Raw genomic sequence first — 288,358 nt, forward strand, 5'->3', positions numbered from 1 at the left:
GCTTTTTGCTATGCTACTATGGATAGATAAATAAAGTGTGCTGTGTGTTGAACACAAACTTTGTATTGTTTTTCATGATGACAAATTGATTTGAATATCTTTGCAGCTAACCAAAGCACCATATCCAAAACCTTATATTAAATGTGGATTTTCAGTTTTGCATTTGCTAGAACAAATAGACCACGTCTTATGTTAGAGATGAGTTTGGATGATAAAATATGGAATGAGGTGCAGTACCTGAAAATCCTCCTCAAGTTTGGACCAAGAATACCCCAGCCACAGAGTGATAAGTTGGCTCCAGAACCCACACAGCAAGGATAATCACCTTAGTAGCTGAGGAAAAAGTACCTGGGCTCTCGGGGAATCTTCAGAGCTGGGGATGGGAATCAGCCTCTCCCAAAAATCTAGTTTAGCAGACTTTTGTCCTGTTTTTTATGTAATCAATTGCTTCCTGTTTTTTATACAATCAGTTGCTTCTTGTGTTGCTAGTCCCATCAACAGTCTTTTGAAAAGTTAACCCAAAACATTTCCCTAAGTTGAACTGAGACAATTTTTTCAGCTGTGAGACAGACCTTTCTTGTTCAAGACTTCATTCAGGCCAGTAATGGAAATGCAGAATCTCAGAAAGGGTTCCAGGCCAAGACCAGGCTGCCAGTGAGGGTCTTTGGTTTACTGCAGCTTACATGGAAAGGACAGATCCCATGCCCATTTTATTACCTTTCCTCTCCTTTTCAGATTACTTTCATGTCATGTGTTTCTTCATGTCACCTGATTTACTAGATCTTGTTATTCTACCTGGAAAAATAATTTTCTGTATGAAAACTATTTTCCTCTTGGTAAATTTTTATGTTTATATACAAATAACGCATGGTGTACTGCATTCTAGCTGCACGGTACATCTGCCTGTGTAGAATCAAACCCAGCACATGCAAGTGCTGACAACCTCCTCTAAGTGAAATCCCCCAGAGGTACCAGCTTTATATACAGTATACTGTGTACAGTAGAAATTTGGAAATTAAAACACAATGAGACCATCCATGGCTTCCTTTATATATGGGGGTGAATACACTCATCACTCTTAAAGTTTAACCTTTGTAGAAGTCTTGATAATGCAACTGAGCTTTTTGCTCCCATTCATCTTGTGGAAATTAACACCAACTGTGAATGCCCTTTTGCATGGAAGCCATTTCCCCTGATAAGTTTTCTTAAATCTCTTTGATATTCTCTTGATTTCACAGTGAGTCTTCTCCTTCTTGTATTCTGAAATAATAAATAAAATTCATAAGTTTCTTCTTTATGTTTTCTGAACCGTACACAAATTTATATAATCTCTCAGGTCTGTCCCCCTCCAAATGTGTTTTTTTGTTTGTTTGTTTGCTTTGTTTGTTTTTTTGGGGGGTTATTTGTTTGGTGTTGTTTGATTGTTTATTTCTGGGGTTTTTTGTTTGGTTTTTTTGGGTTTTTTTTGGTAGCTATTGGGTTTTAATTTCTTTTTATTTCTTAATCTTAAATGCGGGCATTCCTTGACAGAAAAAAAGTATGAAATCCCTCCACATAATATCTGATCAGTATGTACTGGTAGCCCATCTAGATGGCTTTTTTCTAAATATCCATCTGACTTCAAGCTGACAGAATTAAATGCTACAAAAGTCAGTCTGAATTGACCTGTATTCCTTTTTAAATACAATTTTGAAGTAGTTTTAGTCTTCCTTGCTAACATTTAAAAATACGTTTACATGCATGTGGATCAGTATAACTGATTTTGAAATAATAATACATTTTGAAAAAGTAGCAGTATTTCATTTGAATTTAAATGTCTTGTTTCAAATAAGCAGTTATGATATGGAGCCAAATCAGTTGGCTTAACTACAAAGGGCAGTATGCTGATGAATTATGTATGTTATCTTCGTTTTCTGCCTGCTGATAATTGACAGGTATCATGGCACCTTCTACATACTTCCTGTAATTATATGCCACATATCAAACACTTTCTTGTGTGTAATGGTCCTCCCCACACACACATACACACAAAATGGTTTTATGTTTTATTTAAAGCTTACAGCATTTTAAAACTTTCTGTTCCACTCACTCTGTTTTGCAAGCTGCTTTGTCACTCAGCCCATGTCAACAATGTTAAATTAATAAGATTTCTTCAGTGTTAGTTTGGCAGTCACTCACTCAAGTGATGGCTCCATCCTTTTGTTTGTTTTGTTTTTTATATAAATTGGTTAGGCTAAGCAAATAGTGAAGAAAATTTACATGCTGTTTGGACATGTGTAGTAAAATCGGTTTCTCAGTCTTTCACATAAAGTTTGTGTCTTTACTAACAGATATATTTTCATCCTTATGTAGCAACTTCATGTAGTTTTAGTTTAAAAATCTAGTGTATTAACAGATCTGATTAAATGGCTAGTGCCTTTTTGGTAGTCTGCATTTATTTCAGATTAACTTCACCATAACAAGGGTACATTAATTGAGTAGCTCTACAACTAGGCTTATTGGATGCAATGCTTATTGATTAAATTTAGCCACTACTGGGTATCTGAGCACATGATTCAGAATTGCTTTTCCTTTCATTCAGTGTTTTGTTTCTTAGAAGGAAATTAATTTTGGTGAGAATTATTTTAATAAACCTGTGATAACAAAGTAAATCTTCAATTGAAATGAAGTCTTAGTTACCTTGAAGGGCTTTTTACTTATATGGTCCAAGTTAATATTTTAATCTAAAAACCTACATGCAGTAAATTGTATGGCTGGTATATGTGGAAAAGCACCACTAGTATATATTGTGAGAGAGTTCCTTGAGAGCTGTCATCCCATTGCATCCTTGACAGCATTCACTACAGGAGAAAGTAGGCCTGAAACAAAGACCCAGGAATTACAGAAATTAATTTTGGAGAAAGAAAATTAGATTATGTCACTTTTGTTCCTATTAATTTCTACTTGATTTGTCAGCTTCTTTGAAAACCTTAGTTTATATTTTTTTCTTGTATCAATGATTAAATTGGTTCAAGGCTCCTATCTTAGTGAAAGAATTGATATGATAAACTGTTTCTTGCTGAAACAAAATAAACTATTAAATATCTTTATAAAGTCTCTTTCATCAAAAAACACTTCAACTCTCAACAGGGGCAGAAGGTGGTAGCCTGTGAGCAGCCAGGGATGGCAAAAGAATGAAATGTACTAACACCAGCAAGTAATATCCCTGGTTTTTACTGAACTGAAAGAGAAAATTTCATAAAGGAAAAAAATCCTCAACCAAATGTTTTCTCTAGGGCATGTTTTTGGCAGAAGAATCTGGACGAAGCACCTCTCCAGCTTGAGCATGCTCAAGCCTGACTGCAGATAAACACCTGTCTGCAGATAAACAAGGTACAAAGCAGAACTGCAAGGCTTCTAGCAGTCTTTGTCAAATGCTTATATGAGCAATTGTTACTGAATATACATAAATCCAGTTTTCAAAGACTGAGCATTCAACTGAAGTAACTACAAAATCCATGGGACATGAAGAAGGTGCTCTGCAATTGGGCTGAGGGCTAACTTCTCTATTTCTCTTTATCTTTGTGTTGAGGACCTATAGCTTATTGTATAGTAAAAATTTGCTTGAACTTTATTTTAACATCGCTGTAGGCAGAAAGATATTCCGTTGAAACCCTGATTTAAATGAAAATCAGCATGCTCCCTCTCTTACTTTTATTTTGCATTTCCACCACTGCACCTAACCTTCTGAAGAAGGTTTTGTTTTCCAGCTTCTGCTTATCCAGTTTAGGCTGAAGGAGCACAGATGTCTCTAAAAGGCTGTCAGATTCAGTCAGAAGCTTTCCAGATGATCTCAGATGAATCTGCACCACATGAGTGTCTCAGGAAAGCAGGCAGACTGCAGGGTTGTGCTCCAGAGGCAGTGTTCCAGGGATGTACAGTAATCACTCTGCAGAAGGGAAATGGCTAATCAATGACATTTTCATAAATTGTCTTTTTCTGCCTGGTAAAACAAAAGTTAGGAAAGGGTTGGATTATTTTCAACAAAAATAAAATGTTAATATCTTCCATTCTGTACCCTAGTAAAGAATAATCAAACAAACTTTCAAAACAAAACAAACTCTGTGATCCCTTCTCTTTTTTATATGGTCTCCTTACCTACCAATCTCTTTAACATATTCTGATTTGTTTAGGACTAAATAACATACAACTTTCTTCACAAGAGGGGTATGTATTTAGCAAGTAAACTTGTGAAATTAACAGGATTACTCCTTCAGTTAAGGCTGGGACCTTGGCAAAGACCTTTTCTAATCTGCGAACATTCCCACTGTAAGTGCTTACATAAGGTCTTATTATGGTAGAGCAGCAGTTATTATGTTCTCTAATCTTTCGTTGTCATGGGCAGCATTAAGTCCTGTTGGGACACTCACAGATTCTTGTGCCACAGTTTTCATAGATACATTAATGTTGGATAATACTTCCAAGATCGGAACACCACAAGTTACTTTCAAGTAAACCATAGAACTAAGTGTCATGTTGAGTCATTTCTTAAATGCTGCTGGGTGTGGCAACCGCCTCTTTCCTTGGCAACTCATGCCAGAGCTTGACAACCCCTTCCACGAAGAAATTTTTCCTGATGTCCAACCCAAATGTCCTCTGATGTAGCTTGAGACTCTGTGCCCTTGTCTTGTTGCTGGTTGCCTGGGAGAAGAGACAAACTCCCACCTGCCCACAGCCTCCTTTTCAGGCAGGGGTAGGAAGTCATAAGCCCCCCCCTCCCCCCCCCCCCGATCCTCCTTTTCTCCAGGACAAACACCCCCAGCTCCCTCAGCTGCTCCTCACAGCACTGGTGCTCCAGAGCCTGCCCCAGCTCCATTGCCCTTCTCTGGACTCACTCCAGCCCCTCAGTGTCTTTCTTGCACTGAGGGCCCAGAACTGGACACAGCACTCGAGCTGTGGCCTCAGCAGTGCCCAGCACAGAGGGACAATCCCTGCCCTGCTCCTGCTGCCCACACTATTGCTGATCCAGCCCAGGATGCCATTGGCCTTCTTGGCCACCTGGGCACAGCCTGGCTCCTCTTCAGCTGCTGTCACCAGCACCCCCAGGTCATTTTCCACTGGGCAGCTTTCCTGCCACTCTGCCCCGGCATCATAATGTGTTGAGAAATTAGAGCATTACACACCCTCTTCCCACAGGTCATCGTGGGTATGGACAGGTGAATTCCTGAACACCTAGTGGAGGAAGATGCTGTGCCTAAACTAAGCTTTCCTACACAGATGAGCTGCAGCTGAAGAGAACAACTGCCTGCTCCACAGACTCACGCATGGAAAGTTCCCATGCTGACCTCTCAGCTGCAAGGAGCTTCTGACTAAACTTACACCTATATGATTTTGTGAGTAATCCTTCAAAGGGTGAATTGAAAACACACTGCTCTGTACTTTCCCCTACAGAATAAGCACATAATTTCTGCTTATTTTGGCACTTAAGTCTACCAACAAAAAGTCCTACTGTGGCAAAATAGGCTGTCATTCTCAGAGCACGCTCACTTGATTAATATAGTTGCAAATCTTGTTTTGCAATTCAAACCTTGTCAAACCAAATCCAGAATTATTTTCCTGGATAAATCCAATTAAAATATAAGTACTGAATCAGAATGCATTTTCTGTAATTACCAAGCAATTCTGTGAAAAGACTATTAAAGGCTAAATTGTCTCTCTTACCCTGCCAGCCCTTCCTGCCCCACTCCAGGGGCACCTTTCTGAAGCAGTGCTGTGCTTGGCAGGGAGGCAGGGGATCAGTCTGTATCTGCAGAGCTCCCCATTTTGGGCTGGTTTGCAGACAGCTGTGTACCACTCAGCCCTAGTACTGCTCCAAAGGGAGAAAGGATTCCTGACAAGACAGTGTCTAATGGAAATGGACACCTCTCCTATCCCTTTTTTTTTCATTGGAAGTCCTCTCCTAGCTGAATATGCTTCTGTCACATGAGTGAAGGCATCAGCAAGCTATGCTCTGTATTTGCACAAAGACAGCAATATTTTAAATTGTGATACTCATTTGTCATATGCTTCTATTTAAAAAAAGATATATAAAAATTTCCATGGGCAAGTGTTAGAAATTTCCTGTTTCTGTAAAGCTGGCAGACATGTCATCAGCACTACTAATTCTGAGAAATCTAAAGAAAAAAAAGCCAATTTTTTTTCTTTAAACGGCTTTTCTTCATTAGCTGGCAACCTTGATGTTTGTCGTAGCTTTGTGTTTTCAGATTCTGATTTCTGAGTAGCAGGTCAAATGTCTCAAAGAATTCATAACATTCCCCCTCTGTTTTATGGTACTATTTTCCCCAATTAAAATCATGGGGCATCAGGTCAGGATGAGGGTTTCACAAAATCCAAGTAAAATGCTATGTAAAATCCTTCTAAAGCAACAAAGTTGTGTACAGGAGTGAGTACGTGTTCTGTACAGCAGGTAGAAGCATTTTTGAATAAAGGGTTTTTTTCCAACTAAAAATGACAGTCAGTTAGACTGAATACTTTCCATAAAAGGCATAGTTTTGACAACAGCAACAGGAACACAGACAGGCAGAACCTGGATGAGAGCAATTCTGTGGGATGAGAAGAAAGGATCACCAGTCACACTAGTCAGATTCTTTGGGAACAAAAGAGTTTTCCCTCTATCTTGGACAGTGTCTGACTGTGGAGCCATTGTCTGTCCCTGCTTTTCTGCTGTAGACACTCCACTGTAGAGAAATAATTACAAATTTTCTGGGCTGGGCTGCAGGAGAGAGGCTGTGTTGGGCTGGGCTTGCAGGCAGGTGCCAGGGCTGAATCCCCGTAGGGCAACCCATCCAGCTTTGACCCCATGCTTGGAAACACCAGTGCTTCTGCAGACCTGGTTCAGGCAGGATCATCTGGCTGCTCTTTCCTGCTTTTGTTGGAAAGTGCAATTTTACGCTTAAATGTGAAATAAACTATCCGGTGAATATAGAAATAAAAGACATCGTGAATGTTTTCATAGACAAAATTCTTGTTTTCTAGCCAAACTCCGAAGAGACAAAAAATTGACAGGCTATTGCCATGACTGAAGGCCTTCTGGAATTCTCAAACTTGAGATTGGATCCTCACAGCATTTTTAGTGCTGTATCTCACTTTAGCCCAACAAAGAGGAAAACTAAGAAGTTCCCTATCTCTGAAAGGTTTCTACCCATGCCAATAAGCATCTTTTTAGTGATAATGCTTAGACTAGGAATTTATGTACCATTATATTTCAAAAATGCACTTGAAGGATTTCCACGTTACAGCTTCCAGAATAATACAGACTGTACTTGTCCAGAGCTGTTTATACAGTACATTTTCTCAACACATGATTGCTCCATACTTGCCTCAAGATAATTTGTGGAAAATTTTATAAGAACTGCATTTTTAAAAGGTGTCATTAGAATCAAAACAAAAAATTCATTATATAGATATACACTATCTCTATGCCAGTTTTTCATCCTATTGCTTCTATACCATGGACAAGTTTCACATTTCTGCTTCCTCAGTTGTGTCCCTTACTAATAAAACAATAATCTTCAGACCCAGGAAATGAATAAAAGTGTGAAAATTGATGCTAAAAACATGTGATTTTCACATGAAAAAAAACCAGGAAAATAAATTTTTAAAACTACCAGGAGGAGATCATTAAAAACATCAAATCAATTACTGTATTTCCTTACTTTTGGACTATACAGTATCCCAGTTCTCTGTTCATACAATGGAGGAACCTACTATTCTTGATGGACACGTTTCAGGTTTATTGTTACTTTAATGGTAGAAAGGGTGAAATGATGGTGAGGTGAATCTAACAGTTATAATGATGAAAAAATTACTGCTGTTCTGGCAGGAACACAGCAAGTTCAACATTTTAGCATTGCTTTTAGAACATGGAAAACCCAAAGCACAGTGTTAGTATTTAGAGTCTGTTCAGGTTTAGCTGGAGGAAAGCCCAGCACTAGTGAAGGACCCACGTATAAATAGGTTAAACATAGTTTAGAGGGGAAAGTGTCAACCACAATATAACCTGTCCCTGTTCCTGCAGTAGGGTGGGCACTGAGGAGAAACAAGCATGCAGAGAGAAAAAAAGCAGGAACAGGAATGTCCGGAGCAGTCCAGTGAATGTAAAGACAGTCTGGATCCAACAGCCTAATTTCCCGAGATGGAAACATGTTAGATCATATCATAAATGTAGAACATCTACAGGATAGGATAGGACCTGGCATTTTACTTTTTATTTTGTTGTTGGGGGTTGGTTCTTTCCCTTTTCCCTCTGTGGAATTTTCCCCATTGTCATGCTAAGATACCTGTTGACTGGGTCCTGGTGACAAGGGGGAGGGGAGAGAGGAGGGAAACCCCTCGATATCCAAACATCCAGAAGAGCAGACAGAAGGCTCTGGCTCAGCCCATTTCCCCGCGGAGTTCAGACAAGAAGGACGATCGCCACCTCAGTCCCATCCCTGCCATCCCAGTGCCGGGAGCCATCCTCACTGCTGTCAGACCCTGCCCTGTTGCCTTCTCGCTGTAACCTGCCACCATCCAGCACTCTGCTGAGCATCGGGACCCACACCGTGAGCGGAGAGCTCTCTCTCCATCTCTCTCTCCCCCTGGGACAGCTCTGCCATCACCCCCAGCCCTCCTGCAGCTCTGCGGGACCTGCCCGCCCCCAGCACCAGGAACTGCAGCTCAGGGAAAAGGTGCCTGCAGCCAAAAAACACTGGGACTGAGTTACTGTTCTGTTTGTGGGTAATTTCATAGCTGTTGTTGTTCTTGTTTGTCTTGTTAGATGTACTAGTATAGAACTGTTATTCCTATCCCCATATCTTTGCCTGAGAGCTCCCTTAATTTCAAAATCATAATAATCTGTAATAAGGAAGGATCACATTTTTCAGTTCAAAGGGAGGCTTCTGCTTTCCTTAGCAAACACCTGTCTTTCAAACTAAGACATTTGTGCAGTCAGTGATATTCAATTCTGATTTTGACCCACAAGTTCTGTTATAGTACAAAACACCATAGCGACATGATAGATAGGAGTTTGGCTTGTCTGGGGGCTGCAGGATGTAGCTGGTGTTCAAGCCTGGCCTTCTTACCTTTGCTATGGTCCCTAGGTATGAAAATATCTGCAAACTGGTTCAAGGTAATCATCCTTATGAAATACGAGTATGTTTCTTCTCCTTTTGGTTAGAGGTTTTTAGAACAATGCTTCTCACAGAAAAAGATGGAATTATATGTACTGTAAAACTAGTGCTGTAAATGAGAAAAGTGGGGGGTTTTTAGTAGCTAAAAATAACAACAGCAGCAACAACAATCCCAGAATTTAAATTCTTCCCAATTTCAGTACTCCTTACTTTTACTAAGCAGGAACATTTATTTAGGATGAAGTATGCTTGGTCATAAGGACCATCTTCTAACAATACTACAAATTAATTAGAAAAGCTAATATAGTGTGTTTCAAGTGGAAAAATTTGTTTGCTTATATCTGCATCACTGCCATGTGAGACACAGTCTAAATACTTTTTAAATAATTGTTTAAATATAAGTGTTCTGGTCTGATAACTTTCGTGTACAGAGATTCAGTTTTAGTGCATCATCTTACCAACATTTCAGCAAGTTTTGGCCTAAATCACCTAATAATTTCCATTTGTGAAATATCAACCAGTTTTGTGATACTTAATGTATGGAAAATCTTATTAATGATAGATAGATAGATAGATAGATAGATAGATAGATAGATAGATAGATAGATACACATAGGTATATAGATATATAGATTTATATTTATTTTTTTTTAAGAGAGAGAATTCTTGATTTGGGATGGCATATGGTAAGTCCTGAGAAAAGATCCAATGGACAATAGACAGAATTATTCTACCAAGTTTTGGTTTTTGTCTCCTCCTTTTTGTCCTGGTAGGAACAAAGAAGAGGAATCAGAATAATTCCCCTTTTCTTCCTTGCTCAAGTCCAGATTTATTGGAAAGGAAACTGGAATTGTATGAATAAAATAAAGTGAAGTCAATAAAGAAGACCAATGAGATGATTGTGCATAAAAACCTAGCTGAACTGATGCATAAGCTGTTAGTGTTGGAAAAACTTTTAGCATCCTTGCTAGCACCCATGGTCATTAAAAATGTTTCCCATTTAATAGATAGATGGTGGATAGTTTGCATTAGAATCCAAGCCCACTTCAGCTTTGGAATATTGAAACAATGTGGAAATCAAGCCATGTAGATTGCTCAACGCCTTACAGTGTTAGAATGTCTCAGTGTCTTTTGTCTTTCTCGCCTAGATAAATGCATTTTAAAAGTAGTTAATTGTTCCTTATTTCAAATTTGAAGATCACTAGCATTCACCAACCTATGCACTCACTAAATTAACAAGTGAGGATGACCTGTTTGGTGCAGATGAGAAACAAGTGCATATGCTGTTGCTCCAAATGGAAGCATTTTAATACTACATCCCTCACTGCACCACTTGGTGTTGCCCTTCCATAATCCTGCTTTGCCAAAACCTTGGTAGGGATTCCACAGACCATTCACTGCTTTCTCCTAAGGACCAAAAAGGCAAGCAGTTCATTGTGGGGAAACAGAAAACACCTCTCTGCAATGGCAAACCTGACTGAGTTCACCATCTCGGCTGGTCAGCCAGGGTATGAAGGGTGTCAGGCTACATCCCAGCAGACACTGTAATCAGTCACAATAAGATAGGGCATCCTTCTGTATTTCGCAGGGAATTAATTAATTAATGCAATCTGCATAATACGCAATTAGATTAAGCAGTTTTGGTTTTTTTCTTAGTCACATGTTTATTTTCATGAATAAATATCAGGTGCCATACACGTTGCATCACTGATTTATATTTGTACAGTAATTGCCTAAGCTGATTACAGTGCCTGAATAAGCAGAAAGGAAATGGAAGGAGGATTCCTCACCAGGATTGAGGAGCTACAGTTTTCATCTTGAGGATTAAAGTTTTTTATTACCTGCATAACACATTTTTATCCCTGTGTTTGCCTGAGAATGGATCTTGCTGACCAAAGAGCATAATGCTATATTATTCGGTGCAATCATTTTCCTGAGGTACCCACATCACTGGCTACATGGAAGCCACATCACTGGCGATGTGGAAGCCAAGAAGTAGCTGACTACCTTCATGACTGACTGGAAACACCAGCTCCTTCTTTCACCCTCTGCATTCATGTTAATCTGCACAGGGTGCATTCACAGCTTTCACCTCCCAGCAATTCATAAATGGGGAGCACAGAGGAAAAGAAACCACTGTGATTGCAAATTTTCAAGCAGATGGTCTTCAGATCACCAGATCACCTCTGGGTGATAGGGCAAAGAATGGAAGAGCTGGGAAGAGAGATTAGAGCCAGGCAGAATGCTTCAATTATTTCACATCCACTTGGTCATTGCTGAGTTTTGTAGTGCTAACAACAGATTACAATTACAGGTGGATGTGTCTAACAATCCCAAAGGAAAATTACAGTGTGACATCTCTAAAAAGAATTCCCACTAATTTTAGCCCCAAAATTCATGCCACTCTTAAGTCATCTTGTCCAATCCAAACTTAATGCCGCCAATAATGGCAGCAGTGTTCATATCACATAAAAGAGGCCTTAAATGAAGATTTAATATTTCCTCTTACCATGTTATCAAAATTGTTCAGTAATATTTTACTTCTTTGAGTGCACTGTTTTACATCTCTGAAAGCTGTATCAATGAAGATATAAAGTTCTAAGTCTCCAAATGCCTCTCAGATATTAAAAAAAAAAATCATGAACAGTGAACTTCTTATGTTCCGTTGTCACTACTTCAGTCTCATTCCAGCCATCATTAATCTCTGTTACTCTTGACATAGTTCTGTTAGGAGGCTTAAAGTGTGCCTGCTACTACATTGTGCAAGGATAGATGAAAAGGAGACTAAGGGAAGGAAAAATAGCTCTGTAAAGAAAATAAACCCAGCCTTTGATGCAGGAAGAGTTAGGATAAGCAGATTCACACACTCACAATCACACTGTAGAAGGCAGCTTATACATCTAGGCTCACACTGAGACTTCTTGCACAAGCATCATCAAATCATTCACAACGCTGCCTGAAGTTTTTCTCAGTTCTCATTTTTTTTGTTGTGTTCAGCAATGAAACTTAAAGGTGGAAATGAGTGACCCGCAGGACCTATGAGGCTGTCACAGGAACTGGGAAGTGACTAGAGTAGGTAGGCAGGTGAGGGAGGCTGGAGAGCTGTGGAAGGCAGTGGATCATCTCCAGAAGGAACAATGAGAAAAACTCCAGCAGAGAAACCATGGTGAGGGAGATGAAGGAAAGTAACAACATAGAGGTGGAGGCATAACGTCAGGAGGGCAGATCTAGAAACCGTTTGGTCTCAAATGTGCTCTGACACCCTTGCTAAGATAAACAGAATGTTCAGGTGGCTGACAATGACAGGAACACCCAAGGTTTTCTCACCATACGGTACATATAGTTCTAATAAAAGCCTAGGGCTGTCTGTTATTAGCTTGCCTGCACAAAACACACAAGATGCACACCAATAAATTAATACTGAACTCTGAATTTGTAGAATTTTTTTACTTTTCATATTGTCTCTTAATCCCAGTATTACTTTTAATTCATGTATCGTATGTTCAAACAGAAGTAAGAAAAGTTTAAAAAGTTAAGCAAAATCACTAAAACTTATTGAAAAGTCATATTCTCAAGTTGTCATCAGAATGCCATGCTGAATTTTTGACTAGCTCAGAAAACTAGAAGTGAGTTAAAAATTCATTCAAAGTTGATTAGATATGATATTTCTTCTAAAGAACAAAACCCAGATTGATGTACTCACATGAAAATACAAAATGTTTTTAACTTCTTTAGTCATATCGTCTCAATTTTTTTTCAGTTGGCATAGTTAGCAGTCATTTATAGGCAGTGTGCTCTGTGGTAGCTTATTTTCCTTAAGCAAAACCAGAACCATCAGGGCCACCTATATCTAGAAGGGTTTTCTACAAAAGCCATTTTGGGGAACAAGGCAGTTCTTTCATTCCATTTGCAGGTCTCCTGCACTCCTCCCGGCTTTTCATGCTGTGAATATTTTTCCAGATAGTCAGTCTCTCTCTACTCAGTGTGTCATTTGTTATTCCACCTTTATCCATGAATAATGGGCAACAGAGTGTAAAGTTCATATAGGGCAAAGTGACTTCTCTTCCTTTATTAGTTGCAGATGCAAGCAGGGAAACAGAGTCTTCCATATCAAACCCTATACTTTCAGCCGAGCCATTCCCACAGAACCTCCTCCTGGTCTCAGGCAAGGAGGTCAGCTGTGAACCAGAAAACATCAAAACAAATTCTCCACATGAGAGAAATTCAGTTTCCCAACCCAGCCAGCTCAGCACAACTGTGTATAGGAGGTATATCCACCAGCTCTGACCACCCTCCTTAACAAGTCTGAACAGATCTCATACTTGGAAGCCACTTTCTGCATATCTCCCCAGATAAGAAGGTAAATATACTCTGCTTTTCATTATTTTAGTGGGAAGGCTCTCTGATTAGCTACTAAAACAAGACCAAGTAGCTAGGAACAGTCTGTTTTCTTCTGTATACTGGCTAGTTACAGATAGAGCTCTGTGCAGAGTGAATACCCCATGCATGGTGATAAAACTTCTTCCCAGCTACCATCCTGATGGATCCCTCCAGTTCCTGCACCATGCAACTCAAAGCTATAGTTACCACCAACAACCAAAGAGGGGAAAACCAGTATCTGACAGCTCATTAAATTATGTGGTGAAAAAACAATATTTTATAGGCAAAAAAACTTTGAATGTATAATTGCCTCTGATACCTAAACTACACCTCAAAAAATAATTAAATATATTAAGGTGAATGAAACAAGAAAGAAAAACCACTGAGATTGTACTACCTTACCTTTGGGAACCTCTGACACCTTCAGCCATAGTCTCTTACCTACAGGAAGGCTTGTCACAGTCCCAGCTGAGCTCCTCTCTGTGAGTAGTCACAGGACTGATGTAATGGATCTGCCTTTTGGATTGTATTTGCTTTCAAGCCAGTTCAGTTGGAATTGCACCAACAGAGTGTCTAAGCCTTCATTGTCTTCATGGACCTCACTAAGGAGCAGGTACACTCTCTGGGAATTCAGTTCCCAGTTAAATTGTCTGGGAAGTACATGATGGGTAGAGCATTTACAGCCCTCTCAAACAAACGTTATATCAAACAAAACAACAGTAAACCTGAAAGAGAGCTCAGATCTGAACAAAAACTGGGGCCATTTTGTGATCCTCAGTACTTCTGGGTAGTACTACTTCCTCTGTATCTGTGCTCACTCTTCCAGGATGTGGTGGACAACATCTCCCACTTTACTGGATGTTGCCTTCCTCTTTTAAATTTGCTCACATATTAGTTTACCTATTAGTTAGTGACTTTTCAGCTGTCATTACCCAGGAAAGACAGCTTCACTGGATATCACTCTCATGGGAATATCTCCTTTTCTTGGTCTTGCTTTGCTGACATTAAGTGGACAATACAGATTGCACTGAAAATGATGGAGAGTTTGTAGAGTGGAATGAATGCACACTGCAGGGTTCCCTGGCTTCCCACAGCCCTGGCTCTCTTTGCAGTCTGGTCTACAGCCCTGTGTGTTGCCTCACCCAATATGCAGCAAAGAAAAACTGCTTGGAGAACAATCATCGGGCAACCAGCATGTATCCTTTGCATCAACCACCTTTGAGAAACAAGAAGCTATGTCTACATAATTAGGGAAACATGCACATTCAGTCTTATTCTGGTCCTACATCTCATGTTTGCCTATTTTATCTCTTAAATGCAATTACGAGTACACTGGCATATTTGTTTTGTTTTCTCAAACCTGTTTTTCTTGTTATAATATCACGTGATATATCAACTATTCATTGCAATTAAGAACAAAAAAAAAAGTAACATTGAAAGTAAGTAAGACTGTGCACACATTCCAAGGCTGTGATAACATCACAAGTCATGAGAGCTTTGCTTTTTGAGAGCATCATCTTGCCAGAATGACTGGGTGTGGATGTCTTTGGGTTAACAATTAGTTTTGTAGGGTTTTTTTGGCACAACTTTTGATTCCCTTGACTGTGTTTTTAAGATTGGAAGGATGCTTCCTAGTACTAAATGCTGCATCTGAATGTGACTAATTACACCAGAGACAACCAGTGCTAGTGTTGGTAGGAAGAACAGTTACGAGAATGATCATTTCCAGGATCACACCAGCATGTGCATTTTGGTGGTCTGATGGTGTTTAAAACTATAAAACTACTTATTTTAGAAACTTTCTTTCCAAGGTTCCTCATTAGGTGACTTCAAGTGATTGTGCTTCCTTTGATTAAAGATCTACTGTTTGCTTGTCCAGAGCAATTCAGAGCAAGGAAATTTGACCCACTCATGTTGACCTCCAAGCTGCAACTCATGACTTGTGGTACTGATGGATCTCCTAAATAATTGTATGTTCCTATCTCATTCTAAAATCTCTTGAATATCTGATGGATCATGAGATGTAGTTCAGTGGTTTTATTTCTGCTGAATGCATTCAGGATCGTATACCTCCCTAATAATTTCAAGGTCTAGCACTTTTTTGTTTAAACTGATGAAACCTCATCTCAAGCAGTACTTCAGTGTTCTTATCTCCCTTCTTTCTTGGCTTTCCCATGCCAGGTATTTTTGTCTTCTTTTCCTCCTGGCTATTGCATGCCAACTAACTTATTGCTATGGCACAGAATATGCCCCATGTGTCAGAAGCATTTTTTTAACAGGGTCTAAGCTGAATGTTGAATAAAGCCATATTTCTGTAGAGGAGTTTTAATTATTCTTCGGTCTGTGGAAGTGGGAAGGAAGGCCAGGTTGAGGAGGACTGGGTTGTCAGGAAGATAGCTGCAGGGAATCAGAATATATCATTACCTAAGGGAGTGGTATCCTCAGTCTTCATCTACTTTAATTCTCTCACCAGACACATCAAATGACAATGCTGTAGGGCTTAAAAAAATTGGGGCGAAGCTGGGGCAGTGGATGGCTTATAATGACAGCCTGTCTAAATGTCTGAGTGGCAGACAAGTGGAGAGAAAGAAGTTTGCAGTACAGGCTAGCTAAGGTGGAGTGATAATATGTTTGGATTTAATCTGCTTTCTTTCTCCCTCTAGGTTTGACAACTGGCTAAACTAGCTAGCTCTATATGAGCTTTACAGTGCTGTCTATTAAATTATTTGCTAAGAAAATTGAAATTTCACAACTGTCACAGTTGTCTAGAACTAATTGTTACTTCATTGGACACAAGAACTAAGGACTTGAATGACTCTTGCTTTATTGACAGAAGTGAGAGGCAGTCACAGCCTGATTTCTTTCAACACCTTCTAAAAGGGACCCATATTAGAAGTCCAGTGCAGGTGGAATTAGTGCAAAGAAGGAGCTCTCCAGGAGGGAATGTAGCTGCAGTTCTGCCAGTCTCTCTTTCCCATGAAAAAAACATGCTTTTCCATTTCTGTTCGCTACTCACATACAAAAATTTATTTACTACTCTCTAGGCAAACCTGCCTTGCATTTCTCTAGCTCATTTAGCTCTTGTGATACATGTATGTATGTATCACATGTATCATATATGCACAACAGCATCTGGTAACCTGGGAAACTCCTGCTGGTCCTACCATGAGCTGGCTTGTGAGGCTGGCAGATGCTGGGTTCATCCAGCACAGCTAGGAGCCCTGCACATCCCATGAATTCTCATGGTAGATGAGGTGTCTCAGAAGCCCAGGACTTCTCCCTGCCCAGACTTGATGATTACAATAAGCTGACAAGTGAGGGACAATACAATGCTACCTCACCACTTCAGCACAGGAGACCTAACAAGCTTCTCCATTTCCTATGAAAGAGAAAAGATGGAAAAATTAGGTCTGCCCATACAGAAGGGTGGGGTTGCTCTTCCTCAGCTGTGTGCATTTAAAAGTTGAGGTTTTAGCTAGGGTAGTTACAAGCATCCACTAATAGACACAGCAGAGAAATTGGCACTTCTGAGACACATTCACACTGTCTGAGATAAGAGGCCAGCCCTGGCAGGTGATTCATCCCATCTAGCACTTTCTCCACATACTAGAGAGGGAGACTAAACCTTCAGGTTGCAAAAATTAAGTCTGATGAGTTCAATATAGATAAAAATTTACATGGTAATATCATCCTTCAAGTGTTCTGGTGATGTTGATTTTTTTTTCTTTTTTAATGTTTACTGTTATCTGGAGCCAAACATTCATTTAGCAGTGAAATGGGTCAAACCAACTATTGTAGATCCCTCTCTTGATTAGCAGCAGTTTTTATTACCATATGGGAGAGCTAATGCACCATTTCCATCCTACACCATGATAGCCTTTTAATCAAAGTCTATGCCAGATATCATAGCTTATGACATCCCAGGGAAAGACACAAAGATTTTTTTTTCTTCCACTCCATGCTGTTTAAGCAGACAACAAAGAATTGCTCGGACATTAAGTTGGGTACCCACATATAGATAATGTAGTATTATAAATACACATTATGTAGTATACAGACTCTTTGAACTTGCATGCCGTTCCAGATTTCCAAACTGCTTACCTGTGATGGTAGTCAGCAAGTGTTGCCTTGCCAAGAAACTGTTTGTAAAAAGCTCACTACCAACAGTCCTAATTTCTGCTCTCCTGGTTACAGATCAGCTGACCCTGCATCTATTTCCTGAACAAATGCAAGAACACATACAGAGCAAGATCTGCATTGCTTTCCTGGTCTGTGACCACAGCGAAATAATGTCATTTGAAACAAAAAAGAAAAACCAAGACCAAAATGGCATATCCTCCCCTAAACAACCTAGAGTCAGAATATTTAAAAAACAAACAAACAAAAAAACTCACAACAAAAACTCAATAAGCAAGCACAGAGGAATATGGAAATAATGCCAGAAATGGACAAGTTATCAGTCAGTACACGTTGGACTTCAGCAGCCTCTGAATACAGGCCTCTGCAAACATCATGGAAGAAGGGAGATTGATGAAGACAAGCTGTCATTCTACAGAGATTTGTAGTGGACTCCAGAGAACCAAGGCAACATGGCATTTCTCAAACCCAAGCTGGAGGTTCTCTACTCCTTCACAGAAAAGATAATGCTTAGTAGAATTATTAGGAAATGGCATCTATTGCCCAAAGTAAACGTGTCAATTCTCAGCAAAGAATGCAATTAAAAACATATCCCCTTGGCAGCACTATTGCTCAGCCTTGGCAGCTCCTCACTCTGCTGCCTTCCACAAATCCCACTCCAAGATGCCAAGTTTCCTGCATACCCATGGATCAGATTTGGATGTTGGAAATATCACTGGGTGTCTACAACTCAGAAACTATGACCTTCAGCAGTATAGTGTCCAAGTGTCTCTGGCTATAGACCAAAGATGCTGAAAGGCCTTATAGAAAGAGAAACAGAGAAGCTGTTCACATGTGTTTTAGCTAACAATAGCATATCTCTTTCTAAGTTTTTGGTTTCCAATCTGCAGTGTGCTTGTTGTTGAGTCCAGCTCTTTCTAAAGAAATAAAAACTACTCCATCTTTAGAGCAATATCCATAGGACATATGCTACATTAAGATTAAGGGCCAAAGGCATAAAGAATTCAAGTAAGCCAAACTGCTGGATGCTATGGACCCTGGAGGGCTCTCTTGATCAGGAAATCATTGCCAAAGAGGAAGGCTTAGCTTTGTGGAAAAAAGGCACATGAACTATCCTGGCTGTTTTTCATTGTCCCGAAGTTGCATGTTGAGAAAGAACTTTATCTCATTACCCCTTTTCATTAGCCCTACCTGTTCACTTCCTGTGCTTCATGGACTCCTCCATGGTGGATCGGATTGGAAGAGTGGGAGAAAGATGCTAGTGGCTCATGAAGGGCTGGTTTGCTTTTTTAAAAGACTCAGTGCAAGGGATTATTTGCTTAATACCTTGCTTAGTATTAAATCTTTGCAGTAAACAAAGAGCATGGGAATATTTGTTAGAAGCAAACAAAAAGGCCATAAACACCTCTTCCATATTTAAACAAATATTTACACATCTACTCATTCCCTTTGCTCTGTCTTCAGGTGCATATTTCTTAGCAGTAAAATTTATCTGTGCTGGATTGATTTATTTATTGACATGCTTAGATTTACATCCCACAGGGATCTATGTTGCTCAGGTCAAGGCAAAAGGCAGGAAAATACGAAGTTGTACTGAAAATACAACTGCTAAGTCATCCAAATAGTTTAGTATAGACTTTGATGACCTGTGAGTGGCTGCTGGCACTGACTGCCTGATTGGATTTCCATCCTTCTGTCTCTGCCTACCACCCCATAAAGGTGGTGCTTGATCTGCCACAGCCTCCACAGCAGCGTGACCCAGGGCCACCATTCAAGGGCAGAATATGAGACTTCTTAACTTCAGCCTCTGAGGGAACTCTGCATTGCTAATCCTTTCTGCCTTTTGTCTTTGCAGTGAAATGAAACACAATCTAATAATTTAAAAAATATGTTCTTAGAACATTCATGTTTTTCATTCCAAATTACAGTGCCAAAATGTTCATAACCAGCCCAGCTGTTAAAAAAAAATCACGTTAAAGACTTAGAAAAACATAATTATCTGAATCCACTGGCCAAAGAGCTGGTAGACCAAAGTCTGCAAGATGAAATCATCATCAGGGCACTTACACTAACTTATTAAGGAATCAGCAAACTCTGCTCTATTCGGTAGTTCTTTGGTTTGCACAGAATAAACCTTCCAGACTGTCACATATCATTCACAAAGGCCCACTTCTGGCTTAAGGATCTAGGGACTGAATTGCCTTTTGTTTGGTCCTAGACCTGAAAACAAAATATTACTCATTTTCTGAGTAGTCGTAAAGCTGATCTGCACTCTAAATATGACATTCAGCTGTGTTCCACTTCTTCTGAAGTGTAGCTACTCAGTCTTGTGCTGTCATGTGCTCCTTCCTCATTTGTTCTGCTCATTTCTGGGCTGCACTGTCAGCCAGGACAGAGGACTGGCATAGCTGAAATACCTCTTGCTCCCATTTCTCTCAGAGCACACAGATTTAGGGACGAGCCTCTTCAGTTTCTAGAGGGTTTCAATGAAAGGACAATTCATTCACTAGAAACACTCTGCAGGTTCTGCAGTACTTTCAACTCCTTGTTGCTCACTCCTTGAGGCCCTAACTGCGGCTGATTCCACACAGGAAGACACACTGTGGGCCAGGACAGCTAAGTACCAGGAGCAGAGAGAGAGGAGTCATAAAAGAAAGAAAGGAAGGCAAATGGACATTCTTACAGCAACTGCTGTTGGCTTTTATATCCATGAGCAGCAATGGAAAAAATCAGTCATTGAATATATGCCTGAAATTGATAGGGAGTGCCACAAAACTCTTTTTCATTTATAATTGTATGTCTCAGGTTTTGAAGAAGTAGAGATTTTATATTCCACTAAATCTTTTCTGCATATGAAGTAATTCTGTGGAAAACAGATAATCAGTTCTTGAATTTCAAAAAGGTTCTGGCACTTTTAAAATGCTTTTCTTCAGCTGCAAGCCAGGTTTCTTGTCCACCTTAATTGAAGGGAGCAGAACTGCTAAGTGCATCTTGGGGTCTTGCTGAAGATGAGTAGAATGTGTTGTACAATGGGGATTATGGGATTCCTTTGCCTTAGTAGTCAACCATTTGCCCTCTCTTGAAGGTGTGCTTTTCATTTAAAGATATTTCAATGAAAAGAAAGATACTGACTTTATTTTTGATGCTCAGGATGACTATGGGGAGCTTTTTTTCTGTCCTGGAACTAGATTAAGCTTGTTGTACATAAGTAGAGAACATGACTGTCTTAGGTTGCAATGCTAAATGTGACCAGAACTATATATTCTACTTCCATCTGTTGAAACCAGGTGGGGCAGTGTTCTTCATCTCTTCCGTGACCCATCCCTCATCACTCCAGGGGGAATATCTTCTGTTAATGGACCAGGTGTTAAAAACAGGTGGGGTAGTGTTCTTTATCCTTTCCACAACCCATCCTTTGTCCAGGAAGATATCTTCTGTTAATGGGCGATTGAGTCCCACTGCATGACTGATAAAATGACATCATCCCACTGGGAGATGGTCCACCCAGGGGGAGGAGCCAAGCATTTCCTACCCAGATAAAATCTGATATTTAGAACATCAGCGCAGCCCTTACTCAGTGGATACCCAGAAGACTGAGCCCATCTTCATCACCACTGGATGTTCATCGGAAAACTGCATCCTTCTACAGGACCACTGCTCCAACAGAACTACATCTGTCACTCCAGGAGGACTGCAGCCACTATTTAATTGGACTGCTACCAACACCCTGACTGATGGGGTGTCAGGTTGTATTCTGACTCTTTCAGTAATTTTTTTTGTATTGCTGCATTTTTATTTTCATTTTCCTAGTAAAGAACTGCTATTCCTATCCCATATCTTTCCCTGAGAGGCCTTAATTTCAAAATTATAATAATTTAGATGGAGGGGGTTTACATTTTCCTTTTCAGAAAAAGCTCCTGTCTTCCTCAGCAGACATCTGTCTTTTCAAATCAAGACACTGACGAATTTCACTACAAAATGACAGAAAAAAACAAAAGACTTTTGCAAAAGTACTTCATAGACATCATAGAAAAACAAAGCTGTAATTGTCACAGGGAATGGAAAAACAGGGATCAAATACCTTGACATTTAAAAAAAAGCACTTTATGCACACTTTTTGCTTTCTAGATTTTAAATCTTCCCTGCCTCCTCTTTTTCTGCCACCTGGACTGCAACCAATTCAAGACAAGAAAAACATGACTCAGGATGAACTCCATTCCTACAAATCAACAATTAGCCAGAAAGGTACCAGTGAAGGAAGAAAGTTCCATAGCAAGATTTGTCTCTAGTAAGAACAGAACATTTATTTTCAGGAGAACCTTTGTACAAAGAAAGATAAGCCTTGAGAGCAAGGTTGGTATCTGGCACTAAATCTTCAGTGCAGAAGACATGAAAATCTGCTGCATAGAGCTCCATGGTGTGCAGCCTGACAGCAGTACTTGCTATGCAGATCAGGAAGGGATGGCAACAGCAGAAGCTATATACTAATAACCCAAGTTTCAGCTGAGACTCTGCTATAATACAGGCAGAAATCCTTTTGTGTCCCCTGGCTCTGTAAAAACTAGGCATCCCATCCAAACTAGTCATCTTGATTCTTTCCCTCTTGTGAATAGTGAGAAGCAGACACTGAAAAATAATATATCATTCCTCTTATAGGTACATACCTTAGGATAACATCACTCATTCTGAAAGAAATCTTGAATTGAGACAGGTTACAGTCTTAACAGTTTGCCTCTTTCAGAGATTTTAGCAGCTCCCAATTAAAAATGGCAGCACTGTCACAATGGTGAAAGCATTGTGAAAATGGTGAAATTGCTGAAGGAAAACAACTTTTTTGGCTGCTGAACCTACTTTAGTGAACCTACTGCAGGATGCTGCAGGTCATGGAATATAATAGACTCACAGATAATGTAACAATAATAGAATCATAGACTCACAGAACAAGGTAAGTTGGAAGGGATGCATAAGGATCTGGCCCTGCACAGAACTAACCCAAAATTTATATTATGTGCCTGAGAGTATTATCCAAATACTTCTTGAATTCTGGTCAGCTTGATACTGGGACCGTTTCCAACCTGTGGGGTTAAATCTCTGATGCTCTAGGCGCCATTTGTTGGGTTGTCTTCTTTAATGAGCCAAGCAGCTAATAGTTGCTATAAAGTTGTTTATTGCATAAGCACATCAGTCTCAAAAGGCAAAAAGTCACAGGCGCAAAAGTCCATGCTAAGTTTTGGTATAAAGTCCCAAATAGAAGCAGAAGCTGCTCCCAGAGGTCCTCACAGTGCCGATGTTGCTATGCAGCTCCTGTCTTCTTCTTGGGTGTTGATGACAGCGTCGAGAGAGCAAGAGAAAAAGCAAAAAGCAAAGCAAAGCAAATGGCAAAAAGCACCAGCTGTACCTAATGCATGTTCTTATATAAAAACTTCCCAACAAGCTAAGACACAAACTTGAACTACTACTTCTTAACCTATTAGAATTCTAGTTTCTTAGCATGCCAGGTTACGTATAAACTACGCATATGGTCTATCTTGTTCTGTCTGAAAAATGTAAGCAATATTCTTACTATACTTTTTTATGTCTAAAACTACATTCCTGGAGCCTCCATGGAAGCACTAGTATCTAGGACTATGTTTTTCAACCTTCAGTAGAACTTGCACTTCTACTCTGGCATCTGAGACCTTTTATTCACTAAAACTACTTAAAACTTATACTTAATTGCTTACCTGATTGCTTACTTGTTCTAAAACTTAAATTTACACCTCTAGTTTATGTGTGAATGGCTTACATACTTCAATCCATCCAAAGGTTTTAGTTCAATCCCTACATCTCTATTTCTCTCTGACGAATTCAGAGAGACTCTTGACTTACAGACTCCAACACCAACCTAAGATTTCCTTGGCACATCTTCAGGCCATTTCCTTGGGCCCTGTCATTGGTCACAAGAGTGAAGACATCAGTGTCTGTCCCTGTGCTTTACCTCACAAGGAAGGAGTAACTGCCATGAGGTAGTTACCTGGCCTCAGTCTCCTTTTCTACAGGCTGAACAAACTGAGTGATCTCAGCTATCCCACCAGATCTTTTGCCATCTCCATGGCCCTCCTTTGGATGCTCTGGAATAACTTCTTATCCTTATGATACTGCATTACCCAGAACTGCCCCCAGCACTGGAGGTGAGGCTGCCCCAGAGCAGAGCACAGCAGGACAATCCCCTCCCTTGCCTGGCTGGTGATGCTGTCCCTGATGGCCCCAGGACACGCTTGGCCCTCCTGGCTGCCAGGGCACTGCTGGCTCATGACAGTGCAAATGCCAGAATTTTTCAGAGCCTGATCTATACCCACATTCCCTCTGTGGCTAGCCTAAAGGAAGCAGTGCTGGCAAGTAGGAACAGGAAGGCATTTTTGCTATGCAGCATGAAAGGGTGGGATGACACTCCTTCAGCTAGTTCCAGAAATTAACATTGCCCATCAATAGAGTGGATGGCAATACAACAGACACAGCAGTTCTGCCAAAGAATTCATTAGAGTGGATTAGTGTGGTGTGGATTGCCACATAGATCCCTTTGTTAGGTTTAAGCTGCACACCCCTACATAAGAGGTATGATCAAATGTTAAATTGTTTTAAGTTTTCATCTAAGAATGAAATTACACACAGATGTGAATATTCCCTCCTGTTTCCAAAAAAGTAATCTAACTCTTATCAGAAGGGGTATATTGCCTCCTCTGATCTCAGTATGTAGATGTTGCATTGTAAAGGAATTTCCAGGGAGGTCCTTGCTGCATACACCAGCCATATTTTCTTCTTAGATGTGTCTATTAACCTAGATTTGCTCCACTAAAGTCAGTGAAATAATTCCAGCTTTTTACTGATGCAGAGGAGTCCAGGGTGTGCTGGCTGCAACATTAGCCTTCAGATTGCCTGTTCAAGCAAGTCCCACACCATTAAGCAGGTTTTTCTGTACAGAACAATCTGCACTGCAGAGAGGGTGGAGGTGGCTATGCAGTTAAAGCTCCAGTACTGGTCTAAGGCCTCTTTGTACTATGCTTAGGAGATTTAAGGGATAAACCGCTATACTCAGCCTGTGGCTCTGGATGACTTGGACTGGGAGACTCAGGAGCCCAAGGGTTGGCTTTATTGTCCCTTTTCTGATGAAGTGTGTAGGCAAGGAAGGAGTAATTCCATGTGAGAACAGAGATCCCTCCGCAGTGTAGCTGTTCACAAAACTCAGAGTCACCCTGAATGAGGAGCATAGTTAGTGTCTGGACTACAAAATCCTCTCCAGAGATTGGAATTCTGTTCTGCTGTGTAACCTAAACCTGCAATATAAATGCAAAGCAAGCAGTTGAGTGCAATTGTGTCTTTACATAAGTATATATCTGGGTATAGCAGAGTTTTGACTTACCATTGCTATAATCACAAATAAAAAGAAAAAAATGGCATCTGGTGAACCCATAATTTCAGATATGCTATTATCAGAACAAGAGAGGTTATTTGTGTAATATTCATATATTATTCAAAGAATCTTTCCATTCCAGAATCAGACCTCTTGCTGATATCTTAATTCCTCACCCAAATAATAATGCTGAAGCTTTATTAGTTAATCAATAAGACATGATACAGGATATGGTTATCATAAGATAATCATACCCTGGAGCATTTTGAGGCAAGAGCCTTATGCCTCTAATCAGATTGGGTGAGATTATCTTTTGATAACCACACCCTTGGGGAATGGCTCATTTCTATTATGAGAAAATTTTATGGTTGGGGAAAAAGTGCTTTCCTGATGTAGAAAAGCAAAAATAATACCTTAGAATTATCTTAGAATTATTGCTGTCATGCTGAAGAAAAATCAGATTTACTATTGGAATACATCAGAGGAATTCGTCACTGTCCATGCTATTTCAAGACAAAAATAACTTCCAGACAGGTGATGTATTTGGGACTTACCTAGCCTACCATATCTGTCTATCTATCTATCTATCTATCTATCTATCTATACACACGCACATACACTTCAAAGAAGCACACGGGGAAAAAATAGTCAATGACAGGTTTTCTGTAGCGCTGCAAAACAAAGAAGGGCGTTGCCTTGTTTTCTTAAATGACAATACCAAAAACAAACCAACCAATAATAAAAAAAACAAACAAAAGATAACAATAAACCACCTAGATGACTAAGTGTTGTTTGTGATGTCATATATGCTACACATCCAATTGCTGTTTGTATACATTAGAATCCTATCTACAATCATTTTTTGTCTACTGTTTACTAATATGAAATTGTAATGTTGGTAAAAGTTTCATTTAAGTTAAAGAGCACATTGCATTAAAAAAGAAAATAACCTTTCTCAAATACATTGGTTAGACCTAGTATTTCCACTTGGGTATGTACATAGAAAATGTACTCATATACTCTGTCTTTATAAACAAACTCAGTGTAGACACTGGCATATTTTGGAATTGTTTTCTGTGAGTGTTCATAAGAAACATTAATTAAAAAGGTCTAAAATTTGCTTTTAAATGTGATTGCAGAATTCACTTTTTAGGTATTTATGAAGATATAGCTGTATGAAATGTCTGTGCACTCAGTCAATTCACAGTCATTATTCATGGTCAGTATTCATGACTGAATTCAATTATTTTGCTGAGTAATGGTAAAAATTAATAATAAAATCTTAAATTATAGTAATTTCAGGACTTCAGACTTGAGCTAGTTTTTTTATCACTGGAGGTAACGTCTGTGATCCATTCCACCCCACTTCAAGAGTGGGAAAGCAGAGTGGGAAAGGAAGCTACAAAGACATAAGAAGTTTAGCCCCAGCTTGTCCAAGATGTGCATGACAGAGTCAAAAGCAGAATTATTGCCTAAATTCTGAGCAAATCTCTACCCCACAACTTGATATGGGCCTGAGGGGGCTCAATGACTAACCTGAGCTCATGTGAGGGGTCAGCTCAGGTGAAAGAGTTCCATTGGAGTGAATACATACATGGCCTTTCTGGTGAACCTCTGAATATGAGCTTACCGCAGAAGGCAGATCATATAGGGGGTGGGCTGTGACCTTTCAAAAAGAGCCAGCTGACAAGCTTTCAAGGCAAAGCAACAGCTGCTTTCACAGCCTGTGCTCCTGCTGCAACCACATTCTTCTGTGCTCACACTCATCCTCTCTCCTTGTTATGATTCTTCTAATCTTCGTCTGTATTCTGTAGGTGTGTGTGACATTCTTCCATAAAACACAGGTACATGTTTTTAGATCAGGATGTTTGTTGCCCTTTCCTTCATCACATACACCTTTTCCATTTTTTTGCTACAATTATTCTTGGTTAAACTGTCTGTACAGCTTAATAGCATGAGATTTTGTGATCACTTTGAAAAGAGAACCAAGTATTAAAACAATTGCAACTAACTCAGGACATTTTGTTAATCTACCAGGGCTGCACTTTGTTCCTACATATTTTAACAGGCACCTATTTCAATTATTCTGGTATTTCGGTATTAGTGAACAGAGAGATACTCATGGGAAATGTGATGGTAGCAGGCTCTTTGGCCATAGTGAGCATGAAATGGGTGAGTTTAAAATTTTCAGAGTAATGAGAAAAAAGGACAATGTAGTTGCTACCCTGGAACTTAGGAGAGCAAATTTCAAGCTATTCGGGGAGCTATTTAGCAGAGTACCCTGGGAACCTGCTCTTGAGGGCTAAGGAACTCATGAATGCTGCTCAGTCTTCAGAAACTACTTTTTCCACACATAAACAGGAAATTCCCTGTGTGATAACTCAAGCAAGTGTAGCAGAAGACCAGCTTGGTTAAACAGGGAAGTTCTCCTGAAGCTCAAGAGGGAAAGGAAACTGTATGATCTCTACATGCAAGGTCAGACCTCACAGGGAGGTTACAGGTCTGTGCTTTGTATACACAGACAGAAGGCACAAAAGCTCAGAGTTGAAATTTGCCTTATTATGTCAGGCAACATAAAGGGTGTTTTTATGTATTTTAACAGCAAAAGGAAACAGAAAATGTTGGACTGGTACTTGTTGAAGGTGGTCATCTGACTAAGAGGATTTAAAAAACAGCAGAGATATTAGACACATTTTTTGGCTGAGTCCTCAAAAATACTGATAGGACTTCATGGTGCCCTGAGGCAGAGGATCACAAGTGTGGGGACAGTGATTTTCTGTTTCTGGAGACAGATACTGTAAATGATCAGCTGGATCAGCTGCATGTTCACAGTCCATGGCACCTGAGGGCATTGGTCCCACAGTAACTGATGGAGATACCGCATGTTATGTCAGAACTCCTCTTGATCATCTGCCAAAGACCTTGGGAACCTTTGGAGGTCCCAGTTGACCTGGGACCATTCCATTTCATAAGAAGGGTGTGAGGGAAGATCCAGGAAACTACAACTACTACTGTCTAAGGTCAGTATCTGGAAAAATTATGGAGAAGTTCACACTGGCTTCAGTTGACAGATTAAAGACACTTAAAGAATATTGCAATCATCAGGAAGAGCCAATACAGTTTCACAAAAGGAAAGTCCTGTTTAACTGGTTTGATATCCTTCTATAACAAGGTCACCTGTCTAGTGGGTGAAGGGAAGGATGTGAATGTAATTTTCATGGATTTAGGAAGGATTAAGGATTCTCAACGGATTAAGTTTGGATTAACTCTTCTGATACTGTCCCTCACAACATCTTTTTGGACATCTGTGCAGTTGTGGGATGTGCAGGTTCACAGTGTGCTGGGTGTAGACCTGGCTGAAGGGCAGAGCTCACGGGGTGCTGTGGCTGGGGTTGCATCTGGCTGGTGAACAGTCACCAGCAGTGTTCCTGTGGGTGCAGCTCTGGGGCCAGTTCTGTTCCATGTGATTATCAGTGCTCTGGATGAGGGATTGGAATGCACCATAAGCAAGCTGGCTGATGACTCCAGACTGGACAGGGCTGGTGACATTCTGGAGGGACCAGAAGTCTTGCAGAGGGATCTGGCTGGCTTAGAACACGGAGCAATCCTGAATGGCATTACATTTAATAACACCAAAAGAAGCAGGGGAGGAGTGGCTGCTGGGCAGCCCTGCAGAAAGGGATCTGAGGGTGCTGGTTGACAGCAGCTCAGGGTGAGCCAGCAGTGTGCCCTGGCAGCCTGGAGGCCAAAGGGCATCCCGGGAGCCTTGAGCATGGCACTGCCTGCCACAAGAGAGGGGATTATCCCCTGTATTCAGTGATGTGCAGCCTCACCTGCAGTGCTCAGTGCAATTCTGCACCCCACAATTTGAGAAGGTTGTGAAGGTCCTTGAGTGCAACCAGAGGAGGGCAACAAAGCTGGTGGGAGGGTGCACTGGTTTGAAAAACAAAACCAGTGAGACTTCAAGTCAGTAATACAATTTTTAATAGGGAAGAGAAAAAGGGAAAACAAAATACATGCAATAATAATAATAAAAAAATAATAAAACCGCTGACAGAGTCAGAATACAACCTGATACCCTGTCAGTCAGGGTGCTGGTGCAGTTTTCCTCCAAAGGGTCCAGCGATGATGTGGATAAAAGCCTGGTTCTTCCTCTGGAATCCAGTGGAAAAAGGCTGCCTTTGGTGTTCTAAACCTCAGTTTTTATCTAGGTAGGAAAGGCTTGGCTCGTCCTCCTGGCTGGAGCATCTCCCAATGGGATGATGTAATCTTATCAGTTATACAGTAGGACTCAATGGCCCATTAACAGAAGATACTTCAAACAGAGATAAGGATGATCACCCTTCTCAGATGGTAATAGAATATGTATCTTTGTTGAGGGTTAGTTCTCTCCCTTTTTTCCCTCTGTGGAATTTTCCCCATTGTCATGCTAAGATATCTGTTGACTGGGGCCTGGTGACAAGGGGGGGGGGGAGGGGGAGGGGACGGGAGGGAAGAGGTAAGCCCTGCGAGATTCAAACAGCCAGAAGAGGAAGTGGAAGGCTGGGCCTCGGCCCATTTCCCCCGCGGAGTTCGGACGAGAAGGACGATCGCCGCCTCTCCTCCATCTCCGCCATCCCAGCATCGGGAAACCACCATCGGACCCTGCCCTGCTGTCTTCTCGCTGTGAACTACCACCATCCAGCATTCTGCTGAGCACCAGGACCCACACCGTGAGCGGAGGGCTCTCTCTCCATCTCTCTCTCCCCCTGGGACAGCGCTGCCATCACCCCCAGCCCTCCTGCAGCTCTGCGGGACCCACCCGCCCCCAGCACCGGGAACTGCAGCTCAGGGAAAAGGTGCCTGCAGCCAGAAAGGGACTGGGACTGAGTTACTGTTCTGTTTGTGGGTAATTTCACAGCTGTTGCTGTTCTTGTTTGTCTTGTTAGATATACTAGTAAAGAACTGTTATTCCTACCCCCATATCTTTGCCTGAGAGCTCTCTTAATTCCAAAATTATAATAATCGGAAGAATCACAATTTTTTTTTTCAGTCCAAGGGGAAGCTTCTGCTTTCCTTAGCAAACACCTGTCTTTCAAACCAAGACAGATTTTGGCGCCCAACGTGAGGCCCGAGGGCATTGAGAGAAAAGGGTGAAAAAGGAATAACAGCTCTTGAGTTACCTCAGTTTTGTGTTAGGCGGCATCATGTTGTCCAGCTTACCGTGGTTTGGGCTCCATGTGGCCACAGCTTTATCTCTCCCATTTGCAATCCCTTACTTGAACATGGGTCCTCTAACTCAGGCTGCTGTAACTATTATCCAGTTCCTTTTGTGGGCTGATAACGTGAGAAATTAATGGATTTTTAACTTCCTCTGGAAGGTGGGCACATGGATTCGGAGCTATCACACTCTAACTGTATGTTTTTGGGGTTACTTTAATAACGGTACATACTGTGAGGATATGACACCAGGGAAAATTTTGTCCCAACCCCTTACACAGTTTTTTGGGTCTGCTCCACCAGCTTTTGAGGGGTTCAAATCTCTTCTAAGCAGTAATGATATCATACAGTGGCTGACCTTGCTAATAGGCCTTGTAAACCTGTTCTATTTAACATTCCGAGATGAGGGGAGATTGACTTGGATGACAACCCTGATACGTCCCCCAAGGAATAGGGATCCTGCCCCAGAGCCTGGCCCTGCCCCAGAGCCTGGCTCTGCTCCAGAGACTAAGGATTCTGCCCCAGAGCCTGACCCTGCCCCTGCCCCAGAGACTAAGGTTTCTGCCCTAGAGACTAGGGATTCTGCCCCAGAGACTAAGGATTCTGCCCCAGAGGTTAAGGATGTTGCCCCTGAGCCTGATTCTGCCCCAGAGCTCACCTCAGAAAGGAACCATCCAGAGTGGGTGGGGTTTCTAGTGAAGGAGATGGCCCAGATGCTGAAGGAGTACCTTTCCCCAGCTCTTGAGAAACTCTCCCTCTGCCTTAAAGAGGGAGAACCTGATGGTGCAGCAGTGGAAGCCACAAGTGTTACATCTCTCCAGGCTCCAGCTGAACTGCAAGGGCACTCACAGCCAGCAGCAGTTGCCCCTGTGGAAACTAGAAAGTCTAAGGTGAAAACAAAGCACCTGGATAATAAGGATCAGAAAGCAGAGCCCTCACAACCAGCAGGGGAGCCAGAGGTTCAGATCGTCACAAAGTCCCTGTCATACGAGAGTCTCCGTAATCTGCATAAAGATGTTGTACGAAGGGGCCGTGAGGCTTTTACAACGTGGTTACTGCGGGTCTGGGACCTTATGGGTACAGGTGTGCAGCTGGATGGTACGGAGGCAAGGAATTTGGGACCCCTGACCCAGGACTCAGGTGTGGACCACATATTCGTAAGGGAACCAGGCCCCCTTTCCCTCTGGGAGCGGCTTTTAATGAGTGTAAGAGAGAGGTTTGTCCATAGAGAGAGAATGCAAGACCACCACCATAAAATGCACTGGAAGACCGCTGAGGAGGGGATCCAACAGCTGAGAGAAGTGGCAGTACTGGAGATACTCTTTGGGAGGGGTGGACAACATGACAATGACCCCGACAAGGTCAGGTGCACAGAGCAGATGTTGTGGAATCTGGCACACCTGGGGCCATCTCAATACACCACATTCATTGCAGCCATTAATGCTGACACCAACCACGAGACAGTGGGTTCTGTTGCCAATAAGCTCAGAAATTTTGAGAGTATAATGAACGGCCCAATGCAGGCTCAGGTCTCTGCTGTGATTAGGGAACTCAAAGAGGAGTTGAGAGAGATGAGGGAGGAGATGAAGAAGGTCAGTACAGCACCAGTGCGAGTCACAGATGCCAGAGTTAGAGCCCAACGTCCCCCAGCTAGGGAGAGAGGATACACCCCACGAGCTGACCTGTGGTTCTTTCTGCGTGACCATGGGGAAGATATGAGGAGGTGGGGTGGGAAACCCACTTCTGCCCTGGCAGCACGGGTGCGTCAACTCAGGGAGGGAAACACTAACCAAAGGAGCTCCACTAAAGTGAAGGTAGCCTCAACTTCCCATAACCAAGATGCAGGGTATTACAAAAGGGAGGATGATTTGTCAGATCCCCTTGAGGGAACCTCCAACATGTATGCCCAGGAAGGAAATAATAACCAGTGCTAGAGGGGCCCTGCCTCTAGCCAGGGAGAGGCACGGGAAAACCGGGTCTTTTGGACGGTGTGGATCCGATGGCCTGGCACATCAGAGCCACAAAAACAAAGGGCATTAGTTGACACTGGTTCACAGGTCACCCTAATACCATCAGAACATGTGGGGGAAGAGCCTGTTTCTATTGCTGGGGTGACAGGGGGATCACAGGAATTGACTTTGCTGGAGGCTGAGGTGAGCCTGACTGGGAAGGAGTGGCAGAAGCATCCAATTGTGACTGGCCCAGAGGCACCGTGTATTCTAGGCATAGACTTCCTCAGGAATGGCTATTCCAAAGACCCAAAGGGACTCAGGTGGGCTTTTGGAATAGCTGCTGTAGAGGCAGAAAACATTAAGCAATTGAACACCTTGCTTGGACTGTCAGAGAACCCATCTGCAGTGGGACTCCTGAAGGTGAAGGAGCAGCAAGTGCCAATTGCCACCTCGACAGTGCACCACAGGCAGTACAGGACAAATCGAGATGCTGTGATCCCCATCCACAAGATGATCCGTGAGCTGGAGGGCCAAGGGGTGGTCAGCAAAACCCACTCACCTTTCAACAGCCCCATCTGGCCTGTGCGTAAGTCTGACGGAGAATGGAGATTGACTGTGGACTATCGTGCATTGAATGAAGTGACTCCACCGCTGAGCGCTGCCGTGCCGGACATGCTGGAACTCCAGTACGAGCTGGAGTCCAAGGCAGCAAAGTGGTACGCCACCATTGACATTGCCAATGCATTTTTCTCCATTCCTCTGGCAGCAGAGTGCAGGCCTCAGTTTGCTTTCACCTGGAGGGGCGTGCAGTACACCTGGAACCAACTGCTCCAGGGGTGGAAACACAGCCCCACCATCTGCCATGGACTGATCCAGGCTGCACTGGAAAAGGGTGAAGCTCCAGAACATCTGCAATACATTGATGACATCATTGTGTGGGGGAACACGGCAATGGAAGTATTTGAGAAAGGAGAGAAGATCATCCAGATTCTGCTGGGAGCCGGTTTTGCCATCAAGAGGAGCAAAGTCAAAGGTCCTGCCCGAGAGATCCAGTTCCTGGGAGTAAAGTGGCAAGACGGGCGGCGCCAAATCCCCACTGAGGCCATCAATAAGATCACCGCAATGTCTCCACCAACCAACAAGAAGGAAACACAAGCTTTCCTAGGTGCCATAGGCTTTTGGAGAATGCACATTCCTGAGTACAGCCAGATCATGAGCCCTCTCTACCTGGTCACCCGGAAGAAGAATGAATTCCACTGGGGCCCTGACAGCAGCAAGCCTTTGCCCAGATCAAGCAGGAGATCACTCATGCTGTAGCCCTCGGCCCAGTCAGGACGGGACCAGAGGTGAAGAATGTGCTCTACTCTGCAGCCGGGAACAAGGGCTTGTCCTGGAGCCTTTGGCAGAAGGTACCTGGTGAGACCCGAGGCCGACCTCTGGGATTCTGGAGCCGAAGTTACAGAGGGTCCGAAGCCAACTACACCCCAACAGAGAAGGAGATCTTGGCTGCTTATGAAGGAGTTCAAGCTGCCTCAGAGGTGATTGGCACAGAAGCACAGCTCCTCCTGTCACCCCGACTACCAGTGCTGGGGTGGATGTTTAAAGGGAAGGTCCCTTCTACCCACCACGCCACTGATGCCACATGGAGCAAGTGGATTGCCCTCATCACACAGCGTACCCGTATCGGAAACCCAAATCGCCCTGGGATTTTGGAAATAATTACAAACTGGCCAGAAGGTGAAAATTTTGGTCTTGCCGATGAAGAGGAGCAAGAACAAGTGACCCGGGCTGATGAAGCCCCGCCATACAACCAACTGCCAGCAGATGAAACTCGCTCCGCTCTTTTCACTGACGGTTCCTGTCGCATCGTGGGGATGAACCGGAAGTGGAAAGCAGCCGTATGGAGCCCCACACGACAGGTTGCACAAGCTACTGAAGGAGAAGGTGGATCAAGTCACCTTGCTGAACTCAAAGCCGTTCAGCTGGCCCTGGACATTGCTGAAAGAGAGAAGTGGCCAAAGCTTTACCTTTACACTGATTCATGGATGGTAGCCAATGCTCTGTGGGGCTGGCTGGAAAGATGGAAAAAAGCTAACTGGCAACGTAGGGGAAAACCAATCTGGGCTGCTGATGAGTGGAAAGACATTGCCAGTCGGGTAGAGAAGCTACCCGTAAAGGTCCGTCATGTAGATGCCCATGTCCCCAAGAGTCGGGCTAATGAGGAGCACCGACACAATGAGCAAGTAGATCAGGCTGCAAGGATAGAGGTGTCACAGATAGACTTAGACTGGCAACACAAGGGAGAGTTGTTCCTGGCTCGATGGGCCCACGATGCCTCAGGTCACCAAGGCAGAGATGCTACCTATAAGTGGGCACGAGACCGAGGGGTGGATCTCACCAGGGACAGTATTTCCCAGGTTATCCATGACTGTGAGACGTGTGCTGCCATCAAGCAAGCCAAGCGAGTGAAGCCCCTCTGGTATGGGGGGCGGTGGTCCAAATAGAAGTATGGGGAGGCCTGGCAGATTGACTACATCACACTGCCTCAGACACGCCAAGGCAAGCGCTACGTGCTGACCATGGTGGAAGCCACGACTGGATGGTTGGAGACCTACCCTGTGCCTCATGCCACTGCCCGCAACACCATCCTGGGCCTGGAAAAACAAGTCCTTTGGAGACATGGTACCCCTGAGAGAATTGAGTCAGACAATGGGACTCATTTCAAGAACAGCCTCATAAGCACCTGGGCCAGAGAACACGGCATCGAGTGGGTGTACCACATTCCTTATCACGCACCAGCGGCTGGGAAAGTGGAACGGTGCAATGGGCTGCTTAAAACCACCTTGAAGGCACTGGGTGGGGGGACTTTCAAAAACTGGGAGATTAATCTACCAAAGGCCACATGGTTAGTGAACACCCGAGGTTCCACTAATCGAGCAGGCCCTGCCCATTCTGAGCCCTTGAGAACACCAGATGGGGACAAGGTTCCAGTGGTGCATATGAGAGGTATGCTAGGAAAAACTGTTTGGGTGAACCCTGCCTCCAGCAAAGACAATCCAATACGGGGGGTGGTTTTTGCTCAAGGGCCAGGGTGTACCTGGTGGATCATGCAAAGAGATGGAAAGACCCGATGCATACCCCAAGGAGACCTTGTTTTAGGGTGAACTACCTACAATACTGTGCCTGTATCTGTAAGTGTATGGATGTCTATAATTTGAAGATTTTAATTTGATTTGGCATGATGGTAGGGGAAAATTCGGGGTGGATAATGTTGAGGGTTAGTTCTCTCCCTTTTTCCCTCTGTGGAATTTTCCCCATTGTCATGCTAAGATACCTGTTGACTGGGCCCTGGTGACAAGGGGGAGGGGACGGGAGGGAAGAAGCAAGCCCCGCGAGATTCAAACAGCCAGAAGAGGAAGCGGAAGGCTGGGCCTCGGCCCATTTCCCCCGCGGAGTTTGGATGAGAAGGACGATCGCCGCCTCTCCTCCATCTCCGCCATCCCAGCATCGGGAAACCACTATCAGACCCTGTCTGGCTGTCTTCTCGCTGTGAACTACCACCATCCAGCATTCTGCTGAGCACCAGGACCCACACCGTGAGCGGAGAGCTCTCTCTCCATCTCTCTCTCTCCCCCTGGGACAGCTCTGCCATCACCCCCAGCCCTCCTGCGGCTCTGCGGGACCTGCCCGCCCCCAGCACCGGGAACTGCAGCTCAGGGAAAAGGTGCCTGCAGCCAAAAAACACTGGGACTGAGTTACTGTTCTGTTTGTGGGTAATTTCACAGCTGTTGCTGTTCTTGTTTGTCTTGTTAGATATACTAGTAAAGAACTGTTATTCCTACCCCCATATCTTTGCCTGAGAGCTCTCTTAATTCCAAAATTATAATAATCGGAAGAATCACAATTTTTTTTTCAGTCCAAGGGGAAGCTTCTGCTTTCCTTGGCAAACACCTGTCTTTCAAACCAAAATACATGCAATAATAATAAAAAAAAAATAATAAAACCACTGACAGAGTCAGAATACAGCCTGATACCCTGTCAGTCAGGGTGCTGGTGCAGTTTTCCTCCAAAGGGTCCAGCGATGATGTGGATAAAAGCCTGGTTCTTCCTCTGGAATCCAGTGGAAAAAGGCTGCCTTTGGTGTTCTAAACCTCAGTTTTTATCTAGGTAGGAAAGGCTTGGCTTGTCCTCCTGGCTGGAGCATCTCCCAATGGGATGATGTAATCTTATCAGTTATACAGTAGGACTCAATGGCCCATTAACAGAAGATACTTCAAACAGAGATAAGGATGATCACCCTTCTCAGATGGTAATAGAATATGTATCTTGTATTGTAAACCAGGACAGAGGGCTGGAAGGCATGTCCTGTGAGGAACTGCTGAGGACTTTGGGGTTCTCTACTTAGGAGAGAAGGAACTGAGGGATGCCCTCATTCTTCTCTGCAGTTTCCTGAGGAATGGAATTGAAGAGGCAAATCTGACTCTCCTTGTGATCCACTGAGAGGACACATGGGTTAGGTCCCATGGAGACACCTTCCATTGCATCCAAGAACTGTAATGTCAGACAAATTATGTATTACACTACCAATTAATAATGAAGTGTCCATTGCATGTGAGGAGAGAGCTGCAATGCCTGATAAGTTAGTTACAACACAGAGGAGGTACAAAAGGAGTTCATCTCATCCTGAAGAAAGGCCAATATGCACATTGTTACACCATGTGAGTTGAGACAGGTATATGGGCGACCCTGCTAAGATTCTTCCCACAGCTTTATAACTTATACAAGGGATCATCAAGGGATCACCTTGCACAGCTGCCCACAGACTGTTTGCTCATGGCTCAGTCTCCTGAGGCTGCTTTGACTTCTCCACTTCAACATCCACTGCTTCCTGAAGCAGAAAATATTTTAGACTTGGCCAACAGTCACTCTGTCCTAGCAATATTCCAGAATTGCTGTTACACTGGCTTCTGGTATTGTAAAGGGACAAGGCTGTAATCTAGCAAGAATCTGAACCATGTATTGTCCAGCTAGCTAAATAAATTTGAATTTTATGAAGCGAACGTGGCAAGAGGATCTTTGACAAGAATGCTAAAGTTGCACTTGGCATTTGTTAGTCCTAGGTTTATTATTCTTTTTGTTATTCTTACAAAGTGAATCTTACTAACAGAGTATTTATTTTTAATACCTTGTGGACAATAATACCAGAAATATTGACATTAACTTGCATTTGTTTGTCACATTGACTATTCAGACATGGCACTTTTCACTGAAATAATTGAATTCCCCTTAAAATAATTTTTATCTATTAGATATATGATGCATGTAGTAAATGTCAACATGAGTGTTAAAGACTAACATTTCTATCTAGACTCCACAAATACCTCAACCCACTAGGGATATGGGAAGAATTAGGAAAAAGTATAATCATCATTTTGTCCTTAAGTCTCTCTCTAATTACATGGTGTCAGTTTGTATGGGATGTTTCATACTTCTTACATGAAAATGTCAGTAATATGTACCGTTCCTCTTATGTATAATTTTTTTTTCACTAACAACCATTTGCAAAGTGAAAGCAGATCCATGTCCCGTGCTCGATCAGGGTCAGCTGCAGCAGCTTGCCCAGCACCCTGTCCAGCTGGGTTTTGATTATCTCCACAGATGGAAAATTCACAACATTTCTAGGAAACCTGTTTCAGTGTTTGACAGTAAAAAACATTTTCTTGCGTTCAGATAGACTTTCATGTGTTTCAGTTTGTGCCCACTGCCTCTTGTGCTCTCATTGAGCACCCAGGAATAATCTCCTTCTTCATTCCCTCCCATCAGGTATTTAGGCACATTGATCAGTCACACCCTGTTCACAGGGATATACTGAGTTATGAAGAACATTCAGGAATCCAGGATCAACTCCCATAGAAAAGTACTGCAGGAACTGTAACTGCTGTCTTCAAAATCATTTGATTAGAAAAGTGAATTTCTCCCTAGCAATTCCCTAAAATTAAAGTAATCCATCTTTCCTTAGGGCTGCCCTCTTCTATCAGCATTATCCTAGATTTTTTGAGTTAAAGGGGAAAGACTAGACAATTTCACTTTTAGTATGTAGTTTTCAGAATGTGTTTTTCAATTTTCAAAGCACTTTTGAAGCACAGGTGTCTTCCATAAGCTGTATGTGAAATAAGAAGATTGGCTTGTCTAAAGTCCAGTCATTCTCAGCAGCCATTCTGTAGAGCTGGTCAAGAGGGGGCATTGGCTTCTGACACAGAAATACAAGTGTGTTAGGAACTGGAGCAGACAAGCACTCTTTCATTTCATGAGCAAAGGCTGGGTAGTGAAGACAATTTGTCAGCTTGCTTTCTATTGATAGAGAATACTGGTATTAAAGAGAAGGCTCTGATCCAAATGGATTTAAATGCCCAAAGGGACATTTTTTAAATGTTAAAAAATATAAAATCACTAGGACTGAAATAACAATAAATTTTGATAGCTAAAAACTAAGGAAGTCAAAGCAAAATAATCAGTTCTGCTGTTTGACATCTGTATCCCACACACTCCATAGAACACTGTTTGAACATATCTGGTTGGCTACTGAAAACATGAAGTATCTTAGAAATTTTCTGTTGAAGAGGGGTTCTTTTGTGGCCTTTTTGGTTGGTTTGTTTGTGTGTGTGATTGTTTCATTTTGTTTTGGATTTTTTTTGTTAAGTACTTTCCATGCAGGAAGGAAAATTCAAAAGAGTTAGATTCTCTAAAATAAGTAACTGGATGGGAATTCAGAGTGGTGGACAGTCTTGTCCCACAGAGAGGAGGTCATGAACAATAATATTTTCTTACCTTCCTACATTTTTAATGAAGATTTTTTATTAAATTTAAATACCTCCCTTTTTCAATGTTCACAGCATTTGTAAACACTTATCAAAAAGCCACTGCCAAGTCTTTAAGGTTAAGATCTTGAATGAGAGAAAACCAGGCTGAAAATTTTGCTTTCTTTCCAGCAGCCCTCCCCAGCACATGAAAACACAACGTGCTGCAGTAAGTGGAAAAGCTACACTAACTTGAATTGCCAGGATTTTGCTCAGTCACTCTTAAACACTTCATGGCAGACATCCAATATCTCACTCTATAAACTCTACAAGCACACTCTTTACAACTTGTTAACGACTTAACATTTTTGTTCTCAGAGGATCATATCATTAATCATTGCCCCAAGACCAGTAAAATCCCATGTTATAATAATTCATTTTAAACCTGTAAGATACAGAATGCCTTTGTCCTGGTGAAATGGATGCACAGCTAGTAACCCAAGAAGTGCAAAGCAAAGAATGTTGTGGTTCTCCTCCCTCAGCCCTCCTTGGTCATTAATGTGTTTGCCATTACCAGAACTGGTGTAATTATTTAGGAATCCAAAACAGCACTTGTTATGCTCTTGTTATTCTTCGCTCTTCACTACAGTGTGGTGAGTATTTTCCCAAAAATTAAAAATAAAACACAAAAAGTAAAAAATTAGGAAATAACTATAATGCAGAATAAAGATGCACTTCCAGTCCAGCTGTGATCAGCAAAGATTCCATCTGCATTTCCAGCCAAATTTGCAGAGTTCAGGTCAGTCATTTTCACAGAAAGGAACTATTTCTTTGGTGGTAGGATTCAAGGCCCCAGAGAGCTGTGAATATACTAACTGTGGCCCAAAAAACTGAACAGAAAGAAACCCCTCATTACTTATGGTTGACAAGAAGGATCTAAATTCACTGGTTGCAGATTTGATTGCAAATTTGATTGCAAATTTGATTTCACTTTAAAAAATGTTGTCCTACAAAGTATAATTTAGTCAACTATGTGCATACTTTGAAGCCTCATTTAAAACCCAGTCCTTTCCCTCAGTGCTGTTTTTAGATCACTAAACAAAGACCTCTTAGTATATTAGTAAAAGTATGCCACTCTAGTATGTGAAATATCACTCCAAAAACTGTCCACCTGAGGCTGGTTATTCATGTATTCCACTTGACAATGAATTTATTATTTTTAATGAAAGCATATGTCATACTTTGCAACTGAAAATTTGAAGGAAAGGCAAATACTTCCTTCTAAAAAAATATTTCCTTTCCACTTTAAATTGTGAAAAGTTGAAATGCTAGGGATAAATTGTTTTTCTGTTTGGCCAATACCCAGTTATCCCTCATTTGACCAGCTCAGTGGACAGCCTGGACCTACTGATGTTTGTATTCTTCTGTAATGTTCTTGGGAACCAAAAGCAGAAACAGTAAATGTCTGGAACTAAATAAATAATTTGAGATGGATATAATGCATTAAATCCCTAACAGGCTGTTGAAGTGACTGTGAAAATTTAAGCACTGAGACCTACATACGCAAGATTTGATGAAGTAGAATTTCGAGCAGAAGAGTTTGATCCAGAAAAATGCTGGATTCTGCTCTCATCTTTTCTGCCTGTTATCTCTTGCAGCCCTAGTTAGATGAATTTGAGCAATCAGAATGAGATATAGGCATGACTGAGGTGTCTTAAGTCTCCTTCTGTGATGCCACCCTTCATCCACACAGTGTTAATTTTATAAGTTAGTCTCACAGCCTCTGGGTTCTAGAATCCAATCAGCCCTACATAAATCCCATCAGATCAGCCTACAGAGTCAACATGAGACCTAGAAACTCATGGAGTGACATGTAAGCCCTGCTCAGTAAATCTTCTCCAAGCACACCTAACTGAAGATGACAGAATGAGATCCTTCACTGAATGCAATTGCATTTGTTATCCTTTTCAGACTGCTCTGTTAGTATTTTTCAGAAGCTGCTCCTATTGGTACAGGCAACTCATGTATCCAGTCTCGGGCCTATAGCACTTGTCTGGAACAAAAAACCAAGTTCAGATACTTCTTTAGCCACAGCGAGTCCACAAACATTCCTTCACAGAGGGTAGTATAAATAGGACACAGGTTATGAAGCAGAAAGGCAAGCTTTACTGGACAGCAGAGTAGCAGGTATAGGGCATGATTCTACAGTGGCTCACGGGTCTTCTCCTGGGAAAAAGGTCAGAACTGACCTTTGCTTCAGCTCCAACTACAAGCTCCATACACATTTGGAGAGGAAGGAGTGGAACAAGGATACACATTGTGTTAATTGAAGGCCTACAATATACTCACAATATATACTCACTATGCTTCTTCATAAATATTATGCCTTTATCACTGAATCAACCTAAATGCCTTCTGTACCAGAAAATTTCTAGCTAGCTGGCTAGCTTACTTCTCCTTTCAGTTTCTGGGATATGTTTATCACATTCATAAACACAGGTCTGCCTAATTTCATGCCAGAAGACATACAAAACCCATACATAGGGAATCTATTTTGTTGTAAAAGGGGGTAAGAGTTAAAGGAGAGACATGACAGCGTAAAAATGAGGGTTGCAGATGCCTTTGTTACTCTAGGAAAGCATACAGACACTGTGCCAACTCTAAGAGTATTTGCTCTGATTTAGCAACACAGAGATTAAAAAAACAGAGCATCTTTGGTGAGGAGTACAAGATAAGAGCTTCATGGAAGGATGAAATTTTAGAGATGGATTTAATTGAAATAAAGAATACACTGACATACCAAGTAGGAAACAGAGGTAAGAAAGATGAAAGTTACATTTCCACTCCCCCAATATGTGCTCATCTGAGCATAGCTGCTGCTAACCAGATTCAAGGGCAAACTATCCTGAAAGACTGCAGGTACTAGGGAATATACAAAGGATACAAGCTTGGAGACTTACAATAAGAAAATTACTGTGGTTTAATTAAATTCTTCTGAAGGTCATATTTTTAACCATTACACTGTTAATAGAACAACAGATGAAAATAGTTTTAGGGACAGAATGAGTCACAAAGTATGTGGGAGGTGGCAGGGTCTGGCATGAGCATTACTGCACAGGGATCGTGGCTGAGAGGCAGGAGACAGCAGATTATTTTAGACTGTGCCACTGGGTTGTTTCTGAGTGAATCACAAAGATTCAAATACTCAAGAATAGCTTCTAATTCCTGATGCTTTGCTGTAGACACTGAGTTTCTTTCTAAAAGCTCTGGACACCTGCAGCTCTGCCTATAATCAGATGGGATATTCTCTCGATGAAGTAATAAATATCACAAGCCAAGTTCTGAACAGCTAGGAATGAGATTTCATGTTATGGCAAAAATGATTGGCCAGCAAACTTCTGGTATAAGAGCTGCTCTGCTTCCACCTGATTCTCCCATGAGCTGCTTTTGCTTTTCTTGGAGTAGGTCTGACCTCAGAGAGCCCAGGGCTAAATTGGCATAAATACTTGTGGGGGTTTACATATCTTCTGGATTATCTCCTTGAGTCATCCTCCTTTGTGGCCTCACAAGCATTAAAGGAGTGCTGGGAAGCACAGAAGCAGTAAGGAGAAGTTAGGAATCCCTCTGAGGAAGTCATATTTCATGACTAATTTGAACATATATGTCTTATCCTTACCATTCATTTGTTTCAATTTTATCATGGCTCAGCAAAATTGAGATGAATACAGGTTATTGTAAGACCACATTAATGGGAGTAAGAATGAGGAAGTATAAACACTAAGATGAATGAATACAAATCTTAAGTACAATGCTCTTATTCTCATGTTTCTTCCCAACTGTATCTGCTGTATTGCTTTCATACAATCACTTAAGTTGGAAAAGATCTCTGAGATCCATCACCAAGTCATTCTCCCCTCTCTCCTTATTAATGCTCTTAAAACATGTATTTGTTTAGAGTCACACCTAATTGAAATATGCTGGCTGTGTAGTAGTATCAATCAGCCTATATGTTGAAACTCATCCTACCACTTTTAGTTTCATTTCATCTGTGCTGCTAACTTAGAGTTACCCAGAAACTCTTCAATCAGTGCCTGTTATCAGAGCCTGTCAGGAGGTGCTGCTCCCAACTCATCAGCTGGGAGGACAGGGCTTGCAGTGGGATCACCACTGGTCTGCCAGTGCCTCTCCAAAAGTCAGCTTTTGAGAGGCATTACTACTACAAATATTCAATTAGTGAAATCTTGGCTCTGCTGAAGAAGGCATTGGGATCTTTGCCACTTGAATGTAGTGAAGCCAAGATTTCTTCCACTCTATATGCAGCTGCAGTGCACTGAGGCTCAGGACTTTCAGGCTCACCCATAAAAGGTTATTCCCTGCTTCTAAGTTAACTCAGGAGTTTTTGCAGTTATGTACCACCCATTATTTCATTATGACAGCCCCCACAGAGACAGATATGTCAGCATGGCTATGAGGAAAGGAGGGTAGATGTTGAACATGGAATCACACTTTGAGTTTGACTGGGGGGTTTTCCCACAGATTTCAGATGAAAGAGTATCTGAAGAAGAGCACAGGAAGCACCAAGCCACATTTGTCAGCAACTAATCATAAAAAAAATCCACGTGAACTCAGCTTTTACTTTCCTCAAGAGCAGGTAGTCTCATTATGCAGTAAGTGATATGTGATTATACTCCCATAACATCCCTATAACCTGTTAATATGGAAAAAATGGTGCCTACTCCAAAACATATAACATTAAAGATATAACATAGCCACAAAATTTTGTTTTATTTATAACTGATGATAAATAGCTATTAATAAAGATTAATATCTAAATACAACCTCTTTAGGGCTGCCTTAGGACCATCTAGCTAAAATCAAATTTGTGTACTGAGTACAGTACATTCAGTAAGAATTATCTTCATCATCTGCAAGTGGCCTGCATCAGTATCACACACCTAGAAATAATCCTCATAAAAGAAAAATTAAATTGATTAAGTACTAGGACTGTGGGAACAGAATGGGAACAGAAGAACTTTCCTATAGGAACAGAAACAGGGCAGCTTGAGCTGTGAAACATTATCCTACAAATAAAAGGGCAGTATTCTATAAAATAAACATGGGAGGGGGAAAGAAAAAAACTGACATGCTGTTTTGTTCTGTGCTTACTGTTGAATTCACAATTATATCTTTGTGCATGGAAAATACTGTATAAAAAGTATAAACAAGCTCAGTGAAATTTTTCTTATACTTCTTGTTCAGTATGACATAAAAATAAAAGCCATAGAAAAAGGGTATAATATAGTATTTCTCTTAAAACCAGGGGAACAAAATCCTGCAACACTTCTGTTTGCAGCTGGTTTGTTATACTTCAGCAATGAAACAAAAACTACTTACTACGTGAAAGACACAGTCTGTAGAAATTGGCATCATCCCTTTGGCTAAATTTCAAACAACTAATTTTATAATTCCTTAGGCATTTGCTCAACACTTGGAGATGTCATTCTGTGGATAAAGTAGACTATGCTCCATGTCAGCTGTGCTAAGCAGATGGCCATTCAAAGCAAATATTGACAGAACCTCACTTAATGCAGGAGAGAATGTCCATCTCCATTGCTTTATTTTCTTTAAAATTATTATAATATTGTAATATTATAAAATATTACACTTGTGAACACAGGAAGACAACTATATCCATTAATATACCCAAGCTTAAACCAGATTAGGTCCCAAAAAGGAGGTCCATAGTGCCAGTTCCTCCAGGCAGAAATTAATAAAGTCTATCCTGACTTCTAAGTGCACTGAATCATGCAGTTAACTCACCATTGCATGAGTTTAAATCTACCTATAGATGTGTAGTTTCTTCTTATAAATATATATGCTCATCTTTTGGTCACTGTTGATCACTATTGTTGAGTCCTTTTACAAATTTTTCCTTATGTTCGCCCCAAATAGGGATTAATCCTTTTAAAGGAAACATTTTGCATGTCTAAAAGTAGCTAAATTAAAATAGTTTCTGTATGCATAAAGGAAGAGGTTACTGTTAAGGGGTTATCATATACTTATTTCCTAGCTTTCTACTTCCATGCCAGGAAAGAAGACTGCAATCAAGTTTAAAACCAGCAATACTGGTTTTATTCTGGTGTAGAAGAATAGAAAGTAAGCAAATTTCTTTTTTATTTTCTTATGAATAGTAAAGTATGTCAAACAACAAAACAATAATTGATTATGATTTACTAACAAAGGTGAGAGCTGTCCATGAAATCCAAGGGTATCCCTCCCAGGGCAACATCCACTGCATTTTAAGTATTTATTCATGCAAATACCAAATAAAGTGAAAAATAAAATTATCCTTTCTAAAGCCAAAAGAAAATATGTGCTTTTGCTGTGCAAGCATTCTATACCCTAGGAACAAGAATTACTTACAGCAACAACTCCCTGGGCTACCTCAAGGATATTCTGAGGCAAGCTGCTGACTTCCAATGAGAAGAGGACTTAGGCACCTACAAAGAATACTTTAAAAGTATAACATTATTTAAAGAAATACTTTCTTCATGAGTGGCATAGCAGCTTGCATGGGCAGGTTCTGGACCTAAGTGTTTCCATAGTATCAGACAAGAGGCTGAGTGAGAAGGTACAGGGTGCAAGATTCCAGACAGATTCTCAAAAACTTTGCCAGTTTACCCACAAAGGTACTTTTGGATGGTATGCTAGCATAAAGTTTCAGATAAACCACACATACTGTCTGTGAAATAAGCATGGGAAAAGTGAGAGCACACCTAAGCAAGATGACCTTGTATATTCCATTTTGCAGCACAGGGACAGGCAGTGCTTTTGAACTCTTCTGTATCACCCATACCCTGCCCTGAGGATATGGGTAACTGATATGGGACTTCTGTGTCTTTATAAGTATCATACTGATAATACAATAAGACAAGCAACTGAACAGGTACCCTGATGTTCTTTTAGCTGGTGGAGTTCCTTCTATGTGCTTTGCTTTGTGGGTATGCATGAGAGCACAAAATCCCACCTCCACATCATACAACTCCAGGGAGATTCTGTTGCCAGGGTGCTGCAGGTTTTTTTTCCCTACTTTTATTGTTATTCGGGATGGCACTCACTTCAGAGACCAGACTACTCTCCTTTATATGATGTGCAATAACTCATATTTATATAGAGACTTATACTCACAATGTTGGCATTAACTAGTTATATTATAAATAAGATTTTTTTTATATATATAGGATATATTTTCATTCCTTATTGGTGTTTTTTCCCTATAGACAAACAGGTAAACCAATTATGCATGTTAAAAATTGGTTCCCTAACTTCTGCTGTATGATTTCAATACAAGCACTTTCAATTTCTAAATGCATTGAAAAGAGCCTCATGTGTATTCACAAAAGCTCTTCTGCATATTTCTTTCTGGTTTACAAATTTCTTCCAAAGCAGTGTAGTCAATACCAAATTTATGACAAAATAAACAGAGATAAGCAGAGTAACACTCTATAAAGAGGCAGTCGAAGAAAATATAAAAATCTATACTGTAACACAAAACATAGAAACATAAAGTTGTGTTTATTTCCAGAGACAAGGAGTCTTTTTTCCTAAATGTTTATGCCGTGTGAGAAGCAGCCTGCTGTAGTAATGAAAATTATATAGAGCAAATTCATTTTATATTGGAGGAAAAGCATCTACTGAATGCCATTCTCTTGGTTGTGAGGACTGCTATGCTAGATTTTTAGGATTTTTAAGGTGTCCAATTTGAGGAGTATAAAGCACCCACCTGAGTTTCTGGAGTAATGAAGGGGAGTCATATCATTTTGTGTGGGAAGACTGCTATGTTATACCATGAGAAGAAGGAGGAGAGGCATAGTACATATATTTGGGATTATATGACTTGTAAATTCATGGTAAATTGTTTATGGATAATCTACTCATATGATATTCCTTTAGCACCACACAAACAAGAAGGTATTTCCAGACTTAAAGTTAATTCTTTCCTAAGATGAACATCTAAGTTTAGTCAAATAAATTTCACCCTTAAACTATCATTTCTTTCTAGCAGCTGTAATGAGGAATTAGGGCTCAATTGTGGCAGGTAGATGAGCTCCTACACCAATACTTGTTAGACACACAGCTGAGTTAGAAGCACAGAAGAAAAATCCAGTGCATGAAGTAGAGGAAAAATTATCTATGTGAATGGGATGTGACTCAGGATGGGGTTGGGATGGAACAGCATTAGGGACAGAATCTGTCTGTCTCTGGAAGGCCCATCCTTAACTAAGGGACACAGAGCAAGCACCTTGAGAGAGGAATCCATACAGACAAAAGTGATCTCTCCAAGCACAGCTGTTTTCTGGCATAGCACCAAAATTCAAGTGACTCTTCTTCAGCCTGCAATGCTGTACAGTAGAATGTGTTGTGAACTTCCACTTCAGCAGCCTTCTCTTGCCTCTTCAGTATCATTGGCAGCAGAAGAGATGAAAATGCAGTGGGAGATATCATGATGCCTAGCAAAGCCACTTCAAATGGGAGAATCTAGAAGCTTTTTGGGCTGGGTTACACAAAATGTTTACTGGGTGACATTACAACCTAGATCTGTCCTAAGGGTTGGATAGTATTGGAGTCAGATTTTGCTGATGTGCCCTAAAGTCTAGAGATATCCCATGGGTCACCACCTGAAAGTCTTGGTTTACAGTACAATTGTTCCTTACTATTCTTGTTATTTAAGAGACTTATATCCTATCTTATTCCCTAAAGGATCTGGATACAGAAGACCTGATGTGTTTCTGTCGTACAACAGATTAATTTTTTGGCTAGGTTACTGATAATGCAGTTTGACATTACTGCCAAACAAATTTGCCTGCCAGCTACTACTAACACTGGCAATTCTTCCCCCCCTCCACTTGTTCATCATGCCCTGGCATGTGGAAGGAAAAGGTGCGTTAGGAAAACCTCTCTGACTCAAGTCTGACTCAAGGAGAAGCAGTGGTGTGTGCATGGGGAAATGCTAAAACATGGGTCTTGCCCTGCACCTGGGGCAGCATTTGTCATCATAGCAGCAAAATTAGTTACAAAGGTAGCTTGTCATAAAAAATAAGTTTATTTGCACATTTATCAGAGGACTGAAAAGCCATGGCAGTTTCAAATTTCTTAGCATCCAACAGGAAACTGAGCTTTGCTGTCTTCAATTCACTTTGGAAGCAAAAAATATGAGTGCCTGCAAACAGACTAATCCTATAACACTTATCCCGCTTTACTTTATACTAACAATCACAAATAGATGACTTCCAAGTATCCACCTATTTTGTTGGTAAAAATCTGGCAGCAATCTAACCTAGGAAAGGAGATATTCTAGTTTGCACCAAGGATTTTACAATAAAAATACTTTGACTCTCTGTTAGTAGTTATACAGGGTCTTTCATATGGAAGCTAATAAAAACATAAAAAATAAAATTCTATATGCTTCCTTAAAATTAATATAAATAAAAGCTGTCCCAAAAGACACCAGTCTCAATTCCTGCTTTAGGCAAAATGTAACTGCCCTAAACTAATGTAATTGTTTCAGAAAAAAGTTTCTGGAAAAAATGGAAATTCCAGGTTCTGATTATAACTCCTAGGAAAGGCTGCAAGTTGTAAGAAATGAGATAGTTGAATCAAGGCCACAAAGAAGACTGTGTCTTCCACAGTCCCTGCACACATCTTCAGTATTAGACCAAAGTGCAGGGCAAACATTTGGACCTTATCACTAGGAAGAATAAACCTCAGTCAAATCATATGAAAAGTCATGGTCTCTCTCAGATGGACACTTCATATTCTTACTCCTATTTAATTTAGGATTCTCCTCTTTTGACATCTAAACAATGAGAGCTGTATTTAATATGCAGAAAACATTTTATTATATATAGATTCTCCGTGAAGATGTAGTTCTGCTTGAAAAGCCTTCAAAATTAGGAGTGCTAAGTGGTACTGAGAAAATATCTATTATTTCCTTCTTTATATTCTTGTATGTTATCACTAGATATGTGTAAGACAAATGTGGCCCAAAAGCAGAGCCCCAAATCTGACACTTCCCAAACTCCTTGGGAGTTCAGGATTAAGAGAGTACTCCTCAAGTGAGGCCGTAAACTCTGGGATCTGATTCCCTCTTTGGTCTGGATTTAGAAACATTCCAAGCATGCTACGTAGTTCCTCTTGTCCTGATGTTCAAAGAGGATGAGGCCTGAGAGATGGGAGGGCTGGAAACAATAAAGAACAACACAGGTGGGTTTTGATAACTCTGGTCCCTAGAGTGCCTTTGTTTTTTATGCGGGAGAATATGCAAATAGTAGCATCAAGAAGAGGAAATTCTGATGAAGTATGGACTGAAACCTCGTTTTAAACCTGGTGATAGTTTTCTCCAGGCTAGATGCTGACAGGTGTTTAGAGCTGTGGGTCACTGTACATCTTTGACTTGTTCCACAATGAAGATAGTATGGAGAAACCACACAGTATAATTGAACCAAATAAATCAAATAAACACACTCGTTAAATAATCCACAAACCTGCAAGATATGGCTAGAGACATGCTGCTGCTCTGGCTGGTTTCTGGCAGCTTCTCTAAACTATTAGCACTATAAGCACTAAACTCCAAAACTGAAAGGTGCACAAGTGATTTTCAGAGACACTGATACATCCTTATACACTACAAAATCAAATTGGTGCTGCAGAAATCAAATCAATAAATAAAAATAGATGTGCAGTGTAAAAAGAAAGTAGTCCACTATGTTTCTGGGGGGCTTTTTTAGTTTTTTTGTTTTTCTTTTCTTTTCTTTTCTTTTCTTTTCTTTTCTTTTCTTTTCTTTTCTTTTCTTTTCTTTTCTTTTCTTTTCTTTTCTTTTCTTTTCTTTTCTTTTCTTTTCTTTTCTTTTCTTTTCTTTTCTTTTCTTTTCTTTTCTTTTCTTTGTTTTTTTTGTTTGTTTTTTTTTTAAATGAGAAAAATTACATGCAATGTTTGAGGGAATTGTGGTCAATTAGAATAACATTCTCAAATATCACAAATCATAACTGGGGAAGATTCAGATAATAATGCTAAAGTAATACTGAAGTAGTCTGCAAGCTGAAGTGGTCTGAGCTGTATCGAATTTCAGCAGCCTGTGAGGCAAAGTAGTGCATTGTATTTATATTCTAAACGTTAACCAAACAACTAACAAACAATTATATACGGTTTCCCCCTCCAAACCAAAATCAAAACAATAAAAACCTTTTACATGAGTGCAGCAGTACTCACTACAAAGACAGATGTATGCACATTTTGGCCCCTTTACTTAATGTAAACAAAATACCAGGGCAATAAAGAAGATATAAATATAGGTAGGACTAGGTCCCACTTATATAAACTTTGGTCTAACTGAGAATTGTGCCTATAGAATTAAATTTCCTTTTATTTTACCACTTTCTTCAAAGGCATTAAATGAATACCCTCTGGTGTTCATGTAGGATAATTCCAAGTGCCTGTAAAATAGCAGTGGGAGACATTGCTATTGACTGTTCTTTTATATTGCATGATCATAAAATACACATCCCCAGACACAGTATGATAGAACACTATTCTGTTTATACATGTTTAGATATATATGTATGTGTATGTTATATATGAACATAAATGCATATAGTTATGTATTTGCATGGCTCATTACAGATGACTGTGCAGTTAGTTTTGACTGTGGTGTGCTACATCTTGGTATCTGAAGTTTTGGGATTATGCAATTCAATACCCTATTAGGGTGTAAAAGTGAAAAATGACAGAAGTGACATCTCTGAAAAGGTTTGACATTTCCCTTACTAAAGTTAGAGGTTTAATAACACACCAGTACATGCAATTTTATAGCATTCTCACTATAGACTTCCCCTGCTAGAAAAGTGTGGGCCATGGGAGAGCTCCTGACTAAGATGTAGTCAAAGAAATTTCTGTATTGAACACCAATTACAATGATTGTAACCTGCCTACAAGAAGACATCTCAAAGATGGTGAATGAAGTGATGCACTCTGATGCAGAAGGTAAATGTCAAAAACTCATGTGCTTTTTCATCCTTACTGATCACAGTGCTGAACTGGTCAACTTTTCAAAAAACACAAGGAGAAATAATAAAAAATTTGTTTGAAGTGAACACAAAACTTACACCATTTCATGAAATCACTAACTTGTTACATTTGCATTTACTATGTTGAATTCAATATATTTTTTGCTTTCGATATTTTTTTCAATAGACTTTTGCACAGCCTATAGTTGATTGAAAGTATTTTAAAAGTTGTTTCCAGTGAACATACTAGAATCAGGACTGAAAACTCTGAAAAAAAATCAGAATTGCTTGTGTGTGTCTTATCAGCACCTCTTAGGAAGGATTGCTGATTTCTCTCCAAAGGACCAATATCAGTTAAGGCCCCAAATTCTGCCACATAGCAGCAAAGTGGTGATATTTAACTGACACAATTTTTTCTCCCTGTGATTTATGGGACTATTAATATAGGCATTTCCTATGAAGGAATCAACAAACCCACCATTGTAGCATTCCAATCCTCAATTCCAAGCTGCTTTATACTTCTCTGGCACCACCAGAATGTTAAAGAAAGAAAATATTACCTGATAATATCTCCTTACTGGTCAGCCACTGCCAGCATTAAGGGATCTTATCTGAATCCCTGATACTGGGGGCTGGGACACAGCTATTCTGCCCCTTTTGACAAAAGTAAAGTGCAAGGAAGAAGTCCTCCTACATGTTTTACCTGACCTGATTATCCACATGTTTTAATTTATTGTCTCCCTGAGGCACAGGCATTTTGTAAAGCACTTGTCCAAGCACATGAAATTTCATGAAAGCACATGAAATTCAGCAATCATCTCTAAGCAATTCACACAGCCCTCTCCTCTGCCTTCAACTTCTTTTTTCTGCAGGCTCTCCAGTGGTGTAAAATGAAGATGAAGCTTCCAAAAAAGCCCAACAACTCAATACCTGCCTCTCCCAGAGTGATAGAAACAATGATTTTTAAGTACATATTTTGCATCATGCTTCTCAATGTCATTTTTTGCCAGTTTGACTCTCGTTCCAGTCAAGTCAATAGGAAATTCAATACCAAAGACGTGGGCAAGGCAGAATTGAACTAGGAGTTATGAATATCCTTCATCTGACCAAGGAGTCTGAGGGCTGATCTTCCCACTGCTTGGAGCAGTTTGTGGAAACCACCAGAATTCACATATCTTTCTGTTCCCTGTTCCAAAACAGAGAGAGCAAAATGTCCTATGGAAATGTTTGAACAATTAAATAAACACAACAAGCACGGAGAAGTTAAAATCCAGGACTGAATATAAATATACTTGATTGGTTCAAAATGTTTTAAGAATGAAAGCTAGGGACCATGCCTCTCCCTGCCTTGAAAAGGACTGTGATTAATGTAAAAAAGCTTTTAAACCAGAGTAGGAAAATTGTGTCTTCTGGTTTTTGGAATATTTCCTTGGTATTTTTGATGAAGTAGAAGCTCTCCTTGGAGAAAACACATTACCTCCTATAGTGCATGCCTGATGGCAGCAGGGAAGAAAAGCTTCCATTTCAGAAGCAAATTGGAGGAAAAAGCATAAAATTTAAGGACAGAAATGAAGCAAAACTTTGAATGCAACAATAGTCCTAGTCATGAAGGTGTTGCTTTGTTAGTCACAGTTTACTGGCAAGTCTCAGAATCAAGGACATTGTGTCATAGGTTGAGGGAGTCTTGAAATGTGAGCACAGGTAATTCAGTACCCACATAACATAAAAGGATGGGCTGAATCATAGTCTTCAAACACATTTTGAAACACTTCCATACAAAAAAGATGTCATAGCCCTCGGCTTTCTCCAGCAAACATTATATCATGTGTACAAGAGCAAAACAAACAGCTTGGAGAGGTGTGACACAGAGCATGAACACCTACCTCAGCATCCAAGCTAGATGAAAGATACCATTGTTGGGAAATAAAATGAAACAGACTCACCAAAAAGTCTTGTCTCTTAATCTGGAGATCATTACACCATGTAGCATACTATTGAATAAGACTTTTTGAGAAACAATAGTGATAAAATTGTGTTTTTTAATTGGAAATCAAAACTATAGGAGACACAAATTTTCTTTAGGTACCAACATCAACAGGCATTGCTGCCACTAGGAGCACTGGTTTCAGTCTAACAGAATATTCACTAAATATGTAATAGATGAAGTCTCCTGTGGCCACCTACTCTGCATGCTATTTGATTCCAGCTATGAGGTTTCTTTGAACCAGCTTTTTGTAGAATCATTCTTTCCCCATAAAAGGGTCCTTTTGAGATATGTAAATCTGCTCTAACCTTTAATAAATAAGCGTTCACATATATTAGGCCATAATTCTGCTATAGAATAAGAATTAATGCTTAGTTTTCCCGTCCTTGATATATATTATTTCTGAAACAATGTCTTTAGTTTTTTCTCTACATGGGTTTTTTTATTAGATTGCATCACCTAATTTTTGATTTTGGGTCATCTAGTAAAACTTCTTTAAAAATTTCTAAAATAATTCATTTTTATAAGTTCCTTTTAATAAGTTATTTATCTTTTTATTAGTTACAACATTTTTTAATGAGAGAAGAAAATATTAAACACAATTTAGGAAAGATACATATTACCCAACACATTTTTTTAAACAAGAGAAGTTCTGTAAGCAAAAGAAATTGCTTAAAAATAGGGCTCATTGCAGTTAAAGAAACGCTACGTGGCAACATTTAGTAATGAAAAATAAAGGTAAAATTTTCCTAGTTGAATGGATTAACCTTCATAATCTGGGCTTCTTAATTATGCTTATTAATAATCTGGCATAAAAAGTAGAGTGTTGATGAAAAAATTGGGTCTCTGTAGTGTTGTGTTCAATTCTATATTGCCATGTTCATGTGAGACAAGGAGATCAAAGGAAGCCCAGTGAAAGTATGTAAAGATCATTAAGGGCTTGGAGTATTTACCATGTGAAGCAAGGATGCACAAGGCAGCATGGATCAGCCTGGAGAGGAGAATGCTCAGAGGGATCTTACCAGCCTGTACAGATACCTGATTAGGGAGGAATAGAAGGGGTGCAGAGGAGATGTAGCCAGACTTTTCCCAGTGGTGCCCAAAGGAAGGACCAGCAGCAACAAACATGAGTCAGGAAATTGTATTCCAGTGTAAGAGAACACTTTCTTACTGTGAGGACAGCCAAACAGTGGAACAGATTACCCAGGGAGGTTGTGAAGTCTCCACCCTTGGGGATGCTCAAAACCTGGCTGGATATAGTCTTGAGCATCTTGCTTTAGTGACCCTTGCTCTGTTTGGTCTAGATCACCTTGAGGCCCCTTGCAACCTCAACCGTTCTGTGATTTTGTGAACCTAGAGGATGATGCTGGCATAAACACCAACCAAACGACCAACCAACCCACCCTCATAAACTAGTCATAAACACATTAGATCAGAAATTTAAATGTTAAAACCCTTCAAAATAAAGAAATTCTGCAGAAACAGAATTTTCTTCCTGGTTTAGAGGTTGAATTTGATGAGTTATCAGAAGTATTAGACACAATCGCTTGTAGTAAGACTAATCCACTCAGAGGATAATTTCGAATCTTAATTTTCAAAACTAGGATTTTTAGAGCATGAAGAATGCACAGGTATTTCATACATCCTGATCTAGCCACAGTCAGCTTGAGTTGTTTGCCTCCCCTAAAGGACTACCAGCATTAGTGTATATGTAATTGTTCCCTCTCCCAGTTCTGTTAAATTATAGAGCTAATCTTAAAAAGACCCTAAACAGGCTAGCTCAAGCAAGTTTCTAAACCAGGTAATATCAACAGAACTGTCAGAGAGCAATTACAATCATAAATCCAGATGGGTGGTGATCCCTCTCATAAAGTCTTTGGCAAGTAACACTGGGGACCAGCTTATTAAATTGTATCAGCTACAGGCAGAACAATTCACCTTATCATGGACAAAACTACAGGTGTGGATCTTAATTTCTTTGTCCAGACATCAAAGGAAGACTATTGAATAGATATGGAATAGGGATGCAGTTGGAATACTAAGATTTATTAGGGCCCCAAGTGCATCTCCTCTCCAGGAAGCATGGTCTCACCTCAAGTACCGTTCAGTTTTGTACACCTCAATATATGAAGAACATCAAACCATTACAGTATGTCCAGAGGAGAGTGGCTATGATGGTGAAAGATCCTGAGGATAAAACTTAGGAGCAGCAGCTAAGTTCACTTGGCTTCTTTGGCTTGGAGAAGACAAAGGTGAGGAGTCCTGGCAGACTACAACTTCCTCCAGGAGTGCAATGGAGGAGGTAGCCCTGATCTCCTCTCTCTGATCACAGTGACAGGACAGAAGGAATTGGAACCAAGCTGCATTAAGGAAAATTCAGATTGGACATTAGGAAAGGGTGGCCAGTCATTCGGACAGACTCCCCAAGGAAATGATCACGACAAAAAGCCTACCAGAGTTCAAGGAGCACATGGATGATGCTTTTAGTCATCGTTAGGTTTAGGTTTAAGCAATCCTATCAGGAGCAGAGTTAGGCTTGATGATCCTGCAAGCTTCCTTCCAACTGGAGATACTCTGTGTTTCTCTGATTCTATGATTTAGATGCCTAAGGCTCAAGCTCACTACTGGCTTCATGCAGCTCTGTGACCTGGTGTCAGAGGCATGCCTAGAAGGAATGGTGTGAGAAGAAGCTGTAGGTCGTGGGGTTTTGTCCACTTTTGCTGTAGAGCTGCTTCTAAGCTCATGCTCTTGCTCTCAGTCTCTGCTTGTGCTTAGTCTTCCACCTTCCAGTCTCTTGGCTCTGATCCTGACCTGATCACTTGATATTCTGTCTTGATCTTGGACTGTCTCATCCCTGCAGGCTTGCCTGGTTGTTTAGTCTGTGAGCTGAGCCTTGATGCCATCACTAGACCTGCTCTGCTCTTCGTGCTCAGGTACTGTGGGACTGCACTCTTGCCAGTATCCTGCCTGCCTTCACCCCTGGCTCACCTGCTCTCAAAGTGGCAGCGGATCTCAGAGATCTCCTGCCCTTGCTGCTTCCTGATGACTATGGCATGGATCTTTTGGAGGGTACAGAATAAATCCCCATGCTGGTCTTGCAGGTAGAGCTCTTAAAAAGCATGAGCACAGCAAGGAATACCTCTACATTTAAATGTATATCCAACCTCTTAGAATTTCTGTTACCAAGAGAGTCAGATGAGAATTTGAATATACTGCTCCTGTATGAATTAGAATAGAGAAACAATTGAGGGGAAAGCACCTGATTTTGTTGCAGCATGAAACGTCCTGACAGCAGCTTTCTGCTGTCTGATCTTTGTAAGCTACACTGTTGAGCTGGTTCTAAACAAATCAGATGTATGCTACTGTACTTGGGGACAATAAAAGTTATACAGGTTTAGTTGCTTTTTTCTTAGTGATGCTGTTCTAAAAGTATATTCCATATGTTTGAAACTTAGGAGTGGGCCTGACATTGGCAAGGACAGACAAGCTGACACCTACCTACCCAAAGTGATGTGTGTCATGAGCAATTCAATTTCTAGAACATAGACTTTCACATTTACATACAAAACTGATCCCACAGTTATGATGAAGGTAAATTTATGTCTGTGAGATTTCTCAGCTGTGAAGACTCTTGTAAAAACATTATTTCCTATAATCTGATGAAGAAATAAATAAGTACAAATTCCATAGTAGTGGAATTACTTTTCTGATTATCTTTTGAGCATGCAATACAATTTAAGCATGTGATTCTGAGGCTGAGGTACTTGAGATGACAAAATCAGCATCAAGACTGGCTGATATTTAGATATTCTAAATGTAGTGATGTTCCTTTATGTTTAATTATTCATCTTTGCTAAGAATGAGCTGAAAAGCTTTTAGTTTTAGGTGTTTTAATTCTAGCATGAAAACTAAGTAAGGCAACATATTAGAATTTTCTTTTTGTTTTGCTAAAGTCTCCTTTGCTAACAAGAAGAAGGCAAGAGGGATGTACATATAGTGCTACAGATTGCTAAAGCATTCCATTTCATAGAGCTAAGAATTCATATAAGATACAGACTCACACTCCACTGAAACAGTTTCTTGCCATATAAGACACAGCAGGAAGCAGCCAACAATGCTGGCTGTCTTTCAGATCTCAGTGCCTCATGCATATACTACTTTTCTAAATTAATTCTGAAATGGGCCCTCATTATCAATACTGAAGAATTATACAGTGTCTTTCAGCAGCAGAGAGATCACAATACTTTATGAAAAGTGTAAACTTCATAAAACTTTATAAACACATGAACAAAAAAAAAAAGATTCTGCCATGTTCAGATGGAAAATTATATAAAACTATAAAACACACAAGAAAAATGTACCATAAAGTCTAGTTGCCCAAAAAGGAACAAGGAATTAGAATTAGAGTGCATTGCTACTACAGCAGTCCTGACTTATTAAAGTATATCCTATTTTGAGTCTTCAACTTCACTTTTACCCTGGATTACCTGGTGCTCTGAAAAAGGGAAATCAAAATCACTGGAGGTGTGAAAAGGAATTTTGCAGAGGGAAATGTCTTATTTGAATTTAGCAAAGACATTTAAAGAAAAAAATACAGAATATAAAGAGAGAAATGAAGACATTTAGAAGAGCTGTGAGATGTACTCTGACTATGTAATGAACACTTGGGAGTACTGAAACCATAAACAGTACAATTACTGTTATTTCTGAAGTATCAGGAAGTCATTATTATGAAATATGCAGATCATGATGATTCAAGAAAAGAGGTTTTTGCAGACCTCTGCAGACCTCTTTTACTCAGGGACATTTTTTCAACTCCAGTTAGGGACAGTGTGACCTGCAGAAAGCAGTTGTAACACTCTATGAAACAATATTGTTACTTCTTGCTGCTCTTGGAAAGAAACTATGAAAACAAAAACTGCACTCGGTTCTCCCATAATGAAATGTGGTGGTTAAACAGAAGCGTGGCTCCTTATACTCTAGTTCTCAGAATCTCATTCTCTAATTCTCAGGACATACAAAGGATTTATGTACACTCTAGATGTCTTACCTTGGAGTGTACATCAATCAAGTTAAAAGAAGGATGTCATTTAAGAGTTAAATGTCAATTACTTTTCTCAGTTTTGTCTTGTCTGCTGAAGAAGACACAAAAATTAATTCAATTGTATACACAGTTTGAGATTTCTAGCTGCACACTGGAAATACCAACATCTATAAACAGGAATAGGGTAAGAACATAAATAGAAGAAGTTTTAGAAATAAAACCCTACTCCCTGAAATTGAAAAAGATGTCTTTAAAACCCTTACCTTACTTGCACATAGCTTCATAGCAGACATAAATTACTTGTTAAACTCAAGCATCTACAAAGGAAAACCCGAATCCTAGAAGTTCAAATAATAGTCATGCTGATACTGCTTCTTTTATACAAGAACCTCAAAATATTTTAAGAAGGCAAATAAATGTTAGCACCTACTATATATGGAGTTGATTCACTGGAAGTTATGCAGTTTGGTTTTTGTTCCTTGCACTTAAATATGGCATTTCACTGAGCTGTTTAATCTGCAGTCCTTAGGGCCCTCCATGATCTGTGAGCATAAGCAGGCAGCTTCAGGGAATTACTTGCATTGTGGAGGGCCTGAATTACTGTCCAGAGGCACCAATCTTTCTTCAGTGCTTTTCAACTTTGTTGAAATGGAGATGAGACTTTTGTGGAAATGGCTAAAATTTTCCAAATCAGCCCAGGCCTAATGTCACAGCTGGTATATTATCCTGTGATTCCTGTTTCTTACCTGACCTGCTACACCAAATTACCCCTGGGAAAAGGTCCGAGGATTTATAAAGCTGTATTGGTAATGACTTTTTTTTCTCCTTCCCGTTAATATACTCCATAATTCTAGAAGTCAATTAAATTAATGCCTGCATCAGTCATGACCATAACAGAATGCACTAAAGATCCAGGAGATGAAAAGATTCCTACCATTTGAATAACTTATTTTTCTATCTTGGGTAATTATTTTTCCTTTTTGAACTGCAGCAAGACCTACAATAGGAACACATGAAAGCTAGAGTAAAGCCTGATATACTTAAGTTCTTCAGTTGCATTATTCATTACAACAGTAGTAAAAACAATGCTATTACATAAATGAGTCCACCTAGAGCACAGAAGTATTTGGCCATTCTTTAATGAAATATTAGTCCAAAGTACTTCTATGTTCTGTTACCTTCATAATATACAAAAGCATGCTGCATGTTAACCTTTGTGTCATGCACTGTCCCAGCATGTCCTGTCCTTGAATATATATAGGAGTAGAACAATTTATAAGGGTGGTTTGAAGTGAATTTAGTACAGCAGCAGTATTAATCACGATTTTCACCACTTTTGTCTTGGATACTCAGATGTAACTCTTTGGAATGATAGCCAAACTACAAATATTTTGGGATGATCATGCAATTTACAGAATAAAGATAGACTGTAAATCCACTTCAGCATGAAACACCAAGGTGTTTAAAGATCTTTAGCAGAAAAAGAATCCTTAATCCCCAGTGCTGCAAAGGAGTTTTGTTGGCTTAAGTACAATTGTAAAAAACCAGAATGTTTATTGGCTGGCACATACTGTGAATGTATCATACATGGTCAAAAAACTGCCAATAAAACTTTCACAGCTTAGCTATTCAACAGGCTGGAGGGAAAAAAAAAAAGTCTTTTTACTTTGCAAAACTCCTAAAAATCCCCGCCATTGTGCAATGGCACAAGAATTCCACCTAGCTCTTCTAGAAACAAGACATATTTAGCATAAATAACATATACATCCACTTTAGATAAGTGAACTATGCCATGCCCAGGACATTAATAAAAATACATAAGGATTGCTGGAGAATTCATGCTGTCTATAGAAATAAACTAGCTTCAAGGAATTATCCTCAGACTGTACAAATGAGAGAAAGGTAGCTAGAGATTACACTGAGGGAAATATTTAGCAGCTTCCTTATACAGAAAGGTTCTTGACTACTGATACATGTCAACACATCTGAGTGAAACAAATACATTTACTCAAGCTTGTCTTCACCACACACAGCCAAACACTTCAGAGTTGGTGTGAGAAAGACTTTGCTGTCATGCAAGTGACTCCCATTTTCCACACCTGTATAGCATTCTCATAATTCTATCTTATTTTATTATTTCTGGATCCTTGGAGTACTGTTTCTCTTTCCCTGCCCACTCCCTCATTGTGATCTTCAATTGGTGGATCCTTCCTGGACAGATACAAAATTAATGACTGTCTTAAAATACACACAGGCACATACATCACTATAAATAATCAAACAGGGTCATTTAAGGGAATTCTAGTAGATGTAAAAGAAAATGTAGATTTGCAAAGTAGCAATTCAGTGACAAAACTATGGTTAACATAAACACATGCTTAATGTGGTCTTCTAAAGTACTCTGATGGTGTACTAAGGGTTATGATATTTTGTGCAAGTTGTAGTTAATTCTGAAATTCCTGTCCTCTCTTTTGACTACCTGAAGTCCAACAGCTGACTAATTCAGAAAACCATAATAAGTATCCTGATTTACCACAGCCTCAAGCCTCATGGTAGAATAATTCTGAATTTGGTAAAGTGCAAGCCGCAAATGAAGCCTCCCCATCCGGTAGTAATCCATAACCCCTCTTTATACTCCTATTAAAGATGCACTGCAGCTTTCAGTCAAGATGGTAGTCTGGGCCTGTCTTCTCTAACTAGCCATGTGTTTTCATAGATCTTAAAAGGAGCAAAATTATTATGTACAATACTTCTGCTACTTTGACAATATAACGTGAATAACTTCACAAGCCATTAGGGGGAGGACAACAGAAAAAGTAATCACATAAGATCTGTTTTCTAGGGAAAGTGAATTAAAAATACCAGCTTTTTTTTTTTTTTTAATTCCCTGCCACAATGAATCAGGGACTTTTCCTCTTTAAAATAATAGGACAGAGAAAACATTGAAAGACAGACAGATGAGACACTTTGTATTATGTGAAAGACTGTAACTAGAAATTAATTTTGCAGTGGTTATATTAAAAACCTTGTATATAGCTGCTGACTAAGTCAGTGCTTATTTTGGAAGCTGTATCTGAATTTTACTTTCAAGCATCAGAAATGTAATTTTGACCCCTCTAGCCTAACACGCAATTTTACCAGAAATAAGATGTACTTATGCAATAGCCTACTTTTAGCTTAGCTACACAGCACATAAAAACTTCTTATTGTGATACCATTAGATATGACATCTCAGAAACAGTATCTAAGATCCAATAAATTGATATTGTTATATTTCTCCAAGATTTACAAACTGCAGTCCAAACGGGGACCCATAACTTCTCTAAGAGTTTTTATGCTCACATAAATGGCTGAGTGACACAGGTCCAGAGATACATGAACAGATAGCTCCCAAAGATTTTGGAGTTTTTGGGGGTCCTGGACTGGAAATTACCCAACATTATTCCAATTTATAAAAAGGGCATAAAAGGCTATTAGTACAATCTCAGTACCTGGAAAAAAATATGGAGCAGATCACACTGGCTGCGATTGAAAGGCACTTAAAGAATAATGCAATCATCAGGCATAGTCAACAAAGTTTCACAAAAGGAAAGTCCTGTTTGATTGATTTGATATCCTTCTATGACCGGGTCACCTATCTAGTGGGTGAAGGGAAGGATGTGGATGTAGTTTTCCTAGATTTAGGAATGATTAAGGATTCTTAATGGAACAAGTGTGGATTAACCCTTCTGATACTTTCCCTCACAGCATCCTTCTGGGCATGTTGTCCAACACACAGGTGAAGATCTGGCTGAAGGGCAGAGCTCAGCACGGTGCAGTGACTAGAGCTGCATCTGGCTGGTGACCAGCCACCAGCAGTGTTCCTGAGAGTGCAATTCTTAACAGCTGTAGCTTTTGGTCAGCCCTGAAGCAGCCAGGCAGTTGTATTACATAATAGTTGTAGGTGCCTTCAAAAAGAACTATCATCCTATCCTCTATCCTCTATCCTCTATCCTATATCCTATATCCTATATCCTATATCCTATATCCTATATCCTGTATCCTATCCTGTCCTATCCCATCCCGTCCTGTCCTGTCCCGTCCCAAGATATTACAAGAGGCTGAACACAACAGATAGGTTTTTTAATAAAAACACACAAATAATGCAGTTTTCCACATAGCAAAAAATTGCATTCGACATACTGAAACAAAAGCAATCTAGATTATTAGTCAGGTGTCCTGACAATAATTCTTCAGCGAAATATATTTTTATTTGCCTGTTTTCTTCCCATGAAATAATATATTCACTTAAAATATATATATATGAAAACAGATTGTCATGGTGGCATTTGCTGATGTAGTACAGAGAACTGATCCTGAACTGTTCAATACAATTTGAATGATTGCAAGAGCCTCTCATGAATTAATCTAATTTACACTTTTCCTTGTACTAGAAACATAACGAACTTGTTATTCATATCTGCGTCTCTGTGCAAAGGGAGAAGGCTTGGGACAACATACAAAAGCAAAACACGGATTTTTTTTAAAATTTATTTTTCAGTATGAGCATATTAAAGGCTCAGAATAAACGTAGATCAGATAAGTATTTTTGCTGAGGTCGGTTCAGAGGGGAGCAGTGCAATAGCCAGCGGGTCGGAGAAGAGCCACGGTGCGCCCACCCGAGCGGATGAGCAGTCCCAGAAGGATCGGGACATGCGGTGGTATCTTGCCGAGGTGCTGGCAAGGCGCCCGCGGTCTGCTCCTGATCGTTCCTCGGACCCAGCGGCGCCAGAACGGGCGAGCGCACGGAGCCGCCGCGGCAAGGAGCATCCCAGCTCTGGTGCGAGCGGCATTTCAGGTCCCAGAGGCTACCGTGAACTACCCATCCGGGTACTTCAGGATCTCCTTCTTCCCGGCTTACAGCTTTTTCTTAATGGAGTGACGAACCCTCCCATTTCCCGCCGCGTGTTTCCCTGCAAGCAGCAGCGCCCGTCCCGCAGGGGCTTCGGGCAGGAGCAGGGGCAGAGGAAGGGGCAGAGGAAGGGGAAGAGCAAGAGGCAGGGCCAGGAGCAGAGGTAGGGGCAGGGGGAAAGGCAGGGACAGGGGCAAGGGCAGGGGAAGAGGCAGAGGGAGGGACAGGGGCAGAGGCAGGGGAAGAGGCAGGGGCAGGGGCAGGGGCGGGGGAAGGGGCAGAAGCAGAGGCAGAGGCAGAGGCAGGGGCAGGGGCAGAGGCAGAAGCAGAGGCAGAGGCAGGGGCAGGGGCAGGTCCAGGTCCATTGCGGACGGGGCGCGGCGGGGCCGCTCCAGCCCCGCGGCGGGCGGGCTCTGCTCCCCGCTGCCGCCCGGCCGGTCTGGGCGGGGCACGATCCTCCTTCCTGTTTCCGCTCGGAATCCCGGAGCCCTCCAGGGCCGCGGTACCGCGGGGCGGCGGAGGGTGGGGGGCGGCCCCGGCGGCGCGGCTGGGGCGGGGGGCGCCGGCGGCGGGGGGGGACATCGCCGTCCCCTCACGGCCCGTGTGTTCTCTCCGCAGGGAGCTCGGCTCGCCCTTCCGCCGCTCGGGAGGCCCGGAGGGTGCCCGGGGCCGCAGGTGAGGCGGTGCCGGCCGCGGCGGGGCGGGAGGCTCGGAGCCGGCGGTCGAGCCGTTCGCCGGGGAGCGCGGCCGGGCCGCCCGACCGCCGCCTCTTGGCACCCAAAGCACTGCCGGGGCTCCCTGGAGAAACCTCGAGAGAGATAAACCGACCAGGCTGGCTTTCCTTCACTTCCAGGGAACCACAATCCGCACTCTTTTTCCTTCTAGTAATATGTCCTTGGTAGCATTTGCAGCTCTGCTGGACTAAATGCCAAATTATTCTGTAAGCACTGAACTTCAATGTAGGGTCAATGCTTTGTGTTATGCTTTCACGTACTATGCACTGCTTTTAACTTCTGGCAAAAACGGTCTTGACCTTTGACGGTGAACAATGACAGCTTATATTAAAATAGTACTTTGTATGAGAGAATCGTTAGGGCTGGAAGGGACCTCTGGGGATCATCTAGTCCGGCCCCACTGCCAAGGCAGGGTCACCTAGAGCAGGTGACATAGGAACCTGCCAAAGTGAGCTTTGTGTATCTCCAGAGGGAAACTCCACGACCTCCCAGGGCAGCCTGTTCCAGTGCTCAAGCACCCTCACTGTAAAGTTCTTTCCCACGTGAAGGTGGAACTTCCTGTGTTTTGTTTTTGTGGATGTGTGCTTTGATTTTGCTGAGTACTCAGAATTTATTTTTTTTTTAAATACTCCACAGGGATTTCCCAATAAGAAAGCAGAAAAGATGTTGGATATTAAGGCTTGGGCTGAGTACATCGTGGAGTGGGCTGCCAAGGACCCCTATGGCTTTCTCACAACCGTGATCTTGGCTCTCACGCCGCTGTTTGTAATTAGTGCGGCGCTGTCATGGAAGCTTGCAAAAATGATTGAGGCCCGGGAACGAGAGCAAAAGAAGAAACAGAAACGCCAGGAGAACATTGCAAAAGCCAAACGAACAAAGAAGGATTAAATGGGCAAAAATGGCCTTTCTTGTGCAAAGAATCCACTTTTAAAATGAAATACTTGTACATTTTGTGTTGTAACTGTCCTTTGATACTTGATCCTGTTATTTCTTGAAGTATGAAATTTAACACTTCCAGTGTATTTTTTTCCTGCTGATTTGTGTTAAAATTTGCCCAAGTGACACTTGTTAATTAAATTTACTACTTGTATTCTAGTGCAGGTTGCTTTTCTAACTTTGCATGTTAAATTAAAAAATTAAGCTCTTGGGTGGCTCTGGAGGTAGAATATTTTTTTCTCTTAGCTGATCTATGACTTAACAAGTGTCTTAAAATTGTCAAGTTTAGGGGAAAATGTGAATAATAAACTGGATTACAGAAATGCAAGTTTTGGCATACCTTGAGCAGGGCTATAGAGACAAGCTAGCTGTAGCATTAGATAGCAGACATGACTGATTTCCTTTAAGGTCACTGCATGTGACTGCTGCAGTGTCTTTGATAGTGGTGCTTGTCTGCAGAAATAACCTACCTTATTCCTGTTTCCTGAACTAGAGGCCATCAACACAGCCTTTCACTTCAGCCCAAGTTCTAGGAAACTGATTGTGTATTCTTATTAGCTTCATTTCTCTTAAGGCACTCATGTTCTATAAAATACAGTACTGTTGTTTAGTCTTCCTTAACAATCACCTGAATGCTCCACCTGTAACTAATTTGTTTTTGCCTTCATAAACTCTTTATGCCTGAAAGAATAGCCATACATGGAGTAAGCCCAAAGACCTGGGTGGCCTAGTGTTCTGAGTCCCAGAGACCTGTAGCAGATGGCTGTGCAAGGATGATGCTGGTGACAGTAGTTCTGCTTGCTAACCTTCTGGCCACCTTTGATCTGAGATTTGAGTTTAGGTAGGACTTTTGTTCTCATGGCCCTTGAAACTTGGCTGCCTTACAGGTTGCAAGATTATGACATAGTCAAAAAATTCAGGTGTGTGTTGTAAATACATCAAAATTATTTAACCTTATTTCCTATTAATCTCTTCTTAACAGAACTGATTAATTTTTCAAAGCCTAATTTTTTAATAATAGTCTGTGGTGGCCTCTATGTAGTCTAGTTTAAAGAGCCTGTAGCAGTCATTAGGATTTTACATTTTGCATATTTCTAAACAGCAGCACAGAGCTGTGCATTCTAGCAGCTACTCTTTCATCAGGTTTAAAAATAAAACCTTAAAATAATACCATTGTTCAAATGAGGAGACCTATAGAGCTGGCTGACACCAAGGGGGATCAGAAGTGGGGAGTCCAACTGAAATTACTTTAAGTAAATGTGAAGTTGATCCCCTTTCAATTTTGTTGGTGAAAGCAAGCATTATTAAAATATTACATTTGGGCATTTTATAAATATGTGATATTAAGTCTCCATGTTTTGTATGAAGTGTTGTCAAATATGTATGTGTTAGATCTTTGATACCTACATAGCTTGAAACAGAGGGAGGAGAACTGATGAGGGATACAGTCCATAAATAAATTTGATACTTTTTGAAAAAAAAAGTGTGGTCTTTATTTTTATTTAAGTTCTCAGTCATCATGTCTGAGCAAATAATCTGCACATTTCATGTATCTAAACTATGGCCAAAATGATCTAATCATCTAGGGAAGTCCACAGATATACCAGGAATAAAAACTAATTTGTTTTTTTAAATATTCAGGATGGTCCCTTGTCTCAGACCTAGTGTTATTTTCCAGCAGCTTTATCAAGCACTTCTAGCTTCTATTATGGCAGTTATATGTACTTTAACTGATTTTACCCTGTGAAAATTGCTGTCTGCAAATCAAACATTCAAATATGTTGACTGTTTTAAGTTACAAGAACATCTCTATGATGAGTATAGTGCATAATCAGTGTAGTGGCATAGTGATTCCCGTTAATGAAATCAACTTTTCCATCTGCTTGCCAGTGGAAAGCACACTGGAACTGCCAAGGGATTTATTTTGAAGAGACATCTTGGCCCAGCTTTGGGAAAACGTAAGTGTACTGATTACAATTCTTGCATCAAGAAGAGTTTTAAAACTAAATTAGTCTTCAAGGAAAAAACAATTTAAACTTAAAGAAAACTCAGGTAGTCTTTTAACTATGAATTCAAGAGTAACTGATGAACAGCAACTGTCAAAACCAAACTTGGTAACACACTCTTGTTTTTCACTAAACCTGAACAACTTAACAATACTTAGTCATGATTAAGCCCATTTGAATAGTTCTGCAAAAGTAACTGAAACTGCTTTAACACTACTTTATTGCACTCTTGTATATAACAGCTGTTTATGTTGTCTGTTAAAATATTTTTCCATTAACAGTATCTTGTCCATTAAATTGCTTATTTATTTTGACTACTATCACTGCCTGGTGGCATCCAGGCACCTGGCTGGAAGGTATTTGCAGTGCTTGTGGGGTCCTGTGAGGGCTCCTTCTTTCCATAGTAAGGGGCAGATGCGTGGCCTTTAACCTGAGTATGACTTGGTTCAGCAATAAGTCCTTGCTCATACTCCTTGGCCTGAAGCAGCTTATCCTTTTCAGATACATCCTTGACTTTCTGTTTCATTTCTTCTCTATAATTTTCATTCCTAAGAATCTCCTAAGAACACAGTAGAAAGACAATTACATTAGCAGAAGCAAATGCAATACACAGTGTTACAATTAAACATTTAAAACAGTAATTTATTTTCTTAATTTTCTTAATTATTTTCTTAATTAATTAATATTTTACTAGAGTAAAATAAAATGCAGCAAAATTGTTTGGCTTCCTACAACTGCAAATTCAACCCTATTTTAGAAGATTCTTAATGTCTGGATGATCTTGTTGAAGAAAAACTGCATTGTGGTGTCCACTATTCTACAGGAGCAAAAAGAAGAAATTAAGAAATTAGGTACAGTCATCAACGAATGTGAAAGTACATTAAAAATAAGGCTATTTTTTGCACTATTTTCTATGCAGGAGTTGATATTTACAGCTATTTATCATTCGCATCTCTTCCTGTAATTCACTATACCTGTGGTGTTAGGTGCACAGGGCACAGTTTTGGGACAAACACAGGTGCAACCTTTGGGGTCTTGCTAGTGTAAGATTACAAAATATGTAACTGAAGTCACAAAATCACAGATTGGTCAAGTTGGAAAATAGTGCAGTGGGTCATTTGGTCCAGCTTCATTCAACCTCCATGCTCCAACAGGGTCATCCCAGAGCACATGGCACAGGCTTGTATCAAGATGGTGCTTGATTATTTCCTGTGGGGGAGATTTCACAACCTCTCCAGGAAATCTGTTCCACTGCTCGGTCAACCCCACAGTAAAGTTCTTCCTCACATTCAGGCAGAACTTCCTGGGCATCAGTTTCTGCCCATTGCCTCTTGTCCTATTGCTTCACACCACCAAGCAGAGCCTGGCTCCATCCTCTTGACACCCTCCCATCATACACTGATAGACATTGATCAAGTCCCCTCTCAGTCATCTCTCTTCAGGTTTTCCTTGTAGGAGGGATGCTCCAGTCCCCTAATCAACTTCATTGCCTTCTGCTAGATCTGCTCCAGGAGCTCCATGTCTCTTTTGTCCTGAGGAGCCCAGAACTGGACACAGCACTCCAGGTGAGGCCTCACCAGAGCTGAATAGAGGGTCAGGATCACCTTCCTCCACCTTCTGGCAATGCTTCTCCTAATGTCCCCCTGGATCCCATTGTCCTTCTTGGCCACCAGGACACGCTGCTGGCTCATGGACAGCTTGTTGTGCACCAGGACCCCCAAGTCCTTCTCTGCAGAGCTGCTCCCCAGCAGTCAGCCCCAGGCTGTGCTGGTGCCTGGGATTGGTCCTCCCCAGGTGCAGGACCCTGCCCTTGCCTTTGCTGAATTTCAGAAGGTTCCTCTCTGTCCATCTCCCCAACCTGCTGCGGTCCTTCTGAAGGGATGCACAGCACTCTGGGGTATCAGCCATTGCTCCAGCTCTGTGTCCTCAGCAAACCTGCTGTCCCTTCACCCAAGTCACTGGTGAGTAAGTGAAACAATCCTGGGCACAGTAATGAACCTTGGGGAACACTGCCAGTGACACACCTCCAACCTGACCCTGTGCCAGTGATTACAGCCCTCTGGGTTCTGCCATTCAGCCAGTTCTCAATCCACCTCACTGTCCACTCATCCAGTCCAAACCTCTTGAGTTTTCCTACAGGGATGTTGTGATAGACAGTGTCAAAAGCCTTGCTGAATTCGAGGTTCCACTGGTCTCCCCTCCCTCATCCTGGTAGCTGTGTCATCATAAAAGTCAATAAGGTTGGTCAAACATGACTTATCTGCAGCAAATCCGTGCTGACTGTTCCTGATCATCTTCCAATCATCTATATGGACAGAGATGGTCTCCAGAATTAAGAAAAAGGCTGAATTCTTTTTTTCCAGATTACAAGAATATGGAAGAGTTAAACTATACCAGTACATTCCTCTGAGACGAAGAGACCATGATACTATGCTAGGAATTCAGGTGTTAAAATATATGCGATACTGACAAGAGTTGAAATAGCAGCTATGAACACCTAAGAAAGCTTGAAAGACAGTAATTAAAGAAAACCTCACATAGGGGATTGACCATGGCTGGATGCCAGATGCCCACCAGAGCTTGTTACTCCCCTCCACAGCTGGACAGAGGAGAGAAAATATAATGAAGAGTTCACAAGTTAAGGACTATGAGACATCACACACCAAATACAAGCAAAACAGACTCAATCCTCAATCCTATCTCAGGATGATGAGAAGTAAAGTAAGATCTTAAGATGACCTTTCCCTTACCACTCCTTCCTTTCCAGCTCTGTCTCCTCTCCCTAGCAATTGCAGGGAGACAGGGAATGGGAGTTATGGTCAGTTCATCATACATTCCTGCTGTTGCTCAGGGAGAGGAGTCCTTTCCCTACGGCATCATCAGATCCCGCCCATGGGAGACAGTTCTTCATTAACTTCTCCAAATGAGTGCATCTCATGAACAACAGTTGTCCCCAAACTGCTGCAATGTAGGCCTCTTCCATGGTGTGCAGTACTTCAGGCACAGCCTACTCTAGTGTAGATCTACAGGTTCACAAGTCCATCCAGGAAGCCTGCTCCAGCATGGGCTCCTCTCTCTATGGTGGGCAGGTCCCTGCCAGCACCTGCTCCAGCATAAGCCTCCTACATGGTCACAGCTCACTCTCAGGCATCCACCTGCTCTGACCTGGGTCTCCTCCAGGGGCTGCAGGTGGATCTCTGCATCCCCAGGGACCTCCATGGGCTGCAGGGGCACAGCTGCCTCACCATGGGCTGCACTGTGGGCTGCAGGGGAACCTCAGCTCTGGTGCCTGGAGCACCTCCTATGCTTCTTTCTGCAGTGACCTGGGTGTCTGCAGAGCTGCTCCTCTCACATATTGTCACCCTGCTCTTCTCTGAGCACAGGACTTTCTGCAGAACTTTTTTAGGTCTCCTTTAAATATGTCATCAGAGAGGCATGACCACCATTTCTGATAGGCCCAGTCTTGACCAGAGGCACATCCATGCTGGAACTGGCTGGGACTGTCTCTGCCAGACATGGAGGAAACTTCTGGCAGCTTCTCACAGAATTGACTCCTGTAGCTGCACTGCTACCAAAATCTGACTACACAAACCCAATACACTTTATCTTAGAGGTACCATGGAAAGTAACCCCTTTTCTTAATTCTTAGTTGTCTCTGTATTTAAATTCACAGATACACAGAGGGAGAACCCTTTGCATACAAATGGAAATTGAATGGAGATACACAATACACAAATGACTTTGCAAACTGAAAAGGGGTGAAAATTCTCACATGCTCAAATAGAAATATTGCCAAGCATTACAAGATCAAATTTCCAACAGTATAGCAAAACCTCTTTGTGGCATCTCTCAGTTCTATCCTTGTTTACCACATGCCTATGTAAATCCACCACAATCTTAGTGATTTCAAGGGGTTACTCCTGTGGTGCTTGTATTAAACCTCTAGTAAGAAACAACTAAAGCAAACACCTTTGTGATAACTGAAGACCACATCATTGTCTCTGCTAAAACAATGGGAAGTGATTTATTAAAATACAAACATAACCTACTTACTGTGAACAGCTATTACTAATTTAAAATCTCTTCAAGTGATTACTTCAACAAAGTTATCTTAGTCAGGTAAGAGCAGCTGTAACTAAACACCAAATGCTCCAAGTCAATTTAGAATGTTGATATATAATTGTTCTCTGGTTTTCAGAGTCAAATAAGGCTCTTACAATCAGCTTCCTGTGGACAAAGTACAATTGTGATATAGTAAAATGAAAAAGTGGATCTTAAGAAAAACCAAAACAACATGAGAAATTATTCTTTTTAGCAATTGCAGAAAAACCACTCCAAACTAGAGTGACTTATTTACAATTCTCTAAACAATCTACCTGGACAAAGTTTCTCAACTACAAAATTCACACATTCATTCTTGGCATTAAACTCATGCCACTAACATGAACACTGAAATCACTGGATTCCCAAGTTCAAATTAAACTAAATATGAATTGGAAATATTGGGTCAATTGGCATGTTAGAAAAACTGGATCAAATACATTCTCAGTTTGAGACTCCATTGCTAACCAATCTTTTACCATCGGATTTGTTATAAAAAGTAACTGATGTTAGTTTGTTTAAAAGTTAGTTTGTGGGATTTTTTTCTTTGTTTGTTTAAGCTACATTGTCAGGTTCAGAACGCTTACATTTTCTTCTGCTCCAAGGTGAATCACAGTATTTAATAAGATGGCTATCTTTACTGTAAACTGCCCCCCAGTAAGTTTTCTGCTAAAATGTAAGTACATGAACATGTAACGTGCTCTAACCATTAAGGGAAGTACAAAATCTTTCTATCCAATCCAGAGATCATATAGCTGTAGTTTTTTAAGGATTAGCTTGTTCTTCCAACACTCTCTTTTTGTACAAATAAATTATATAAGCTCTTTGAACCAGCAGTTCTCAGGAAGTACATGGCATCTCAAGAGTATCAGAAATGTCCTTCAACATTTTTATTAAAAGAAAACTCTAAGAACAGGGGCTATGCTGCAAAACTAAAAATCAAAAAATGCCTTAAGATATCCAGCTACTTTTTAAAGCAGTTGAAATCCCTGTATGCAGATGTTCACTTTGAAATGTATCAGTTCCCAGCATACAGAATAGGATACACATAATATGCCAAGAGCTAGGTCCAACTACATGTCCTGCAGTTTATTTTTAGGTGGAAAGTAAAAGAAGACATTTTATCACTGCAGGTTGTCCAGCTTTGGTGATTATTTTAAGTTTTATGAGGTTTTTAATACTTCTAATGTTTGGAGCTGCATGCCTTCCCTCGTTAGGAAGACAGAGTTTAAGAAATACACGTCAAAGGTTTTTCTTGAAGAACATTATTATTAAGGAAATACCAACGTAGCCCTTTGTGGAGTTTGAGGCAGCTGTTTTACATCCACAAAACTGCTTACTTCTGCATAGTCTCACATCTTAATATTGGTAGCAGCTGCATGATCAAAGAACGAAAGATGGCCTGCTCCTAAGGAGCAGCACAGCTCAAGACATGTTGTCTTCCAAGGGTGTTTCAGCAAAAGGCTGTATTTCCTGCCACCAGCATGAAATTTTCACTGTTGTTGCAAACAATGTACCTTTCAAAGCTCTCACGTAACTCCAGCAGCTGAGTTGTGTCATAAAGTATTCTCGGTGGCTTGGAAACTGTATTCATCTCCACTCCATACAAAGAGAAAAATCTAGACCAAGGATTTTAGATGCCTACCTGATTGTACTTGAACACCTGCTTTGTAGGCTGATGTTTGGAATGCACTGTTCTTTTGCTCTTAAAGACCCCCATATTGTCACTTCTTTGACCTCCCTGAGTAAACTAGTAGCCTTACAGAATGAATAAAATTAGTTCCTCTTGGAAGGAAGACGTCATGAATACCAAAGAGAGTTCTATAGATCTCTAGACACACTCATTTCTTCAAGTGGAGTCTGGCTCAGTAGTGACCAATTTTGGCTGAGTACTTCTTGCTATTCTTCTGCACAGGCAAGAAGCAGTACAGAACCCTTCCTACCCAGCAGCACCTGCTGAACCTCACACCCTGAGGAACCAGTCCTCCCCTCACTGTATCCCACTCAGCCATCAAGCCAGCCATAACCACACCAGCACCTGCCTCCCACAAAATGGTTTCAAACTCCTGAGCACAAAATTGTGGATGGAGCTCTAGGGATGTAGGTACATGCAGATCTGCAGTACCAATCTGAAGAGTCTAAGGAGCAGGGTTTAAAGGTTATTTCAAGATTGGCACTTCCCAGAATATTTTGTAAAGACCTGGACCTAACCCTTTAATTACAAGGGTTTTATTTATTATTATCTTTGAGAAAAATGTCACAGATGAGTTTGTATTTTGATTAAATTAGAAATAAATAGCTTCTTTATGTTGTCTTAGAAATTATTTCAACTTCTCAAGTTACCATAAGTTGAAATATTCATGATTTCTCTTCATTTGAATAATGTTTGATGCCAGAATTGAGAAACAGCTGGACAAATTAATGATTTTTGAACTGTAGACAGTACAATTCATAGAATACTTACATTTTGTGTCTAGTTTGAATATTTTATATTTAATCATGAATGAACTTGAACTTAGAATTCTGACTGTTAAAAATTCATACCTGCAGGTTGACAAAAATTTAAAAATAACAAATGGAACGAAAAAATTGTTTGGGCAGAGTATTAAAAATACTGATGCAAGTCAATTTAACATGTCAAAATTTTTCTTCATTATCAAATTAACTGAAACTCAGGCAAAATGCTAGAAGCTGAATCACTATTTTTTAGAATATTGCCAAGCAATTAAACTAAACTCCATTTTCCAGTTTGACAAGTTAAATAGGCGAGATGAAATAATTGGCTATTATATCATATTTCAAGAGTAGGAGACAGAAAGAAGACCTCATCTTTGGGAAGCGCTGAATGTTCTTATCCAGGGCAGGTCTTGATAAGTCAGCAACTGAACACAAGGCCAGCAGCACCAGCTTGGGAATGAGAAATAATGTGGTAAATGAAAAGCTGTCACTGCATGGCAAAAGCAGAGGAGCAGTTTGAAATAGAAAGGCTTATCTGGATTAGCCAAAATAGTTATTTACATCAAACACTGACTCAACTGACTGCTAATTTAATAAAGAACATACACTAAATATCTTTGGTCCATCAACAAACAACATTAATCAAATCTTTGTAAGATTTGCTTTACACAGCTTCCGTTTCTGAGCAAATTTCTGATCAGTTACAATATTTAGTTTTACATGCAGTAATACCACATTTACTACCAATCTAATTAATCATAACTCACAGTAATTTTTATTTAAATTAAATCTTCAGACAAGCAGTGCTTATTACTACTGAAGTACTATAGTGCTAGATATGGACTGCAGAACCCCTGGCATGAGCTGACAGTTTCTAGGGCACCACAGTGTAACACACACACGTTTGGCAAGATCACGTTGCAAGAGGCAAAAGGAAGAGACACTGGACTTTAAAGCATATCACTAACATGTGGACACAGTAGGGGTTTGTGTTATTTTGTGTTTTTTTAGAATTCTGCAAAGACATTTGTCCAGAACTGCACATATATTCAACATTACTGTAGATGAAACTGTAGAAGCAGCAAAAACACAAACTAGTCTGGCACCACTGCACTCTGCTCTGAATAAAGGGCAACGCATAGCCCTGATCCCCACAGAGCAAACAAGGAACTGTAGCTGTGACTCAGTCACAGTTTGGTCCTTGCTTCCCCTAGTCTACATATGACATAATCTGTACCAGCCCTTTTCCTGGTACGCTTCAGTTTGCCCTCCACCCCCGCTCAGCTGTGCTGCCAGAGTCAGGACACAGAGCCAGTGCTCCATGCACTCCTTTCCATGGGGATAGGAGCAGAAGAGCACCAGCAGCTCTTTCCTCTGCAGCCTTGGAATCTGCAGCATGGGCAATCTGGAAGCAATGGACTAATTGGTGCCTCAATATTCCTCTGTGGAAGTTGACAAGCAGTTATATTTCAGAAAGTTAAAATGAACAAGGGAAAAAAAAAATCTAAAATATGATGGCTCCTGCAAATGCTCAATTTCTTCTTTTTTTTTTTTTTGTATTGACTTCTATGACTGCTGCCTTCTATTTAAGGTCTTTGTAGCTCAGTTTATTACATTGTCAAATTTTACTGCCCTTTTGCACTGAATAATAATCCTCTCTGGAATCATGCATAATTTACTATGCAAAATGCTATTTAGTGCAACCTAAATTATCAAATATGGCCCAAATTCTGGTTGTGATTCTGGACAATACTAGCAGGAAATATTTTGCTCAGAGACGTGTTTATGCCTGCACTTCGCAAATATTTTTTCCCTTGAACTGTTAATCATACTGTGCAGCTTTTGGTGGCTTCAGGAGTAAATTACTCATGTGCTAAGTCCTAGTCTTTATATAAGAATGTACAATCTCCATGCTAGTACTCTCATTCTACAACTTCTCAACTGAAGCATCTGAAAGCAGACAGTGGCAAAACTATAACATGCAATTCCAACAGTGTCAAACAAAGCATTTTTCTAAACTGCATTCCATTCTCCTTAAAGGAATGCAAATTCTGTGTAAACTAATCTACATGAATGAACCTACTTTTGATCATACCAGCTCACATACCATAAGCATTACAGTAAGTAATACTTATGATCAAGCAAATGGGAAGAGTGGATATACATCGTGGGAACTAAATAGAATTTAATTTCACCATAATTATTCTGGGGTTGAAAGGAAGAAACCTTATGCTTATTACAGTTCACTGAAGTATGTTTTTCCTCACTTGACAAGGAGTTTGCCATAACAGATAATTATGGATACCCTAGAAATAGTTTGAAAGAATAAAGGTGTCATCACTGAAGTTTTTTTTAGCATTTCACCCTCTATCCAACTGTGCAATTCAGAACTCACTGAATTTTATTACTGTGTAACAAGTACACACTGCATGAGAAAAACAGTAATTTACTCTGGTTTTCAATTTCAAACTATTTTCAGGATCTTGATGCTAATTAAAGGAACATGCAATTCTTCTTTACTTCCCATGAAATACTAATATAACACACACATGCATACAGAGTAACAGAGAAGTTTCAGCTCAAACTGAAATTTGTGGCTGTGCAGCCCTGTGTGTGCTACAGAGGAAGCAGCATCTATATCAACAAGGAAGTGCTATCTAGTACAAAGATCTGTGTTCACAGAGATGTGTTACTATGTTCACATCTACCACTTTCAGGATACCACCTTGGTGGGTTCAGAGATAAACTACATTTCTCTCCATACCAGTTTTTCCCTGCATTGTCATAATTGCAAGTGTCCCCAGCAGTTTTCTGACACCCCATGAAAGTCTGTTACTTTATTTCTGTCTCCTTTCTACAGACATGGCTTAAGCAATGCCAAGTTTCGCAGATACCCTTGAACCTCAGGACACTGTCAGAAGTGTGTAGCTGTAAGATCTGTTATGGGAGAAAATAAGGGTTAGATTTTTAAATACATTTGGGTAGCTTGTGTGATAGATGGCAGAAGTCTTTAAAAGCCTCTACAAATCTGATGCCCTCTGAAATAAGAAAAAAAAACAAATAGAAGTTAGGTACAGAAGGGCCTGAAGAAAGAAGGTTTCTTCCCCGTGTTCACAATCATATTTTTTTTCCTTTCCAAACAAGATGTGAAAAATCCAAAATATAAAGATGAAATGTTTAAAGTCAGTAGAGAAATGTGTAGCCAGAGAAAAACTGGGAGGTAGGAGCATATGTAAGACAGCAAATTTACATTTACCTTAGAAATTTTTGGATGGTGGACTAGGGCTCAAAGAATGGAAAGTAACAGCCTCTTAAAAAATAATTTGCATAGATGGAACATCCTTTCTATAAAACAACTGCTGTATCTCAAGACAACTTTTCTTAATAAATTCTGACAACATTAAAGCTTAGCAGGTGAACTAATATTCTTGTAAGGTGGTAAATTATTAAATCTGCTTCCACAAAATAGCATTTGCTTAAAATTATTTTAATATTAGCAGCCTTTAAAACATTTTCATTAACTTAAAACAGCAAGATTCCCTAGACAATGACGTATTTCCTATCTGCCAAAACACTCGCTACACACATTTACTTTCCTATATACATAATAAAGAATTGCATTAGTCAACTTAGTTACAAATCCCTAATTAAACTGGTTAAAATACAGAGTTGCAGAGGAATAAAGGTAATAGTTTTCCTCAGCCAACCATGTATGATCATAGTCAATATACATATAAAGGATGCTACAGTACTGTAAAAAATATGCATATTCAAGCTCAGATTGTCACTCTCATTAAGGAGAATATGTACTGTGAACATAATGTACACATGCTCAGACAGGGCAAAGGCATGATCCAAAATTCTATATCAAGACAGATTCCCTGACTAGTATAGGAACAGAGTATGTTTAAGCAGAACATAAGAAACAATGTGATCTGCATAATTTATCAAGTTATCATCCTTATAATTTAGTCGAGACTTGGCTTATTTCAAGTTGTAGAAAAATCAAAAGGCAACCAACTGTTAACCAGTACCCCAGCAAACTACTTTAATGCCTAAGGCTTCCAACATTAACATTCCTTATGTAACTGGCCAGGTTAGAAATAACGGAGGTGATGAACAGCATTCATGAGTTATGTCTAGCCAGACACAGAAGGCCGAGTGATTTCCTTCAAAAATGGGGGAAAAGGGATGGACACACAAGGAAGAAACAAGCCATTAGGGATGTGGTACATTCAACACTGCACAAGCTCACTTGGAGTATTCTTCCTTTAACAATAAAAAAAAGAGAGAAACTAAAGAGAGAGATAAAGCAACTTCTTCTGAGCAAAAGTGAAATTTTGTAATGGAAAGAGCAAACAAACAACAAAAAAAAAAAGTTAAGTGTTTGTGGAAGAAGGAATGGCCTGAATACAAAACATGATCAAGTCTCAAGAAAATCATCAACAGACTTAGCTTGATGTCATGACGAACTACTTTGACCACTGTCAGGGGAGGAACAATTCACACTTGTTCTCATTTAAACAACTGACATGTCCTGATGATTATGAATGACATTTTATTAGCCTACAGTATTTACCAAACCATTGGTTCCCAACATGTAGTTATCAGTGTGACCAGTAAGATCCAACCACTTTGTGAAGCTGTATCTCTTTAATCTTTTCAAGTAAAAATTCATCACAGACCTCATAATGAAACCTGGTAAGCTGAGCAGTTGGGCAACCTGTATCATCAATAGCCAAGGACTAATAAAAGATATGACAGACAAATACAAAAAAACCCATACATAAGCTTTAAAAGGCAGGGTGGTAGGCTGACAGAAGTGGAACAGAAATGGTAATAAAGTTTAACATATGTCATTTGATGTCAGAAAGAAGAAATATGAGGAGCAAAGGACAGGAAAGAGAGAATAACCATCCAAAAAAGTATTTTTACAGACTGCAAAGGTAGGAATATTGGCACAACTCCAGAAACTTATGCTTTAGGAACTTTAGGTTTGTTACAATAAGATGTTGACAGCAAAATGTCATTACTGCAGAAATGCAAAATTTGTGGGGTTTACATCCTTTTTCAAAAATAGTCTGGTTTCACGAGAAATATATGAAAGAACAAGGAGATTGGTTATACAGGGTTTCAACATAGAATATGCCACAAATATTCCCTTATTTCACAGCTGTCAAACAGCTATGAAACCATACCATCTTTACTGTCAAAAGAGGAATATAATATGGAATAGCAGTCAGTAAAGTTTATGTAGCTAAAACACTAACGCAAATCAGCCCGACAAATAGGGACCAAACAATATGCTATATGTGCTTCACTATTACAAATGTATTTACAATGATATTGTGATGTAAGGGTTTGTGCCAGTTTTAAATTAGGAGAAGATCATATATAGCACCCCACACTATTCTCTGTAATACAGAGGATACATTTAGGCTTCACTACCACATACTAAAAATATGACTGGAGCACTCTTTTCAAAATATTAGCAAGAATTTTTAATGTATATATATTTGAACTACTTTTTCTTACACAGGAAAAAAACCATTTAGAGATCACTTGAAAAGGTAACTTTTTCCAAATTCCTAGTTTATAATTTCTGCTCTGTGATATGGTCAATGCACAGCCCTGCAGGTAAAGGACCTTGCTGTTAAATTATTTCTCAGATCTGTTATCTCACAAAACTAAAAATATAAGAAATCCTGCAATTCTGAATGCACCATTAGTCACAGAAATCTTTCACTCTCCATAAACTGCTTTTTCTGGAAGATAAAATATTTAGAACATTATTGTTCCACAGTTCTCTCACCTGTGGAGACCTCTCGCTCCCTGTTTCAAAAATGAACCAACATCTCTAGCACCAGAATGAGTTTTATTGCATCAATTCCAGACCCAAGGCTGCTTGCCTCAGAGGAGGTTTACCTCAGAGCAACTATCACAGCAGCCTGGCTCACAGAATGATAGAACAAAAGACACAACACCTCCCATCTTCAAGTATCACATTAAGTGGTAATTTCAACAATAAAAGTTATTTGCATACAGTTGGTATAAGCCAGAAGTAATTAAAGTAAGTCCAATGTTAGATGGAACAACTGTTGTATCAGTTTCATGGCTCTATATAAGTAACTAGATTGGGAAGGGAAAAAATTTAAAAAAATAGAAAAACAAACTCACATTTACTACTTCCCTGAATAGGTGTAAGGATAAACTGAACTTAAATTTGCTAACTTTTGATTCACGGGTGTATTATAGCCCTTACTGTCTCCATATGTAAAAGCAAATGTGAAAGCGAGGCATAGAGAATTAGCTGAAAAGCTGTATGTTGTGTGGGAGCTCGCTTCAATTAATTACAGTTTGTCAGCATGAGCTGACAAGCTTCCCAGGTCATCTCAACACACAGGCAAGTCAGGACAACTTTTCACAGGCCAGGTTGTTCCAGACGATCTCAGTGACCAAAGGGCTGGAAATGCCAAGGTATCTTCAGGGATCTGAACTTGACACAGTTATTCCTGATGCAAGTAAAGTATCCTCCTCCACGGGCGTAATTTTGAATCTTCTGCAGCAAACAGTGCCTTCTCTCTCATTCCTAGCTGGTGCTTAGCAACTTGTAATAGAAATGCTGGGCAAGTCATGTATGTGTGTGCATGCATCTGCAGATCAGCAGTCAAATCTGTTTCTAAACTCTTTACAAACTCATTAGCAAGAATGACACCGTGGGACATTTCTCTGCCTTCTGTTATGGAAAAAGACATAGCTGCAACTCCCTGTAGAATTAGCAATGTAAAATGCTAGTGCAATTGGTTTTCCTGTTTTGATGAATCCACTGGCAGCTGAGTTTGAAACCCACATTTTAATATCAACTATCATGAAAAAGTCTTACATTCTTACGTTAATTTAAAAGCTGTACAAGTAATTTAAGACTTTTTTTAATTGAAGAGACTCTTCAACATTTATGATCATCTTAAAGAACCTATGTGTATAATCTTAGAAGAATCCACACAGAGAATGACTAAGGAATAATGGAGTTTATATTTCCACTTATTTTACATTTTTCTAAGTTTTAGATATCTAGTCAGTGTGTATTTTCATCAGTTAGGCAAAGAACATTCTAAATTCTCCCCAACAAGTGACAGATTACTGCACAGATGTGTCCATTATAAATTAATGATGGTAATTTTATTACCACAATTGAAAATTTAAAGACATTTCATCTCACCTCAATGGTAGGTGGATCTTCTCTCTTTTTTCTTATCCATGCTGAAAAAAAAAGTAAAAATCAAATTGATTATTTCAAAGATTACAAACAGTATTAAAACTCAAAATTATTATGAATTTATAACAGAAAGTATTTATGAAAAAATTACAACAGAATTCACCACAATCTGGCAAGCCTGTAATTTCCCAAAATGTAGGCACAAGATGTTATTTCCTGTTTCAATACTCAGTTTTCAGAGAAGGGAGGTGTGGGGGATGGTGTCACCTCTGTGTGGAGACCTTGGGCACAGTTTACACATCACCTCAGCTGTCCAAACAGGGCTTAAAAAGCAGGGCTTATGGCACAGTCTTATTGTTGAGCTTGCAATAAAGAGTTGAGGTATACCATAAGGAAATGACAAGTGGACTGATGGGAAGTAAGAACAGCCTTAGACCACTCCAGAAAAAAGAATTCCCGTACATGCTTCAGATATTCTTAAAGCTGAAAACCTTTTCATGTTACTACCAGGTAGTGTAGTAAGCTTTTTATGTTACTACCAGAATTCCTTTACGGGTATGAAAGGTACAGCCCCAGACCTGACTGTGGGACTGAAGAGCCTGGACTGAAGCACATCATGTGGCTCTGTGGGATTACCCACTTCCAGGAAGGGCAGGGAAAGGTTCTGTGACTAGGGGAAGGATCATCCATCTCAGTTAATTCATGCTGGAAAAGACAGCAGAGGAATGGAGGAATAAAGGCAGTGACAAGGACAGCTGTCCTGTGGCTTTTTTTGTCCCAGGTTTTCTGAACAAGAAACAGACAATTGCCCACTCGCATCACTAACAGTGCTGTTATAGCTGGGACTGTCAGGAGGCAACAATCCAGACACCCCATCGCAGACGCTGACAACTCTCACTTTGTACAGCCAATGAATTAAGAGAGAGAGACCTCCAACTATTACAGACATTAGTTAGAAGAATGACCTGACACAACTTTTTAGAAACATTTTTTAATCCACACAATTGGTAGGTTCTGGGTTGGATACTTCAAAGACATTCGTCTTTTCTGTCCAAATTTTTCAAATTACTTAGTAGCAGAATGCAAGTAGCCAGTAATGAACAGAATGATAAGCATAAGGAAAGCGACTTCCAAGCACCGAGACACAGCAAGATGTTATTTCATATGTTTGTTTTGATAATTAAGTTACAACAATGTCTCTACAATGAGTATAGTGCATTCTCAATGCAGTGTCATAGTGATTCCTGTTAATGAAATCAACTTTTCAACTTAAGATTTTTGGTACTATGCTTGAAAACTAGAGCAAAAATAACATTTTGATATAACCCACTCAAATTCCTGGCCTCACGTGTTGCTGCCTGTAAAGTTTCAGAAATACTTTAAGAAGTAGCTCTTCCATATTTTAATTTTCTAATACAATCTGTGTTGCATTTTGAGGGGAACCAATGAATGATTTAGACAAGCCTAAGACACTACAACCTGCACAGAGTCATAACATCATCTCACTTCTAAGAATGCAATTACATAGAAGGTGAAACACTAAACACCATGGCTTCAGCAGCAGTATGCAACTGGTTCTAGGGAGAATAGCTTCCAATTAACGTATGAACAAAGGGAGAAAAATTGTGGAACAAAGGGAGAAAAATTGTGGAACAGCTTGGAATTTAGCCAGGATGGCAAGGCCAACAGTCTTGGTTAATAGTAAATCTTCATGGTAAAATACCTGTAAAGATATGAAGCAAGGTAATACTTTTGGTTCTTGTCTATCAGATGTCACCTCCTGAAGATACATACTTTTAAATGTCCTTCCCAAACTACTTTGCTTAAAAGCAGTCCCTGTCATCTCTTCTCAGCTGTCCTAACAAAAAAAATAGATCCAAATCTGTCATTGTGGAGAAGTGACAGAACTATGAACAGTCAACATCACCCTTTCTGCAAGTTTTATGTCAGTGGAAAGAAAAACAGCCCATTAAGGTAATTCAACATACAACTAAGGGATCTTCTATTAAATCTACAGAACTAGGTCTAGAGAACTTTTTGCATGTACCTGTAGCACTTACAAACATTTAAATTTACAAGGACTTCAAACTGCAAAATCTGGCAAGATGAGAGACTAAACTGAGACTGTCACTTCTCAGCTGGTAGCCTTGCATACACTCTGTAAAAAAACCAACTGTGCTCTTGAAGGAAAATCTTATGACATAAGCTTTTACTCCTGACAGAAGTTACCTTTATCCATACTTAGAAACAGGTTTTGGAATACAGGAATACTTAGCAACATCATTCAGAAAAAGCAAAAAGTAGTAGAGATTTCCGATATAGCAAAGTGTATATACTGTATATACTATACAGCTGGAGAAAAAAAGGTTCAAAATATCTCATAAAAAGTAAAGCTTTAAACCATCAAAATTTAAGAGATTACTTTCAACAAAATATCATCTTTTACCTTGCCATGCTTTGCTTCTGACCCATGGATGGATAGTACCCCTGTTTTCAATTCCACAGCCCTCAGCAAGTAAAAATTTATTTACTTTTTTTGAAATTTCCAGTATTCTCTTAAAACACCAGCAGCATTTTAATTTCAATTATTATAATAACTGATCCCTAAAGAAAGAACTTTAAATACTCCAAAAATTAGCTGCAGTTAGAAAGTACTGCTGAAATATAAACATTACAATAGATTTTCTTTCAAGAGCACCTGTCACTTTTAGCAGTTATTTGATTAATGATTTTCAGATGAACAGAATAATTCTAGTACATGCTTTTATCATTTAATTATCTACCTCATCTAAAAAGCTGCAAACAAAACAGTGAAGGCAACACAAGCACATATGTCCTGTGAACAGAGGCTGTGAAGTAAGGACCACTACACAATACATTTTCATTCCTTAACTGAACTCAGTACCAACACTCAAAAGCAAAGAAACAAACCTTAATTTAGGCAGACTTTTCATAACAAACATACCATAAAAGAACTGTATCTATTTGCATATATAAATCATGCACACAGTTTTAACACTGTGCTCTTTTCCTTTCCAGTTATAACAACACTTGAATACATGGTTTTATTGAAGCTACTAACCTTCCGTTTTTCTAATAAATGTCAGAAGTACAAATCTTTTTCAGCTTAATGGCACATAAAACTTGTTGGCACAAACATTGATACAATTTACTGAATTATTACAAGTAAATTAATTTTAATATCTCTCATGAACTGCATAAGAAAGTCATTATTTAATGAAAGATTTCTTCACTGCCATGTACCTGAGGGAGGAATATAGTACAAAAATTTATTAAATTTTTTTTATATCCACAAGGTGAAGTTAGTTAGATTTAACATTATCATTTTCCTCTGTGCAAATCCACTTCTCAAATATTCTTTATAAAAGCCAAGAAGATGCAATACAAGTTTAAAATCAAAGAAAATACCACCTGATTTCAGTATATTTTAGCACACTGCAGTTTAGCATCTAATAGTTTTATCAGTCTTTAAAAAAATACATTTTACTAATAATTCACCTGACCACTCCTTAATCTTTGGGGGATAAGAATGGGAGGACTCTAATATACTTAATTCTCAACAGCTCTTATGTTGTTCTCTTTGAGACAGGAGGATTTTTAAAAGCCTCTCAGATCTTTGATTTTTAAGTTATCAATACAATTTTGAGCACCCAACACACAGTTGGGTCACCAAAAAATCACCAACACCTCATAACTCAGGTATAAGAGAAATTCATGGTAGCAAAGGGAGAATAAAGGTGTACAGAGATATAACCAATTCCTACTGAGTCTGGGTTTAACAAAATTCAAGCAAATAATATGCTGAAGTTTATATAATTTGCATTCTCTTTGGGAAATATATCTGTGTATACAGTTGAGTAAAGAAAAAGCTCTTGCACCTTTCTTTATGATCTGCATTACACATTTGGTGAATGCACTTTTAAATTACTGAACAGCTTTATACCATAGTCAACTATTTGTGGATGGAAACAAAGTAGGTAGGTGCTGTTCTACATTTTATTTGAACAACATATGCACACATGCATATACTTAATTAAAAGTTGACAGTTATAGCTGGGAAGAATTGTTACATGACATTCCCATTCCCCATGCTAATAAAATGCCATTGTCAGCCAAGATGTTTTAAACCCAGCAGAGAAGGTAACATATATGTACTGAGTGCAACCAAAACATCTGCCCCCAAAGCTTTGGCAAAATGAATTATTGCCTCCATTCTAAACTGCTGCCTTCAATTTTATCTGAATGCACTCATTCTAATTCCACCTTTGTCTAAAAGGAATTTTGCAAGTAAGCTGGACATCTCCCGTCTTGAGACATTTGCACTCTTTCATCAGCACTCATTTGCATTCTTACCAGTACACATGAAATTTTCATTGAACTTTAAGACTCCTACTGGCAGATAACACACTACAAAACCATGAAAGTGAACATGCAAATTAAGACTCCCATTAATCACTAAATGTTACCAAGGAAAAGAAAAGAGAGATTAGGAGTAGATGGCAATAAAATGCTGCATGAAGCATGCCATCTCCTGAATCTCTGTGATATGTAAAATTACAGATCTCCCCTCATGAACATACGGACATGTCTTGAGAAGGTAAATTACACATTCTTCAGTAGGTGAACATTCAGAACTAAAATACAGAAGCATTATCTGTTGTGTGCATCCATACTGCCTAAGGAAAAGTAGGCACTCACACTTTGAAAATATAAGATACTTCACTGAAAGAAAACTGGCAATATTTGTATTATACATATGGATTGCATTATAAATTTAAAACTATAGTATGAGAGGAAATACACTTTTAGATTCTTAAAATTATAATTAATTTATTTTTGTGTGTACAAAGAGCTAACATTAACGATAACACAAGGGATTCTGATTTTGTTTTAAAAAAACCTTAATGGACATTTCAGAACTTTTCATGAAATTCATAGCTCTGAGAATGTAGATAATTCAATCCTGCAGAGCACTTAAAAGCAACATCTTCAGGATAAAATTTCCAGACAAATTCTTCAGGAGTAAACCCTTGGCCTTGTACTCAGTATGCTCACAGGACAAGTACACAGAGTCAAAGAATCAGCTTGCACAGATTGCGTCTGTGATCTGGATGATGCTTTATAGGTTTCTACTTGGTCTCCTTTACCTTATTACATGTTTAAAAGTTGAGAAACAGAGCACCAGAATCAGTTCCTTAGGTTACCAGCTGTCCAAGTGGAATGTCCTAGGTACAGAATAAGATTTAATTTGGCTCCTCTTCCAACTTCTCAACAGCCTGTTACTACTCTTTATGCTATCCTTTGTCCCTGGTTTTGTGAAAGCTCTCCTCAGACAAGTGACGTCTGTAATTATTTCCAGGGATGGTACTTTTATTAATTTTGGTCACAAGAGGTTTACTTTCTAGTCATACAGTCAGTTGTACAGTTGTACAGGGTAACAAAGAAAGTGAAAGAGTGCTGGTATGACTGCTTTTAAATGAGATGGCCATTAAGGATTGTCCTCAAGTAAAAAAAAAACCCTGAGTCCTGGCAGAACAAAGACAGTACAGGTAAATGCAGGTCCCAAGTAAAGGAGATAAGGCACCAGACTCTTCAGCACAGTCCTAAAAGTGAGAAGCCTAAGAGAAATAGGAAGGAGAGCAACCAAAACTTAAGCAGAGGACATGGATTTCAAAGTACATACACAGGGTTTGAAAAGAAGGGCCCTGGAGATGTGTGTGCCCAGCAGAGCCCAAGAGCAAAGAGAAAACAAAGTAAGAAATATTAAATAAATTCCTAACCTTATATTTATCTTTTACTGTTCAGAGGAAACATCAAGTATTTTAGAATTCCTTCTGTAAAGTCTCAGGCTATTTGCTGGAATGATCAGCATCCATAATAATACAAATTATAATGTGAACACCCACAGAAAGAATGTACTGGGAAATTTTCAGGCATCTGGACAGAAGACACACAGTGAAAGTTCAGCACAGATTCTGTAGACCTGGGAAACTTCTAACCATAAAGAAAAGAAAATTGGGACAGAAATGTAATGAGCGTTTCAACAAAGAGTATCGAAAAACCTTGAATTAAACTGTCCTTGCTCAGCTAACTGGCTTCTACAGTAGTATTTGAATTATCTACACTTTATATTTCTTCTCATTTTTAACTAATTAAGAATTCTTTTTTTTTTACAGGAGGCAAAAAAGAAGTAGTGATGAATTTAAATTCAGAGCCTCCTACATCCCTCACACCCCACAATATGTAGCAAAGACATAATAGTTCTTTGAGCAGCTTCTATACCCATAGCAGAAGTACTAGTTTGGTCTTTTTAAAATTCTACATCTACAAAACTGTTTGCAAAGGTTAGACAAGGACTGGACAAAAAAGTACAGGTTAGCATTTTTTCCAGAATTCCCATCTGCATCTCTCAGAAGCATACACTACACACCCATTCTGCTGAATAAATGGACTGGCGAAAAAAGCATGCATGTACCTCTTCTTTCTAGAGAGATTCAGTACTTCCTAGAGAGAAATTCAGTACTGTTGGGGTTGAGGAATGGTACTCCCCAATTTAGTTCTCTGACAAAAGCTCCCCAAACCACACTGCCACCCCCTTGCTCCTTCTCTCCTCCTCTCCACCCTTCCCCACTGGGAACATTTGTTAGATAACTTGAAGTATTTATCTTCCACTATATTCCCCACTGGAAATATATCTTCCACCTACATTCCCCACTGAGGGTGACCAGGGAGGAGGATGGGAGGCACAAAAGGCAGAGATCATGGGGTGAGATAACGATTTACTGGAAACAGCAACGAGATAAGAAAACAACCAGATATAAATACTAATACTAAAAACATACAAAAGAGTGGGTAATTTACAAGCAAAATGCTCACTGAGAATGATGTGATGACCACAGCCACGTTTTTTCCCCAACCAGAAGCCACACCCTTTTTCTCAGAAGCCAGCCTTCCCTTCCTCTACTTCCAACAATAACCTGAAGTGGTATTGTATAACATCTGGATTCACACCCTGTCAGCCACACCCTCTCCTGGCAATTGCAATAAAATTAACTCCATCCTTGGCCAAAATGAGGACAAGTACTTAAGAGAAAAAGACTACTACTCAATCTGCAAATTTTCCTTTTCTCTGTGAATTCTTTGTATTTGCTGACAGTATCACAAAGGGAAAACCTCACGGATATGAAGATGAGGAATTTAAGCAATAAAACTGTAAACACAGCTCAATAAAACAGGACTGGCCAGTTACTTGTTTATTCTCTAAAACAAATCTGAACACGATGCCTTTGAAAAGTGTGTTTCAGGTCTGGCAGCGGCAGATTTTTAGGTAAGTCCATATGGCCATGAAGGTACATGATATTTGACTTCAAGGTCTTGTCACACACAACCTTCCAAAAATCTGCAACCTTCCAGGCACCACACTGTCAAATCACATGGATTTGTGCCAAATTTCTGAAGAGAGATATAGCAGAGGCTTTTTGGTACTACGCAGAACCCAATACCATGAAGCAATGGGTTTGTATAGCAATTTGGTTGAACAATGCAGTCTAAGACCATTTGTGAAAGGATGACTAACCCACACCCATCTGAGACAGTCTGACTGTGTTGTGTTCTTGTTAATTCCAGCCAAGTGCAGATAGAGACTACTGAATTGTACTTCATGAGAATTCATTCACAGGAGAGCAAAGTTACCTGAAGCTTCACATATGCTTCTTGGTGTCCAAGGTGCAGTGTTTGCATGACAGTCACAGAGAACTAAGATGAACTGATGGCAAAGAGAACTTTCAGGTGAGGAAGAAGACTTTCAGAAAGCTGGATAAATTGCATTTCATCTATTCAAGCACCAGATGATTTAGTTAGGACAAGCCAGTGAGATTGCTGCTCTCCTTCAGAAGATGGCTCTCTTAGACTGACAAAGAGCCAGAAACAACTACAGCAAGACTTGCCAACCCACTGTGGGTATTGCAGCTGTAGATGACAGAAACTGTTGATACTGCAGTTTTGCCATAGTTGGCAAACACTGCCAATAGTGTTGAAACACCTTTCAGAAGCTTTCAGCTTTTAATACTAGCCTCTGTTATCACAGCAAAAATCCCAGAAATTAGTGCAACGATAAATAGTGCAAGACAAGAATGTTTGCTATTTCTCTACTGACTCCATGAAGGGATACAACTGGCCTGAAGTTTTCTCCTTGCTCAGCATCATCTCCCTCAGAGAAGAGCATCAAGCATAAAGAAAAAAGAATGAGGTAAAGACAGTACACTAAGACATTTCCTCAAAACATGTTGTAGATTTAATTCATTTGCAGCTCACTGACAAACTAAACCACAGTAATATCTGTGTCAAAGAACAACTTTTCTTCCACCAATACTTTTAATCTCTTATAGAACTCATGCAAACTTCCAGCAAGCAGAATTGTCAATGACAAGGAATTCCAGAGCTTAAACAAACACTGCTTAAAATCTGTTTGCTTTAAACCTACCAACTTTCTGGGAGCTGCCCAGGTATTTTTCTCTCCAAAAAGCATGCTGAGTGATGGGCAATTTCAGGGATTCCTTGCTTATGCCGCAGAGTCCTTTTTAAGGACTTTTTTTTAGACACATTTTAAGACACATTTAACCCCACACTCGGCTCAAGCACCTACCAATCTCAAAGACGAACATATACTACTTCTCTTGTTTCTCTCTTTCTCCAAGAGAAACCCTCTTGGAAGATTTCCAATCTTAGGATTTCCAGCTGGAGGATTTCCTCCAGCTAGTCCTAAGGAAATATGCAAGCTTCCCTGAAATTTTTATTATATCCCAGATTTTCAGACAAGAATTTAATCAGTAGCAGTTGGACAAAACAGTCAATTATTAACAGGTTCTTCAACTCTCTGCTAGATTGCCCAAGAAAGAATAAAGGAAACCAAATACACTATACAAAAAGCAGCCCCATCACTGTGTCTCCAATATGTAGGTCAACTGTTAGACCTACACATTAACATTACAGTGAAGCAATAATAAGGCAGTTTTGCATTATTTAATGTATTTCATGCTGATTATTCAATCAGATCCTCCAGAGGCAGAAGCATTTTCACATTCAACAGGAATAAGTCATGTCCACACAGGCTTTACTTTTATTAAGTACCAACATCTCAAACAAAATTTATCCTATTATTTAAGGGATTACTTTAAGAATTCATAATTGTTAGGCAGTTAAAAAAAAGCCTGCCTTACCTAAAATGAAAGGTAACAAATTACTTGTTCACATAGTCAGGTTTTCTATTAAAAATACAGATCCTACATTCAATGCAAAATTATCTTGAAATAAAATATTTACCTTCCCATTCTGCTGGAAAGTCACCAATTTGATATTCATATGCTTCACGATTTACTGCTTCTACAAATCTTCTTTCTGGTATAATCTGCCCTATAGCAGAAAAAAAAAGAAAAATACACATATTTATATTACATATTTATATATAAGTTTATATAGTTATATATATGCATTATATATAATATATAATGTATAAATACATAATTATATTTTTATATATTTATATATACTATGTATTATATAATATGTATTTCCAAATAAATTTAAAACTGATCACCTTATCAATTTGAAAGAACCATATTTATTCTTGAGTGCAATGTCATACAAGATGAAAAGATTAAAATACTGAGAAAATTATTACCATCTAGATGCCAATTTGAAATGTTAACTTCAAGAAAAGCTTCCATGTTCTATTTCCAAGTTGCCTTCCAAGTATTACTGATGATGAAAAACAGCACTTAAAGCTCACTGGTTACGTTTGCAAAGCAGCCTCATACTCCAATCAATGGCCTTGTGCTTGTGAGATTTTTTACAGCTGCCTATAAACTAATTTTTTTTTTTTTTGTTACAAACCAAAATCCAGTAGGTAGGAATCTGATAGGGAGCATTCAGCATATTAAAAGGGGAGACAGTGTGGTGAACCTCAATCTATATCCCACATTCTGATTCTTTTATTGTCAAAGAATAATTAAAAAGTTCAAACAGGAAGGTGGTACACAGCAGATTGTCAGATATTATGCTACTGTAGGGAGAAAGAGTATTTTAATTTGCTTTTAAAATCAGCAAGCACTGGAAATATATGCAAGGTTCCCATCCCTCACAGAGAAAAACCTAACAATATTCCCTAGGCTCTTTCTACCAGCTTTTTCTCTTCCTGGGGTGCTGATATGAAGAAATTTGACATTTTGAGGAAACATGAAGTATCTGCATAAAAGAATTTATCTCATAATGAAGTGATTAATCCACTTCATTCCTTCAGTATGCTTTCAACAAGTATTTCAAATGAAGTTATTTTAAAACTTAATACCAGTTGGGAGTTGAAACCATTAGTAGCTAAACTCCACACTATTATTCATTATTAAGTACTTAATACAGTAAAATAAGAACTTGTATATAATCTGAAATTCCTTTTCTAAGATTCTTCTTTAGCTTTATATTTTATTTTTAAGCAATGAAACATTTTTATTCTTTCAAGATATGCAATCTAGCAAAGAATATTGTGTAGAATGCCTTTGTCTTCAACATTTTTAATCAGTGTTGAAAGTGATATGATTGATACTTGTTTGGTTTATAAGTATACAATTCCTACACGCTGATGAAATTGTAGTTTGTACCTTGCTGTAACATAATTTTTTTCCACAATACCATGGAAGATTTAATTTCTTACACTGTTCAACTATAAAGGCAAACAAAACTACAGAATTACTTTGTTCCCATACAGATATCCAGAAAAGCTGAAGAGGTATCTGATAAGGGCTGATCCTATACAAGTCTCCGAAAAAAACATTCTTCTCCAGTCTTGTAAAGTTAATAGACTTAAGACTAAAATTACTAGATTGTTAGAATAGCACCTTTTAAAAAACTGTTCATAATTTGAATACTACACCATCTGAATAAATCGCCATTAGAAAGAATAATGAAGAACTTTGTTTTCAAACTGCCACCACAACTTGTGACTAGTATTATTTAACAAAATATTCCACTTCTTCTGGTGCTTCTTCTTCCACTTCTTTCTTCTTATTATTATTCTGCAAGCTTTCATAAAACTCACATATAAATTCATCCTCCAGATCACACAGTCAAATCACACTGTAGAGCCAAACTCAGAAATTATTTCCCAAATGTGTTATTCTGAATGCTGCTGGTGGCTTTTAAGCCTCTCTGCATTTGTGATGCACACATGACACTAATTAATTTCAACTGTCTGATTCGTCTTGTCCCCCAAGGTGTTTTTTTTTGGCAGACCACCACTGACAAATAATTTACATAGCCTTTTGTAGGGAAGATCACACTGAAGCCTCTTTAAATGTAATTAAAACATTTTACAATTTAGGGAAAGGTTTTTTCATACTAAAGATTGACATTATTCACTGTTTTGCTTCCTTTTAAGTCATTCCCGTATTTTCAAACAAGTACTTGGGTCTTTTCTACAGCAGTGCAAGAAACTTCTCTTGTATGTGCATACATATGAAGCAATTAAAACCAGCACCAATAGAACAGTTTTAACTTTAAAATTAACCTTATTTTCATGTGACCACTGGGTGTTAGAAACACTGAAGAACCATCAATGCTTCAAACTGGGATTATATATATCATACAATATATCCAACTGTGTCTTAAAACAAAAAGCAGGTCACTTCAGAAAGAATTTACCAGATGTACAGCATATTCACATAGAATATCAGATACAACATCGTTTACACTGAACAGCAAAGTAGCCAAGACTGCAGTTTAAGCCTGCAAAGGGCCAAGAAGCATTAAGTAATTGACAGATCTTTCAGCAAGTGATATAGTATTTACATATGTAACATTTATATACTTTCTTACTTCACATATTTTCTCTAAACCTTTCAGTCCCCATCTATGGAAAAACCTATCTGTCGTGACTGAAGTGAATACAAGCCCCAAAACAAAAATGTTTCGCAGAAGTTTTGTGGCCTGCTGGTGTAAGAAGGGGATAGTCAAAGCCAACAAAGGAAATATTCAGTGAAACAGAGGTAGCCAGCCTTATTGATAGACTAAGGAGCCTAGAAACCAGATTATATTTTCACAATACCCTTGGTTAACAATAGATATGCACAGATGTTATAAAATTATTATTTCAATTTTTCATTAACTTCTAAGGAAGAAGAACTTTCTATGGGTAAAATATCCTAGTTTACCCACTGCACTCACTAAATGTGATATATATATATGTATTTACATTTAGAAAAAGCCTTTGAAGAACCTTCCAGATGAAAATAAATAATGAATCCCAAAACTGTGGTGATCTATAACCAAATTATTACTATTATGATACCAATGTCTAAAAAAAAATAAGTATACACACCATTCTAAAGATCTTCAGCAGCCCTAGATTTATTTTCACTGTTTACAAAACCATTATTTGAAAAATATTTCCTGTTACCCTCAAACTAGTCTGTACAAAGTGTACAGCTAAACAAAGCATGGCACACATAATCAGTGAGAGCAGAAATGGGACTAGCAGCAGGGAGAGAGATATTTCTGGTACCTGAACTGAGCTGCCTGAACAAGAGCCCCTGCCAGATATAAAATACTGGCATGTGTTGAAGTCAGCAGATGGAAATACGATATCCCTCTCACACACTACTATGTGACAGTAAGAATTCCCATTCAAACTGAATGAATATCAGATGTTCAAGAGAACCCAGGACCAGGACTATTTTGGCTTGCTGATTTGCAACGTCTGCATGCTAAGAGTCCATGGAAGAAACACTGTGCTAAGATTTTTTATTTGAAAATGCACAGACTGAATATGCAGCCTTTGTGAATTTAAAGCATATACCAGTTTGCACAGCAGTGCTCTAAACTTCATTATGAAACAAGCATTTTTAAAGCATACTTTTTTACTGAAGTGCTGTGTACTTTGAAGAGATTAAATTATACTTCATTCACTAACAGCCTATTATTTCCTTGCCAACAACCTAACATAAACTTCACTACTCTAAAATCTTTTTCAGTGGTATCTTACAACATTGAAGGAAGAGGTCACCCATTTCTTTCCTGTTAGGTAACCACCAAATAAACTGTAGTTTTGCTAAGTGTGAAGCAGTACTTAAATTACCAAAGCAACTGAACTATGAGCAGTTCTTCATCCAAAGCAGAGTAAGAACTACTCTAGAAGTAACAAATGTAGATTTACATATCTATAGGCTGTGGGAGCAGCCCACAACTGTCAGAATGAGACCAAGAGTTTTCATCTCCACTGATGAAGGGAAAAAAGTTTGTTGCAAAAGACAGCCCTTTTAAAGGTGAGTCTTAATTTGTGAAAGCCACTATATTTCCTTTGCATAAATTTTTAGCTGAGGGAATCTGTTCAATGATGACTGTCTTCATGTTACCTCATGGTCATAATTCCAGTGATTGTGCAATGATTATCTTTGCCTTAGGAAAGACATAAATATTTTAAAATAGTATCTTTTTTTCCAAAGAATTATGATTTTTTTTTCAAATCTAGATTTCTATGAGGTTAATTAACTTCTGCTTAGTGCAAATTACTAAGTTCCAACATTTCATTATATTCATTCATACAATACAGTATTCTGAAATACAAAAAACAAAGTATTTGCACCTAACATCTATCACTTACAGATGTCATTATATTTTCTCCAATAATTAAAACACTTGAAATCATCTAAAATGCTTTATGCTTTATAAAATCATAACAGAAACACATTTCAATTTTTAAGAGCAGCAAGGCCACAGATGTTCGATGGTTCTGGTTTCCATTAACCTGAAATGAACCAGATTTCCAGTTTTACAGCAAACTGATTTCCAGTTTTAGAGCAATGCAAGATCAAGCAATATTATATTTGTTAAGTGCTGGCTCAGCACGTCCAAAATAGCTGTAATTACCAGGCACTCATGGTCAAAAATTCTATTTCAATTTTGCTATTTCTATTTACATTTTAACCGCAATACATTCAGCTTTCCACAGTCTTCAAGTACTAATTTCTTCCCAAAGACAGACATGCTTCTTCAGACCTCTATTGAAAGTTTGAAGACATGGAAATTGCTTCCATTTTTGGGAACATGTATTGTCAAAGAAGCAAACTCCCATACACTACAAACATCACAGTTCCTTTTCACTTCCCAAAAGAATTGCCAGCTGACAAAGCCAGTAACTTCCTCCGGGATCAGTGCCCATGGAGTTTATATATGTTCACACAAATCTTATGTTTTGAAAACCTGCTGTATCTTAGACTGTGGCAGTTAAATAAAGTAACATTTGTTCAAGACACAATTTCCTTCAAGGGACAGACAAATCCCTCTGCTAATTATCCACAACCATTGTAGCCCTGAGCTCTCTTAATCTGGCAGCAGGATGCAATGTCACCAGTTCCCATTCCCTGCTCACCACTAAAACTTATGTTTTCCTCCTCATCTGTGGAGGCCTATACATACCACGTCTTTAAAAAGAAGCACTGTTTTGTAAATGAGTCTACAATAATACTACTGGAATTATGCAACATTATATTCTTTTGGGAACACAGGTGCAAATGATACTAGCACAAATGACAATTCCTTGGAGAGCTGATGGAAGCTCAGTGGTCTGTCACAGAGAAGCTTTCTCCCAACTGTTCTTTCGGTTTCTTTTGCTCTATCAGATTCAAGAAATGCTTTTCTACCAATTACTGTCAAAATATGAATGAAACCAAGGATGAGGTGCTGAATTTATTCTGTAAATGTATGGAAAATGGCTTAAAATGGGAACTTGGCATGTATAAAGGGAATTTAGCAAGCAGATAGAAAACACACAGTAACTTGTACTCTTATAAATAAAAACATAATGCAGGGAGATAAACAAAAAGGCAGTGATATAGGGAAGAGAAATGGGTAAGTAACAGCAAGGGTATGAATTGCAAATAAAATGGAAAGCCACAGCCATGAACAACATCCATTTTGCAATATGACCCAACACAGCAGTGTTACAGACTGGTTTGGATGATTCATTACATTTCAATTAGAAATCTCCTGCAAAAACTCATTTACCATCTCCACTTTTTCTAGAACAAAGAGATTATTACAACTAGCTGCACGCACATTCTCAGGGTGATAATGCTACTTTTCGGGTTTAGTGTATTTTAATGAATTTTACAAAAGGATTACAGGTGTGAGATTTGCAAAGAAAATTCAGTCTTATATTAGGTCTGAACACAATTACAGCTAATACTGTACTGCACTTGATGGATTAAAGAATACTGGTACTACTATTGAACTGTGTTTGCTTTTCATTGTGGAGGTTAGGGAAGAACACTCATCAGTTTCAGCCACAGTCAACCCACTAGTTCAACTTCTGAAGAAAGTTAGGTAAAGTATTTGAGATGTATTACCTACTTCATGTATATGCATATCCTACAAACATTTAAAGAGCCTTAAATGTTTTTCTTTTTTCTACAAAATGGCATCTTTCATTTATAGAGATATTAAGAATGTTTCATTTATTTGATTACAGTTCTAAGATAAACAAGTATTTCAAATGTACTTTTTAAAACAATGTTAAACAACAAATATTAGTAAGCAATAATTTAATTGATATTTAGCAACTTAAAATCAGTCACCACTCAACAGATTTTTTTTTTTTTTTTGGGATTAGCCTCTAGCTTTACATTGTTAGGTTACTTTGGAAGCTCTCTTCAAAAGTTCATTTCTTTAAGCTGGCCTGTGTGCGTGTACCCATTAGTTAAGAGTGCATGGTTACTTTCCAGTAACACTGATCTGGAGAAGAAAGCTTTTTACATCTGAGTCAACACATTATTTTATTTTACTTTTCTACTCAACTCTCAGACCTTGTGTGGTCTCTCTTCAATTTAGAAAGAGCAAATGCATTAAGTCCATATTGACAGTTTTTCCTGTTCTAGTTTCACAGTCCTAGCTTAACTAAATTGTAGACTAAACAGAAAAAAACAGAAGTCTATGTGCTTTCACAGTGTCTAAGTACCTAATCATCAAGTATTTAAACACCTATTTGAGCACTCATTGATTTAAGAGTATTGCACCAGGTGCAACTATTTGAATAATTGTCAGTAAATTTATACAAAAATTTCTATGTGAAAGCATTTACCCTGATGCCAGAGAAAGAAAAGAAGAAAGAACACTTTTGGATGGCGACCTTTAGAATTGTATAGCTTGTAGTAACTGTAATACAAGTGTTTGATACAGAGTTTACAGCCAGCAAAACCACAAGCTGTTATAAACACTATAACCAAAAAATTACAGTTACTCTATTATGCTTTATCAATTTAATCTCTAAAATGTGAACTCTCAGAAATAAAGATGCTCACAGAGATTTTCATCATCACAAAGTTGCTCAATTAACCTAATTAGCATTCTACCTCATTCTTCTCTGGTGTGAGCAGCGAAGATATGTGATGCCCATGTCTACATATTAAGATGTCACATAAGCACTTTGATTCTTAAATATCAAAACCACATGAATTGTGTCTCACCATACTGAACCACAACTCTGTATTGTCCAGCTGTTGGAACTTCCTTTTTAGTTTCTGCAACACTTGAATGCCTACTGACCTCAAAACTTGTACCTGTTGACCTTCCTTAACTGCAGCAAAGGATGGCACCAGTGCAGACTACAAACTATGAGGAACAGGCTTCTGGACACCGCTTGGTAGGTGTTGCTGCCTTGCAGTGCATTGAGAGCTGCAGGCAGAAATCTCTAACACCAAGATTAAAGAAAACACCTCAACACTGAGGTTCTCTCTCCACAGTCTTAAGATACACAGATATTCTGAAACAAAATCATCAAAGGATTGACAACAATGACACTGTTTTACTGCTTCTAACATGAAAGAAGATACTTCAGAAATATTTGATCTTTTCCTTTTCCTGACCTCTTTCTTCTATAAAAACAGAAAGAGATAGAAATATACAAAATACTGTAACCAAAGAAGATATCATTTGTCTTATATTCTGTTATAGCACTTGCCTCAATATCATTTCTTACTAATGGTTCTGATAAGATAAATTTGCTTTATGTGAATGCATATTTATTTTTTTAAATGACCAACATAATGAGACTTGTTACTCAGAGAAATAAATTCAAATCTTACACATTCTCTCCTATCTGTGTATGTGTATGAATGAGATGAGATTTTCACCCCTAATAAAGATAACCTATTCTAGTATATTTCAATACCATTAATTTTCTATCCTGGGAATTTATTATACAATCAAATTACATGTATGATAAACCTTTTGTAACTATCAGTAAGTAATTTTTTTCAGTTTAAGGACACTTCGATTTACAGTTTCATTTTACATACTGTACAGATGACTGAATGTATATTTAAATATCAAAATTCTGGCATTTTTAGTTCAAATCAGTTAAACTGAAAAAATCTTTCCTTTCTGGCTGCCTATATTTCTCTTTAATCGTGGTCAGTATAGGACCTTATTACAAGGAATTTGTTACTATAGGGCTGAGGAAAAAATGCTAGCCTCACAAGTTTTGTCATTTTTTCCCCCCACTTCCCCTTCAGGCTGCTATTGTTGATGGCCTTTATGGAAATATAAATTCAATCAGCAGCTGCAAATTTCATGAGACGTCCATCTTCATGCTGAATTTCTAACTGAGTGTCAAAACAATCTGTGGATTTCTCCCTCATGAAACATGCTTTGAATTGTAAATTTCTTCAATTTTCTCATGTTAGAATTTGAGCTGCACTAAAATAGAGCCAGCCCAGATATAGTGCCTGCCAGATTGAGACAAGTAATTTTCCCCCTCATTATCTCAACTCTGACAATGAAAGGGTTAAAAATAACCCACAAAAACTTATGTCTCTTTTTTATTTTACATTTAAAAAAAGAAATTCTTTTTAGAAGAAAAACAGGACGGACTTCAAAACACTCCAAATTCTCTCAAATCAGCTATTTGAACCTACTATTCATTTACATTATTATGCAGTGATAAACCCCCAGAAATTAGTTGCAACAGAATTTAAAGAATTTCCTATGGTGCCCAAATAGTTCATAGATATAGTTTGTTTCTTCTAAGTCCCAAATCACATTAAATGTTGATGGAAAACAGAAAATAGATGCATAAATTACAAACATCAAAACTTTAGTAGAGTCTTGAACTGTTTACTGTTTTCTGGACACAATTTAAAAAAATAAAGTTCCTCATTCAATTACTATTTCTTCTAGTACCTTAGGAGGCACACATAGCTTATCAAGTATATTACAGCAGTTCAAATATTTTCCTTTAGGGAAACATTTGTTTCTCTCTTCTGTAGTCACTGACATTAAATATATAAAACAATACAGCTTTACCAATTTGCAAGCAAACTAATTTGTTCATTTACTATATAGAAAGGAAGTAAGAAAAAATTACACAGAGAAATTCACTATTAATGATGATTTATCTATTCATGTAGCTGAGAAGTAACTGACTTTCTGTTTGTTTTCTTCTCTCTGGGGATAAATATTGCAGTGGGATGGACTGAACTGCACTTCACCATCACTGAAAAGAATTACACTATTGGATGTTTAAGTACAAATACCATATTCTAAAACACAATACTGTCTTTCAGTTTAAAGAAAATTCAAATGGGCATCTTCTTTTTGTATACATCATACTTTCAGTTCATTATCAGAATGAGGAAAGAAACTTAAAAGTGAGCTACAGAGTAATTCCATTGCAAAAGACTTTTCACATACTAAGGTTTTATAACGTTGCAATCTCTACTCCTTTTATCATTAAATCATTTCTTCAGCTGAGTCATTTCCCATTCCCTGCCCCCTCCCTCAGTTATCTGCCCTGCATTCTGGTTTATGTGAACTGGAATGACCTGAGAGTTGATCACAATTCCCAACCCTCAAAACTGATCTACACACTTTTCCTGACTGGTTTCTTAAACTTAAGTATAATTGACTGACTTGAAAACCAATAAACATGCAAGAGCACTAATCTATGTAAAAAATAAGGTTAGTCTCCATGCAAGGAAAGAACGCTGGTATGGAGTTGGAGAAGGACTTGCACTAGTGAGATGAAATCTTATTCTCTGGCAAACAGGCAGGTCAGAGGGGCATGTTGCTCAGAGGAAAATTATTTGGCTTCCTACACTTATTAAACTGACCCTAATAAACTTGCTGTTCTTAAAATGTGCCCTGCTCAGCATCACAAAAACACCCCTCAACTTTGCTGAAAATGTTATTTCAACAGAACTCTGCTTTAGTTTCATTGAGTTACAACATCCAGATCAAATAATCTCGATACTTCCACTTTTACACTGTCATATACTTATTAGCTTTAATAGCAAAACAAAGACACACACCAATCTCTCCTCTAATACACGTAATTTTATATAGTGAAGCCGATATTCTGTCACACATGACCACAAGTCACAAGTTTCAGCTATAAATTCTGCTTGGGTAGGTAGTAAGAGCAGTAATTACTGCATGTATTATAGCTATATATATAGCTTTCATTTTAACAGATTCTTGAATATTGTTTGGTTTTTTTTTTTAATCTGTGGAGCCTACCAGAAAGGAAGGTAGGCATAACAAGATAATCTAGTTCTATTTCTCAAAATATTGAGAGTACTACTGATAAGAGTTTGTGATAATTCAGAAGCACAGGAACAAAAAATCTTTCCTAACTGTATTAATCATTGTATAATTATTGCCCTCTTTAGGATTCAATTTTATTTTGCATTATTTCAAAACCTCACCATTTCTCAAAATAATTACATCAATTTTATCCATATCTTCCAAGTTCTAGGCCATGACATTTTATTAAAAATGCAGGGTGCTGAAGCACTTCCAAAAGAAGCTGATTAAACTTCCATTGAATACATTAAAGTGCAGAATTTTCCAATTTGTGTGTGGAGTCAGGCTTGCTAACCTCTAGGCATCCTACCAAAGCTGAAAACACCAAAGTAATTAAAAACTTAGGGAATTAAATGAAAACTTTTGAAAACAGTGTTAACAAGCCACACAAAGCTGCATAAAAGAAAACCCACAGCAGTACAAACCCAGCTGTCATCCCTTAAAACCTAGTATGATCTTTGTATTTCCCCAATGCCATCTTCTACTCTGTAAAGCCACTGAAAAAGTGATTCCTTTTTTTCCTTCCAATATAACCCTGGATGACATTAAACTTACATTTTGGCAAGGTATCAGAAGTACAACAAATAAACAAAAATTTTAACTTTTATGGCATTAAGGTACATCACCTGTAGATTGCATTACTTTTCTCCCACATTTGCTCCTAATTTAACAACACGTCCTAGACACACATGCATAGAAGTTCATGAAGGTTTCCGTTTTTCTCACCTTCTTCCTAAGACTACTAGAAAAGTTTGTAAATGGCAAGACTGTTTAAAAAGGTTGGGAGCAGTACCACCTTATGCAGCTTATTTTTATAATACAGCATAATCATGGAAAGTGAAATGAATAATAAAAAACCCAAAAGATCCATTACTTTCTCATCCAAAGTATTCTGTTGCAAGGCAGTCCCTATGTAATCTAATAATTCCATTCAAAAAACCTGAAAAGTATATTGTTGAAAATTGATGTGAAGTTTAATCAAGTCTTATAAAGCAAACAAGACACAGTTTCCAAAGCAGGCACATGCAGTGGTTAAAACGGTATTATTTGGAGGACAGTCAGTTGATTCACCTTGGGCATAAAATCCACACCCTCTCTGGGAACATGAACTCTCATATGTTCTACTTGGCCTTCATGGGTTATGGCACTTTGACAAGGAAGCAGGGATGCGCTACACAAAGAATACTGCAACAGTGTCCAGTGTACAGTGCCTGGTACCCAAATTCTCTCAGGAAAAACCTGTGGAAAAGCACTTGGACACCAGCAAGAAGAGAAAGAAAGAAACATTACAGTTGTTAACATTGAGGGAGAAGGAAACAGAATCACAGTTACTTCCATCAACTGATGGATCCCTAGAGAAAAATTGTCATATTAACCCAGTAAAGTCCCAGGGAAATTAAAAAGTGAATGGAAATGTCAGTTTATCCCTCAGGCAAAAACTGATCCATTTCTAGAATTCTATAAGCATTGCTTAGATAATGGCATCTATAATAAAACAGCATTACTCCTAATATTCACAAGGTTTAACTTTTAAAAGGAAACATTGTTAATATCCAGCCTCCCAAAAAATGTTTCTCAGTATAGTAGAAATCTGTGTGCATGTTTCCAGAAATGCTTGTGGTTCCAGACCTTTGAACCATTAGCAAAACTGTAAGAATAATAATAATGTTGCTCAGTGACCTCCAATATCACTATTTATGATAGCCTCGAAAGCCTCATCTGGAGTGATACCATGCTAATTAATGCATAATCAAGCAAACTTTATTCTTTTTTTCTGTTATTCTATGCATTAAGTGTAATTTTCAAATATTTTTCATCAATGAGATGAGCAACAAAAATAATTTAGAATCATTGAAAGTTCATAAAGAGCCAGTGTGCGCATTATAAGAGTTCTCTAAAGCTTGATGTAAAAGGACAAAGATAACCATTAAATAATTTCTATGTATCTACTATTAAATACTAGCCTTCCATGTTTATTAATATTTACAACTGCATTCCTAGTCCCCATTAAACTAGCACAAGTTTCAATGTCTTTCTTTCACTTACTCACAGATTAGCTCAAACTGCTTTGCTATTCACCTATTTTCTCTTGACAAAGAGAAAAAACCCAACTAAACAACTACCATCAAAAAACCTTCACAGTTATTTCCTATGACATTTCATCTCCTCTACATAAACTTCCTGCCCTGAAGGGCACGAGTCTTACAGAATTTAGCAGTCAACAATGCAGAGAGAAATGTTAAAGACTCTCTAAATTCAATTGCTCTTGTAATCTGCATCACAAACAGCAGGTTCAGAGCACTGCCCTACAGAGAAAGTATTGAAAGGATACATTGAAAAGGAAAACAGGAGTGTGGACTTCCTTGAATGGATTCTCCCATCCAAGGAGAGATTTTATTTTAGAATAAAAAAGAGGGAAGCATAGAGATCCACCTTTTTTTTCTGAAGGCAAACAGTGAAAGTCCTGTCTATGATACAGGATAGTAGCTATCAGACTAATCCAACATCATATCTTATACATCCATCAGGCAAGTTGTTTTCTAAAAAATTTTTTCACCATTTCATTTTCTTTAGCACCTACTGAAACACCTAGTATGTATACTATCTAAACACTTATTAATACTATACTGAAGAAACTACCAATCACTTTCCTTTTAGTCCACTATTTTGCTGTTTTTCAGATGCAGACGTACTATTTGTTAGGTCCTTATGATACTTCAGGAAATATTTTAGTGTGTAATAATTCTACTGTCCACATTAAATATATTTTGCATCTGTCTTACATTTTACAACAAGTTGCAGGTTTTTATTCTCTAATTAAATACTGGTTTCAGTTATCCTTCATCTTCAGCCATTTTTTACTCATCACATTTACACAAATCTTCAGATGCATTCAGTAGCATCTTTTCTTTAGAGCCAACTCTAAGTCACTTTTTATACTTTTGGCCAGCTTCCTTATGCTGTATCTTTTCCTAATTAGTAATGTCATTTTTTTTTTTTTTAGTCAGCTCAATCTTCCTTCTAGTCCCTTCTTTTCTTCCCAGTTGAACTGATTGAAGTAATTGCATTCAGTCCAACTGGATAAAATGGGCAGACATACATACCTACAGATTCAAATCCAGAGTCAACACATTCTTGAGTCTCATTGCACAGATATGGCTCAGTATTTTACAGAAACACTTCAAAATATCTGCATTCACACTTCTTCACTTACAAAATGCATCAGAACCCCACTATGCCAATGTCAGTCCATAGAGTCTGCCATCCTATTAATGCAGACTATTACCTAGAAATTATTGCCTAGAAATTATCTCCTATAAACTGTTTCAATTTCACTAGCAGTTATGAGGTCTTCTACTACATACGATTTCATGATAGCATAATTATTTTAAAATACCAACACTTTATTAAATAGTGATGACTTAACCTACCCTGTGAACTTAAAAAAAAGTTTCAGACTGCCATTAACTCTTCAAAAATCTGAATGCCTTTTGAAAATACTCAAAATAAAGCAGTACTCAGTAAATTATAAACTGCCATCTAAGAACACAGCATTTTCTAAATTCACAGAAATATTACCTTCATCATCTGCAAGTTCCTTCAGCCTGACAGAAGACAAACTACATAACACACCTTGGGAAACAGCCCTGAGAAAAAGAGATGTATGCAGCTATTCAGAAATATGCTGGCTACAGATGAGCCGGGTAGTCAAAAGGGGTAAAATGTCATTGCTACCTGTGAATTGATACTAAAATTACACACAGCAGTTGCTATACTTTTCACAGCTGGAGGGTATGAGGGGGAGGTAGGTGAAAAGTCTAGTGAATACTGCATACATATCATAATTTGCATGGCCACTCCAGAGCCACAGAAGTGACAGAAAAAAAAAACAACTTGTAATTTGAGATAAGCTAAGTTTTAAATATAAAATCATTTCTTTCTGAATCAAAACTGTACAAGAGTCACCTTGCTAAAAATAAAACTAAAAAAAAAAACCCAAAAAACAACAGAATATGCTGTCAGTTCTAGAAATTATAATGTGCTTCACAGAGTAAATGTTCTACCCAACTGAAAAATTTCTTATTGTTTGTTAGCAGGACCAATACCTAAAATATAGTTCAATTTAAACTGAAAGATATTGCCTTCTAAGAAGAGGTGCACCATCCCAAAAATTATGAGTATTGTAGAGATTGAGCAACATCACTATTCACATTATACATTTATGCAATAATTAAACAAAATGTTAAAGATTAATACACAGTGGTTTAATTTGAGGAAAAACACCCACATTTCATATTGGTAATTGTCATGGGTAAACGGTATCTTGTGTCTCTGGTTATAAGGAGTCTGTGAGATTTAGCAATTTGCTGTATGGTGGTTATTTGCTGTTATTTCTTGCCCATTGCTGCTTTGCTTGTTAGTAAACTGCTATGTTTTTCATCTGTATCTACCCATACTCATTCCTTGCTGGAGGAATTGGTTGAAGCTATAAAGGGAGGCAACTCACTCTGGAGTGTTCACCTTTAGTGTCAAACCAAGACAGGGGAGGGACAAAACACTAGAACACTGCAGCAGATAGACTCTAAATCTCAGATGCGCATACATTTCTGCTCACCTTCCCCCTCTGAACTGCTCTACTGGGTCAAAAACCAGTTATAAATGGAGTGAATCAGAAATATCAACCACCATCTGACATTAAAGCTCCCACCAAAGAGTGCTTTTTAAAACTTTTCAGTCTTTAAATTCAATTTGTTTATTAACTATATTCATTATGAGGAAAATTTCTGATTCAATCCAATCCTTCTCCACCTCTCATCTTATTGCCATCTATTGTTTACTTATTTGGCCCTTTATGACATTTCCTCTATACAGTCTGGCAACAATATTGCTTTCCAAAACAACCACCACAATACCTTTTCTCACTAGTTACATTTTCTCTCTATGCTACTTCATAGGTTTTCAGGTTTTTCAGTTGCATCAGCAAGATGAGCTAGAAAAGCTCCAGTGCACTACTGCATTTACAGCAACTATTCTAACAGCTACTCTCAGAAATATGTAACTAATAATTATCTTGCAGAACTTACAAAGCTAGTGCCTCATGGAACTGCCTGTCCTTCATCCCTGCTTGTCTTCCAGTGTTTCACCTCTGGAGACACTGCAATCTTTGCAACACCAACACCCTTCAGACAAGTACTTGTACTACAGATACCACAATGTAACTCCTATCACTTTTACTATTTCTATTTGATTCAAATGACTGCTAAGCACCCTCCACAGTTCTGATGAGTTTCCTATTAATGTTCACCCATCTTAAAGACAGAAATAAATTCTTCTCTACTAAGAGTTTAGTCTTGCCTCCTTATCATCTTGCTCTCTCTCTGGCTTCCCCAAATACTTGTATAATTTTCACATAAAAATGAGCATGTCTAAACCACATCTTATTATCCTCCCTTAACACATATCCATGATAAATGTCATCATTCTCCTCTTTTCTTTCTGATACTCAGGATTTCTCTCCAATGCATAGGTTCTTTCTGTGTAAGACATTTTCACTAAGACTTTCCCGATTTTCTACACTGCTAAATCTACCTTTCAGGCACAACTACAATAACATAATTCTCCCTCGACACGGCATGTGCATCCCACCCTATTCATGAATTTATAACACTGCTGCAAAGATTGGTTATCTAGTCAGGAACTGTGGGAACTCAACTGTGTCTTTAGACCCTCAACAAGGTTTCTGCTTTTCCCTTGGACTACAGGGTACTTTGTTTTCATAATCCTGTGCAAGAAGGAGTCTCCTCTGTACCCTTTTCCTTTTTCTATAGCCTGAGACAGGTGAACTTCTATCACATATGGGTCTGTGTCAATCAAGCCAAATATATTTTCTGTCTCCTTCACTAAATGGAAGAACTCCATATCCACAGAGTAATTTTAAAGTTTTCTTTCACCTTCTATTTGATGTGACATATAAAATTTCTACCATGAGTGTTTTTGCTAATAAGGATGGCCATTACTATCCACATTTACTACAGTACCTCTTCTTAGGCATCAACTTTAAGCACCTTGGATAAAGGTTATTCTTTCATCTCAATGACCAAGCAGGTAATAGAGATGCAAGACACTGCTGTGCCTCACAGGCATAATAAAAATCTGAAAATAAATTTAAACAACACAGATGGGAAAAATTGTGCCACAATATCCAGGAAGATAAAATAAAAGTAGATATTGCTTTTGTTCTTTCCTCAGCAGCACAGAAAATTTTGAAGTACTTCTACAGCAGGTGTTTTCCTACTATAAGAGCAAAAATTTGAAATAACTGTATATAAACAAATATATTTCACCAGCAGAAATTGAATTTCACTATTCTTCCAATTTAATTATTTTTATTCTAGTTTCAGAAGAAGGTGCTTCTTTGCAAAGTACTTATTTCATTTGGTAGAATATGGAAGACAGAAAACAGGCATCTACAGATAATGAATTTGCTGTAAGGAGGAAGTTAAATATTTGAGATTTCCTAACTTACTTTTTGTTTGACTATTTTTTTAAACATGTGAAGGAAGAAAGATATAGTAAGGGAGGCTGACGGAAAAATGACAAGGAATCATCACTGTTATTGCATTACATTAAGCAATGTCAGTATATGAGTCAAGATGTCTGTTTATAATCCACTTAGTAGCCTTGTGCTGGTTTTGGCTGGAGTAGAGGTAATTTCCTTGACTGGTATGGGGTTGTGTTTTGGATTTGTGCTGAACACAAGATTGATAATATAGAGATATTTTTGTTATTGCTGAGCAGAGCTCACACAGAGCCAAGGCCTTCTCATAGTGCCACACTGGTGAGGGGACTGGGAGTGCCTGGGAGGTCGGGAGCAGACACAAACAGGACAGGTGACCCCAGCTGACCAAAGGGACATTCCAGACCATATGACATCATGCTCACTATATAAAGTGGGAGCAAAAAGGACTAAGGGGGGGAGGATGTTTGGAGTGACAGCATTTATCTTCCTCAGTAACTATTATGCTGCTCTCCTGAGATGGCTGATTTTCTTCTATACATTGCTTTCACTTTCCCAATTGAACTGTCTTTATTTCACCCCTCAAGTTTTCCAGCTTTTACCCTTTCAATTCTTTCCCTGATCCTGCTGGTGGGAGAGGAAGCAAGCAGCTGCATGGGACTTGGTGGCTGATTGGGGTTAAACCACAAGCCTCCATAAATCCACTTCATAACATAAGAACACATGATCTAGTAGCACTGATTTTGTCATTATTTAATGCCTAACTATTTTATCTAATATATCTATTACACCTAAAGAGCCAAAATGCTAGACACTGAAATCAGACCTAATCTCAGTATGCTTGCCAACAGAAGAAAAAAATCAAAACCAGTTTTACAGAACAGCATGTAAAATTTATTTCCTTCCCTCACCCATCTATAAAGAAGACCTGCATTTGCACTTCACACATTCAAACAGGACACAGCATCACACTGAGTCTGTCTTTTGTTTCCAATGTCCTACTACAACAGATTATCAATTTCTTCACTACTAGCTCAAGCAGTTTATTTCCACTTAATTGCCCATTTACATTTACATATTTGTAGTCCTGCCTCATGTTATGCCATACTTTGCTACTAGAGAAAGATTTCCTTCATGTGCTCTACTCCAGGATACAGGGGATATCCTTAATACACGGATTCAAGAACACTTGAAAAGGAACACAATCCCTTTCAGCTCAAAAGAGGACAGTCTACAAGTTCATGCATTTTAATCCCCAGTTCCTTTGTCCTGATTAACAGAGGTCATATAACTTTGTACTAGAATTTCCATTACAACCTCTCATGAAGAGTACCAGCCATACTGTAAACATTTACCACAAACCAGATTATTGAATGCATTCAGTTTGCATGGTAAGTATATGAATGTTGGTAAGCAGTCTGAAACTAAGTTTATATCTAAACTTCTTGCTATTTTAAACTTTTGAGGACAATTCAAACTAACTTTTTCAAGATGCCAAAGTCTTTGAAAATATTTCAAGGCAAAAAAAGCATTCAACATAACAGTTCTTCCATCAGAACAGATTCATAAATTTTAGAAAGGATTAGCTAATACAAATGCTTGAAAACCAGTTTCCATCTTCACCCATCACCTGATTCTTTCTTCTTATCCAAAAGAGAGGCAAGGTGGGAAACTCAAGAAAGTGTACCTCTACTTTCCTGAAGTTCCTCATGGTAAAGTCCAGGAACAACAGCAGTAAGATTTTCATAGCAGTTGGTCCCCAGGGTGAAAACTTGTATCATCTTTTAGATTGGACAACCAGCACAATAGACTCTGAGAGATCTTCATCTTCGCTTGGGTAGAACAACATGAGTGTTTGCCCCAACTCCGTCGCTCCCTCAGAACCATACTGGTTGTGATAAGTTACTCCCTTTCATGGCCAACTAAACAATACCTATAACCTAATTAATCACATGGTAAAACTCAATGTAGTCTTTTTCAGGTCATGAGATAACAATTCATATTAAAAGACCTGATGTCTTATGTACTTCAATAACTTACTAATGTATTACTACAAGATAGTTTGATGACTACCCTTCATGCTTAAGTTCAGAGATACAGTCATAATTTGTAAAAAACAGATAGTAAGAGACAGTGCCAAGCTGCCACTCAGGAGGCAGGTCAGGATGGGTAACTAGTTGAAGCCCTCTTTCCTTTTTAGACACAACTGTAAGTGATTGCAAGGTGCTTGGGTGGCACACGCTTATTTCTTTTCTTCAACAGTCTGTTCACCAGCTACCTCAATATTATTAAAGCAAATGTAATATACAACTGCTAACTTGTGACTTACAGAACAAGCATATTTTTTGCTGGTTTTCTGGTACATTGAAACTATTTTGGCAGGCTGGTATGTTAGGCATTCAAGGCCTCTAACTCTGATTTGGATTAGCCAGCTTTCTTTTACTGAGGGGAACATGTGAACAACCAAAGGACATGGTCGAATTAGGCCTAAAGACTCTTACTGAACTGTATTGCAGCACAGAAGCAACAGAGCAGCAGAAATCAATTAACCAATTAATTACTCCAGAAACTAATTAATTACACCTCTTCGAGAATACCTATAGTCTATTTCAAAGGATAGAGTTAGTCACATTTGAGAATACTGTGCCTGTTGCAAAAGTCTAATATGCTTTGCAAGAGACTGTGCCTTCCTCGCTTCTCTCTGCTCTCAGAAGACAGTCCTGGTCTGGAATAACAAGGACCTCCTCAGAAGCATTACCTTACTATTGTACAGGATCTCCAGACCACACAGAACTTATAGCATACATTCCACTGGCAAAAGGTTTCTATAAAGCTTATTAAAATACTCAGGGTTAAATGGTTTCTTCCAGAACTGAAAAACAGCTAAATATACCTGCCAAAACCCTGTAATCATAGCAAAAAAATCATAGTAAGCTTCCTATGTCACCAACTATTACCACTTCTTTCTCATACAAGAGATCTGTTTTATTCTAAGACAAAGCAAAAATCAGAATCTCATCAATAATCCTATAGATTACTTATTAGTAATCCTATAGAAACACTAAGGAGTAAGCTACATAAGGAGGCATGTGCTCCCCTGGCAGTCTTCCTCCACCTGGAGCCACCAGTCTCCCACCCCACTTTTAGCTCAAAGGTTCCACCCTCTTTCTTCATCCCACCTTCTTAACTCATGCAAGCACATGTTCAACTTTTTAAACTGAATTAAACTGGCTCAGCAACAGTTCTCATGAATGCTACTGTCAGCTCGAAGAAAGATGAATAAGATCTTTCCCTTTCATCAATGACAAACTCATGTTAAGCAACAGAGTTAACCTTATTTCACCTTCAGGTTCACAACAGACTCTGGCTCCAGTTTTTTGACTTTTTTTCCCCCATGCCATTACATATCTGGGTCAGACACAAATCCAGAGCTGCCCATTTTCCAGCTCTGGCTCAAAAACTGCTTACACAGCATGTCTTTTCAATTGGAGATGATGAGAATGTCACAAAACCAGCTGATTTCATAAACCACCTGTCATCTCCCACTTAATTATATCAAGAACAACCTAGAAAGTTTTGGTATGTTACACTGTACCAATGTCAGTGCTTATGGATACTGATTCTTGGTTCTCAAGTCAAGGATAGACAAGCAAATTTTTTCCCTCAAATCACAAAATATCCATATAGAAATATCAAGTGCATTTTAATAGCATGGAAAAATGTATCAATTTTGATCTGAAGAAACTGTTACAGAGATACAAACACTGAGTAGTAAAAAAAGAAATCCCAAACAGATAAGATAATAATCAAAACTTGTTTCTAAAACTACTCTTCTGATTATTTTATAATCATTACATAAGTTTGATTTAGGTTTTTGTTTTGTATAAGGTAACAGTGGCAAAGTGCTATTGCTATTACAAATGGGAACTAAGAAAAACAATAACAGTATTTGCAAATCTCCACAGATAGGTAAAAATGTAGCCTTTGACTTTTTAGAATTACTAGAATTACCTGGATTAGTAGTTCAACTAGAATTTCAAACTAGAGGAGCCACAGAAAGGAGCCAGCCTGGATTGTTCTCATTCCTGGATGCTTTTTAGCTCTTTACACAGCTTGTGCCATGAACCAGACCAAGTAATTCCTCTTGGTGAAAAAAATCAGCACACTAGATTAGACAGGCAAGACTGCACAAACACTTGTAATGAGTATTAGAAGGAAGACATGAGCAGCCAGAGGAAGGAAGAGGACCACTGTTTCTTTGGCAGAAATACTAGACTCTACTAACTCTCAGATCAGAGATTTACTTTATCACATAAATAAATATGGATGAAAATTTTAATATAGCCAAATAGTTTTGCAGGGAATGAAATAATTAGCAATGTAAGTTTTTTCAATTTTAGAGTTCAGTGTTTCTATTATATTGTCTAGATCAAGTATTTCCAGTTTTTGTTTATACACTGGTTTAAACATCAGAACACATCACATGCATTAAATTTGCCATTTAAATACAGAACTCTCCCAACAAATATTTTGCAAAAATGGCAAAAAGTGACATTCTGGAACATAACAGACATTCTGTCATTGACTTCAAAAGAGTAAGTTTTGTTTCATTTCCTATGGAAAACCATTCAAAGTCTGCATTTAAAAAAAACTTTATGAAGTAAAAGAGCAACCATAAAGATGATTCTGACCATAATCAAGTCATCATTTATTAATAAACACTTCCTAACTGACTAAAAATAGGAAAAGATACATTAAAACTGCTTATGTAAGTTGTGTCACTGTACCTGAAACCTTCATAGATCCACAATTAAGAGGTTGTTGTCATAACACCAAACTTTTTTTAATGTTTCTGGAGGATCAGTCCATCTGAAGCTTTAGTTGTTTCAATACTGTGATAACAACACTAACTAGCACTATAGCTAACAGGAAAAAGCCACCACTTCTAAAGCACAAGTATACAATGTCTGATGGCTAAACATCAACTGTAACACTTTTCAGGCATTTTTAAAGTCTTTGCAGTCTCCTGGTAATAACCAGCTCTGTGGCTTGTCCCTTGCACTGCCTGAACCTTTCACAACTCTCATAAAGTAATTAAGCTCTTGTGCATGAGGCTTATGTTTTTCAGTTTCTTTCAACACAAAATGAAGGCTTGTTGATAGGAGAACAAGGAAAGCTGCTAGATACAAATAAATCAGGCTAACACTTGCTGTGCCTGGCTAGCCTTGTGCTAGTATCAAAAGGTAGTAGCAAAGACCACTTCGAGTGAGAGTGCAGGATGACCAAGCAGACAACACCTACTATCCTTAATTGCAAGGTCTTCCAAAATTGTCTACGGTTTTGTGAGTGTGTGTCCCCCCCTTAACTGCTACTGCTAGCAATTAAATAATTCGTGATCCTCTGATCATGGGAGCAAGAGTTCTTTTAATACCCTGTTACTGGATGCATCTACTCCAGGTAACTGCCAGCAGTCCTACTGGAAAACACAGATCTTGACATTCTGAATGCCTGGGAACTTTATTTCCCCTTTCTTCAATTCCTAATCAGTAGGTCTCTTTTACAGGAGGAAAAGCAGAAGCAGCCAGCAGTCTCCTCTGAGTACCAATTTATTGTACTGAAGATGCTGAATAAAGACAAGACTTAGAATTCTTCTTATGTACATTCAGAGAAACAATGTCAATATTCAGCTGACTTAAGCTTAAAAATGCAGCTGTAAATTTACTTATCAAACCTCCATGACTAACCTTTATATGAATCAAAAATGAACTATACTCCTGGATGAATTCCTCCCGATGCAGGCAGAACCTTCATCTTGATTTCCATCATTCTTTGGGTAGCACGTTATAATCCAAATCCAGAGAGCAAAACAAGCAAAACATGATATGAAAGAGCTCAATTTCCTTATCTGAACTTCTTCACTACATTGTATATCTCCCTGTTACAACTGCTAAATTGGGGTATTCTTGACTACAATAATGAGTCACTGATATATATGTATATATACACATACACATACACATACACATACACATACACATACACATACACATACACATACACACAGGTTCTGCTAGTGGAGGGGTTGGCTACAGGGAGCTTCTCTTCCCTGAGAAGCTGTGAGAAGCTCCCCCATGTCCGACAGAGGCAATGCCAGACAGCTCCAGGACAGACACACCGCTGGCCAAGGCCAAGCCCATCAGCAACAGTGGTGGAACCTCTGGTTTAACACTTAAGGAGGAAAAAAAGGTTACCGCACAGATGAAATTGCAAGCAGAGAAGAGTGAGAATATGCAAGAGGTAAAATGCCGCAGACACCAAAGTAAAGCGAAGAACAACAGTAAGGTGTTTGAGGTGCCAAAACAGATATTGCCCTGTAGCCCAAATTTATTTGGCTATGAGTCTTTTGAGGATCTTCTTGTAGTCATTTGGAAACATTCCACTCCTTAAAATTCCCTTTTATGGTCCTGGATCTTCTGATTAGTCTCCTTCCCTTGAGAGTATCTCAAATATGTCATCAGGTCATGATGCACTTCTCTTATCATTCTTTATTCCAGCACTCTATCTCTGTTCTAAAAACTAAGACATCAACTAGTACATATTAATCACTAATATAAATTAACAATGAAGCATTAGGTGTCACAAGACTTACTAGTCACAACAGAGTTAGGACAAAGCCTAAACATTGCTCTCTGGTATTTGCACTAAGCACTGTGTGGTACAAAACAAAGCCACAAATATAGGGGCCATACATTATTGTGCTAAAATTGAAAGAATTTTCCAACATCTTCCCCCACTGTTGCATAGACTTCCACTTGAAGAAATATCACTTGTTCAGTAACATTTGTGGTGGATGGTATGTTCAGTGGACATCCTGCTGCATATTGCTAGGCATCTTCCCATTCTATCTTCCTGTTTATAGTTGTCTGCACTAACTTTTCTTCATTCTGGAATTTGATATCCCTCTTCCAGATACAAAATATCAATCAGTACATGTGCTGAATACAAAGCTAGTGACATTTTCAATTCCTACAGCACTGGCCACTGCCTGCAGAAGTCTGTCAATCCACTTTTTCTTTGACCTCTTCTAAATTTCATACTGACTGCAATTCCTGCTGATGGTGTCTCCAGATCATTTAGTTGAAAGAAGCTAGTCAAATCACTCCTTCACTTCAAGAAGGATGAAATAATACACTGCTGTATGTTATTTCAAATAACATGTTCAATAACATATTCTTATTGAAATAACACATAGCCATAAACAAGGGACACTTAGAATTTCTGACCTACTTGTTTCATCATTTCCACTCCTTCAACCTATCACATTAATTTCTCAATGTTCTTCCTTTCTGCGCATCCCCTGTGTCCAGGTCCTGAGAATGAAACTGATTGTTCCCTCTCCTCAAAGCAAAGCAGTTCTTGTATTGGCAAATCTGACCTATAATCTATAGACTCTGGTGACAGAAACTTTGTTATTTTAAATATTTACAAAGAACACAATAAACTTACTGCACAAAGCAGAAGCCAGATGCAATTCTTTACCATCTTCTCTATTCTTCAGGAGAACCTTAAAAGGTTAAAGTGCCCCATAGGGTAGCATGCCAACATTACTCAGCTATTTTTAACCTTACGGTTTCTCAACTGCACTCTTTTGTTAAGTTCTTTGTCATTTTAACTCCTTTTTTAAAATTACACCACTGGTGGGTAGCCCCACCACTTTTATTTAAATGCTTAATTTTATTTGCACTTTTATTTCACAGTAACAAACAATTCCTAAAAAGATACACCAAATTAGGTATCAGCAAAAATTGGACACTGTGAATTTTTCACATCAGAATCACAAGTAACAATACATGTATAGTATTTATAACCTTGTTTACCCAATCACGTAAACAATGCACTGAAATTAATTATACACATGTTGGAAAAAAAGTTCCCTGTACCTGCTACTGACATACTTGCACTCTCTTCTGTAAAATCTGTTCTTTCATTTCCCAATATGATTTCAAATTTGTTCTTTTTATGCATATTAATGATGGATTTTTTCTTACTTTGGAACCAGAAAAGTAAGTTGAACTCTCCTTGTATTTCAGAATAATGAAACTAAAAGGCAAGGAATTTGGTCACAAAGCAGGCATGATGATATGCCGACAATCCTGATTGATATAATGATCATGTTTGCAACACATGCAGCCCTATTACTGTCAGCTCTACAGGTGTCAGCTGTTCAAATTGCTGTAATTAAAACTGCTAAGATCTTTCCACCTATTAAAAACACCTATCTTTCTAGTACTACACCACCTTTTTCTCTATATATACCATAGAAGAAAGTTTCTAACACCGGGAAATTTTTTAAAATTTTATTTTTTACTGTCTGATTTTTTGGCAAAGAAAAAACATTCTAAAAAAAATATCCACTCAAATCATTACCTCTTCACACATGACTACTGAAAGAAACGAAACAGCTTTTCAAGCCAAATGCACAATAATTAATTTACAAATGTACAGCATATAAATGTTAATAGCAGCAGGCAGAACTCAACAAGATCAGTATCTCAGTTTAATACCAATATACACATCGAAGATCAAACCTGGCTGTACCAAAGGCCAGATAATATGCAAGTTAGTACCTGCCTGCATGACTACCTACTGCTATTCCTGGTTTTTCAAGTCAGAGAGATTAACATACCATGACTCTTGCCAGTTTGCTTCTGGCAGCTAATAGAAAAACATATGGAACATATTGCCAGGAGTATTGTCATGCAGCACATGCAGAACAAGATCAGGTCCAGTTAGCATGAGTTTAGGAAAGGCAGGTCTTGCTTGATCAACCTGATCCCCTTTAATGACCACGTGAGCCACTTAGTGGATGAGAGAAAGGCTTTAGATGGTACCTACTCAGACTTCAGTAAAGTAAAGCCTTCAACACTGCGTCCCATGGCTTGAAATGCTGGCACTATCACTTGGACAAGTGCACTTACTTCGCTATAAACTGTCTGGATAGCTTGAGCCCAGGGAGTGGTGGTGAATGGAATTAGGTCCAGCTGGTCATGAGTGGGGTTCCCCAGGGCTCTGTACTGGGGCCAGCCCTGTTCAATTTCCTTACTGGTGAACTCAATGAGGGGATTGAACACATTGTCCGAGTTAGCAGATGACACAAAGTTGGGTGAGGTGCACCCTTTGCTGGGTTAAAAACCAGGATGGCTGGGCCCAGAAAGTGGCTGTGAATGGAGTTACATCCAGCTGGTGACAGTCATGAGTGACATTTCCCTGAGCTGAGGATTGGGACCAGACCTGATCAGTTTCTTTATTGATGATCTGAATGAGGGTGCTGAGTACACCCTCAGTAAATTCACAGATGCCACCAAGCTGTATGGAAGTGTTGATGTGCTGGAGGGCAGGAAGGCTCTGCAGAGGGATGTGGACAGGCTGGATCATGGCTGAGGCCAATGGTGTGAGGTTCAACAAGGCCCAGTGCCGGGTCCTGCCCTTGGGTCACAACAACCCCAGGCAGTGCCACAGGCTGGGACAGAGTGGCTGGAAAGGACCTGGGGGTGCTGGTGACAGCAGCTGAAGAGGAGCCAGGCTGTGCCCAGGTGGCCAAGAAGGCCAATGGCATCCTGGGCTGGATCAGCAATAGTGTGGGCAGCAGGAGCAGGGCAGGGATTGTCCCCCTGTGCTGGGCACTGCTGAGGCCACAGCTCGAGTGCTGTGTCCAGTTCTGGGCCCTCAGTGCAAGAAAGACACTGAGGGGCTGGAGTGAGTCCAGAGAAGGGCAATGGAGCTGGGGCAGGCTCTGGAGCACCAGTGCTGTGAGGAGCAGCTGAGGGAGCTGGGGGTGTTTGTCCTGGGGAAAAGGAGGATCAGGGGTGACCTTATCACTCTGTACAGCTGCATGACAGAAGGGTGTAGCCAGGGGTCAGCCTCCTGTGTCAGGCAACCAGTGACACAACTAGAGGAAACAGCCTCAAGTTGTGCCAGGGGAGGCTCAGGCTGGACGTCAGAAGAATTTCTTCACAGAAAGGGCTGTTAAACATTGGAATGGATGGTGGAGTCATCATCTCTGAAACTGTTCACAAAACAATTGGACGTGGCACTTAGTACCATGAGTTTGTTGACATGATGGTGTTTGGTCAAAGGTTATACTAAATTAACTCTGAAGTCTTTTTCATATATTTATGATTCTATATCACTGCAAGCAAACATATTTTTTTTTAAATATTAATGCTTTTATAATCTGCAATGAGCTCTTCAAAACTGAATTGCTTTGCTACATCAAGTATCACCCAGATTGAAAACCTATTTTGTCATTCCAGAATTACTGTCCTAGAAATTAGCAGTCTGCAGTGAAAGTTTTATTTCCGTACAAACATACATACACAGGATTATTTCAGAACTATGTTTCTATATTCTATAATCTCTCCACAAAGGAATATCCAGAAAGCTGTCAGTACCTGCTGTTCTCCTGTTTTTGAAACAACATTGCCACCACCTGGACAAACTGTGGTGTGAGAGTCTGTATCTAGGGAAAAAAAAACAAAACAACACTTTCTCCACAGAATTACTTCCATAACTAAGATAATAAAATCTTCTAAAATTTGGTTTTCTATTCATGAATCAATATTCAAATTCTGTGTTTCATTAGTATCTTAACATTGGACACGTAAAACTAAAATGTATTCGTTTTCCACCAACATTTGGAAAACTAACTTGAGAAACTACTTTTAATGTTCAGTGATATGATGTGCAATTATCTGCAATTCTCAACAGTCAGGCTACAAATGTTTGGTACAATCACAACCACTTTCCAACTCTTCCTCAGACTTCATTCCTGTTAGTGAGGGAGCTAACGTTCAGACCCAGAAGAAAACCATAGCTTTTATCTCTGAAGATATGCTTTGGAGATTTGCTGCTTGTTCCACTCTCTGCCATTCCTCATAAAGCATTACAGGAATGTTTCAGTCTAGTGCCCAATAAAAAGCTGTGTTTTATAAAACATTTTGAAAGAAAGTAGAAATTCTACTCTAGATTTCTGATGCACAGGAAGGTGACAGGCCACTACCTAAAACATGAGACAAAGAGCAACTAAAACTATCATGGATGATTCCTTTAGTCTCAACAGAGCCTTAAATCTTTCCAACTTTCATTAAAAAGTGTACATACTTATACTGAAGACTGGACTAAATCAGATATAGGACAATTTATATATATATATATATATACATATATATAGTGCAACTGATTACTTAGTACTTTTCCTTATACAGATTCTTCTTTATTTATCAATTTCTGGTTTGTTGAGAATTTTGTGTACAAGATACACGCTTACGCAAATATGAGCAGGCATTTCACATGAAGAAAATGTTTCCCACAGAAGTCAGTGCTTGCATTCAATTACTAGCAACTAAATTTACCACTGAAACTTGCTAATGCCACATGTATTTCTCAATGGTATTTGATAAGACTACTGAGAAACTTTAGCTTACCACTTTCCTTCTTAAAGCTCATAGCTTCAGAAGCATAGGCCACATACAGCCCCTAATGCAAAGGCTGTGCAGCATATGAAAACCTATGGAGTACAGAATGCTTCAGAACTGCTTACAGAATTGATTTCCCAGCAATTCCTGGTAAGCTGAAGGTCCAAATCAAATCAAGTCTGAGTCTGCTACTCCTATAAAGAGAACTTTAAAATTTCATCCACGCTTTTTACACTCCTACATAATCTTTGAAATAAACTGACCTCTTGATGATGACCTAATGTTCCTATAAAAAATAGCTTATGGTGGTACTTTACAGTGCTCATTTTAACTCTTAATCATTACAATACATAAGACTGCAAATGAAGATGCTGAAAAAGTTTAAATATAACCTGGTCATTAATCAGTGTTTTGAAGAAAAAATTACATACCAGATCTTAAATATTTAGGGCCCTTTATCTTCCTGCATTTTTAAACTAAAATGGTAATTAAGAGTCTTTAAAAATTATTTTCAATGGAAAATGGAATCAGCTATTTCCAGCAAGATATATTTGGTTGCAATAAATGCATAAACAGTATGAGGAATTTCTTTTTCAATTAAAAATATATGAACACTCTAAGTACCACTCCATGTTCTATTGCAAGAACAATTAATCATGTACCAAAGCTATGGCAATGCCCTGGCAGTATGTTATATAATAAGAAAAACAAATTACTTACATTGATAAATCTAGTCTGTTTAGTTAAATACTTGTCCAAGATACTGAAATGAGTCATCAATCACTACTACTCAGTCATCTATTCCCATCTTTTCTCACAAACAGCTGAAGAATCACCTCAGTGTTAATGAGTTATGCTGGATGTTCCTCTCATGACAAGTTTGATGCAGCTGTATTTTATCACTGTCATTGCTTTAAGGTGATCTTGTAAAAAACCCACCATGTACAGCATATCATTAAATACAGAACCATCTTTACATTCAAATAAGCCCACCTTACTATGTTGTTGAAGGCGTGACCTGACTTCCAGGAGGATAGCTTTTTTCCCCACTTGAAAATAAAATTTCTTGATAAACATTAAACAGTGTATCTTGCCTCAAGTTTCAGGTTTTCAGGAAATTAACTACTCTAATTTTGAATTCTCCCATATTCCTGTTGATAGTCCAGTTACTTTCATAGGATCTTTTCCCTCTATATTGGCACCCATATTTTTCTTAACTCTTTGCTATTTCTAGCCATTTATTTCTTTACTGAATCAAATGACTGCTTATTCTTACAGTCTTGCAGGGACTTCAAACATTCACTTTCTCTCTTTCAAGAGAAGTAAGACAACCAGATTAAAACAGCATTATTTTACATCTGTATTCCCCTCCACTTCAAAAGGCCAATCCTTTCTATATTCCCCCAGAGAATTACAATAGTTCTGCAAGCTCATATCTTTCTGCTATTACTCATTAGAACACTTTGAATGAAGGCAAAATATATTAAAATCAGCACTTGCACATAACTGACATGTCTTTAATCTCCACAATTATTGCCTTCATCTCAACAAAAACCCATTAAAGTTACTGGCTCTTCTCCTAAGAACCTAATTACTCAGAGACATGCAAAATCAGAAATGCAAGGTAACATTCTTATGATGACAGAGGTAAAGATGGTGTCAGCATAAAGTTGCAACACCTTGAGTTTGACCTGGACATCCAAGGCCTTAGGATATTGATGGGACTACATCTACTGTAGTGACTTGAATCAAAGCAAGCATGGTTTTGTAGTTAATCCTGTGTTGCCTTTATTCACCATGTGCTGATTTGGATATCAAAGTAGTTTTTGAGTGCATAACGTGCTTTTAAAGAAGAAATCCTCATTTACATAACATTTAAAAAAATAACACCATATTAGGTGCTGTGGCAATGTGAAAGCCATACCTGCAGTATTTACATGAAAAATTTGTACCCCTTTGAGATCTCTGAAGTCTATATTGCAGATACTCAGTCCTGGAAAACAGACTAAATTTAAGAAGCAAACTCAGAATCTGAATCACAGATGCTGGAGGTATAAGCAAACTCAGCATCAACCATTTGTATATATTGACCTGCTTCTATTACTCCCTGCTACAGACCAGACCTCATGTTAAGTGTTTTGGACCTTGAGCTCAGTGTAGAAGAGTAAAATTCACAATTGACAGGAAGAAAACACTAATTCTTTGCATCACACACTCTACTATTTCTGTTCCAAACCCCTGCTAAAGACTAGAACAGGCCAAAAGAAAGGTGTCAGATGGCTTTTAATCAAAGCAGAAGGTGGTATAGACAACACCTACACTATTTACTCTCACCTCCAGCTTAAGGTAGGATGTTGGTTTGAAACAAAGCCCAGCCTGTCCTGATACACCTACCCAGTCTTAGCAAAAAGAGAGAATGCAAAACCTGTCTGTTTTGCACCCTCTGCAATATTTGATCCAGTACAGTACAAAGGGATCAAGCACATCAGGCCTGGCACTGTGATAGAGCTATTCAGTCCTCCCCTAAATCCCCATGGCAGACAGCAAAGCATGGTGCAGACATACGGTAGTGACCTTGCAGTGAAACCTGCACACAACATCTCACTGGTTTCCTCTACAACTCATTTTCTTTCTAGTGTTGTTCCAATACTGCACTGGTCTCTATATGCTTAGGACACTGGGGGAGCCATGAATTATATATGCAGCAGATCTTTTTAATATACAACACCTGTAAGGAGAGCATTGTCAGCACTTTTAAATTCCTAGTTTCTTTTAAAAACTAACCATCAGAATTTTCTGTGTACATTTTAACTTCCATAGACCTTCATCAATTTCTATTATCTTCACCATTCATATCTTTAAACTTTTTCACAAAGTTATAAAAGCCCACAAATGCCAGGTGTGACCCTGTTTGTACAGCACAGGATGCAGCTCAAAAATCTGTGAGAGACCGTTAGTTACCACCACCCACAGCAGTGGGTGCAACCACCTGTAATCACTTCACTAGTATCAGAATGATTTTTCTTAGCCACAAGTCTCAGGGAGAACTGCCATACTCCCCGGCTCTGGAATAGATGAAACCTTTTTATCTTTTCTACACTGTTACTGCAAAGATGTTACATTCACAGAAGTACGGGCATAAATTACAGTGGAAATGAGTCACCAGTGTATGGGGAAACAGAATCTCCTACATCCAAGTAACCCTAAACAACAAAGGTCAGTGAGAACTGTATCTTAAAACAATAATGAGCATTCACAAGGAAGTCCATCTGGTAAGGAAACTGGATGACAGTCTATCAGCTGGAAATGAAGGAAGAAAATATGTGTCCAAATTTAGAGTCAAAACCATGAAATTCATAGCAGCACAATACTTTGATACAATCACACAGCAGTAATCACACAGAAGAAATCTGACTGTACTTTTCATTGTTTCTTGTTGCTGAAAGGCAAAGACACCTCAAAGTCAGCATAAACCCCAGCTGTGAGAAGACCAAAAGTTAAAAGCAAGAGCAAGAAAACCTGGAATCATATTAACTACAACATTATATGAATCCTAAGAAAAAAACACACTACTGAAAAAAGTGCATTGACAATCTCTTCCCAGATTCTTGTTTGACACTTGCTTTAAGTCACTTCCAGTTGTTCAGGAATTTGCACAGCAAAACAGGTCAGGGGAACTGTTCTAAAGGGAAAATTACTCCAGCAGACATTATGTGTTTCTAAAGAGAAGGTATATTGATTAAGTAACTGCAGTCTCAGACTTTCTGCTTCTCTTCGTATTCTGAAGAATAACAAATAAAAAGCACCCACAGTCTCAGGATGCAGTTATACAAAAGATGTGGAGCACAGCAAGCAGATAAACAAGGCTGTCCAGGAAAGAGGACTGTAAAACATTTTAGCACGTGCACCTGACCATCTTCAGAAAAACTGCCTTCCATTAATTATTTATAATGTGGCATATCCATAGAGCATAACGGCATCTGAACTCCCAGAACACGGGCAGAAACCTAGAGAAGTATTTTCTACAAGAGTAGGAAAAATACATATGTAAAAATTAATTTCACAGAATGACATAATCAGCTAGGTTGGAAAAGGCCTCCGAGATCATCAAGTGCAACCTATGACCAAACACTATCATGTCAACTAAACCACAGCACTAAGTGGTTTAAACAAACGGTGGTCACAAAACATCCAGTTGCTTTGCGAAGAGTTTCAGGGAGAGTGACTCCACCACTTCCCTAGGCAGGCCGTTCCAATGTTTAACAGCCCTTTCTGTGAAGAAATTCATCCTGATGTCCAAACTGAACCTCCCCTGGCGCAGCTTGAGGCTGTTTCCTCTAGTTGTGTCACTGGTTGCCTGACACAGGAGGCTGACCCCTGGCTACACCTCATTCTGTCATGCAGCTGCAGAGAGTGACAAGGTCACCGCTGATCCTCCTTTTCCCCAGGACAAACACCCCCAGCTCCCTCAGCTGCTCCTCACAGCACTGGTGCTCCAGAGCCTGCCCCAGCTCCACTGCCCTTCTCTGAACTCTAGCTTTTAAAAGTTTATGCAGAAGCGCTCCGAATTACCAAGGACAAATAATTGTTGCCTACCTACCTAGTACAGGCTGAGCTCTGACACCCTCCAGTGAGTGGCTTTAAGGTTTTTCTGGCATTAGAGCACCCGAAACCCGCGCCTGTTTCCCGATGAGCGGCATTTTCCTTCTCGTTACTGTTCAGCCACTTATTTTTTATCAGCCGCCGCCCAGCCGCCCTGCCGGCAGCGGAGAGCGGCGGGCGGGTGAGGAGCCAAGCAGGGGAGCAGGGCACGGCTCCGCCCGTGCCCGCCTGCAGCCGCCGGCGCGGCCCCGGTGCGTACCTGCGCGGTTCTCGTGCTTGGGCACCCGGTAGTACTTGTTGCCAAAGTGGTCGGTGCCCACCAGCTCCTTGGCAGGCCCCACGAGCCGCAGCCGCAGAGCGCGGAGAGCCTGCCAGGCGCGGCTCATGCCGGGATCCCGGCAGCAAGGCCGCGGCGGTGCCGCCGCACGGGGACACGGGGAGCGCGCGCCGCTTACCGGGCCCCGCCGCCTCGGCCCTGCCGGAGCACGGCTCCGCCCCGCCCGGTCCGATCCCGCCTATGGGCGCCGGGCGCGCCAGCTACGCCGCTGGCCATTGGCGCGGGCCGGCCCGCCCCGAGCCAATCCGGGCCACAAGATGGCGGCGGGGAGCAGAGCGAACCGGCTGCTCCCGCCATGTTGGGGCTCCTGGCTGCTCGCCAGGCCGGGCTGGACGAGCCCGCGCGGCTGCGCCGGGCCGAGCGCACCCGGAGGTACCGGGGCCGGGGCCGGGGCCGGGGCCGGGGCCGGGGCGGGTGTCCCTGCGTGGAGAGCCACCGGAACGGCAGCCCCTGGCTCCGCCCTGCCGCGGAGCCTCTCTCGGCTCGGCTCGCGCTAGGGCGGCCCGGGGAGGGGTGAGGGACTGTAGTGCTACAGCCCTGCTGTGGCGGAGCCCGGGGCGGGAGAGCTGAGCGGGCGCCTCGTCTCGGACTGCCCCGCGGGGCTGTGGTGACACGGGTGGGTGAGCAGCCCTGGAGTTCGTGTACGGCGTGCTGAGCCCTGGGCGGAATGTGCGGTGCGCGATAAGCTGTGCTCCCCTCGCTGCCGCTCCGAGTTACCGCCCTTGCTGTCGGCGCGGTTCCTCCAGGGGGTTCAATTCGGCTGTGCTCTGCTTGTGAGGAAGCAGGTGTTTGTAAGGCTCCTGTGCTCTCATCTGCTCCTTCTTTTTCGCAAACCCGGCCTTTTGGCAGGCTGAAGAAGAATCGGATGCAGAGGTTTCCTTAGCAGTTTTTGTGGGAAGTGGTGGCAGCACAGATAGATTTGTTAATATTCCTGCTAAAGGTTATATAATGTGATATTTGTTCAATATCAGAATATCTACTTTTCAGATATATTTCAAGATAAATCTAGTAAAGCCTGCCGTAGTTCAGTTTCACAAGTTCTGGATCTGTGTTGGTGATTTATGGCTTCATGATACTGTATCATTATAAGACAAATATTTTAAATTGAAATTAATTTTGGTAGTTTAGGAAGCTTCTTTCTGGGTGTATTTTAACCACACAGTTATGTCCCTCTGTGCCCTCAGCACTCATGTAGTATACAGTATTAGGAACAGTAACAAACTGGGCAAACTTAACTTGGACAATTGTCTGCTTAGCATTTCTCTTCCTAAACTTTTTCGTTTTAACTTAAAAAAAAAAATCTGTAGTCTTAAGTGGATTTTATTTATAGCTGCATTTTGAAGTCGTGTTTTAACACATTTACACAGGGGGATTTCTTGCTTCCTAAAATTCCATCTGGAGCTAAAAGGTTTTAAGTTTGGTACCCTGTATATGTCAGAGTTCTTGTTCTAGGTGAATTCTTGCGTAATTATATTTCACATTGTTTAAGAACCCTTAAATTATTTGCTGCTTTCATAGCATATCCACAGACTTGATGTTGGGGACCTGTCTGTAGCAGCCTAAGGTTCTTACATCAGGATTTTTTGGCCCTTGAGCTGAAGCTGAGTAGGGACACTCGGCCCCACAGCTTTTCAGTTTCCTACTTAGTTACGTTTTTTGTTGTGGTGGTGTTGTGGTTTGTACAAAATAGTGCTGTAGAAGGCTGTGATCTGGTTACAAGGCTAAATTTTATATTGGATAGTATGATTTAATAAAGCAGATTTTCTTTTTGGACTATGCAATATTAACGTATTCAAAAATACAAGCTAAGAATTGTAGGTTTGAAAAGGTTTTCTTGGGCGCTTCATCATTGGGAGCAGCCTAATTTTTATTTAGTATTGCAGGAAATGTAGCATAAAAACTTCGCTTTAAAGGAAATACTGTAACCTTGATAAACTAAATTACTTTGTCCACTAGGTGTCCCTAGTTCCAAGCAGGATGAAGCCTGAAAGGATGCTGCATGATGAAGCTTCAGAGTAGCCAATTATGTGTGATCACAGGCTTCTTAATATTTCTTTTTCTTAGTGTTTTCAAATTACATTCTAGGGTTTTTTTTGTTTGTTTGTTTTTTTGTTTTTTTTTTTTAGTATGTTGACCCCAAATGCAGTTTTGCTTTTTCTTTGAGCCTGTTTTACATATTTATTTCTCTCTTACCTTCCAAATAACTAAGTATTTTTTTTTCTTGCCAGCTTTACAAGACTTACTTCTATCTCTGTATTTTTGGAAAAAAAGTGTGTAGTTTTGCAAAAAAATAGCAAGCATGAGTTAAATGCCTTGAAGAACCATGAAACTAGGATTCAGCTGTTTAGAGCTACATAATAACATTTAATAATTCTGTTCTTGTTAATCTCTCCTTTTTTGTGGGTAGAGTTCTAAGTTTGGAATTAAATAAAGATAGAGATGTGGAAAGAATACACGGAAGCAGTATCAATACCCTTGATATTGAGCCTGTTGAGGGAAGATAGTAAGTATATATAAGTGTATGTATATATAAGTAATATATGGTTGGTAAAAATGTACATAAGTAATTCATTGTGTTTTGTTACTATGTTGTGTTTTGGTACCTGTTGTCTTGTTAAACACTCTATTGTGCATATTGAGATTATGAGTGTTTCAACTTTTGTGCTTTATTGACACTTACAGCATGTTGTCTGGTGGATCAGATGGTGTTATTGTACTTTATGACCTTGAAAACTTGAGCAGGAAACCAAGTTACACATGTAAAGCACTTTTTTCTGTTGGAAGGTAAGTACTCTAAAATTCTTTTAAAAGTACATCATACAGCTCTTGTGTGGCTAGAATTAAACTTGCAAATAAATGTCTGTTCTTATTTCTAGGATAAAAATACTGCCAGAAATCTTTGAAGGCTAGTAGCGAGAGCTAGTTATTTCTTCTTGATTTGTCTACTCTAATAGTTGCAGCATATGCACAGTGACTGGTATTGTTTAAGCAAATCCATAGCAGTTTCAAAAGTTAAAATGAAGGATATCAATTGTACTTATATGGAAACTAAAGTTAGATAGTCTTATGTTGCTGTAGACACTACAAGAAGAAGTCAGACCTAGTACTCTAATCTCAGATTTTAACACTGGAAGAAGAAGATGGGGGAGAATAAAACCCCAAACCTTCTCTAACTCATATTTTTTCACTTGTGAGTTTTCTTATTGTTTCATGTTGAAATATGGTGCCTTTATGCCAGTAACTGAGAAAGAAGTTCTGGTACTGCTGTAGAAATATTCCCTGTATTCCCCAAATATATTTAATGCATATATTTGAGTAAATATACTTTTAAGCAGGATAATTATGAAATTATTTGCATAATCCTTTTCATCTGCTTGGAAAAAATCTAATACCTATTTGCAGTTGTTTTATCTCCTCTCTCTTTCCAGCTTTACTAGTAGCTGGTTTTAGTTCATCAGGTGCTCAGCAGGTACTGAAGAGATTTATAGAAAACTTCTATATAGAAAACTTCTTCTTCATGTTTGATGGAAGACAGATGTGTTACTGAAGAAACGGGATATATTTTTCTAAAGAACAGGGTGCCACTGTGCTGTGTGTAATCTTTATGAAGAGTCAAAGCCTTTATTGATTTGTCAGGCTGTCCCCACAGGCAATATAAATTTTTCCATTACAGATATTAAGTATTCTAGCAAAAGTGGTTTTTTTCCTTTATTTGGATAATAAGATTGTCTAGTAGGTTAGAACTTCACCTAAGACTCACAGTAAGGGATATTCTACTTCATAGAAGATTGGTAGCTGCATTTTCCCCTTATTTTTTCCCAGTCTACAAATTATTTGAGGTCTAGGAATCAGTCTTCATGGGTCAGGTATACAAGAACAGAACAGACTTGTAGCAATAAAAGGCCTTAACAATATCTTGGATCATAAGAAAGAAAAAGGCTACTAGAACATAGCTAACAGAGCAAGTGTTGATGGGCTTCTTGCACAAAATTATTTAAAATTGTAGTTAAGAACATATAATGACTGTACATCCCCAAATTTCAAAACTGAAATTAATTCTGAAGCAGATGGAGCAAATTGAAGAAATTCATGCTAAGAAGGCACAATGTAGAAGCTGTCAAATCTGTGCTAAAATTAGGCCATCATTACCTTCAGTTAGGTCAGTAGAAATATTCCATCCTTGAAGATTCTGTTTAGGAGGATGGTTAATTGGTTGCCTGTTTCTTGAGTAGGTGTTAATTTGCATAGACGCATCTTTTATTTCTTACCACTTGAGGTTGGATTTTTGTCTAGCACTGCTCTAAATGACAGGCTTCTGATTATTATTGCTTAAGTAACCTTAGTAGGTTTCTTGCCTCAATTATTTATTTCTAGTATTCATGAAGCTTCCTGTTATGTTTTTTAGTATGTAGTATAACTAATCAGATACAGTTCATATATATATCTTCAGATATTTGGAATATTATTCAGAGTTCCTGACTTAACAAATTAATTTATACTTCAGAAACACTTTCCCTCTGACTGTCTAGCTCCTATCTTTGAATGATATTGTACTGACATGTTGTGAGAGCTTGCCTGTCTTCCAAGTTTGCAGGGCAGAACACAGTCTCTGGTCTCAAAGTTGCTTAAAGAATAAGCTCCTGCTGGAGGCCCTTTTTAGGGAGTTCTGAATAGACCCTGAACTGGGCTTGCTGATGATCCAGTAGTAGGGAACAACAAAAGAGAACTCTTGGTGGTAGGCTGTGATTTACCCCATGTTTCTTATCTAGAATAAAGGACCACTTCTGGAAATACAAAAATAATATTTTCTGTGTTTTCCTGGGAGTCAGCACAGAGAGCTTTACCTGGTTTCATATAATTCATGCTGTCCTGTGACAAAGACTGGCATTTGAGTGTAACCAAACAGTACCAGTTTCTAGATAATATGCAGATAATGCTTACCTTTAAGGTAGTTTCTACTACTCAAAACATGTCTAGGAAGAATGAATGACAGCTGTTATCCATAGAATTAATTCTGCATTTGTCTTTGGTAGAAAAGGCTTGGATATTTTGAGTAATAACATACTTCATATGAAATGAACTGGGAATAGTGTACATCCTGAGACATGAAACTAGGCTGAATGGCATATAATAGTAGGCATAGCCAGATTGAAGATGATTTCTGCAGAGCTACTAATGAGTTTGTTAGTTCATTCCTCAGCCCTGTGAATTATGGGAGAATTGATTGCCCTTGTGCAGATTTGATTACAGTCCAGTGTTGTGCACTTACAGTTACTGTACCCAGATAATTAGTTCTGTGGCTTTAGATTTTTCTGCACAGTGCATAGAAATGCCTCTGAGTCAAGCTTGGTTTCCTGGCTCTGCAGGTACTGAAGGTTTTAACTTGCCATGGTTTAACTCCAGCTAGCAACCAAGTTCTGCACAGGTGCTTGCTCACTCCCCTACCAGTGGGATCAGGGAGAGAATCAGAAGGGTAAAAGCTAGAAAACTCTTGGGTTTATATGGTTTAATAGGGAAAGCAAAAGCTGCAAACGCAAGTAGACTAAGGAATTCATTCACTGCTTCAGCCATCTGCAGGAAAGCAGGGCCCCCTCACACATAATGGTTACGTGGGAAGACAAATGCCATCATTCCAACTCTATATACTGAGCCTCATATTATATGGTCTGGAATCTCCCTTTGGCCAGTTGGGATCACCCGTCCTGGCTTGTTCCAACCTCCCAGGAACTCTCAATCTACTCACCCCCAGCATGTCAGTATGAAAAGCAGAAAAGGCCTTGGCTCTCTGTAAGTCCTGCTCAGCAATAACAAAAGCATCTTTTGTTACCATGTTACCAGCTCTGTTCAGCACAAATCCAGAATGCTAGGCACTGTGAAGAAAATTGATTCTACTCCAGGGAAGCCAGCACACCTCTCTGAATAATAGATGCATGAAATCTGTTGACTTTTAACACTGTACCAGAGTAACAGGCCATTCTAGGATATGCCTCAGAGGTGGAGGAGCAATGTAGAGGCCGTTAAACTAAGCTCCAAAGTTGCTTAATGTCTCTTAGTATTGTCAGTGTTGGCTTCAGGCTAACTCTCCTTAAAGGTGTCTTTTTTGCTTTGTATGTGCCCAAGTGAGCAGAAGGGTTTATTAGCTCAGATGAAATCAGATCTATCGATGAAATGTGAAAAGGGAAGATTTCCTCAACCCCTAGTGTTAGATTAGTCTGTGTCAGTGCCCTGGGAAAGCTGACACCTTTATCTCCAGCCAGCCCCTCAGCACGCTGTTACAGGGACCTTGCACTGAATAGTCCTGCTGGGTCAGAGGGTAGTTCAACTGACTTGTTCAGGGACACACAACCAAGAGCATAAGAGAAGCCCCTCAAAGGGGTTTTCCACTTTATTCAAGTATATTACCCACTGTCAGTGAATGCCAGTGTCTATGAAGGACTCATTCTAACTTATGAATAATATTTTATGTTGGTAAGAGAAAATTGTGACAGGTTAAGGTTCGAGGCCTGCCAGTGATTGTTTCTGACTACAAAAACATGTTCAGACCAATATACAGACAGATTTAAGATTTAATCCCTAATAAAGCACACATAGAGTAAGACTTACTAATAGGCATTGCTCTGGGAAAGAAGATAGATCACCTTGTTGGCTGATCCCAGAAGTTACAATGGAATCTTCCCTAACTTCACCATTCTTGACTTACTTTTAAACTATTCCATTATGTTTAATTGGAGCTTGAGGTACTATTCCTTTGCTACTTATTGGTGTAAAATTATCTCCCTTTGCTCTTAAAGGTACAGTCAATGAAATGCAGAGCACATGCTCGGTGAGGGGGCAGTCTTACCCTGGAGGTGGGTAACTTGAGGTTAGCTCAGTTGGTTATAGCATGGTGCTAATAATGCTAGGGTTGTGGGTTTGATTCCCATATGGGCCATTCACTTAAAAGCTAGACTTGATGATCCTTGTGTCTGCCTTCCAGCTGACAATATTCTGTTATTCTGAACTTTAGGACGGAGGTCTATGTTAGTCTTACAATTAGAGGATAATGAACCAAGCTCATCCAAGGAGAAGAGTGATTTCAGTACAGTTGCTGGTTCAACAGCAGTGGACAGGTGCCATGTGGTTTATCAGATAGAAAGTACACCTCCCAGCACAGATTTCAACAGTGCCTGGCTATGGTGTTTTGGTTCCACCCCCCATTTCATTCCCCTTAGCAGATGCTTGAGGTTGCAGGCTGTTTGTATGGGGAATCATTGTGGAATAGCTTTCAGTAATGCTCACCACATTCCATCCAAAAGAAGCAACTGCACTTCACCCTATAATTCCTATATCATTATAACTTCTTTTAGGATGTGAATATAACTTCTCAGTTTCCTCTAATTTTACCCCCAGCCATCTTTCCTCATAGACAACCCATGGCTAGTCACTCAAGCTTCACAATTCCAAATAGAATTTGAGAATGTTTCACACTTTTATTCACACTTTTATACAGTGCAGATCATCTAATACATTTCTAGTGTGTGGTTATCTGGTATTTGTGAGGGTAGCCAATAGGCTAATTGTTTCATAATTATCCAAACCTTAACATATAATATAATTATTAGCACAAAAAGAAAAATAGTCACCAGCAAAGCGACAACAGGGTGAAGCACTCTGTTGAGAATTCTGGGTAGCCTTTAGTGACCATGCAAACAGGGTCTCCTACCACTTTTTTCACTTATTCCACCATGTGATTTATTTCTTCCACATCATGATGGACAGTAAACAAAGTCTGTTGTCCATTTTTGAAGGTTTTTTTTTCAATAAGCAGCTCGGGTCTTTGTGCTGTAACAATTTCTTTACCAGCAGGAGGTTCATACCAGTGGGAGTAGGCTGCAATCTTAAATTAGAATATAATTTGATTGTAATATGCTAATATAATACAATAGGAGCTGAGTAACTAAAATTACATTCCATAATTTTGGCAAAGTTACAGTACAAATATGAGAGCGATTACTTGTGTTTACAGTAATGTTATCCATAAACACAATCACAAGAGGATCTCATGAAAGTTTATCCTTCATTAATATACACAGTCTCCAAGTTTTCATTAGGATGAATCTCAAAATGAGAAATATTTTGCTTGGTGTCACAACAAATGCCTTGGGTTTTGATGGTGTTATGTTCACAAATGTATCCTGGTTGCTCTCAGGCAATGCATATTTTGGCATCAGTAGTCTCCCATTTATTTCCATCTTTTCAAGCCCATAATCTGGGCTCCAGAGGATGAGTAGAGTTCTGTTGTGGTTTAATCCTAATGCAATGACTGGATATATATCATATAGTGAAGCTTTGTGTATTGTTAACACAGAAACTATGGCTGTGCTGCTGATGGGATCATACATAAAACTAAGTACCAGCCGAACTGGAATTTCTTTGAAATTCAATGGTATCATCCCAAATTACCTTTTGAATTTCAATGAGTAAAGATTTCTTCGTCTTTCCTTGTGATTGTAGCTGTCACCAGTGCATCCATAGTTGAGCTGGGATAGAAGTAAGAGCTAAAGAAACTTTGGACTATGCTAAGTACAGCTGTAATCCGTTGATGTTTTTTTTCATTAATTGTCTCCCACGGAGGGAATGTATCCAGTTGAAGCCATTGATCAGAGTTCCCAAAGCCAAAAGAGAAGATCACAGCGGGTGTTTCAGTTTAAGTCACTATTTATTTTGACTAGTTTTGATCCTTAATAAGTCAGAGTCTACGCCATTTAGAACTCCCCATCCTGTTCCTAGGATGCCAGTCACATCCTTCCTGGTTTGCCTGGAGGAAGTAAGGATTTGTTTACGCAGCCATGCTCTCCATCCTGTGTAAGAGGCTTTCAGGAGCAATGAGTGAGCCGATTGGATTGTGGAAACATTATTCTACATCAACAGCTTAACTTCTTTGAGAGACCATGTTGGGTTAAGTAACATTTACTGTTGACCCATATTCTTGACTAAGGAGGAACCAAAGTTATAAGTGTGAAGAGCCAGTTCGATAGATGGCTGAGTTTTTAAAAATGGCACTAAAGCAATTTTGAATTGAAGGCCCTCATTCAGTTGAGAGTTCAAAGACATCACTGGTGTTGGATGGGATATTTTAAAGGTATGCAGACACTCATGTTTAGAAGAACAAGTGTATATGTTTATTTCCTTTCTGCATAACTCACTACACTTTGACATAACTTAAAACATTGTGGAAGACTGTTGTCATGCATTCAGTTACTTTGAATTCAGCATCCTGTTGAGATGATGTTTCCTTTAATTCCTTTAACTTAATTTTCAGAGGTGAAAGGTGTTGATTTTCATTCTCCTTGGTGATGATCCACTCCTGCCTTTAAAAGGTAGTGTTTATGCAGTGCTGCTGTAGACAAATAAAGGCCAGACATAGGAACACCCAGAAATACATACTCTTCTACCCATGGCAGCACCGAAGATCTGCATCTCTGTTTGCATGATACCCCTGCAATACTGTTTGTGGAGGCCAAGGCATTTGATAGAACAATGCAAAGATAAGAGCTGAAGCAAAGAAATCTTGTGAGCCTTTTTCTAGCTGCATTTGGAGCCACTTGAACTGCATTTAGCTGAGATAGAATTAATTTTCTTCGTGGTAGTTTGTACAGTAGTATGTTTTGGACTTGTAACCAGTCTTGATAACACACTGATGTTTTAGTGAGTGCTGAACAGTATTTGGTAGTGTCAAGGCATTCACCATTCCTCACTTCCCCTTTAGGGGGTGGATGATAGATTGAGTAAACAGCTGGAACACCTGACCCACATTGACTAGAAACATACTGATATTTCATACAACAAAATGTCATGTGCAGCAATCTAAGTGTATGGTGAGGGGTTACTTTTGCTGGTAATTTCACTAGTTGGGAGTTTGTTTTTGTTTGTTTGTTTGTTTCTCCTGGGGGGTGGAATGTTTGTTTTGATTTGTTCCCTTTCACTTACTAAGGTGTGTTTATCTCAATCCACAACTTTACATCCTCACGCTTTGAATACTGTCCCTCATCCCATTGCAGAGGGTAGAGTGAGCAAACAGCTGGTTTTGTGCCCCTGAAGCTGGATGCCTGTGAATCCAGCTCAGATATGAGTCATCTATCAGGTATTTGAATGGCATATATTATTCAGAGCCTGGTCAGTTGAGTCTGTATCCTGGAGCTGTCAAAATTGGCTCTGCTGCTTGTTCTTTCTGCCACAGTTAATTACTGGTTATATTGCAGTCTCTAAATATCCACAGTTCAGTTTAAAGTTTCCTGTTGTTCTTCCTCTTTCATTTCTGAATGCAAATGTAAATGACTCTCAGTAACTTTGCCTACTGCTCTCTGGTGACTTTGTCAGACAGGGATTGCCCATAACTATGTAGCTGTAATTATTCACTAATACTAATGAATATTTAGAAGTGTGTGTGTGATTGTATTTTTCAGCATAAATGATTTTTAATGTTAGGCCATCACATTTAACATAAGATCTGTAAATATTGCAAATTAAAGATTACAAAAGGCATTTTTGATGCTTTATGAGTGTTTTGAGATATGCTACAGTTACCATATTTTGAAAAGGTAATGATCTGTGGTTTCTTGAAATGAAGATTCTTCAAGGTAATGAGTATTATTTGAATGAAAATCAAACCAACAAAAATATAGTTCATCTTGAAAGCCTCAGGACAAATTAAGAAAAATGTTTGTTTTCAACTTGTCATCAAATACCAAGACTACAAGATGATTATCAAAACTAACCACTTGGATTATTTTCCTTAATTTTAGGAGTCATCCTGATGTACATAAATTCAGTGTGGAGACAGTCCAATGGTATCCTCATGACACTGGCATGTTTACATCCAGCTCATTTGATAAAACCTTGAAAATATGGGATACAAATACTTTACAAGTAAGAGAGTTTCAACAGATTGCGACCTTCTTTGTGTACATGTTATTTATTGCATATCTGAAGTTCTTGCGGAGGTGAACAGGGCTGTGCGTCCTGAAGATGAGAACCAGCTACTTGTTAGAACTGCGGGTGCAGGAGCAGGGTGGTGTGGTCCTGGCATTTGTGCACACCTTGGTGTGTACCTTCCCGTTTCTGAAGACCTGAATGTCTAAACTGTAGGAGAGCTTGGAACCCTTGACACAGTTCCTTTCTGCTTTTGCTGTGAACAGGAATACAGCTAGTTGAATTTTTGCTGGGTGAACTTGTCCAGCAAGATCTAGTCTGTAGTTCATTCTTGGGAATTGTTGAGTCTAATGGCAATGTACAGCAGCTTGACTTATTTTTAATAACCAGCGCTTTGGAAGAATTGGTGGTGTTGGCATGCAGGATCCAGGTCCAGAATCCTGCTGTTGTAAGCACTATGGACACCATTTCTAAAAATCTGTAGAGAATGAAAGATACTATTAAAAATGTGCTGAACAATGTAACTGACAATAAGATAAACAGATTATTTAGGTATTTACGTTGCTTTGACTCACTAATCCTTGCACCTTGTGCTGGACTCTGAATTCATGAAGGCTATTTGTCCTGTTCCCTATGAGAATTTATGTGGATTCATAGTATCATTGATACATAAATGTTCATAGGGAACAGGAATTTACATTGATGCTATTTGACTGCTGCGTAACACACAATAAAAGAATTTTTTGAAAAGCGGTCTGTCATCCTAGGGACATAATAAGGAGCAAATTTTTAGCTTTTATAATTTTTTTTTAATATAAAACTGTCTTTGCAGTTGCTAAATCTTCTCATAAGCAGTTAAGTTTCCAAATAGTTAGGTAGTTCTGTGAGCATCTCTTGAAAGACACAGTATACGCGTAAAGGTTATTGAATGACCTGTTCTGCCAGTAAATGGTGTTTATGAAAGTACAGACAACTCAGTTTTAAGAGAATTTTCATATACAGTATTTTAGAATGAGGCAACAAAACCATTTACTTGGAAGCATTTGTACTTATTAAAGTAAATATTAAAGTTTCCATTCATGCTTCTAGTTTCTCAGTTTTCTTGGTCTGTCTTTGGAGTCATCTCTGAGTTCTGATGTTGTCCTGCTGTTGGAAACAGTCTTACTCTGTGATGTTTGTGTGATCTGGCTTTTGACCAGGAGAGTTGTCATTACTGTGTAAATAGTAATCTTTGTATTAGTCTTACTTGTAGCTGTTACTTGAAAAAATAATGGTGAGCATTTACATTCTGCTAAAATACTTGCTTTGTAATTAATTTATTATTTTTATTATCAGCCTGCGGATATATTTCACTTTGAGGGAACAGTCTATAGCCATCACATGTCTCCAGTTGCTACAAAGCATTGCTTAATAGCAGGTATGTATTGGTTTTTGAGAAACAGATATATATATATAGATAATTGGATAAGGCTTATAATAATAAGCAAGTAATATTTCAGATGGGTCTTTTCATCTACTCTGTCTTATTTTTACATAAATCAAGTCTTCATAAGATGTAAGTTTACTAGTACAATAAAATACTATCCATTAGTTGGATGATGTCAATGAGAGTATCGTATTCTTCTGAAATAATGTATCAATCAGTTCTCCTTATGGATAAAATTCTTAGCTATAATTAGATTCTTTCATTACATAAATCATCAGTTAAAGGTTTTGAGTTCCAAATATAGCAAATTTTGTAAAGAGATCTGTGTGTTGCCCACATGTACACAATTTAACTATGTTTAGCAAAAAAAAATATTTAGGAGGTATTTTTAAGTTTCCCAACTACAGTCCTGTTTATCTTCAGTTTCTAAATTTTGTTTGTTACATGGTAAATTTGTTTGGATTAAAAATGTAAATCTATTAATAGAAGCATTGCTCTGACTGAATGAGCAGCTAGCTCATTTCTAGCTTCTATTTCTTTTCTCATTGCTAAGATTATTTTGTTGTTGTTCTCTCAAATGCTGGGGAGTTTTTTAGCTGTCTTTGTTTCTCTTGTTACAGTTGGTACCAAAAGCCCCAAAGTACAGCTCTGTGACTTGAAGTCTGGATCCAGTTCTCACATTCTGCAGGGTACTTTTTAGTCTGAAACATAAATGTTAAACAATAACTACTTTGAGTAAAAACAAGTCCTGTAAAGAAACACTGTATACAATGTGTTCTTTGTCAGTAACATGACTAATTTATTTATAGTCTGATGTGAAAGTTACACAGTGGCAAAAGGTTCTTCTGGGTGTTTTTCTAGAACTAATGAATAACAGAATACCGAGGTTAATCCATGAACAGTTACTACAGATGTTTGTCCGTTTACTGGCCTAATCAATACTGATTACTATTTGTTACATGGTTAAATGTAGTCATTGGTTTTGGGGGGTTAAGGAGTGGTCAATAACTGGTGTTTTACTTGGTCTTTAAAAAAAAGACCAAGTAAAACAACAAAAAGTCCCCACCACCCCCCAGAGAAGAAACTCCCTACCAAAACCATAAGAAAACGTCACTGCTTTTACCAAGATATCCCATGGAGGTATTTGAATGGATTTGTTTAGAAATTTCTGATTTCTGTAGACAAGCTTTCTATAAAAGGATGTTATCAAATCCTTTGCATTTGCTTAATTCTGTTACATGTAAGGTTTTATTGTTCTGTTAGCTGTTACTTTTGGCATTTAGTGAGAATTTGCCTTTGATAGCCCTTTTCTAATGTGTATTTTTTGGAGTGTCAGTATATATACACATGCTCAAGAGATGGAAATTATGAGGCAAGTCTTCATGCTTCAAACTGTAGAGAAACATTAAGTCAGACACAGCAATGTGCAAATGCTGATTTATTTCTTCACTGGCTACCTAAGTCTAAAATGGGCCTGGGTGATTTTTTTGTGATGCAGAACTTAAGCCATCAAACTTCTGTGAACTGAATTAGCTACAACAGGCATGTCATGTTCTGTTTCTAAAACCAAGAACTCCAGAGTGGACAGTGACAAAAACAGTTCTCTAAATATCCTGCTTGGTTTCATCAAGGCTTCTTAATTTTGACACAAGAGTTAATGCTTTCCAAGCACAAGCTCTCTCTCTCTCTTTGTATATAGCCTGTAACCTCAAGTACAATATTGGAAGAATGAGTGGAAGGAGAATATGTTATTGATTCAACATAATCTAGTAATTATTTGCAGAACTGCAAATCATTAGGGTCTTGACCAAATGTATGGATATTTTCACATAGGCTAACTCTAGCAGCTGAAATGGAGGTTTTATATGCATGGCTGTAGTTTAATTAATGGATGCCAATAAATCTATCTGCTCTGAGCCTTCTAAGTATATCCTGCAGTACCTGTATCTTGAAGGTTTTTCCTATTATCCTGGTCATTACAGTGGTTTGGTTAATTCAGGTAATGGGAAAGCACCTGCTGGAAGATGCACCAGGAACAAGGTGGTTCATCCCACCTCTAAACTGCATTGGCAAAAGTGTATTGTATGATTTAATTTATTTTTCAACAATATGTTTCTGCTGTGACATGAAACATGATTGCAGTCCTTCCATTTAGAGCATCTTATCCTTCCCATTATCTGTGTTTATTTAATGTAAGTTTTAAAATGTGTGTGTGGATATAACAAACAAAAACTATGCATATACACATACATATACACACAAGAACGTTTCAGATCATGGAGTCCAGCTGTTAACCCAGCACTGCCAAATCCACCACTGAATTATGTCTCTAAGTGCCACATCTATACATTTTCTGGATATCCCCATGAATAATGATTCAACCACTGCCCTGGGCAGCCTGTTCCTGCCGGAAGTTTGTTTGGAAAGTATGGGAATTATTCCTAATAGCCAGTCAAAACCTCCATTGCTGCAACAGGAGAGGTTGCTCCCTCTCCTGTTGTATGTTACTTGGGAGATGGACCCCCACCTGGTTTTAGAGGGCGGTAAGATTGCCTCAAATTTTCTTTTCACTAGATTGAACACCCCCAGATCCCTCACCTGTTCCTCACAGGACTTGTTCTCAACACCCTTTACTAGCTTCATTGATACCTTAATAGTTGAGGGAAGAAAAACTGCACATTCAGGACAAAACTCTTAGAGGACAAAATGACTGAGGTTTTGTTTGTAAGTATGTAAGGTAGATATAGTTTATATTGAACACTGTTAAAGGATTTGAAGAAAAATAAATTGGAAGCTCCTTCCCTGTATGAGAATACCAGTGCTGCACCAAAAGCTGTGACTAAGCTGTCACAGCTTAATGTGACTAAGCTGTAATGTGTTTTGCATAGGTAAAATCTTTATTATCAAAAATCATACACATGTAATGCTGTGTGTATCACTTTCTGCTCACTCCAATCCCACTCAAGGAACAAGAAGAAAGAAATAACTTCTGTCCCAAGGTATTATAGTTTCAAAAAATTTAAATTGGAGTTACAATTCAAATAATTATTCCGGCTTAGTAAATCCTATACAGCTAAATATTTGATTTTGCATTCAGTTATTTACATTAAATGGTGTGTATAATAAGCTTTTTCATGTAATTCTTAGGTCACAGACAAGAAGTACTGGCAGTGTCTTGGTCCCCACGTCATGAATATATTTTGGCAACGGGAAGGTAGGGATGTGGCTGAGCTGTTAAATGCACTGGAATATTGGTCAGTAAGCATTTTATATATTCTTTATGCTGACTTATTTCAATCCATATGCATTTTTGGAGTTAATTTTCTTCATTGACTTTTACCTGTTCACAATTTTATAGCTTTTCCCAAGAAAAATGAAACCTGAAGAGCTGTAAAAGTCACGCTTATTTTATAGCAAGTTTGTACAGAGTTTTGAAACTAACTATAACTACTGGTGTAGGAAAATGGTAGAATATTAAGGAGATACTCACTTCTTACTGTTTATTAGTGTGTGCATTGCTAATCTGTGCTGTAATACAATAAAACACATCTAGCTCAAGTTACCATTCTGGTAATCACACTTACGTCAAAGAGAATAACTTAGGTATCTTAGCTGATGTAACTATCCAAGCTACAGTAATTCAGTGAATATGGATCGTATGTTGATATTCGTGGTCCTTTTTTGTTTTCTGTCCAGACATTTTTAATGTAAAAAGTCCTCTTGGATACTTTTTATAACTTTCGTGTATGTTAGCTTTTGATTATAGTGTGACATTTCTCTTCTCACATTTTAGATGCCATGTTTTTTTCTTTTGCAGAGAAGAATAACTGTTTCATAAGCTTAGTGGAATGTTTTTTAAAAAGTTTAATGAAGCTACCAGATTTGCAAATCTTTGGTTTCTGAAGTAAAGCTTCAGAAAGGATCATCAAAGTTGGAGAATATTTTAACAGTGTGTTGTTTAGGGGTTTGTTTGTTTGTTTGTGGGGTTTTTGTTTGTCTTGTTGCAGCTGATGAAAAATTGTTTGCATGTGGACAACTCCTGTACCAGTCATACAATAGATCTGTGATAACTAAAGCCCAAATTCTCAGACCACTATTACAGATAATACTGGGGTCTGTAACTACAGATAAATCAACAGAAGAATTAATTAGCAAGTTTATTCCCAGGCTGTGTATTTATGCAAGGGTGTTATATTATAATTGAAGAGACAAGTGTATTGTGTTAACAGATGAATATTCGCTCTTAGGTCCTGATAGTGTACCAATTAAAGTTATTAATACATGTAAACAAAAGTCTGAAATCTGTCTTAAATTATTTTTTGGTGGAATTCTGTTGACTTGAGTGTGCCCGCATGATGAGTGGTTCAGAGTAGTTGCTGGACCAAGGTGAGTGCCAAGTGGGTTGACCAAAGACAGTTCCTGAGCTGTCCTGAATTGAATGGTGCACTCAATTTCCCTAATTCATGCAAATCTGTTTTTCTTAGTGCTGATGGTAGAGTAAAATTATGGGATGTGAGGAGAGCTTCTGGGTGTCTGAGTACACTTGATCAACACAATGGGGAAAAGTCCAAAGCATCTTCTGAGGCAGGTAATGCAAAATATAACTGGTGGTAAGTCATATGTAGCTAGACTAATTCTTATATTTCATTAATGTTTTGAATGCTAAGAACAGCAAGGAGAGTAGTGACAGTTCAGTGGTTACTTAGTACATAACAGAGGCCATTCAGTTTTGTTTAGTTACTTCTGTTATAGAGTCAGTGTTCGTTGTTTGGGACCTTGTTTAGAGGGACTGGCTTAAAAACAGCAGTGTATCTGTTCTAGATGGCTTTCCTCTAAAAAGGAAAATTTTGTTATCTTTTCTGTGAGTGGAAGAATGCATTTATGCTGTGAATTAGCCTTTATATAAATATAAAATTGATTGAAAGTCAAGAAATTATTGAGATGAAAATGTTCTAAAGCAAGCTAGTACTCAGTCAAAAAAGGAGAAATATTGTTTAATGAAAAACAAAATTCAGTGTAACTCTGAAGATAACTGGTGCCATTTTATACATTTCTTTGAATGCCACGTTGACTTGTTCAATCACATCTTTCTTTTCGACTTTATTTTTGTCTGAAAGGTTCAAGATTATTTTCTTGCTTAACTAATATCAATTGTAGAGGCTAGGGTTTTTAATTTATTGAAATGCATATTAACTAAACCAACAGCAGGTAATACTTATTTTCTAATAAATTCTATAAAGCAGTTTTACACACTAATTCCTAGAAGGTAGGTCTAAATTAGGTACTGCAGTATAATACAGAGAGGCCTTATCCTGGCTGCTTCAGAGCTTACCAAAAGCTACATCATATTGTTGAGGGCATTGTCCAAATGCCTCTTTGAACACTGACAGGCTGGGGGCTTCATCAACTGGATGATAGATTGAACAGATCTGGCCCTTGAACTGCACCCTGAGGAGCACTTCTGGTGGCTGTTAGCTGGCCAGATGCTTTCATAAACAAAAAAATTAATTATTTTTAACTGACAGTTAAACAGCACTTCCAGTGTTCCATGTTAGTAAAGTAGTATAAGTAAAAATGTATAAAAAGTAGTAATTCTTCTGTAGAAACCTGAGACCTGAGCTTTTTTTTCCGGCAGCAAATACTGCTCACAATGGGAGAGTTAATGGTTTATGCTATACAAATGATGGACTTCATCTGCTAACCATTGGTACAGATGATCGGATGCGACTCTGGAACAGCTCCACTGGAGAAAATACCTTAGTAAGTTTTCAAGGAACTTAGGTTGTGTTTTTACTTCCACTTGATTTTAGGAGATTTATAATTTCTGCAGGTGTCAATAGAACTTGGAATTCATTTTTGTAAAGGATGTAGCTGCTCAGTTTGATCACTAGAAGATTTGGTGAAAATGTTTTTCTTCCAGATTTCTTTTTTTCTAGTTAGTATAAAGAAAAAGTATGAAGAAGCCTGGATCTACTTAGATTGAATATGTTAACTCTAAGTTCATGAATTTGAGAGTATCACTATAAACATTGCATACAGTAATAAACAGTGACTGTTGGTAGAAAGTTCTGGGTTTTTTTAAACTATTAGTTGCCAGTGTACTATCCATAGAGCAGTTGGCCATACCTGGGAGTTTCACTGGTTGCCTGGCTTTTTTGCAACTCTCTTTCTGTTTTTGTGGAATCATTCTCACCTGTAGAGTTGCATGGCAGTGTTAAAAATATTAATTCATCCATCCTTCTGGACTTGTGTTGTAATCACACAGCAGCAGGAATTAAGGGGTGGGAAATGTGTTAAACCTCTACTGCTATTCCAGTCCTTCCAATGGCTTGTGGATTGTTTTGTGCTGAAGGTTCTTGTTTTAATTTCCTGTTCAGTAAAGAAAATTGTTTTCTTTTTTTATTTTGAAAGAATATACTAGGTAAGTCAGTATCTGTGGAATTTTAGTAAGCTGTTATTATGGTCTGTCATTGCAATCAGGCAAGAAAGGAATTTTGCTGTACCTCAGAAATCTTTTAATTCTGCTGCTTAATTTCAGAACAGAGCAGTAATAGTTCCTTATAGACATTTAAATAAAAAGACTGTAGACTCCATGCTATCCATATTTGCCAGCTTGTTATCAGCACCTCATACACAAACATCTTTCTGTCTTCAAATCACCACTAGCAAAGTAGATAATAGTTTGTTGACTTGCTTATTACCAGCTGGATCACTGTTTTTTTGGTTTTTCTGTGCCTGTTAGTTCACTGACTTCTTTCACAGGCTATTTTACAGCTTTCTAATTGGGTGTGGAATAGCTTGACCCTGCTTTGCTTTTTCAAGTCTGGAGTTGTATTGTCCAGAGTACTGTGTTTTCACACACTGCCCAGAGGTGTTGCTTAAAATGATTTTAAGTCATTAGCAAACAAATATTTATTTGTCCAAGTAATAGGAGTTCACACCATAGTCATTTTATTTCCCTGTCTGTTCCATCCTTTTGACCTAAATAATTTTTTCTATATCTTTTAAACATATGATTTTCTATTGACAATGTTACTGTTGTGTACCATGTTAGCAAAGCTCTCTGTTAATATTAAATCCCCCTACCTAAAACTGAAGCCTAAAGTTAAGAAAAAAAAAAATCACAGTTGTGAAATCTTTTGACTGTAAGCTAATAAATTTGTGAAGTTCATCAGATAGTATTCTAACACAACACATTTTCGTAATGAAAAAAGATAGTCAAAATTTTAATTAAAACAAAGCATTACATTTGTTTAGAGGAAGACTATACTGTTTCTATGAATATCTATCTCCTATCTATCTCTTTCTAGCTCCTCATAAATACACTTTGATGTATGATAGGGCCTAATTAAACTGATATAATGAACTGGAATATTTCCAGACATGTTTGGAAACTTCACGTTCAATCCTTTGGGAGATTTTTATCTGTGTAACACTTGTCAAGAGCTTGAAACTCCATAAATCTATAGATTGAGACATTAATGCAAGTGTTAATAAGGTGCTTTTATGCTAATTTAATTTGCAAGGCTTCCCTTACACCTCACCAGTAAGGTCTTAGAAATTTTTTTTTTCAAAGCTACCCTAGGAGAAAACAGTCCAGTATTCTTTTGTTGGATTTCTAAATTGTTTCCTTGTCTCATATATTTTGTAAGTAATATTGTTGCTGTAACTGTTTGGGTTTTTATTGCTATATCAAGTAAATAATTTCTATCTCAACCCCTGATCTCTGCCTTTTGTGCTTTGAATCTGAGGTATGTTAGTGAGTGGTTTTAATGAAAAAATTTTTTACTGAATTGGAAAATAACATACCTAAACCACAATAGGTGGTAATTCCTGAACCATGTCTAATTTCAGTGAGGATTTAGGTGCTTGATGCAGATCTGGCATGCCAAACCTGTGCAAATCCTATTTCTTAGTGTGGAATTGCTAATTTTTAGGCATTTCTTTCTTTCCCTTTCTTAAAATCGGTATTAAGAAGAATATACTTCATTGAACATAAAAACAATTCTCTTGATAGACATCTTTAGTTTGAAATATCAGGAGGCATATTAATATAACCCAAAGTTAATTTTATTGAGAATTAAACATTAAGTAAAATAGACTTTTTCATATAGCTTTGTGTGGGTTTACTTAATAGCTGACTAAGTAATATAGGTGATCTTTCATTTTGCAGGTGAACTATGGGAAAGTCTGTAATGAAAGCAGGAAAGGACTCAAATTTGCCATCTCTTGTGGCTGTAATCCAGAGTTTGCCTTTGTTCCATATGGAAGTACCATTGCTGTTTATGCGGTTTTCACAGGAGAACTGATAACTATGCTTAGAGGACATTATAGTACTGTCAACTGCTGTGTATTTCAACCTCATTTTCAGGTAAGTAAAATCCAAGCAGCATTCCCGACAAACAAGAATATTAATGCAGTTTTACATACCATTTGCATTATAAAAGCATTAACTTTTCAGGGGTATGCTTTAATCAAAGATCATTAAAGGAAGTACTGTGGTTTACATGTCGTCCAGGAAAAGTTCAGTGGCTTTTCGGAGGACATTTTCTGGATTAGGTTCTTTCCACTGCTTGTTCTCTCACATATGTAATTTGTCAATATACTTTTAGTAAATTTTTGGCTTGTGTAGTCATTAATAAAACATATGCATGAAGGCTTTTGTTTTCTGTAAAACTGAAGTTTTCTTTCTCTGAGGTACCTGAGACTAATCACAGTAAGAAAGAATATTAAGTGCATTAGTACTGCTGTGAGTACTGAGAAGGCTCTCAAGTACTTTGCTAAGGTGATCTTGCTCAAATGCCTGTAGTTGCACTTTGGATAAAGTGTTGACAACATCAAGAGATACTTAAATTAATCAGAGAACATTTCAACTGAGAAGTACCATAGCATTAAGGGACTCATGATACTGACAGATATTTTTTTTTCCTTTCTTCTCTGCCTTTTTTTCTTTTCCTATCCCCCTCTGGTATATTTTTCTCTTGTAATAAAAAAGTTAAGGATAACAAAGGTTAATTTGTTGTGAGATACTTTAGAACAGATTGTTCATTTGGCATGTATTGTGCCAAGAGCAGAATGGATGATAGTAGGGATTTTCAGGCCATTGCATAGTTTGCTCTTGTGTGCTAAGGATTGTACTTTATGTTTCAGCTCCTCCTTCCTTGCCTGTTGTTTCTGAATATCAGGCAGGAATATTTGAGGCAGAAGGGGCATGTAGATACCTTTTCCTGACTTCTCATATAATGCATCATAGAAATTACTCTGGTAGCTTCTGCTTCGAGTAGCTTTCACTGAACCACTGAGACTCTATCAGTGAGACAGTCTTCATTGAAAATTAAGGACACGTTATGGACACATGATAGACCCCAAGCTAATAAGCTTTGCTGGACCTGGAAGGCAGTTCTGGCATGAATAGTCAGTGAAATGCATCAATCGCAATATTCGCGTTGTGGCTAATGCACATCTTTTCCAGAATGTTCTTGAAAACCTTTTGTCTTATCAAGAGTTGTTTCCTAACAAAACTTAGAGCGTGTTTATATAAAGTTATCTTTGGTGTTATATTTAATAAACTGAAGTGGTGAGGCTTATTAGATCTGTCTGTAAAACATGTTTTACTTGTTTTACATGTGGTTTCTCTACCTTGGCATTTAAGATCCGTGGTATAGAATCACTCATGTGTGCATATGCTCACAAGAACTCCATCAGTCACTGTATCTAGAGGTTAGTGATGTCAACAACTTCATTTGCTTATCTGATGTGACTCCTGTTTTTTTTTTTCAAAAGCACCCTTTTCCATTGTTCAGTTCTATTCTGTAGAACTGTGACTGGAATATTTTTTTTGTAAATGTTTTACTTTCAGTTGTGTTAAATAGTTAGTCTGAGAAACAACATTGCTATATGTCGTGATTTGACACTGGCCAAATGCAAGGCACCCAACAAGAGTCATTGGCTTGCACCGACCTACTACAGGATAGGCAGAGAAGAGGGGAAAAAAGAATTAATTAAGGGATTATAAGTTGAGATAAGGATTGGGAGAAAAACATTCTAAGGGCAAAACAGTTTCAAATTTAAAGATATAAACCAAATTTATTATTAACGGAGTAAGAGGAGAATGATGAGAAGTAAAACAAGCCTTTCAAAAACCTTTTTCTCCCCAGCCCCTCCCTCTTTCCCACCAACAGTGCAGGCAGACAGGGCATGGGGGTCTTGGTCAGTTCAGCACCTGAGATCATCTTCTGTTTGCTCAGGAAGATGAGTGTTTTCTCTGCTGTGCTGTGGGGTCCCTCCCACAGGCAAATAGTCTTCTGGTATTTTCACTGTGTTCACACATGTACTTCAAGTATCTTATCCTGTCTTGAGGCAATTAAGTGTATTCATCAGTCTTCATGCAATTCCAATAAAAGTTATGATTTTCCTAGTTAAATTCCTCTCCCGAGAATGTCATGTTGTTTGTAAAATTTATAGTCACCTCCTCTATTTTACTCTCTCAAACATTATTAAATCAACATGCTGCAACATTATTCCCAGCTGTACATTTGTATTTTGTTACTAGTTGTAAGTAAAATCAATTTTGCTTAATAAAACCTGCTCTATTGCAAACTCTGTTGATGAATATTTATATACCTGTATTTTAAGTCTACAGGAACTGAATAATTTAATATTTTCAATTGTCATGTTTAGGATAATAAAAAGTTCATTCTTGTCTATATTATTCAGCTTTTTTTTTTCCCTTGTAATGGCATGTTAGCTCACTTACTGCTTTGGAATTTTTAAGTACATGTCAAAACATAATTAAGCAAGACGGAGGTTTTACTTGATGGCTCTTCTAAGTCTCTCTGATGTAAGCTATATATGCAGTGGGGAAATGTGTAGCAGATGGCTTTGTAACTTTTTTGTTACTTGCTAGCATTTAATTGGTCTTTACTACACTGTGTTCAGGGGGAACAAGGTCTAGATTTTTTCTGTAGTTTTGGCCATTTCCATCTAGTATTCTTTGTCATTGTTACGAATGTTCTTCATATTAACAGTCTTCTAAACTTTTTCTGCTGTCTTCAACCCCGGTGACTGATTTGTGCCCATCCTTGAATCTGGTCCTTAGATTTTTCTCACTGTTTTTTACTGTGTTCATAATTTCTTACTGATACTGATTGCTGTCATTTCCTCATGTTCTTTCTGTTCATTAACTGTATTTTAATTGCTGTCTTTGTTTCATCTCATAACTAGAATAGGCTCGAAGAAGAAACTTAAACTTTGCACCAATTATGTATTTGAGATGAGACATGTCTTCTGTTTCCTTGGAACTGTATAATCAAATGTGATCACTGATAACTAAGCAGCTAGCTATTTGAAATTGAATTATGCTAGTCTTTATCTGTTCTTATCCAAACTAATTAGCATGTTTGTGTGGAATACCTTGTATGTTTGAGGTATGGTGCAGAGCTGTCTCCAGAGAATGGTGTGAGCTTTAATTACTGTGTTCATGTATGGCTTTTCTAATCCCAGGACCAGAGCCATTAGATCCACTATATTATTGCTTGCTTATATTGTTCTCACATAAATATCTCTGTAAAGTTAATAAGATGTTAGACTGCTTGAGTAATGAGAACTGCAGAATTTGGCCCTTTAATAAGAAGCATTAATTTAGTAGGAGGTCAGTAATTTCAAGGGTGGTGTGGAAGAGAAAATCTTCATTGTGCAATATCTTAGATGATGTTTACAGTTGGATCTAACACACTAGATACCAGTGTGCCATATTATCAGATTATAATGATTTAAATAAACAAGACCTACGTTTGCCTTACAGAAAAAGAAATAACGTAAATCATCATACATGAATAACATGTCATAAAATAGTAGGTATGGAACAGGAAGCAATTTTGATTTAAATTACAGCTGCTCATACTGTTCAAGAAATGCTGGTGACATCTGTAAAGGTATTTGGCAAATCCAGTAGTAGGCTATTATGTAAAGTTAACTGAAAGTTAAATGAGGTTTTATTTGCAATCTTTCTGTATATTGTACTATAAACATGCATAGAGCATGTTTGTAGAGCAATATATGTGTCTGTCTTGTATTGTACCATAATTCTACATAGAGGTCACTAGCTCTTCTTTTGACTGACTTATGGTGTGAGTCACCAGTTTAGGTAGTAATAATTAATTGCAACTATTGCTTAATGCAGTGGATATTAACTCAAGATCTTACCATACCAGGATCAAAAAGAGAGACAAGTGGTAAGAAGAATTAAATGGAAGTGTGCTAATGTCACTGAGACTTTGGTCATAAGGAGTTATTTTGGCATGGAAAGAATTTTATATTCATAGTGGTATTCTATGTTCTATCAAAGACGGAGGCCCAACTAGAGTAGTGCTGACAGCATAAAGTATAAATTGACCTATACTTTGGTGTAATATACCTCTTTTAAGCAAGATAAGTAGGATGGTTATCTCTCTTAAAATTGTAAACTAATCTTGAATATTTTTATGTGTTAGCAACTTCATGCATAGGATCAGTTTTTGAAAAGTATGGCAGCTCACTTGAGTAAGATTACCCACATTATAGAAATTGAGAGCTAAGTTTCTGCACCAAATGTCAACATAATTCATGCAGTTCTAATTATATAGAAATTATATAGGAAAATTCCTGCTAAGATAGACCTCTAATAATGTATTGAGTTTACACTGGATCAATGTACTCAGCATGCACAAATGCAGAAAGTTGCTAGTTTAAGTGTAAAAGCCAGCTTACTTAAAGCAAAGCTTTCATGCTGTCAGCCTGAATACCACAAAAAACCACACTTTGTATATGTCTCATTTAGGCAGTTTAAATATATCACAACACTCAAGTGTTGTCAGACATCACATGTAATAGGCAGGAATATAATTCAATATTGAGGGCATATGGAAGTATCTTCATACCTGTTCATTTAAGTAGCATTTCGGAAAATCCAAGTGTTATAGGTGCAAAATTTACTGCAAAGATGGTGTTATTATTTCTCACCAGCAAAATTTCCTCAAAGTGACAGAGAAGTCTGTATTTCTTTTAGTACAGAACTAAAAAGATTAAGATATATTTGGCTTACAGCTGTTTGGTGTAAGGATGGTTTGTTGCCATGTGTTGCAGGTTGCCTTGTGCAATGGGATCTCAGTTCTTAGTCATTTCCATAGTAGAATTATTTATATTAAAAGCAGTAAATTGGACTTTTTGATCTATGCGTTTCCAATAGGGTACAAGCCTCACACTGTACTCTACTTGTTCTTTTCCTTCCCTAGGCATACTGAAGCTACATTTACTTAATGCTTTGTTCCGTACATATGCTCGTTTCTGATGTGTATTACTAGATACATTAGTGTTTAATAGATTCTTGATTCTTCTGAGTGATTAATTCCTGGTTTTTAATTGTAATAAAATATTTGTGGGGTTATTTTGTGTGGTTTTTTTAGTTTGTTTGTTTTTTTTGTTTTGTTTTTTGTTTTTTTTTTTTTTTTTTACTTCTCCATAAATAATCTCTTAAGATTCCTTTCTGTTAAAATAGGTGTCTTTTCAGGAGACAAGACACAGGGAAGAAGAAAAATGTATTTAAGCAGTAAAGTTCATTTCAATATGGATTTTGCTGTTTTGGTGAGCAATCTGGGAAGAAATATAAAAACATATTTATTTTGTTTCAGCATATTATTTAAACTGCTACTTATCCAGATTACAGTATAAATTAGAAATGTACTATTTGCCTTTATTTTTAAATAATGTTCTTGACCTTTTTTTCTGCCCAGTATGCTATCTATATCACTATTCAGTAAATTTGTGTGAAAGCACCTTTTGCTTGTTTTTTTACAGGAACTTTATAGTGGCAGCAAAGACTGCAATATCCTTGCATGGATACCAGCTCCACGAGAGCCCATTCCTGATGATATTTCTGAAAAGGTAGTGAATTTTTGAGTTTGACCTGAATTTTTTTATGGCTGTTATGCTTGGGCAGGTTGTGTGGAAAATCATTATGAAGTATGTGATTCACCATCAGCATTTTTAACAATTCTTAATTAAGAGGAGAATCACCTATTGTTTCTGTGCAATCTTTTGGTTCTTATAGGGTTTTTAGAAGATGCTTCCTCTTATAGTCTTGTCAAACCTTTTGCAGGCTGCCAGCTTCCTGCTTAGTTAGGAGTAGTTAATGCCATTTGACTGTGGGTCTCTCAAATTCTGCTTCTTTAATTTCCAAACTGCTTCCTGCAGTTTGACCTGTTTTGGAATTGTAGAGGTGCTAGATTGTATTGTAAATTGTTGAAGAATGTACTGTGTATTAAGCAGTAAGATTAGGGATACCACACCTCATACACAAATATTTTTGATGTGAAAAATATAATAGAGGAGTTTCTAAATAAGTTTATCTTTGTGCTCAAGGCAAGACATTCAGGATGATTGTAGGGAAGATCATATGTACTACTGTTTTCCAATAGAGTACTTTCTCGCTCTCTCTCAGGCAAGAAATATTTCAGTGAACAGCCTGAGTGGGAAAAAGTAAAAAGTCTGTATTTTAAGGCACTGAAACCACTTGCAGAATCAGAGTCTGGTGAAATGTACTAATGTTGAAAAATAAGGGTTTTGGCCCATAGCATATGAAAATTCCACTTTTTAAAATTTCAGCATTGTTCCGTTTTAGATGGGGAAATTATAAGAATCATAAAATTGTTGTGACATTTGCTTTTTATAAGTTTTTATATTTCAAAACTATTCTACACTTAAGCAGAGATAAAAAATATAGTTCTAAAGGTTTGATACCCTAAATCCAAAACTTAACATTTTTGTTGTGAAAATTTTGATGTGAATAAATGGTAGTTTTTTTAGTCTGGAAAAAAAAACCCAAACAAATCCACAGCAAGAAGTTTATTTACTTATCTCTGATAGAACTACTCCTTTAAATTTGACACAGTGGTAGTAAGTAATATGTTCCATTCTTTTGACATATGTTTAACTACAGCTGCTGTTAGCAAATGCTGTAGATGAGCCCTGTCTCTGTAAAAAGCTGTTTTGCTGTCCACAGGCCACTAATTCCTGCTCCCTCTCAGGTGCTAGAATAGGCATTTGAGTGCTTATATGAACAGAATTTGAACCCAAAATAGAAGTAAATAAGAAAAAAAAATACCTGAAGTGACTGTGATTCAGTGCACTGCATAGCTATGCAAACTGTTTAGCTGGAACCTGGTGTGGCTGAGGTGAGAAATATTTCTTGAACATGGTTAGATGCCAGGACTGTTTCAGGATAGGAGCCTGTAGTGCTAAGTTATGATGGACTGAGGATATTATGATGAGGATATCATGTCTCTCTAATCAGCAGAATGTCTTAAAAAGTAGTTAAAAGTAATCGAGTACTCATGGGAGAGAATAGTTTGTCTCCATGTAGTCATTTAAAAGTACATTTATATTTACCCTTACTTGATTATAGTATTTTTGATTAAGCAAAACACTGAGAGTTTTTATTTTCTCTAGTCTCTGCCTCAACAACATTTAAATCCAGCATATGAAGATGCATGGAGCAGCAGTGATGATGAAGGCTGAATTTAAATTATGAGCTGATATAAAATTGCCATTCAGGCACTGCATTCACAGACTTTATCTACAGAATTTAACATTGTTGGATTTATCACAACTGGATTTTAGGTACAGTTCTGTTAGAGCAAGATCTTTCAGAAATAAGTTTCCACTATTCTCTGTGTTTATTTGTCACTGTAAAGTTAAATCCAAAGGATTACTTTTTCATACTTGATGACTTTTGTACTTACACATTTGTATACTTTATTCAGTGTTGAACAGCAGATAAAGAAAAAATAAAAGCAAGCCCTTGGAACCAGTCAAAATTACATTGTTTCTGTTATCATTAGTACATGAGGAGATAACCCATTCATTTCCAAGATATATGATACAGAGGATTTTCCATGAAAGAGGGCTAGCTCAGAAATACTTCCAGTTTACTTTTATCAATGTCTTGGTGGAGCAGATTGTATCCATTTTCAAGTGCTTATGTGCTGTGGGAGTAAAGAGATTTTTGTGCCTGTTTTCTTTGCTTTTTCAGTTTTGCATATTTTTCCATAAATGCACTATTCACTTCAGAAAGAGATATGGCTGGGATCCTCTATTTAGGCATTTATATGGTGACATCTGCCCCAGAAAGCTAAGAATAGAAACTAGTTTAGATATTTTGTTGCTCTTAGCAGGTTTTTAATATCAAAGTCTTCTATGTATGAATCACCCATCTTAGCAAAAGTGAAGGATTCCTGGACAGAAAAAAGGTTGAGGTAGATTACAAGGCAGAGAGTAGATCACCTTTCAAGTTAAAAATATTGAATGTAATCCTTCCAAATTGTTTTAATCTAAAACATTTTGTGGTCCTAGTGCCTGCTCTGTTTTGAAAGGGAGGAGTTTTGTGGGGTTATTGTCTCATGTCAGTCACTAGTTTGTGCTTCAGACATAATGTAGTCTCTGTCACTAAAGAATGTTTTCAGATTGCTTAAAGCATCACTAGCAAAGATACCGATAAAAACAGGTCCAGTATAAAAGCAACAGCATGACAAATTTTGTTGGCAAGGTTCTTAAGGGCACACTGAGAAAAAGCAAACAAAAATCCGAAGTCAGTCAATCCAGTCCAAAATAAATGAAAAATTATGCCACATCATTTATAACTAAAGTTAAATGATTTAGCAAAGGACTCATACATGATTTACTGTATCACAGCAGTAACTTAGAGACCTAACTTACAAATCTAAAGTTCTTAGAGAATCTAAGAGAGCCGCATTTCTTGTGCATTTGGTACAGAATATGCACACTTGCATGCACACAGACACAAAGAGCCTGTACAAGGTGAACATTTCTCCTGGAAGGTAGTGAAATGCCCACTTCAGATGCCTTTGTGAAGGGTGGAACCTCAAGGAGTCAGGGTATCACTGTTCAGGGATCCTCTGAGTACAGCAAACTTGGGAGTTCCCTGGCTCTGAGAGGCCCCGCTCAGAGGGGCTTTGCTGGTCACAGCTGCTGCTCCAGGAGAGCTCAAAGGGTCTTACTTTGGAGCACTGTTTGTAGGGCTGCAAGAGAGGGGGCTTTGGTCATAGCAGTGTTCCATTCTTGCCACACTTGGGGTTGGAAATTCTATTTGAAAGTGTGAAAAGAAAGCTTATTATCCCACTTGAGTTCTTTCTCAGGCAAGAAAGTGTCCAAGGCTGTTCATTAAAACACAGGCGCTCATTAGACATAACAAATTCCTGGGAGCAGATTGTGTTTTTACTGGTAAGTTGAGAGGCTCAGTCTGGATGTTATTCCTAAGGAGCATTTCTCAGATCTCATTGGGAGAGAGATTTGATGTGCTGTTGCCAAATAAACTTTCACATGCCTGTTTTTTGCCTGCATTGCACCATGAATTAATGCAATGTGGGATTCAGCTCAAGAAGAGATGGGCTGTGAAATATTTGTCCAGGTATCTTCTTACCCACTTGTTGGTGGTATTGTTCTCCCTCTTGACTGTTGTCCTCTGCTGGAAGGAGAGGTGTTTCTGATGAGGGAAATAAGAAACCCCTCTCTCTCATGTGAGCAAGAATCTAGACACATTCTACAACCCCGCTTCTGCAAGCCTTCTACCTAATGGCAGTTGCTGATAGGTCATGTTCAGTTTGTGAGGTTTTAAAACCTCTTGGTACTAGCCAGCATCTCAAATACCAATTTACATGGAAATTCTATTTTGAAGAATAGTATTTTTGCAATTATTTCCTTCACTACTTCTTTCTGTAGTTGTGTTACATTTTTTAAGCTTTTTCTAGAAAAAAAAATGTATTTTATATCTTCTGCATTCTTATGGTGGCTGTACTTAATTACTAAGTGTTGATGTCTTCAAAATGAAAAATGTTAAAGAGCAGAGATGGTGTACTGTATATGGTTTCTCACTGCCAAGAGCTAGGTTCGAACCCAACACTATCAGTTGCAACTGCAATCTCTTTCTTATGTGTAAGTTAAATGTTATAATTAAATCTGACTTCTCCCCTTTGTTTATGCCTTTCTGCTTATATGCTTATGGCATGAATTTTTATAGTATCAAAACTCTTTTAGAACCCAAAATGGAGCAAGTAGAGTGATACAGACTTAATACAGACACTTTCCATCCTTACCCATCAGTCAGAAAAAAAACCCTGAAACATCTGAAAATCCAGTCAAATGTCAAAATGGATGCTCTGTTCATACTGGAATAAATTTATTAACTTGAGAGCCAGCTAGCTCATAGCAGGATTCTTGCTGTTAAGAGCAGCAAAAGTTAAGAGTTTAAGGAGAGAATTTAGGCTGCAATGAACTGCATTCTTATCTCACTGGTGGTACTGGGATTTAGTAGTCATACTGTATCAGAGAACATAGAGAATCTAAGATTAGATTCTAGAGAATTTAATCGTTTCAGGCTGTTCTGGGAATTAAATATTGCTTAGAAGACTTCTTTGCCAAAGCAGAGATTTTTATTTGAGCTTGATACAGTAAGTGTCAAAAGATGGAGAAGAATTTATTTGTTCATACAAGAGATCAAAGAGTTTTCTTTCCCTTCTAGCCTAAGGAAACAATGAAGGTGGAGCCAGACTGAGCTAGTCCAACTGAAGACAAACAAAGAGCCTAAGACAAATCTCCTTCAGCTTAAATGGAAGTTGACTTCTGTGGAGGCAGTAAGATAGAACTCTGATTATTTATGCCTAGTTTATGATGCTCAGAAAGTATCTGATATTAAGACAAGCAAGAAAAACCTTGTTCTTTTTTTTCTTCCTATAGACAAGTCTGGAAGAAGCATTAGCACATGACAATTAGTATATAGCTGTCTCCCAAACAGTGGGAATAACAAATTATATGCTTACCTCCCTTAGCCCTTTTTTTCTGCCCGGTGTACTAACTTTTGCACACAGACTGATACATCTTAAAATTTAGGGATTTCTTTGCTACTTTTTTTAATTGTTTGTAGTCAGTCCAGGCTTCTCACAAGACATCTGGGTTGTTTGTTTGTTTGTTTGTTTGTTTTTCAATCAATAATGATTTTCTCAGTCAGCTGAGGACCCAAAATTTTAGAACCCCATCATACTAAACCTGAAAAAATCTCAGATTTGGCAACATTAGTAGGATTGGTTGTGTTTTTCTACCCTTCTTTTTTTACTTGTATTATAGTTCTTCCCTTACCTTGAATGTATACATGCACATATCTATGCATACAAGATACAGAAATATTTGAAATATCACTGCTTTGGCACCACTGGAGGATAGTTCTTGGTATTGTTCCTACCTCATCACATGTAAGCAAGGGTCTGTTAATGCAGCTGAGAATTGTAAGCTCTCTAGTCACAAAGGCCTAGCATCTGCCATAGTGAATGGGTAAGCTCACTGCTAGCTTAGAACACATAAAGTTTGCAATACCTAGTCACATTATGGGCATATCAGTTAAACAACAACATTTTTACAAATAGGGGTTTTTTTAGTGTTGTTAAAGTAGTCCTTAAAGAAAGAGCTTGAGTATTGGCTGCATACTTAGCCACCAAGATGTGTGCTGAGGTTTCGGCACCTGAGAGATGTTCATGCAAGCAGTATATTAGTTTCAGTGGGCAGCAGTTAGTGGTTATAATACCCAAATAAAGAAAAGTATGTAAAACATATCAATGAAGTCCTTTTGTGTGGTTGAGGCTGAGTTATGAAATGATCATACCGTTTTTCTTTTAGTCTATTTTATAAAAACAATGGGAATGGAGGATAAAAATGGATGACTGAGTGGCCAGGAGTTCAGGCAGGTGCATAACTACTCCCCACATCTTCATCCCTTCTAATGGAGTCTGTGTGTGCAATCAGCCTTACCCACCAGCCAACAGGCTCTGCCCAGGTGACAACTAAACCATGTCATCCAACATGCCGGCAACCCTTAACCACGCCCAGTCCTGCCAAATTCCACTGAACCCAAAAGATAGAAAAGAAGGTATTTGGGACTGTTAAGGAATCATTTTTATTTACACATGAAAGAATATTTTAATTGCATAGGCATACAGCATTGTTCCTAATTTTAATTTTATCACCATTTGCCTTCAAATTAAGTTAGGAAAAAAACAGTATATTCTTAGTGACACATTTTAGCTTTGTGCTAAGGAGTCTTTCAGACACTCACTGTGATCTGTACACTGGGAAGATTACAAATCCACCCTTTCTTAGAGCTGTGAGGCAGAGATACATCTGCAGTCCTAAACAGGTTTTGTAATAAATTTCCTCATGCCAAAATGGAGATTATAATCAGCAGTTAAAATCAGTCCAACCAGTTATTTTTACAGCCGTATGTTTGTAATCTAAAGTAACATGTTTAAGCAAGAACCAGGTAATGTATTCAGCAACCAAAATGATATGTATATTCCTTGGTTTAATACAAAATAGATTAATGTGAGAGGCAGAAAAAGGGGGCTTATTAAAAGACTTTTTTGCTATTCTCTTCACTGAGCATTGTCTCTTTCTGTTGCTTCTAATTGCAAGGCATTTATTGGTTTGACTACTTTACATTAACTAAAGGTCTTAGCTCCCAACAGAATTATTAAAACCTTCTAAGAAAATTTTGAATAACATTTTTAGGGAAGTTATCTCAAAATAAGTATTCATTATAAATGAAGAAATATATTGTAATTTTGCTTGAGATCACTGACAAGAATTAAATTTAGTAGCCAGCCAGTTCCATTTGTATATAAAATTTAAAGCTGTTTCTTAATCTTCTCTGTTAGTAGTTCAGGATGGCTTCTGAAAGAAATACAGCTAATGTTGCCTACCTACAGTATTTTAATTCCATCCACACAAATAGATCTTGGTCTGTGTGATGGATCTTTAACATGTCATTGCCATTTTAAGAAAGGGGGGAGCCTGGGAAGAAAACAGAGAGACAAGAGTAAAAAAGATAATTCTCTATTCGGGCTTAGGGCACATCTGTTCTGCAGTCAGCAGTGTGACACAAAGCTGTTAAGTTCAGCGGATGTGAGCAGCCCCACCACATGCTGATCTGTCTGCCTGGGGGCACTGCATTGGTTCACCCGGAGGGATAGTGCTGTGTTGATATGCTTCTTTCCTATTTTCTGTAGGTACACTGTATCAAAGAATACAATGAATTTAGCTGTTTGGGGAGCCCATGTTTGCTGTGATAAAAGATACACCAGAGAGTAGGTGTATGTTAAGAATATCGAGTTCTCATGTTTTGTGGCAGTTAGAAGGGAGTGTCTAGTGTTGCTCAACAGTTAATTACTGTTGCTATCACCTCCCACACTGTTCTGTAACACCGCAGGAAATCAACTGGAGATTATTCTCATGCTAGCAAAGATGAAAAAAAATGTTTTGGGATTTTATAAAATAATATATTTTCTCCATCACTAGTTCTTCCAAGGGAGTATATGGCCCAGACAATATATTTTTGTACCAGAATCGTCCATTATGGCCTATGAGAGTTGAAGTTAAGCTAAGTATTCAAACAGTCTGATGCTGTTCAGTGGTTTTGAACTGTCACTACTGCAACAGGAGCCTTAGACTGAGCAGTTCTCGTATGCATCTGTGGGAAATGGTCACATTTGGCATGTGCTTGGAATGTATTGCATGTTTTCAGGGTAGTGCACAAACTATTTCCCAAGAAAACCCAAGTCTAGGGTTGCATGGAACTTTGACATCTGAATGCTGTTCATCATTATTTATAAAGTAAGTTTCCAGAACACTTAATTGTGTTGCAGACAGCTAATATACCTGAGGGCCTAAATTAATGTTTGAAAGAGCTGCTTCATCCTGTTCTGCCACTCTGGTTAACTATTGAAGTTTAGGTTGACTAATGAAGTATATCAAAGTAATTTAAATAACACTCAGCAATGAGCTTCTATATTAAATATAGATACCTGTGATAATTGCTGAATCTTGTAGTATTATAGAATTATATTTCTGCTTAGCAGAATTCCCCTGTGTTGGACTGTAGGTTTCACTACTTAAGGAGGCTTGCTTTATGTGCCCTAAACATGTAAAAGGTCTTGCTGGTACTTACTTATATCAGTAAGAAGGTTGATTATATATTCTAGTGGCCTTGAAAACTGTGCCAGCAAAGTTTTTTCTCCTGCCAGAAAGAGGAAAATTTATGCAAGTCAAAAGGTAGTAGTTCACAAGGCTGCTCAAGCACTAAGGCACAAGAAAAATAAGAGTGTCGAGGCTTAATCTTAGAGAGCAACTAAGCACCACACCACTGGTTGCTCACTCCCCCTCACCCCAGAAGGATAGAGGGAGTCACATAATGGAAGGGTGAAAGTGAGAAAACTCCTGGGTTGAGGTAAGAATAGTTTAATAATGGAAATAAAATCTAAGTACAATTATAAATTGTAATTAAAAGGAAAAAGAAAACAACACACACACAAAAAAAAAACAAAAAAAAAAACAAAAAAACCAAAAGAATAACCAAACAAAGAAAGCACCAAACCACAAAGAGATAGAAATAAAACTCAAGAAAGACACAGATAAAAACAATTGTTCACTCCTGACCGATGCTCCTCCCCACTCTTCACTTTCCATTGGCTTTATATGCTGAGCATGATGCCATATGAGATGGAATATCCTTTTGGTCAGTTGTGGGCAGCTGTCCTGGTTGTGTCTCCTCACAGCTACTTGTGTGCCCCCAGCCTCCTCACGGGTTGGGTGGGGTGAGGAGTAGGAAGGGCCTTGACACTGCTCAGCAACAGCTAAAACATCCCTGTGCTATCAACACTGTTTCCAGTGCAAATCCAAAACAGCTCCATGACAGATACTGTGGGGAAAATTAACTCTACCCCAGGCAAAACAAGCACATAGAAGAAACAAAGGAACTATTCTAGTTACGGATGAAAAGGTAGAACCCTACTTGTGCCACAAGATACACAGGGTGTGCAAGTTCAACAATCCTCCATGCTACAGTGGTGCATCACTGGGCTAGTGCTCGCTTCCGTGTTGCCCTGATCTTTCAAACCTGGGGGTGAAAATCCTGCTCCATGGGGACCAGGTAATAGGAGCTGTGAAAGCAAGGCTTTTCACACTGCTTCATCTTCCCTCTATCTTCATTGCTTTATCTAGGGTGAATTAAATGCAGGTCCTTCATGGTCCCTAGCTCCTGTCTCCTCTCTCCCCAGCAGGCTGTTCATAATCTTTTCTATTGATTTGCATCTCTGCTGCACACAGCCATGCCCACACAGCTCTCCACGCCAGGACATAATCTTGTTTTGTCCTTACCAAAGTCCTCAATCCTTTATACATCCAATATAATTCATCAAGCTTGTGTTAAAATTGGTAGTTTTCTTTACTTTTGAAGTATCACCCAACCCCTCTAGGGAGCGCTTAGGCATGTCCTCCCCTTTCTTCTCAATTTCTGTTTGATTACGTGCTTAAGTGCATACAGAGGTTTGCTAATTCAAATAGTGTTTTGAGCAGAAGAACATGAGAACTTTTGATCTGAAAGACATTTGACTGTGTTAGAGCAGAAATGTACCACAGGATAGAGAAAATGGGAGGGTGATTTCATTAGCTGTTTTATAACCCAGTATTAACATATACGTGCACTTTCTGGAATCAGACTGGCTACTGTTAACTCTCTTAGACCCAGTACAATATTCTTCTATGAACTAGCAGCTCATTAATTTTCACACTTGGAGCATTTATTCATTAAAGTCAGTCAAAAATGTTGTCATGAAAATTTAGCATTTAAGTTTTTGGTTTTTTTCATTTTATAACTGATCTGTGTTCATTATTTTCCTGAGACACCTGCAGCTTCTTAAAATCTTGCAGGCACATAAAAATGTGATTATATAAATCAATGTCTAGTTTATCTAAAGAGACTTAGTTAAAGAAAAGTATAGCTGAGGTATTACAGAAATCTTTGTAAATCATCATCATTACTACTCCTACTATGACTAATTGCTATATTAAAGTATCTCTCAGTTTTATAATAATTTTTGCAATGTAAACCATCAGGTTCATTGTTTATTCTAATCCATAGATGATCTTTCTTTCTTTGCCCAAGCTAATATTGCTGCCTTTCACAACAGGGTTTGTTAAATGCAAATCCAATTTGTTACATTCAAATCCAGTTTCACTAGTCCAAACTGAATTAATTTCTCTTAAGATTTTCTCATTGCCTTGTCTCCTGTCACTATGTTCAGGACAGCAGATTCCATGATGCCGAGCTGCAAGCTCTGCTCCATGCAGAATTGAGATACTACCACTTTATAAGATGATTCTGCATTGTGTTTTCAATAGAATCCCATGCTATCTCATTGTTGTGGGTGTCCCAGGCCAGTATTAACCCAGAAAATGGACAACTGACCATAGCTGACAAACATTAGACCTTGCTTCCTTTTCATGACCATGTTATACACTCCTCTTCCTTTCTGCTGTCCTAACCCCTTCAGTTCTCACACCACTGAATACTTTTAGCAGAGGCACATTAAACATATGAATGATTTCAGAAAGGATGAAAACCTTGATCTATAACTAACAGAAAAGAAAAAAAAGTATTTTATTGCATCCACAGATTATAAATACTATAAATCGTATTAGAAATTATTATAAATTGTTATGGGATAAAGAGCCAAGAAATAAAGTGGCTAAGTAACATTGCTTAACAGTGCCTTGACAGAGACATCTGCCTTCATTAAAAGCTATTGTCAAAAATGTCTTGAGGAAAGTATGAGTTCTCCCAAATATTATAAAATCTGAGTTCATGCTACACAAACTGAGATTTCCTTGATTATACTCTGCAGAAATCTTCCTGTAAGGAATGTTCTTTATTATTCCAAAGCCACCAAATGTTATTCCAGACAGAGCTGTCACCTATTCAAGAAGACAAAGGTATTACCAGAAATGACAAAATTAAGGAAAGTCAGCCCTGTTTACCAGCTCTGCTGTCTCTGCCTGCCTGCAGTTTTTGAATCTTTCAGGGCTGTTAAAGACTGTATAGTCAGGTACAGGGATATCCTTGGCAACTGGGTGATAGAGTTCAAAATGATTAAAATTTACTTTGCATCCCCTCTGCTCAAATGGCAAGAAAGCAAGCTCTGGTGCAACATGGGATTGCTTCTTTGCTCTTTATGAATAAAAATCCTATTATGTCTTGGTAGAATCTTAAAAATAAAATGCAGAAAAAATTTAGGAGTTTGTAGGTATATTCTTCCACTACATCTGCTCTGGTTACTTTCCTTTTTTTCTGCTTTATCTATTTCCCTTTTTACATTATTTAGACTATTCTCCCCACCTTTCTTTGTAGCCTGTTTGAAAAAATAAGATGTTTTCTTGGAAACTCTACTCTAAAAACCTTTTAACTGTTAAAGATTAACCAGTAAAGCATCTGTGAAAAAACACCAACTTCTCTAGCATTTTTCTCCATCGTACCAAGCTGAGAAACTCTGCTATTGTAATGCTTCAATAGCTTGTTCACAGGCTGATGTCCTGCCATATAGTGTCAGGAGCCTCAAATGCCCCGAACCATGAATGGGTGTAGGATTTGTCTTTCAGTGGCACCATTTATTGGTGATTTTGATTGTAATGAAGTTTTCTGCTGAGTTTTCTGAGAGTGGCTTGTGCAGTTTCAGAGTGGAAGAGAGGAGGGTTGCCTGAGTATCTGTGCACAGAGGGAAAGGGATGAATACAGCAAATCAGTCCCAGGTAGGGGACATAAAAAGGCTTTTTAGTAGTTTTTAGTTGGTTGACCTTGCTGGATGTCAGGTGCCTACCAAAGCTGTTCTGTGAGTACCCTCCACAACTGGACAGCGGAGAGTAAAAAAAAGGCTCATTGGTTGAGATAAGGACAGGAAAGGATCACTGACAGATCACAAAACAAACTGAACTTGCGGGTGTAAATTGAACGTATTACTAAAACATCAGAGCTGTATAAGAACACCTTCCTGCACTCCTCCCTTCTTCCCAGCTCTGTCTCCTTGCCATAATAGTGCAGGGAGACAGAGAATGGGGGTTATGGTCAGTTCATCACATGTTGTTCCTGTCATTGCTCAGGGAAAGGAGTCCTTCCCCTGCTCCATTGTGGGATGTTCCCCATGGGAGACACTTCTCCATCACAAATTCCTCCCACAGGCTACAGTTCTTCACAAACTCCTCCCATATGTGTCCCTTTCCATAAAGTGCAGTCCGTCTAGAAGAGCCTGCTGCAGTGTGGGTCCCTGACAGAGTCACAGGTTCTACCAGGAAACCTGCTCCAGCATGGACTCCTCCCTCCATGGGTGGGCATTTCCCTGGCAGGACCCTGCTCCAGCACAAGCCTCCCATAGGCCACAGCCTCCTCTCAGGCATCCACCTGCTCTGGCCTTGTTCTCCAGGGGCTGCAGGTGGATCTCTGCATCCCCAGGGACCTCCATGGCTGCAGGGGCACAGCTGCCTCACCATGGGCTGCACCGTGGACTGCAGGGGAACCTCAGCTCTGGTGCCTGGAGCACCTCCTGCAATCACCTTGGTGTCTGTAGAGCTGTTCCTCTCTTCTGTTTTCACTCTGCCCTTCTCTGAGTGCATTAACATCTGCACAACTTCCTTTTTCTTCTTGATTTGGCCATGGCCAGCAGTGGATCCGTCCTACAGCCAGCCAGAATTGGGTCTGTCTGGCATGTGGGAAGCTTCTTGCAGCTTCTCACAGAAAACATTCCTGCTACCAGAACCTGCACATGCAAACCCTATACAATGATGTACATGTGCACATGGAAAAGCAAAACGTTGGAATTAGTATTTTAACTCATACAATATTACTTCAGACAAGAAAACTCAATGCCCTGGCATTGATAGGCATTTCCCAAAAGGTATCTACACATATTGAATTTGGGTGCCAATTGTGGTTCAAATTTTCACAACTTTACAATTATATCTGAATTTACCTGGATTAACAGATATTTTGGCCTTTCCTGTACACAAGTTGGTGAAAAGCAATTTCCAATGTCATTGAGAAGTTTCCACTTGGTATTTTGCATAGTCCTCTTTTAGTGATATTAAAATATTTATTTATTTATATGTCATAATAAAGTCATGGTATAAACCATTTAACAATTTAGATTGAATTAGACCAGACTGATACATTTCTGGGTTTTTTAGGAATTTCAGTGAAATTTCAAGTGGCTATCTGATTTTTGCCTTAAAATTAGAAGTAATTACTTTTATTGTATATTAATTTGTGATCTGGAAGCTTATGGATTCCCTAGCAAAGACTAGATATACAAGAATGAGAAGTAACCCAATTGATAATCAGAAAGAGAGAAGGAGAAAGGCAATGTTGTTGGCTTTTCTCATTTATGTATTCTTAATTTTTGTTGTTGTTGTGGTTATTGCCACATTAACTTCTCTATGTATGTAGGATAACTTCCTTCAGTATTCTCTGCAGTTTGCAGAATCTGAGATCAGAGGATTAAGGGATGTGTCCTGACAAAGAGCATTAATTCCTGTATGGCTTCATATATGAAAGTCTTGCCACCAGAAGAAAAACATAAGTGCTTGGAGATAACTTTTCCTCATCTTTAGTATCTGACAAAGAGACAGGCTGCATTAAGAATGGAAAGAGTGACTAGAAAGCAACAGTAAGTAATAGTCCTTTTCTTTTGGTTACAATTACATTATATCTACCAAGAAGCATTTCAGCTGCATTCAAGAACGTGGAATGTCTCTGAAAGTCTTGACCTAAGTTTAGAATTTCCATTTTGTTCTCTTGCTGCATCTCTCAATAGAAAAGGTGAGCACAACAAATACAGTAAATATAGTACCTCAACTGCAATTAAGTCTCTCTATAAAACAGTAGTTATCAGGAAGGGAAAAGATAAAAGTGGAAGCTTCAGAATATTCTTTAGAAATACTTGACAAGCCATGTCAGAATCACAGAAATTACAGGTAGCATCAGTTATTAGTTTTCTGCTATGCAGTTTAAGAGAATTTTTTAACTTCTAGAAGCATTGAATTTTTCCTATGCCCTTTTCTAGAAACCATAGTTTTTGAGTTTATGGCTGTCACGTGCACAGAGAAAACAGTACCTCAGGTGCAGAACTGGTCTATGAATGTAGGACTTGCAAACTTCCCTGAAGATTTAGCCCCCAAAATGACTCCATATGAAAAAATATCAGACTCTGTATTGTTCCATAGCAGTCCATAGACTGATGCAAGGAAATGCAGTGTTTTTTGGAAATGTTGAGATTTTAAAATAAAATTCAGTTGCAAACAGTCGCATTTATCTCACCCAATCTCTGAAGTGTTCTTATAGCCCATTGCTTTGCCTGTGGCTGCTCTAGAGTGAGTGTATAGGCATGTCAAAATGAGTGGAGGCATGAAAACAAGCATCCTTAAAAGGATTTCTCCAGAATAAATTATTTTCTGTGAGGCTGCTGAGGTAGTGGAACAGGTTGCCCAGAGAAGTTGTGGATGCCCCATTCCTGGTAATGTCAAGGCCATATTGGATGGAGCTCTAAGAAATCTGGTCTAGTAGGAATTGTCCTGCACATGGCAGGGAGGTTGGAGCTAGATGACCTTTAGAGCGTCTTCCAACCCAAACCACTCTATGTTTTTGTTTTTTTCTCAGCTCCCACCTACACCTAAAAGTGAAATAATTCTCTGCCATTTGATATGAAGCCATATTCTCACTTTCACATTTTACTCTAGCTCTATTTAACAACAGTGAGGAAGGGGTAGGAGGACAGCAATAAATTCAGCAGCACTATGAAGCACACTGTAAGACTTAATGGTGCCTCATGCAGGTTCTTAACATGTCCCCAGATGCAGCTGTGAAATATGACAGGAGTCTGCCAGGGAAAAGGTTCTCAGCTTCAATATAGTCCTGGAATATATCCTGTAACAAAAATATACCCTGATGCATTTTAAATCTCTTGCTGACAAGTCTAATTGCTCAGCTAGAATAGAGAGTTGGTGGTCTTCTTTTTTTTTTTTTTGGTGGGGGGGTGTTGAGGGAAGAAACCATTTGGTTTCTAAGACTGTATGTTTCACTAGTCTGTTTGTTGGGTTTTCTTTCTTCAGTAATCAATTTAGGCTCCAGCTTCTCCAAGGCAGAATGTCTTTTTCTAGTCATGTGACCATATATTTAAGCCTGGAGCCTCACTGTTTGATAATTCTGCTTCCCTCATTTAAACAGATTAAGTAGCATCTTTATCTGTAAAACTCATCATTCTGAAATGTTCCAAGTGCCATTTTTGGTGAGTGGAATGGAATAAAGGAATTTCAAGCACTCTGTGAAAAAATCAGACTATTTAGCCCATCTCTGCAAGTATGTCACATCTCTACTAGCGCTGCCTGCTAGTAGTATCTGCTTTAAAGAGATTCTCATGGCTGTCTGGAAGATCAAGGATAATAATGGCAATGTAAATGAAGTTGTATTGGCCTGCAAAGGGGTATGTAGGGTTTTTTGCTTGACTTGATAATAAAGTCAGGCCAGTAAAATCCCCAAAGTGGATTGATGCACAGACAAATAAAAGCCTGGGCAAGTGTTTGATAACATCATGGATTCAGCTCCTCTCCTGTCGCCTCTCCTCCCGACATGGTGCTTATTAAATACAGCACAGCTTTGTCAGGCTAGGCAGACTACAGAGAATTTACTCAGTCCTTGAGGAAAGCTTTAGTTCCTTGCTCTGGGTGTTTTGTTGCTGTGGTTACAGACACTTGAGCTGGGAGGAATAAAAGGAGTTCAGGTATGTTTATGTGAACTCTTGTGACATGCATATCTAAATGCATATTCTTTAGAAGGAGATCTTTAATCACAATACGAAGGCATGTCTTCATTTGCGGGTTGCATTGTGGTGGATCAGTTGTTTCCTATGAAAATGTCAGATTTGATTGCAAATGTTAAAGAAAAGAGGGATACAACAAGATGTGCAGGAATAAAAGTTTCTGTAACACTGTGTACCTTCTGCCTCATGGAGGAAAAGATAGTGAGGTGTATGAATGGCTGTGTTAGCTGGTCAGGAGTGTGTAGACAGGATCAGAATCTTTTGTTTGGAGAAGGCTAGACATAGTTTTATGTAAGTGAATATAAAGTGCATATTATCTATTTGAACATGTGGTTTTATTTTCCCTTTATTTTGTTGAGGTCTTAAAATTTTCTGCCACCCTTTGGAGAATGTTAAAAAAGCACCAAAGAGAGAAGATGCAAGAAAGGACTACATTCTTGATGCCTGTTTCCATGGCATGAGCTTGTTGCCAAAGAGGAAGAACATCATGGGCAGAACTGGGCATGAAAGAGTTTTTGTTTGGGTAACAACACTGTGAGGTGAAATCTTTGTCATCTCCACCATACAGAGTTTTGTTGTACACATTTATCATATTTGCTATTTGTCCTGCACAGCTTCAACTCATTATTTGAAGGGACTGAAGACTGTAACTTGTCCTAGCAAAAAATCTCTCTAAGATGCTTCAGTTAAGTCCTTACAAGATCTTACCATGCAGTTTATCTGATTGTTCTGATCAGTGTCTTTCACACTCCAAAGACAACCATGAATGCCCTTCCCCCTGAGGGTGGTATACGATGTGTTCATTCTCCAGATTAAAACAGATCTATGATTCCTCCAGCATTTTCTTTGTGACTGCCACTTCTATTTTGCAGCTCACCTGCCATCTGAACATGCACTGGAAGATGGTGAGTTTTTGTGACTTTTTGAGTGTTTGTGACTATAATAGGTTGGGGATATAACTGCAGGCTTGCACAATGCATCCTTTCATAAAGGAAAGCCATTGGGTTTCCACATTTCTGCATCATAAGAAAATATATCCATTATGCCTTTTGCAACACTGCTAGAAAAACAAATACATGAGTGGAGAATTTTGCTCTTGTTTGTTTGGGCACACTTTTTGTTTTGTTTTAGTTGGGGCTTGTTTGTTGGTTTTATTTTGTCATTTATTCTTTCTGCTTTATTTCAAAAGCCTAATTTAAAATGCCTGATCTGTGGTAATCTTACGCATGTGGGAGACCACAGAAGTGTAATTAGCTATGATTTCTGTTTGATTGATTAGTAATTATCTTATGCAATTTGTTTTTCAGGAATTGTCTCACAGGCATATTGCCAGTGAAGATGCTTAGTTTCAATACCAGCCTGTTTGTGTGGGGAACACAGCCATGACAAGACAGTTCAAAGTACATGCCACACAATTAAAAATTAGTTGAAATTCCTAGCCTATTTTTCATAGCATTTTCTCCAAAATTTAATCTAAATTAGCAAGTTTTTTACACTTAATAAACTGGTCACTTCTAAATTTATTTGAACTATAATTTAAAAAGAGGCAGTACTTATTTTAATCGATTTTAAACATATTTCACATATGTTTCCTTTTCCAAGCATCTTGAACAGCATGTCTGTCTAAACTATTTTCCCATGGCTTACCTTTCGTTGAGCATTAGTTACTAGATCTTCAGTTTCAAACTAACTTCCTAATCTCTGGCCTGTTTACCAAACACAAGTGACATAATTGTCATGGGGAGAATGGGAACAATACAGCCTTCTTTGTCTAAAATCAGATGGGGCCTCCAGCTAGGCATAACTGTAACATCTTCCCAGTAATGTGTTGAATACCCCTTTCCCTTGATTATCCATTTCTTACTTTTAGTTCCCTGCTTTTCTTCCCAATCCCATCTGCAGAACGTTTTTATAAAAATAAATAAATAAATAAATAAATAAAAATCCATTAAATGATTATGTTTCTACAGTGCATTGTTAGGTGCACGTAATGTGATCAAGAATCAATTTTAGAAAGTTACTTCTTGGTATGGTTTTACTGTAGATTTGCATTCCTTGAGTAATGTCATATCTGTCAAGGAAGAATGGATTGTGGGTTTGTTATAATTAATCATAAATCCCTTTTCTGGTCTTTCATTTTTCTTCATATCTCAGAGACTGGCAGAGAAAGGGAAGAGGAAATTGCTTCACTGTTAGCAAGGTTATGCAATTTAATGACTTATGGGATCCTTGTGGACACTGAAATATGGCATAAGAAATATGAGAAGAGACAGGAGAAAAAAGTAGATGGTTGATTTTTGAATAGAGAGAAGTGAGCTTTCAATGGCTTCCTCAGAAGCTTTCTAGATTTCTGTTTCTCACTGTGATGCTCAGTTGCCTTACAAGTTATGTCCTGAGCCTTGTTGGTCTGAGTATGAAACAAACAAAATAATTCAAGGGCTTTGATTTGAAGGTCGGTTCTCATTGCTTCACCCAGGTCTACCATCTTTGTAATGCATTCTTACAGCAAAATGTCCGCCATCTGGCAAAATTACTTGAAGCTTTTGCATGGACACTGAACACAGCAGAGAGAGCTCTTTGACAGCATTCCTGTCCCTCCAGTTCAGGAAATATGGCAGCCCATGAATTTCTAGAATGTGATGATTCACTAGTGAAGAAATAGGAAAATTATATGAGAGAGCTATTTATACATCTCTGTGTCACTCCATGCTGCTCAGATAGAGTCTGTCTCTTCCATGTTCAAAGTGCAAACTAGCAGCTACTCAAGCCTACACCAAAGATCTTATTTTTCCTTACCCTTGCAGATGTTGTGCAGCACATGGCATGTGGGGATGACACAGACAGTTACATCTTCATTAGCACCAAAGAGTTTTCGTAGGCTATACTGGTTTATCTTTGCTTGCCTCATTAACTCACTTGTTTCTAAAAGCCCAAAACAAACTTTTAATCAGGTAAAATCCTCGTTGATTATTCTGGTTTGGAGATGGTATAACATGTACTAGTAGCTTATTGTCATTGATTTTCCTAAGCTCTAACCACACACATTCATGTGGGATTGCACCACAGCATGCACCTCTCAGCTTGGCCAACTAGCAGAGTGCAGGTGTTCTTCAAAGTCAGCATTTACTTATTTGTTGACCTTTGGTTTTGGTGGGTTTTTTTTGTTTTGTTTTGTTTATTTTTTTTCTTTAATACATGTTAGAATCCTTTTGGAATCGTGGAATTCCTACTCTCTAAAAGGAACTTACGTTTCCAGACATGTTTATGCACCCAGTTCATGGATAAGACTGTGATTATAGCATGCTCTTCTGGCCCAGGAACAACAAACACGTCCCACAGCCCTCCAATATCCCAAAAATATTGCTACTTCCTTTAGCTTTGTCTATGTAAGTTCTTACAGGATAAAACTGTTGCTCCTATCACTCCTATCACTGTAATACAGTAACATATACAGGTAAAATTTGACTTATGTAAAACAGTTGGTAGATAGCATCTGAATTAGAATTCTCAGCTGTGAAAAGCTGTAAGATGTAGGCTGCAGAACAGCCACTGTCCAGCTCTTTATTCTATATACAAATTTCAGACATGGGGCAGACTAAAATGAAAAATCTGCTGATGCAAGGTTATGATTTTTTTGGGAACAGGCTGGCCAGGTGTGCTTTGGTCTTCTTCTTATGTTCAATCAGGCTTCTTTGGCTGACTGCAGTGCACTTTTTGTGGGTGATTTAATTTTCCTTCCTGCTATAGATTGAGTTGCAATCAGCCTGCATTCAAGCAATACACTCTGAGGAGGTGAGTCATTACCAGTTTTCATTTGAGAAGCCCAGTGTGTATATAACATAGTGCATCTCATAATGTATATCTATATGTATTCTAAGTTTATTTGTATATACTGTATATTCTACATGTGTTGCACTTTATACATTATGCAGAAAGTTTAAAATATATACATAGTAGAATATATATATGTTACAAATGTATACTATATATGTATGACACAGTGATACTGCTTCTATTAAACATCCCCTTTAATGATATTTTTCATACATTTAAGATTATTTCTTATACTTTTTGAATAGTAATTTCTCACCCTACTTTTGGGGCACCTTCTCCTTTACTCCTGCCTAGCATCAATCTCAGATACAAATCAGTTTTCTATGGACCTAATTATTTTAATGCTGTTACTTGAGATAGATGGGTTGACATGAAATGTTCTTTATCTGAATAGCTTTGTCATATTTGCAAGAGTTTATCAAATTCACTATTGTTCAAATGCCAAAACTGGAACCCAACATGTAGGTCAACACATAATTATTGAAACAGGCTGGCTTGACAATAGTGGAGTACCCTGTGGTGTAGAAGCCATGTAAACACAGCAATGACTACTCACTTCTGTACAGTCACCTGCAATGTATGTCCCCAGATGGAGGGGGAAATGTCCCTTCAAAATTCAGCTCATCCAGAGAGATATGAGCAGGACTGAGTCACCTTCTCACTTTGTCCCACAGCAAAATTGATGATACATGTCTGAGGAAGAATTCCTTTGTGGTGTGGAAACTACTCCTGGAAAGTTACTGCAAGCGCTACACAAGGGGCCATCCATGGTATTCTGGAAGAGACCTAGGTAGAAAAATCATCAGAAAGCCTCAGCTAAATGAAAGACAATGTTCTGGCTCAGAGGAATTAGGAGAAGAAGCAATATTTTCTGCAACAAGCAGTAAGAAAATTCTGAAAATAACTTCAATTGAAAATGAGAAGAGGCATAGACGCCCTTTTTTTGGCAATCCAGCTGCCCAACACAGTGCTGTGACAGCTGTGGGAGACTGGCCACCTGCAGCAGAACCTGCCCTGGACAGGTATGGCAGTTGTGACTCAGAACACTGGCACAAGTGCACAGGCAAACCAGGTGTTCTCCAGAAAAGCAAAGCTTGCAAACCAAATTTGGGTTACCCTTGCATCTCTTCAAGATTGTTTCGCAGATATCTGTTGGTGTTCTCGGGATGACTACCTTGCACTGTGTCAGCAAAAGCACCTAACACTGTTGCTGGATTACGAAGTGGCTCCTGTGGTTCTGCTGATCAGCTATTGAAGGCTTCAAATACAGCCCCTAGAGAATACTTATCTCTAGAAGACTCTTAAAGTGTACAAACTACTAGGAATCTAGTAAGGTAAAAAAATAAGTTGAAGCACTGGCTATCATTATTCGTGGCAAGGATAGTTCTTCATTCATCATACACCAGTAGTTACGTAGTTTTTAACATCTTGTAAAACTTCTTGGGCTGTCTCCAGAGTCTACATTTATTTCTTGTCCTGTTCTTGGATGGGGCATATACGGAACTTAAAAGATTACTTAAATTTACTGTAAATATCATGTGCAGCTCTCACATGCTGAGAACTGAGAAAACCTGTCTGCTGCTCCCTCTTTTACAATGTAAATGTCTCTGTGTGTTGCTGTGTGTCTCAGTTTTCTTTGTGTGTTTAGGGCACAGCTGTCTCCTTTATGCTGCCTTTTTCCTGATGCATGTTAATGATTTACCTGCCCTGAATAGGTCAACCATTATTTCTGTCCTTTCCCATTATTTCTGTCCTCACAGACTTGCTTGATGGTTCAAATTACCTTTGCTCCTGAACTGCATGGAAAGCAAGGACTTTTACTCTTTTTATGGGCTCCAAAGAATGAAAAGTTTTTGATGCTAACACTGTTGGCATCAAATGTGTTAGAGCTGTTAGTTTGAATCTGCTTATTATTTTCTGGCTTGCTTTTCTTTTTCATGTGAATGACAACAGCTCCGTATTTTTGAAGCCTACAGGTAGCCTACTTTTTATTGCTATGCACCCCAGTGTCACATTTTGTCTTAGCCAAGGCAGCCCTATCAGGCATACCAAAACAGATTTTTCAACACAGGAGGAATATTAGTTGCTGGCTAAGCCACATCCGTCTGGACAAAGTCAAGACTTACTACTCCTGAGGCTCCCAAGGATTCTGAGCAGGGATGTGGTGGTGGTTCCTGAGGTTTGTTTCTGGCTTTTCTCACCCAATATTTCAGGCAAAAAAAAAAGGTTTTGAATAAAGAAATAATAATAATAATAATAATAATAATAATAATAATGGTTCTAACTTCTGAATGCTGAAGGAAAAGGGGATTATTTAGTTTTGTTACGTGATTTTCACCTCCTAGGTGAGACATACAGTATTACTCAATGGTTTATCATATTTTGACATATCCCTTTTGGCCAAACCCAATGATCTTACTAAGACGCTCTTTCACAAGCCCAGGGATTTCATCATCTGTCATAATCCTAACAATTCCAATAGAAGTATGAAGCAAATCCTAAAGGACAAGATCCTCCTCCTAATCTCCACCCTAATCAATCACTCAGTGTTATGGCGCTTTTGTGGGATCTCTGCTACAAGCAATGTTTTCCACATTCCACCATCCATTTGTCAGCCTTTCATAATGTTTCCACACTTTAAAAAAGCTTTCTATGCTGGTTCTGCCTCTTGTTATCACAAACTTCAGGTTTGAGCTTTGAGCTTCTTGCTGTCCTCCAACTCAGAGATTCCCTATGCATCTCTGCATTGACACTGACCACGTATTAATTTCACAGCATTAGTTTACAAAGTCTTCATCTTGTGCATTTCTGTATATCATAAATGAGTTTGTCTCTTTTCTTCAATTTGCCTTCATATCCTCTCCCTACTCCTTGTTTTTCCAGATTCTTTTGATTCAAGCAATGATCTCCATGCTAACCATCTCAAAAAGCTGTAATTTCTAGTCTTTTGTGGACTAAAGTGATAGACAACTAAAATGGAGCACCTGCTCACGCACTAGAAATTCCCAATTACCTTTCTTTGTGCCCCATACTTCTCTAAATGGGAGTCACTGGGGACAGTGATTGTCATCCTGAACATCGTCTAAGAAAGGAGTACTTGCATTTTTTGGGGGTGGGAGTGTTCCCTAAAGCAGTGAGCCAAAGCTGATTGGTTGTGTTTTGTTTTTAAGAAAGAATTTTTAGATTTTCCTGGTGTTGCTTTGGGTGACACTTAATTGCCACGGATCCCAAAGGTGCACCAAGAAGCCACATCAGTTTTCCCTCCTCCATGCTAGTGAGATTGAGATCTAGGAGCATCTGGAGAACCCCTCAACACCACAGCAGTGGGTATCACAACAGTTAAAAGCCAGTTGTCATAGGACCACCAACAGTTTAGCTTGGAAGGGACTTTGAAGAGCACCTATTTCCAACAACCTTGCCATGGGTAAGGACACCTTTCACTCGACCAGCTTGTTCAGAAGCCCTCTCCAGCCTGGCTTTGAGCACTGCCAGGGACGGGACATTGACAGTTTCTCTACGTAACCTGTGCTAGTGCCTCATCACTCTCACAATGAAGAACTTACTCCTAATACTCAATCTAAACCTACCGTCTTTCAGTTTAAAGCCGTTCCCCCTTGTCATATCACTACATGCCCTTGTTAAAAGTCCCTTGCCATCTTTCCTATAACCCCCTTGAGGCACTAAAAGTTACTATAAGATCTCCTTGAAGACTTCAACACGAACAGCCGCACCTCCCTCTGCTTTTGGTCACAGGGGAGGTGCTCCAACCTTCGGATCGCCCTTGCGGTCTCCTCTGAACTCGCTCACGAAGGCTCCTGACCCTTAAGGCGTGACCCCCGATCCAGAGAGACACGCGGGGCGCTGCTGGAGGAGGTGCGGGACGGCCCGGGGGGTCCGGGACAGTCCGGGAGCGGTCCAGGACAGTCCGGGGGCGGTCCGGGGCAGTCCGGGGCCGGTCCGGGGCAGTCCGGGGCCGGTCCGGGACAGTCCGGGGCCGGTCCGGGGCAGTCCGGGGGCGGTCCGGGACAGTCCGGGGGCGGTCCGGGGCAGTACGGGGGCGGTCCGGGGGCGGTCCGGGGCCGGTCCGGGGCGGTCCGGGACAGTCCGGGGGCGGTCCGGGGCAGTCCGGGGGCGGTCCGGGGCAGTCCGGGGCCGGTCCGGGGCAGTCCGGGGGCGGTCCGGGACAGTCCGGGGGCGGTCCGGGGCAGTCCGGGGCAGCCCGGGGGGCGGTCCGGGGGAGGTCCGGGACAGTCCGGGGGCGGTCCGGGGCAGTCCGGGGGCGGTCCGGGACAGTCCGGGGGGCGGTCCGGGGCCGTGGGGGGGGCGGTCCGGGGCTGTTCTGGGGGCGGTCCGGGGCCGTGGGGGGGGCGGTCCGGGGCTGTTCTGGGGGCGGTCCGGGGGCCGGTCCGGTCCGCCCCCTCCCGCGCCCTCCGCGGGCCGCACGGTGCGGCCGCGCAGTTGCTGCCCGGCGGTGCGGGGACAGGTGGGGTGCGGTGCTGCCACGTGAGTGGATCCGGCGGGAGCGGGAAACCGGAGCGCGGGCACCGCGGTGATCTTGGCAAGAGGAGCCTTCGGCGTTCTTGCGCGGGGTCTGTCCCGCGCTGGGGCGTGCAGGGCTGGACGGGACGGGACGGGACGGGACGGGACGGGACGGGACGGGTGGCGGGCTGCCTCCACCCCCCCTCCCTTTCAAACTCCCCGGTTGCTCCCGCGTACTTTTCCGCAAATCCCTGAGTGTACCGCGCTGAGTTTTTTTCCTCCCCACCTTCGTCTTTCTGGTTGCACCTGCATCCCTGGTCCCTCTCGCTGAATGCACCCTCCTGTGCTATACTTCCAGACTCGGGCAGTGCCCTGTGGTGCTTCCTGCTCCAACCCCTCAGGGCGTACTTCACCCCGCAGTGCCTGGCCTCTAAGCTTTCTGTCTGTGCCCTAAACCGCCCCTAACCCTTTGACTGTGTCTGGCACTAACCAGTACTTGTTCCTCCGAACCCTCTGGCTGTGCCCCACACCTCCCGGTGCCTGTCTCTCAAGGGCCTGTGGTTATGTCTCACATGAGCAGAGCTCACCTTCCTGTCGTGAAGAACAAGTTACATCGTGGCATCTGCATGGGCCCAGTGCATCAGGGACCTTACTGTTCATAAACGCTCTTTTCCTCACACGTCTTTTGCTCCCAAAAAGTGGTCCCGTGCATCAAGAAACTGAGGTTTCTTTCTCTTCAAGGGTGAAGGTTGGAGACCGTCCGGGAAGAGGTGTGGCCCATGTTCTTAAGATGCTGATATTAAAATGTAGGGCTGGAGGGGTGATGTCTAGCCAGGGGTTGTCTGGCAAGCTGGAAGGGTGGCTGTCTGACTTGCTGCCTTCCTCCTCTTTGGAGACGTTTGCTGCGATGTGGGGCAGGTCCGTCCTTAAGGACGGCCACATCGCCAGTGAGGCTGAGAACCAGGGAGGCAGCTCAGTGCCAGCTTGGGGGGGTTAATGAAGCTACATTGGAGCAGCCTCTTAGACTTGCCCTTTACAACTGTAGGTGTCATATATATTTTTATAGAATTGTAATTTTTGTGGATACTTAATTTGTAAATAGGTTCTGAATTGAAACTTTGGTTGGGTCTTGGGTGTTGCTGTCACCAAGACAGAATAGTGTGTTGCTTGGAAAGCCACAGTGAAGCTACAAACCAGCTCTGACTGTTTTTTTTTTTTTCTTTGTTTGCATAAGAAGCCAAGGTATGTTAATAAAAGCTGTTCAGACAAACCAGAAAACTTACAGTCATGTAAGTCATGATACTCTCTTCCTTACTTCATTGTAAATCAGTTCTTCCCAGACCCATGTGTAGGTCTGTACTGAACACTGACATGAGGGAGAAGTTTCAACAAGTTTTTCTGGTTGTTGGGAGCAGCCTGGGAACAGCATGCTGCCTGATTTATTCTGCTGCTCAACACTTGGGGTGCTGCCCGGGACACACTTGGGCTCTGAACAACCTGGTCTAGTGAAAGCTGTCCCTGGCCATAACAGGAGTTTAGAGCTAGGTGATCTTTCCAAACCAGGCCATTCTATGATTCTTTGAAATTCTTCCTAGGCATCACTTTTATTGAAAATATCAGGAATAATGCAACTTTATGGTATTTCAATATAATGTGTGATCTTTCCATTAAGTATTTATTAGTAGAGCAAGACAGGTTTGGTACAGGAAGCAATATTCATGGAATGTGTTGGGAAAGATGCCACAGCATTAGTCAAGTAAGACAAGCCAAATAGGATTTAACTCATTATGAAGCTCACCAAATACCATGAAACAGCTATCAGCTAGCTGCATATCAGTAAAAGAACTGATCAGGGATGGTTCTGTATCCTGATGTGACTTGGTGGCTTTTGTCAAGTCTGCACCCCTTGCCTCTCTCTGCACTTCCAGGCTTTGTTTCTGCTGCAATAAACTGGCAATCTTTTTTTTTTTTTTCCCTTTACTGTGGATTTCTTCTCTTCCTCTTAAAGCTGCTTCTGCCCAGTGGGTCTGGGTTAATGCTTGTCTTATCTCTTCCTCTGACCTGCCCATATCTGGTTGCCTAACACACAAATTTCTGGAGGTGTGGGCAGATGCTGAGCGAGGCAGAAGCACAAGCAGTGCATGGGAGGGACATGGGAGGCATGAGTGGGGTGAGGGAAGTGGGAGGATGTCACCTCTGTGCCATGTTCAAGGGCAGGAGGTGGAAGGGAGCCAGGACCCCTTTCTGGATCTTCATTAGCTGCTTGTGAAATCGTGTTGGTTGTGTTCTGGATCTAACTTGGCAGACTTCATGCGGCATCTCTCCCTTCCTGATGACTGCCTCAGCATGGCAGAGGCTGCTGCCCCATAATTTTCCTGTCGGGGGCTGGTGTGAGCATCCGTGTCTGCCCCAGCTAAAATAAGATGGTTTGGCTATCAGTTATGTGTTTAGACCAACTGTGTTGTTTTGTCTGAAGTGGATCAAGGACAACTTGTTAAATATGGATAGTAGAGCTGTAGTATATAGGCAGATATGAATAGATGGGATATTGACATCTTCAGTGGCACAGCATATTTTATACAAATAATGTTGTAGCTGAACACTCATATTCAGTTCAGGATGTCTGAAACTTTAAGCTGCTTCTCAAAGCCTGGGTAGATGGAAAGGGAGAAATACTTGTTCACCTCACTTTTCCTCTGTCCCTCATTGCAATGCTTCACTATTCTGGTTTCCTTTATGAAGTCACAGCATATGGCACACACAGGAGCAGTGTTTTTATCAGTTTCTCATTGCCCAAGTACGTATTAGATTCAAGAAATGGCAGACTTTTCTCTATTGCAGTTTTTGGATTGTTAACTTCAAACAGCAGTTTTGGTAGGCCTTTCTGAGAATTTAAAGGGAAGGTGGTTGGTGTTTGAAAGCTGCACCGAAAGCTGAGTGATTACTCTGCATTGTTGCACATGCTAGGGAGCAAGTGGCATGTGCTTGCACAGGGATCTCACCCAGTACCGAGGCTGAATGCTGTGTGTAGAGGGCAGATACAGTCTGAATGGTGGAAACAAAACCTTTTACTCCTCAAAAATATGAGATCATTAGAACAAAGGAATTAACAAAACAAGTAGTCAATTTTGTAAACCTGATTGTACTTTTTAAAAAAGCAGTTTCTTTTAAATGGTACCTCTAAGGCTAGAGGGTCATGCAGTAGTTTTAGTGCCTGTTGTCACATTTCCAATTTGCCAGAAGTCTGGCAAAGTTGGCAGTCATTTAGAATTTTATTCTATGTATATGACATTTAGTTGAAATCCAAAAAGTAAGAAGTTAAGTACATGAGTTTACACTGATGATACACACCAGAATAACTCAGATGTCTCTATCTTTACTTGTCATTGCTTTCAGTGTTTAATGCTGACCATTGACATGGAAATAATGAATAGTTGGTTGTTTTTGTTTTTTGTCAGTTTGTTAGTTTGTTTTTTCTATTTTTACTGAATTCACAAAGCAAAATGCATTCAATGTGTCTGTCAATATGACTTTTTTTCTTGTGCATGTATTTTTATTATTTTTGTTCTGTCTGCTTATGATGGCTGCACACAGAAATTTATCACTGAAGATGTTGACTAGAAAACACCTGTAAATGGTTCATGAGTGGAGTAATGTGAGATGAATACACAGCTTAGAGAACTACAGTTTTAAGTGTCTTTAAGTGTTATCTTGGTTCTTGATGAGAGTCTGAGGAATTGAATTTCAGTAGCATTTGATTTTAAAATCCTGAATTAACACACAAATCTCCTAAAAACTACTTGTAAAGCCTATCTGGCCCAAAGCAAACTGGCTTCCACCCACAGAGAGGCACAGATGTCACAAGAAGGACAAATACAGGTGTCAGTAAACTCCATGAATCATTTTATTTGCTGGGAGCAATGGTATTCAAATTGCCCCTTTTAACTGTGCCGGGGTAAAAGCAGCAAATATCGACCCTTATCTCCACTCCACTTGTGATACGATACCTACTTAGGCTGATGCTGCAGTTTCACCAGCATTTCTATTATTTCTTCTATTCTATTATGCTTTCCTTTGCATGTGCTTCTTGTGTCACTTTTCTTTTGTGCTGGACTATTTACTGTGAAAGCTGGTACTAAGAAGTACTGAGGAAACAGTCTGGATTAAAAACTACCCTTTCTTTTTCTGTGAGGCTTGCTTTCCTGTGTTGGGTCTGTTTCCCAATCTGTTTAATTATGCAGCCAGAAAAATGGTTGTTCCAGCAGAAGTCAAGGGTGACATAGGAGCAGGTATGAGTAATGGGGAGAGAGGTTGATTAAAATTACATTGCTACTCTTAAAAGTGCTCTTATAATTGCCAGCTTACCCTGTAAACAGCCAGACTTGCTCTGCTTGAGCAGGCTGTGCTCAAGAGAAGCTGCTTGTAGCAGCTTTATGAATTCCTACATGCTGCCTGCCTGTGTTTAATTGTATTGTGAATTCTTTGTAGTTTGGATTATGTTTTATATTGATATGGGCCTTGCACACTGGGCTTTGTGCCTGGAGCCTCTATTCAAAAACTTTTTTTTTTTTAAAGCAATGCCTCACTGAATGCATGTGAATGTGAGCGTAACTTTGTCTAGTGCACTGCAGAGCCCTGTGCAAAGAAATACGATGCACTGTGCAAAAAGCTGCTAAGTTTCAACAGGCATCTCATGGGCTGGAATTCAAGAGAATGCTCCTATCCCAGTGATGGCATTCAGGCTTTATGGCTATGCCTGAGATAAAAATATAGCTTACTCTATTCCTTTTATTCTTTGTTTTCTAACAAAAGAAGGGGACGACTCTTGCTGGAGTCTGACTCACAAAGATCAGTTTGTTGATTTGGAAATAATTTGCATTGTATCATCAGTCCTGAAATGACTTAAAGCAAAGTCACAAAAACCTGATTCAGTGGTTCTCTGTATGCTTTTAGAGTATGGGAATGGTTCCCATTGGTACTGTATTATTTCTTTCAGGAAAGTTAGTTGAGATGGCACATAGATTGTTTGTTTGTTTGTTTGTTTGTTTTTGTTTTCACCTGATCTGTTAGGAAGTAAAGTGCATATTTTTTCTATTGTTTTCAATGAAAAGATACTGGCTGAAGCCTTAAGTTTATCAGGGTTGTTGGTCAGATGTGCTCATTTATTCTGTTAAGTAAATACTGCAGTAATTGTTTACCATATGGTGTTATGAATAGATGGGGTTGGGCATGTGGAAATGTCTGTAGTCAGTTCAGAGAAGAAGTAGCTGGCAATGTTTTCTTTTGTACTGGTGAAAAATACTTGGATTCAGGTATATTGCAAGAGAATAGTGTGTTTTTATCTGCATTCTCAACATCCACAGCAATCCCTTTTGTCTTTGTTTAGATGTACAGTTAGAAAAATCTATATTAAATACCTTCTTTATAATTTTGTAGTCAGAGTTCTAGCTTATTTGTTCAGTGCTGAAGAAAAAAATTCACCTTGTAATCTTTAACTGTACAGACGGGATGTGACAAGTTTAATGAAATTATCATTACTAGTATTATTATTACTTTGGAAGTGCCCTGTTCCCCTTTGTCTCTTGTGAACAAGAATTGTAGAATAAACAGTTAACCAAAGTCAAGAGGATAATGAAGTAAACTCAAATGTTCACTGTCAACTTTGAAATTAACCCTTTCATAAAACTACTTGTAAGGTGCACTTCTCATAAGCCTTATTACAATCACTCTTGGTATTTCTGCTGTGCTGACAACATTGTTTCTGTAGCACCTGTTGTTCTGTAACAAGTCAGGTTATTGTGGAGTTTGATTAAGTTTGTTTTTACATGAAAAAGGGAAAAACTATAAGACAAGGTTGTAAATAGCCTCATGCCATAGCTGTGATGTTCAGGAAGTTCACTTAGTTTAACTTCTAACTAGGAACATGGCAGATTTTAGAATGAGAGGAGGGAATGTAAAATACCAGTGCCATTAGAGTACCCTGTGCCTCTCTTCATCTAGTCCCTTAATGACTGCTTGAAATCTTACGGGATGAAGTATTCTCCATTTGAATTTCAGATTATCCTGAAACTGCTTTTCATAAACTAAAGTGATCCACTTGATCAGTTAAGGAAGCTTATCAGAAAGCTGTGGAGAAAATGTTCCTGAAATGGACTGGACCATGCTGAGTTCTGGTTTGCTCTGCAATTTCTCTCAGTTTTTGAAATGAGGTGGCTATTTTATTTTAAAACTGGACTTCTCATATACCCCATCTGAACTACATTCAAAAGTATGGAATGGAAAATTGCCTCTGGAGGTGTGGAAATTGTGCAATCTGGTGTTCTTGCTTTTATCCTGTAGAGACTTTATGCATATTGTTGTAAAGTGTGATATTTCATCAGTTGCTTTCATCCAAGGTGCTGAAGCATTGGACAAAACTTGATTGAATCTAAAAAGACTTTTGTGATAAGTGAGGGAGTCTCTTTTACAGACTGTGAAATTACATGACCTTGGCTCATTCTTTGAGATGACTGCAGTGGGAAGAGATCCAGTCTTCCTTTCCAGTCAGTGGCATAACATCACACTTCTTGGATATGGTCAGCTGGATGAACTTGCACCTGAATAATGTACCTGTAAGACAAAGAATGTGTGTGAAAGAAAATAATTCGGTTTAAATGTGAGCAATAGAGTCATCCGGAAGTGGGGCAGAAGAAGAGTAGAAGCAAACCCTGTTTGCTTTCATGATGAGGGCAATGGTGTTGCTTTAGATTCAGAAAGGGGGGTGTGGCCTGCTCTTTTATATTTTTTTTATATTAGCTAGAATATTGAACCAGCACACAACACTTTAATTTTGCATACAGCTTTGCTGTGTTGACTGACTGGTAGAAGACATGCCTGTTTTTCTCTGGGGTCTGAGAACCCCATACAGAGAGTGAGCCAAACTCACTAACTGACCTCTCCTGCAAGGCATTGAAACCTGTATGTCAAAAATACTAAGACTTTTTTTGGTAACTTAAGTGCATAGCTGTAAGTAAGTCTAATTTCCTTTTGTATTGGAGATAGTGCAATTTTCTTCTGTTTTAATGCTGTGGCATGCTGAGTAGACTGTTGGACATTTATCTGTTTCTAGTATACCGGTGTTTTAAAGGAACATTAGTATTAGGATGAGTACTCTACTGCTTGCCAAGCTTCTTTGTTGGAAGTATTATAGTCTCCTGTGTTATTCTGATGTTGCACATCCATTGCCTAATGCACTTTGTTGATGGGATCTGTCTTTTTTTATTATTTATTTTTGAAGCTATTTATGTTTGGCAATCTTTCAGGATCGAAAAGAGAAAAAAAAAAAGTGCAGTCGCCTTGGGCAGACATAGCTGGCTCATCCCTACATGCTGTCTGAATGAACTGTTGTATTTTAAACTTCAGAGATGTCTTGTGGTCCTGGGTGGTCTCCAAAGCTTGGAAAGATGGTAAAAAGTGCATTCTATTGTGGTAGTGGAAATTATTGATAGAAAAGGAAAAATCCTTACTACATACCTGTGATTAAACCTGTGCATGGATGTGTTGTTTGATTCTGCTTCTCTGTGAGGTTACCGTTTGGTGTTCTAAGCTGATTTTAAAAAGCTCTGCTGTTGCAAACGCGTGCCCTGCATAGTGCTGCTTTTTGTGCTGTTTTTGAGCTTCCAGAAAGTGCAAAATAATAAAGACTTTTAGAAACCCCCATTAGCAAAGGAACTAAGGTCTAGATAACTAGATAATCTAGATAACTAGATGCCTTCACGGCTGTGATTTGTCATTAATGTATCTTTGCCCATAATATCAACCTCTGTTTTGTGTTATGCAAACAGAATTCTGCAAACTCCTGCATATTGTTTTCTTGGAATTTTAATGAAAATTTGATATATTTTTAAAGTTAGATTTTTATAACAAGATCTGGTTAAAAAAAATCTTGTTAGATGCTTTTGTTGATCAAGCCAGTTAATGTTTTTAGGTGATGGATAGTTATGCTTTGATACAAGCTATTGAGGTTAGGCTGTCTTTTGAATACTGTCCTTGCAACGTTGTGTTGCCCATGCAACCTTTAGTCTCCACAGACCACTGACTGCTCTGGGTCACTGTGTCTGGATGTTTCCTCACTCTAATGCTTATAGGCAACCATGAATATTCCTATTCTGTACTGTTTGTTGAGTTCTGACTTCCAAGTCTGTTGCAAGAACCCTTTGAAAGTCAGGCACTTTCACAGTCCTTAGAAGGGCATCTGCATAGCAAGTGGAAAAGAGTATTTTTGGAACTGCTGCTAGCACTGTGTGAAAGCAAAGGTGCTCCCATTCTTGTTCATCCCATGTGCCCAAGCTGTCAAACTGGATCTGCCTCCAACGGGTGAGTAATCTCAAAAGGAAGAGGTACTGGGAAAAGTTATCAGGCAAGTAGTGTGAGCAACATGCAAGATGGCTTGAGTAGTACCCAAAGCCTACTCAAATTCTGAACAGAATCAAATGGGGGTTTATAACATACTAATTTCTGTGTGTTCATCTCTGGATTCAACATATAAGCACAATGCAAGTGGCTTCAACTTCAGGATGAGCCTGTGGGGTCTCTTCTCCAGTTATTCCTAAACATCAGATGCCTCTCTGCTGTCCATTTCCATTCTCCACCTCTTTGTGATACATCCATTGAGTATGGACTATAATAGAAACATCTGGCTTTTCCATTTCAGAAGTGGTATTTCACTTTTTCCCTTCCACAGTAACTTTGGTCAGGTGTAATTACTTTTTTTGAAGTGGAGATCTTCTTTGGGATGCAGAAATAAAAAACAGAGTGCCAGGAGAAATTTGCTTTACTGCTGTACTTAGTTGTTCTGACTGAAAGGCCTGAGTCTCCAAACAATGGTATAACATGCCTTCGTGGGTTGCCTGATGCTAGTACTCATGAGTATTTCATAGTGATTAACCAAACCTTTCATCATGCTGAAGAATGTTAATTTAAACAACAACAACCTACATTCTATATACCTCCCTGCATATCCCTCAGTGATTTGAAACTTCCAGCTGCAGCTGTATAAATTACCAGCTCTGGACTGGAAATATTTAGGATGTGGTGTAGCTGCTTTCTGGAGTGCTCCAGAAAGTAGATGTGCCAAAACTGGCCTTGGAGCAGCAGCTTTTTTAATGCTACTGTCAGCATGCTTTCTTGGGTAGGAGGAGTGTTCTGAGACTTTAGTTGAAAAAGCACTTAACGCATTTCCTTTCAAGTGGCTTTTGTCACCCTGAAGTTCTGCCTATCACTGTGCTGCTGCCCATGTCACACTTCCCAAAGTTCACGCTGTGCTGTGTGGGTCACTGCCAAAGGTACCAGCACAGCTGGTTCCTGCTCTCTTGGAAGAGCCTCCCAGGGAGGGTGCAGTTGCTGATGTTTACAATGCTCAGCAGCATGTCCAGTATACTGCATGGTAGCTTAAAAAGAGGGGGGAGGGAAAGGAGGGTGTCAGTTCTAGGTCAGCTGCCTTTAAAATTTATGCCTGCCTACTGCAATGCAAGCAAAATAGGAGCCGAAGGAATGCATTATTTTGCTGCCTAGGATATCGGCCCAGGACCCAGGGGTGGGTAGGTTGGGCAAGTGCAAGGCAGTGGGAAACAATGGTAAAGCAAATTAGCTCACGTCAGCATGGGAGAGTGAGTGGTGTGGGAGCAGTTCAACTATTGTAAATTGCTGAGTTAGAGGGTGAACAAAATAGTGTGTTGCAACTGCACGGGTGTTATCAGTGTTACTACTTACTAATATTCTGAACCCAGCAAGGTTAGAGCTGGTGCAATAAAAATTCCATAAAATGGCATTGATTTTGCAGTGTTGTTTTGCTATGGCAACTACAGTGACAAGAGCTGAGTGTATGCTATACACAAGATGTAACTGTGGAAAAACACCTCTTCCTTCAATAATTATGAGTATTTTTCACTTTACTTGCTTACCTCTTCTTTCTTAAGGTGAATATTGTGTTCTTAAAGTAATTATTTACATTTTTTCAATCTCCTCTTTATATAAAACTCCTTTCTGATGTATTTTCATTTTACAAGGACAGTCCCATCTACCTGTTTTTGTCTACTGCAGGTGAAAATTATGGTCTAATTTTCTTTTTCTAGTGCTAAACAGCAGCTGGTACATTGCCATTGATTACTTGGTTATGACATGTCTTTGGAAATAAAAAGGCCTGTCTGCTTTTTTTGTTTTCTGTTGGCATTGGCTAGATTAGCAAGATGCTACCTATGTAACAGGTCCTGTTCCCTTTTATTTTACGGAGTCTTCTCTGGAAGCTGAAGTCTAGCTCTGCTTTTGTTTCTATTTAGCTTCCATGGAGTGACCCCCACTGTGACTATTTAATGACAATTTAGATTGTTGTTCTCCTAAGAGGTGGGTAAACATGAACCAAGTCCTTAGTAGCAAACTGCTTCTATTGTGATTAATTCAGTGTATAAGAGCCTTACATTCAGTTAACTCATGTGCATTAACTCTCAACTGTAAATTAGGATAGACAATATGGTGGAGCCAACTCAGTGACTCAGCTTGCTGTTAAAGGAAGGGGACAGTCTCAGACATTAGATGTCCTTGATCCCTTTCATTCAAAGTATTTAGTTGGCACTTGCACTCCGTCTCTCTATTTAGAGCTTACCTATAAACTGAGTATTAAAAATGTGCTTCCTAGGCAGTTTAAAAAGCCCAGTCTGTTTTATCTTTTGCAGTACAGGTAAATAGCAGTCCTTACCTCTCTAATGCAGTACAGAGCCCTATATTCTGTTTTGCTTGGTTACTAATAATGTGTATACACTTTACACCACAGCTGTAAATAATTCATACATATCCTTATCAGAACTGTCTCTACCATAGCTGTTTGTACAGGAAAAACAAACAGAATGGGTGAAAGCTCTGTGTGTTATGAAGATGTTGGCTGGTAGATGAATGAGCAGGGAGCACAGGGGGTGAGAGTTAGCATGATTGTGCAGCAGGGCTGAAAATACTGGATTGTGTTACTGCTTTCTAGGCCTTAGTTTGTGTTTTGTGAAAGTCTGTTTAAAGTGATCTAAAGCTTAGTTAATCTGGTCTTTAAAGAAAATCTGAAATTCTGCTTTCCTAGCTGCACAATAAGGTAAGGAGGAAAAAGGATAGTCTAAATCCTCTGGGGGAGGAGGATATTAACCTGGGTTGAATATGGCCCAGTTACTAAATCAATGCATTACCAAAGGCCTTTGATAAGGGTAATGATATGATACACCATTATCTAATGGAAGTGAGGTTGCATTAACAATCTTATTTTGAATTCTAAGTGAAAGTTGTTATGCTGTGTGTGCCACAGGAGTCGCTTTGTATGCAGGTCTAGGTGACATTGTGTGCTGGTGTCACTGAGCTGGAATCAAACTCAAAGGAGCCAAGTGTAAACTGTGCACTGGGGCACCAAGGAGAAGAGCTTCTGTTCTAAGCTGTGTGAGGAGCCACTCACTGCAGCAGGGTAGGTAGGTCAGACCAGTAAGCTGAAGGATGGCTGACATTTAAGTGCTAAATAAAAAGCTTTTGTTAAAGGCAGGCAAGTGCTGAAAATAAGTTAAAATCTTAGGAACTTTTCCCTGCTAATGTTTTTTATTTTCTCTAAAGCATTGGAATTATGGGGAGAGAAGATTGGTGAAAATACACTGATGTCTGTGATGCTCAAGTCCTAAGTGAAACGGAACTTTTTCACCGATGTGCCCAGAGTCTCATTTAAACTCATAACTTGATTTAAACCAGTAACTGGATTCACATTGGTAAAGAAACTTCCTTCCAGGCTATGGTTGCAAGAAGTATTTAGACTTGATAAGTCTTTCTATGTGATGTAGGAGATTAGTTCCTAGGATCATTTCACATGCATCCCTGCAACCTCAGGTGATATAGTTAAGATATTTAAGATACTGGTGATGACAGGTCTTTTCCTGCCTTACTGTAGCATAATGTAATTTTTGTGGCTTCACATCTCATTTTGTAGAGTGTCCCTGGTGGATAGTGATGACTTTTAGGGGTGGAGCATTTGAAGTTCTTGACTAGGAACTAGTACAGGATTGTCTATGAGTAGGCGGGACTGGGTGATGATGTAGCTTCCCTACATTACTTCATTATCATTTTAAAGGGATCTGTGACAGGGCTGCTCTTCCCACCTTTTTCCCTTCCTGTGACATTTCAGTTTGTGAGTTTTAATGTATCCTTCGCACAAGTCAGCTCAGCCTTTCAAGTCTGAGCTGACTGAGAAATTTATTTTTTTTCTTTCTCAAAGCCTAGACTTTCACTTAGATGGGTGAACTTCTGTGGCTTATCTGCAGCTGCCTGGAGCAGACCCACTGGCAGTGATGCGGTGGGACTGGACTGCAAAGGGGGTCTTCCTCATTCAGACACTGGTGGTTGGTTCAGTGTATGTGATCCAGGAGAGTGGCCATGCAATACTGGATAGGAGCTGGGTACAAAGCAGGGCTGTACTCCTGAAATTGTTCCCATAAGAAGGGGATTTTCCATGTCTGTTGTTACTGTCCAGTTTTGCTGTGAAGTCTTCATTATCTGTTCTTTTAAAAATTTATAGAAAGTTGTGGAAGCAAATACAAACTGGTCTTCATTTTATACAGCAACAGAATGGGAAATCAATTTCCCACAGACAGTGTGTAGTGTGGTTGAAATGCAACCTGTTTTCACTAGTTCTGCTACTTAGAGTACTTTAGTCCTATAAAGGAATAACAGATTTGATGCTAGTTTAAAAAGCAAAGGATTAATAAGATGTGCTATGTAAAAAATTCAGTATGGGCGACCACACAAGATAAGCTTTAGATATCTTATTTAATAGTTGCAATGAGGAATTTTATGAGTAGATGTTCTAATAAAGTTTCTAAGCCTTAGTAATCTGTTTCTAGGATGTCCACTGTCATCTAGCAGGGACAAAGGTTATAAATTATCAAAAAGGAGAAAGCCATCTAATTTTAAGCAGGATGTAGCAAACTTGCATGTGAGATGAATCTCTCAAAAACTGGTGGATAGTTGAGAGAAGGCATAAAAATGGAAAAGGTGACAGAAACTTCTCTCAGCAAAATTCTTAACAACAGGTGACACCCAGCTAAAGTTTAAAACTTTGTTGCAGATGTGTGAGTAATCCGTGTAATATAATAGGCAGTTTGTAGTTGCTTGCCATGTGACATAAGGGAGTAATGTAGTTAAAATAACTGCAATTATGTAACACACAGCCTTGGGAAATAGGAAGGGCAGAGCTGGTATTTCCCAGGTAAATCTTAAGATACCATCTGTGAAATGTCCTAATTTAATTACCTTCTGAACTTCAAGAGCAGAATTAACAACAGTATACAAAGTGATTCTGAAACAAGAAAGTTTCATAATTGTGCCTGAGTATGCAATCCAGTATTACTGCCATTTCTTAAGCTGTAATTTGAAACCAGACCTGCCTGGGTCAATACTTTCTATAGGCTCTCCACCTCTTGCAGTGGGGTCTGCAGGTTGGACGATCCTCCAGAATCATTAGATCCTCATCACTGTCTTACCAGGCTAGGTGTGATACACCAGAACCTTTGCTTTTGGGACCCATCCCGGGTGGAAATTAGACCACTGAATTTTGCACTGGGTTTTCATAATCTCCAGACATCTTCTAAAGGATCACTGTAAAAGTATCTGTCTTTTTAATAAGCTTTTTTCTCTAATGTAAATTTTTAATATTAAGTGTTTTAAGTTCACACTGAATTGAAAATTGTTTGGTTTTTTTTGTTATTTTGTATACTTATTTTGTTTAGTAGCCATTAATATTAAAAATTGTTGTAAAAATACTTTTTAAAAGTAAATCTTGATATCTGTTTTATTATTTAAAAGCTATGTAGGGGGAATAAATGAGCATAAAGAATGGCAAGTATCTTTCAGGTGGGTTAAGCAAAGGAATGTGAGAAACTTATTGTTCTAATTTAAAAATTAAAAATGCTTGAGACGTATTAGTAATTCCAATTACAAAAGTCACTAATAGTTTTGTGAGCTAAATGAACTTGAGCACTTGCAACAGCTTGTTTTCTTACCACTTCTCATCATCAGACATTCTCATATGGCTTGTTGTAGAATTTGTGGCATTTTTGTTGGTGTAAACAATCTTATCTGCACTTGACTCTCCAGTAAAGGTCCAACTTGGAACTGGTTCTGCTGAGCTGTGTGCCTTAGCTCAGCTGCAGTTAGTGGGCTCTTCCTGCTGTCTGCTGAGCTGCAGGCAACCAGAGCACAGCAGATTACTTTGCTCTTTATCACAAACCTTTTCCTTCTTTGCCTAATTTATATATCCTTTTTTATAGTGATAGCAGCACATTTGTTTAAAGATGTCTTCAGAAATTATGCTACTGCACTGACTTGAACTTAAGTACACAGTATTATTTCCAGTGACAAAAAGAAAAATAATGGTTATTTTTTTTTAGAGTTGTATATCTTGCATACATTTTTGAGGTGAGTTTGGCACTTGTTTTCCAATTGCATGCATTTGAGAGGACCTCCTCTGTTATTTAGAACTTTTCAAGGTGGGCAGACTACTTATATGACTACATTTTTGAGTTTATGTGAATTGTTTGCAATATATCATTCAAAATAATCCAATTTTGAGCTACAGTTACCTAATTTTGAGAGAGTTTGCTACAAACTGGACAGTCTGTTGTGCATTTTTACAGCATTTTTAAATTTTTATATAAGTGGAAAGGGGAAGATTGGAAATAAAAGTGCTGATGTACTGATTCCCTAAGTACATTAGCAGGTAGGTAAACCAAATGTATGTTTTCCTGACTCAACTACGTCTGTACAAATGCATAATGGGCAGATGAATTTATAGTATGAAGAACTAAAACTGTGTATTTAACAAATGGACTTCTCTGGCCCCAAGTCTTTGACCCTTCAGGTGATCTCTTTTCAGTCTCACATTTAGAAAATAATTTCTGTAGCCTGCCAAACATTTTGAAAGATTGCATTATGGACAAAGCATTATCACTTTACTTCTTAACAACACAGTTGTTCTATAAAAAAAACAGTCTTTCAAAAATGGTTTGTTTTTTCCTGATGAAGCACAAGCTAGTTGTTTATCTGGTTTGTAGGCATGTGGTTTCCTTTTTTTCACTCTTCTATTAAAAAAAAAAGGCAGATTTTGATCATACTATTTTCCAGTGTGTATGAATGTGTGTCAACTAAGTATGACAAAGTAAGACGAAATATCTTCCATGCTGCCATTATCTCTCCTTTTGTAGGTGGTTGTAATGGTTTAAGGTTTGCCAATTGTAATATATTTACCTTTTGTTGTGAAATAGGATTAGGAGTAAAAACAAAGGAGGCCTAGAACTTAAAAAGGGAATAAAGAAAAAAAACTTTATTAACAACACAAAGAATAATAATAATAATAAATTCAAAACAGATTTTCAGACCAGTTCCTCTTTTTAACTTTTCCAGTGCTCAGATAAGACTTACAGACTTTCATCTTTCCTTGGGTGAGAGGGAGAAGAACAGAAAGGATGCACCAAAGTCAATGAAGTAAAAGCTAAGTTTCTAGATGGAAGGAGAATGAGGAGACGCCATGAAGGTTGGCTGAAATATCTTTTTGTAAACTATAGGGGTGGACTGTACTTCATGAAAAAATTCCTTTAAACCATGAAGAAAAAAAAGACATAGGGGGTGGAGCAAGGTGTGAAGTGTTTGAAGAATCCTTTGCCCCGAGGGAAAAAAGGGGGATCTCTGTTCCTGGGAATGAAGCATGAACAGAGAGAAGTGACCTGAAGAGAACTTTTGCCTTGGAGTATCTCATCCTTCAAAGTAATACCCCATGACTTTTTAACATGGCCTGCAACTCAGTTCTGAGAATACTGTAAAGTGGGAGGGAATTCATGATAGCAGGTCCCAGGTGGCTGTTAATCATGAAAAAGTGGAGTCAGGAGAGAACTGGTGATTTCCTCTCTTGGTATAAGATCCTTATAGCTAAACAAAAAGAAACTCCTCTCCCTAAAGTGAACTGAAAAAGATTATTTAAGTAAGGAATTGACTGAAGTGTCCCTGTATGTTGTTAGGCTGTAACAAATGGGGAAAGAGGAACTGGTCTGAAAATCTGTTCTGAATTTATTATTATTATTATTATTATTATTATTATTATTATTATTATTGTTATTGTTATTCTTATTCTTTGTATTGTTAATAGAGATTTTTGGTGTGTTGGCTGAAAAATTGAACCCACTAAACCATTATAGTGGTTAATAAAAAAAAGATTTTGAGAACCTAACATTAATGTCACTATTGTTCACAGAAGTGGATTTATGAAGGAAAACTGGGTAGCTAAATAGGTAAATTGTAAAGCACACTGAAAGTGAAATAGTAGTGTCATATATAAAAGTTGGTTTTAAATAAACCTTCTAACTGTGGGAAAGTTCTGAACAGCACTGTCTTTCTTGCAGAAATTAATTCTTAAAGTAACTGGAGTTAACTTACTGTATTTTGCTTACCTTTAGATTCAGATTAATTGATCAGTCACTATTGAGTGGTGAGGCTGGGCTGCTTTCTGTGTAAATCCTTCTCTCAAGTTACTGAACTCTAGAGTCCCTGAACTCTAGAAACTTTCAGAAGAAGTTCAGTAACTGTCATGGAGTTTCATCTTGCTTGACTATGAACAGAAGAGAAATCTTGAAGGCTGACACCCTCTGCTGCCTAAACTTTTGAGGACTGTTTTCAAAGAAGAGGACCTGTGAGTGCTGGGATCAGGAGAGGTGGGACAAATCCCTCACCATCAATATGGATAGGGCCAATTTCATTATTTTCATAATCTGCTTTGCCAGTACAACTAGAAGAAATCTATTGAAAATAGTCCAGTTCCAGATAAGTCTTGCATTTGACCTCAATGTCTAGCAGGTATAAGAATTACTGTTTAAATGCTGAAAGCGTGTTTGTCTGACTTTTGATGCAAAAATTAAAGTGAAGTTGAGAAGTCAGGTGGGTAAATGCAAATAATTTTCTATTTGTGAGTTTGAAGTTGTTGAATGACAACTGTAAGAGGGTGTAACAATCAACACCCCAAGCCCATTGTAGTGGGTTGACCCTCTCTGGGTGCCAGATGCCCACCAAAGCCTTTCTCTCACTCCCCTTCACAGCTGGACAGGGGAGAGATATGACTAAGTGTTAAGAAAAGGATTGGGACAGGCAGAACGGACTCAGATTAAAGGTAATAATTGAATTTATTACTAACTAAATCAGAGCATGATAATGAGAAGGAGAATGAGCCCTTAAAAGATCTTCCCCCCACCCTTCCCTCCTTCCCAGCTCGGCCTCCTCCCCCCAGAGTGGTGCAGTGAAATGGGAAATGGAGGTGGTGGTCAGTTCATCACACGTCCCAGCTGCTGCTCAGGGAGAGGAGTCCTTGCCCTGCTTCAGTGTGTCCCCATAGGAGACGGTTCTCTATGAACTTCTCCAGTGTGAGTCCATCCCATAAGCAACAGTTCTCCATGAGCTGCTGCAATGTGGGCCACTCTTCCATGGACTGCGGCCTGCTCCAGTGCAGCCTTCTCTCTCCACGGGTTCACAGCTCCTTCTCAGGCATCCACCTGCTCTGGCCTTGTTCTCCAGGGGCTGCAGGTGGATCTCTGCATCCTCAGGGACCTCTATGGCTGCAGGGGCACAGCTGCCTCACCATGGGCTGCACCGTGGACTGCAGGGGAACCTCAGCTCTGGTCCCTGGAGCACCTCCTATGCTTCTTTCTGCACTGACTTGGGTTGCAAGAGTTGTTCCTCTCATGTTCTCACTATGCTCTTCTCTGGTGGCAATTACAACTGCATAAACATTGGGGTTTTTTTTCTTCTTCTTCTTAAATCTGTTATCACAGGGGCATTGCCACCGTTTCTAATTGGCCCAGCCTTAGCCAGAGGCACATGCATCTTTGGATCCACCAGAGGCTGGCTCTGCTGGACAATGAGGAAGCTTCTCACAGCCTCTCACAGAAGCCACCCTGTAGCCCCCCCACTACCAAAGCTTGCCTATACAAACCAAATACGAGGATATTAAATGGCAATTGTTTGATGCCAGAAGCTACACTGAATTTTCTGGATTTTTAAGAGCATATTTTGAAGCATATTTCTTGTTTAACTTTAGTCTCGATCAGCATGTTGAGCTAGCCAGTCTGAGTGCCAGAAATGTGAGGGTGGGAAAACTGAGTGGCAGCGAAATCGGTAAGCTACTTTTCTTACCAAAGAACCAGTTAAATATAATGTGAGTATTTGTGCTCAGTGAATATATTTGTCAAAAAATTGAGCCATGCTCTCCCTGAACAAGGTTTCTGTGGGCTTTGGTATAATTCTGTTATAACTGGTGCATGATGTACTTTCAGTTTGCCATGCCTTTTCTCTTGACAGACTGTTCTCATGTGTCTGAAACTGAAAGTACTGTATTAAAAGGATAATTTATTGTAATGGGTCTAACAATTTAATACAGTAGTTATTTATAAAGTAAACGTTTTTAATGGTTCCTCCCCAGCACCAGTTATGGCTGAATTGCTTGGCTGTCACAGTTGAGCACTCTGAAGTACCTGGCGTTCAGGACAGGGTTGGATTTACGTGTGTTTGATATCATCCATAGTTGGCTTATGGAGCAAGGTGACAATAATATTTATAATTTGCCTCTAACCATGAAATCCTTTATCTCATGTGATTGCTAGCGTCAAATGCAAGAATGCTCCTCATGTTTCCATTAGTAAAGAAAGAGGATGCGCCCTACTTGTTTTGTCAGCTCCTTTATCAGCAGAGAATGCTGAAGCAAATATTGTAATATGAAAACAGGATGCATTAAAATGGTCAGCATGAAAGCAGTGACAGTGAATTGGGAAATGCTGATGTTGTAGGGTGATATTTCTGAAAATGCGAACTTTAAGGAGACTTGCAGAGGGAACATTTTCCAAACATGAAATCGGTGGTGGTTGCAGATACTCAGAGATGCAGGACAGAAGTGCAATCAGGAAAAAAAGAGGGTAGTAGAATGAGAATGAAAATTAGGTAGATTAGATGGAGGCAACCTTGTCTGTGTTGCATCTTGCAGTGAAGGGTGAGTGTAGGGGTTAAAAATTCCTGCAAAATAGCAATGAACAGGATGTACTTGTAGTAGTGGAAATATGGATGCAATTGTTTTCTGGACTGTTAAGGTGGAGATAAATAAGGAGATGACAGTGGGGAGATCTGAGGAGAAAGGTGTATTACCATCATGAAGGGAAGAGCTGGCACTCTGAATTTGCATCTGGTTTAACCTGGAGGAGATGCAGTAGGGCTGCCAGAGGAAGGGAGTTGGTTATCATGGTGTGCTGCAGCCTGAAATAATAAATAAATACTATTAAGAAAGGTAAATACAGTGTGAAGATTTCATAGGGGTATTGAGAGAATTCATATAGTAAAGTGAGACACTGACTGGATAGGGGAAAAACACCACCAAACGTGCTGGGATATTTAAAAGGTATTTTCTAGGGGGAATGAAGCAAGAGAAGGGCTGATGAGGGGTTGATTGTGGAGGAAAAGTCAGTATTCATATAGGTATACTTCTCTGAAAAATTTGACATAAGTAGGAGGCACGGCATGCAAAGTGAATGTGCTGGGTAATTTTTGTAGTTTAATTGTATTGCCATTGGTACTATGACATTCCATGATTCTGGTGTGGAAACAGTTGATTCATCAGAATGGGATTTGCATACTAATTGTAACATGGCTAGTTACTGTATTTAAAAGGAGTGTGCTGACATATTGGTACCTTGTCTCCTTCCCACATACCTTAGAAATACTTCTTACTTAGATTTTTTTCAATAATAAATGTTGCAAAGCTGAACTTCCTCATAGTGGCTTGGACTTTAAGTGGAGATGATGATAAAAAATAATTTAAGCATATGTTCTTTCTTCATATTTGCCTCTTAATTGTAATGGTTAACCACAGCACCGTTTCTTGAGATAACACTTTATGGCATGGAAGCACCTGGTTTGTATGTAGAGATTGCAAAATCATATTGTTGTGCATAACAGCTCTGCTATAAATTAGACCCAAGGACAGTGGGATGTGGCCAACTAAAGCTTCCTGATCTGTCTTTCACATATGGTGCTCTGTTAGCCTTTTCTCTTTTTTTATCACTCTGTTTCCTAAAAATCTTTTCCAAAAAACTTTGTTAATCTTTCTTTATTGACAAAAATCTGTATTTCTGTTTTGGTTTGTTTCCTGCAGGCAGCATCATAAAAGTCAAGTGAAAATGGCGTTTAGCAATCTGACATCAAAGGCTATACTACTGTATGATGAATGGATTAAGGATGCTGGTGAGTCATTTAAATCTAAAACTTACTAACTCCCAATAATCTTAAATAGCAATGTGTAACTATGCTAGGTGTGCTGTTTATCAGCTTAGAAGTAGCTTTGTCATCCTGTGAATATTTGTAAGACTTGCCAGGTTACCTATAAACATGGCAGTCTAGTTTCTGCATTTAAAAATAGGAAGAAAACAAAACTCAGGTAGTTTATGGATATAAACTCTCCTGTCAGTCTCTGGTTCCCAGAATATATAGTTTGAGTTTTTCCTATGGTGCTGAACTTATAGTTTTAACTCTTTTTCATTACCAAACAATTGCATTTTATCAGTTAACTAATGCAGGCACATTGCATTACAGCATTTTGCTTTTGAAAAATGAAAACAAAACAAAAACCCAAGCCCTGATAAGTTTCAGTATTTTGAAATTAATCCTCAGAGTAACTAATACCGTCACAGTGGTACTTTGAAAGAGGTTGTTAGTCTCTTGTTGCTGTTAAAAAGAGATATTAATCACACTTTTTGCTTTTATGTTGCCACTCTGTCATTCTGTATGCTTACCAAAAGCTGATAGAGAAGACCTCAATTTTGGGATTAAGACTCATCAATCTCAGTTTTTCTCACTATGGTAGAAAGATAGTAACAGGGATTAGCTAATTCCTGGAAAAAAAATTAAGTGGTTAATGTTTGATAGATAAGATTACAGATCTATCATTTCTAGCATAGCTGAGCACCACTTTTCTTGTTCTGTCAATACACAGTGTACAAGTGAGCAGGGAGTTTAGTGTGTGTGTGACTTGTGGGGTGAAGTGGATTGAGATGGAGTGAGCATTCCTGCTGCAGTACCCATGACTCCAGAACCTGAGTTGTCTCCATGCCCAACAATGCTTGTATTTGGCATTTTGTATCATAGTGTTAGTGGTAGAGCATGGTTTTGTCAGGATCAGGCTGGGAAGAATAGTGGGAAAGATTTGGTAGGAGCAGGGCAAGGGTGGATACAACAAAAACAGTCTGTGGAGAGATGGTGGTTCTCTTGCAGTACATGGGAGCAGATTCCTCATACTGTGGGTCACAGTCCTTGGTCTGTGGGAAGTAACACTGGCACATTACAACTGTGAGCAGCATTGTAATGTGCTCTCCTCCTCAGTCCGTTTCTATACTACAGTGGCTGTTAACCACATCAGAGAGGTGAAAGGTTGCTTGAATGCTGTGGGTTGAAAATTCGCTGACATGAAACATTTGGCTATGAATTAAACACTTGGAAAAAATAACAGTAGTATAATTTTACCCTTAAAATACAGGAGCAAGCCATGAAAGCAACAGTTTGCTGAGTCAGTAGTTTGGGATAATTCTGAACCAAATCTTCCAAAAGTCAGTATAAAACAAAATTAAATAAAATTAAAATTACATTATGTTCACCTGCTTATAGAGAAATGTGGCAATCTTTGGTGATCTGGGACTCTGTGATGAACTACAAAAAGGTGCAATGGAATCACAGTGATGCTCAGATGAAATACCTGCCAGCCTTATCTGCAGGAAGAGGGGGTGGTGTGTGCTTAGGAGGAGGTGCCTCTGCAATACAGCTCTCTGATATAACTGTGGAGTAACTTGCAACATTTGCTTGTTGTATTATAACTTTCTTGTATGAAAGTGTGTGCTTTGTCATGCTGTAAAGACAGAAAATCATGTCACTCGTGATTCTGTGTCTCCTTTCCATTACATGTGAAGAAAAAAGTGCTGAATCCTACACGGGTTAAATCATGTTATCCAGTCAGTATGGATTTGAGGTGAATGGACTCTGAAACATGATCAGTGACAGAAAAACCTAGACCATCAAGAATTAAATACTTTTCTGTACCTGTTTTAGTAAGTGCTGGAGACATCTGACTTCTTTTTTTTCTTCCCCTACCACCTCTAGATCCAAGATTGGAAGGCTGGCCACTCATGTCTTCACCTTTTCCAACAACTTTTATCATTGGAACCTACGTTTATTTTGTTACTTCCTTGGGACCCAAACTCATGGAAAATAAAAAACCTTTTGAACTCAGGCAGATCATGACATTTTATAACTTTAGTGTGGTAGCCCTCTCTTTGTATATGACTTATGAAGTAAGTACTGTGTTTGTAATGTATTTATATATTTCATGTCTTTAACAACTAACTTTTAATAAATTTATTAATATAATTCCCACACTGCAATTCTCAAAAAATATTACTGTAATGGAAGTAATTATATTCCTCCAAGGTGTATGCTAAACTTGTAATTCTTGGAAAAAGGGGAATAAGTCATACCCAGAAAGAGAGAACATGAAACATTTTGTGTCATTATACATTATTTAAAAAGTTTAAAGTTTTCATTATTTAAATTATTTGTACTGCAGCAGGTGTAGCAGACAATATGCTTTTCTTAGTATCTTGTAATTGTTTCTGTCCTACTTGGTGATAATGTGACTACCTGCCCTTAAGGGGAAGGATTAAGGATGTTTCAAACACTATATAGAGTATGTCTACTATAAAATCATCTTCAGTAAGATCTTCCTTTTAAATGACAGAGGTTAATGACAGAAATCAATGACAGAGGTTAACAAAATCTAATTCAAGGCATTTTTGTCCTTTAAATGAACAAACAAAACCCCTCTAAACAACAACAACAACAAAAAAAAAACCTTCAAGCTCTGCCCTTTGCTTTCACCCCCAAGCCTAAATTATGAATATCTCTAACATTGTTTTCCCCCACAACCCCAAGATAGCAAATTTTCTCTCTCTTTTTTTTTTCTCCCCAAAAAGCAATGTTGAGATTTTGCTGCTTTTGGGCTTTACTTTTTTGTTGGGATTTGGTGGGTTTTGGTGGGGTTTTTGAAGTGTAGCTATTTGTTGATGGTCTAGTGTGAGTGACAGCCTTACATGTTTGCTTGGTGAAGCATCACTGTGCTAGTACTGATCCTGTGTGTGACTCTCAGGTTATGTGGCTATTTCAGGTTTGGCAAACTAGTAATAAAAAGTTGTCAGATTATTGTGTCAAATTGGCAGGATATGTTCCTGTTAGCTTTATTTGCATGAATCTTATAATGAGTTACAATGAACTACCAGGCATTTCTTCTAACCTCTCTAAGGCACTGCAGCAGCAACTGCTTTGTGTCATGACTGTTGTGTGGAAAGTAGTAGGCAAGATAAACACTTTTGCTACTTAGGCATTTTTTTTAAAATTGCCAAATTTCCTTTTGGAATTGGGTTCCAAGTTTGGTTTTGGTTATAAACCTCAAAAACAAACAAACAAAAACCCACCAAATAAACCCATAAAGAAACAATAAAAGGAAAAAAAACCAACTTCTGTTAGTGTCTGTCACTGGCATGGCATTTAATAAGTCTGCTGTCAAGACTTCCATGTTACAATTTCATGAAAGGGTACAGGGACAGAGGGTAAGCAGTTGGATTTCTGCTATTGTCTGGTGATCAGCAAGAAGCTGATTCAAATGCTAATTCTTTCCCTTTCTGGAACTAAGTAATTTGATGGGTATTTTAGTACTGTGCTGGCTTGCTCCTGTTCCAAAAAAACTATTTTTTTTTAAGCAATCAGTCCTTTCAGGAAGTTCAAAGGACTAAAGCCTGCTTCTGTTAGGACAGGTGAAGCTCTTACTATGCGTGAGTGGATGGTGATAATGTGAAGCATCACAAAGATATAAAATACATATGTCATAGTGGCTGGCAGTAGAATAAGCCAAGTATAATACTAATATTGTTGTTTTTGTCCAAACTTTAATATGTTCCAAAACATTATATTATATTTTATATTTCATATAAGTCCTTTGGTCCTGTGTGTGCTCTCAGCTGAAGCTTCTCATCACTCATATAAGTGAAAAACTAATTGAAACATGAAGTTTAACCAAGCAGAATGTTAGAAATTATGATATTAAATATATAGCATGCATATTGATTTGTTCCTTGTCTTTAATGATAATTACCAATGGCTTTCTGTTGTGCTGGCTTTGTTAGAGTATTAAGATGATTAAGATGCTGTGTTGTATTCTCTTTTGTCTTGAGATAGTTAGCTGTGATAGCAATTTTCAAAAGAATAATATTTGGTTTTATGGTCTTACTTACACAATAAGTTGTTCCTTAACACTGGTTTTGAGATGCATCTCTTTCTTCTCTTCAGTTACTAATGCTGAAATAATGGGTGTAGGAAGAAAATTCTTGTCTATGGGTGTGGTCCTGGAATTAGAAATTCATTAATCTGCAACAGCAAAGGATTTTTGTGGTAGCTATCCCACACACAGGTAGATGATTGACAAAGTTGCTGATTTAAGGTGTTTTTAATATTGTCTTTCCCCTCCTGCTTAGTGATTGCAAAAGTAATCCGAAATTAATGAATTTTTCAAAAGATGTAAAGTTAATCTTTGCCCTTTTCTTTTTTCCAGTTTCTTATGTCAGGCTGGGCCACAGGATACTCATTCCGGTGTGATATTGTTGACTACTCGAGGTCACCGACAGCTCTAAGAGTAAGTTGCCAAAGACAAAGGTGAATTGTTACCATAGAACAATAGAATGATTTGGGTTGGAAGTGACCCTGGAGATCATTTAGTTCCAACACCCCTGATAAGAGCAAGGACAACTAGCACTAGACCAGGTTGTTCAAAGTAGTGTGTTATGCATTTACTTTATTTTTAGAAATGGTTTTTGAACAGCCTGCTTTTTGAATGCACTGTTGTAGAGTGGAATGCACTAAATGGAAATGCCCTCTTGCATAATGTAGAGCACATCAGGGAGGGACGGGTTGACTGGTTGGGAGAAAGAAAGAGGCCAGGAATTAATGGGCTTGTTTTTGTTGCTTTTAAAGTTCCTTTAAGTTCAAAAATTGTTTTGTAATTTTAGAGAAAAAAAACAATACAAACTATACATTTAAATATTTCTGTCAACCTTGGAACATCACTTGGCCCAGTACTTTTTTTCCCATAGATAATTATTTGTCCTGCTCAGTTTTATTTATGACTTTTACAGTTTGACAATTTGATTTTTACTCTTGCAGATGGTACGAACTTGTTGGCTTTACTTCTTTTCCAAGTTCATTGAATTATTAGACACTGTAAGTATTCCTAGCCTAATAAAGTAAGTGCTTCTGTTTCCTTTTCATAGCAGAACAACTAGTGCTATTCAGGGCTGAAGATACAAATTGCTTTTTATTTAGTCCTTCAGTCTTCAATCATTAGAATACCATTACATTTACCATCATGTTTACCCCTATTATCTCTCTCTATGATACTGTCTTTTTACACTATTCTTCCTTCATTATCAGGAAAAATGTTAATGAGGGAACACACCTTTAAATATTTAGGAAGTCTGTATAATTTGTTTAACAGCTGAGTACATTAATCTATTGTGCTATGGCAATGATTGTCTCAATGCTGCAGAGAAAAAACAGTTGATCATGCTGAATGTTTTTTTTTTTTAACATCATCTTCAGATTTTGTCTTCCCCATTAATATCATCAAGAGCTTTGAATGCAGGACAAAATTGCCATACTTACTTGCTCTGGATTCCTGAGATTGTCTTGAGTGTCATGACTATAGAGATGTATGATGCCAGGCTGGCATTCTAACCTCTCTCAAAGAAAGTCTGAGCAGCAATGCATTGAAGGAGGATGTAGACCTCACTCACCACTAGCAGCCATCTTCCCAAGACTGGCACCAGTTAGACTGACTGAGATATTTTCAGACCACCTTCTCAGTGTTGGAATTAGCTGCAGTTCTATTTGCCCTATTGTTTGGGGCACAATAGTGGTGGTTCAGGAGCTGACTCCTGAGCAGTGAGGATGTTCTACATCCTCTGAGCAAAGCTGGCCTTCTGACTTTTTGTCTGCAGTGTTCACTATTCAACACTCGAAGATCTTAATGACTAAACTAAATGGAATGGCAATGCAAGTGTCAAGAATGCTAAAACTGGAAAATCCTGACAAGTATATTCTTCTATCTTTTCACCACAGGATGTAGTGCTCCTTTTTAATTAGTCATGAGCCTGCTTTTTTTTAAATTTGTTTTGTTTGAATACAGACAGATAGGTATGTGTTTCTTGTCAGCTTTTCTGTTTTATTGCAGAAGTAATTTCTTAGCTGTATTCAAATCAGCTGATTCCAAATGTTTTCTCTGGCACACCAGACATCTTTTCTTCTGTATCTGATACTACCCTTTCCATGACCTGATTTCTCCTTACAGTTTTTTTACTGTCTTCCCTTAACATTTCCCATGATGTCTGCCCTTTAAAGTGGGGCCTGTCAATATCAATTAAGAATACTTACATATATTCTGTACTATTTGATGTTTTCCAATGGTAGCTAAATCAGAGTTCATAATAAAGTGCTGTTTGTCTTAACACAGTATTTTCTGTTAGTCCTTCAGTTAATTTTCTGAAATGGCCTTTCATCAATAGTTCGGGGGACTTAAAATGTGATGCTTGTAGAGACTTCTCAGTCCAAGCTAGTCCATCTTACATGGTTTGTTGCACATGTAGGAGATGGCTCAAACATTTGGTTTCAAAGCTTGCCTTGGCTTTTGAGATTTCACAGGTGGATTTTATTTACTCGTTTTAAGTCTTTTTGAAAACTAGTTTGCTTAGCCAGACACTCACTCAGTTTTCCTTCTCCCAACACTGTAACTGTGAAGAACTTCTTAATGCATAGTAATGAGCAACCAGCACTGATGTGTACATTTTTCTTTAAATATGTTTGGCTTGATTATCTCCTGTAACATTCTGTTAATTAAAAATCTGTTTCAGATATTTTTTGTACTGCGTAAGAAAAACAACCAGGTTACATTCCTGCATGTGTTTCATCATTCCATTATGCCGTGGACCTGGTGGTTTGGAGTAAAATTTGCTGCAGGTATGGGGAGAGAGTGGAGTTACAGTTGAACATATCTTCTAGTAGTGAAAATTTCCTATGGTAGACAGAAAAAAAAATAATTAAACACCTTGGAAACATCAGTGCTTTTAAATTTAGGCTTCTGCAGTATTTTATGGAAAAACTGAGATCACCATAATTTTTTAAATGGGTGGGAATTACTCATTTTTCCTATTTGATGACATTTTGTTCAGTGTTATTTTCTTATGGGGGGAAGAGGTGCAGGAAGAGAGCTGGGTACAAGCGAAGAACATTATTACATGAAAAAAGAGAAGTCATTGAAAAATCATAAGTACTAGGGGAGGTACATGAAGCTAATAACTGTTGAAACTACTTCATAACCATTTCACCCCCTACAATATTAGAACTGAGTTGGAGGGGAGGACTGCGTTCATTTGTTTTTCCTGTTTGAGAAATTACTCAGTCTTTGTTGCTGTTACTTTTACTGGCTTTAGGTAATATGTGTGGGATTTATTTACACCTGACATTTCAGCTTTCACAAAACTACAGAAATTATTTTCTGGACCTTCTTTATAAAAGAAACATATTTGAATTGTTTTGAATTTAACTTCCTTGACCACTACCAGCTTACCTTCACTTTCTCCTTTCCTGTTTGATGTGTCTTTGCATGCATTTTCCTATGCCACATTATCAGTGTGCACCACTAATAAATATAACTTGCCATGAGAATACTCTGAAAAGCGCAGAGTGGAGAAATGCACAGTCATTTATAAATCAATTTCTGGGACAGTTTAGGCTTTTTTAGGAATTTCTACTGAGAAATAGTGGAGTTTAATACATGTTTACCTGGAAACATATTTTGTGTTTTTTTCTTTTTTTTTCCCAGAAAATTAGTGATGAATTGATGAAGCAGTTGTTCCATTGCTTTTCAGTCTGATAGCTTAGTGTCTGTTCTATGTCCGTTTTTTTCTGGGGTGGTCCAGAAACCACTCCAGAAAATTCGCAGACCTTTGAGCCTTTCCACTGTGCAGCTTTTCCTTGTGTATAAATGGATATACCTATGTTGTATTTGTTGAGTTTCTATCATAGGAAAGTGGTGGATTGATTATGAATTTCTCAAATCTTGCTGAGTGACTGGTATTAAGTTGATAATAAAACTGTGAATGGTTGTCTCAGCATACACCTACACCCCAGTGCGTATATAGGTCTAGAAAGGGAAACCTGCAGCAAATAGCAGTCCCTCCTCTTCAACCTTGAAAATTTTCCACTTATAGGTGATTAACTTTCTCCTTTTTATCTGGATGTTGAATCAGAATACCACTACAGGCTTCTAATTTTGCATCAGATTCAAATTTCCCAGGTGATAATTTGACAAATAATTTCAGCGAAGTGTGCAAGAATTTTGTCCTCTGCTAGTAACAGTCCCTCATATTTATGCAGAGCTGTGTTTATTCCAAAAACTCTATTGCTTATCTTTGCACTTATCTTTCCAAATACTGTTGTTTGATAAGTTTAATTTTTCCAAGAATTTCCATCCTGCTGGTGTTTACCTTGTATTCAGTTTCATTAGTGCTTGTCCTTCTAAACAGCAGCATTGTCAAGTTTTCAACCTGTTTGTAAAAAAACTAACAGTTTTGGATGGAGATGCTGCGTTTTTTTCTCAGATTTGATATAAATAGAGAATTATAAAATGATGCTTAGTATTGTGCTGCTTTTTGGAGCATATTTTTGTACTGTTGTGTAGGTTCCTTTTTTCTCTGCTTTAGCTATTTATTTTTTCTTCTGAATATTCACTGCACAAGCCAAAAAAAGTATGTATATTTGAACTGTAAGAACATTCAAATTGTTTTTAAAAATACAAATAGCTAAGTTTCAAAGAAAGTTTGCAATCACAGCTGGAGGAGTTATGCCTTCTCAAGCTGGAAGATTAGTGTGAGCTACTCAAAACACAAAATATGCTTTACTTTAATTTGAATGATTCTAAATGGGAAAATGGCACTCTTTCTCTCTAAATGTCTCCTTTTATGTCTTCTTGTTTTCTTTTGGTAATCATTGTTTCCATGTCCATGTTTCTTTTAAAAATACTTTGCTGTCTGCTGCTTCATGGATAATTTTTACCTCTAATTTCTTGTGTTCATTAAAATACAGCTACGTTGAGCAGGATCATGTAGCTCCTTGCCTAATCCAATGGAAAAGGAAGTGTTTCCTGACTAGTTCTTTGGAATGCTTGTATGTTACCAGATTCAGTCACAAATTTATCCCAACATGGACTCTATTTAAGTTTCCCTTTCACTGTATGTTTTGAGATTGACAGTCGATTTGTGAGACCCTGGTTCATGATTACAAAAACTTACTGTCTGAAAACTGTATTTCATTCCTGGGGAATCTGGAATTCTGTATTGAGAAGAGACTTGTTACTTACCCTCCACAACTTTTTGTAGTTCATCATGATGTCTAGAAAGAAAGCAAAAGTTTCTGCTAAGTGTCTCTATCAAATATATGTTTTAATAAAAAATAATTTAAAAATTAAACCAAGGAACAAAAAATTCCACTAAAATGTTTTTGCAGGATATTAGATCAGCAGGGTCTAATTGCTGTATTAATTAAATTAATTAATTGTTTTGGGAATGCTTAGATAAACCTTTTCTGAGGCAAGAAACTGATATGATCCATCAGAACTGGTATCAATCCAATTCAGGTAAAATACCTAGAGGGTTAGTCAAAGTCTAGATTTTGTGGTACATGTTTTTCATGCCCTGGCAGAAGGTCATCTGCTAGGACCACAGTGGCTTTTAAAATACTTGCTGCAATACTACTACTATGTTTTGTCTTTCTGCAGGTGGTTTAGGAACATTTCATGCCTTGCTGAACTGTATTGTGCATGTTGTCATGTACACATACTATGGAATCTGTTCTTTGGGACCAGCCTATCATAAATATTTGTGGTGGAAAAAGTATATGACAACTATACAACTTGTGAGTAACAGTCTTCGACATATGCACCTCTCAAAAACATGACTGTAGCTAACATAGATTTAATGCAATAAATTTTTCCTTTTAGTTATGCTTGTGTATGGAGTTTACAGTTGGTATAAGATTTACTAATGTTTTAATTGAGGATAACAAAAGGTGTGAGCTCTCCACAGTAATATACTTAAATCTGCTGACCTCAGCATTCACTGTAATCACAGATTTAGACAAATAAGCTTTTCAGTTATACAGTACTTGATAAATATATTTGCAATACTCATTACTTGTATAAAAAGTATCAAAATAGAAGTTTTCACCAAGAAAATACAATTTAAGTACAGGATACACATGTAACTGGTAATTACACGTAGTAAGGAAAGGGAAAAGTATTTCTTTAGAACTTGATATCCTTTCATAGAAAATATTTGTGTTTAGAAAATTTACCTCTCTCTAACCCAGAGTATTAAAACCCACTCTTGCAGTAATTATATTAAGTGTTTAGTCAGCTTTAGGTCACTTTCAAAAGGTTGCCTTTCTGAGTGCTTTTTCATGCCCACCTCACTTAATAGATGGATTTTCAAAATTAAGTTTCTGGCTAAACAATTAGCTTAGAATGAGCAAAGGTGCTGATGGAGGAGGTAAAGGAGCTTCCTGTCTGTTTGCACCAGGGCTGGTTTAAGTAGAATAGTTCATGTAACCATGTTCAACTCTGAACAATGTAGCCTGAATATTTGTAACTTGGTCTTTTTTACCTGGAGGTACTACCAGTGGACTGTTAACTTGGAGTTCATGTGGAGGGTCTTTTCCTCACATGCCAATGTGCAGGGAGGGTGGGAATTCTTGTTCCCTAACCCTGTAATGGTTGCTTGCTTTTATTTTTTTTTTTTCTTCCCTGGCTAGTTTTCTTAAAGGAGCCTCCCATTTGTCACTGGACAAAGACTGTCTATCTTCTTCCTTTTTATCTGAACTGGCCAGGGTAGAATCCTATTCTCCTACTATCAGTTTCTTCATTTGTCCCAGAACTTCTCTTCCTTTATTACATAAGCCTGTTTTTCAGTGGATTAATATTGTGGGGAGATGGGCTATAAAGGTGCATCTGCATCACATTAAGAAGCTGTATTGTTGTCCCTGTTGCTCCTTGCTTTGCCCCCACTCCACCCCTACTATCTGTTTTTCAGAAAACAAGCTATGCTGAAATTTTTTAAGCTTTTGTAGTAAGGTTGTAATTTATTTTAAAAGTATTTCTTTTCTTCACCTTTTTCCTCCAGGTCCAGTTTATTATGATTACAGCCCATATAGGACAAATCTACATAATGGATGATTGTCCATACCAGTATCCAATTTTCATGTTTATTATTTGGCTTTATGGGTCTATGTTTTTAGTCTTGTTTCTCCACTTCTGGTACCATGCTTACACCAAGGGACAAAGACTGCCAAAAATGGCAAAAAATGGCATCAGCAAAGACCAGTGAAACAAATTCTTGTCTCTAAAACCGAATAAGTGTATATGTCAAAGGAGAAACTTGCACTACTTGACAATCAAGATGTTTAGGTGTGCACATTACATGGTGTATATTTTGTATGTTTTCTTCCAAAACAGAATTTGTATTTTTACCATTAAGTTATTTGGGATTCAGAGCATGGGAGTGGGGAAGAACTGTGGATCTCTGATTAAAAAAAAAAAAAAGATAGATGATCTCTATCTAAAAAAATGCATAAAAATAAAGATAATTGGAAAAACTAAAATGTGTATGACAAGTACTGAGTACTTTGAACACACTTTGAGGGGGATAAAAATTATTTCATTTTAAATGTTGTAAGTTGCTAAGACTGTCAGCTGCATTTTATTGTAAGAATGATTCTTCAGTAAGTACTAGTACTGTTTATAGACTGTAAGGCATATTAATATAGTTAATACATAAACATTGTTACATCTGTTTATAAAATATATTACTTTAAAGGAAGGATTGTATGTTAATCTGTCAAGACAGAGTTTCATCTGAAGATCAAAGATTTCTGGATATACTGTATTTTACTAGGAGAACTGAATTCATTTCATGTTCTACTCAGTTGAACATTATCGTAAATGTTGGAAAGCTACTAATATGGGGATTATCTGAATTGTCATGTAGCATAGTGATCAAAACATCTTACTGATTTGTTCACTGCAGTAGCCAAATATACTTATTATTCAATGTGTCTATGGATATACTTTATATTGGTAGCCTGTGCTGTTTGTGAAGTGGGGCTAGGAGGATTATGGAATCTTTTAATTCAGTAGCCAAAATCTTAGTAGTCAGATAAAATGTAAAAGAATTTTGATTTAATGATTTAAGCTTAAATGTTGCCTACCATGATTGTACTCTGCTCTACTTTCTTCCATTTCCATTATCTACTGAAATACATGTCTAGAAAGAGTTTGTGTCATCTTGGTTGTTTTTATTATTATTATGGCTTGTTTTTATCAGCTCAAGGTTAAAGTTACTCCAGTTATCTTGTCTGGAACCAGGCAAAAAAAATGTGACATTCTCTGAGCTTCTGAAAGTGGGGCAGGCAGTGATGACTGGGCATGGCTGCACTCTGAGTAGAATTACCCAGTATGTTGTTTTCCAAGGTTAGGCAGATTGTTAGGATCACATTTGTTTGGAAATCAAAGGAACTTGCTGTTTGTAAGTTGCACTTACTGCATGAGTTTATTAAGGAATTGTTGCACACAACAGACCTGGAAGTGAAGAATTAAAGGTACAATTAAAGGTACTGTTTTCTACAACACCAAAAAAAAAGAAACTTGCAATATTTGCTTTTTACCTGATCTGATTTGTGGGATTTTCAATTACTCAGAACTTCAAGGCAGATTTTAATAGCCTATTCCTGTTGCACAATTCCAAGAGAGTAAGCTTTGTTACCTGAACAGTTTTATTTTGTTTCATTGGTTTATGGTGCATTGTAAATGCTAAAGGAATGTAAACTTTAGGTTGGATATGAGCTGCAAATGTTTTGTTCTGAGATTACATCAAGTTTTTTAAAGTAAATAAAAATAATTTATATTTTTATATATTAACTATTTAATCTCTGTAGCTGTCAGCTCTCATGGCAGCCTAAAAGTAGATCTCAAAGTATTGGGATGACGTGAGATTTAAATTGCAAACTCTGAATTTTAGTTGCTTGATCCTGGAATCATCAGTGTTCAGTTCCCAACTCCCTGGCAGTACAAGTAGAGAGAGGTGCTTTATCACAATATCCTAAACAGCTGTGATGCTGATCAGGGACCACATCTCTTTTTGGTGGGAAATGCAATCCATCACTGACTCAAAGTCTCAAGTCCAGCCATCTTTGGCCTGTGTATGCCCCTGGCCTCCAGTGTTAGGGGGCTTCCCTTAAGGAAAGAGACCTGTTGCTCTTTTTTCAAATAGGAGGGAAGGATTTGCCAGTTTTAGATGTTTTCTTTATATAAATTAATTTATTTATTACATAAGTACTGATTAAGGAAGTATAACAATTTGTTTTTTTCAGGCCTTCTTGGGCCTGCGCATTCCAATGTGGGAAATGTAGGCCTTATGAGGGAAAGGTTGAAATAGCTAGTCTGTAGTGAAAACTAGATAATAGTACTCTCTGCTTCTTGTGCAAGAAAGCAGGCATTGCTCTGTAGCCTTGCAGATGATTTCTGTGCTGGTGGGGGAAGTCCTAGTTCTGGTCTCTGATTTTGAAATCATACCTCCTTCCCTGCCCCATAAATACAGATGGAGGAATTTACCCTGCATCTGGGTGTGAAGGGACAGGTATTTGTTTGTTGGTTTGGGAGCTAGATCTGCAACTGATTTTTCAAACTCACTTGGGCTTAAGTAGAAGCTGAGACCATGCACAGTCAAAACTAAGGAGTGCTGCATGTGCACAGGTGCTGAACAGAAAGGAGCTAGGAAAACTTCCAATTCTAGCAGCTCTACACTAGCCAAAGGCTTCCACAGTTAGTTGTTTGAGATGAAAAACTAATAAGCAGGAGCAGAAGCTGGAGATGCTAATCATACTGTGGGCTGTCAGCAAGTGCCATGTCAGATTCTCACTGCATAATATCTTGCACAGTGATTTAGTCTTCTGTAAGTTACAAAGCATTTGGAGAAAGAGAATACAGTTTCACAGTGAGTTGCATGGATGAAGCCTCAGAGGATGCATGTAGTGTGACAATGACATCAGCTCAAAACAAATCCTGTCCTCCTACACACAATGTGAGTCACACAATCTTTATCTCAGCCTAAGAACTGTGCATCTCACATATTTAAGTGTATGCTTTTGAGTAAGGCTAGAAAGAGGAGTCTAACAATCAGCTTAAGTCATCCATGTTATGGTGAATGTTGACTGATGATGAGGGAAATGGGGCTAAATTTTTTTCCTTAAAGCTGGTGGAAAAGAAACACTGGTATTACCAGCCACTGCTCTCCTGAAAGAGTCCTAAAAATTGAGAGTTAGCTCATCTGTAATAGGTATCACAGGAGTTTTAGTTGCATCCCTGCCCGTGCAGGATAGGTGACCTCATTATCAAAATCTTTCTTAAAATGGAGGTTTCCTATTTACTTTCCAAATCACCCTTTCTTTAAAATGCTCATAAAAAGCTAATATACAACAACTCTATGAGTTCTGTGGCACCAGCATAAACCCCCGTCTTCTGGAAGGATAATATCAAATGTAATTGCAAGTAATTAGCATCCCACTCACTGCCTGAATTCAAAACAAAATTATTTAACCAAAAAAACCCAAAAAAACCCAAAAAACCAAGAAAACAATAGGAAACAAAAAATATTTTTAAATTTTAAAAATTTTAAAACATTTAAAATTGAGGGTTAGGAGGGATTTTTTTTTTTTTTTTAGTTTGATTTTTTGTTTTGGTTGTTAATGCTTAAACTGTGTTCTCCTTTATCAGGGCAGCAATACACTGGCCAGTGTTCTCCTGACATGGTTTAACTTGTTGCCACAAACAGAATCGTCAAATGGCCAGGCTGGAGGGGACTACAGCAGGTCACCTAGTCCAGCCTGCCTGCTCAAGCAGGCCATCCCAGAGCACATGGCACAGGATTGAGAACAGATGGTTCTGGAATAGCTCCGTGAGGGAGGCTCCAGAACGTCTCAGGGAAATGTGTTCCGGTGCACAGCAGCCACACAGCAACATTCCTCCTCATGTTGCTGGGGAACTTGCAGTGCATCAGCTGTCTGCCAGTTGTCTCTTGTCCTGCTACTCGGCACCACCGGGCACAGCCTGCCAGCTCCTGTAGGACACCGGTCCATACCGTTCCCGGGCCCCACGGGATGTGGCAGCTCCACCCACAGCTCCCCCCACAGCACCTTCCCCACAGCTCCACCCACAGCACCTTCCCCACAGCTCCCGCCCACAGCTCCCGCCCACAGCTCCCGCCCACAGCTCCCGCCCACAGCTCCCGCCCACAGCTCCCGCCCACAGCTCCCGCCCACAGCTCCCGCCCACAGAGCCGCCGTCGCTCTCCCCTCTCGGCCCGCGCCTCAGCTTGGCTTCCCCGGCCTGGCCCCACCAATCAAGAATGGCGCGGGCCCGTCACGTGCCGCGCTCGCCACCCAATGGGCGAAGGCGGCGGCGCCCGGCCGGATTCAAACGCGGCGCGGAGCCGGCGCGGCTGCGCCCATGGAGCCGCGGCTGGTGGGGCCCGGGCCGTACCGCGCCACTCGCCTGGTGAGTCCCCCTGCCGCCATCCCGGACACCGCCATCCCGGACACAGCCACCCTCCCTCTGGCCCCGGCGGCCGTGCGTTCTCGGGGTTCCTGGTTGTCGGCCGCTGCTCCCGGGCCGGGTCTCTGCGGGGCGAGGGCGCCCGGGGCTGGCGTGGGCAGAGCCCGGCCGGGTGGAGCCGTGGGTTCGGCCTTTTGCTTCGGTAAAACCTAAGGAAGACTAGAGCCGTGTCTGTAGATCCGCAGGTAGTATGGGGCTCCAAGTATTTCAGTCTCTTGAACCTGGGTGTTCTCGGGTCTCGATAGTTTAAATCCTAGGCTTAGGCTTCGATATCCTTATGAACGCAGATGGTCAAAAAAGTGTGTAGTTCTGCTTGCAGAACTGGTTGCGTTCTGGCCGCAGGAAAACCTGGGAGAAGAGCTCCTGTAACGACTGCCTTTGTTCTTTCCCAGTGGAACGAGATAATCGAGCTCTTCCGAGCTGGGATGCCCTTACGGAAGCACCGCTGTCGTTTCAAGAGCTACGAGCGTTGCTTCAAAGCCTCGGAGGCAGTGGACTGCTTGCATGAGCTACTTGGCTCTAACCAAAACTTCGGCCCAGAAGTGACTCGCGACCAAACGGTTAAGCTGCTTAAAAAATTCCTAAAAAATCATGTTATCGAAGATATTAAAGGAAGGTGGGGCAAAGAAGACTTTGAAGACGATGGCCATTTATATCGGTAAGCCTGTATACGGTGACAGATTTTTTTTTTTTGGCAACAGGTTATAAAAACTCTTGCTCATGTCTCACAAGTGTTTTTGCAGAATGCCTCTGAAGAGGTGTTGACCTGTTTCCCCATTTTCCTTTTAAAGACTTTAATTTAGTTAGTAACGGGTAAATGCCATGATTTAATGTTTGACTTCAGTTTTTTTGTCTGTTGTGAAATATTCTTGAAGGTCACTTCTATTCAGTTACTTTCTTTGAATATCAACAAAACTTTTTGCTGTTTTCACAAGGTGTTCTGATTGCTGATGGCAGATAGCGGGTTTGTTGGTGCTAGGAGAGTACATATTAAGACACGTAGGTGGAAGTCAAAATGCCATTGGTCATCCAGCTCCAATTGTCCTCCTTCACCCCAACGTCCTGATTATTTTGGTTGCTGTCTTCACTTCTTCTGAGAGAAGAGCCTTCTGAATTGAAGACATTTTTGACGTGACTTTTTTTATGCTCCTTGGTTTGTAGATGGAAAAGGGACAAAGCTTTATTTGCTTATCCTCAAGGATGGTTGTTTACTTATCCCTGCTGAGCATCTCAGCCGATGGCTTGTTAATAGAGGAGTAGAAATTTCTTTGTAATAAAGGCTTAGCATTACTGGACTGGATTCTTTTACCTCTTGTTAAGGTTTGGGTGGACAGAAGTTGCAGGTTCTGAATTCATACCATCTTGTTGTGTCCTATTTGGTGCAGAAGTATTATAAGGATGACCATTACTTCAAGTAGGGAATTGTAATTTCTATCATCGTGAGCCTTCTTTTGTGGGAATGGGAGTGCTTGTCATGCAAAACATTAGGGAATATAGGTTATATAAATTATGTAATAAATTTATGCTTCTACTTATTATAGCTATTATTATGTACTCAAATTTTGTATAGTAATTTCTAGGCAAGGATTTCTTAATGTTCTCTTCTTCTGTGGGGGGAATGGGTAGTACTGAATTCCCACTTGATATGTATTAAGTGAATTTTTCATTTTGCTCTATTGATCTTTAGTTGTTTTTTTTTTTTCTGGGCCTTAATTCTTGTCAAAGATTTAATATGGGGTTAACTGCAATTAACTGCAGGTGTTATGCTATATTTCTTTGGTATGGTTTTGCCGGGTTTGTGTGACTGTGGGGTTTTTTGTTTATTTTGCATTAGCATGAGTATTCAAATTATTTTGTTCTTTTATTTCTTTGTATTTTCAGTCATGACTTTACTGAGCTGCAGTCTGTGGAAGCTGGGTGAAATATTTCTGTTCTTTTAATTTTCCGCATGCTCTGCCTACTAATCTGCTATTGGGCAACAGATCACTTTTGTTACATATTGTCTTTGGATGTTCTTTCTGTCCCTCCCACTGAAAAAATAACTAATTTACTAATTGAACTTTTTTTTTTTTTCAATTAAACATGCATACCTTTCATGCCCGTTGAACTGCAGCCAGCTTTTCCTCACTGGGCTTGGTGCATAAATAAGCTATGTACATTACTCTCAGCTTTAAGTATCAAAACATGCTTCTCTCTTACTAAAGTAGCTAAACGTTGTTTTTCCAACCTATTTTAGTCACGTATTCAATGTCCTGGCAGCTCCCTCTGGTGGACTTTCCTAACGCTACTTGTGAAATATGGCTTTTTTCTCCTCACAGTGCTAATGGAGGTAGTGGTATGAGTCAATTCTACTGACAGTGCTTACTTTGGAAGTACTTAAATGCTTCATACCTTCTGTATAAATTTATGTGTTAACATGCTGTAACTGCACACTGGTACACATTTGGGTCATTCATTAACTTCACATGTAAGTGTAGCTGTATGCTCTTGTTTGTCCACAAAGTGTGCGAAAGAAATATTGCCAAAAGTTGGTTTGCATGAGAATATTTGGCAAGTCTTATATGTGAGGATAAGATCTAATGTGATTTCTAAAAATATTGGGCTTTACACATTTTTTTTCGAATCCAAGCTATTCTATTACAAGCTAAAGGGCTAGCACTTAACAATTGCAATTACAGCAATCTTTTGGGAATTCAGCAGTAATACTTATTATATCAGGAACATCACTGTTAGTTGACCTTGTTCTGTATCCTTTGTTCTGGACACAAACAGGTATCTCTAGTTCCTATTTTTTATAAAAAACTAGTTGCTGGCTATAAGTAATTATGATCTTGATGTGTCAGCAGTGCTCCTCAGTCCTTCATTTTGAGTGACATTACTCCTCCCTCTAGATCTTGCTGTAATGCTACTTTGGGAAAGGGGAATGCATCTCCTTTTCCTGCCTTGGAGACCTCATTCTTTTACTGATTGGTTGCAAATCAGCGCAGCAAATGACACAAAGCTAAAAATTGTGAAGGAATAAAAACAGGAAACTACTGAGAATAGTGTAAGGCAAAGGAAAAAGGCTGCAGATATGTGGGTATACTTTATTTTAACATTAAACTCTTAAAAAAATGAATATCTGAAAAATGGTGAAATCTGAAATTAAATCACTCAACAGCTGAACATTTGGCAACTAGTCTGGTTTACCATTAAAAAACAGAGTAAATCTTGCAGGATTAGAGTGAGGTTCTTGCTGCTGGTTCTGAGGTTTGTTTGACAGAAGTGATGTCTCTTAGTTGTGGATGTGCTGTTGAACAGCGCTGTGGAATGTGCTCAGTGTCTGTGGTCAAAACAATCGGTGTGTTTAACCATTCAGTGTAACAGTATTGGACTTATCAAACTGCAATACAAATTTAAATTAAAAACTTATTAAATGTTTGAAGGTACTTTATAGGATGGGAGACATTTTGGAGAAACTTGAGGATTCCTCAAGCATTTTTTCTGGTAGGATACATATGCATGCTATCCAGCAGTGTACAAGTTCTTGTTGCAAAGTCACAGAGATATGTCTTTTACATTTTGATTTAAGAGCGAGTGAGGCTTAAGCAGTTTCTTAATGCATCAGGAATCTCAGTATCTAAGACCTGGAAGTCAAAGTAGACAAGACTGGATCTGGGCTGGTCTGAAAGGGTGTTGCCATCCAACTGATTTGTCTTTCTGATATGCTGTCATTAGTTCCTTTGTACATGCTCTGACCTAAGCTTAGCAATAATTTGATGCTGGTCAAGCTGGATAGTTTGTTTTCCTTCTTTTCCACAAGGGCTGGTTTAGGGCTTATTTCTGCTAATTTCTTCAAGGCACTTCTTGAAATGCCTTAAGAAGTCAAATAGTTACCCGCAAAACCAGCTGGAAAAAGACTCCAGAAAAAGAACTGCAGGATATGATCTTCGCACAGAAAGCATGTAAATGCAGAAGAAACTGGTAATGTGGGTAAAACTTTTGTGTGGACACTTGCATGCACTATAACTAAATCCAAGTGTTAGTCATGCTACCTGGGTATTTAGCTTTGCTTTAGGAAATGCATGCTAACAACACACTTGACACGGGGCAAAACATACCCACAGCTTTTTCAGAATCAACATCTTCTAGTGAAGACCTATATTATTGTCTATGCAAAGACTGCTAGTGCTGTATGAGAGGCACTGGGATATTAGATATTCACCCAAGGCTCAGCTGTGTCATAGGAGGTACAAAGGACCTGAACTGTTCTGGAGCAGCTGCTGGAGGGCAAGCAAGACACTCCACAATGTTTTACGTATCATGTAACACCAGTCTAAGTTAAGCTGTGAACGTCCAAAGCATTTGTTATATTTTTGCATGTAAAGGCTGACAACAGTTTTGCATTGGTAAATAGGGATTAGGTTGGCATTCGGAGACTTTAAAAATGTTCTCTAATTGTAGATTTCCTCCTTCCTCACCACTGAAGTCATATCCAAAAAAACCTTCATGTGGAAAGGAAGTAATTAAATTTCCAGACTGGAATGAACCGAAGGCTGGCTGTTCTCAAGAACACATCCCAGTGAAATCCATCGCACTGGTAAGGCACCCAGTTCTTCTTCCCTTGACAAAAGCATATTTGGAAAGCAAAACTGAACTGATGACTGCTATGCTGCGTCACAAAATGCTTGCTTATAAAATTAAATGCTAAATACTTTTATTTTAAACTTTTGTGAAGTTTTTTTTAACGATTTGCTAGAGAGGTAACCTTTTAGTGTCCTTTGTGCTGCATGTTGCAATGTCCTGAGCAATTTGAGTTCAGTGTGGGTGCATTTTCCCATATTTCATTCCAGTTTGCTCTAATTCTAATCGAGCATTTATCACATTACAAGATAAAATAGTCACACTGTACCTCTCATTTGGACACTTCAGGTATATGTGGTATTACTAGCTACTCTAAGGCTGATACTGATTCAGTTTCCTTTTTCATAAGGATTATGTTTTGGCTAAGGAGAAGTGGTCCTGATTTTCCAGTTGTCCTTTGTAAACTTGGAAAGTCATTCTACCTCATGCTTATCTGTATTGATCCAGCTTTTGTAATGTTGCTTTTATTAGTTAAAAACAATATTGCTTTTATTAGTAAACCAAAATTGTATCACCTCTGTTCACCTGGACATAGTAAAAGACTAAGCTTCTGGAGCTATATATATTCTAAGCTCTTCCTTCAGTGTATGCTATGTGTGTATGTTCTCATAATTTGTGAATACGGGATGTCTTTGATTTTTTTTTTCCATTTTGACTGTCCTTCAGAGCAGGACTCTGGCCTTAGATTTCTTGATGAACCACAGTCTATTTGGAGAAACAGCTCCTACCATTTTGCCAGACATCTAAATGTTCTGAATGAATGGTTATTCCATATCTACAGTCAAATTGCATGCAAATCAAGTGCACTCTTCATGTACAACAAGCTTCTGAAGAGGAAAAACATGGTCCTTAGAACTTCAGTAGTAGGTAGAAGATTAAGATAGAAGAAAATATGGTGCCAAAGACAAGAAAAGAGAATATAGAGTATTTTAGTTACTGAGCAAGTGTCTGTTGAAGTTGTAACATGTTACAACCTCCAACTGTGCTCTAAATTTCTATCCAAGCATCCTGGCCTGATAAGAATTAACGAAAGTCTTCCACTGCATCTGACTCAGATGCAACAGCATAGGGTTTGGCATAACTCAAAATATCTTCCATTGGCAGTTTGGATTAATATAGTGGGCTGTAAGTGAGGCAAAGGCATATGCTTATTTCTGCTGCCTCTTTTATAATTAGGTCTAGCTTCCACTGGAATGCTGAAGTAGACAGCTGAAAAAGTTGTTACGTTGAATAGCTTCAGCATCAATCTGAGCACTTAGTAGCTATGTGTGGATCGATGAGCAAGGGTCTGTATCATTAAACAGTGATGTGGAAGACCAGACCCTTAATTTCAGAGGGTGCTATTTGCTTCCAACTAGCCCTAGTCTAGTCTGCCATGGAATGACAGACAATTACTGCTTGGAATATTTAAGTGCATTCCTGGAGTGCATTTTGTGGTTTAGTTATGATCACAAGGAATACTTTTAGTGTGCTTTAGCAGTGGTCTGTAGTGTAAATCAAACAACTGGAATGATTAGTTTTGCCTTGAAAAGGATGCTGCTGATACAAGCTACAATGTATGTCCACCCATGGATACCTTGATGACAAACTTGAAGAATCAAGCTTGCACATTAAGGTTGCATAAAGGATGGTGGTCTCCTGCATTCTCAGCTTTACATTAGACTGTTGTAATGGTGGACTCCATCTGATGGATGCCTTCATATGTAGTGACTTGCTTTTACATTCTTTATGAATAGAACCTGTCATTGAATTTTGTTTAGTTATTTTCCGTATATACTGAGCAAGGATTAATTGTTTCAAATTCTTTGGTATCTCATAATTCTCCAATAACTTTTCCATAAACTGATGTTTAATCTTCAATGGTATATGAACTGATTTTAATCACAGATAGGACCTGAACATAAGATTGAAGGCCATTGACTCCTGTAATTTAATGGCTGTTCTGACCCACATAATTTTTCAGCTTGGGACAAGTTATGGAATTAAGAAAATATATGTGTGTAAGATTGAGAAAATGCTTATTTTCTCTGAAATGCTGACTTGCATCCTGGAGACTTCACTGGAATTTAGGAGCACTTGCAATTCTGTACTATAGATGTTTTGTACTGTTTAACACTTGAAAAGTCACCACCAATTAATGAGGAGAGTTTTTTTTCTGATTTCAGAACTCTGAGTTGTGGTATAAGCGACACAGCATAGCTATTGGGGAAGTACCAGCATGCAAACTTGCGTTCCGCAGAGAGCTAACTCAAACAAATATAGAAGAGATATGGAAATCCATGACTTTATCACGGTGAATATACTTATGAGTCATTTGCTGTTAGAGTAAAACTGTGTAGTAGGTAATAGTCTTGTCTGTCTTCTCAGGTAACACTTGTAATTTCACCTACTCACTTTTCATCACTGCCTGCAAAGCCATGGTGTCTAGACTAACTCTACCACTTATTATTTGCCTAACAAATTCAGCAAATAAAATCTGCTAAAAAAACTTTACTGTGCTTAGTACCTTTTGACTTTTGCCTATTGTGTTATACAAGTCTTTGTTGTGTGGGCTTTGTCTTGTTTGATCACTTTTTTTCTCTCTTTCTTGTTGCTAGGAAATAAAAGCACTTATGTAGAAGTGCTAATGAAACCTTTCAATGGCATGTACAATACTTTGTATGAGATAAATTAAGTAGCTAATTGAGTGCTGAAGCTTTGAGATTCATGTATTCTTTATTGTATTCAAAAGGAGCATCTTATGCAAAGTTAAAGTGATTGCTTTGGACTATTTCTGCAGAGGAAGGAAATAATATACACTAGCTGATATTACAGCATAGTTGAAGTCTTACTAATGATCACTTTAGTAGAAACCTAGCACAGTATCTGCATGTAGCACACTTGGTGCTGAGGTGAACAGTTTTGGTGACAGCATAATGGACAGCAGAAGGCTTTAGTGCATGTGTACTCCTGGGTTTCCTGAACCAAGGAAACTTCAGGGGAATGGAGAGACCCTCTAGTAGTCTGGGGCTCACATGGTAGTAGCTAACAGGACCTGGTCAAGTGAGACCAGGGGCAGTGGTGGCTAAGCCTCTCCTTCACATAAAGCCCCCTATAGAGCTTCTAGCAACCAAAAGACCTGGGTGGGCAAACAAGGTTGGCACAGCAGGTTGTGTGGAGGGATGGTTGAAACCCTGACAACTTGATCAGGGAGCAGTAGCACCTGACAGGAAGTTCTGGCCTCTATAAGTCTGATAATTGACATCGAGACTCCCACAGCTCCACGGCTGGAAGAGTATGACTGTGGGAATGGTGAGACTCACAGCTCACCCTGAATTTGTTTGAAACTTCCTGCTCCAGATGGATGTGCTTAAATCTATGAAGCCCAATGGGATTCATCTCAGGGTACTAAAAGAGCTGGATGATGTTATTGCAGGATCTCTGTCCATTTCTTTTTTTCATTTATCTTGGGAGTCTGGAGAGGCCCCTATTGTCTGGAAGCTGGTAAATATTTTCTCAATTTTAAGAAAGCAAAGAACAAAGACCCTGGTAATTACAGACCTGTCAGTATCACTTCAGTGCCAATAAAATTATGGAAAAGGCTGTTCTAGGAGTTAATAAAAAATATTTGAGAGACACACGGTTATTGGTCATAACCAGCACAGTTCAGAAGAAGAAAATATTGCTTAACCAATTAAATTTTCTTTTATTACAAGGTCACCCATCTAGTTAACCAAGGGAAGCCAGTTGATGTAGTTGTTTTGCATTTAAGCAAAGCTTTATACTTTGCTTAAAGTTAAAGCTAAATACTGTCTCTCAGTCTCCTTCTAGGTAAACTGTCCAGCATGCAGCTTGATAAGTCCATAATATTTTTGGGAGAGCAGCTGGCTCATGGGTCAGGCACAAAGGATTGTAGTAAATGTGGTTGTATCTCTGGTGAGCAGTCACCAGTGGAGCTCTGCAGGGCTCCATTCTAGGGCCAGTGCTCTTTCATGTTTTTTTAAATGATATGGATACAGGAATCAAATGTATATTGTTTGTCCATGATACTAGGTTAGAAGGAACTTTAGACTCCTTCAAGGGTAGACAGCCTGCAGTGGGATCTGGATAGATCAAACAACTGTACAGTCACCAAAAGTTTTAAGAAAGCTGAGGCGTGATCTCATTGCAGCCTACAACTTCCAGAGAGGTAGTGGGGGGAGATGTGGAAGACCTCTGGTGATCAACAATAGGACACGAGGAGATGGAATCAAGTAGTGTTCACACTCCACATTAGGAAAAGGTTCTTCACTCAGAGGGTGACTAGGCACTGGAACTGCCTCCATGGGGAAGTAGTCACAGCACCAAGCCTGACAGAGTTCAAGGAGCATGTTGGCAGTGCTTTTAGTTATATGATATAGTTTTAGGTATTAAAATTACTGAACCTTTTCTAGGTACTAAAACAGAACTTTTTTAGGGCTATGAAGATTGTGAAGGTTCTAGAGGGGGAGACATGAGGAATGGGTGAGGTCTCCTGGTTTCTTTAACCTAAAGAAGGGAAGGCTGAGGGGAACACTGCAGTGCAATCTATGATGAGAAGTGGAGGAGAATACACTGGTCTATTCTCTGTGGCGGCCAGTGACAGGACTAAGGAAATGACCTAAAATTGTCAGGGGAGGTTTAGGTCGGATATTAGGAAAAGAGTCCTCATCCAGAGGGTGGTTGGGCACTGGAATAGGCTCCCCTGGGAAGTGATCATAGCACCAAGCCAGACATAGCTCAAGAGGTGCTTGGACAGTGCTCTCAAGCACGTGGTATAATTTTTGTGGTTGTGCTGTGCAGAGCCAGAAGTTGATCTTTGTGGATCCCTTCCAAATTAGGATATATTCTATAAATCTGGGCAGTTCTGTGGGGAACAGGAGTTGCACTGAGTAATCATTATGGCTGTCATCCAACTGGAGATATTCTCTACAAAGTGAAGGTCTCTTTTTTTTTCCTGAGTTGTATCTTAATTCTTCATGTTTGTCTTTTCCAGATTAGATGGTGTATGAACTGTGTGTTTATGTATTTTTGCAGATTACAAAAGGTCTTGGGTTTGGATTCTTTAGATGAAGTGTTAGACACAAAACTTGTGAATTCAAAACATATAGTTCAAAATGTATATAACGTCAATAAACAAGGCATTGTCACTTTAGAGGACAAATCAAGTGAGTATTTTAGAAATTTTTATTTAATTTTTTTGTTTTGTAATCTACTGGGATTTAAATATTAGTTCTAATCTACATTAAACTGTTGCACCTTTATTCTTGTGTGGTCACATCTGTAAAAACTAAAGTTCTTACAAAGCAAAATGCTATTGTTCTCCTCTGATATCCCAAGAGCAAGAGTCAGTGTTTATTCCATATTTACTCACTTAAATATATTCTGGCTTCAGTAGGGTTGAAAAACGAGTATGAAACAGCAGCAACTTTTTCCACTTATAAATGTAGGAATATTAATCACTTCAGGGTAACTTTCTCAGCCCTACCCTTTTAACTACCAGGACTGAATTGTTTACATGAAGAAAAAATGTATTAAAAATTGTGAGAGAGTCAAAATGTACAGTGAGAGGGTTTTGAGATTTTAGTCAATGTGTTTTGAAGATAGTACCATGTTTAAAACTGTTTTGCACATCAGGGAAAAAAATAGTGTCTTTGCTATTGTGATATATCACGGTCTTCTTGCCACCATGTTTTTCATAAGATTTGTAGTGTAATTAAATATTATATTGAAACATAACAAGTAAACACTTCACTGTAGAGCACTGGGAAAGGCTGTATCTAGAACTAGTTTAGTCTAGTAGGTTAAAGATTTGGGATATGACCTGTTTTGCTGATTGAGCTGCAAGGGCAGAATGCATAACTGTGATAGCAGTGGAGGCAAATATGTATATGTAATTCAAGCTAGATCCTGCATTAAGGTATTGCCTGCCTCTGGAGTCACTTGATTTACTGCACAGGAGGAGCATGTTAGTGTTTTCAGCTTTGCTTTTGTTTAACAGTTGAGTATTTTTCCTTTTTTTTTCCCCTTTTTTTCTCTTTTTAATTTCTGTTTCTTTCCTGTGCAGAGGAACTACCTCATTGGATATTATCCGCAATGAAATGTCTAGCAAATTGTAAGTAAATTCAGAAGGGGAAAAATATCCCACAAACAACCCACCCCCCAAATATAAATCAACCTGTCTGTGTCTTCACCATTTTATTAAATCCTGTTTATATTCACTTTCAATCTTTTTTATGATGATTTTCTAAAAGAAAGTTGGAAAAGACCTGTCAGCATGTATTCTACTTCCAGTGCAGCTTATTTAAATGAATTATATAGAGGTTTAACTATTCTATTGATGTTTTTCTGCTATGTATCTTCACTAGAACTACTGAGAATAGATCAGTCCAGTAGATCAATAAAATTTCACCTATTTTGAAGAATGACTCCTTTTTTTAATTTTTTTTCTCCCTGATCCATTTTAATGGGCTGGATTAGAAAACACTGATCCACTTGGTGGCTGAAAATCACTGTTCTCTCTCTTTTTTTACTCCTTTTTGTTTTGTGTAGGGCCCAGCTGTTCAGATCTGAAGCAGCCTACATACTCAGGCTTTGAAAGAGATGTCTTCAAAACTATAGTGGACTATTTTGGACAGATGAAAGAACCCCTTCTCACATTTCATTTTTTTGATATTTTTGTTAGTGTGTTAGGTAAGTAGTTTGGGATTAAATGAACAAAGTATTTTTTAGAGTTTATTTCCTGGAGTTATTTTACCTTACTTAAATACTATCACAGAAGAATTATTTAGGACTTCTACTTTCCATTCTACATAGAGAACTGTTTAGTATTTAAATTTATTTCATATCACATGCTGGTTTTATTTTTTGTATCTTTTTGATCACATTAGTTCAAAAGTCTTTCACTGGTTGTCTTTATAATATTAAAGACCACTGTTCATTGCTCAGCACCCAACAGATGGATTTTAACAGATTTTATTTTTTTACAAATGCTTAAATGTCTTAGAAACTCTCATAAGCTTTTAGAAATCATTTGACTGAAGTCTAAATTAGAAAGGATTAGGGATTTAAGCACTGTTTTTAACCCTGGAAGTATGACATTTGAAGGGAATTTAAATACTTTGTTGCTTAAATTTAGAAATGACATTAACTAATGTAGTGCTTTAAAGAAGCAATGGTTTAGTTATTAACTAGAACTTTGTGGGGGTTCACACTATATTAGAATTGACAATTCTGGTACTATAGATGGCTTACTGAATGACAGTAAATGAGAAAATATTTGATTACATTTTACATAATCAAATTTCAGAAAGAACGATTGAGTTGAAAAGTAAGCCCACTTTGTAGCAGGCTAGTTTTTTGGTTTTTTTATCTTCTTTCTGCTTGACCAATGCTGTTTTTAGTAAACTGCTGAGATGAGAAAGGAATCCAGTATAACAATAATTTTCTTTCTGGAATTTAGTATTTTTATTCTTCGTGAGTTGTCAGTCTTGTTTTTCATACTGAATGTAGTTCAATTTTGGACTTATTTTTCTTAGACAACTTTTGTCAATATATTTAAAACTTATTCTTCTGCTTTCATCCTCTGTTTCTGTTTGCTTTTCCATTGTTTTTCACATCTTCCAGGTTTTACTAGTTTAGTTTAACATAAAAGTAAAATCAGAAGAAAGATTTCATGCCAGTATGTATGTGGAAATTAATGAAAATTGTGCAATGTTTCAAGAAGTCAAACATTATTTTTGTGGTCTCTTTAAAAAAATGGACTGTTGATATAGAATCATTTCTTACTCTTCTAAACATATGCATTAATATGCTTGCCAAATCTTCCTTTGAAATTAGAAAAAGCTTTACTATGAAAATGGACTTCAGCGCTTTACCCCTCTCCTTGGAATGCCTTACCTACCCCACACTTCTTTTTCAATAAGAAAAGGTTTCCATGTTTTACACGATGAAGTTGACCAAAATGGTGGATGAGGGGATAGCAGTGGATACTATTTATGTTGAGAGTAGTAAAGCTTTCCACAGGGTCTTCCTTTGCATCCTTTTAGGCAACCTGAGGAAGTACAGGCTGGATAGGTGGGTAGTGAGGTAAACTCAGAAACTGTTGTGGTTGCTGGGCTCAGAGAGTTGTGATCTGTGGCATGAAGTTGGCTGGATGTCAGTTGGTGGGGAGCACCCCAGGGCTGGTAGTCTGGCCAGTAATGATTAACACTTTGTTAATGACCAGGATGGTCATTAGGTACATTCTGTCCTAAACAAGGGCACAGGGCCCTAAATGAGCATGCAGATAACTAAAATGGGGAAGAGTGGCTTATGCAACACAGGCTTGTAGTACCATGCAGGGTGACCTCAACTGGCTGCAGAAATGGGTAAACAGGAATCTTACAAAGTTCAGAAAAGGGGAAGTGTCAAGTCCTCTCCTAGGGAGGAATAACCCCACGCACCAGTAAATGCTGGGGGGCGACTGGTTTGAAAACAGCTTTGCTGAGAAGTACTTGGAAGTGCTGGTGGGTACTAATGTGACCATAAGCCAGCAGTGTGTCCTTGAGGCAAAGAATACCAGCAGCATCCATAACTGCATAAAATGCATTGCTGGTAGGTTGAGAGTGATGTTTCCTCAGCACTTGCCAGCAAGTCCAGTGAAGCAAACTGAAAATTGTTAAAGTTTTGGAACATGTGTCATATGAAAAGAGAATGATAACAGGGACTGTTTAGTTTGGAGAGGAGAAGGCTCAGGGAGAATCTAAGTAGTCTGTATAAAAGATTTGTATGGAAGGAGTAAAGAAGAAGGAACCAGGCTTCTGTTGGTGATACCCACCAACAAGGCAACAGTCAATGGGCAGGAAAAGAAGTACAGGAAACCTCATTTTCTTAAAGAATAGCATTTTAATTGGAAGGTGGAAAGCATCAAACAGTGGAAGTAGTTGACCAGACAGACTGTGGAATGTCTGTCTTCGGAGCCATTCAAAACCTGAGAGGACATAGTCCTGGGCACCTTCCTATAGATAAACCTACTCCGAGCATGTGGAGAGGTCTGTGTAGTCTCCAGAGATCTCTTTCAACTTCTATAGTCCAATGGAAAAAAAAAGTCCCTGTTTTCTTCCTTGTTCCTTTTTTAACAGAAATTACTGCCTGATTTCAGTAATGCAGATATTTTGTTTTCTGATTTTTGTTCTGATATTAATGCTGTTTATACAAAATTGTAATAGGTGCTTCCTTGGCTAAGCCTTATGAATCAAAAATAAGATTATATTTTGGTGATTTTCTATAGATACCTAAACTACTGTCACTTTCTACTGTTTCTGTCCAGTCTTCAGATGTTTCTACCATGCTCTCTAGAGTGTTTCTCACGAGTCTGTAAGCAGAGTTAGGCATAGATTTAATGTCCATAGGTGTGAGGCACATGTTGCTGTCGTTACAGCTGTCACTGATGCATAAGCACATTTTCTTTCCCTCTGATTGTTGCCACAGACTTAATGTTTTATTTAACATGGTTGCTGTATCTGTGCATACCATTCAGTTGTATTTAGTGTTAAGGTAATAAAAGAGCAAAGGATGAAACAAACCATTATAATTTTTCATATATTCTAATATCTAGAGTTGTTGGTTATGACTATCAATATCTTCCAGTGCATCAGAAGAAAATCTTCTAAGAACTTAAACAAGTCCTGGTAGTCCAGTTCTAGTGATATCTTTCTAGTCTCCTTGGGGAGTGGAGTTCTAAGGCAACCTTGATTGAGTAGGAAAGGAATTTTGGGAGTTAGATTTAGAAATATTATGTTAAACGTTATGGAAATATATAACTGAGTAATGTTCCCCAACATTCTGATCTCATATAAACCAGGACTGCTGCAAAAGCCCAGCAAGGCTGTAGAAGCTCTTCAGATATCTTGTCTCCTACTGCCACCGGAAAATAGAAAAAGACTACAGCTGTTGGTGAGGATGATGGCAAGAATTAGTCTAAACCAGGATTTGCCACCTCTTTCTGAGTCAGTGAGGACCAGAACTTTGGTAGGTATAAGTGTAAGGTAAAAGGTCTGAATAGGCTTTTGGAGCAGCAGAGCTTAAAGATTCTTATCTTTATGAAAATATAGAGTATGAACAAAATACAATTTGCTTTTTAAAGGAACTAGTTTGTCCATCCCAGCTATTTGGAAAGCTAATCTGAATTTGAATAAAGTGTGTTTCATGCTAATTTCTGAGCACACAAAGAACTTGTTCAGAATTTAGAGGTTTCCTTACCTTTCAAAGTTAAATCACCGCTGATTTCCCTACTGAGTAGGAAAGAAGCACAAACAAGCAACTCCTGAAATCAAGCAAAATCAACCAAAAAAAAAGCAGATGAGGTCTCTGTTCTGTATCACTGCACACAGTGTGAATGAAAAAGACTGCCTGTTTCAGTCATAGCTAGAAATATGGAGCTGAATGTTCTGATTTACCTCTTTCAGCCATTCAAAAAAAAAAAAATAAAATCCCAACCATTTATTTCAGTAATTGTGTTTTTTTCACCACACACACAAATCTCTTAAAGTAAGGTCCAGTTTTTGCTAATGCTTCTTCTGTAGGACCATAGTAATATGTGAGATCACTATATCACTACACTGATGTTTGCAACACCTTATTACAAAGTTATTAGGCATAACTTAATTCCAACTAGCTACCATCATCTATTTATTTTGGTTAATTTCAAAGTCTTTGAAAATTAAGTGCAATGAAAAGCTAAGCTGCAGAGCTGTTCTTTAAGAATCCTATAGTAGCATGCACAAATCTAAACAGCTCCACAGCAATTAAGTTTTTAGTGAACTCTGAATAGTATTTGCTTAAAGTAATTGAATTTTTTACTGCTGAAGTTATAATTATCTGTAAGTGGTCTTTCATTAAAATTATTGTAATAAAAATGTTTTTAGAAGTGAATCCTTAAAGTTTGAGTATTTTGTACTAAATTTTAATTCAGCAATGTGATACATGGTACATGACAGAAATATTTATTGCCTTCTGTGATTTTAATAAGTGACTGGTGCACAAGAGGAAACTTAACAGAGTGCTTGATCACAAGACTACATGAAGTTAACTGGACCTGAAACTTGTTTTGATGATTTCAGAATAGTTGTATTAAGTTTTCCCTCTGGTGCCTAATTTCTATTAAATTTCCATTTTATTTAGGAAAAACATCTCTAAATACATGTGCCCTCTTTAAATAGCCATGTGAAGTGGCTATTTGACAAGGTCTTGAGAATAAAATGGAATTCATCCATTCTATGTCTAAAGTCAGGATTAGATTATCTGTATGAGGCAGGAGCTATCTTCAGTGCACTCACATAATGTCACTGTACATAATATATTTTTAAAAATATTGATATGTTTTAAGTATAATAAGTATTGTGATGTTCTAAAAGATCACTTTTTAAATGTAGCAAGATTCTCTACTCCTCACTCCCAAACACAAAAATACCTGATAATGATGTGGGTTTTTTTCTCAGATGGTTCAGGTGTTTTCACGTTGTATTCTCTGCTCAAAGGATGAAATAGACTTGGATGAACTCCTTGCTGCTAAACTAGTATCTTTCCTCATGGATAATTATCAAGAGATCTTAAGTGTTCCTTCTGCTTTAAAGTCTTCCATAGAGGATCACGTTGTACATTTCCAGAGAGTCCAAGTAAGTATCTAGTGAAAAAGTGTCTTATATCTCTCAGTTTCTAGATTGAATTTATCCTTTGTTCTCTGAAGATCAACAGTTCTTAAAAGACTTTGTTTTGTCTCTCTTAGCTTTTGAAGAGCTAATTAATTTTGGCTACTGGTGTTCAACCATAACTACGTGTTTAAATGAAGCTAAACAAATCTTGAACTTGTTTAGAGACAAGAAGTCTCAAATATGCTGTCCTGTTTATCAGCGCTGTCATCCCATGGAAGGGATAAACTATGTTTGTGCTGGTGAAGAAAATTGAATGATTATAAAATGTTTCCATTAATGTTCTGACTTTCTTTTTTGCTAGAACCATCCTTACATGCTCAGTTTTTTCATCTTTCTATTTCCTTATACCATATTTTGTTCTTGTTCAGTTATGATTTTTAGTTCTTTTGTCTCTTTCTACTGGAAAAGTAACTTTAAACTTGTTTCAAGAGCTGAACTGGCTTCCTTTGTGCCAATTTTTTTTTTTTTTTTGACTTACTGGAACTCACTCAATTTAAGAGCCAGAGATAACAATTACAGTTTTGGGTCTCTATTCAGTATTTCCTCTACTTAATGTCTTGGGGTGGTCAATTAAGTCAGTTTATGCAAGTGTTTTGCACGAAATCTAGCTACTCTTTTTTTTTTTTTTTTTTTTTTTTTTTTTTTTTTTTTTTTTTGTACTCTGTCTTCAGATAAAATATGCTGGGGCTGATAGTGATGCAACACTTCCTCCTCCATCATTCTCCCACCAAATCAGTACAGGTGAATTTGAATACCAAGGGGCAACTGGCTCTCAAGAACCACTGGCAGCTTTGTTGGAAGAAATTGTAATGAATAAAGAAATATCTGTGAAAGATAAAAAGAAGAAGCTCAAGCAAGTAAATAAAAATTTCCACTGTTTCTACTTTCAAGTTAAAAAGATTTATCAAGTCATATATTCTTCTAGAGAAAGATGGAAATTTAATATAGTGGCTACACCTGGGGATTTCAAGATTTATAATAATTTAGAAGTATGCTGTGATGAATCAACCCAAATCAGAAATATTGCTTAGTTTTATATACAAAGATGTAGAAAGTCCATTAGACAAATAATTTCCCTGTTTCAGAAATGCAAGTTTCATTTTAATAGTTTATTGTATATGTCTGAACAAATTTTTAATTTGAATTAATGTACTTTTCTAGTTTCAGAAATCTTACCCTGAAGTGTACAGAGTACGATTTCCTAGCCCTGAAACCGAAGCGATGCTATTTCCTGAAAAAACTAAACAGAAACCACCAATACTGATGTGGGCCTTCAAAAAGCCTTTTCAACCATTTCACAGAACCAGAAGCTTTCGGATGTAAATGGTTTGAAATATATCAGCAAACAAACAGAGACAGTATATTGTCAATGGATCATATGCAAAAGGAGCCTGAGCAGCACGTAGTTACTCAAAAAAAACTACTGGGGATACTGCTAAAATAATAGAAAATGTTGCAAGAGAGTGTTGAGGTTGTAGTAATGTGAAACATTATCAGTATTTTTGTAAAACATTATTTTTTTAGATGTCTGTTACTTTAAAACAAGCAACAAAAAAGAGTAACGGAAAAACCTAAACAAACAGACCCACCACACACTCAAGGGGATTATTCTGTATATGGGTGATAATGTACACTTGCTGTGGTTTGGTTTGATTATAATTTTAAGGTCAAAATGTATTTGTATGTAATGTATTCTTTGTAACTAGTCAACAGCTTTTTTTCCTCCCTGAAAATGAGTGTCTTGCATAAACTAGGCTTTATTTGTACACATATTAATGTGTATTAATTAACTCACTGTACATGCTTGAGTAAGTATAAAACACTGGGTTTTGCTTTGCTTTCTGTGAGAAACTGTAATATTAAAAGGTAAAGATGCAACCCATCAGCTGCTTGCTAAAGCAGCAATGTTTTTTGCACCCCTCAGCTGCAGGGGAAGGGGAGTGTTTTTGGGTATGTGGTTATGAAACCTCTAACCCACATAAGAACAGCCTGGGAGCAGAGAGGATGAGTACCCATCACGAGAGGATGACCATGACAAACCCAGGTTGGTGTAGCAGCAAGTTGGGGTTTGAGACAGTAAGGGAAAACACCTCCAAGAAGCAGATCCTGCAATGTGGGATATTGGCTTTTATCACACCGATTCCTTCCTTTACACACAACTGGCTCAGGTAGAAAATTCTCTCCCATCCTGAGAGATACAGGGACATTCACACCTCGGCCTGAGGGTATTCATCCCTTCTCTTAAGGCAGAACTGGCTCAACTATGCTGGCATGGCAAGCAGGGGTCATATCTTTGCCCTCAAACTCATTTCTTGGACTTGCCACCAGAGCTCTGCATGTGATCCACACAGTGTTACCAGAGACACTGTAAAACTCCTCCCTGTGGAGAAGTACCTGGGCATTCCCACATGAAGGTGTTTCAGGGATTTCCTCTGCCCCAGATGGATCAAAATTGTAACTGTTACTTCGATCACTGGATATCTAAATTGCAGCGATCAGGTCTCATAGGGTGGTTATATCTTTCCTCATGCACTATTTCCTCTTATTCTTTCTTTTTGTTTTCTTTGTATATTTTCTCAAGTGTTATCATTATTCTTTTATATTGCTATATTTCTGTGCATAATAACCAAATCTACTACGTACTTCTTTTCCATTTTAATCAAATTAGTCCCAAATCAACCTGTTTTCTGTCTACCTACCTATCTATCAATAGAAACCCCACCATTCATTCACTGTTGCACTGCTCCAGTCTGCCTTGAAGGATCTATTAACAAGAACCTCAGTTAACATGCCTCAGGGGCAGGTTGTAACATTGCTGACCCTAATGTGACAGATTTATTTTTGAAAACTAATTCTCAATTTTCTGATTCATATGGTGCATTACAGCTTGAGTGCACTTCTTTTGAAATTCCATTAATTTTATGTAATGCTGACCTGTTCTGATAGGCAATCCAGCCTTTCCGCCCTGTTTTCTCACTGTGCATTGTTGTGCAAAGCTGGGTGCTTGACAACAGAGCATATCAGAAAATTTTAAGGCCTTGAATTTCCTCTAAAAATGGAATTCAATATTGAAGTGATATTGTAGCATACATGCATTTATTGATTTGATTAGTTTTGCATTATGAAGCCTAGTGTATCTATAACCTGATTGTACACATTACATAGTTGATTCTGAGAGCACTTTTTTTATCTCTTAAAGCGTTGCCCTTTTCCTGTATGTGCCTTGATTTGTGATTTCATGCTATCCATTAGAGATTTGAAGAACAGCGTTTCATAGCTTATTGAATGTCAGGGTAGTCTCTGCCAGAGAGAAGACTGGTGACATCTCAACAAATTTCTGACATTTTAGTAGAAAATGTAATGCAGTATTGACAGCATTTTTACCTCACTAACTTCCTAACCAGTCAATAAGTTTCATTACGTGCATTACAAGCTGGTTGCTTTAATAGATTGGGTTATTTCTTGGGCAACGTGATATTGAAAGGTACATGTTTTCATTATCTGTTTTCACAGAAATACTTGGACTTCATATCAATAATATTTTTCTTGTGCAAATTTGATACAGAAAGGTACACTTTTCAAATACTAAGAAAATATAAAAATTCGTTTTAAAAATGGTCTGAGGCTATTTCTAAGCTTTTGTGCTAGATCTTAAGGGTGAGAAAATCTTGAATGTGCCATAGTATTCTACGTATGTTTACATGCTGTCAAACTTTGACTATAATTAGATTACTCACAGATATTTTGTTACTTCAGTAATCCATGAAGTATAATAATGAGTAGGGCTGGTTGGAAGTAAGTCTTGCATAAAAGTGGAAACCTGTCCTAAGTGATTTCTGCCATCACTTCCTAAATTGCAGGGGAGAAGTTGAAGCCAATCTATCTGCCCTTTGAAATAAACTTACTGTCTGCCAATAAACCTGTTGTCCCGTTGAATTTTTCCCTATTGCTACTTTAAAAATTATGTAGCATTCCTGAGTCTATTTTAAGCATCAATTAAAGTTTACTGATTAATTTTCATTATGAGAAGTTGAAGATAAGCCATATATTTCTATGAATTGATTGTTCTTTTGTTTCAGAGATCTAGTTCCATGACTGTGGTAAAAAAACTCCAAAAAGGTCCATTTGATTACAATTCCCAAGGCTGTGAAAAATACAAAAGATCTTTGAAAAACTTGGAACTGCAGGGAGGGAATTTTATTTGAGACCGTAATCTCACAGACTGAATTTTAACCATGCTTCTGTCCTGGGAGGCACTTTAGAAAAGCATATTTCAATAGCAGAAGTAATGTGAGTATGGATCCTTCTTACAGCTGAAGCAAGTGCAAATATGCAGCATGAATAGGGTAGGAGCACAAAAGTAATGTTAGCTAAGTAAATTTGCCTATTCCTTTCAGGATGCAGTTTAGAAAAACAGCTTGAAAGCTAATTCAGAGAAGTTTGTAAGTTTGATAAAATATCTCAGAAAAAAACAGATTTTCTAACCTTAAACTGCAGGCAATAGAAACTTAAATAAATGTTAAATTCCTGAGAAAGTTAATATCAAAATTTCTGTGTTAAAGCCCTGCTTTGTCTTGATATTGCTGAGACTGACCATTATGGCCTCCCCTGGGTTTATTTCCCTCGAAGCATGAGGCCCACAAGCCAAACTTTGTTACGTTTATCCTGGTGACTGTTCTGAAGACCCTCACTAAATGGAGAGCTAGCTGGCATTTTTTTAAAGCACATCAGGAGGAAGACTTAATAAAGGCAGAAGATGTAGCTGCTTTTTTGGTTAAACCTATGTTTGTCATCTAAGTGGAGCATCTGGTGTGATCTTGCATGTTAGTAGGAGCTAATTCTTATTAAATTTGGATAATATTTAACTTTGTGGTGCTGAAGCTTCTAGTGTATCACCATTAGTTGTCAAGGTTATATTAGACTTTTTGAGCAAGATCTTTGAGCAGAAACATTGTGTGGGAGGGGTTTTTTGTTTGTGATTTTGTTTTGGCTTTTTTTTTTTCTTGCTTGTTTAAATTTTGGGGAGGTTTGGTGGTTGGTTAGTTGGTTTTGTTTTGATTTTGGTTTGGGTTTTTAGCTGTGTTCTTTGCCCCCTGCAGAGCAATCTATTTTTCCCTCACCCTTTACTCCACCTTGAGCATAATATCTCTCCTGACCTACTAAAATTAGTGACAGATTTGTGACAGTTTTGCTCCAGCGCTTCCTCAAAGAGGAAATAATGGTATTAATCTTCCTTTTTTGAGAGGGGAGCCGAGTCTTCTCTTAACATTGTTCTTTTTCCTTACACAAATATATCTTGTTCTAAATTAACAGTCAACCATCTGCAAAACCATTTAGTCTAGTGCTGTGCTTTTAATTGATTGACATCTGCCATTCTTATTTGCTAATATGTAAGAATTATTTAATTGCTCATATTTTGTGAGAGGTCGCTTTAACAGCTGATTGATTTGTCAGGATTGTGATATAAGCTGTTTACACTCAAGACTACAGAGAATGATTGATGACTAGTGTTATTTTCTGAAATTATTTCCTGAAATTATTTTCATATCAGAGGAAGCTTAGGCAAAATCTGTGTGATATTGCTTTCATATTCTACTAGACAGAAAGAGGAACTAAAGTGAAGAAGGTAGTATGTTAATATACCACACTTTTAAATTTATTGTGGTGATATGTCATAGCTTTTTTGCCCTCTTTAATAAGATGTTTTACATTGTAAAAGAATCTCTTTCATTCGCAGAGACTGGAACACAAATAAATAGCTTTATTTCTTGATCACAATTTTTAGTTTCCTATTGCTTGAGAGCCTAAGATTCTAGCTCTGCATAACCTCATATGTCTTAGATTTAAAATCCATAAACTCACAGATACAACTCTGTAAGTATTTTATTACTTTGGAACTTTGGGTGTACTTTATAGTAGCTGTCACACATTAACACTATTTTCATAAATTTATTAGTCTTGAAGCAGAACTGGGAGGAGAGAAGCTTTTCAGAAAAAGAAAGCCTATAAAATATATTCTACTGCAAATCTATTTCCAAAGATTTGCAGTATGATATTTTTTTAATCAACATCTCCTCCTGTATTAGATAGCTATTTCGGAGTTTGATTTTTTCTTTTTCTGCAGAATCTCAGATTACAGAATAGTTGTATATCTAGGACATTTTCTCTTTCTATATGAATTATGCTTTAGAAGTGAGTGTTGCATTCTGCTGACTAAAAGCAATTGACAAATTTACTAAGTATGTAAAATTATGTGATATAACTTTCTTTTCATAAGTTCTTGTTTGTGTGTTTAACTCACATTTAATATTACCAAGCTAATTAAATAGCAAAGAGAAGATTTAGCGTGTGTTTAAAAACAAGGAAGCTGGTACATGTTTGTGAAATCCTTTTTAAAAGTAATCAAAAGAGGCAGAATATTTAAACAGTGTTGGTTCCGGATCATAATTTTCAATTTCATTGTGGTTTTTTTAAACTTTTGGTATCTAAAGCTGAAAAAAAAATCTTGATCTTCCTGATAAAGGCAGAATAATAGTAGAGCAGTGTCAAATAGTCAAATTTTCAAGAGAATAATTGGGAATGATTCAAATAAATGATCAGATGAGTTTGATGGCAAAGCTGTCAAAATGGAAAAAAAATGATTCAGAATTTTAGTGAAAAAATCGAAAAAGCACAGTAGTTTAGCTAAAGACTACATTGTTTTAATTCTTTATGCATTCTTTAATGCATTGTTTTAATTCTTTATAAAGAGCATACTCTTTCATGACAAACTTACTTTCCTTAGTGATGGAGCTTACAAATTTATTTTATAATGTTTGTTGGGTTTTGCTGAAAAGTTGATGTAGGTGGGTTATTTATATAGAAGATTTATGGAAATTAACAATAGACTTAACTCTTACCTGTTTTTTATGGATACCTTGGAAGAACTGATGGAGCCAAGGATATGGCCAAATATTGCAGATATAATAAACATTCCATTTAGAAGCATCTGATAAAATTATTCCTGGGTAATGTTAGTAAGTGTTTAATGATTAAGAACTGTCTCAATACACAGATAAGGGATCATGTTGGAGAGATGCCCTTTGGGTTTTTGCATGAAATCAATATATTTTCCTATCAGTTGGTTCTCTTTGAGGATCTGAAAATAAAAATCTGTTGGCATCGTTAGCTAATCTTATCAGTGTTTTCAGACTGTTCAGTAACAACAGAGAAATTAACATGGAACAGTGCAGGTTTAAGATAAATTCTAATGTGGTTACTTCTAGCTTAAATATTTGACAAAAAGATACATAGATAATGTAAGAAAGGAAAAAAAAAAAGGAAGGAAAGACTGTGTTCTGGAAAATCACAGGTCTGTAAAAAGTTTTTTTTATAGTCAACAAGACTTCCTGACATAATGCTGAGGCAAAGGCGCTAATGTGGTTTTTGAGAGTCTAAATTGGAGATTGTTACATAAAATCAGATGATTCATCTCATGTGACCTCTACACTCAGTGGTGTCTGACATTAGAGAATTGCATTTTTTGCAGCTTTTATAAAACTGTAGATTATGCAAGGTGAGTATTTGGAATTATTTCCTTCAAATGAGACTTTGCATTACACCAGTCTTTCCCATTTTTCAGAACAAAAAAAAATACAGAATCACAGAACATTTCTTGAACTCTGTCAAGCTTGTTCAGGAGTTCACTTGATTATCTTATATTACAATAAAGCAGTACTTGATAAGCAGCAGATTAGAGTTGAGAAGGGGGTATAATACTCTTTGGGTAGAAGATGGAGCTGGATGTGTTTTCGGATTTTTTTTTTATGTTCAGGCTACTGAATGAAGGAATATGGAGAGTTTTAACTCTTCCTTGTGTCTTCAGAAGACATTTTTGGTAGATATTTACAGAAAGCCAAGGCATTTACTGAGCTAAAGGCATAGTGAGAAAAGAGTAAGTATAATGAGTCATCATTTGTAGCAGGCTGGACAAAATCTCACGGTTCCTCAGTTTGCATGCTTTGGATTTTCATATGCAAGTCACATCTATTTACATTCATCATCTTCAGTTGGTGGCTTGATATTTAGGGGATGATGGGAAGCAGTTGATTTTTCATTCCTCTCTTGATTTTTGGGAAAAAAAATCAAAGAAAATCTAAAAGAAAACAAGATTAGTTAGTATTTGTTCTTCAGCCAAATCCCAGTGTTTATGGCAAGTAGGGGTCACATTTTGAGTTGCCATGACATGACTACTTCTAAGGATAATGAAAATCATCTCTGCTTTGCCTAGTAGTCTGGTCAAGGAGGGTAAGGTATGTCTCTGGTATGCTGCAGTTCCTTTGCCTGGGGTTGAGACAGAGAGTAAGACACATAGAAGCGTGATCTGGTGGCTGGTATGAATTATAGTGCAGAATATAGGTGCTAATTTAAGGCTGTCTAAGGCTGTGTACTGCTGCATCTTTCTGTGAATTGTTTAGACTTTATCACTGTGATTTGAAATCACTTCAGGATTCTTCGAAACTTCAGTGGTGACTAAAGAGAAAGAAGTTTCTGGCAATCACTCATGAGCTTTCCTGCTGAATAGGGGAAGAACTGATCTTGATACTTCTAGGCAGACTCCAAAGGCAAATAAAAGGCACAATGTAATGTATTTTTCCCCCTTTTTTTTTACCTGAACACTTGTGAGGGTCTGGCCTTGTGAATGACTAAGACTTGTGTGATTTCAAATTTTATTTGCAGTGCTCACTTTTAAACTTAATTTCATAAAAAACAGTAGTTCTGAGTCCTTCAGCTGATTTTATATTCAGATACTAGTCAGCAAATAATTGCTGGGGTCATTAGTTTCTTGTTTATTACAATGATTTGCAGCATATTAACTTCCTGTGAGAGGCTAAAGAATATGTCCTTTTTATGCTGAGATCTATGCAAAATATTTTGGGATGCTAAAAAATTGCTGCTTTCTGTCATGCTTAATAAAATTTTAGTATTTGTGTGCTACTTCAGATGCTTGATAATTTTTGACCCAGCAGAGGTCAGCCTTGTGGCATATTTCAAAACACATGCTCAAAGAAATGAAGTAGAGCCAAAATTCTTATTATAACAAGTATTTGGAATTTTGTTTTATAAAATGCATTTCTGCAAATTTGAGTTGATGTGATATTCCTGTGTAGCTAAATGTATGACTTAAACATCTCAGTGAAAATTCTATTTATGTAATAGGGATGTTAACTATTTTATGAAATTGTAACAAATAGTTTCAACTGTTTGCCTTTTTGGTATTCTGTAATACCTACAAACACAGCCTTTTTTCTTTTGTGATGCTTAAAAATTTGAAAGTTAAGGAGTTGAAGGAAAATAGTGTTCATACCCTACTTACCCTCCAGCTCAAAAGCACCAATGATTTGTTTACACTGTAAAATGCTATTCCCATTTTGTATCTCAGTGATCAGTGGTGGTTTCTTTAATACTAATTAGGGTCTAATTTTTTATAAAATTGATGACTCAGATCATAATCCTCCTCAAAAGCACTGGCTGTCCTGTCTTAAATTGGATTACTGGTTTGTAAGTTCAGTTTCAATTGGCAGTCTCAGGAGTGACTGATTTAATTGCTTTTTGCTCTGTGTGAGCATAATCTCTGTACCTTGAACTGAAACCAAAGTAGTTTTATCCAGGTAAACAGTAGAACTGAACATGCAATAACACTATTGTCAAGGCTGCACCTGAGTCTTCTGCAATAGAAGATGATTAAATGACTTGAGCGTGACACTGAGAACTGGGAACACATGTTGTTGCCTTTTGTTTAGCCAGTTCACTTTCTGAACTGCTCAAAGATGTTTTTTACTCCTTTATTGTTACTACATTTTCTGGGTACTCTGAAGTTTGTTTTCAGACGTTGCAAACCCTGTGATGAGAACAATATTGTGAGGCTCTGGACTGGCTGATAACTTACCATGTATCTGTTGCAGCAGTTAGTCAGCATGTTAAAATCAGTCTCAGGGATAAGCACTCTTCTTTTTAATGCTTGCTTTTCTTCAAAAACCTCTTCCACTCTTCACTATTTTTTGTTGGTTTTTTTTCATTTGCTATAGGGAGTCAAGGTCAGTTTGGAGCAAGAGCAACTACTACCTTTATCTTCTGCAAAAGCTGGTTACAAGCCACCCAAAAACTGTCAGTCAGAGTATTATCTTACAAAAATCTTCTCCAATTAGAGAGAGAAAATAAGAATTTTCAAACAAAAGACTTTATTAATTTTCTGTGACCAGAATACTGGAATACTTTCTTTTTTAATCTGCTATCTGCTGGAGATTAGAAAACCACAGTATTAAGACAAAGAATCGTATTTAATGTTAATCAGCAACAGTGATGTTCTTGTGCCTGTCCACTCTATTGAAATAAAAATAGTGTTGAATGCTTTGAGCAGCCTGTGCACTTAACAGTATGTGCTTTTGTAATTAAGCCCTATCCTAATGGGTATGCAAAAGAAAGGTTATTGTGAAATAATTTTGCATGAATAATTACCATTTTATGTTCTTCCTAGTGCTTGGCTCTAGTAGCTTAATAAGTTGTGTTTTTGTCCAGACCACAATGACTGTTGCCAAGTACATTTTTGCTGTATAGAACCCTCAGGTTTGTGAGAAACTCTTCAATTTAATAAGCCTTCCATTAGCAAATAGAAATAGAAGTAGGTACAGGAGCAGGTGCTCTGAACTGACTTAGCCTGGGTCCAGGTGAACTAAAATTAACACAATTGAGCTCAGACTGTCTAAGCAGAAAAGCAGTGAGAATTTGCACCATGCTGCCCTCCATACCTTTGCAGAATGCAATGCAGAAGTGCCTGGTATGTTTTTGAATGAGAGGCCTGCTTCTCAAGGTGTCACACCAGTGTGGAAGACTCAGCTAGCAACCTCTTCAATCTGCATCCAGAAAGGCTGTACAAACTTACCTCATCCATATACTCACTTCAAACAAGAAATTCGTGTGAATGAAAATACACAGCTATTCTTAGGTTCTTTTGGGATGTCAACCAAGCGCATCCTAAATCTTCCAAAGATTGAAATGCTTTTATTCAGTATGCATTTCTGAATTTCCACACATAGAATTGAGTAGAGAAAACATCAACCCTTTTCTGTTCTTAGCAACAGAGCATGGTATATTGCGAGACAGATTAAAAAAACGGCTATTTTTCTGGCAAAATCCAGTTTCTTTTTTCCTACTTTGGGGCAAGAGGAAAGTGTGGTTGGTTGACCCTGCCTGGTTGGCAGGTGCCTACCACAGCTGCTCTCTCTGTTTTCTCTACTGGGCAGGGCAAAAGACTGATAACAAAAGGCTCATAGATCAAGATAAAGCTAGGGACAGATAACTCACGAATTACTGCAAAAGGGCAAAAGAGTCTTGACTCAAGAAAACTATTTAATTTATTACCAATCAAATCAAACTAGAATAATGAGAAAAATAAAACCCAAACCTTAAAACACCTTTCCTCCATCCCTCCCTTTTTTCCAGACTCAACTTCACTCCTAAGTTTTCTACCCACTCTTTCCCAGTGGTGTAAGGGGATGGGCAATGGAAGTTGCACTCAGTTCATCACACCATCTCTGGCACTCCTTCCCCTTCTCACTCCATCATGGGGTTCCACCCATGGGAAACAGTCCTCCATGAACTTCTCCAGTGTGGGTTTCTCCTGTGGGGATACAGCACCCCAAAACTGCTCTAGGGTGTGTCCCTCCCACAGGGTGCAGTTCTGCAGGAGCAGCCTGCTCCAGCGTGGCTCCTCCACAAGTCCTGCTGCAGAGTGGGCTCCTCTCTCTGTGGGGCCAGAAGTCCTGCCAGGAGCCCACTCCAGTATGGGTTTCCCATTCGCATCCTTCTTTAGGCTTTAGAGTAGGGTCCTCCAGGAGCTTCAGGTTCATTTTGGGTGGTGTTTTTTTCTCTGGCCAGCTAATTTGTGATGATGTGCAGCTGCTTACCATGGTAGTGCTCACTTTCTTACAGTGCTCTCCCTTTCTTAGGAAAGGAAAAGGATGAAGTCAAGGTTTGAGCCAGACATCCTGGTTTAGTGCCTGATTTCCCAAACTATTCTGCATACTTGCTTATGTTTGATTATATTCATAATATTTGCAAAATATTAACTGATATAACATAGCTAATTATTTATTCTACACTACCTGTATGCTTATTTTACAAGTATTAAAGAGCAAAAATAAAAAAAAGGCAGGTTTTAGTTCCTTTTTTTTCCTCAGGAAATTGAACCAAAGGAAGAAAAGGCTATTAGTATTTCAATGTCATCTGTTAAAAGAAAGACCAAAACAGATTAAGCTTATAATATCAGAAGAAGTTTTCTTTCTATAAAGCTTTATTTAATAAAATTCAAATTTATTCCTATTTTGTTTTGAAGAACACTGCAGTATTGAAAGACTATGGTTATCTGGCTTCCATTAAGAAAATATCTTTTTTTAGACACTTGATTCCATATTGGAATAAAATAGTCTTGTATATAATATCAGTTTTGTAATATTGGTGTAAAATATAATTTTTTTTCCCTTGATATTTTTAAGTTCAGTTGGAAGTCAAGCTAACACTCTCAGGGCAAAGCATTGCAATCCTCTTTTGTACTTTTCACCTGGCTTTGTTAGTTTTTTTCAGATTCCTGTTAATGGGAAAACAATTGTCTGAAACCATTAAAATTAAGTGTATGAGTTGGAATTATTGAGAAAACTTGGCAGGCTAAATCTTTTTATTGAAGTTGGGAATCACAACAAGCAAATATGGGACTGTCTCCTCATCATAAGTATATGAAATATGTGTTTAGGAAATTTCAGATGGTATCTGACCAGAATTTTTTTTATGAACCCATTAATTAGAATATGAATTTACAGATTATTGTCTTGGGTGTAATTTGGATGACCTTACTTGTATATTTAACTTTAAAAAGCCTTAGTAAAAATTACACATAAACATATTTAAGTAAAGGAAGTGGTAATTGTACATGACTTATGATATAAAGATTCTGCCATCTCTGAAAGAGTATTATAATGAGTCAAACTTATAAATACATCTAGAATAGAAAATAAATATTTGAAAAGAAATATTGTATTCTGAAATTATCTCTGATTCTCAGCATTCATCTATTCAAGAAATGCTTTGACATATGTACAGAAAACGATTTTGTTCCAGCTAGGGAAAAATCAACCTGGCACAGAAAGCGTAAGGGGGGTATCCAGCCATTAAATAACTGAGGGGAAGTTAAAAAAACACCAAACAAATTTTGGATGAATATTTGTATTAAAACTCAAGGTCTTTAAGTAGAAGACATGGAGGCAGGAGAGACACTGTCCTCAAAAGTTTTGATTGATTTCTAACATACAGCAAAAATTTTGTTTTTCCTTTATTATTTCTGACAAATTGAAGGTCAAAGCAGAGAAAACAGTAATTACCCTGAGTGGACAGTGTAAAAATTAAAAGAGGAATAAAGAATTTGGGTTTTTTTGCCCTGCATGGACATGAACTGATAAGAAAGTGAAAACTATATAGACAGTAGTTCGAAGTATATAATTAAACATTTTCCCCTGAAGTTTTGTTTCTTGGAGTACTTTATTGACATGTAACAGCAGCCAAAAACAGTGCTTGAAGGGCCTCCACTGTTCACATAGGAGGGACAGGTTTTTGATGTCATGTGGATTTCTCTGTTTTGGATTGTCTCTGTTGTGTTACTTAAAAAATTTCATCATTCTTTACTTTTATTTTTGTTTTGAAAGCAAAGAAGGATATTGTCAGCTGCCATCCAGTCTGGACAAAGGAATTACCCTAATGCTTGTGTGTGTGAGGTGTCTCGAAAGTGGCGCTGCAGGGTGCAGTGGGCACCTCAGGGCGCCGCACTGGGACTGCTGGGTTGTCTCAGCAGCAAGACAAAAGCAGGTTTAACCAACACTGCTGATACCAATAGAAAGGCTTACACACAGCAGAAGCTGTCTTGAGACTAGTGCTGACCAAAGGAGGCTAAAGGCCCTCCACATCTTCCACATAAAGGACACAAACTCTGAATCATCCCTTTTTATGAACTTAAGGAAGAGTTTTGGATGATTTTTTGAGCATATATTCTCCAAGGTGTATATTTTTAGTGGGAAGGGTTCTTCAACATATGTGACTGTCTTTGCTTGGGAAACAATGTCTTTTTGCTTCTAACCACAAACTTCTGCCAAAAAACTGCCACTGCAGGCTTTAAGAAATTGGAAATTGCCTAACCATAGTATTACAGAGTTTAATTGCATAGCAGTCATGTTTTTTCTGATGCTAATATATCAAACACTCAGATGTGCTCTGAGGTCCAGACTCTGTACGAAATCTAAAATTCCAAATCCTAACTTGTTTCTCATTAATCAAGTTCTCTAAGTATGAATCTGTGATTGCATTTGATTGCCTACCAGAGTAGCAAGACCTTGTGAGTGTTACCTTGAAACATTGCACAAGACCATAGGTCAACAGCTGGAGAATGGTCTCGAAAATGAGTCCTGCGAGAAAGAGCTGAGGGAGCTGGGAGTGTGTATCCAGAGAATAGGAGGCTCCTGCCTGAAAGGGGGTTGTAGCCAGGTGAAGGTCAGGCTCTTTTCCCAGGCAAGAGCTGCCAGAATGGGAGGGCACAGCCTCAAGCTGTGCCAGGAGATGTTTAAGCTGGACATAAAGAAGAATTTCTTCCTTGGAAGGATGGTCAAGCTTTCAAATAAACTGCCCAGGGATGTGATGGAGTTACCATTCCTAAAAGTGTTCAAGAAATTACTGGACATGGCACATGTGTTCTAGCTGACAATGTGGTGTTTGGCCAAGGGTTGCACTCAATGGTTTTGGAGATCTTTTCCCTCAATAATTATTCTGTGGTTATGCAAATTTGGAAAAATAAGTGAAATTTTTGAGGTTAATGCAAAGAGGAAATAGGGGGAAAGCAGGAACATGTAGAAAAGTAAGGCATGAAAATAGATATTGTTTGGACCAAATCAGTGGAGTAATATCAAATGGAAGGAGCTGTCAAGATGTCTGGTATAGTTATGTGGGAATACTCTGGCACTGTTAGTATTTGTTATGGTTTCATTCAGCTTTTTACATGAACAACAGAAATTAAAATAATACACAAGAGGGTAATCAAAAAGATTCAGTAATGAGACTAGCTGAGCTTGATATTCTCTTAATGAATATTAAACTAAGAAAAAACCTGCAAAACAGAGATGTATACCTGTGGGTAGCTAGGGATTTATCAGGGAAGAGGAAAGCCCATTATCTTTTACTTCTTTTCATAGGTCTCTTTGAAGGGCAGCAGTTGGCAGGGTTGTTTTCTTCTGGGAACATGTTTCTGTCTTTGCCAAAATGAAATATAAAACTGTGGGAGAAAAAGGTGCCCAACAGTTCTTTGTGAAGAACTGCTGAAAGCAAACGTGCTCAGGAGGCATCCTTCAAGCAACTTTTTAAAGGACTGTTAATTTGCAATAAACAATAATAGAAACATGTGGTTTTCTGCTACCAGAAAAAACCTTGCAACGTTACTTGAAGAGAGAAGTAGAAAAAGTACTAAGCATTTTCAGGAGCAAAACTGAAGCTATGAATATTTCTGTGTTGCTGTTAAGATTAGAGGCATATCTCCACTGTTTGGACCTTTCCACTATCACGTGCATTTACCTACCTAAAGAATATGAGGGAATTTGAAAAACTATGCCATCAAAAGTGGTTTTAGTCTTGTATTTGCCTTCTTATATATTGCAGAAAATATTTTCTGTAAGGATGCTTGCTTTGCAATACTGTGCTGTAGTTTGAATTGTATTTGGCTGCAGTGGGTTTCAAGAAAGAGATTGGTGGGTAGTCTGCATCTGCAATGCCTCCATGAGCAGAGATAACTTTCTGTTTTGGATCCCATTTTAGAAGTCTTCATATTGTTTCCTCAGGTTACCTTAAAAGTTAACAGGTGCTAATTGTTGCTGTCTTCTTGTGAAATCTTTTTCAGGAGATACAAACTGGTGGGTAAAATTAGAAACTTTTTCAACAGTTATTTTTCATAGTCATGTATAGGTATCTGTGGGGAACATTTTACTGTTTCTCTAAAGCTGCCTCAAAAAATGTATAGAGAGTGGGTATGCTATCAGGTAGGTAACAGTAGGTTTTGTGTGCCTGGAGCCTTGATCAGGGCATTATCTTAGCTCAAATGTTCTAAGGGTTTTAACACTCATAATTGTAACTGAAGGTTATAAATTCTTATAAAAAGCCAAAAATCAGTCCAGGTTCTAGCTGCCATTCTTTTGCAGGAAATGTACGAAAATGATGTTTTATTACAGATAGAAGTTCAAACTGTATGATAATAACAGCAATTTTTGTTTCATTTTTTATCGAAGAAGTATCACTAAGATGATCTGTATATGAATAACAAACTGCACAGGATTTGCTCATAAGTTTTATTTCTTTAAAGTATACTCTATTCTTACTGTAGCTCATGCAATCTTTTGGCATTGTGGATTCTCTTTTCCTTTTTATGCACCCTATTCCACCTTCTCTTTCTCTCTCAGAACTCAGTGCTTCTTTCAATGAGCCTATGTCACTGCCTGCACTTTGTGAGGGTCTTAGAAAGCTTTGCATATTTTGTGCAATTCTAGTCTTTTCAATGCTGCTGAAACATCTTATGTTTGGAATTCTGTTCTGTTTCACCTTTTTTCAGGGGAGTCTTGAAGATGCTGTCCCTCTTCTGGAGGGTCACTGTATCTTTGGGGGCCTGGAAATGGCACTATCGTTCTGGGAAAACAATTATTTTGCTGCAGGCTGTCCTGAATTTACAGAAAGCTCTGAGGCACTGCCCTAGATGGTAAAGAAGCAAAAAGTTGTTTTCTTTTTTTTTAAATCTTTCACAGTCATACTCTGTGGAGCGCTCAAAATGCCTTACATTAATCAGCCTTTGGGTTTTTACTGACACATGGATTTTCCTTTGCTTGGAGCAGTTGCCTGTGAATCTCACTGAACTGGCACCATGCACTTGCCTTTGGCAGTATGTGCCAAGTTTGTGCCCCGCCTTTGAAAAGCACAAGAATTTATTTCCAAGTTCTGTTTCCACTGCGTTCTTTCAGTTAAGAGGTAAGCTTTTATCTCACACCAATGAGATCCATACTCCTTCCAGGCTAATGTCCAAGCATGAAAACTTAGATCAGCTACAGCTGTTCAGCATTAACCAGTGTGCTCTATCTCTGTCCTTGCAACAAGTCTTTTGCTCCCCTGCCACCCCATGGATCCTTTGCCTTCCCCATATTAAAAACCCAAACTGACTTTGCCTCTCTGACTACAGCCTCTTGAATTATTTCATTTTTCCTCTTTCTTGTGAACACTTCTATCTTTAGTGACTGTATTTCTTTATAACTCTTTCCTACTTGATGCCTCAGTTAATCAGTTTCTTGGCAAGCAAATTTAGGAATCCTAACGAACTGTCCTGGGTAAGGGCTGTCATGTATATGCAGTTAAATTTTTTTTTACTTCAATCTGGGTAGCTTGTTCTAAAGATTTAAGAGTGTGTTCTTGGAGATGATATTTCAAAAAAAGGCTTATCTTCTGTACTATATAAAAGTTGAGAATTTTTATCTAGTATGCCTATATATCATTATTTCCTTCTGCATGTGCCCTTTTAATTTATTGTATAGTTTGTAATGATGGTCCTAAAAAAAGTTCTGCACAACATTCAAAGTATTTCAAGAGACAATTGCATCATTATGAAGAGAGAAATTTTAGTTACAGAATCTCATTTTCTAAGAGATGCAGGATAGCAAACTAAATCAATTAGAAATCCAACCTAGACAAATCTGGATCAGAGTTTAGGAGCCAATTATTTTTTATACTAGTGGAAAAAGGTATATAAAAATGCTTACAAAGGTGTTGTAAGGAGTTTTCAGTCAGAATCTTAAAACCAGTATGAAGCAGTATTTGAAAAGTTTATAGTTTTAGTTTTTTTTCCCAAAGCTCAAATTTTTCCTGTTCTGAGTTAGCCAGCTATTATTCTTAATTAAAAGAAGAATTGTTTTACCTAGGTTGGGTGTTGCCTTTTGTACTGGACTATCTACCCTTACTTTAATGAAACAGAAGCCTTACTCCTCTCCTATGGCATGGCTCATTAGTAAGATTCAGTTTCAAATGTCTCTCACATTGGATAAATCCTTCAGCAATTAAGATATTGACATATACACTCACTGAAAGCATTTAAGAGTTTGCCCCTAAAGCTTGTCGATAATTTTCATAGAGCAATTTATTTGCAAAGAAAATTAAGTATTAATAAATATCTCTTTATTTAGACCCCCTACAATATTAATCACGCAGGTGATATTGATCTAAAAACCCTATCTCAAATGTATGCTTACACTGGCTTATCAGGTCAAGACAAGTTTCCAGCTGTTAAGCTCTTTTGAGAAAAAAGGCAGTAGAGTCAAAAAAGTGATACCTTCTCCAGTCCATTGTTAGCCCAGGAGAATGAATAACTCCTTTGTGCTGATGTTTGCTGGCATTAAGGTGAGATGCAGGAAACTCAGTAAATGGAAAGTTGTGGTTCAGCCATTGACAAAGGCAACTTTTGTAAAGGTTGTGAAGTTTTGTTTTTGTCTTTTTTTTTTGTTTTGTTTTGTTTTCTTTTGTTTTGGTTTGGCTTTTTTTGTGTTTTTTTGTATGTTTGTTTGTTTTCAGTAGCTCCTGAACTTCATCATATGTATTACAGGAAGAGGAATTATGAAAGAATGTGTCTAGTGCCAAATCCATACATATTGAAAAGTTCCTGATAGCCAAGCAAATATGCTTTAAAGGTCAGTTGGTTAGAATACACTGTCTAACATTTTTATTGCCAAGCAACCTGAACAATATTTTTAAAGAGGAAAAGATACAGTGCTCTTCCATTGTGACACCTATAAAGGTTATAGTATAAATTACATATAAATATCCAGACACATTTCAACACTGATGATTTTGCCTTATTTTTTAAAAGAACAAGTAATACCAATGAAAACAACTTGTATTCTGTACCAGAAATGACAGATATTTCTAAAGAAACTCGTAATCCTATTCTTTACATTGTGGCTTATCTGTAAAAAAAATGTTTTCCTCCCTGGCATATTTCTTGAAGAGCTATTTTCTTGAATATGAAAAGTGGAAAGTTATTTAAACTTTCACATTGGTCATAGAATACCTTTAATTATATTTATATATCTTTAAGTATGTTTGGACTGGGGATTAAGAAGACGGAAAGAAGAGCTGTGGAAAGGGATGTGGGGGTTGAACATGAGCCAGCAGTGCCCTGGCAGCCAGGAGGGCCAAGCGTGTCCTGGGGCCATCAGGGACAGCATCACCAGCCAGGCAAGGGAGGGGATTGTCCTGCTGTGCTCTGCTCTGGGGCAGCCTCACCTCCAGTGCTGGGGGCAGTTCTGGGTGCTGCACTGTAATGAAGGTATTAAACTATTAGAGAGCACACAAAGGAGGGCAGGCACTGATCCCTTTTTTGAGTGACCAGTGACAGGATCCAAGGGAATGGCCTGGAGTTGTGTCAGGGGAGGCTTAGGCTGGATATTAGGAAAAGATTCTTTCCCCAGAGGGTGGTTGGGCACTGAAACATCTCCCCAGGGGAGTGGTCACAGCACCGAGCCTGACAAGAGTTCAAGAAGCTTTTGGACAATGGTCTCAGGCCTTTGCTGTGACCCTTGGGACGTCCTGTGCAGGGCCAGGATTTGGACTTGATGATCCTCTGTGTCCCTTCCAAATCTCAATGAGTCCATACCAACTTCTGTGATTCTGAGCACTTAACTTTGAACATGTAGTGGCAAATCACAAACCAACATTTTGAGTTTGTTGCCTTTTAATTTTAGTACATGTCCACTAGTTCTGGGTATTTTTTTAGGAAAATATATTTTCTCTTATCCAAAGGGAGCTTATGACATCGTTTTTCTAAGTCAGTTTTTATATATAGGGTCGTCAGCACCTCTAAACTCTGTGGTAGCCCTTTCCTATTTCCCATTTGTGATGTATCTCCTTTATTATGAGTGATCAGAACTGAAGAGATGAGAAAATAAAGTGGTACTGTAACTCTCAGTTCTTACTCTGTCCTTTTCTAAAAGCAATTTAACTTTCTTTCTGACATTTGGCAGCTTGCACGTTTTGTGCCTATTGTTTCATTATGTTGTCACATTGCTAGCTTTTTAAGATACACAGACGTGACCACAAACTGGTTTTGACTCATGACTGACTGAGCCTATAGAATACACTTGGCACAACACACTGCTCTCCATTTGAATAAGATGATTTGCTGACTTTCGTTGCCCAGTGAATATGCAAAGAGGTTCTTGTGGACGCTTTGCAAGCCCTTACTTGTGGCTCACAATACCCTTTGTGGGCAATGTGATCTCCAGTGAGCCATCAACTGCTTTAAACTCTAATACAAAATTCATCATTGTTATCAACTTTTTTCAAACTATGATAAAACTTAATCTGGTTCAACTGTATTTATCAGAGTTTCTCTGTAAGTATAGTTTTCTTAGAAACATAGGGATGAAGAATTGAATTTCTTCTTTATATATCAGCATATTTCGAAAGCTGACATATTATTTTGGTTTTTAAAAAGTTGTCTTTTTTCCTGTTGGCTCAGAGGATGCACAATGGCTGCCCAAGACTACCCACCTGACACTTCTTGCCTTCTCAGACAAATCTATGTGAATCTATTTAAAAATCAAGGTCATACCTTTTTTCCATGTGATATCTATAACTTTTCTAGTTTTATGTTGTTTTTTTTTTCTTTTCTTTTTTTTTTTTTAATATCCTGACCCTTCCTCCTGTCCTTGGTTATTGTAGCTGAGGTGCTTAAGGCACAGCCAAAGCGTAATTGAGTAGCATTCTGCATACTGTATCAATTTAGTTTTAAGGAGTCTATAGAAACAGTATTCTATTTTCTCTTGCTACTACAAAAAAACAGGCCACAGAAAGATGGTTGAAATGGTCAGTGATTACAGACATTGGTGCTTCATAGTACAACATAACATTCATGGTCTAGTATAGAAATGTCTCCTCATATCGACTAGAAATTACAGTATCTTATATTATTTCTCTGTCTGCGTGTATGTAATAAAATGTTTCCTCTGTTAGGAGGAAAGACAAGGATCCAGTCAAGACCATATGGCTTCTGCTTATGCTAGGTGCATAATCTTCAGAATAATTACTTTCTGTTGCTTTATACAGTTCTTCAGTTAAGTGGGTTGACCCTGGTTGGATGCCAGGTGTCATCTCTGTCACACCTCTCCTCCACTGTAGGAAGGAGAGGAAATATAACTAACGTTTCATGGATTGTGATAAGATCAGGGAGAGATAACCCAGCAATAACCCTCACAGACAAAAGAGACTGGATTTGAGGAAATTATTTTAATTTTTTACCAAAGTAAAGAGAAACGAAGACAAATTTTAAAATACCTTCCCCCCACCCCTCCCTCCTTCCTGGGTTTGACTTCACTCCAGAATTCTCTACCTCTGCCCTCACAACGATGTACCAGGAATAGGCAATAGGAATTGTGGTCAGGAGCTCTGCAGCTCCTTCATCCTCACACTCTCCCTCCCTCTGCTCCCATGTTCATCCCTCTTGCAGTTCTTCATGACGAGCTCCAGCATGTATTCCTGCAGAGAAGTCATGGAGTCACTGCCTCCTTTGGGCATCCACCTGCTCTGGTGTGGAGCTCTCCATGGATGGCAGGGTTTATCTCACGCCCACCATAAATCTCCATGGATTGTGAGGGAATCCTTGTTCTGGCACTTGGAGCACCTCTTCTCTCTCCTCCACTGACCTTTATGACTGCAGGGGTCTTTCTCCCTCATATCTTGCCCCTCTCTCCTGCTCTTTTGTAGGTTTTCTCCCCCTTCTTAATTATGTTTACCCAGAGGAGTTACCATATACTGAGCAGCAGTTCTGTCTTGGAGCTGGTGGGCATTGAATTTCTGGGACACAGGGAAAGTTTGTGGCATCTCCTTATGGAAGCCATCCCTAGAGACCTTCACTACTACATTCTGTCCCTGCAAAGCAGTACATCCAGAAACTTTAGATTTCCTAAAATCACTTCAAATCTTTGGCTTGTTTGCAACTTTACACAGGGTTTAATTTGTAATCTGTTGTTCTTCACTGACTAAATACCTGTATGTGAATGAGAGCTGCAGGACACTGATGAACTGCCTTTAAATACCGGGCACTCAGTTTGGCCCTGAAATATATTTTAGCCTGGAAGTCAACTGATTTTACTTTACTAACACAAATTTATCAGTTACATTATTCTCTAATCAAATTTAGGTGAGTTGTGTGTTGAGAGGAATTGTCTCAGAATGGAAAATTTTTGAAAAGTTCAGAATATTATTGTTGTTATGATAACTTATGAAAATTGAGATTTCTTTCTATTCTCCAGCTCCAAGTAACCACTGCAGGGAAACATTAAATTGGAATGTAGACTTTCTCTTCTAGGATGATCTTTGCTTCAGAGATCTGGCAGAACATAATGAGCAACAATGTCGTGGGAATCTTTCTTAAGCACTTCTTTTATCCCATGAAGCTAAAAGATGTACAAAAAGGATATGGTTGCTACTCCAAATGTGTCATAACTTATTTGAGGAAGAGAAATTATTTTCATATATTTACCAAAGAGAGAACTTGCAATGGGGAAATACCATCTTAAACAGGTCAACCAGATATATGGTCTTAAAGGCCAAAGAACTACTTTAAGTGGCAGTTGATTCTTAAAATCAGCTTAGAATTTTTAAATTAGTGTGTATGAATTGATGTTTTTAAATTAGTTGAATACCTTCTCTTATGTGAAATTGTGTGAAATTTTCATCACATCCCTCTATGTTTTTGGTCTTCAAATAAGGGACTAAACTAGTAATTCTTGAACTCATCCAACTCTATAAAGGTGTCTACACTTTCAGTGTCTAATGTCAAATAGCTTATTGTGCTATGTGAAACAGGGTTAAAGGTTTAGTACCAGACTTAAACTTACTTACCCGTCTTCCTTACTGCTAAGACTTCAGATTTCATTTAGGGGCTGATTACACAGATGCCCTGAAGACTAATTTCTCCCACTCAACCTGTGCTCAAATGCAAAAGTTAAGTTTTCATTGTATGTGACAATAAAACAAAACTAGTCATTATTCTGTCTCTCAAGTGGGATGAACATATTTCAGTTCCAACAGTGATGGAGAGAATCTCAGAGAATATAATACTTTTCCAAGACTTTATCTAGTACACTCTCTCTAAAAATGAACAGCACTGAATCCAGGAACTTAATAACCTTTGATGAATTTAATAATGCCTTAAAAAAAAAGTTTATCACAAGGATGGTTGACAAACTTATAGCACAAGGAGGACAGCTATAAAGCCTGTTGCCCTTCCTGCCAAAGGAATTTACACTAGCTGGGAAAAATAAAAAAAGTGCTGAAAAAGATCTACCAAAATGATCAGACTCAACAATGTTAGCACTAATGATGTAGCTTGTAAATTATTTATTCCAAGCTTAAAAAGAGAAATACACAGAATTTATGAAAGTAACCTTCAAATAGAAATAAAAGTCCTTTTAACTGTGGTTCAAACTCTTGGTCCTTAGTGTAAATCAGAAACCAGTGTGGCAAGAGGCTTTTCTGTTATTTTATTACTTTAGAAGAAGGTATATCCTGGTGTTGGCAATCCCACTCTGATATAAGGGGGAAGAGAATGAGGATGGATGAGAACCTCTTTCAGTTCTACAGAGTGCAAGTAGAGAATTGTTTGATGGATAGGACAGGTTTTTTTCAGTATAAAATATATAACAATTTACTGTGAAAAGAATATTGTTATGCCAATAGAGAAGTTAGTGTAGCTTTATAGAGAATATTGGGAGGGTTACTACATGAAAAGTTAATAAAGGCAATCATCAGGAGAATAAATGGTGAAGGAGTAGAACTGATATCTATGATATAATGAGAGAAATTAGAATAAGGAACAATTATTTGTTACATCTTCAAATAGAAAAACTGGGAATCATCAACTGACCTTTGAGTGAGGTATTGCATTTGGAACTACGAGACATGGCTTTTAATAGGTTCTAGTTAAGCTGTGGACTTCTTTCTAGCAAATTCTGGTTAGTGCTGAAGGCTGATGTGGATTTAAAATATGGCAATAAAATAATCAAAGAAAATAATTAGTTGGGAGTTATAATCCATGACGCTTTGTCTTGATGCATTGCTGATCCACTACTTGCTAGAGTGCTCAAACGCATTCTGGAGAGATGTTTTTCACCTGTTCACTATTTCATTGGCATTTTCTACTTGCCTATATGAGAGAGGAACCCAAATTCTTTGCAACTTAAGTTTGACATGTGTGGCCACTCTTACTACATAGCTGTCCACTGCTGTGTAAACGAATGAACTTTCAGTCTAATGCAATTTCAAAGCCTTTACCTTCTGTAGAATATAATAAACTCAACTGTTTCAGTTGGAAGGAACCTTTAGTGTAACTGTGCTGTCCCCTAGGGCTTAGTGTTGTGCCCAGTCTTGTTCAAAGTCTTTATTGATGATCCAGATGGTGGAAGGATTGAGTAAATTAGTAACTTCATGGACAGCACTAAGTACAGTGGGAGTCCATCTGCAAACAGGAGTTGGAGGAGTGAGATACATAGGGCAAGGTGCAGTGTGAGGTTCAACAAGTCAAATACTTGAAAATATTGACAATATCAAGACATTACCACAATAATGTTGTAAGTCCAATACTTTGGCCATGACAATGCCAGGCAGTACTACAGGCAGGGAGAAGAGTGACAGGAAAACTGCCCATCAGCAAACGACCAAGAAGTCCTTCCTGACAGTGGTCAAACATGAACTGGTGTGTTCCCAAGTGGCCAAGAAGGGCAGTGGCATCCTGACTTGGATCAGCAATATTGTGGCAAGCAGGACTAGGGAAGAAATTTTCCTGCAGTACTTGACACTGCTTAAACCACAGTTAAGCCCTATTCTGGGCCTCTCAATCCAGGAAGGACAATGAGATACTGGAGTGAGTCCAGAGAAGGGCAACAGAGCTGTGGAAGGGTCTGGAGAGAGTCCTGTGAGGAGTGGCTGAGGGAGCTGGGGTTTTTCATCCTGGAGAAAAGGGAGCTCAAGGGAGACCTTATCACTCTCTACAGCTGTCTGAAAGGAGGTTGTGGCAAGGTGGGGGTTGGCCTCTTCTCGCAGGCCAACAGTGACAGGATGAGAGGACCATAACCTCAAGCTGTGCCGGGGTTGCTCAGGTTTGACATGAGGAACAACTTCTTCAAAGAAAGAGTGACTAAGCATTGGAATGGGCTGCCCAGGTAGGTGGTGTAGTCACTGTCCCTGAAGATGTTAAAGGAAAGACTGGATGTGGCATTCAGTGCCATGGTCTAGTTGACAATGTGGTGGTGTTCAGCGGTACTTGATGGTTGCAGAGGTCTTTTTCAATATAAATGATTCTGTCATTCTGTGAACATTCTATGAAGCATCCAGTCCCACTGTCTGACCAGTTCAGGGCTAACCAAAAGCTTTAGCATATTTTTAAGAGCTTTGTCTAAATGCCTCTTAAACACTGACAGGCTGGGGGCATCAACAAACTCTCCAAGAAGCCTACTCCAGGCTTGGAATAGGCTAATGAAATGCTTGCTAATGTACAGTCTAAATCTGTCCTGGCTCAACTTTGAAGCATTCTCACACATTACAGAATCACAGAATTGGAAAGGTTCAAAGGGAACACTGGAGATCAACTAGTACACCTTCTCAAGCAGGATCCCCTAGGGCACACTACTCAGGAGTATATTCAGATGTTTTTGAATACCTCCAAAGAGGGAGACTCCACAGCCTTTCTGGACACCAGTGAGAAGAGTTCAGCACCTGTGACTCAGGTTCCTCTTCTCAGGAAGAATAGACAATAGTGAGGTCATTCCTCAATCTCCCTGAATCTAAATTAGACAAGCCCAAGTCCTGAGCTTCTCCTTGTAAGACATTCTTTCTAGTCCTCTCACCAGTCTTCTGGCTCTCCTCTGGAAGCATTTGACTAGCAAAGTCCTTAAACTGTGGGGCCCAGAACCACACACAGCACTCAAGGTCATAATATTTACACATTTATTGAAACGTACTTATGAAGATGGAAACTAATTGTCTCTCTTTGTGTTAAGGGTAAGAGGACACAGGATGTTCAAGTGCTCTCTCCGAACTTTTCAACTATATATGAGTTGGAAACCTCCAGAAAAGGTTATGTATGATCTATGTCTAGACAGGGAATATACTGTGATGGCTTTAAAGAAGGATAAGGTGAGCAGAATGTGCTTTAAACCATAACTCAGCTTGCAGGCTATTGCTTTTTATGAGCAGAGCAAGACAGAAGAAAGGTTGAAAGAAGAGCCAGCATTGTTTTGCCTGTCATAGGCTTATAAAATTTGATTGTGGTTTAAAGATGACACTGGTAGTTCTTAAAAACTCTTTCATGCCCTTAAGACAATTCTTTTCAGTTAGTGTTTTGCAACCAATGGTGTGACTTGCTCTGCTTACAACTTGATTGCCTAATATTTTCCCACCAGAGAGAAAAAACTCTTCTTCTTAAATCTCTTACATCCTTGTTCACAACATTTGTTTGAGAAAAAGAATACCAGGACTGAGAGAACTGTTTTGTTTATAGCTTTTTTTCTCTACTCACTCAAATCTTATCCAGATCTAGCTGAACTATCCAAAGTATTTAATTGCCAGGGGGTTTTTTTTTGAGAAGGAAGAAAAAGGCAATGTGCTAAAATAACTGCACATATGAACTCAGTGAGCTGGGTTCACACTGCTGCTGCCAGAGTGACAGCTGCTGCTTCACTGAGAATACTGAGACTGCCAGAGGGGGAAAAAAGAAAGACTGGGGTAATAGTCCAGACCCTTACAAATTTGTCGCTACCATTGAACCTGTGGGCTCCCAAAAAAGGTAAAGTGCAAACTGTCTTTTGTTCCCCTCCCCTTCTCCCTTGACTTGTAACCTTACTTTCTTCAAGACAGCCCTGCACTTCTCCCTTCTCTGTCCCAGGGACTTGGTGGGGGTCTCAGAAAGTTTTTTTTTCTCTCTGCTGCTAATATTACTCTGCATGCATCTCCTGACTCATGCCACCTCTGGGAATTGCACTAGGCAGAAAACGTGCTGGTTTAATCTTCTCCACTCTTTAGTACCTAGTTCTATTTATAGGATATCAACATACAACAAGTAGTCCAAATATTTCTGCTTTACTCAGCTGGAAGCAATGAAATAAAATTCTGATATTCCCAGCTTAACACAGGGAGAGAGATAGTGGCAGGGTTCATTCTTCAGTATTCATTCTCACTCCTTGAGTGCCAGTGCTTGGCCTCAGTGATCCATCCATGCCAACAGGCTACCACATTCCTGGTCCTGTCAGTGTTATCTTTAAATGGTAACTGTGCTTCTGTGCCTACTCTGCTGTGTAGACCAGCAAGTACCAGATCTCCCTAACCATCATGTAAGTTTTAGAGTGGCAGATGTAATAATGCATAGTGTTTTTTTTCTGAGTATAAACCTAGGAAGTTACATAGAAATAACTTTCCTCCTATCAAGGAAAGCCTCATCTGAAAATCCTGTACAAAATACGACACTTTCTGAAATCTAGTCTCAGAAGTTGGAAAGGCCAGATTTTACAGTTTTATAGCTAGTTTCTAACACTGTTGCAATCCCTTCTCAAAGGACTCCAAACTTCCTTCCATTCTGGGACTTGAATGCATCAATTGTGTGCGTAAATGTATGGCTGTCATTTTTTAACTTTCTAGTGCCTAGACTGGTTGTCAGTGTAGACAAGTTCCAGTACAACCAGATTTTTCTGGGAGTAAGAAAATAGAAGCTTTGTAGGGCTTCCCCACCTGGATATTTACAAGATTTGTCAACAGGGTGGAAAAACAGATTGGGTCTGCTATGTTCTGAACTTCAGTTAGCTGCTTTCTTAGCTTATCTGGCATATGTCTGAGCATAAGGTTTATCGTTCTTTTAAAGATATGCTCTCTTAGTCTCTTGGAGACAGTTTCTTCATTTCTGACCAGATGTTACTAGTCACTATGAAGAAAATTAATTCTCTGGATCGTGGAATTACTCTTCCATCTCTTTATTTCTTACCTCTGTGGAAGAAAGACTATGTCTAAGTGAAAACATCTTTTTTTATATGCGTATCTGTCTTCTGTGAGCCTGTCCCTTCAGTCAAGATTTCTGTGGATCTGTACAAGTCTGTCTGTAGCTAACAAGACTTACAAAGTTGTCCCCATAGCTTCTCTTTCTGGAATAATTTTATTACTTTTTTACCTTCATATACCACCCTTTGTAGGTGAACATATTTTTCTTGCCTTCAGCCTTTCATTAGTCTAAAAGTGACTGCTTTCCAGCAGACTCATGAGATTTAAGAGTCTTTCATCACTGCTGCTCAGGGATGTAGGTAATACAACTTTGATAGCTTACAGCTGATCCTACACATGCAGGATGCTCAGTCCTACAGAAGTTTATACAACCTCACAACCTCATAGGGAGTTTAAGCTGTAACTTGATGCAGTACATAGGGATGGAGATGGGTATCTTCTGGCTTAAATTCTGGAGTAAGAGTAAGAAGATGGAATCAATTCCAGAGTCAGATCATAGAAAAAGTTGCATAAATATTGTGTCTCCATCAACATATGTGAAACTGAGAGGAATTCTTTGCTTCTATATTATTTAATAGATGTGGTATAGAGAGTGTGTGGTTCCATTCTTTGTATGTGAAATTAGTTCTGTATCTAGGCTTTATTAAACTGATATTTATAATAAAAAATTATTTTTTTATTCTTTTTATCTGTTCTTTTTTTTCTATTTCTTGGAGGTAGTGGGCATGTCTTCCACTAAGTATCCCATATAGCTCACTTTCAAATCTGGGACACTGGGCTGAATTAGTCAGTCTGACCTAGTGGAACTGTTCTATTAACACAACCAGTAATAACTTGTTGCTTGAGCTACTGAAATAAAAAATACTTACCAATCTGGTTTAGAGGTACTTTGAGGTCTTAAAGTGTCTCCATTCTGAACAAAATACAAGTGCATGTGTATAATATATTTATGCAGGCTTAAGGTGTGCTAGTAATGCAGCTAAACTGTACAACTCTCTTCTCCCTTTATGTAGAACTCAAAATTGTTTCTGTTATTTTCATGTTGAATTTGCTAATTAATTGTGCATCTAGTAGCAACTTTAGCACTGGCTGTGGTTTTTCATGTGCATGTGCAGTAGGACAGATGAATACCTGGGTTCCTAAAAGAATTTATGTATATTTTCTATTTTTTTATTTCCCCCAAAAATTTGTTATGTGTATAGCATTTCTTCAGCTTGTTTTTTGTAGACACATAATGTAACCTTAATTAAAGGTTGTTCTTGTTTACTGTAAGCAGGAGTTTCACATTCTATTGTATAGTGTCTTACTGAATCTTTATAGAATTACATGCTGGAAGAAATCCTTCTGCTTCTGACGTAGGATGTGTATTCACAGATCATATGTTCCATTCCTTGCATATTTTCCATGTTTCCTTGTGTGCAGTTCAAATTATTTCCTTCACAATACTACCATAAAGAGCACAATTTTTTTTTATGACCTGGTGTTCGTTGGCATTGCTGCTGTTTCACATAGAATCAGCATCTGGAGACATCAACAACTTGTTTATTAAACTACTGCAGGCTTGCTTCTACCTGAACTTGTTCAGAACATAGTGTTTGTTCCCAAATAGTACCAGAGCAACCTTATTCTTCATGTAATATTCACCAGCAGATTATACGTGCTGATTAATCAGATGAATAAACAGTCACAATTTCTCTTGTAGCCTGCAGATCTCTACTTCCATTGTTCATACCTGCAATTATTAATATGCCCTAACACGTAGAGTTTTGCTGCCATTTTTAGAGTAGGGTGTGATAGAAATATGTCTCTCTGTCCACATATTTTATGTGTGCATTGCAAGGGGTGATTTTTGTAGCTTTTTATTAGCCCACAGGGAGAAACTGGTAACAATTACTTCAGTATGAACTTCCTAGGAAAGGCAAGGACAAATGCATTTTTAGAAGAACAAGTAAATCTGCAGATGTTTAAGCTTGCAAATACCTTGTCATCAACAAGACACTTTTGGAACTGCAGGAATAAAGGAGTGTGAAATCTAAGGGATGAGCAGCAAAATCCACAATGGGGTCAAAAGTAGGTCGATAAAATTTGTATTTATGGGGATGTAATTGTTATGATTTCACAGCAGCTGGCAACTAAGCTTGGCCATTCACCTCCCACTAGGATGGGGAAGAAAATCAGAAGAGAAAAAGTGAGAAAACTTGTGGATTGACATAAATTGCAACAGGGAAAGCCGATTCTCAAGGGCAGACAGGCATTCAGCAATCTTCAGAAGAAAGGGACCCTATCATATTTAACAGTGATTTGGGAAAACAAACACCATCACTCCAACCATCCTCTCCTTTCCTCCTTTCACCCCCAGCTTTTATATGCTGAGCACAATGCCATATTGGAATGGGATACCCTGTGGGTCAGTGGAGGCCAGCCTTCCCAGCTGTGTTCCTCCTTTAACTCCTTGTGCCCCCCCAGCCTCCTGGCTGGTGAGGTAGGTGAGTAGCAGAAATATTTTTGATGCTGTGTGGGCCATGCCCAGCAATAGCTGGTGTATGTCTGTGTTATCAACATTGTTTCCAGCAAAAATCCCATATATAAACACGTGAAAGCTATTATGGAGAAAATTAAACCCAGTCAAAACCAGCATATTAACTCAACTGTGCATTCTTCGTTTGGACAACCTAATTGCCACTCACAAAAGCAGCCCTTTTTTCACAGGTCCCAAGTTAGCTAAGGAGAAATGAGGAATGAAGTGCCTCCCATTAGCATTTTTCCATAAAGACAGCTGTAGTTACCAAGCTGCCTCACTCATATCTAGGCTGTGCTTGCCTCTTCTAGCCAAATCAGTCTACTATGCCCAGACACTTTAATGTATGAAAATGGGATTCCCCTTCAGTTTGCCAGAAAGATTAACCTCCAGGCAGATAAGTGCTGAAGTTCCTGCTTGATGTTTAAGCTGTATGCTATAGTGTCTAAGAAGGCTTTCAGCTAACGTATAATTTCAAACATTGGCAAAGTAAAATCATTTGTGGATGAACCATTTAAAAAACTGTATATAGCAGAGGAATGCATTGCTTTTAAGGGTGCTGATTTTATTAGTTGATGTGAAGTTGATATCAGTGTGGCAGACTCAAAAGCACAATAAATCAGAGTTCTGAAAGGCAGCCAAGTACAGGAAGAATGAATTACATGCAGAAAACTCCTATTATGGAGATGAATAATTTAACAAGATAGAAAAAAGGATATGTTATCTTAAGTACTGAAGGATTAACTGTATTACTTTACCTCAGACAATCCAGTTATTCAGTGAAGGCTTTTCTCAAGTGCAGATATTATTTCAGTTAAGTTATTTGATTTTAAATTGAACTACAGTAAACTGGCAATGTGATACAGTCCACAGCTATAGAGCAAATAAGGGAATTATAACAATTTATTGTAGTATTAGTTGGATTTTATTTTCAAAACACTGAATGTGGGTGTCAGGTTACATGTAAAATCCTGCATTGGTGGAAATAATAGGAGTTAATACTGCTTGTGATCTTGAGAAGCGAAATGAGAGACTGCCACTTTTTGAAGATACATCTGAAGCCTTTCATAAAGTCAGTATATGGTGGGATGGAAGGAACAGTTCTGAAGCCTGTTTTGGAGGGAAAGGCAGACCACTATCTGAATTAATCTGAGAAAAAGCACTTTAACATGTGTGTATGTATATTCACTTACCTCTTTCATTAGCAAATGCTTTTCTTTGGAGGACGTTATTCCTCAGTCATCACAGAAATAAGTCAGCTGGTAGTTGCTTTATTTTCCTTGTTTTTGGAAAGCAGGGAGCTGAAATTGAAAATTATAAGGTTTACTTTTTCAGATCAGAGACATGACTTGCAATGGTAAATAAGTTCCAAATTTGTGAAACCCTTTTTTTTGTCAAATAGCATATGGGCCGGTGACAAGGTTGCCAATGAATACAGATAACTGAAGATTTTGTATGCATCCTGTAGGTGTGACTAGAATATTTTCAAATTAATAGGTTAAATTGTATAATATTATCCCTTTTTTTTTTTTTTGTATGCTATCAATTCTTTGGAGGTAGCTACTCTTTAGTCCTGGTGGAATTGTAGAATCTTGGAACAAAGTTATTCCTTTTATTTGTTGCTGAAGAATCTGTGGAACATTGAGAATTTTTTCTAATTAATAGAAATAACACAACTGAATAACACTTTCAGTGTCTGTTACAAATTTTTCACTTTCAGCATGCTGTTTCTTTTTTTCTTTTTGCATTGTAAGTTTTCATTTTTTGAATGTCGTCTTTTAAAGATGCAATGCAGAAAAACTTCATGATTACTACAGTAGACTGCAAACCTGAGGAGGAGCCTGCCCAGGTATGCAAAAAGATGAGGTTCATGAGATTAAAGGCTTTTATCTCTCTAATTCAAGTTATGGTGCCCAGCAGGACAAAGTGGTTCAGGTGGTCATCTGCAGCTACCAGCTTTCTTCTGGGAAAGAATCTAAAACTGCAAAATATCTGTAGAATGTGTCAAATATGGTACCATGACAGCAAACACAGGAGTCCATTTTATGATATGCATTTTGCCCAGGAGATTTCAGGAATTATTGTGGCATGTATTGCAAGTGGAAGAAGAAAAAGAAATAAATATGAAGAATAGCTATATTTAAAAAGGATTTAAAGATGGACAAACCAAACCTGCATGATTTCCATTCTTGTCAAATTCCTGCTAACTCACCTAGGTTATTTGTGTTTTCATTCACTATCACTAGGATTTCTGTATAAATAGGCCAAGAGCTCATTTCAAAAACTATAGCTTTTTATGGATTAAGGATAATTTCTTACTTTTTTTTTTTGTAATAGAGTTTTTATCAACACAGAGAATTCAGTGGACATATTTATAAAAAGATAATTCAATAAGGTCCAAATTTTTATCTTGACAAATTTCTCTGTATTTTTCATTAGATGAAAGTATACATTTTATTTTACACTACTTTATAAAATAAATTATAATAACAAAAATGTCAATGTTTATTTAATGTTAAATATTTAATATTAATTTTTAAAAATTACTTTTTCTTAACATAAAGCTCTTCATTAAGGTTATTTACCAGAAAAAAACAAAATGATGTTTGTTTTAATTTAGTCAAACATGGGTTTTTAAATCATGGAATTTCCCAGGAAGAACAACTTTGGCTCCATAGACTCTAATACGCTCTAATATTTCTGGTCTGTTCATATTGTTTAAAATGCTTTTTTTTTTTCTTGCTTATTAATTGAAGACACATTCTATTGTGCCTCTTTATTATAAATGATGGTCTTTTAAATCTTAAACCCTAGGACCATGCAGATGGCTTTCCAGGAAGGATGGCTTGTTAATGCACTAAAGCCACCTGCCATCTGTAAAAAGAATAATCTTACTCTAATCAGATTTTATGGAAGGATGTTTCACATTTAGAAGTAACATGAAATTAACAGGAGCAGTACAGTGAAACAATTGCAAAAGAAATATAAATCCAGTTTTTACAGCTTTCTGCCAGTATTATGAAAAATAATCACTACTCAGGAAGATGGTGGTCTTCTGAAATATTTTAGCAGATGCTACAAATGTTTGACTACACTACTAGCTATCTGACTGCAATGGAGGATTTTCATGGTGACTGGAATGAATTCTGTTCTTTTAACAATGAAACTGATTTTTCTTTTTTTACCTCCCTCTCCTTTTTGCATGCTTCCCTCTCTCTACACAGAAGGCAATCCTAGATAAGCAGATTAATATGTGGGATAGCTTCTCTTCATTGTTCTGTGCAGCACTTCCAGCTTTTCATAGCCAGTTGGACTTGTTAGGAGAAGCTGAGTGATTGGTTGTTTCCTGGGCTCCGTTTCATAAATTACAGCCCAGCATGCATGAGCATGATTCCTACAGTTGCAGTAATCCAGAGGCCTGTCAGTTCCTGACTTTATGCATGTTCATTTCTATTTGTTTTATAATATTGCACTGGAATTTCCTGTCTTAGATAGTTTGCTATTGCATCGCCAGGACTCTGTGAGTAATTTTGACTTTTTCTACTCTGTTAATTACATACTGTAAACAAGAATGCTTGTGTTTAGGAAGTAGTTCACTGGCAGCTGACATTTGAGATTCTGTGCTGTTTAAGATCAGGTAAGTAAACTTTGTAGCTTTTCTCTTGCTGGGTTTAAAGCAGCTTCATGTTGTCAGTGCACTTGGGGTTCACGCACACCTGATACAGACTGTTCGGTCCCATAGCTTTTGTTCTTCTATAATAAAATATAGGGGTGTTGCATTACACCTCATTTATTCCTAATTAAGACATGTGGCATGTCTCACATTTTCGAGTATACTGTATACTAGCAATTGTGGTAGAACTAAAGAAGAAATGCATATAATTCTGAGCTTGTAATATGATAAAGAATCCCCACTCCTTTTCATACTCCCTCCTTGCATCTCCTCTAAATAAGGGCAGACATCAGTAAAAGGCAGGATAGTGTTAACAACTAGTTTGTTAAACAGCTGTAAGGTTTAACACCCTCCTGTCCTGTCGTCCCCCCTGCTCCCCCCTCTCCCCCCTCCATTTTAAGTGCTGTGATTTTTTCCTTAATTCCTAGAGATATTTTTTCGTGGCAAGCAAAATGACAGCATGTTGGAGTTCAGACTTTTAAAAGCAAGTTCTACCCCCAGTGAACTAGGAACCTGTGGGAAATGCTGTACAGGATCTGTGGTTTAATCAGATGGAGTTATCACAGTGACTCCCTTGTTGGTTTCCTGAGATTGTCAAGTGTTACCTCTGCACAGCTCAGGCTTAAAACAATAGAGCAACAGATTGAAATCAGAAATTAGAAAGCTTCTAGGGTAACACTCTACACTTGTCTCATAAATGCTATAAGATCGCATTCATTGCTATAAATACCTGTCCACGCAAAGAACTTTCCAGGTTGGTTTTTTTCCCACTGGAAATGTCCTTTTGCTGTGTGGCGTAATAAAACTAGTGTTTGCAAGCTGGTAAATAGCTTGGGTTATACCAAGAAGCACAGACGTTCTGCCAGCAAGATATAAGCCTATGTTCTTTCTTATTAGTTTTCATTTTTTGGCATCTTAGCTTTTCAGATTGAATTGTATGACTAAATTATTTTAAGCAGTAAATATTCTTCAGATAGCTGCCCTGCTCTTTCTAATATATATTATTGCTTCTGGGTATATAAAATGCCCTTGTAAAACTTCTCTAGATATCTTTTTTTTTGCTAGCAAAGAAATTATTTTTCGACCCTGAAATAGAAAACAGAAATGTAATTATAGCAATATTGCTGCTTGCATGTCTTGCATTGTAATGCCCAGATGCTTGTAAGATTGAAGCAACCATCACAAATTGAAAGTGAACACTATGGTGATTCTGTCTCAAATATTTTTGTATGTGGATCAGCAAAGTGAATAGCTTAGCTCCTCTAAATGGCTTTATGAAGTTCAACAAGGGGTTTGCTTGCACAGATAATATTTGAGGTAACTTTTGCCATCTTTACCATAATGGTCAGATAAAGCAAGTAGATATGCTATTCCTTTTGGTAATGTTAAACCTAAAGCACAGTGAAGACAGTTTGACTGAGATTATATGCACTAAATGAGATAATTAACTATATTATACATTATTAATTCCTATAATATTTATGGAATAAGAAATAAGAATCCAAAGTTCTCTTAAACATGTAACCTGGTTTCATCAGAGTTCCTCTGACGTATATGAAGCACAAGCAATTAAGTTGGTGAGACATTAAACTTCAAGAATGTTGTATTTTGGTCTGAACAGACACATGACTTGTCATGTCTCATCTGAATGGAAGTTAATGAATGTCTACCAAGATAATTTTTTTGTATAGTCAGGTTATTTCATTCTAAACATTGCTACTTTATCTCTGTGCTCAACAAAAAAGAGGGACCGTGGAAAAAAACTTGCAAGTTCAAGTGAGTTTCTTATGATGCTGTGTTTGCTGTGATTCTAACGTGAGCAATGCTCTGTCTCCAAACACATGGATTGCTGACAATTCTGTTAATACCATGTTTCCAGCTGAAACTGTATTGAGACAGAATTCTGTATATGATATTTGGAATTAACATACCACAGGCACTGCCTTCAGGCTGGATCAAAGTCCTGTTGTGCTGGATGCTGTTCAAACAAGTAGTGAAAGGAAGTCCTTGCCCTTATGAGATTATAAACTAAACAGGGTGGTAGGCACAAGATGGGTATGTGCACAACTTAAACACAACCTTGGGCAAGTCAGAGCAGGTTGACAGCTAAAGAAGGAATGAAATTCTGGAATATATTTGCAATGTAATGTTGTATTATATATATCTACAGCAAGGGCCTGAGGCACTGAAGGCCCACATGAGGCCACCTGTTTGATCCAAGAAGCAGTATAGGTACATTGTGCCAAAGCTAATTAGGCCTGAATTAGCTTGCACTGAACATTTTAATGCTTCTTGTCTAGAGGCTCCCATAATTCATAGCTCAGGGACTCTGATGCTACTTAAAATAAACTTTTTCTCTTCTCTTAAGTTAAATAATTCTTGCAATATTTTACATCTACTGTAGGAAGGCTAGATATCTAGAATTTTAGAACTCTTTTGAAAAGTTTTCTCAAGTGTTTAAAAGAGAGTGTCAGATTTGCAGCCTTGTTTAAAACATGCCGGGGGCTCTTTATAAATGCAAGGGAGCTTAACTTCAAAAGGAAGACAGCAGAAGTTATAGCTTTTACATAGTACCTACCTTGTGCCCTTCTGTCTTTGTTGTTCGTACTGGTGTTTGGCTGAAGCAAGTAAAATTCATGTGTGTTAGTCTCCTGAAATTTAAGGTTGATATGAAGAAATGTTTTACATAATTTGAAAGAACTTGTAAAAATAAACTCCCCCTTAACCTTGAAGATCAAATGTTTTCAGTGTGAGTGCAGGTGCCCATGTCAGCCCATATTCACTACTTCATGGCAGCCTTGGGAATTAAGCACTGGTCAAAGTTAGTAGAGGATCAGAGAGGGCCTTCTGTTAATATTGTTGTAGCTACATAATTCTGTTTGAAAATACTAAGTGACTTTGTGTGTGGCACTGCTTCTCTTTGAAACAAATATTTCTGCATACCTCAATTTTACAGATGTAAAATACTTTTTGTTCAAAGAAGAATGTATTTATGTGACTGTACTGTCATGGCTCTGTATTGTAATCTTGTCATACAAAACATTATAGAATTTATAACCAGAAATTTTGTATTCACAAGAAAAGATATTAGCCAAATGTATACTGAACCTTTTCTTCTCTCATTTACAGTGGCCTCTTAGTATTTAAAAATTAACTATGCACTCTATAAAGATTATTCCAGAGCTTGTAAAATAAATTAATAGGTTAAGATAAAAAAAAAATAAAATTCTTTTTTCTTTTCTTTTTCTCTGGAAAATATTTTGCCCTCTTCCTGGATGATCATTAAGCATCTGAATGGTCTTGGAAACAAGCAAGAAAGTGTAATCATGTCTGTACAATCATTCCTTGTATCCTTTTAAAACGGCATGAACATACTTCTTTGATGTCTGTATGATCTGGTAGATCATCCAGCAGAATGAAAAGTGTGGAATGAGGAGGGCAGAGAGTGAGAGGGGAAAGAAAGAGGACTAGAAGGAAAAACAAGTAAGTTCCTATCACATTTGTATGAAACCAAAGAGAATAACAGGGAATATTGGGATGAAAATTAGCTGTTCCAACCAGTATCTTAAAAGTATCTTAAAAGTGTTGATTTATAGTATTGAATAGAGTATGTGAAGCAATTTGGCCCAGAGAGTAAAAGAAAAAGTCTTAAATCACTTTAACAAACCAGCCCTTGGCTTGCTTCTGTAATTTTGTCTTTGTAGTCACTTTCTGTGCGACAGTTATGTAGTGAACTTACTGATAATAAAATATACCTCAAAGATGAATGTGTGGATATTCACAGTAGGTGTGAATTTACATTTGTATAGATATGTAAAAGCCTTATTATTTGCAGATATTTGCATTCTCAGGATTAAAGACAGAATTGCTTTGGTTTTGTTGTGTCAAGATTTGAGTTTTGTGCATGTGAAAAGTAATTCTCTGTTCCTGTGTCCCCACTTGCTCTGCTTGAATGAAAGTATTGTTACCCAAAACAGAATACAGATGTATTTACATTTTCAGGCAGTAACACAAACATTCTGCCCAAGCAGCATAGCTGCTGGCTTGTGTGCAGAGAACATGCTGTTCGCTCAGGGCTCACTGGAACTTACTGTTCTCTGCATGAGAAATGATGGTGTCTTCTGCATTAAATAATTTGCTAGCAATTTTTACCTGTCATGATGATTTGGAGAGCTAGCAAAGCTCAACCTTGCTGTAGCCTGGAATCTGAATTTCAGCCTGTAGACAACCTGTCAACTTTCTTGATGCATCATATTCTAAATACTGTCTCATTTATATCTCCAATTCTGACAAAGCAGACCAAAAATATTTTTGAATTTTCATGGTCATAAGCTCTTGAGTAAGGACTGTAAATATGTATTTTGTAGTTTGCCAAACTAAAAATGTAATTATTTTATTTCGGTATTGGATTTGAAAAGCTAAAGGGAGAAAAACAGCTTTTTGTGTATTATATATATGAAATTAGCAGTGTATAAAAATTTTTATTAAAGTGTGGATGACAAAAATTGTATTTGATGTGTGTTTGGGTGTGGTCTGAGGGTAAGAGGGGAGTTGAAGTGGAAGAAGGTGGAAGGTATTTTTGGGCCTGTGGCAAAAAAGGATATAGATAAATATAGGAATAAAGGAATAAATAAATATAAGAATAAAGGAACTCTGCTGTATAAATTGAGCTGAGAAAGTCTGAAAGCTGTTTTATACTCCGTTTCACTGGTGAACCAGAATTTTGAGAACATAAGGGATGTGCATGCTGTGAAGTGTGATTAATCAAATCTATGTTTGTCTGTGGCTGTAGTTATCCTGAACAGTTCTCCCAAATCTTTTCTGGTTAGTTAAGAAAAATTGAATTTAACTGCAATACATAAATGTCTGACACAGTAGGGGAAAGCAGTACAGCTGATCTTGCTATGAAGAATTTTGATATGTATCAATCAGTATTTGGTGATAACTATATTTCCCCTAAGGTACCACATTTTGCAAATGCAATTAAAAATAACAGTGTTTCATTTTATCTTAGAAATTTGAACACATAGGTCCTTTTTTAATATTAAATGCCTTAATATATTTATTTTTACACTATTTAAAGTACTACGTGTGATAATTTATGATGATTTATCCTGAAACCAGAGTTAGTGTGTGGTTATACATGTACAAAAATTTAGATGCACAATTAAAATTTGATTTTTTTGATCCTGATTTTGCGCACTGTTTCCAAACCTTGAATATAGAATTCAATTCAATCTGCATCAAAAAAATCTATATTTTTTTTAAAATCAACATCTAACAGTGAAAATGTTCAAATGTAGTCCATCTATTCCTTGTCTTATTATCTATGGATCTTCACCCTAAACTCTTTGAGCTCTGGGCATTGATGTCAAAGTTTGTGGTTTCATTAATTTATAGCCAAGGAGTCTGCACCGATTCCTATCCTTCCATCTCTTCTTTCTGGCTTCATGAGTAAATTGGTATAGAAAAGAAGATATATTTGTATGAGAATGTACTTTCTACTTTCTTTGCACTCACTACAAGCACACATTGATATGAAATTAGTGTGGTGGTTAGATATTTATGTGCACAAACCATCATTTACACAAAAAACTTCTATAAAATGCAAATTGTATTGAAAAACTTCTGAACAATTAAATCAAGGGCTGAGTATTTTAATATTTACACTTCCCGAAATCTGAATACTGTATGCAGCTTCTGGACTCAACTCATGTGGAGGTTTGAACATCTGTGGCTCATCCATGTAAACAGATGGTGAGATCTGTGATGTCCCAGACACTTGTGGTGAAACGTGGTGTCTGGCAGAAATGTATTTGTACCTCCTCCCATTTTTGACCATTAAAATTTCTGGCCTTGTTCCAGCCTTTTTGTATATGAAATTTATAGAAGTGTGGATTCCTTGGTCTTCAGGAACATAGAGTCTTTTATTTGTCTCTGTTATTTCCATATGGATGTCTCCTATCAAGATATTTAATTATAAGGAGAGGGGAAATTGTTAATCACTAACCTTTTTTCATAATATTTTCCCAGTTAGTGGATATAGCACAGCATGTGTGCATACAGTAAATGAAACAATTAGCTGAGACCTGAAAACACCAGTTATCAATATGATTTTAATTTAATTAAAATTAAAAGTTATAGGAAAATGTATCTACTGCCCTGTTAATTGACATTGTGGGGAATTTTTATTTAAACATAAATCTCTCTGGAAAAGCATCTGTTGCTCTGAATAATCTCTTCAAGTTTATTTTGGATGAAGACAGCTACTCCCAATGACAAAACAAAGTCTGAAAATGAAAACTGTGGTCATTACAATAATTTCATGAATTCTTCTCACAGAAGTAACACTAAGGCCCTCTATTCAAATACTCAGATTGAATTGCTTTTTCATGTGCATAACTGTGGGAATACTAAGGTATGGGATAACCCATGGGAAGAGATAGTCTGGTGTTCCCAAAAAACGCAATACAGAATGATCAGCAGTCTAGTAATTTTTTCTGTGTAAGAGAAATAATGGCAGATGGCTTTTAAAATCTGGGGAAAATGTAGTGCTTCAAAATAGTTACATCATTGCAATGGGATGAATATAGCCTCCTATGTTCAGGTTTGGAGTGCAATAGGAAAATTCAGCAAGAGTAGAAAGGAAAATAAGGAGTCTCCTGTAGGTTGTTTAGCAACATTCATTGGAACACATGGTAGGATAGGAAATGAATAGGGTAAAAAGTAGAACATAATGCAGGAACTGTCTTCTTTTGCAATGTGTTAGGTTGAGAAATTTGAAGGTGATGTTTATGGATAAAAGACCTTATTTTTCTTATGTTATCTAGTTTCTGAATGTAATGTTTCAATGAAGGAAGAATTACTTGCTTTTGGATATCATTTCCTCTAGGTTCAACTACTGATAATTCTGTTTCTTAGTAAGTCTTAGTGCAGCTAAGAGCAAAATATCACCTTCAAACTCTGCTATTAGCATGTGATAAAATCATTCTAAGTACTTCCCAGTCCTGGCTAAGATTCTAAGCTTTTTAATATAATCCCTGAGTTTAGATACTCTTGATCTGTCTAAACTAAGTTGAGCATTACTTTAAAAATTCCGCTCTTCATTGAGGATGCTACTCAAACTTAGAAGATTTTCATGGCTCATTGAAGTTTCCTCCTTCAGAGATACTAAGAAATATAGCATGTCAGTTGCATTAGTGTTAGGATGGCCTGTTCTGGGAAAAAAACCCCAACAAAACAACATAATTATTCTCCCTGGAATTTGCTCTTTCATGGTCATGGTTTGCTGCAAGTGGACCACTAAGAGTTACAACTGTATTTTGCTGATAGAAAGCAAAGTCTGTTTTGCTCCTGTGATTTCTTATTTTCTTTTTAAAACTGAGATCTGTATGCAGGACTGCAAGGTTAGAATCCTTAATAGTTCAGGTATAAATTTCCCTATGAACTTAGGACCATGCACCCACCCATGTTATGCAGCTTTGTGTCTTGTGATCCTAAACCATTTCAGACTTCATTTGTTTATTTATCTCTCTCTCCACTCCCCATAACCACCTACCCTGTGAAAAGTATAAAAATTATGTTGAAATTACGCTTCTATGCAGAAAATTTCTTGCATGTGAAATTTGAGTAGTATGAAATCTGATACGTCCAACATGCTCTGGAGTCTGGTGAAACAACAGCCTAGGACAGTAAGAGCTGTCACAAGACACAGTGAAAAATTGTCTGCTCTTCCTACTGGGAACAGGCCCCACCATGTCCTACCTTCCAGACTGTGCTAGCTGGCAGAGTACAGTGCCAGGAAATTTGTTTGTAGTTCCTGTAGTGGATCAGTGCTCCAGGGTTCAAACTTGCACCCCAGCCACACTTTGTTTAGCTTTTGGGTATTCAGTTCTATCTAGTGTGTTTACTCATCAAGCTGCCGTGTTGCCTTTTGTCTGGGCAGCTTCTCAGCCTGCTTGCTAAACCAGCTGACCAGCTTCCTGGTCAACTGCTCTTCCCTTGCTTGGAAAGGCAAGTCCTCCCCAGCCAACAACCCTCTAGTTGTCCAATGAAGGGCATGTCCGTGAAGAAAACCCTGCAGGTAAGAGGAAATGCTCTCTCCAGAGCAGGGACTACACATGGAGGATGCACACTGCCAGGGGAACCCATTGCATGCCTTGTTAAAATTTTTATGTGATGGCTTTGGGCACAGCTGGCGGTGGCTGACCTGGCAGTGCCCAGAGGTGTGGACCCAGAACCACTGCCTCTGCTTCAGTTGCTTTGCTGCAAGTTTGCTCTGGGAGTTTGGTGTAAAAAGACTTAAGAGAAGTGTGAGTTAAGCACTGGATTGAGACTTTGCAGGGGAAGATGTATGTGAACTCACACATTGTTTATATTTACGACATATAGAGATAGCAAAAAAGGAAACAGTATAAAATATTTTAAAGTTTAAACAAGAAGTTAAGCTTCAGTTGATGGCTTTCAGTAGAACTGCCTTCTTGGAATTAGGTACTAATGTAACTTCTTGTTTGTTTTGGGTTAGTAATGCATTTCAGTTGCTCACTAAAACTGGAAATTTTGAAGAATGCATCTTTTGGCTGCTTTTGTACCTTGCAGTATATTTATATTAAAGCCTGAAGGTTTTTTGTGTTCATCATAGATAACACATGACAACTTAATGTCCAGGAATTTTTTCAGCACTTTATATTTTGTTAGTCTGTTACTGATTTGATTTGCACCATTATATGTCTAACCATTCAATATTACATATGTGCTTTAGTTTGGATAAAGTTATTCTCTCATGTGTTATTCTCTCAATGCAGGAGAAAAAGAAATCATTCTGCTGCAGGGAATTGTTTGATATGTGCATTAAATAAAAATTTAAAAATTTGGATTGGTGACTGCTTAGGAGATCTGAAATTATGTTGTTTGAGAGAGTTAACCCATGAACAGACAGGCTCTAAACTTCTAAATACATACCCACAAACATGCAACACACAGATATATCACTGGGTGAGAAAAATCTGAACCCTACAACTGAAGAACCAAATTTTACAGGTACCTATTTATGTGCAAATACTTGCTGACATACACTGAAAATGTTTCAAAATAAGCTGTAGTCTGTGATGATCAGATATTCACTAGTGACTGAATTTAAGGCCAACTGATTTGGAAAGCATATTATATAATTATGAAATAATGAAAATTTATAGTAATTTATATTTTCTTCTTCTTTTTTTTCCCTAGCTGCTACTTAAACTTATTTTCTCATCATTCAGATTTCTAAGTCATCCACTGTCAAAGAATAATCTTGGAATTAAAGTATTCTTATTCTAATAAAATTCAGTGAAAGAGCTTATATAAAACCATATAAATCATCAAATTTCCAACTGTCTATTTTAGAAGCAGCATAATGCCAAAATAATTTGTAATATTAATCCATTCTTGAAATTACCTTGATAGTTCTAAATGTTTAAACAAAGCATGACAAGAGTTTACATGGAACTAGATTTTAAGAATTATAAACCAGTGTTGGATTGTGACATGTTTTGCAGCCAGTCCATGCTAATTTGTTTAAACCTTTGAAAGCAAAATGCACGTAAAACATGAGACTGTAGCAAAACTTTAGGACTCCTACTCTCAGTTACTCCTGTGCAGATGATCCACAAAGGGAAAAGAAGGCAGATGATATCAGCAGATTCATCTGCATTTGCTGCCCTGGGACAGTCCTATCTATGGACACTGGAATTCTGGGCTTATTTTCAGGTTTTCAGGAGTATTATTTTTCAACCTGCAGAAGTCTCTGGGGAGAACCTTTTATTATTTAGGAATATTTGCAGAGGTAGGTAAAAGCGCATTCCTATATGCTTCACTTATGCAAATTTTCTTGTTGCTTTCTCCATATTAACTGAGCTCTTCAGCTAACTTGTATCCTAAAAATTCAGTTTGAAGAACACATCTCTTAAGGGAAATTTCACTCCAAACAAAGGAAACTTGGCAAAATATACCAGCAATTGAAAATATGTTTGTATGAGAAAAAAAGTAAAGAACTTTTTATCTGAGAAGTGTAGCTGGAGGGTGCTTAGCAGTCCTTATCTCATGAGCCTTGTGTGGTTGTACCCATAAGGATGATGAGGCATCAGTCTCTTCAGAGAACAGTGGGGAAGGGGAGCCTCTGGTGCAGCCCAGAGTTACAGTGGTACTGGGAAAGATGGCAGGAGCTTCACTGTGAGGAATCTCTGCAGCTGTGGCTGTGGCAGCATTTGCTGTCTTGCTGCTTTCTGTACTGGGAGGTGCTTCACACACTGACCCCTGAACCAGGACAGGCATGTGTTTGCTGTTGTCTGACAAAGCATATCTGTGTACCAGCATTAGCCTGGCTTGAGATGCAACTGACCATCTGGACACTGAATTTCTAAAGGATTCTTTCCAAATCAGGATTAACATTCCCCTCTGCTCCATATTCATCTGCTTTTAATTCTGTTTCTTGGGAAATATGTTGCTGATACATACTGGGAATATCCTGTACAGCAGGAAATTTTCACCCTCATGTTTTAAAGAGCAAATTGTAATTTTTAATATAAATGTTTGCAGATTTTTTAAAGATTTTTAGACAAACTCCAATAAAAACATGGTTGTGAATTAAAAATAATTTTTAAAAACTGCACAAGGTTTTCAGAGGAAATGAAACTTTTAAATTGAAGTTTATGGGTTTAATTTCTCACAGTCATTCTTTTATATGTAAATGATTGCATTATATAAATAATTAAAATATTAAATACCACTATTGTGATACTTGTATTATTTTTATTTAAAAAACATTGAAAAAATAGAGAATAATATTTTCTTTTTCCTGCTTCAATCCTGGGTGAATGATGAAAGGAAACTGTATAAATAGTTTGGCTAAATGAAGACTGATTTATGAAGACAGCTCCCTAGATCCAACTTCTCCTTTCCAAAGCAAAGTCAGGAATTAATCTTCCTTTTCAAATAAATGTCAAAGTTACTGAAAGATATAGCATGCATAGGGTTCTTTCAGGTCCTTAAGAGAATTTATGTATTGTTGAACAACTGACTAATGCTTATGACACTTTAAGTTGCATGTGCAACCTAAAATAATATTTTTAAAATAATATTTCATGCCTAACAATCTCCTGTTTTCTTTTAATTGCAATACAAAGAACCCCAGAGTAGTCATGGCTCGGTGGCTCCTCTGGAGATCATTTAGCCCAATCCATTTGCTTACCTACACTGGGTTGGCTATATATATCCATGTCCAGTCAGGTAGCTCCCTTAACATTTCTGTACTTCAGTTTCTTTTGCTATTTTTTTTTCTTTTATTATCAAGGCATTTTTCCAAATTAAGTTCAGCATTTGAAAGTGCCTGTTATAGTCTCTTTGCCTAGACCAGGTTTTCTTTGGTGGGAAAATAATGTCTTTCACAAGATTTTCTCAAAAAATGATGCCCTTCTTTCACATCAGGGACACAAAAAGCTCTCAGACTATGAAAACAGGAAAGTTTGAACATTATTTTACAAGAAAATTTGGAATGAGAGAATTGCCTGGAGGCTCACCCAGTTATCACAAATGCAGAACTATGTCTACAAAATAATCAAGGTGATCTACAACAAATAGCAGGGAATCTTGAGTAAGGCAGCAAAAACTGGGGAAAACAGGAAAGAAAAAGAACCTGTATCCACGTTTGTCCCCAAACAGTTTTTAGATTAAAGGTTATTTTCATTAAGGCATGTACTTGTGGGAGGAACAGACTTGCTATTTGTTGACAGAAAGATAAAAGCCTTTCAGGTCTTCGTATGTACTTCTATAGTAAAAATACACATTGACAAATTGAGAAGAATTGAGCAGTAAATACTAGGGTATTTACCTATGGTGGAGTGTAAGCACTGCCTATCCTAGTTTGTTCTATACTTGCGTTCTTCCTTTACTGAATGTTTGTGTATTGCACAGATGTTGGCATTTCTAACTATCAGGTTAATCTCAATGTCTAACTCTGTCAATGCAATGGAATGGGAATCTAGAGGTAGAAACACATGGGATAAATCTCTTGTACAGTAGCAGGTAATGTAAATAGAGTATTTTTTATGTGTTTACCTTGAAAGTTACAGGCCTTTGGAATCTGCTATAGTGTAAAATAGAAAGCCAAACAAAATAGACTGAGCACCATGATCTTTCCAGATATCTTTGTCATCAAAAGAAATCAATAGCTGTGAGGAAGTCAATGTCCTTCAGTGATGTGTCATATCATCAGCTAGTCTCTTCTCAAGTTTATGAGTTAATCCATAAATATTTGGCACTGTTTGTGCCCAGCTATGGTTTGCAAGAAGGTTTTTGCAGGATTTTTTCTTTTATGTTAGGCCACTTCTCTCGCTGCCAAAGTGTCTCAGAGAGCTTGCTGTAGTTCTATCACAATAATAGGTAGGTAGGATTGTTTTTGTGCTTAGATGTATTTGGGCTGATGCCCCCCTCAGTAGAAGAGTATTCACAGCCTCCCTGGGCCATCTCCACTGCCTCTATCATTCCACTCCCTGGAGAGAGTCAGCATGACTTGGGACCTGTACAAGGAGTTTGGGAAGGCAGAACAGGCTGGAGGTGTCACTGCTGTCCACAGTTTTGGGGCAGCCACTGTGAGGGAACCCAAGGGAACCACTGCCCTACACAGCCAATGTTCTCTCCAGTGCAGAATTCCTAGTGTAGGACCACAGGACCACATCCTTGCCTCGTGTGTGCTCCCCAGGGCTCTGGACTAAAGGCCACAATAAGGGGGCAGTGCCATGGCAAATAATTCCCACAGGTGTCACAGGGTTCAGGTGAGGACAGCAGATACTACAAAGCTGGAAAAACCCTGCTTCAGAGGGGTCCTTGTCCTCCTTTTGTAGCCTGGTGGGGATGGTTTACCTTAGGTCAGATTCCAAAGTGAGAGCCCAGTGACTGTGAACACAAGGTCCTGGCACTGGGACAGTGGGACCAGGCAAGTGGGGAATCCTGCTGATTTCCTTGGTGCAAAGAAGAGCCTTGACTCAGCTTCTCTTAGGGCTGACATGTGGGAAGGACTCCACTGGGGAAGCCCGTGTAGGACACAGAGAATAATTGAATCTGTAAGGGTTCTGTGGAAGTCACCTTGTGCAATCACCTCCTCAGGCAGGGCCTCCCTCCTAGAGCCAGTTACCCAGGACATGAACAGAGCCTTTCCAAGTATGTGCAAGGAAGGAAACTCTGCAGATTCTCTGGGCAACTTGTGCCTGTGCTTTGTCACCCACCTAATATTCAGTGGCATCTGTGTTTCAGTTCTTATCCCTTGCCCCTTTTCTTGTCACTGGATAACACTGGCTAACCATTCCCTCATCTTTTCCCCCTGTGGGAGTATGTGAGCTCATTCCTTTGAGCTCAATCAGTCCATCACAATGACACTCTGGGGGAGTCTCTTGAGTATTCCTTTGCATTCTTTTGTCAAATGTTTTTGAATTGCCCTTGCAAAGATATTTGAAGCTTTTGTCAAGTCTCAGATAACAGTAAAGGAAACAATATTCAGTCCCCATGACCTAATAAGATATTTGATGGGATTGGTGTAATGAAGTAAATTTGCTGAACAATGTGACTAGGATAACATTATTAACAAGCAGTAATGTTTCAGGCTGTGATTATAATTTGAATCATTAGTTCTTCCTCTTCTTTCATAACCCCTTCCAGCCCTACCCTTTAAATATTCAGCAAAGTATGTCTCTTTGACCTGTGCCAGCAGTAGGTCTCAAACTATATTTATTACATTCTTTGAAGGGTCACAACCTGCAGGATGCAATAAAGAGCTGTGTAATATTGTGCTGCAGCGCAATTCTTACAGCTTCCTGTGAGTCCTCTTGAAGTGTGAAACTATCTTAGCTGGTGTTTATTTAGCAACAAAAGCACCTGTAGAAATGAAACAAGGACCTAGCAGAACTGAGAATTATGGAAGTGTTGGCCTTTGGATGACAGATTCCATCAAGACAAAAATTAATTTTAAGTTTATATACAGTGTTCTTGTGACCTGATTCTCAGTATTATATTTTTAAAAATATATAAAAGTATCTTAAATAATTTTTGCTATAGGCAACAGTGTTGATGCTGGCTGCATTCTATTTGAGGTTTTTGCCATTTTATTCTTGTCATTTTCAATAAAGATCGTGAGTCAGGATTTTTTCCTCCTCTCCAGGGTCCAGGTAAGACTCCCTCTCACCACCTATGGTTGATGCTTTGGGTAAAATAGATATGCCAGAGAGAAAAAAGAGCATATTTGCCTTTTTCTAATAGTGGGATATTTCTGAAAATTGAAGGAACTGTTCACTTGGGAGAAACTTGTTAGAGAAAAATGTTCCTGTTTTTTCAGATTACTTGGTGCTAATTACTACAACAAAAGTGACACTATTTGTGAGAAAATTTTATAGCATTTAAATGAGCAACACTTAGGGCTCAGTGGGAATGGTGAATACCTCTTTTGAGTGTTTGTCCTCAAAATTGTCAAATGTAGGTTTTGCTGCTGGGAAAATAAAGGGCTCCAAGCCTTGCAGGCCCTGTTAAACAGATTGATGGGTTGAATGGGGTCATCTGCTAAAGCCATGCACTGTGGTAGTCTGGGAATTCTAGACATTTATTCATCTATGCATGATCACCTCTCTTCTTATGAAGTAGATTCCAAACTGAAGAGCACTCAAGTGCTCTCAGGATTAATCAAATTTTTTTCTGCTACTGCCTTGTACTAAAATGCACTGAGAATGAAAAATGCTCAAATAAGTTGTTTGATAGAATCATTCTCATTTTCCCCTTTGCAAGAACTGCCTATGTATTTAGACTTACACTTTAATAATATGTTCTTAGAAACAGCATGCCTGAAATACTTCTTTGCAAAATTTCCTATTTTTGTCCTGTAAGCTGACCTGGAAGAGAGCCTGAAGAGAGGGGTGAAAGCTAGACAAAGTGCATCAATGGGTAGCTAATTGTAGCTAATATTACAGTATGGAAAATGAAACAAATATATTTCAGTTGGAAATGTGGATATGTGGATTTCAAGGTGATTCTTCTGACTGACCACTGAATAGAGGTTTTGGGCTTCTGTAAAATGCAGTGAAAATGTCAGTCAATCCAGGAAGGTGAGCAATAGGCTCTTTCTGAGAGGAGAGTGGGATAGTGTGAGTACACACACATACAGGACTGTATGTTTAATGTATATTGCAAACACATTATAGATATATGTGCAGGGCTTCTTCTGATGCTCTCCTTGCAGTCTGTGTACAAGTAATTGTGGTAAATAGCCAAAAAGTTAGAAATCAAGGTAGGGCTGCAGAGAGATCCACGAGGATATGTCAGTAAAGGTCCAAATAAATCTTGCAAAATCAATGTAAAACTGGTAGTAAAAAATGTGCAAAACAGTACATTTGAACTGTGGTAGAGCATTTGAGAAGATGAAAGGTACAGTAGAAAGAATCAGGGATTTTCAGCTTGTGACCAGTAGTTGATTACATTGAGAAAACTTTCAGAGAACAGAGTCAGTAAGTAAGAAACTGAGTATACCTTTCCAAGTTGCAAAAAAGACCCTGAAAATGCAATTCAGACATCAAGCAGCATGCACAATTGTAATGAAGCTGAGAAACAATAACTCCTTTAAATAAATACGCCTCTAAAAAAAAACCCAACTTTTTTTTTTTTTTTGAGTTTCAGTATGAGAAAATTAAAGGAAGCAGGGAGTGAAAACAAAAATTGTCTCAAATTAATTGCAAGGTAGAAACCAAATGTGACTCATAAGCTAGTAAAGATGACTCAGTTGCCAGTTTCAACACTTTCAAAGAAAGTGTGACATTTGCACTAAAACATACCTGTGGATTTTGTTGACCAAAAATGAGAATGAGGATGTTTGAGTGAACTCAGGTGGACAGGGGAACTTGCAGCTTAGTGCTTACAGTCTGTGTTCCCTGACTTCGCATTTCTTAGTTTAGCTATGCTTCATCCAGGAAACTTTATTACAAGTGGGCATGCCTGCCAGGATGATGCCATTTAGGGTTAAACAAGAGAGCCTGGTATATAAAGCTGCTCAAGTATACTAATGTTTCATGCTGATTTATTTTCTTAATGGGGCAAGTTTTCTAAACTTGGCTTTAGCTAAGTACTGAAGGATGATTTCAAATGTCTAAACATGGGGACCCACACAAGAAAATTTTAGGCTATCTCTTGTACACTTCAAGGTATCTGAAGATTAAAACTACAAAGGGAATTTATGCTTCTGTTTCCTTTGAAAAATTTATTAGTTGTGTATTTACACAAGTAAGTGCCTAGCTAAATCTTAAATGTGTTTTTATTATGACAGTCATTATCTATGCTGGGAAAAGACATGCAAGAAGCTAAATAGGAAAAGTGTCCTTAAATTGAAGATATTTCTCTTCCTGACAGTTCAAAGTTTTTGTTATGCATCTTTCCCAGAAAAATGCCTGAAATTTATTAATAATTCATCTTCAAGTGTGTTTGGCTTAGCTAGCATTGCTCATTGACTTTTTAATATATTAGACATGAATAAGAATAATTCAAGTAAACTTGGCCTTCTTCAGAGAAAATTTGAAAATATATATTTACTTTCATGTGCTATCCTTCACACTAATTACCATACATTAAAATGGAGTGCAAATAACAATAACAAAATTATTTATAACAGGAGCAAAATTACACCTGATACTCTGTTTTTTCCTCAAAGTAAGTTAAAATTGGTACTTTTCAGACAGTATGCTCAGGCTGTTTATGGCAAAGTATGACAAATCTCACAAATTGAGAGAAGATATCTTCCAGCCAATAAAGCATAACCTTATATTTCAATAGAAAATTAAAATTTAAACCACTATTTATTTAGAGTAAAAATTTAATAAAAGAAATATTGTATAATTCTGAATTGAAGAATTCTACAATAAATGACATGATCATAAAAAATAAGATTGCTCTTTTATAAGATTTGCTTCATTTAAGATTGTTTTATGATTTGAAAATAATTAATCTTCTTTAGGTGTCCTGTCCCTATACATATTGTATTAGTCCTAAGTTAACAAGCCAAATTGAGGAATATCGTAGTTAAATTATTTGCCTGAATTAAGGAAAAAAGACCCTTTCAATTATATAATAATCATCAGTTGTATATTTCAAACCTTTTGAGGCTGCCCAGTGAAAGTATTTTGGTCCCTTAGTATTTTTATATGGGCATCTGAGGCCAGTACTTGGTAAAATAAACAAGAATACTATATGGAATTAGAGTGCAGACTGATTTCTCCCCTTTCCTCCACAGCAAGAGTGAAGGTCCTCAATTTGTCCAGGTATAGGGTACGTAGGATATGAGACTGGTATTACCCAAAATGTTCCCTACTGCTCTATGGGAGACACATGCTTAAAGTGGAGTAAAGGTGATTGTCCACATTGAAATTCAATGGTAGAGATAAAATTCTGACAAAAACTTAATGCTCACAGGTGGGCCACATTGTTTAAATGAAAGAAATAAAAAAAAAATACAACCTTTTGGTGCAATGTAGAAATGTAGAAAAGAAGAAATCTGCATTTCTAATCTTAGATACTAAGAAGTTTTTCTCTCATGTCAGTATTGCTTGAGTCAGTAGAATCCTTTATTCACTGTAAAATGGAGCAAAAACAGATTTTAGATGTTTTGTCAGTCAGATATTATCTGATGTTTATTTACTTTTTATTCTTCTCCTAAGAGGACTTTGGATCCTTATGATTTAAGACATGTCATAATTAGGGATTTTGTACTTTCCTGCCTGGAAAATCCAGTGCAGACTGTATATGGCATTTTCAGGCATCTGATAAGAATCAAGGGAGATGCAGACCAGAGGACTGCTTTATTTAGAAGCGTATGTAAAAGGAAATGCTCTAAGAAAATTGTTTAGTTGGAACAAGATTTGTAAAAGTAAACACACCAGCTCATTTTAAAAAAGCACAAACCTTGATAATATATATGTGTACATAAAGACATTGAATCATCATTTTAAATTATGGTCTCTCACCCTGCCCATTTAAGAGCTTGCATAAACTCTTTTTTAAAAATTTATTTAAACAGTGTCTTCTCAGAAGCTAATGTTTAATAATAACGCTTAAAACTATCACTGTGAACATGTTTGTTATTAATATAACACCACCCAATTTTGGTGGATAAAAACAAGATTCTGTTCTAATTTGGATAATACATGTGAAATGCCATTCCCTAGATGTATAGGAATGTAATAGTGAAAGTTCCTGCTTTAATGTGGTTGTGGTTTTGAGAGGTTTCTGACTTGCAGGTCCAGAGCTCTCTTGGTCTGGAGTGGCTGGCCTAGTGGAGAGTTCTGCAGTCAAAACTGCAGATATTGAATTTTGGTTTTCTAAAGGGCCTGAAAAATGGCCTTTTGCTGTCCTTCTCAATGCAGAATTGCAGTTCCATTTTGTAACAGTCACTTTCTGAGCTTTTTTTTCCGTCAGTTGCTGGGTAAATTTTGCCTGGATCTGTACTGTTTGACCCTGTTGCATGAGCTGATATTAGCTCTTGTCCTGTTAGTCAGAGTTCAGCAGAGATGCAGACCATTTCTCAGAACATCATTGTCTGTCTCTCAGAAAGGTTATGAGTTTCGTGAAGCTGGTCATGACATTCTTCCATCCACCCCCTCAGGATCTACAGGGTAGTAAGGAGCTGCAAAGTTTGACAAACTAGATAAATATATGTCTTAAAGCAAAACAGTATTCAACTTCCTCCTTCCCCCTCCCTGTGCAGTTCTGGGAGTACAGCATTCCTATCACTATATTCCCACACTTTGGTGGTCAGTATCACCCTGACCTGCAGTCTTCTCTTATGAGGATTGGTTTCTACTGTTTATTTCTTTTCTGGGTAAATACATCAGCTGATGTGTTACTTCAGAACAGACAAGAAGAGCAGTTTCCTTTCTTTTCTGTGGTGAAAGCAGACCCATGGTGGACATGAAAATCAAGCTGTAGCTCTCCAAAATTTAATCGTGTGCTTAATGAATTTCATTACAGAAATGCGCTCCATGTGTTCCATCCTAGCAGAAGAGGAGCTGGCCCCTTTGAGAGCCTCCGAAACACTGGAGCACATTAACATGTCCCTGTTGGCAAGTGTCAGGTGAATTTTACTAACTTAGGCTCTCTTCTTCAAATATGTGCAGTGGCTACCTGTTGTCAAAGCTGCTGGCTCAGCCTCTAAGGACAACACGCACCGTCTTTTCTGCCTTGTGGTGTTCAGATGCCCATCATTCTTCCAATCTGATGTAGGATGAAGGCAGTCATTTAGCTGCCCAGGAGTTGAAAAAAGCATTCAGAGACAAAAGCTGTGTAATCAAACCAGAAGGGTTTATGAGAGTCCATAAGCAATAAATAGCGCAATACTGCAATCTGCTTGGCTGTAAATGTTGAACATCACCCAAACCTTCCAGTGATTTAGACACATATGCCTTGTTTCTCATCTCTCCCACTCTGCATTAATATGATTTTTATCCTTTTGAAAACAGATTAAAGGAATCAAATAGTAATATTTTTCCTGTTGTATTTGTTAAGCAAATGTCCCTTTTTCCCAGAAAGTACAAGCAGAATAGGCAGTAGTTTGTGTAGGTATAGAAGTCCAGCATGGCTCTGTTTTGTGCTGCTGGAATCAGCGCGCTTATTATGAAGGCTGTTTGGATTATTGCACTGTAACAATGTACCCAAGCTCAGTTTGACTACAGGATGTCAACAGTACAAGGAATTATTTCCTGGCGAAGTCTGGTCTCAGTTAGCTCTGAATGTTCAAGGGACTTGGCTCTGTGGACTTTTTTGCAAGTTCTCTTTTTTCCACGAAGGTTTTTCCTGTTGTCTTTTATCCTTAGTGCTTTACCTCCTTTTTGGGTACTAGCTTCCTTTTGTCTTTGCCGAGAATTAAAGCTCCTGCTTACCAAGAATCATGTACATCTATTCCTGATTTTCTTACAGTTTTCACCTTTAAAGGATATTTTTGTTAGCTGGATAGTTTATTTTCTGTTTAGGATTTTTTGATTCCTTTGACCGGCCTCTTTTCTTCCTACTAGCAAAACAAGGAAGAATGGATTTCACCAAGATTTAACTTAAATTTTATTTTAGGCCAAAGCTCTTTGTTGCACTAAAAGTCTTTTGCTCTCAATCATTAAATTTCCTTATTTGGAGTAGGTATGCATAGGCTAGCATCCTTGTCTCTTAAATTCCAGGAATGTTTCTGGTAAAACAAAATATTGAAAACAAATACCTAGAAATTACTCTGAACAGTTACATTAAATCGGACTTTTCCATAGAGTCAGTTCACATATTCCCATGCTTTTTGCATGTTTTACTACTGAAGGAGTTTAATTCAAGTTAACCATTGTTTTCCAGAAACCCTAAATATCACAAAGAGAAATGGAAGCTAAAGTAGAACAGTAGTCTTGTATATGGGTAAGCATTTTGCTTCAGTAATTCATGTGAACCATAGTTGTTCCATGAATTCTGAGCCTGAGTTGCTTTACTGTCTCTAGTCTGACCTGTGGCTACCCCTGTGCGGGAATGAATGCAATGAGTAACATGTACTTAGGACCCTCGTTTCAATATGCCATGGCTTGATAAACTAGCATTAAATGTCTGTTTCTTTCTGCATCCTCTGCATCCTCTGGAAAGCAGTCCAACTCCAAACTTAATGCTTGGTGTATTGGTACTGGGAATAATATTTGCAGCTTCCCTCATTGGTTTGTTTTGGCACAATAAAGACTTGAACTATGTGGTTAAAAACTACTTGGTTTTTATCTGCAAATCCACGGTTAGAAAAAGGTCATATCTGTCACCAAATGTAATGAAAACAATATCTTTCAGTGTTCTCAGTGAAACAAACTCTGGAAACTCCTTTCAGGTGACATGAGATGTTTTGTTTCTATTTTAATGATAATTCTATGTTCTCTAAAACTATAACAATATGAGTTCTGCTGAATGGCAGATAAAAATGTTCCTTTTTTAAAAAGGTCAAAGCAATTCTTTAGCTATATCTAAATGTATTTTAGCTCTGAAAATGCCTTTCTGAAGCAAATTTACTTTGAACTGAATACATTTCCACATAGTAATTTTTCCTTGATGAAATACCTACTTGAAAAATTTTTAAATAGTTTAGTTAGTACCTAGACAAATGTCCCAGTAATAGCTTATACTTCTTAGGCCTCTGGATGGAGGCTTTTACCATCTGTAACTTCATTCTCCTCAGTCCTGGTTTGCACTTCTGTTTTTTTTCAGTGATGAGAATAAAAATGTATTTTTTCCTTCAGGTTTGTTTTTTGATACAGCTGTGTGATGTGTGGCCAATAGTTTCACCCAGTCTGGAGTAAGACTTACAAGAACCCCGGGTGGAACATCCTCTGTGCAAAGCCACCAAGCATCTGTGTCAGACAAGCACAATCACAGGCCACATGGGTAACCAAGGAATTTTCTGTATAGCAGCAAACACCGCCCAGTTGGCAGGTTGGCAGCAGTCTAAGAGCATTTTGGTGAAAAGCAGAAGAAAGTCAAGAATGGCTGTTAAGCCTAGTTCCCAAGCAGGAAAAGATTTAGCTGCATACACAAAAGGGTGGAGTTAATTTGTAATTGGTAAGAGAGGTTTGTAGTGAAATTCATCATCTTCGGCTGAAGATTTGAGATACATTCTAAAGAAGCAAGGAAACTGAGGCACAACAGTATCTAGTTTGGAAAAGTATGGTCATTCTTGATATTGAAGTCTCTTAGTGAAAGCATGCAACAGGAAATGCAGGGGAAAAATCAACAGTGAATAAATAAATATAGAACTGAGAGTAGATCTATTACAATAGAAGATTCTGAAAGAAAAATAAAACCTTCAGACATTATGTTTTATAATTCTTGTCACATTTAAAATTCCCAGAAGAAAATTAGCAATGTTTCTTTCCAGAAGAAAATTATGCAAAATTAGCATAATATTGCTAAACTGGACTGCCAGGCGTATGAACTTCTCACTCCCTTATTTCCAAGTGATTGACTCTAATTCTTTTGATCAACTGGAGTACATCTACCAGATGATTCAATTTGCCATAGTGTAATGGTAGAAGTAATAACTATCTTTATAAATATTTTTTATATTTAATTGAAATTAAAAATGGTGGACATGGCTCTTTATAATTTTAAATTGGTAGTTTTAAAATGTAGCTGCAGATATAACCTTAAATGTCTGGTTTGAAATTGCTTCATTATAGAACTATAAGGAACATGTAGAGAAATGGCAGATGAAATTAATGCATATGAACAATCACCCACATGCGTAATGATTCGCTACTTTAATTTCACTTTTCCTGTGTGCTGATGAGGTAGTTACTTTGTTTTGATCTTTGAAAGCTCATTAAGAACACTCATTAAGCCTCAGAATACTCAGTGAAGTATAGCTTCTGCTGTTACATGCAGGGTACAGTTCAATAACCTTTTCAGATTATAACAATTTGAAGGTAATCAGGAATAGTACCCCAGAGACTGAGTTATTGAAACATGATATAGATAAAAACAAACATAGAGATGTCAGACTGATATGTTGTCTAGACTGGCACCACTATAGTATTTTAAGGTGCTCAAAGTTAAACTTTGTCACAAATCGATTGGAAACCAAATGAAAAGTACTGACACTTCAGCTGTACTTGTGCAGATTGGTTATTTTAATATCCTTCTTCCTGCTCTTTCTTTTTTGTTCACTTGAATTCCTTTACACATTTATTCTTCATTAAGTTCTAAATTTTATCTATGTTGTCATCTGTCTCCTTCTGCTCTCCAGGGAGGAAATCTTTTAGGTCTTTTCTAATCTCTTTGCCACATTACTGCTGCCAGCATCCTCAAATCCTTCCTATGAGGCTTTGGATTTGTTGCTTTTGGACTGAAACAGGATAAAATATTGCATTTAAATGTATGACAGCTCACAGAGCACTTAGAAAACAACAAGAGTGGGAGTGCACAAGCAAGCTTCAGTTCTGCTGAGGGGCAAAGCTCATAAAACATTCTGTAAGGTTAATTTCCTTGTTCCTGTGTTAAGGAGAGTTATGCTCACCCCTAAATGAGGAATGTAAAACTTTACATAAATTTTTAGCTGAGAATTATCATCTGTAACTTTTCTTGAACACAATGGACTTTTGGTTCAGTCTTATCTCTCAGTCTACTGCTATCAGTTGCTCATGAGGCATAAGTTCCTGCCCCATGATGCTCACTCTGCTGCGGCAATTTTCTTCATTTCATAGGTTTCATGCTTTTTGGCTCATTCTGCAATTTAGATGGTTCCTGTCTCTGCCATCCTTTCTTCTCCCTGCTCCCTCCCTTCTCCAAATGTGCTCAAGATCTGTTTACTTTCTCTGTTCCACATTCAATTCTCTGACTCAAGTATTAATAAATAAACCTGACACAGATGAATGGGACCAAAGCTGAGATGTCTTACAAAATGATTGCTTTTAAAAGTCTGCTTGCTTTGTTACACCTATGTCACCTGGAGGGTGTGACAAGCCACGGTAAACTTCTGAAGATTTGGGCAGTCCAGTGACTTGATGAGGGAGTCAGGAAGCAAAGGCACTGTGACTTTTTGTCTGCTGTAGCCTAGGGAGACTCAGAGGGAAACTTCTGTCAGGACCGTGGGCTGGGCAAGGAAGAAGGAAGTCCCCTCCGCTGTTAGCAATCCTGTGCTGTCAGAGCAGGCAATTGAGTGAAATGGAGGCTTAAATGGGGACAAGGCTGAGTCTTACTCAGTATCAGCTGAGCACAGGGTTTACCGAGTCTTCTGTCTAAACTATGAGGAGTCTCCCTTTTTGACAATATTGAACAGAAGCCTAAAACATCAGCTGAGGTTTTATCTCTGATTTAGCCTTTCAGAACAGCTATTCTGTAAATCTGAGGCAGGTATATCTCACAGAATTGTTGCTGGGGATTCATTTCTTCTTTGAGCCAGCAGCACTCAAAGCCTAAGGGCAAATGAGTCACTCAAGGAAGAAGGAACTGTGGCAGATCTGGGCTTGAGCAGGAAGAGATCATCACAGGACATCACTGTCTGATGTAGATAGACTCTCCTTAACCTTAAGCAGAAGACTTGCCAGACTAGTGGCATGATGCTATGAGGATTATTTTAAGTATTATTAGGCACTACCCAAGGGCAGTGAATAAAAGGTTCCTGTATAGTTGTGAATCAATGAATTGAAAAAAAAAATTGTTTTGGTATCTTTACAAGCACAATATTATTATTTTATCACTGCTAATTACTTTTCCAATTTGGAATAATAAGTAATTAATTTAAAAATAATGATATTCAACCTCAGCTATAATGGAATTAACTTTTCTTAATTGCCAAAAGAAATAAAATTTTGGTAGTCAGAATGGCTTTTGAAGGGAATGAGAGATCATCAAAAATTAAATAAAGTAAATTAAATTAGGAGTACAATTGGGAAAATGAAGGCTTTTCACCATGCAGATAATTTTGATATTCAACATGTTTATCATTTGAGGATATTCTGTTTCAGCTTCAGAACAATCTAAGTCTTTAATGTCAAATCAATTCCTTATTAAACCAGGTTTTCCTGGATTTTTGAGCTACTGTGTTGAGTTATTAGATTATGTATTTACATGACCTCAGCCTTGAGATGACCATTCCTTAATTTAGCATGTCAGTGACTATGTTGCACCATAGAAGGCCATTTAGCAGAAAAGTCTGATTCACCCCAGATGGGCTAATCTAGAGAAATAAAGTATAACTTCAGCAAGCAATTCAGATACTGGAATCTTGTTGAAATATCAGTACAGACAAAGGTCAAAGACCCATCTTTCCCTGTATCATAGGATCATAAAATGTTTTGGGTTGGAAGAGACCTTAAGATCAGCTGTTTCCAAAAACCCTTCCATGGACTGGGAAGCTTTCATGAGACCAAGTTGCTTAGACCTCATTCAGCCCAGTTGTGAACACATCTAGGGATAGGGAGTCCCCTGCCTTTCCAGACAGCCTGTTCCAGTACCTCAACAACCTTATAGCTGAAATTTTTTTCCTGATATCTAATCTAATCCAATCCCACCCTCCTTCAGCGTCTCCTATGTCCTAACCCCACGTTCCCTTTGCCATCCATTTTGTAAGCCATGTTTAAATACTGGAACGTGCTATAAAGGTCTCCCTGAAGCCTTCTCTTCCTCAGACTCAGCAACCCCAGGTCTCTCAGACTTACGCAGGGAATGTGCTCCAGCCCTGTGATCAACTTAGCGGCTCTACTCTTCAGCCATTACAATAGGTTCATGTCTTTTATTTGTGGGGAACCCCAGAGCTGGACACTCTGAGTGGAGTTTCACCAGAGCAGAATAGAGGGGGAGAATCTCCTCCCTTGCCCTAGTGGCCATGCTGTTTCTGATGCAGCCCAGGATGCAGCTGGCTTCCTGGGCTGCAAGTGCACATTGTAGACTTGTACTTATGTTTTCATCCTCAAACACTAAGTCTGTATTGCCAGGTTTAGTCTCAACCCATTCTCTGCCCAGCCTGTATTTCTGCTTGGGACTGCCCCGACCCAGGTGCAGGATCTTACACTTGTCCTTGTTAAACTTTAAGCAGTTTGCGCAGTCTCACCTTTCAAGCCTGTCAAGGTCCCTTTGGATGTCATCCCTTCCCTTCAGTGTGTCAACTGCACCTCACAGCCCACTGTCATTGGGAATTTGCTGAAGCTGAACTTAATCCCACTGTCAAAATTGCTGGCAAAGTTCTTGAAAAGTGCTGGCCCAATGCTGACCCCTGGGAAATCATACATATCACTGGTCTCCTCATGGGCAGCAAGCTGTTGACTGCAACTCTTGGAGTGTGACCATCCACCCAATTTTTTCATCCACCCATCTAATTAGTTTTTCTCTAGTTTAAATACAATGATGCAATGCAGAACAGTGTCAAATGCTTTCCCAAGTTCAGGTAGATGACATCTGTTGCACTTCCCTCATCCGCTACTGCTGTAACTCCATCACAGAAAACCAATTTTGTCAGGCATGATTTGCCTTCAGTTAAATCATCTTGGTTGTCACCAATCACCTCATTATTTCCCATGTGGCTTAGTGTGGTTTACAGAAAGATCTGCTCCTAGATCCTGCCAGTCACTGAGGTGAGACTGATTGGCCTATAGATCCCTGGGTATTCCTTTTCTCCGTTTTTAAAAATGGGGTTTTAAGTTTCCCCTTTTCCAGTCAATGGGAACTTCACCAATCTGCCATAACTTAAGTATGACAGAGAGAGGCTTGCCACTTTTTCAGCCAGTTCTGTCAGGACCCACAGATGTATCTCTTTGCACTTGTTTACTTTCAGATTCCTTAGATGGTCTTCATTCTCCCACTCCCTGCTTTCAACTTCTGCAAATTGAACAATGTAGCTGGGACATTTGCTGGTAAAACACTGATGAAAAAAGCCATGGACTGCACTGGCATTCTCCATGTACTGTGTACCAGAGTCTCGTATATACTTCCTGAGAGTTGCACATTTTCCCTAGTCTTTCTTTTAGCATTGGTATACCCAAAGAAGCTTTTTTTGTTACTCTTGATATCCTTGGCCAGGTTTACTTCTGCCGGTGCTTTAGTTTTCCTAGCAATCTTCCTGATATACAGGTTATATTTCTGTATTTCTCCCAGGACCCCGTCCCTTCTTCCAGCCTCCTGTTTGTCCTTGCTCTTCCATGCAAGCTTCCTGGACTTCTTCCCTGGTTTCTTCTTTGTAGGGAAGCATTGTTTCTGAGCTTGGAGGAAAAAATCCTTGAATATCATCCAGCTCTCTTGGGTTCTTCTTTCTTCCAGGACACTATTCCATGGCACTCAACCAGGGAGACCCTTGAAGAGACCAAAGTCTGCTCTCCTGGAGTCCAGGATAATGAGTTTGCTGTGTCCCCTCGTCTCTGTCCTAACGATCTCAAACTCCACCATTTCATGGTCACTGCACAGGCTGTGCTCGAGCTTCACATTCCCCACCAGCCCCTCTTGGCTGTTTATGAAAGGGTCCAATCCAGCACCTCTTCTCGTTGGCTCCTCTATCACTTGGTGGAGGAACTTGTTATCAACGTGTTCCAAGGACCCCCTGGATTGTCTATGCCTGGAGGTGATATCCCTCTAACAGATACTGGGGTGGTTGAAATACTCCATGAGAACCAGGATATGTGAATACGAGACCTCTTTTGTGTAGAAGACCTCATCAGCTTGATCCTTCTGTTCAGGCAGCCTCAGAGACCTACTATAGAATCACTTGTCCCTGCTCTCCCTTTAATCCTGATCCATAAACTCTCATTCAGCTCCTTATTTATCCACTGCTGGAGTTGCACACACTCTGTTTTATCATAGAGGACATCACCATCTTCTTGTCTCCTCTGCCTATCCCTCCCAAAGAGCTCATACCTTTCCAGTCCAACACTCCATGAGTTTCTGTGATGCCAATAAGATTAGAGTAGTGCATGCAAGTGCAAGTCTCTATTCCCCAAACTGAGTGCATTATGACTTTCTGTCTGGAGTGTCTGAAATTCCTTGGTGCTGTGCCTCAGGTATTTTCACTCTGCATAACCTCTCCAGATTCTAGGCACCTCTTGCTGTCTCTGGCTCACTAGTATGAGTGGATGGCCATGTTATCCTATGCCTTATCACAGTTAAACCTGATGATATCCCCCTCTCCCATCATATCTCATTTAAAGATCTAGAAACAAGTCTTGGCCAAAGATGATTTTTTCCCTTTTGAGAGAGGTGAATCCTTTTTGAACTCAGCAAGTCTGGTGCCATATAGGCCATCCCATTATCAAAGAACACCAAATTTTGGTGGTTACACTGGGTACAGGGTCATTTGTTAGTAGTCTGAATCCACCTGTTTTCTGTCTATGTTGTCACCTGCACCAGGAAAAACAGAAATAAGAATAACCTGAGGTTCTGATTCCCTCAGAAACTGTCCCAGTGCCTTGAAGTCTCTTTTGATCACTGTTGGACTATGTCTTGCATTTTTGTGGCTGTGCATATGAAGGACCAGCAACAGGTAATTGCTGGATAAAGGAAAAGGAAAATTCCTGAAATCTGAATCTTAGTTTCCCATCTCAGTTTTGGTGGAAGAGCATCTGAGAAGGATGCAGAACTAAAACAGGCACAGATAATGCTTCCCTATAATGTTTTTCTAACTTCCAATGCACTCCAAGATGTCCCTATGCTGAAATAGATGTAGAATTTCCTGAATCAGACATGTTTTCTATTTGGGTCAGAATCATACAGATCAATTTTTCATGTAAAAACTCATCTGTTACAAGCTTTGTCTTACCCACCTCCTTCTGCAAGCAGATCTTCCACTCTGCAGTGAATGAGAAATTCAATTTAATATTGGACTGTTTTAAAAGAAATGTTTTGCCTCTTTTCAGTTCTTCCTGAATATGCTGTGCTTCAACTCAATCAGAACTAAATAAACTAAATG

The 288,358-nt window shown here is 38.5% G+C and overlaps 5 protein-coding genes across 10 annotated transcripts; 4 read left to right on the forward strand and 1 right to left on the reverse strand.

The window, feature by feature from the left end:
- The first annotated feature begins 63,454 nt into the window (after window positions 1-63,454).
- On the forward strand, window positions 63,455-66,127 carry SMIM15 (small integral membrane protein 15). 3 transcript variants are annotated; one of them, XM_062512941.1, is made up of 3 exons: window positions 63,455-63,488; window positions 63,605-63,926; window positions 64,357-66,126. In XM_062512941.1, the coding sequence occupies exons 2-3, from the start codon at window positions 63,912-63,914 to the stop codon at window positions 64,606-64,608; spliced, it is 267 nt and encodes an 88-aa protein (XP_062368925.1). In that variant the 5' UTR covers window positions 63,455-63,488; window positions 63,605-63,911; the 3' UTR covers window positions 64,609-66,126. The 3 variants fall into 3 exon arrangements, with proteins under 3 accessions (XP_062368925.1, XP_062368928.1, XP_062368926.1); XM_062512944.1 differs by lacking the exon at window positions 63,605-63,926 and having other exon boundaries at window positions 63,475-63,488; window positions 64,357-66,127; XM_062512942.1 differs by lacking the exon at window positions 63,455-63,488 and having other exon boundaries at window positions 63,608-63,661.
- Window positions 66,128-66,238: 111 nt separating this feature from the next.
- On the reverse strand, window positions 66,239-123,143 carry NDUFAF2 (NADH:ubiquinone oxidoreductase complex assembly factor 2). The gene is made up of 4 exons (XM_062512940.1): window positions 122,933-123,143; window positions 89,779-89,868; window positions 80,440-80,480; window positions 66,239-67,221 (listed from the first exon to the last, which is right to left on the reverse strand). Exons 1-4 carry the CDS (start codon window positions 123,057-123,059, stop codon window positions 66,964-66,966), a joined length of 516 nt encoding a protein of 171 aa, XP_062368924.1. The 5' UTR covers window positions 123,060-123,143; the 3' UTR covers window positions 66,239-66,963.
- A 126-nt stretch (window positions 123,144-123,269) lies between these two features.
- Window positions 123,270-165,540, forward strand: ERCC8 (ERCC excision repair 8, CSA ubiquitin ligase complex subunit). Of its 3 annotated transcripts, none has more exons than XM_062513727.1 (12): window positions 123,270-123,382; window positions 125,418-125,513; window positions 125,693-125,794; window positions 133,795-133,918; window positions 135,257-135,338; window positions 135,968-136,036; window positions 138,495-138,561; window positions 139,832-139,935; window positions 140,983-141,107; window positions 143,521-143,718; window positions 149,181-149,267; window positions 165,439-165,540. In XM_062513727.1, the coding sequence occupies exons 1-12, from the start codon at window positions 123,306-123,308 to the stop codon at window positions 165,538-165,540; spliced, it is 1,233 nt and encodes a 410-aa protein (XP_062369711.1). In that variant the 5' UTR covers window positions 123,270-123,305. The 3 variants fall into 3 exon arrangements, with proteins under 3 accessions (XP_062369711.1, XP_062369712.1, XP_062369713.1); XM_062513728.1 differs by lacking the exon at window positions 165,439-165,540 and adding an exon at window positions 150,831-151,212; XM_062513729.1 differs by lacking the exons at window positions 123,270-123,382; window positions 125,418-125,513; window positions 125,693-125,794; window positions 135,257-135,338; window positions 165,439-165,540 and adding an exon at window positions 150,831-151,212 and having other exon boundaries at window positions 133,326-133,918.
- Window positions 165,541-172,690: 7,150 nt separating this feature from the next.
- Window positions 172,691-205,143, forward strand: ELOVL7 (ELOVL fatty acid elongase 7). The gene is made up of 8 exons (XM_062513730.1): window positions 172,691-172,786; window positions 193,620-193,708; window positions 195,614-195,804; window positions 198,114-198,194; window positions 198,722-198,778; window positions 200,464-200,569; window positions 203,388-203,524; window positions 204,787-205,143. The coding sequence occupies exons 2-8, from the start codon at window positions 193,645-193,647 to the stop codon at window positions 204,988-204,990; spliced, it is 840 nt and encodes a 279-aa protein (XP_062369714.1). The 5' UTR covers window positions 172,691-172,786; window positions 193,620-193,644; the 3' UTR covers window positions 204,991-205,143.
- A 3,995-nt stretch (window positions 205,144-209,138) lies between these two features.
- Window positions 209,139-226,906, forward strand: DEPDC1B (DEP domain containing 1B). Of its 2 annotated transcripts, XM_062513238.1 has the most exons (11): window positions 209,139-209,213; window positions 209,663-209,928; window positions 213,714-213,849; window positions 216,059-216,186; window positions 218,928-219,058; window positions 219,958-220,005; window positions 220,443-220,583; window positions 223,735-223,901; window positions 225,371-225,547; window positions 226,255-226,440; window positions 226,745-226,906. In XM_062513238.1, exons 1-11 carry the CDS (start codon window positions 209,166-209,168, stop codon window positions 226,904-226,906), a joined length of 1,590 nt encoding a protein of 529 aa, XP_062369222.1. In that variant the 5' UTR covers window positions 209,139-209,165. The 2 variants fall into 2 exon arrangements, with proteins under 2 accessions (XP_062369222.1, XP_062369224.1); XM_062513240.1 differs by lacking the exon at window positions 226,255-226,440.
- Window positions 226,907-288,358: the final 61,452 nt, after the last annotated feature.

Source organism: Cinclus cinclus, chromosome Z, assembly GCF_963662255.1.
Source record: "Cinclus cinclus chromosome Z, bCinCin1.1, whole genome shotgun sequence".
Taxonomy (NCBI): domain Eukaryota; kingdom Metazoa; phylum Chordata; class Aves; order Passeriformes; family Cinclidae; genus Cinclus; species Cinclus cinclus.

Excerpts from the sequence above, each read along its gene's own strand:
- NDUFAF2 (XM_062512940.1), bottom strand. The coding sequence starts at position 123,059 with ATGAGCCGCGCCTGGCAGGCTCTCCGCGCTCTGCGGCTGCGGCTCGTG. Across the intron at positions 89,869-122,932 it reads CAAGCACGAGAACCGCGCAG|GGCAGATTATACCAGAAAGA; the intron begins GTACGCACCGGG and ends TTTCTGCTATAG. Across the intron at positions 67,222-80,439 it reads AAGATCCACCTACCATTGAG|GAGATTCTTAGGAATGAAAA; the intron begins GTGAGATGAAAT and ends CTGTGTTCTTAG.
- ERCC8 (XM_062513727.1), top strand. The coding sequence starts at position 123,306 with ATGTTGGGGCTCCTGGCTGCTCGCCAGGCCGGGCTGGACGAGCCCGCG. Across the intron at positions 133,919-135,256 it reads GGGATACAAATACTTTACAA|CCTGCGGATATATTTCACTT; the intron begins GTAAGAGAGTTT and ends TTTTATTATCAG. Across the intron at positions 136,037-138,494 it reads CAGTTCTCACATTCTGCAGG|GTCACAGACAAGAAGTACTG; the intron begins GTACTTTTTAGT and ends TGTAATTCTTAG.
- ELOVL7 (XM_062513730.1), top strand. The coding sequence starts at position 193,645 with ATGGCGTTTAGCAATCTGACATCAAAGGCTATACTACTGTATGATGAA. Across the intron at positions 198,195-198,721 it reads GGTCACCGACAGCTCTAAGA|ATGGTACGAACTTGTTGGCT; the intron begins GTAAGTTGCCAA and ends TTACTCTTGCAG. Across the intron at positions 200,570-203,387 it reads TGGAGTAAAATTTGCTGCAG|GTGGTTTAGGAACATTTCAT; the intron begins GTATGGGGAGAG and ends GTCTTTCTGCAG.
- DEPDC1B (XM_062513238.1), top strand. The coding sequence starts at position 209,166 with ATGGAGCCGCGGCTGGTGGGGCCCGGGCCGTACCGCGCCACTCGCCTG. Across the intron at positions 209,214-209,662 it reads CGTACCGCGCCACTCGCCTG|TGGAACGAGATAATCGAGCT; the intron begins GTGAGTCCCCCT and ends GTTCTTTCCCAG. Across the intron at positions 219,059-219,957 it reads CACTTTAGAGGACAAATCAA|AGGAACTACCTCATTGGATA; the intron begins GTGAGTATTTTA and ends TTTCCTGTGCAG.